Here is a 258088-nt window from a genome sequence, read left to right as displayed (position 1 = left end):
ATGTATCATAAACTAGAAATATGTGAATCCTGAGGCCTCTGTACAGCTGCCAGGTGTAACATACAGATCAGACACTCATGTATTTGATAAAGAGCAGGACCTGTATCTGATGAGGTCATCAGGCCTGTATTATGGGATGTCTCCCTTAGAGGTAATGCTTAATCTTTCTGTACATTCACACAGACACTTGAAATTATAGCATCAAACACCTGTAACTGACAGTAAATAAAATTGAAAAAATACTGATACTGAAAACATTTTCTCCTGTGTTTGTGTTAATGTCCTTCCTTTCTGACTGAATGACATGTTACATATTGTGCATCTCATTGGCTACAGTCTGCAGTACAGACATCTTACCCTCAGTGACTGACAGGGAAACCGGTGTTCCCACAGCTGAACCTCTGCCGATCTCCACACCACACCAGTAGTAACCAGAGTCCCCACTTCTCAGTTTGTTGATGGTGACAGTGAAGACTTGCTTTTTGGGATCATCGCTGATTGACACTTCACCACTTTTCTTTGAAGAATTAGTGCGTACTATGAGAGTACATGAACTCCAGTCACTCCCGTTGCACCAGTATTTCACCTGCTGTTTATATATGTTGTCATAGGAACACGGGATGGTGACAGATCCTCCACTCTGTACAGTCGCCCTGCTCACTGTGGACACACCTGCAGGGACAGTATGAAAATTACCCAGCTGATTAACTCTCACTCCATTCCATCCATCCATCCATTATCTCCCGCTTATCCGAGATCGGGTCGCGGGGGCAGCAGTCTTAACAGGGAAACCCAGACTTCCCTCTCCCCGGCCACTTCATCCAGCTTCTCTGGGGGAATCCCAAGGCATTCCCAGTAGGGGTGCACCGATCGATCGGCGCACCGATCTATCGGCCTCGATCACGTTAATTTGAGGGGATCAGAAATCGACCATATTCCCATGAGATCCACCGATCTTAGTTATATGCTTTTAAATCAGCCTTTTCTCCCATTCCCGAGAGAGGTGCAGTGCAGGCTGCCTCCCTCCCTCCCTCCCGCCCGCCCAATACGTCACACCTGTGCTGCCGTGCAGGAGGAAGAAGAAGAAAAAGGAGGAGGGGGAGTTGGAGGCAACATGTCCTCAGTTTGGAAATTTTATAGTTATAAATCTTTTAGTTATGAAAGAAACAAGATCTGCAAAAAAAAAATCGAGATCGGCAGGTAAGGTTGTCTAAGGATCGGTGATCGTTGATCGGCCAGAAAACTGCAATCGGTGCACCCCTAATTCCCAGGCCAGCCGAGAGACATAGTCCCTCCAGCGTGTCCTGGGTCTTCCCCGGGGCCCACATGGCAGTTGCTTCAATGCATTTAGGGGTGTGGTCCTGGTCAAGACAATCTCCTGAACTACAAACTGAATGTCAGAATGGGAAAGAAAGGTGATTTAAGCAATTTTGAGCGTGGCATGGTTGTTGGTGCCAGACGGGCCGGTCTGAGTATTTCACAATCTGCTCAGTTACTGGGATTTTCACGCACAACCATTTCTAGGGTTTACAAAGAATGGTGTGCAAAGGGAAAAACATCCAGTATATGGCAGTCCTGTGGGCGAAAATGCCTTGTTGATGCTAGAGGTCAGAGGGGAATGGGCCGACTGATTCAAGCTGATAGAAGAGCAACTTTGACTGAAATAACCACTCGTTACAACCGAGGTATGCAGCAAAGCATTTGTGAAGCCACAACACGCACAACCTTGAGGCGGATGGGCTACAACAGCAGAAGACCCCACCGGGTACCACTCATCTCCACTACAAATAGGAAAAAGAGGCTACAATTTGCACGAGCTCACCAAAATTGGACAGTTGAAGACTGGAAAAATGTTGCCTGGTCTGAGTCTCGATTTCTGTTGAGACATTCAAATGGTAGAGTCAGAATTTGGCGTAAACAGAATGAGAACATGGATCCATCATGCCTTGTTACCACTGTGCAGGCTGGTGGTGGTGGTGTAATGGTGTGGGGGATGTTTTCTTGGCACACTTTAGGCCCCTTAGTGCCAATTGGGCATCGTTTAAATGCCACGGCCTACCTGAGCATTGTTTCTGACCATGTCCATCCCTTTATGACCACCATGTACCCATCCTCTGATGGCTACTTCCAGCAGGATAATGCACCATGTCACAAAGCTCGATGCATTTCAAATTTGTTTCTTGAACATGACAATGAGTTCACTGTACTAAAATGACCCCCACAGTCACCAGATCTCAACCCAATAGAGCATCTTTGGGATGTGGTGGAACGGGAGCTTCGTGCCCTGGATGTGCATCCCACAAATCTCCATCAACTGCAAGATGCTATCCTATCAATATGGGCCAACATTTCTAAAGAATGCTTTCAGCACCTTGTTGAATCAATGCCACATAGAATTAAGGCAGTTCTGAAGGCGAAAGGGGGTCAAACACCGTATTAGTATGGTGTTCCTAATAATCCTTTAGGTGAGTGTATATTCTTTAGGCTATTAAACCCACTGATTCCTTTATTTTTAAGCCTATTTTTGTGTGGAATGCCATTGCCAAACCTGTCCGTTGTTGCCTATATGTTGCTTAAAAATAAATGTTTTCTGAGTGGCAATGTTGCCGTTGCTCATATTTCTTTATGATATAAGGCTTCGGTTTAAGGTGACATTTGTTAGGCATGCAGATTATTTCTCCATCTTTTAAACTGGAGTGATTTGACTGGAGCGGGAGGAAATTTTAGTGGAGTGAGGAGCGGTGTTGAGCGGAGCGACTTAGTGCGAATTAGAGTGGCGAAGCGGGCGGAGCCAACAGCCTCGTGGCAAGGAGCGGAAATTCTCACTGCTCCACTGCGCTCACATGCTCTGATACAAAGCCTCATTAATAATTTAGCCATACTAAGCTGCTTCAATTGTGGGCGTAAATAAATGTCCGTATAGCACAGAAAAGCTGCCGCACTGCTAAATGTTGCGTCTGTCATCTGAAGCCCTAGTGATTATTGCACGTGCGAGATATAAAATCGATATGATATCGCCCAGACCCTACTTCCAAGCCCACTAAAGTCAAATATGGTGTCGCACAGAGATCAGTGCTGGGCCCCCTACTGTTCCCTTTATATATGCTACCTCTTGGTAACATAACTAGAAATCATAGTGTTAGGTTCCATTGTCATGCTGATGATACACAGTTTTATATATCTGTTTAACCAGAAGATGCATTGTGGTTGCCCATCAGGATCCTCAGCCAAACTTCAGCAAGTACAAAATGCAGCAACTACAGTTCTCACAAAAAACAAAAAATGTGACCATATTAGCTCTGTCCTGTGTTCCCTTCACTGGTTTCCAATTATGTCTCGGATTGACTACAAAATACTGCTATTAACTTTTAAAGCACTGAATGGTCTTGCACCAGAATACCTTCGAGATCTACTAGCCTCCTACAGCCCTCCCTGCTTGCTTCAGTTTTGATGAGCAGGACGTCTGTTAGTATCTAGGGTAGGAAGAACTACGGCAGGCAGCAGAACATTCTCTTACAGAGATCCGCAGCTGTGGAAAGATCTTCCAGCAGATGTGCGGGATTCAGGGTCACTCTCAATATTAAAGTCTAGATTAAAAACACACCTGTTTAGTGTAGCTTATAGGGACACTAGTTCTAGCTCTAGCTAACTGCTCACTCCCAGATAGACCTATAGTGTGGGATGTAGAGCTGGGTGGGGATCGGTGCCATTGGCTTTGGATGAACTGAACTGCCAGTGCTGTCACTCCAGCTTCACACCCCCTTGTGGAATTGGAGTGCTGACATTTCAGTGACTCCCCATGCATGTGTTCCCACCTGCCTCTCCCTCCCCCTTATGCTGCCATAACCATATCTGCCAGAGGTAACATACTGCACCCACCTAACTGTCTGCACTGCCTCTAATCTCCCCTACTTTGGCCAATTGCACTTTTTATTTCCTCTACCCTTCCTGGAGTGTGCTGGCTGGACACCCCATAATATCAAGATAGTCTGCCTACCCTGTTGCCTGAGACGCCTCTACTACCTGTGGTGTCTCTCCTGCCTGCCCTGCTGCTGTCTAGGGGTTGGAATCTTTAGGTACTTCGCGATCCGATCCAATTACGATTCTGGGATCCACGATCCGATTCCAAAACGATTTTTCACTTCGAACAATCCTTCGTTCTCCACTACAGAGTAAGGACGCAAATCTTTGGGAATGAAACCCGCCACTGACCGGGTAATTCGCTTGGCTTTTTCAGAATTGGATGCAAGCTTTGCTACTTGTTCGAGGGTCCTTTGAGTGAAACCGGAGCTGAGCGCGATCGGGACCGAAGTTCGTTCCTGCAGCTCTGAGTGGAACCGTGTTATATGCTTCTTCATATTAGTAGTGTTCCCGAAATACTTAAATTTGGCGCGACAGACTTTGCACACAGTATGGCTTTTATCAACGACCCCTTTCTCTTTGTCTTCACAAAATCCAAAATGTTGCCACACAGTCGATTTTAAATTTGATGGTGCAGGATGTAGTTTGTCCATTGTTCAAATGAAGAGCAGCATATGTAAGAGGCGAGCGTTGTAATGTTTATGTTTCCGGCACACTCGCAATTTGATAGAACACAGAATTGATTCTGAATCTTTGAGAATCGATTTAGAATCGTTAGAGAAAGAAAAAAGATGCATCGATTTTTTTCTCTCACCCCTACTGCTGTCCCACTGATCCTCCTGCCATCAGAAGCAGCACCAGCATCTACGGAAATCAATATGGACAGTGTGAATTGGGACTTTGCCATCCTGCTCGTTTGACTTCCTCTGGCGCCCCCTGGAGGATGGGCTCCCCCTTTGAGTCTGGTTCCTCCCAAAGCTTCTTCCTTCTAGGGAGTTTTTCCTTGCTACTGTTACTGTTACCTCTGGTGCGACCGTGTAGAGACAAAAATGGCAAGCTGTTGAGTAACTAAGATAAATAACATAAGGCTATTTAGTTTGTTTAAGAGAAGGACAACGTATAGGAAAGGTAACCTTAAATGACTTCTGTTGTAATCTGGCGCTATATAGAAAATAAAATTAAATAAAATTAACTTGACCTTCAAGGGGGGGCGGGAGGTGCCGTTGGGGGGGCAGGGCGCCCCCCTTATATAATGGTAGGGGAAACACTGCCTTGTGATGCTTTGCCAGGCCTTTACTGAAGCTGTCTTAAGTTGTTGCTTGTTTGTGGTTGTAGTTTTGTCTTAAGCAAGTGAAATTCATGCTCGGTCAGGCCGAGATCTGGTGATTGACTCGGCCATTGCAAAATATTCCACTTCTTTGCCTTAAATAACTCCTGGGTTGCTTTCGCAGTATGTTTTAGGTCATTGTCCATCTCTACTGTGAAGCGCCGTCCAATCAACTTTGCTGCATTTGGCTTAATCTGAGCAGAAAGTACATCCCTATACACTGCAGAATTCATCCAGCTGCTTCTGTCTTCTGTCACATCATCAATAAACACTAGTGACCCAGTGCCACTGGAAGCCATGCATGCTCATGCCGTCACACTGCCTCCACCATGTTTTACAGAAGATGTGCTGTGCTTTCGATCATGAGCCATTCCAAGTCTTCTCCATACTTTCATCTTCCCATCAGTCCGGTACAGGTTGATCTTTGTTTCATCTGTCCACAGAATGCTGTTCCAGATCTGGGCTGGCTTCTTTAGATGTTTTTTTGGCAAAGTCTAATTTGGCCTTTCTATTTTTGAGGCTGATTAAAGGTTTGCACCTCGTAATGAACCTTCTGTATTTGCTCTCATGAAGTCATCTCTTTATGGTAGACTTAGATACTGATACACTGACTTCCTGGAGAGTGTTCTTCACTTGCGTGGATGTTGTGAAGCGGTTTTTCTTCACCATAAAAAGGATCCTGCTGTGACGTCGAGAGAGCAAACAAGAGGCAGACCCCATAGTGCAGGGGACAGGTAGTTTATTTCTATAACCAGGTATTACAGAAGCCAAGTATGCAAGCCAAAATCGTGGTTGGGTCGGAAGCGGGGAGTCGAAAGCCGGGGGGATCAGTCCAACGAGCAGGCACAGGACAGGACAACAAGAGGGGAGGACGAGCAGTGGAGACGGGTCAGGATTGCAGGAGAAGGCAGGCAGGCAGGGCAGGTGGGAGCGGGCAGGCAGGCAGGGCAGACGGGATTGGGCGGGCAGGCAGGGCAGACGGGAGCGGGCGGGCAGGCAGGGCAGGCGGGAGCGGGCGGGCAGGCAGGGCAGGCGGGAGCGGGCGGGCAGGCAGGGCAGGCGGGAGAGGGCAGGCAGGCAGAACAAGCAGGTGGGATGCAGGAGGCAGGGATAAGAGGAAAGACAATAGACAAAGAAACACTTAGTACGGCACATAACTATGGCAACAATACTTCACAACATCTGTTGCGTATGATCTGCTTAAAAAAGCCGAGGCAATCAGCGGTGATCCCTGCTGGTGGTACGTCCCGCCCCTGTGGGTGTGACACCTGCGATCATCCACCACTGTTGTCTTCCGTGGACGTCCAGCCCTTTTTGAGTTCCTGAGCTTTTCTCAGAATGTGCCAAACTATCGATTTAGCCACTCCTAACATTTCTGCTATCTCTCTGATGGATTTATTCTTTTTTTCAGCCTAAGGATGGTCTGTTTCACTCCCATTGAGAGCTCCTTTAACCGCATGTTGTGGGTTCACAGGAAAAGCTTCCAAATGCAAATGCCACACCTGGACTCAACTCCAGACCTTTTACCTGCTTCATTGATGATGGATTAACGAGGGAACAGCCCATGCAGCCCATGAGTTTATTGTCCAATTACTTTTGGTCCCTTGAAAAAGAGCCGGCTACATAAAGCTGTGATTCCTAAACCCTTCCTCCAATTTGGATGTGAATACCGTCAAATTAAATGGAACTTCAATGGAACCTTCCTGGTAAAATAAAGGATAAATAAAATGAAAATAAATAAAATAAAGCTGAGAATCTGCACTTTACGACGATATTGATTACATAACTGTGTATTGAATATGTTTTGGTAAACAGCTAAAATAACAATCCTTGTGTCACTCTCCAAATATTGCTGGGCCTAACTGTATGTATATATATGTGTGTGTGTCTGTGTGTGTGTGTGTGTGTGTATACACACACATACACACGCTATGTACTACAGTTAACATTTAATATTACACATGACACTACAGTACAGCACAAGACGATGCCTGGTAATCACTGAGAACTATGTACAAGGTTGGCACCAGCAATATGCCGCTCTGCCCCATGGTACCTACTGCGCTATAATATATTCATGTATGTAAATGCATATTTCAAATAAATTAATGTGTTAAAACGACATGATAGTTATTCTTTTCAATTTTCTTGTCTTATTTCTGATTTTTTATTTGACGTGTTAATTTATTTTGCACAAAGGGCTCGTGCACATGAACAGGAACTTTACGTTCATTCCCAGTAATATGTGAAACAGCGCCCCCTGGAGTCACTCATCATGACAGTCACAAAATATGGTGTCACACTGGCATTGATAAAGGAATTGATAAACTCAGAGGCATATAATTCTGATGCTTTGGAAAATTTGGAACCGGTTCTCAATTCCCATCCCTAGTACCAGGTCCATTAAGCCCCTCTGCTTTCCAAGATATAAACCTCACAGGATGGCCTCCTATAGCAACAGCCATGTTAGCCATAATAAAATACATTCACAGCCTGTGACCTGAAACACTCTGAGGGTACAAGCTGCATGTCAGCACATGCAATGAAAAATAAGTTTGGTCCATTCAAAACACTGAAAAGGAGACACTGTCATGGTAACACCCAGAACATTCCCCCATCTCCTTATAAGAACAAGAAAAAACATTTAACCCCAAAAGCTGTATCTTCTTCCCCAACTGACGTAAATTGTAATTATTACATAATGAATAACTTATATGATTCCTCATACAAGTAAAACTTCAACGAAAACAAATCAAATTGAGGACGACTCCCTTCCTTGAAATTTCTGTGTTCATCTGTTCCACCTTTAGGGTATTTCCAGGCCAAAGATAACAAAGGTCAAGCAAAATATTAAAAACTATGGCAGCTCACTTCATGCTCAACCTGGAAGTTCCCAATGAAGTTTTAAAATACTGAAATGGAAATTTTTCTAAAATATTTTCTCCTTTGTCCTTCCTTTCTACCTGAATGACATGTTACATACTGTGCATCTCACTGGAAAAAGTCTGCAGTACAGACATCTTACCCTCATTGACTGACAGGTTAACCCGTGTTCCCACAGCTGAACCTCTGCTGATCTCCACACCACACCAGTAGTAACCAGAGTCCCCAGATGTCAGATTGTTGATGGTCACAGTGAAGACTGACTTTGTGGGATCATCTCTGATTGACACTTCACCGCTTTTCTTTGGAGAATCAGTGCGTACTATAGGAGAACATGAACTCCAGTCACTCCCACTGCACCAGTATTTCACCTGCTGTTTATATATGTTGTCATAGGAACACAGGATGGTGACAGATCCTCCACTCTGTACAGTCGCCCAGCTCACTGTGGACACACCTGCAGGGACAGTATGAAAACTACCAAGCTGATTAACTCTCACTCCCTCTTACACCATTTATACACATATTCATAAAGTCAGTACCAGTCTACTGTAGGTTGCAGTACTTTACTATGCAGAATATTAAAATTTGTTTTGAGTAAATGTTGTATTTAATATCACTGCATTTGCAAAAATATGAAAACTGATCAGATAAAATAAAATTAGCCTGCAAAAAAAACTCCTTTTTTGGTTTACAGTTGCTTCTTCATGTCAGCAGCCAAAGCACCTGCAGGTCAGACTAGCTAATCCACCTGCAGCCAAGCAGGTGAGGACCTGGCCAGTACTTGGATAGGAGACCAAGTATAAAAACTAGGTAACTGCTGGATGGTGCCGTCTTTCACATGTGATGTAACACCCAGGTCCTGGAACTCCGATGTCATAAGCGATTCCTGGGCATCTTTCAAAAGAGTAGGGGTGGTACCTGATGCTCTGGCTAAATTGCCCACTGTGGCCCTTTCAAATGACAACCAAACTGCTGTTCTTTTACAGAATGTTTATCTATAATTGTCCTTTTATATAAGATTTCTACTATTCAAACCAACTGACATTTTTAACATATTGCTTATCATATCCAACCCCCTGAAATAGCACATATACTTCTCCCTGATCTCATTTATGGTGTTGATCAAAACTAAAATTTGGTCCCTCTTATACATTAAAACATTTTCTCCTGTGTTTGTGTTAATGTCCTTCCTTTCTGACTGAATGACATGTTACATACTGAGCATCTCATTGGCTACAGTCTGCAGTACAGACATCTTACCCTCAGTGACTGACAGGTAAACCCGTGTTCCCACAGCTGAACCTCCGCTGATCTCCACACCACACCAGTAGTAACCAGAGTCTCGACTTCTCAGATTGTTGATGGTCACAGTGAAGACTGGCTTTTTGGGATCATCGCTGATTGACACATCACCACTTATCTTTGGGTGATCAGTGTGTACTATGGGAGTACATGAACTCCAGTCACTCCCTCTGCACCAGTATTTCACATGTGTTTTATAACTGTCTTCATAGAAACATGGGATGGTGACAGATCCTCCTCTCTGTACAGACACCGTGTTCACTGTGGACACACCTGCAGGGACAGTATGAAAATTATCCAGCTGATTAACTCTCACTCCCTCTTACACCATTTATACACATATTCATAAAGTCAGTGTCAGTCTACTGTAGGCTGCAGTACTTTACTCTGCAGAATATTCAAATTTGTTTTGAATTAATGTTGTATTTACTATCATCGTATTGGCAAAAATTTGAAAACTGTTCAGATAAAATAAAATCATCCTGCAAAAAACCTCCTTTTTTGGCTTATAGTTACTTCTTCACATCAGCAGCTAAAGCACCTGCAGGTCAGACCAGCTAATCCACCTGGAGCCAAGCAGGTTAAGCCCTGGCCAGCACTTGGATAGGAGACCAAGTAGGAAAACTAGGTAACTGCTGGTAGAGGTGTAGGTGTGGTCAACAGGTTAGTCTGTCCTGTGGTCAGTGTGGGTCCCAATGGCCCAGTGCAGTGACGGGGACACTGTGCTGTAAGAATGACGCCGTGTTTTAGATGTGATGTAACACCCAGGTCCTGTGACTCAGATCTCATAAGCGATTCCTGGGCATCTTTCAATAGAGTAGGGGTGGTACCTGATGCTCTGGCTAAATTGCCCACTGTGGCCCTTTCAAACCTGGCCTCCTAATCATCCTCTATATCTAATTAGTGAATTCTCTCCTGCTCCTTCACCACCTTAGCTACTGTGTGGTGAGTGTACTGGTGCAGAATGGCTGCTGTTGCATCATCCAGGTGGGGGCTACACAGTGGTGGTGGCTGAAGTGGCTCCCCATTGCTTCTGGAAAGTGCTTTGTGTGTCTTGAAAAGCGCTATATAAATGCAACATTCTTTTGCATACATTATAGTTATTTAAATTTACATATATACCACAAATATCAGTAAATGACAGCCAAACTGCTATTCTTTTACAGTTTGTTTATTTGTAATTTTCCTTTTCTATAAGATTTCTACTTAAAATTCTTAACCAACTGACATTTTTTAACATATTTTTTCTTAACCCCCTGAAGTAGCTTATTTACTGTTACTTCTCCCAGGTCTCCTTTATGCTGTTGATCAAAACTAAACTTTGGTCCCTGTTATACATTAAAATATTTTCTCCTTTGTTTGTGTTAATGTCCTTCCTTTCTGACTGAATGACATGTTACATACTGAGCATCTCATTGGCTACAGTCTGCAGTACAGACATCTTACCCTCAGTGACTGACAGGTAAACCCGTGATCCCACAGCTGAACCTCCGCTGATATCCACACCACACCAGTAGTAACCAGAGTCCTGAGTTTTCAGATTGTTGATGGTCACGGTGAAGACTGCCTTTTTGGGATCATCGCTGATTGACACTTCACCACTTTTCTTTGAAGAATTAGTGCGTACTATGAGAGTACATGAACTCCAGTCACTCCCGTTGCACCAGTATTTCACCTGCTGTTTATATATGTTGTCATAGGAACACGGGATGGTGACAGATCCTCCACTCTGTACAGTCGCCCTGCTCACTGTGGACACACCTGCAGGGACAGTATGAAAATTACCCAGCTGATTAACTCTCACTCCGTCTTACACCATTTATACACATATTGATACAGAGTCAGTGCCAGTCTACTGTCCGTTACACTACTTCAATTAGCAGAATATTAAAATTTGTTTTAAATAAATGTTCTATTTACTATCACTGTATTTGTAAAAACAAAACAGTATAATGAATGATTAACTGAACTAATCATTTAGTATAAAATTAGCCTGCAAAACTATCAATAAATGACAACCAAACTGCTGTTCTTTTACAGAATGTTTATCTATAATTTTCCTTTTATATAAGATTTCTACTATTCAAACCAACTGACATTTTTAACATATTGCTTATCATATCGAACCCCCTGAAGTAGCACATTTACTGTTATTTCTCCCAGGTGTCATTTATGGTGTTGATCAAAACTAAAACTTGGTCCTTGTTATACATTAAAACATTTTCTCCTGTGTTTGTGTTAATGTCCTTCCTTTCTGACTGAATGACATGTTACATACTGAGCATCTCATTGCCAACAGTCTGCAGTACAGACATCTTACCCTCAGTGACTGACAGGGAAACCCGTGTTCCCACAGCTGAACCTCCACTGATCTCCACACCACACCAGTAGTAACCAGAGTCCCCAGCTGTCAGATTGTTGATGGTCACAGTGAAGACTGACTGATTAGGATCATCTTTGATTGACACTTCATTGTTCGTCTGTGGAGAGTCACTGCGTACTATGGGAGGACATGGACCCGAAGAATAATTTTCTCTGCACCAGTACTTCGCATGTGTTTTATAACTGTCTTCATAGGAACATGGGATGGTGACAGATCCTCCTCTCTGTACTGACACCAATCCCACTGAGGACACACTGTCAGCACCTGTGGGGAAAACAACCAACTGAATTCACTTTTACAGCATCACAGTATCTCTGGTTAATATTATATATTATCAGTTTGTGTAACACTTGTACCAGGAGTCATGGCACAGAGAGATGGGTTTAAGAGGACAGTGAGGAGGTAAAACAGCAAGACTGTCATTTTGCCATAAGAACAAGGGAAAGACACAGGAGAACAAAGCAGGTGTGTTGTAGGGGAGGGGCACTCAGCTATCATTCCCATCAGGGGCACAGAGCCAAGGTCCACATCATTTACTGACCAGGGATGGGGGGGACTGGATTGAATTGTGTTTCAGTCCAGAGTTTGCCATTTGGGCAGCACTGTTTTAGGGACTGAGAGGAAAACCAGGACCTTAAGTCACTGGTAATAAGGCACAGTGAGGAGAATGAATGGGCTCATCACTTTGTGGTGATCACACCCCTTTAACACTAAGGCTGTATTTGTAAACACATTCAATTCAGTCATTTTTGTCTTTTGAATGGCATACAGTAAGTACTGAAATGTATTTTAGCTCCGTCGTCCATCTTCTACATGCTTATCCAGTACAGGGTCAGTACAGTACAGGGAGCGTGGAGCTGATCTGAGGCAGTACTGTTGTTAGCATGTAATTCACTCCTACCTAAATCCATAAGACAAAGTTGGATGCAGAATTCCGTGGTATCAGGGTAAATGAATTTATGCACACAACAACCACAAGACAGAATAAGACCATTCCTTTATAATACTGCCACATAGTGAACAAAAAGAAGACTGCAGTCAGTCTACATTTAACCTCTGCAGTGCAAACAGGAAGTGACAAAACCATAATAGGTGATCCAGTGTTCTGCATGTAATGAAACCAGAGAGAGTGGTAAGGAGTGTGTGCTAATACAGTGCATTACCTCAGCACCACACTGGCTTGGATGGAGTGGAACAGTGTTAAGTTTTTTTTTCCCAGTGGCTGGAGGGCCAATCCTGCCACCAACCTACAAATATTTGCCGAATGTTGGAAGACCTGCTTGCAGGGCTGGATGTAGGTTAATGTCATAACCAGGACAAAGCAATTGCAGGTTAAGGGTCTTGCTCAACAGCCCAATGGAGCAGGATCACCAGGGGACTGACACTATCTCAGATAGCTGGAATCAGCAGGTGGAGCCGAGGTCCTGAGTTTCTACAGAGGCCTCAGACACACTGGCCCCCAGGACCCACGGTGTTTCAGGTGGATGACTGAGGAGCATAAAGGGTCACCTTCTGCAATTTAGCGTCAGCAGGGTTGAACAGCGAGGTTCCAGATATCAGTCTTTACCAATCCTTCACTGATCCGGTGAAAATCAGTTGCTCAGCAGTCTGACAGGGCAGCCAGCAGGGGCTGCAGCCCCATGGCTGATGATTTTAGAGCAGCTGAACTGAAACTCCTCTGACGTGCGGAGATTGAGAGTTTCCCTGAAGACTACGCATGTCTTGAAGCTGTGCCTGTCAACAATAGGTTGGTGTAGCTCACACCCGAGTTTGACACAAGCCTAATCAGGGTAGGAAGCCACCTACGCACATGCTATGGCATATCCCAGGACGCAGCATAACCTGGTGCTAGATCCGATCCATAGGATCACCTCCTTGCTGATTAAGTGTTATGATGAGCAGCTGCATCTTCGAGGACCAGAGTATGAGACACAGAGTAGGTGCTGTTGGGTTCTCTGGGGAAGGGCAACAGTCTGGAGAAACAGTTTGCATGTATGTTGTGTCACAGATAACGTGGTAAATCCCTCAGATGGATTTGCCCCCCTCTACTATTACAATGCATTGTCCAGCATTTTACTCCACAGGTGTGAACTGATTTGGTCCTTTCTTAGTGAAGATCGGTAGGAGACAGGAGAAACACTGAGGTATCATTTATAACTGTGCCGCTACAATAGCATTGTACCTAGAGCTCATGCTTAGCCTTGACACAGACTCATTCCTCATCATTACGTAACTGTACTGCATGGAGAGGGAAGCCAGGGCACCAATTTTAAGGGAGCTGGTACTGAGCTGAGAGGCCCTTAATGCTTCAGGATCCTCTATAAAGGAGCAACTGGCAGCCCAGCCAATCACCTCCCGCTTTAATCCGCATAGTGCTCTGCAGGCTAAGTGAAGGCAGCCTTGTACACCACCCTAGGCCCACATACTGTGGACTGTGCTAGCTGAGGTAGAAGGGATTTTAAATTGGAAGCCCCTGGGTTAAGTGTCCTTGGATGTAGCTGATCCTGATCCCATCACACCCAATACTCTCCTGATGGGGCGGCCAGATTCAGCCCTTCCTCAGGTGATCTACCCCACATAAGAGGGACTCAGCCGAAGGAGATGGAGGCAAAGCCAGGAGCTGGCTGACCATCTTTGGAGGAGCTTCATCAGGGATTATCCACTAACCCTCCAGACCAGGCAGAAGTGGCAGATGGACGCAGCTAAACTGGATGTTATGATTATGGATCCTCAAACACCAAGGTCAGTGTGGTTAACATGGTTAACATCCACCTGTGTGCTCTAATCAGGGCTCTGCTGAGATCATCTCTGAGAATAAATCAGCATCTCCAGTATCTAAAATTTAAATCCTTCTCCCCTCTTTACATTTGGTTTGACTTATTTCTCAGTTTATGGGAATGTGTCTGTGTATAATATACATTTTTTGCAAATTACAGCCTGGTTCTTCCCTGTTTCTCATTAATGAAAGGCCTCTTACTTGCTTTATTCCTTGTTTCAGTCCTGCTTCTAGGAGCCTGTTATGAACTGTCCTAGCAGAACTTCACACCATTTCATGTTCTCTAAGGTCAGATGAGGTCATCCTCTGATTTATGAGGCACAGCCGTATAAGTTGACAGTCATCTCTGGCATTAAAATGTTGCTTCTGCCCTCTACATGGCTGGTTTCTGGATATTCTCAGTGTCTCCTGCTTTATTTTGTTCTTGTATACTGCTGTCTTAGAAACTTTGAGCCTGGAAGCAGCCTGCAGTGCAGTGTAGCCTCTGCCAACAGAACCAGGATTAAACCAGGATTTAAAAAAAGCTGATTGGTTTAAAAATATAGAGTGATATCTTAATTTTTTCCAGAGCTGTATAATATAGAGCCTTGTGCTGACTGGGTGCCAGACAGCGGTTGGATCATTCCTGGAAAATACCCTGGAAAACACAACCCCCCCCCCCCCAATTATCCCATAAAACACACAGACTCCCTTCATGAGTAAAACTGTTGGGCTCATTTAGTATTTATCTAAGCAGATAGATAAGTAGATTTTATGTCATTACTTACGTTCAGTGCTGGTTGCGGTTGTTGTTCTCTGACTGACAGTAATATGAACTGGGATCTGCTGGTATCCATTATCACACCAATACCAGCCTGTGTCCTTCCTCTCCAGTCCCCTCATTGTCACACTGAAGACTTTCTTTACTGTGTCATCCGTGATCAGGACAGGCCTCCCATCCAAACCCGAAGACCTTCTTATACAGGAGCCCCCCATCCTACACCATGACAATTCCCTGTAATAGTATTCATATCGACACTGAACACTAACACTGTCTCCTTCCACACCTGTCATCTCCTGTTTGTCCACAGACAGCCCTGGGGAACCTGAATACACAGATTAGGAAAAAACACTGTGATATTTACATAACAATAAAATAGTCATGAATATGAGCCAGTTATATTAATATTATACACATATATTTCATACCCCTATGAAGTGAAACCAAAGGACATTTATTAACTTATTATCATATTTAACCCCCTGCAGTGGCCCATTAAAACTGAAACTGTTACTTCTCCCAGGTCTCATTTATGGTGTTGATCATTATATGTATGCTTTTATGAATTTATTTAAATTCTCTTAAAACTAAACCAAAGAATGTTACTTCTCATATCTAACCCCCTGAAGTAGCCCATGAACTGTTTTTTCTTCCAGGTCTCTTTTATGGTGTTGATCAAAACTAAAATTTGGTCCCTCTTATACAGTTGAAACCAGAAGTTTACATACACTTCAGAAAAAAACACAAAAACTTTTTGTTCTCACTGCTGAACATTAAATCAGAGTAAACTTTTTCTGTTTCAGTTAGTTAGGATCACCATTTTTTTTTGTATTTGTTAAATGTCAGAATATATAGAGAGAGAATTTTCATTTTTATTTTTATTACTTTCATCAAAGGCAGAAGTTTACATATACTTCCATACTATTTGGTAGCATTGCCTTGAAACTCTTTCACTTGGGCCAAACGTTTTGGGTTTCCTCCTCAAACTTCTCACAATAGTTTGCTGGAATTTTGGCCCATTCCTCTTGACAGAACTGGTGTAACTGGATCAGGTTTGTAGGCCTTCTTGCTCACACTCCACTTTTCAGTACCGCCCACACATTTTCTATAGCATTGAGGTCAGGGCTGTGTGACGGCCACTCCAATACATTGACTTAGTAACTAATTTGGAGGGATGCTTGGGGTCATTGACCCTTTGGAAGACCCATTTGCACCCAAGCTTCAACTTCCTGGCTGATGCCTTCAGATGCTGCTTCAATACATCCGCATAAGTTTCTTTTCTCATGACGCCATCTATTTTGTGAAGTGCACCAGCCCCCCCTGCAGCAAAGCAGCCCCACATGATGCTGCCACCCCCATACCTCACAGGTGGGATGCTGTTCTGAGGCCTGCAAGCTTCCCCCTTTATCCTCCAAATAAACTGTTGATCATTATGGCCAAACAGCTCAATTTTAGTTTCATCAGAGCACAGGACATGTCTCCAAAAATTAAGATCTTTGTGCACAAACTGTTGTCTCTCTTTTTTATGGTGGTTTTGAAGCAATGGCTTCTCCTCGCTGAGTGGCCTTTCAGCTCATGTCGGTACAGGACTTACCAGTTTCAGGCAGCATTTTCACAAGGTCTTTTGCTGTTGTCCTGGGGTTGATTTGCACATTTTGCCCCAAAAAGCGTTCATCTCTGCGACTCAGAATCCGTCTCCTTCCTGAGCAGTACAATGGCTGTATACTCCCATGGCTTTTATACTTGTGCATTATTGTGTGAACGGATGAACATGGGACCTTCAGGCATCTGGAAATTGTACCTAAGGATGAGCCAGACTTGTGGAGGTCCACGATTCTTTTCCTGATGTGTTGGTTGATTTCTCTTGATTTTCCCATGATGTCACAGAATGAGGCTCTGTGTTTGAGGTGATCCTTAAAATACATCCACAGGTATGCCAGCAGTTAACTCACATAATGTCAATTAACCTATCAGAAGCTTCTGGAGCTCAGATTGGAATCATCTGGAATTTTCTATGTTGTTTAAAGACATAATAAACTTAGTGTATGTAAACTTCTGACTTTGATGAAAATAATTAAAATAAAAAATAAAATTCTCTCTCTCTTTATTCTGACATTTAGCAAAAATAATTTAAAAACTTAAACCTAAATGACCTAAAACAGAAAAAGTTTACTCTGATTTAATGTTCAACAGTGAGAAAAAAAAAGTTTTTTGTGTCTTTCTCTGAAGTGTATGTAAACTTCAGGTTTCAACTGTATCGGTGTCCTGCTGGCAGCCCGGCCAGGTGAAGCGCTGCCACAGCTTCCTCAGCATCTTATCTACCCCGTACTGCCCCTCATTGCTCGCGTCCCGGTTCAGAATGAAAAGGAGATTAGGGTCCAGGTCCTTAACAGAGTGTTGGTAATATGACACTATCCCCAGGAAGCTGTGCAGCTCTGCTACAGTCTGTGCAGGGGGCCAGTCTCACACAGCTGCCTCTTCTGCGGGTCGGTGGCCACACCCTCCCCCTGATGACGTGGCCCTGGAAGTGCATCATGCATTGGAGGAGGGAGAACTTCCAGGGGTTCAGCCACAACCCTCCCAGAGGATCCCTGCAAACACTGTCTTTAAGTTCCACAATGTCCCGGGAAAATCAGCGGTGTAGAGCAGCAGATCATCCATACTGATGATGCACTAGGTCCAGGTGAGCTGGGACATGCTCCCTTAGCCTCTCGAAGGTGGCCAGGCTGTTACACAGACAGAATGAAATTGACCAGAAGTGTCATAGCCTGTGACCGATGGTGGTCTTGGGGTGGGTCTCTGGGGACAGTTTGACCAGCCAGTAGCCACTCCAGAGGTCTAAGGAGCAGAATCATGTTGACCAAGTGATGCATGGAAGCAAATAGGAGTCCTTCCTTGTCACTGCATTCAATTGTTGCTAGTTGAAGCAAGAGCAACATGACTCGTTCTTTTTGGTGACACGGTCTGTCTGTGCCGCCTACGGACCGTGGGAAGGCTTGATGACTCCTGTCTCTGCCTCTTCTTGGATCTGCTGCTCTGCCACTTGTTGCTTCACCAGAAGCAGTTGGAGCAGATGCAGATGGATGGACAGGGCTGATTGCAGTACTGCTACAGTTGCTGGACAGCCTGCACTGTCTAGGGAGACGGTCCTGCTGCAGTGCTGCCGTTCAGCACAGTCTGGGCTGGAGTTATCATCATATCGCTGGTGGAGACTTTCCCTCAGGAGCTGTTGGCAGCTCTTTTCCCCCACTGGGTGGATGACTCACCTCCTCTCTTCCCCCATCGCTAGCGCTGGCCACCACCCTTATGCTGGAGGACCATCACACCTCTACCCAAAGCAGAGGGCTGCCCCCAGCAGATCAATGGCAGCCCCTAGCTGCTGTACTAGTAAGTCCAGTCTGATGACACAGGGGTCAGCAATGCTGGCTAGTCAGACCTCTTCTACCACCGATTATCCTGTCAGCATGACTTTTAGCTGCCCCCCCCCCCCCCCCTCCATGGCCATGCACACGATGGGTGCAGCTGAGCTGTAGGGGTTGGACTGGCATACGCTGGGGGTGGCACCTCCCACCTGTCGTTTCCTGGTTGTTCTTCAGGGTGATGGTGCGGCGCTGGAGAGTGGCAGTTTCAGGCGATTTGCGTGGGCTTCAGGAAGCAGGGAGAGAGAGTGTGGCACCGGGAGTGAGATTGCTGGTGAGGTGCGGAAACAGCGATGTGCAGATCTTTGCTCCACTCTTTCTTGATGCTCTCTGCAGTACAGGTCCAGCTCTGAGTTGGACACGGTGTTGTGCCCAGGACTTCATCAGCCTGCTCTGCCTGTTCCCAGTATGGCTGGCTTCAGCAGGTAAACACACTGGTGCAGCCACTCTGCGGAGAACACCTACAGGAAAGCATGGAGGACCAGCTCGTCCTGCACCACCCTGGGGAAGTGAGGGTAGCCCCAGTGTGCACAGTCTTCCAGGTCGGCTGCGAATCCCCCAGATTTTCGGCAGTGTGCTGCTGTCGGTCCCCAAGCTGCTCCCTCATCTTCCCCTCAGACTGTTCCAGGCCGAAGCGCCGCTCCAGCACGGTGATTAGGGCTCTGCTTCAGAGAGCTGGCAGTACCTCCCCTTCCAGCAACATCACCAGGTGCCCCCCCGTCTTGGGGACCAGTGATAGAGCGGCACCACCAGCCGGACCTGTATGAGGGAGGGTTCCAGGGGCCATTTCCCATTGTACTGGGGCAGCTATAGGGGGGTCTTCACCGCGGTCGGCCGTGTCCCCATGTCATGCCGCTCCCTGCTGAGCTCTGTCACCTTTATCCTCAGGTCTGACACCAGTGTGGCACAGGTACCAGAGTCACAGATAAGCGCAGGAAGGGAACAAAGATGGGGTTTCCTGAAGTATGCCAGTCATACTCACAACAGACACACAACACAATACATGGTAAATACACAGAGCTATTTACACTATTTACACTGCTGGCACCAGCCCAACATGCTGCCTCGCTGTCCGATGGGCCCCCAGTGCTACAATTTGTTTTGATTAAATGTTGTCTTACTATCACTGTATTTGCAAAAATAAAATTATGTAATAAATGATTAACTGATTATTTAGTATAGAATTAGCCTGTAATAACCTGCTTTGCTGGTTTACAGTTATTTCTATTTACATACCACAGCCCAACTGAGTCTCTATTACATTATGTTTATTTATATATTTATGCTTTTATGAAGTTATTTAACATTCACTTAAAAGTAAACCAAAGGATGTTACTTTTCATATCTAACCCCCTGAAGTAGCACATTAACTGTTATTTCTCCCAGGTGTCATTTATGGTGTTGATCAAAAGTAAAATTTGGTCCCTCTAATACATTAAAATATTTTCTCCTTTGTTTGTGTTAATGTCCTTCCTTTCTGTCTGAATGATGTTACATACTGAGCATCTCATTGGCTACAGTCGCAGTACAGACATCTTACCCTCAGTGACTGACAGCTGAATCCATGTTCCAACAGCTGAACCTCCACTGATCTCCACACCACACCAGTAGTAACCAGAGTCCCCATCTGCCAGATTGTTGATGGTCACAGTGAAGACTGACTGATTAGGATCATCTCTTATTGACACTTCATTGTTCGTCTGTGGAGAATCACTGCGTACTATGGGAGGACATGGACCCGAAGAATAATATTCTCTGCACCAGTATTTCTCATACGTTTTATAACTGTCTTCATAGGAACATGGGATGGTGACAGATCCTCCTCTCTGTACAGACACCCGTCCCACTGAGGACACACTGTCAGCACCTGTGTGGAAAACAACCAACTGAATTCACTTTTACAGCATCAGAGTATCTCTGGTTAATATTATATATTATCAGTTTGTGTAACACTTGTACCAGGAGTCATGGCACAGAGAGATGGGTTTAAGAGGACAGTGAGGAGGTAAAACAGCAAGACCGTCACACACTGAAAAAAGTGCACAAGGCATATCATTAATCTAAAGAAGTTGTTATACTTGATCTAACTCAAAACATTTAAGTTTCGTTTTAGTCATCAGTGTTACGTAAAAGGTTTGGTTGATTTTAAATTAAAAGTAAGTCTTGTTTGTATAAAGTAAATTAGTTTCTTTAAATTAAATTAAACATTTTGGTTCCCATTGTCACGTGACTTAAAACGTCATCTGTGGTCGTGCGTGCCAACGTTCACCTTTCCGCCATCTTGATACACTGCATGGAAGAACTCGGCGTGGTGAAACGGGAATCAAGAAAGTTGGTAAGTAATTTTAAACATACGTTTGGGCGTATTATTAACATTATACATGTGTGATTTCATAAAATATTATGCTGTACTGTTTACATACGGTTACATACAGGTATTACTAGTTTGACGGCGCTAACTCGGCTAGAAGCTTTACAAGATTCCCTCATCACGATGTTAAACCGAGTGGAAATAAAATAAGAATAATACAAGTAAACTGCTTGAGGTGAGATGGATTGATACTGAAACGTATGATAAAGACTGCTTCGGCTGTGCTGGAGCGCGAGACTTTACGGCGCCATCAGCGTGCATGTCTTTACGGCGCCATCAGCGTGCATGTCTTTACGGCACCAGCATGAATACAGTACACGCACGCTTTGTATGGACTTAACATTGCTATAAAGCTTAATTATTATGAATATTTTTATTGATGCCCTGAGTATTTGGTAAATTCTCTGAAAACCAAAGCTACAGACCAGGTTTTTCCAGCAAAAAATGTTAAACGACCTAAACGTGGTGAGGCCAATCATATCCCATCCCTTCCTGCTGGAGAGACATCAGCAAACCTTGAAATTGAGCGCCTGGCACTTTTAAAGGAAGTGAAGAAAAGAAACAATGCATTGACAGTCAGAGAAAAAATGACAAAGACGTTTGCCATACGCAGACAAGAGATTGTGGAAAACCAACCTAGTGTTCAAGAACTGCAAGAAAGATGGCCAGCTCTGTTTCAACAAGAGGAGGTAAAAGCATTTATTTTATTGCAAAATATTAAAATGTAAATGACTAATCCTGAATATAACATTTTTTACCATGGGAGTGTTTTTGAAAATGTCCTGGATGCCCGAATTATACCTTTTTTTGTTTAATGCTTTGTGTGTATATGTATTTTTTAGGGCTGTCAAAATTAACGGGTTAACGCGGATTAATCCATCATCATGATTAATCTGATTAAAATTTTTAACGCAATTAACCCATCTACAGTGCAGAATGACTCAAAATCCCTGAAATGTGTCTGTCACCCCATTTCGGGCAGTTTTGGTGTGTTTCATTTGCCATGGGAACTCGTATTCCAAGTCGGATTCTAAGTTTTGAAGCAGGAAGTGACGGCATGCGCGCTCCCTTTCTCAGAGATCAAAGAAATATCTCAGAGCAGCACAGAGGATCCCGAGTTCAGAATCCAAGATAGCTGCGCCTTTTATCAACAGAAGGGGAAGTTGTAGTTTTATACTGTTTAAGCACTACTTCTCATTTGTGGCTCAATAAATCAGTCGCACACACTATACCATCCAACTTATCTGTGGACGTGTTGCTACGGAGTTTTATACGTAAAGCACCGCGCGTAATGTGTTATCAACTGATATTGCTAACAATTGCAATTAACCGGGCTAGAATTGGATTTCATGATGAGTCGGATTATTTGTCGGATTTACGGTAGTTCGGGATAATTGTAAGTGAACGAAAATAAAGACTATTTAAACTGAAGTACCTTAAATCCGAAAGTTTTCCGACTAACCAGAAAATCTTGCTTGTTGACATGGGTCCATGAGATATTGCACTTCTGTGGCAGATGGAATGCATCCGACTCGTGTTCAAGATGTTCAATAAACATGTTAAGTGCATATATATTCCCTTTTTTCTTGAGTCTGTTTGGTCATGCAAAATTAAATGCAATTAATATAGATTAATGAATGATATTTAATCGTGATTAATCGAAATTAATCCACAGCAACCCTGTGATTAATCTGATTAAAAATTTTAATCGTTTGACAGCACTAGTATTTTTACAACTAGTTCTCAAAGTGAAATAATTTTTTTTAGAAGTCTATTTTCTTTTTCTCTTCCTGACAGATTAATGCGGAATTTTTGCGCATCACGACCTTACCTTTACTACCGAGATTTATGGCTTCTTTGGACAGACAGAGCTCTCAGCTTCTCCAGGTTATTAGGAGCAAAGGTGGAGTCCTCCGTGAAAAAACTAAGGACACTATTCAAGTTATGGATCAGGTATTTGTTGGATGCAAACACAATTGCTTGTTGCAATCAATTTGGTAGTGTTTTGGTCCATTAAAAGCAATACATCTTGAACATTTTGTAGAATCTGGACATAGACATGTAGTGCCTGCTGAAGTGCCTGATCATGTATCTTGGTGAAGATGCAAGCTGTCTGTTCAAAGAATACCAGGTAATGTAGGCAAAGCAAACTACTGAAATTTTGTCCAACCATGTTTGTCTTTAAAGTTATATTTCACTACCAAATCGAATTTCCCTCAAGTCATCCTAACTGAATTTAGTTATATTCTTGAACAATACAGGCAAAGTTATAATCCTACTTAATGTTTTACTTCCAAGCAGTAGAATGGAAGTGAATTGTTGACTTTTTAAAGCTTCAAATAGTGCATCCATCGAGCAAAGAACTGCTCTACAATGCTCTGTGGTCTAAAAAAATGGTCTTCTCAAGCCTTGAGGGTGAGTGAAATGTGGGGAAATTTTGATTTGGTAATGACCTATTGCTTTAAAGTAGTTCAAGTACTTGCCTGTGTGACTTTCTTCCACAGAACACAAAAGAATATATTTTGAAAAATGTTAAGAGCCCCCTATTCACTTGCATTGGTTTTGTGTCCATACAATAATAGTGAAAGGGTGCTATGCTGTTCTGTTACCAACATTGTTCAAAAGGACAGTAATTCATACAGGTTTGAAATTACAAGAGGGCATGTAAATTTTTAATGTGAACTACTCCGTTAAAGGGGGTTGGTTCACCCAAACATGCATTTTGAACTGCACTCAACAAAAATATCTGTGATTGGCTATGAAAATGCTTTTAAACACTTGCACAATTAAATGCTCCCATGTGTTGACCATTGTTGACAAAGAGTGTAAAAGTATGTCTTCACCCAAAAACGAAAATTGTTAGCACTTACACTACTCTTGTAATAAAACGTACAAATTATGCTGAACACAAATGAAAATATTTTAATGGAAGTTGGCACAGATGTTTGGGCTCTACATTGACCTTCAGAATAGGACGGCTAACTAAATTTTGTAATTTTCAGATGGGGTGTTTTTTTTTTCTCCTCCTCCCCCTTACAAAGTTTAATTGCTCTCTGTTCTTGTATGTTTTTAGGCTGACCAAAGGGAGGAGAGAGAGAAATTTGAAAAGACCACCATGGCATTTTTTGTGATACGTGAAAGTGATGCTCTTAGTCGTGCACTAGACATTTCCATTGTCATTGATGGTGTGGAAGTACTAAATGAGTTGCCCTCTGTTGCATGTGCCTGTGCCATGATGTTTGGACTCATTTATGCACTGAACTTAAAATATCCTGAAGGACTCAAATATACATTTGAGGCTTTTCAAAAAATAATCATGGATATAGAGAGTAAGCAGATGAGCCGAAGGGTGCAGAACCTCTCTTCAAAGCTGCTGGAGTAAGTTTGTTTTCTTTGACCCAGCTACAGTGTTCTGCTGATGGTAAATTTCTTAGTATAAAAGGTTCTATACAAGTCCTACATCTTCAAAGTTAACTACCGTTTACTAAACCTGGTTTGTTTTATCTTGGCTAAGATGTTTTATAGTTTTATAGGGTTAAATAGTTTACCCAAAAATGAACATTCTTATGTTGTTTACTTATCCTTAAACTATTTAAGTATTCAACTTTAATTAAATTTGGTTAACAGACATTTTATGACAATTATGAGAAGTCTCATTTTTGGGTATACTTTCTCATGAAGGAGAGAATTTTTATTTATTTTTCTCCTACCATTGGCTAATTTGGTATGTTTTAAAAGTGCTTGGTTGTACACTGCCCATTTTAAAGCAGTTTTTGGTGCCAAACTTGTTTTGAAGAATTTTAATTTGATTGTGTAGTCAGTTCTAAGTGACTGTTCATGGAAAGATTACATGTTTCTCTTCAAAACCATAACTGATTCTTATGGTGAATTTACATTGTATCCAGTGTGTATGTATATGGATACTAAAAACTGTTATACAGTATGTTTTTAGAACAATACACATTGTGGAAATGTTTTGACAAAAATGGTCAAGTTTACGATGTTTACATTGTTAAACAATGTGTATTTGAGGATACTGTACACATTGTACAAAATTTTGTATTATGACAAAATAAATTGTCAAGTTTGATGCTTGAAGTCATTCATCTTATATCATAAAATTACACATTATGAAAGTAAATAAATTCCTTATTACATTAATATTTTAAATTGTATTTGGTTGGATATTTGGATATATGTAAAGTAAAATAATTAGATTAATACAAAGAGAAAACAAAGTATAATTTGAGATTTCATTAAACTTAAAAACTTTATTTGATTCAAATATACTTTTTGCTTTGGCTAAGTAATGGATAGTTCATTCTTATCAAAGTAAAAATTTTAAGTTGATAAAAAGCAAAGTAATTACATGTAACAAGTTGACGCAAAATTTTTACTTTGATCCAATGAAACACTTTTTCCAGTGCATGCAAGACACAGGAAAACAAAGCAGGTGTGATCTAGGGGAGGGGCACTCAACTATCATTCCCATCAGGGGCACAGAGCCAAGGTCCACATCATTTACTGACCAGGGATCGGAGGGGAATGAGCGGGTGAATTGTGTTTCAGTCCAGAATTTGCCATTTGGGCAGCACTGTATTAGGGTCTGAGAGGAAACCAGATCTTTTCTTCCACATGCTTATCTAGTACAGAGTCAGTACAGTACAGGGAGCATGGAGCTTATCTAAGGCACAAGGGCACAAGGCAGGGGAACAGCCAGGACAGGATGCCAGTCTGTCACAGGGCACAAAGTAGGGGAACAGCCAGGACAGGATGCCAGTCTGTCACAGGTCACAAAGCAGGGGAACAACCAGGACAGGATGCGAGTCTGTCACAGGGCACAAGGCAGGGGAACAGCCAGGACAGGATTCCAGTCTGTCACAGGGCACAAGGCAGGGGAACAGCCAGGACAGGATGCCAGTCTCTCACAGTGCACAAGGCAGGGGAACAGCCAGGACAGGATGCCAGTCTGTCACAGGGCACAAAGCAGGGGAACAACCAGGACAGGATGCGAGTCTGTCACAGGGCACAAGGCAGGGGAACAACCAGGACAGGATTCCAGTCTGTCACAGGGCACAAGGCAGGGGAACAGCCAGGACAGGATGCCAGTCTCTCACAGTGCACAAGGCAGGGGAACAGCCAGGACAGGATGCCAGTCTGTCACAGGGCACAAGGCAGGGGAACAGCCAGGACAGGATGCCAGTCTCTCACAGTGCACAAGGCAGGGGAACAGCCAGGACAGGATGCCAGTCTGTCACAGGGCACAAGGCAGGGGAACAGCCAGGACAGGATGCCAGTCTGTTACAGGGCACGAGGCAGGGGAACAGCCAGGACAGGATGCCAGTCTGTCACATGGCACAAAGCAGGGGAACAACCAGGACAGGATGCCAGTCTGTCACAGGGCACAAGGCAGGGGAACAGCCAGGACAGGATGCCAGTCTCTCACAGGTCACAAGGCAGGGGAACAACCAGGACAGGATGCCAGTCTGTCACAAGGCACAAGGCAGGGGAACAGCCAGGACAGGATGCCAGTCGGTCACAGGGCACAAGGCAGGGGAACAGCCAGGACAGGATGCCAGTCTGTCACAGGGCACGAGGCAGGGGAAGAGCCAGGACAGGATGCCAGTCTGTCACAGGGCACGAGGCAGGACAGGATGCCAGTCTGTCACAGGGCACGAGGCAGGGGAAGAGCCAGGACAGGATGCCAGTCTGTCACAGGGCACGAGGCAGGGGAAGAGCCAGGACAGGATGCCAGTCTGTCACAGGGCACGAGGCAGGGGAACAGCCAGGATAGGATGCCAGTCTGTCACAGGGCACAAGGCAGGGGAACAGCCAGGACAGGATGCCAGTCTGTCACAGGGCACGAGGCAGGGGAACAGCCAGGACAGGATGCCAGTCTGTCACAGGGCACGAGGCAGGGGAACAGCCAGGACAGGATGCCATTCTGTCACAGGGCACGAGGCAGGGGAACAGCCAGGACAGGATGCCAGTCTGTCACAGGGCACGAGGCAGGGGAACAGCCAGGACAGGATGCCAGTCTGTCACAGGGCACGAGGCAGGGGAACAGCCAGGACAGGATGCCATTCTGTCACAGGGCACGAGGCAGGGGAACAGCCAGGACTGGATGCCAGTCTGTCACAGGGCACGAGGCAGGGGAAGAGCCAGGACAGGATGCCAGTCTGTCACAGGGCACGAGGCAGGGGAAGAGCCAGGACAGGATGCCATTCTGTCACAGGGCACGAGGCAGGGGAAGAGCCAGGACAGGATGCCAGTCTGTCACAGGGCACGAGGCAGGGGAACAGCCAGGACAGGATGCCAGTCTGTCACAGGGCACGAGGCAGGGGAACAGCCAGGACAGGATGCCAGTCTGTCACAGGGCACGAGGCAGGGGAACAGCCAGGACAGGATGCCAGTCGGTCACAGGGCACGAGGCAGGGGAACAGCCAGGACTGGATGCCAGTCTGTCACAGGGCACGAGGCAGGGGAAGAGCCAGGACAGGATGCCAGTCTGTCACAGGGCACGAGGCAGGGGAAGAGCCAGGAAAGGATGCCAGTCTGTCACAGGGCACGAGGCAGGGGAAGAGCCAGGACAGGATGCCAGTCTGTCACAGGGCACGAGGCAGGGGAAGAGCCAGGACAGGATGCCAGTCTGTCACAGGGCACGAGGCAGGGGAACAGCCAGGACAGGATGCCAGTCTGTCACAGGGCACGAGGCAGGGGAACAGCCAGGACAGGATGCCAGTCTGTCACAGGGCACGAGGCAGGGGAACAACCAGGACAGGATGCCAGTCTTTCAAAGGGCACAAGGCAGGGGAAAAACCAGGACAGGATGCCAGTCTGTCACAGGGCACAAGGCAGGGGAACAGCCAGGACAGGATGCCAGTCTGTCACAGGGTACAAGGCAGGGGAACACCCAGGACAGGATGCCAGTCTGTCACAGGGCACAAGGCAGGGGAACAACCAGGACAGGATGCCAGTCTGTCACAGGGCACAAGGCAGGGGAACAAGCAGGACAGGATGCCAGTCTGTCACAGGGCACAAGGCAGGGGAACAACCAGGACAGGATGCCACAGGGCACAAGGCAGGGGAACAACCAGGACAGGATGCCAGTCTGTCACAGGGCACAAGGCAGGGGATCAGCCAGGACAGGATGCCAGTCTGTCACAGGGCACAAGGCAGGGGAACAACCAGGACAGGATGCCAGTCTGTCACAGGGCACAAGGCAGGGGATCAGCCAGGACAGGATGCCAGTCTGTCACAGGGCACAAGGCAGGGGAACAACCAGGACAAGATGCCAGTCTGTCACAGGGCAAACACTCACACACAGTCACTATGGGGACTTTTAGAGGCACCAATTCACCTGGAACATGTTTCACTAGATGTGAAACCAGAGAGCTCATAGGAAACCAGTATAGATACAGGAAGAACATGCAAACTCCCCACAGAGAGCTGGGCCAGATACTGAAACCACAGGCCTGGAGGTGTGAGGCCCCCACGCTGCCCCCAGTCTCTACCAGCTAGAGGGTAACTAGCTCTCCAAACCTGCTGCAGAGTGAAAGACAACCAGGTCTAATCTCCACCCTGAAGGCCAATTTATACTTTCCGTGTCTGCATGTGCTTTCATCATGCACAGGGTGAGGTGATGTAAATTTCATCAGGCGCCTGTAGCCCAGATTGACTAGGTGTTTCCAGTAGGTGGCAGCACTGACTTTCACAGAGCAGAGATCAACCAAGAAAGAGCAGAGGAAGAATAATTGTTGCAGGAGGTGTGGAGATATTTGCATATTTAGTTTTTACATTTTTAATGTCTAGATCACTTATACTGTCGAATCATTATACCACGGTATGTGGTATTTTCAAAAACAACACTACAGTCATTGACAAAAGTCTTGTCACATAAGGACATAGTTACTTAAAAAGGCATATTACTTTATTTATAATCAATCAATTGTTACGATAAATGGATCAATTTAATGCCAAGGACTTTCACATTAATAACTGGGTGCAAAATGAAACAGTCAAAAAGTGTCCTGATGTTCACAGCTTGTTAAAGTCCATAACTCCTGTTTTTGCAAGGACAAAAGTCTTGTCATGTCTTTTAATGATTCAACCAATCACAGATTTGAGGTTCACCTGTGACAAATACTGTAATTAACATAATCCCAGTCGTGTATAAAAAGATCCCCAGCAAACCAGACCTTCACTTGAAGTGCAACCTGACTTCTGACAACATGCCAAAGATTCAACCACAGACCAAGTCTGCTGAGGTGTCAGACGTCATTAATGTATCCAAACATCAAGTGGAGAGGATTAAAAAAAAGATATGAAGAAACTGGTGATGTTCATGACAAGCCCAGGTCAGGCAGACCACGTAAGACAACTCTTCGAGAGGACCGTTTGTTGCTTCGAAAGTCCAGGGCCAACCCTTTTTCAACTGCAGTAGAGCGACATCAGAACTGGTCACCAGAAACCGCTGTGTCTACAAGAACAGTTTCTCGAATTCTCGCACGCAGTGGTCTCCATGGCCGAATTAGTGCACAGAAACCAGCATTAATGAGAACACAACAAAAAAACCGTGTTGAATTTGCTAAGGCCCACAGCTTGCAGTAAGGATGGACAGTGGCAAAGTGGCAGAAGGTAGATTTTTCTGACGAATCATCCATTGAACTGCATACCAAATGCTGCAAATACTGTAGGAGACCTGTTGGAACCTGCATGGACCCAAGATTCACCCAGAAAACAGTCAAGTTTGGTGGAGGAAAAATGGTTTGGGGTTACATCCAGTATGGGGGTGTTCAAGAGATCTGCAGAATGGATGGCAGCATCAACAGCCTGAAGTATCAAGACATTCTTGCTGCCCATTACATTCCAAACCATAAGAGGGGGCAAATTCTGCAGCAGGATGACTCTCCTTGTCATACTTCAGCCTCCACATTGAAGTTCCTGAAACTGACGAGGATCAAGGTGCTCCAGAATTGGCCAGCCCAGTCACCAGACATGAACATTATTGAGCATGTCTGGGGTAGGATGAAGGAAGAGGCTTGGAAGACAAAACCAAAGAATCTAGACCAACTCTGGGAGTCCTGCAAGACTGCTTTCTTTGCCATTCCAGATGACTTCATCAACAAGTTATTTCAGCCATTGCCAAGACGTATGGATGCCGTCCTCCAAGCTCATGGAAGTCATACATGTTATTAATTCTTTCTTCCAAGGCATCATGACTTTATGTTCGGATGTTATTGTAGCATGTTCGTGTATTCTAAATAAAGTATATGTATAATTTCTACATTATTTTTGTATATGACAAGACTTTTGTCCAGGCAAAAGTTGACCTTTTTGTCCTAATTACATGACAAAACTCAATGAATGATAAAAAACTTTATTTTGGTATAATAAGCATAATCTAGAGGGCTTTGCCTTTCTTATAAGCCATTTCTGATTCCAACTGATTAACTACAGGTCAAGTTATTATTTGTTGTTCCTACAACTTGGTTAAGTGACAAGACTTTTGTCAGGCACTTTACTCTGCCCAAGCCTCAACTAAGAACTGTTTGCAAAATTCAATTCAAAAGCAGCCTCACTAAAATAACTATTTATGCATGTATTTAGTATGTTTATGTAGGCAGGCATGTGACATTAAGGTTAGTTAAAGTGCAACTTAAAGTGCAAGTGCCTTCGTCAAGGTTCACTGACTATCTCTTACTGTTACTGTTCACCAGTCTGATGGCTTCTGGAACAAACCCAAACTTCCTCCTATTTGTTTTACATACATGGCGTCTGAATCACATTCCTGATGGCAACATCTGACAGTCATCACAGAGGACATGTGTGGGTCATTGATAACCTTATATGCCTTTTAAGGACTTGTTCAGAATTAAACTGCACTAGAGATCTATATGTTTGCCCAATAATTTCTGAGCTGAGGTTAACAGCACTTTGCAGTCGATTCTTGTCCTTTTGACAAAGCGATTTAAACCAGAAAATAAATGAAAAGTTTAAAGTACTTTCAATGAAAGAATAAAACATTGTCTGTAGTCTTTGATCTACTACAAAGGAGTTTAATTTACGTAAGCAATATAGTTGCCGCAGGGACTTTTTCACAATTACCTCTGTATTTACGTAAAATCTCAGTCAGTTATCAAACACAGTATGCAAGCATTTGTAGGTCTGGATGATTTCAACATTAGTTCAATGAATTGCTGTTGCAGGGATGGCAATTTGTTTTACAGAGGTGGAAATTTCAGGTCCAGAGAGTACAAATCCAGACCAGGATTTTGTTTCAACCAACCATTTTTTTTTCACAGCCCAAAACCGCACACGGAAAAGTGAAGTATAAACTGGGCTTGAGGCTGATCTTGACCCCTGATAAACAGAGACCTGCTCCAGTAGCACATGAAGCTGGGTGTTTAGACCCCTCTGACTGTACACACAGAAATGACTGATGGCATCCCGGCTGTCTGCTCACAGAACCACCTGTGCTGCTGAAATGACCCCAGGAAGATAATCCTACACCTCACAGAACATCAAAGGATGCAAAAGACAAGGGCATTTTATCTGCACTAACAGTTCATAGCTTCTGATTTTTCTCTTCTGCACGAGCGTAAAGCACCTAAATCATTATCATGATGCAGAAAATATTCTCAGACAGTCACTTATTCTGAAAAGCAGAAATGTCATCATACAGGATGTGAGGGTGAGACTGTGCAGAATCACTGTGTGCTGCATACAGAGGGTCTGTCCTCAGGCCTTTGGTTCAGCCTTTATTATGTGTTATACAGTTTTCTATAGTGCCACTGCAGTAGGTCCTTTTAATCTCTGTGGATCAGTAGGTAACAAGAGGCCTATTAGGAAGGTGTCTCTGTAAGACAGGGGTGGGGGCCGTCCCAGGGGGGGCAAAGTCAGGTGATGAGCACATTGATTCACTTCACCTGGATCTTATCAGCAGTCCTATCAGACTGAGTGCTGTTTGTGTTTCTCTCAGCCCCCGACAGACACACGCAGACACAGACGCCCAAGTTCACAGCCTGTTTCATTACAGAGATTCTTGCAGATAAAATGAACTTATTTGTGTCTCACTGACCTCAGATCTGTGGAGACTGACACTCACTTCCTGATTCTCCATATAGTCTCTGTTTCTCTGTCTCTGTCTGTGACCCAGGACTCCTGGAGTCCAATGAAAAACCCACTTTCTCCCCTCCGCTTGGTTTATACAGGTTCTGCTCTCTCCTGTTCGGTTTGCATGGGGTGTCGGCCCCTTCTCACCAACTGACCACAAACTTTATCGTCATGCTGCCTTTGCACAGCCCACCTGACCAACATCATCACTTACAGTAATGGCTGACTGTGGCCTGTGTGACCGGGGCTCTACATCAGCAGGAAACTGTCTGCAAGACAATAAACTTGCCTTGCAAGAGAGACAAAGTATAGCAGCACTGAGATACAGTGACTGATAATTAAGTGAGCTGTCCTCACCCTCCACTTCTACTTCCTGGGGGGTACTTCCTCCTCTGTTGTGAGCATGCTGTCTCCCCCCCCCCCCCCCCCCAACACCCAGAATGCAGTATAGCTGGATGAACCGTCAGCTACCAGGCGGCCTATTGGCTGGGGGGCAGGACCTGGCCTGGGCTGACTTCCTGTCCCGAGAAGGTGGGGGGTCTGTCTGTGCTGGTGGTGGATCAGTGTCATTCTTACAGTCTTGATGCAGCTTTTGGCAAAGTTCTCTTAGGAACCCATTCCTGTTGCATTTCCTGTTACTTTAACTATGCATACCTGCAAATCTGAATAATTTTCAGACTAACTTCCTGGTGAAAACATTGTGTATAATGTAATTTTGTCATACTGTTGTTAGTATGTAATTCACTCCTGCCCAGATCCGAGAGACAAAGCTGGAGGCAGAATTCCATGCTATCAGCGTATATGAATTTATACACACATCAGCCACTGAGACAGAATAAGACCATTCCTGTACACTGCTGCCACATAGTGGACATAAAGAAGACTGCAGTCAACTGTAAAATCATTTTATCAGTCCACATTTAACCTCTGCACTACAAACAGGAAGTGATTAAACCATAATAGATCATCTGTTTTTCTGCATGTAATGAAAAAAATATTCAATAAACATTTACCTGTTCGGCTTATTAGTGATTACGGAATTTTGAGAGTATTTGATTTTACAGCAGAGGTCATTCATTCATTCATTCATTCATTCATCCATCCATCCTCCAGCTGCTTATCCTGCTCAGGGCACCAGTCATCAAGGAGCAATTAGAATTTAAACATATAAATGTATGAAGAATATTATTCATATTGAATTTGAATTTTCTGTATATTCTGCCTGTTCACCTTAAATATGTAATTGTGATCAAGAGCGGGTACTAGTCTCTAGTCACTATTTTACCCAGCGCCCACATACAATGATCTACAGTACTTTTCATTTTCATAGACTGAACTGCAAAAGTATTTACACTGTTTCACCGCCAGAGGGCTCACATTTTCATTTACTACGTTTACATACAGTGTCCATAGCTTTGCTACCCTCATGTGGCTGTGAACTGTAATTTCAGCCTGTGTTTTTCTTAAAAGTACTCAAGGTAGTAAAAGCTGTTTGTCCATTATGTAACAGGCTGGGCCACAGCCTGCGTAGTAGGGGTTTAGGCTGCCTAACCCTCCGGATGGAGAAGATACAGCCGGATCTGGGTCCCTGTACCCTCACCGACCACCCCCCGAGTCTGCTACATGCACTACCTGAGCAGATCGGCTAAGGCTCCAGGATTTTCCTATCAGTGTCACAGTGCAAACCTGGAGTGTGGTACTGTTGGGGATGGCGTGATGTTTAAGCACCCGCCCTGTACCCCCCTCCACCGAAGTACTCAGCAGTAGCAGGTGAGGCGCCCCTACTCCGGAGAGAGCCTAACTGATAGATGCAGGATAGCCACTGTACACCAGGATAAGGTAAATCGAACACACAGACAATTTATTCCCTGTGGGATATTTATCAAGTTATTAAATGTAAAGAACCAAAACTCACATACAAAAGAGGACTGCAATTACCAAACTGAGTTTCACCAACAACCTGACTCCCCTCTATTAATGAAACCCCAGCCCCTGTCACCCTACTGAGCGCTCAGTGCCTAACGGTAGAGGCCTCAATTAAGAACCCCCATTTACCTCCCTCCTCCTCACTCTGACGGGTTACTTTTCACCCTTCATACAACACAACACATTCGTGGTAATTTTACAACAGGACACATTCATATAACACATTCACAATAACAACCTCATAACAGAAATTAACCATATTCATTTAGCGCTTTATAACACTGTCACTTTATAATAATCAGTCCAATAACATCAACACTCCCCTGCGAAAGTCTGCTCAGTATGTCTACTTCCACAATGTCCGCCAGAGAAATCGGGCATCCGGGCGTACAGTTAGAACATGGCGGGTCTGCCAGGTTGTAGCGTACGCAGCAAATGGGGTGTGCAGCAGCGATCTCTTAAAACTCCGCTTACTGTCTGTCCGGTTAGCGGATGTCTTCTACTTGTTGGCCAAGTTGCTGATCACTCTGACTTGCATTCGCCAAAATAAATTTTATTAAATATCACCTGCGCCGTCCTTGGTGCGTGAAGTTGAAGAGTCGTCTCCATATAGCAGGGAGATTACTGCGATCCCTCCAACCTCCGATTCCCTCTGTGCGGCACCGGGAGTAGCTCTCCGACGATGCCCGTCTGTGTTCTGGTCGCTGACAGCAATTTTCCTCTCCGGAGCACCAACGTGGCTCGAACCTGCCTTCGAACTAACTCGGTCCTGTGCACCGGTTAAGTACACTAAGAGACACTCCTTACTCACTCTACACCACCCGTTCCCCCTCGAACACCCCAAAAAAAACTACTTCCTCTCTCTCTTCTTCCCGCCTGCCGCGCTGCCCCGCTATACGCAGCAGCATTACGTCGTGACGCACCGTCACAATTAGACGGACAATATTTTCATTAGCCATGAAATATCAAATATCAACTTAGATAAATCCAAAAGATTTCCCTGATAAACTGTAAGTTATGCATGAAAATCAGCTGACGGACCAAAAAAATGTATATAAAGTCAGTTGTTGGAACCTGGGACATGTTTCACTAGATGTGAAACCAGAGAGCTCATAGGAAACCAGTGTAGATACAGGAAGAACATGCAAACTCCCCACAGAGAGCTGGGCCAGATATTGAAACCACAAGCCTGGAGGTGTGAGGCCCCCACGCTGCCCCCAGTCTCTACCAGCTAGAGGGTAACTAGCTCTCCAAACCTGCTGCAGAGTGAAATACAACCAGGTCTAATCTCTAATGAATGTATATAAAGTCAGTTTCGCATTCAGGATGGCTTTTTATGCATTGATAGTGATAACATGCATTGATGCCAAGAGCTATAGAAATGATAATATATTCATTATTTTGCTGATACTGGAACAATAAAATTTATATAGAAAATAATTAAAAAGATATTTTATTTGCCATATTCTACAACTGCATTGGACAGCTTGCTTGTTCAGACATAGTACAAAGAATGACTAACAGTACCCAAATAAATATTAACAGACAATTGATAGACATGCAGCACTACAGAGAAATACCTTTGTGAAACTTCTGACATTACAATTCACAAACTGCACAGGTGCAAATAGTATTATAGCTGGATTTAGCTAATGATGATGAGGATGGTTTGGGGGAAGAAACTGTTCTTGAATCTAAAGCCAAAATTGTGACGCTGTGAAATATCCGATGAGACTCCAGGGTTGAGACCAGCTTGTGGTCGCTGTGGTTTGGGTCCCGTGATGCACTTTGCTGCAGCAGTGGTCAATGTATATCCATGCAATGGATGGAAGTTGTTGGGGGTGATGCTAGATCCCTCAATTTTAAGTAGATTATGCAGAAAATATGCAAAAATCAAATCTGTGGATTAATGAAAGTTATATTATAAAAGTTATTTCTGTCTAAATCTGACACAGTCCATATTGCACAGACCCACATGCTGCACCTGATACTACATGATAGTTTCAAATCCCGTGACCCTTTTGCTGTAAATCTACATCATCTGGGGAATCATATAATAATATATGATCAGATGAACTTAATTGATCCTGGGGGGAATTTTTCATGCAGCAGCAAGATACACAAACTGCAAACGCGATCGGAAGGTGCCGGTTCGAGCCCCGGCCTCAGCAGAATAGTCACATGTCTGTGGGTCCTTGAGAAGAGCCCATAAACACCCAGCTCCAAGGGGCCACACATCGGCTGCCCCTGTGCCATCAGCCCTGAGCTATGGAGAGCAAGATGGGGGGAGGCAAGAAGAAGATTCCAATGTATTCGTACTGTGTGCAAATGATAATTAATAAAGGTCTAAACATATTTTAGTTCATTCATTTTCTATATGCTTATCTAGTACACGGCTGGTACAGTACAGGGAGCATGGAGCTGATCTGAGGCAGCACAGGGCACAAGGCAGGGGAACAACCAGGACAGGATGCCAGTCTGTCACAGGGCACAAGGCAGGGGAACACCCAGGACAGGATGCCAGTCTGTCACAGGGCACAAGGCAGGGGAACAACCAGGACAGGATGCCAGTCTGTCACAGGGCACAAGGCAAGGGAACAGCCAGGACAGGATGCCAGTCTGTCACAGGGCACAAGGCAGGGGAACAGCCAGGACAAGATGCCAGTCTGTCACAGGGCAAACACTCACACACAGTCACTATGGGGACTTTTAGAGGCACCAATTCACCTGGAACATGTTTCACTAGATGTGAAACCAGAGAGCTCATAGGAAACCAGTATAGATACAGGAAGAACATGCAAACTCCCCACAGAGAGCTGGGCCAGATACTGAAACCACAGGCCTGGAGGTGTGAGGCCCCCACGCTGCCCCCAGTCTCTACCAGCTAGAGGGTAACTAGCTCTCCAAACCTGCTGCAGAGTGAAAGACAACCAGGTCTAATCTCGACCCCTGAAGGCTAATTCATACTTTCAGTAACAAACAGGGTGAGGTGATATAAAATTCGTCATCAAAGGTTTATGCCAGATGGCTGTGGATGATGCATGTTTAGCCCGGATTTTTTGTTCGGTGGAGATCATGCACATTGGTGCACGTCGACTGCGCTTGTGCAAGATAACTGACTAGGTCTCTCCAGTAGGTGGCAGCACTGACTTTCACAGGGCAAACAAAAAACAGCAGAGGAAGAAGAATTGTTGTAAGAGGTGAGGAGGTATCCGCAAATGTTTTTTTTACATTTTTACTGTGCAGATAATTTATACTGTCCAGACCTTATACAGCTATATATGGTCTTTTCAAAAGCATTCTATTCTGGCCAGGTCTCTACTAAAAACTTTAAAACTATTCGTAAAAAGTTTGCCCATTTCAATAAACTGCTTTTGTGTTTGTTGCATTAACATATTTGCTCTCTCTGGGTCTGGTGGGATATCACTGCTGCATGCAGGCACTGACCATGACAATCTGCATCCAGCAATAAATGCAGCATGAACACAAGCTGCTGTGCGCATGACCGTCTGCAGGCTGAAAGTGCAAATGGGAAAGGGAAGAATGAACTGGGCTTGAGGCTGATCTTGACCCCTGATAAACAGAGACCTGCCCCAGTAGCACATGAAGCTGGGTGTTTAGACCCCTCTGACTGTACACACAGAAATGACTGATGGCATCCCGGCTGTCTGCTCACAGAACCACCTGTGCTGCTGAAATGACCCCAGTAAGATAATCGTACACCTCACAGAACATCAAAGCATGCAAAAGACAAGGGCATTTTATCTGCACTAACACTCTTTGAACTGTTCGATTACTAAAGAAAGACATGACAGTATTACACTGAGTATTTAGATATTAAATCTATATTATCAATAAGCTGTTACATGCAACATTGTTTAAAATATTATCATAGTAATTACAAATGTTTTGATACAAACACCCAGGGGAGTTTATAGAAGTTGAAAAGATCAGGGACTAATTCAAGTTATCAGGGACTTGACTTTTTTCTTTTTTGAAGGAATATTGGCATCATGTGTAAAATACTTGGGGCTACAGCCCCAACTGATCTGGCCTAACGACGCCCATGCAAACACTCGTAAGAATCAAAAAAATATTCACAATTTTCAAGACAACGTTACACAAAGCAGCTGAATCTTTCACAACTGACATTTTGCGATTTCTTCTGATCAGATCTCCATCCTGATCTCCAAACTGTATCTGACAGTGTGTGGAGAAGCAGGAGAGAGATCTCTACTCAGTTCCACTGTAATGAGTGACACTCACCTGTGAGCCCAGCAATGAGAAGAAACAGGAGCGTCAGAGGATCCATTCGTGTGTGTGTAACTGAGCCCAGATCTGTGGAGAGTGACAATCACTTCCTCATCCTCTGTACCTTCACTGTCTCTGTTGTTTCTATTCTTAGCATGCAGAGTGAAGGGGGAGTGGAAACTTTAAACAGGACGTGACAAAACCACAAAGCTGAATGTTTAGCACTTCAAAAAGTCAGACCATTATTATTAGTCTGTAGAGAATAAAATAAACTATCAATGCATAGACTCCATTAACAAAATTAAAAATCTGCATGAATAAAAAAGACTTCATGAATTAGAGTATATATATTAGGGCTGTCAAAATTAACGGGTTAACGCGGATTAATCCATCATTATGATTAATCTGATTAAAATTTTTAACGCAATTAACCCATCTACAGTGCAGAATGACTCAAAATCCCTGAAATGTGTCTGTCACCCCATTTCGGGCAGTTTTGGTGCGTTTCATTTGCCATGGGAACTCGTATTCCAAGTCGGATTCTAAGTTTTGAAGCAGGAAGTGACGGCATGCACGCTCCCTTTCTCAGAGATCAAAGAAATATCTCGGAGCAGCACAGAGGATCCCGAGTTCAGAATCCAAGATAGCTGCGCCTTTTATCAACAGAAGGGGAAGTTGTAGTTTTATACTGTTTAAGCACTACTTCTCATTTGTGGCTCAATAAATCAGTCGCACACACTATACCATCCAACTTATCTGTGGACGTGTTGCTACGGAGTTTTATACGTAAAGCACCGCGCGTAATGTGTTATCAACTGATATTGCTAACAATGGCAATTAACCGGGCTAGAATTGGATTTCATGATGAGTCGGATTATTTGTCGGATTTACGGTAGTTCGGGATAATTGTAAGTGAACGAAAATAAAGACTATTTAAACTGAAGTACCTTAAATCCGAAAGTTGTCAGACTAACCAGAAAATCTTGCTTGTTGACATGGGTCCATGGGATATTGTACTTCTGTGGCAGATATCCGACTCATGTTCAAGATGTTCAATAAACATGTTAAGTGCATATACACTCACCTAAAGGATTATTAGGAACACCTGTTCAATTTCTCATTAATGCAATTATCTAATCAACCAATCACATGGCAGTTGCTTCAATGCATTTAGGGGTGTGGTCCTGGTCAAGACAATCTCCTGAGCTCCAAACTGAATGTCAGAATGGGAAAGAAAGGTGATTTAAGCAATTTTGAGCGTGGCATGGTTGTTGGTGCCAGACGGGCCGGTCTGAGTATTTCACAATCTGCTCAGTTACTGGGATTTTCACGCACAACCATGTCTAGGGTTTACAAAGAATGGTGTGCAAAGGGAAAAACATCCAGTATGCGGCAGTCCTGTGGGCGAAAATGCCTTATTGATGCTAGAGGTCAGAGGAGAATGGATGGATGGATGGTTTACTGTATGTTTGGGTAGGGAGTCACAGTTTAGTGTTGTTGTTTTGTTTCCTCCTTTTGTTACACTTAGGGTTAGCTTAGATTTGAGTCGTGTTCGGTAGATGTGTTTTGTTTATTACTTTGGCCTTAGTCACTCCCGAAGTCCTGTTGCACCTGGTGTTTCGGAAAAATAAAAAAAAAACATAAAAAAATTCCCCTTGTTTCCCGTGTTCCCTTTCCCTATTCCCTGTGTGACGCCTACAAATGTAGAGTCACAATTTATTATGTATTATGTGTTTCTTTTGGGGTAAATTGACTATTTCAATGTATTTTCTTTGTGGGATTTGATGTGCTGCAGTCCCCCAATTCCACCACAAGAGGGAGTATCCTCGAAACTTAGCAGTAGTTGTGGTGAACAAAGCTGGGCTTCCGTCCCTCAGATAGAGGATAGCCCGCTGAGTGAACACAACAGATGACTTTTGTCTGTTCTTTCCTGTATGAAACAGGTTAGTATTGTGTTTGAATTCACCGCAATGTGGATGAAATGACTTCTAATATCTTCGGGAGATTGTAAGAGAAAAGTTAGAAATAGAAACGGTTTGTTGGGAACTTTATGGGGCACAGCGCTAAAGTTTATTTTGCCGTGGGGAGATAAGATGGCGGCCGTACTGATGAAGTTTTTGTTTGTTTGTATATAGCTCCTGGATATTTCTATTTCACTTCATTCATGTGATTTTGTTCTTTAATTAATTCATTGTAAAGTGTTAATGAGATTAAAAGGTTAAATGTTAAGCTGTGTTTGGTTAAAAAGACTGACTGTTGAAACAGTAATCACTTTAAGTGTTCAGGCAGTAATAAGAGAGAAGCTGTGCCAAGCTAGCTTAAAAGAAACAGAGTGGGCTGATTAAAGCAGCATGAGTAAAGTGTGTGTGAGTACACAGTAAGAGTTTATCCACTGATGGGAATGACCTATATGGGAATGTATGTGTGTTAAATGCAAGTGATAGTAGCAGTAAGTTAACTGTGGAGTATTGATGTGTATTGGATGTTATATGTTGCATGGTGGAGAGAAATAAAAAAAGCCCTCAGATAGAGGATAGCCCGCTGAGTGAACACAACAGATGACTTTTGTCTGTTCTTTCCTGTATGAAACAGGACACATATTCTGTATACAGGCGACTCATGTTTGAGGTCTGTAACACCTGCTTGTCTCATCTCCCCCTCTCCCTTTTCCTTACCTCTCTGTCGATCCTCAACCGTAGACTGGGGATCGTAACACAGAATGATTGAACTCTTCAATTCAATTCAATTCAATTCAAATTTAATTTAATTTAAATCAATTCAATTTAATTTACTTGTATATTGCATTTTCCCATTACAGTGTCTCTAGGCACTTTAAATTATCCTTGTCCAAAGCCTCCAGTGAACAAGCCAGAGTCGCCTCGCCCATGTCGAGGTCATTCAGGGCTCACCTCCACTACGAAGAAGACACGCCCACATTGACCCTCCATAGCCCCGCGTCTCCAGGGTGGGCTGGTTTGCCACTCTATCCTCCATTCTAAGTCCCGGTGTAGTCAGTGGTATCGCCTGGGGCCCAGAAGAGGGGCTGGCTGAGTCTCCGTCTCCAACAGAGGGAGACAGGGACACACTATCTGGATCCGTCACCCAGACTCTTGTCTGCTGGACGTTATCCCGCCTGATGACACTCCTGCTGCGGCTGAGAAGAGAGGAGCCACAGCGTCCTCCTGCTCCTGCCCTGAGGTTGTCTCAGCACCCTCCGGCCTCACTGGCCCTTCGAGGCTCTCAGGTCTTCTCAAGAATCATTGTAGCTCAGAGAATAAAAATACATGCAAGTGAAGCAAATATGTCAGATTTATTTATGAACAGTTTGATTTCCTTGTTCTTCACTCATGCATAAGCAGAAAGCAGCTAAATCATGAGCATGATGCAGTAATTATTTTAAGACAGGCACTTATTCTGAAAAGCAGAAATGTCGTCATGCAGTATCCCACCAAACATGAGACGTCCATCAGACGTGCAGATCATGTCTAGATGGAGTCGGTCGGTCCAGAAACATATCTGGATGTCTACACAACGTGCAAATCAGGTGCAGTATCTGCACGTCTAACTCTGACCCCTCTTGGACGTAGATATGTAGTTCAAGCTGAACGTCTAGGTAGGCGACTTTTGGACATTTGTAGACAGATCGTCAATTCCATGTAAACATTGTCAGCGTTAATTCTGGTGCCTATTGTAGCTCATGCTGTTGTAATTTTAATGTTTTAAAATGTCCAAAAATAAACTGCTACACGTAAGCAAATCCCATAATCACAATTTGCCGATGCACGTCTGGTGTGTGGTTTGGCCAAGTTCTTGCCGTAGCACTAAAAAAAAAAACTTGCGCATGCGCTCTTTTGCAGTAAAACGGTTGTGAGAAACTGCACGTCGTTGTGGACAAGTTTAAAGTTTAAGGTAAGTAGTATTTAGCATTGTTTAGTTGTGTACATTGTTTAATAATCGCATTGCTGACTTTTTTGCAAACCAATATGTCAATATAATTAATCTGAAGGTAAGACACATCTGTACATATGGAACTCCAAAGTGTTCAAAAGTATTATGAAATATATTAGAATGATATTGTGAAATACAGCTCATTATTGTGAAATATATTGCATTCTGTTATATAAATTTACTTATTGTGAAATATGATTTCATATATTTTTAGCGCTCTTGTGAGCGCAGAACGACTTCCATTTTGCAGTAAAGCGGGAAAAGTAAAGTATTTCATCATTCAGCGTCATGAAATGATGAAATAAGGCATCATGAAATGATGAAAAACGGCATTATGAAATAAATACTGATTTTGAAAAAATATATATACATATTTCACAATAAGAAGTAGTGCTAGGCGATAAAACGATCTCGATTTTTTTTATCAATAAAAAAATGAGGATGATCACGATGATACACACAGACTATAAAACTCGATCAACCAAGTTGGCTCCGTTTTATAGAATGCGCTGAAACAGACAACTTGATGGCCTATCGAGCAGAGGTTTACTGAACGCTAGCAAAACAGCCAAAAAAGAATCAATGGGTGTGTTCTACTTGGGCTTAGGTCTGTCTGCAGCTGACGCGACGTGGAGCGCGATCTGCCGGCGGCTGCAAGGGTGGAGTATAAACTGACTGCAGCCAAGTCGGACTACTTATACTCCTCGTAGTCTGCGAGACCTGACTGCAATGGCAGCACTGCCAGAAGGGTGTAGATAAATCTATACAAAAATCACCTGCATGCACATTACTTCTTTTACAATAACCAACTCCTGATACAAACTGTTAGCAGTGAATAAAATTATTGTGTATTGTGGCTCTGTGTAAAAAGATAGCTGCCAGGAAAATTATCAAATACATGTATTTCAAGGATTCAAAGTTACTATTGTCATGTATTCAGTACAATGCAATTCTTATACTTGAATGCCTTCTCAGACTGGACGATTAAACCAAATAAAGCAGCGCAACATCACAGTAACTACTGTATGTGTATTGTGTATTGAGTGAATTATTGATGTTTAAATTAGGGGTGCACCGATTGCAGTTTTCTGGCCGATCAACGATCACCGATCCTTAGGCAACCTTACCTGCCGATCTCGATTTTTTTTTGCCGATCTTGTTTCTTTCATAACTAAAAGACAGTTACTTCAATGTTTCCATTTTTATTGAGTAAATTGATATGAATACTCACAAAACATGAGGTAGTGTCCTCAAATATAAACGAACATATAAATGAGCATTGCTGTTTGAACTACAAAATCATATTTTTTCTTCCAGACTTTAATTTCTCTAATTTTGTAAAAAATATATATATATATAGCTGTTATGACACACTTGTCCAAAAAATAGGGAGGGAGGCAGCCTGCACTGCACCTCTCTCGGGAATGGGAGAAAAGGCTGATTTAACCCTCTGGGGCCTAGGGGTAGGAAACACACTTTCACTGACTGGGGCATGATTACACATTTCATCACACTTAATTCATGGCAAATAAATTATTTCTTATATATTTGTTTTGCCATTACACTCATCTTTATTTTAATATATATTGTAAATATGTCAGATTTTTGTTAAGTTTGAAATTTGACATCAAAGTATAGACATTGCAAAATGCAGTTTGGAACACTTGCAGAAACATTATAAAAGTACATACTGTAGTAAGCAATGCTGGCAGTTTGTTTTGATCCCAGATATCTGATCACCAAAGTCTTGGCTACATGAAGATGACTAAATGGTGTAGATGCAACATTAATTTGGATAAATAAATAAGAAAAACCTAACTCATGTAACTATTTCTGGCTCCTTTCATTGAATATGTAGCAACTTTCATGTGTATGAATGAGCCATTGTCACCTGGCCACGTCCCCAACCCCCTTTTATGGCGCTGAAGGGGATGTATCTGGATCGCGTTTCACCGTTGCGCTGTTAATCAAATTACCATGCGAATGCGATTTGAATACGCGCTAATGCGGCTATTTAGAATGTGAATAGCGATCTTCGGGTGAGAGCGGTACTACACGCCCCCGATGTACGTAAAACAAAGTAAGATGACATGGTTTACTTTTTTGCCGATTTAACCTAATTTTTAAAACTTTAATACTTCCGACAATGGACGTTTTGAAAAGAAGACAGATTACGGATTTAGCCAGCGTTTTTTTCATGATTATACATTAAGTTTTCAGCGAGATATTTATAAACTGAAATAGACGCGAAAAGTACGCGATGTCGTCGACGACATACTCGACCCCAAAGAGTTAAAAGCATATAACTAAGATCGGTGGATCTCATGGGAATATGGTCGATTTCTGATCCCCTCAAATTAACGTGATCGAGGCCGATCGATCGGTGCGCCGATCGATCGGTGCACCCCTAGTTTAAATTCACTTAGTTTTTGGTTTAAATGTATTTATTTTTGCTGTAATGTTGTAAGACACAAGGAGAGGGGGAGGTGTGTTATCATCTGATCTGATACTCCCAATAAAAATGTATTAAGAATGCTGTGTGAGACTTTTTGTACTGAATTTGCTTAATGATACTAGGTTATTGGGGTGAAACATAATATGGTATTAGAATATATAGTGGGGATTATTTTGTAATGAATAAAGCTGTAAATACATAAATTACGTCTAAAGTAAGTCTATGTGTGACGTTAAAACGACGTCTACACCGACCATTTCCGGACTGTTTTTTCACCTTATACAGACGTCTTATAGTTGTCATAACTGAACATCCAGAGGACGTCTAAAAAAGACGTCATAAAAACTTTCATTCTGCACCCTCTGAAGACGTCTTTTCTACGGTAGGCCAAGACGTCTAAAAGACGTCATTTCAACGTCATATTGTTTGCTGGGATATGAGGGTGAGACTCTGCAGAAACACTGAGTATGGAGGGAAATCCCGGACATTTTTCAAAAGGAATTGCAAATTGCATTTGCAGTTGCGTTTTCCATATGTGGACGCATAAAGTGTGACATAATTCAAATGCAATTGCAAATTTTGCATTAACGTTTGCTTTTTCGCTTTCGCGAACGAACACTGACGGCCACATTTCAAATGAAAAAGCAATGTCCATTTGCAATTGCATTTCCCATGTCTTACAAATGTCAGGGGTGGGTCTATACTGTGGGGCGTGATTGTATGGGGAGTGACGTCACTCGCAGTCGACTAGCAAGAGGGGTGTGGAAGTAAAATAATGTCAAAAGTCGTTGATGAAAAAACACGTTGAATTACACTTATCGAATAATCCAAAATTAAGTTCCAAAACATACGTATTTTAAAGTGCATGTTTATAATTCAACCACATGAATTCAGTTAATTTAATTTCGCCTCAAAATAAATTTCAAAAGAACAAATTCAGTTGAAAATATTCCATGTGTTTTATTCAAGCAGTAACATTCAGTCCTCTTATTTCTGCTTTACAATATTCAGTCCCGTTATTTTCGCTGTTTCAAATACGCTGCCACAATTTCAGTGGTTTAAAATACGGTCCGAAATTCAACCCTCTACATCGGGGACTAGCAGGATGAGCGATAGACTGCCGATAGAGTTCTCTTCGATATAGTTATCTACGGTAACTTATTGCGCCCCCCAACTAATAGGTTTTTATGTAAGTAATTCGCTAGCTGCATTAATTATCACCAAACTTATCTTGCTAACGTAAGATGCCTGAGGGCAACTACAAGCTGCAAGCTGGCCAGCTAGGTATTTGGGATGGGATAGTAGTCGACTTGGGGACTGACAGGTCCGTGATGTCGGTGATGACACCAGAAGGGTGCACTTTGAAAGTATGATATGCCTAATTAATTAAGGAAAACACTGTGAATTAAGATGAAACCGCGTCTTGTTTATGAACATCAGTGTATAATATCGTGCTAAACATTTGTTTTCTTACATAATTAATAGTTATAATGCACTATTTATACAAATTACATCAAGTCATGAGTCAGTTGCTGGTGCCCTTATCATTATACAGTACCTGTTGCCAGCAGCTTTCATAACCGACTGTCGTTATCATAAATTTATCACGCTGAATTAACCTTTTGGTGTGTAAACCTTGTAGTTGCCCGCAGGGTGTTTAGGGTGTTTTAACCAGCTTTTGTCTCTCCCATGACATTATTCCTGTCTCCTACAGCGTCCATTATAATTACATGCACATTATGCAAATTAGGCGATGGCGTCATTTAGCGACTTTTGGGACAACCAATAATGACTTTCCTTGCTAGTGTATCACTCCAGGGTTGAGACAGCTTGTGGTCGCTGTGGTTTGGGTCCCGTGATTCACTTTGCTGCAGCAGTGGTCAATGTATATCCATGCAATGGATGGAAGTTGTTAGGGGTGATGCTAGATCCCTCAATTTTAATCAGATAAGATGTAACAATCAAATCTGTTGTTTAACCAAAGCTATATTATAAAAGCTAAATCTGACACAGTCCATATTGCACAGACCTGCATGTTGCACCTTATACCACATGATAGTTTCAAATCCTGTGACCATTTTGCTGTAAATCTACATCATCTGGGGAATCATATAATCAGATAAGATGAACTTAATTGATCCCGTTGAAAATTTTGCATACAGCAGCAAGGTACATAAAGTACAGACAAACACACAATGACTGTGAGAGAAAAAGAAACTGAATCATATCAGTGTTTTTGGTAAAATGGCAGAAGCCAGTGTGGCAGTGGATCAAAGCCCAGCTGTCCAGTATGTTTGGATCTACAGCAAGGGCTTGAAATGGTGTACATAGGAATGGGACAGCACAAAGCGACATATCATGTTACCTTGACAATGGCAAAACGTGTTTGAGAATTTTTATTTTAAGATTTGCATTTTCTTCACGACTAAGGCACTTATGGGACCGACTGCCTAATGCGATCATGTTTCAGGCCCTAAAGAGTGGACTGAGGTTCCTGCGAAGTAATCAATTCACTATATATTTTAAAAAGCATCATTAAGCAATAGCCAAAAGAAATGATTTGTTTACCTTTTACACTTCTGGGGCTTCCCTGGTAACCCCATGTTTCATGTCACAGTGCTATAATCTGTGGGTAATTCCCTCAGGCATAATATGCAGAAATGCAGACACATGAAGAGTCTGCCTAAGGCCTCAAAATGTCTGCGAGAGAGCCCTCACTAACCCCTTAATGACTTCTGACACCCTGAAGCGGGTTTTGGACCCAGAATCTCCATCTATCCACAGTGCTTTTTTGGGAATGTGAGCAATGCAGTTTGTGAACTGAAGAATCAAATTGTTTGTAGAAAGAAAACAGCGATCCATCATGCAGGTGAATAAATAATTTTTCCAAGTTTTTTCACATTTTTAAATGACATTAAGTCTTGGCACAATTAAAATCCTTTTACTCACATCTCCGTGTCCTTCTAGTTCTTAAAGACAATGTCTGATAGATAAGTGACCAGGACACTTATCTACTCCATTCCTGCACCCTGCGGAGAAACCTCATTTCGGCCGCTTGTATTCACGATCTCGTTCTTTCGGTCATTACCCATAGCTCATGACCATAGGTGAGGGTAGGGACAAAGATGGACCAATAGATTGGCTTTTTGGCTCAGTTCTTTCTTAGCCACGACGGACCGGTTAAGCGCCTGCAGAACTGCAGACGCCACTCCGATTCGCCTATCCAGCTCCCGATCTCGCCTACCCTCACTTGTGAACAAGACCCCGAGATACTTAAACTCCTCCACTTGAGGCAGTACGTCTTCCCCAACCCGAAGAGGGAAAACCACCCGTTTCCGGCTGAGAACCATGGTCTCGGACTTGGAGGTGCTAATCCTCATCCCTGCCGCTTCGCACTCGGCTGCGAACCGCCCCAGTGCATGCTGGAGATCCCCAGCAGATGAAGCCAACAGGACGACATCGTCTGCAAAAAGCAGCGAGGCAATCCGGAGGCCACCGAACTGGACACCCTCAACACCCTGGCTGCGCCTAGAAATCCTGTCCATAAATATTATAAACAGGACCGATGACAAAGGGCAGCCCTGGCGGAGCCCAACACGCACCGGGAACACGTCCGACTTATTGCCGGCAATGCGGACCAAGCTTCTGCTCCGTTCGTACAGGGACCGGATCGCCCACAACAGCGGACCCCGGACCCCATACTCTCGAAGCACCCCCCACAGAGCACCTCGGGGAACCCGGTCGTAAGCCTTTTCCAAATCCACAAAACACATGTAGACTGGATAGGCAAACTCCCAGGCCCCCTCCAGTACCCTTGCAAGGGTATAAAGCTGGTCCAGTGTTCCACGACCAGGACGAAAACCGCATTGTTCCTCCTGAATCCGAGATTCGACTATCGATCTCACCCTCCTCTCCAGTACCCCGGAATAGACTTTCCCAGGGAGGCTGAGAAGTGTGATCCCCCTGTAGTTGGAACACACCCTCCGGTCCCCCTTCTTAAATAAGGGAACCACCACCCCGGTCTGCCAATCCAGCGGCACTGTTCCTGACCTCCACGCACTGTTGAGAAGGCGTGTCAGCCACGACAGCCCCACAACATCCAGAGCCTTCAGGTACTCCGGGCGGATCTCGTCCACCCCCGGGGCCCGGCCACCACGGAGTCCCGTTTCCCTCGCCCGGACTAGGGTCACAGGGGCCCCACCCTGGAGCCAGGCCTGGGGGAGGGGCCCGTTGGCGAGCGCCTGGTGGCCGGGCCTTGGCCCGTGGGGCCCGGCCGGGCATAGCCCGAAAGAGGCACGCGGGACTGTCCCCAGGTGGGCCCACCACCCACAGGGGGAATGTCAGGGGTTCGGTGCTTTGTGGATCGGGTGGCGGCCAAGGGAGACCCTGGCGGTCCGATCCCCGGCTGACAAAACTGGCTTTCGGGACATGGAATGTCACCTCTCTGGTGGGGAAGGAGCCTGAGCTTGTGCGGGAGGTTGAGAGGTATCGACTAGATATAGTCGGGCTCACCTCAACGCATGGCTTGTGTTCTGGAACCAATCTCCTGGAGAGGGGCTGGACGCTCTTTTACTCTGGAGTTGCGGCGGGTGAGCGATGCCGGGCTGGGGTGGGGCTATTGGTGGCCCCGCAGCTCGGTGCATTAACAACGGAGTTTACCCCGGTGAACGAGAGGGCTGTCTCTCTGCGCCTTCGGGTTGGGGATAGGTCTCTGACTGTCATCTGCACTTATGCGCCGAATGTCAGTTCGGAGTACCCGGCCTTCTTTTATTCCCTTAGCGGTATGCTATTTGGCGTGCCGCGGGGGGATTCCGTCGTTTTGCTGGGGGACTTCAACGCTCACGTGGGCAATGACAGTGTAACCTGGAAGGGGGTGATTGGGAGGAACGGCCTCCCTGATCTGAACCCGAGTGGTGTTCTGTTATTGGACTTCTGTGCAATGCATGGTTTGTCCATAACGAACACCATGTTCGAGCATAAGGGTGTCCATAAGTGGACATGGTACGAACATGCCCGGGGCTACAGGTCGATGATCGATTTTATAATCGTATCGTCTGATCTGCGGCCTTCCGTCTTGGACACTCGGGTAAAGAGAGGGGCAGAGCTGTCAACTGATCACCACCTGGTGATGAGTTGGCTCAGGTGGCAGGGGAGGAAGCCGGTCAGACCTGGTAGACCCAAGCGCATAGTGAGGGTATGCTGGGAATGTCTGGCAGAGGCTCCTGTACGCTGGAGCTTTAACTCGTGCCTCCGGCAGAATTCCAACTGCATGCCGGTGGAGGTCGGGGACATTGAGTCTGAATGGACCCTGTTCCGGACCTCCATTGTGGAAGCGGCCGTACGGAGCTGTGGCTGCAGGGTGGTCGGTGCCAGTCGTGGCGGTAACCCCCGTACCCGATGGTGGACACCAGAGGTGAGGGGGGCCGTGAAGCTGAAGAAGGAGGCTTACCGGGAATTATTAGCCCGGGGGTCTCCGGAGGCAGCTGACGGGTACCGGCGGGCCAGGCGGAACGCAGCTCGGGCGGTCGCAGATGCAAAAACCCGGGCGTGGGAGGAGTTCGGTGAGGCCATGGAAAGTGACTTTCGGTCGGCCTCAAAAAGGTTCTGGCAAACCGTCCGGAGTATCAGGAGGGGGAAGCAGCTCCTGGTTCCTACTATTTATAGTAGGGGGGCTGTTGACCTCACCTGGGGACATCACCCGGAGGTGGAAGGAGTACTTTGAGGACCTCCTCAACCCTGCCTCAAATACATCTATGCACACTGCCTTTGAGACATCTGAGGGCACAGAGCCCGAGGGTGCTGGGGGGGGCTTGCCCATCACTGGGGCTGAGGTGGCCACGGTGGTAAGTTAAATCATTTTGCTTTATTGATTTCATATTATTTGAGATTATATTTAGCATAACACAATAAGACCGTGCTGTCATATCAGAAACATCATTCAATGGAAACGCAGAGACTTCGTTATCAGATGCTCAAAACATAGCTGAAATCCACTTGGTGTCTCCCTGTATTTGAAAAACAGGTTTGAAGACTCCAAACACATTCTGGCACAGTAGAATGCCTCAAAAGTTTCATCAAACTTCATCCGCCCACCACTACGAAACACAGGCAGGTAGAAAATGAGAATTAAAGCAGCACAAAGAGCAAACACAGAAACACAATGAACAACTCCAGAATGGGGCAAGGGCAGGCACTTAAATACACATGATAATGGGGGCTTCACTAAGGGACAGGTGTAGCCTGTCTGACGAGAACAGGTGAGGGAAATCACAATCAATCAAACATTAGAAACTAGGGCTACATTGGAGACACATGGAACACAGGTGAAATTACTACAAAACTACTGAAGGTACACACAAGGATAACCAGACACAGATACAAAACAAGGACCAGTATAGAAATAACATGATTGAAAAACAACAAGAAGAAAAAAACAAAAACTCAAACAAAGATGAAGCTGGCCTCTGGAGAACCTCAAACTCACAACTACAGGGAAGATTCTTGGTTCTCTGCTGCACACTCAACCAATTCAGCCACATGGTGGCCTGAGGAGCAGGAGAACACACTAGGACCTGTGAAGCAAGCAAGTCTAGGGCAACATAAAATAGAATGACCAGTGACACATGCTGACCAACAAGGGAAACAGACGTGGGAGAAACGGATCCTGACAGTGACCTGAAAACCACAAAAACATTCACTTTAAGTTTGAAAAATTATTCATTTTTAATCACTTTAATAACTCCAAAAAATACAAAATGTACAACAAGCCAACTCTTTATCAATCATTTATTAAATCAGAACAAATAATTAAATTTTCACTAATGAGTAAATTATTATTAACACTTTATACTACAGCGGTGTTTCTCAACCCAGTCCTTGGGGAACCCTGGACAGCTCCCAGGCAATCAGGAACACCAAATACCTGGTACAGGTGCACTAGGAGCTGAGGGGAAGCAAAAACGTGGACTGTCCGGGGTTCCCCAAAGACTGGGTTAGGAAACACTGTACTACAGCAATAAGACAGCAAGTGAAGGTTAAGCAGAATGAAAGATAAAGGTGTGAATGTAACCAGCAGGTGGCAGCAAAGCACTTGTGAAGAAGAGGCCATCAGCCATACAAAGCACCAGCTGTAAAGCTTCCCAGCAGATAATCCAACACTACAGACCAAACCCTCTGTGTTTAACTGACTCTCATGGTATGACTGGACAGACTGAGCAGGGCCATGTGAGAGAGGCCTCACTGCAGTTAGCATGACCATTTATTTTACAGCTAAGTCATTCTGCTCCACAAAGGTCATTCCGCCTCCCAGCAACCTCTGATCTGGGGAGATTTATGTACAAAAAATTACTACAGCATAAACTGAAATGCTGCTGAAATATAATGACACATTTCATACAAGCACAGAGTAACTTTACCTGATACAGCCTTAAGGTTTATTTGTATTATTTTTTAAAACTAACAGAGGCTGTATGATAATCATTTTAACAGGATTGCCAAGCTTGTATATTTAATCAGAATTTCCTATGACCCATGGTTTGTATTGGCCCCTCCCTCTGCTTCTCACTGATTGGATCCCCTCTTTTTACAGGTGCTACAGTGCAGCTGAATGGCGATGATGGTGCAAATCAGATACAACACACCAGTCCCAGCTTTCAGTGCAGCATCCAGAACCTGCTCCCACCTGTCAGACATATAATACATCAGTGTGTCTGTCACTCACACGTATCACATTTAAACCTGAAGAACAATGCAGTGAATCTACTCTGACAGAATTATAACCATCAACAGCAGCACCAATAAGCCCAGTCCTACATACAGAGCCAGCTGGACCAAGGAGCTGAATAAGAGGGTGGATTTGAACAGTAAAGTCTCACATGCTTTATAGTAACATGGTTCAGCCACATCTGATCTATTACACAGGCTGCATGTGAGGAACAGGAGAAATTAACAAAGAATATAAAAATAGCTGGAGAATTTTAACTGCCAGCTTTACTATGGTCAATAAACATGTTACACTGCTTTGTAGAATCCATCCATCCATTCATCCATCCATTTTCCAAACAGACCTGCAGCCTTTCCCCAGCAGCATAGGGCACAAAGCAGGAACTTACCCTGGATGGGATGCCTTCTCAAGTATATTCTAATTTGAAAATGAAAAACTATGCTAATATTCTCATAAATATCATTGAAGCTTTACATTATGTGTGATCACATAAACAATGCTAGCTGGACCAACACACTACTGTAAATGCTGTTGAATGTTTACTTCTGTTTTTCATTATTCCCTCCTTCCTCATCATGCACTGAGACTGTCTGTAGGACCATTTTGGTGGTAGATACAGCAGCAGAAGCTGTGGTGGTTTCTGAGAAAATGACAGAAGTGGAAAGTGGAATTGTAGAAAATATAATAGTTTTTATTATAATTACAAAAAACCCTGTTCTGTCAGTTATTAAAGAATCATAAAAAGGTGCTAAAACAAACATGAATAATGAACATATTCAATACAGGATGTGGTTGGATACAGAGTAATTAATTAGAGGTATAATCAAGGTGATTAAATCCCTGGACATTTAAAGTGATGCTGAGAATAATAATTTTATTATACTTTTTCTCAATTTCTTTGGCACATTTCATGAAAGATGCTCAACAGTCTCAAGACTATAAGTTGTTTCTCAAACCAGTTCATGCACATAGCATATAGTACTGTGTCTTAAGATCTAAAAAAGTTACATGTGCATGCGAGTGATTTCAGTTTGTTAAAGAAAAGTGATCATTTAGAGACAATGAGAAAGTGGGAACTGATTATCATTCAGATTCCTGCAGCTCAGGAGTGTACTCACACTGACGTTTTGACAACATGTCTCAGCGGTTTGGCTATCATGCTTAAAACGAAGCTGATTGTACTTTTGTTTTGGCGGCACTGACTAATTCATTGGTGGAGTTATTGGCTTTTGAGACATGACTTAATCGCTGTGGGTAATTTACAGGCTTTTGCAGCTAATCCATAGAGTTGGCTATATGCATGAACAGTTTTGAGAAATGGTCTTATAGACATGAGAGTGTTAAGTACTGTAGCGCTGGTGAGATCTGCATGCACATCCGTGCATCCTTGATAATCTTCTGGTCCATACTGCTGTCTTCGCCGGGGCAATCCAAAACTTAACAGAACTTCTCCCCAGCAAGCAAGTCTCCTTGTTCTTTATTGCTTTCGCGATGCCTTGGTCTGCCCAGCACTACATTGGTGTCACAAACGGGTCGCCAGAAACGATCCCATTGGCGTTGCTGGGGTGGGAGATTACAACATCATCTGGCAAGTCTGCTCCAGTCTGGCGAACCTCGAGTCAGCTGGGAAGTGAAGGCACAGGTGGAGGACAAGCGACATGAAGCTCGCCTGCTGCACCTGCTGCACCTGCTGCAGGAAATAAGGGCACCAGGCATGTCACTGCCCAGAAGCCCACCAGGCAGCCACTAGGCGTCTCTGGCCAAGGCAGCAGAGGTGGCATTCCGGGGCTGCGAGATGGCGCTGCTCAGCCGGGAGGAGGCGTGTCACGGTTTGGCAAACCAGCTGGCCCAAAAGCCCTATGAGCTGCAGGAGACGGTGGCCATAATGCGGAACCGCGAGTGGGTGTACCTAGCTGAAGGCAGACCTCTATGAGTGGTGGGAGGAGGAATCCTGTCTGACAGGCTTGTGAGAGGCTACCCGTGTTGTGTTGTAGGAGCAGCTGTCCAGGGTCACTAGACCCTGCGAGCAGGAGGCCCTGAAGTAGGACCAGCCTGCCGCACAACATCAGGGCCCCATTAAGCGGGGTATAAAGAAGGCCAGGACCAGGACGAAGGTGCACTGTTAGCCGTCCCCGGCTGCTCTATGTGCTGGCTGTCGCTGGAGAAGGGGGCCTGACTGTGAGAGTCATTGAGAGTGGTGTTCCCTGACCAGGAGGACCCCCTGGAAGGGATACCAGATCCCCCTAAGAAATGCAAAAGGAAGGGTCAGTGGCACACCAGTGCCAGGCAGCAACTAAGCCCTGTGCCCACGAGCGTCTGGAGCTGACGGCCCTCCATCGTTGGAGGTGACGCCCCGGCAGCTGCCAGTGGACCACTGGGGTTCACTTTTGAACTGAAGTGGGGACTGGGAGTGGTGCTCACCGGGATGGTTAACCTTTGAGGGGGGAGCAATATAGCACCAGTGAGATCTGCACATCCCGGCATATCTCACAACTGCATGATTCTGATCATCTGTGTCCTTAGCTTGTATTAATCCCCCACCATTTGTGTACCTTACAGTTCAGAGTCATCCATGATCCTCCAATCGTAAATATGTATCTCATAAAAATATAGACTACCTTTAATCATTTTAGACAAGATAAAACTCAATTTCCTTTAAAAGATCCATTAAGCCCCTTTACTTTCTAAGATATAAACCTCACATGATGGCCTCCTACAGCAACACCTACAATAGCCATAAAAAAATACATTCACAGCCTGTGACCCAAAACACTCTGAGGGTACAAGCTGCATGTCAGCACATGCAATGAAAAATGAGTTTGGTCCCTTTATGACACTGAAAAGGAGATGCTGCCATGGTAATACCCAGAACATTCTCATATAAGGACAAGAAAAAACATTTAACCCCAAATCTTAGATGATCTTCCCCAGCTGAGGTAAATCGCAGGTAAACTTCCAAAGCATTCCTCATACAATCAAAACTTTAATTAAATCAAATCAAATTGAGGGTGACTCCCTCCTTTGGAATTTGTATGTTCATATGTTCCACCTTTAGGGTATTTACAGACCAAAGATAACACAGGTCAAGTAAAGCAATAAAAAGAAATTATACCTACTCACTCCATGTTCAACACAGAAGTCCCCAATATTGAAATAGTATATTTTCTAAAATATTTGTGTTCATGTCCTTCCTTTCTGTCTGAATGACATGTTACATACTGAGCATCTCATTGGCTACAGTCTGCCGTACAGACATCTTACCCTCAGTGACTGACAGGTAAACCCGTGTTCCCACAGCTGAACCTCGGCTGGTGTCCACTCCACACCAGTAGTAACCAGAGTCCCCAGCTGTCAGATTGTTCATGGTTACATTGAAGACTTGCTTTTTGGAATCATCGCTGATTGACACTTCATCTTTCTTCTGTGAAGAGTCAGTGTGTACTATGGGAGTGCATGAACTCCAGTCACTCCCTCTGCACCAGTATTTCACACTTGTTTTATATTTGTCATCATAGGGACATGGGATGGTGACAGATCCTCCTCTCTGTACAGTCGCCCTGCTCACTGTGGACACACCTGCAGGGACAGTATGAAAATCACCAAGCTGGTTAACTCACTCCCTCTTACACCATTTATACACATATTCATACAGAGTCAGTGCCAGTCCACTGTAGGTTACATTACTTCGCAATGTCAAATGTTGTTCAGATTAATTGCTGTATTTATTATCACTGTATTTGTAAAAGTTAAATAGTGTAATACATAATTGATTATTTAGTAAATACTTCAAACATCAATAACAGAGCCAAGCTGATGCTCTTTCACAGCATGCTAATTTATATATACTATATTGCCAAACAATTGGGACACCCCTCCAGATCATTTGAATTCAGATGTTCCAATCACTTCCAGGCATATAAAATCAAGCACCTAGGCATGCAGACTGCTTCTACAAACATTTTTTTTTTAAATGGGTTGCTCTCAGGAGCTCAGTGAATTCAATCATGGTACCGTGATAGGATGCCACCTGTGCAATAAGTCCTTTCGTGAAATTTCCTCGCTACTAAATATTCCACAGTCAACTGTGAGTGATATTAAAACAAAGTGGAAGCAATTGGGAACAACAGCAACTCAGCCACAAAGTGGTAGGCTACGTAAGATCAAAGAGTGGGGGCAACGCATGCTGAGGCGTACAGTGTGCAGAAGTCGCCAACTGTCTGCAGTCAATGGCTACAGACCTCCAAACTTTTTATGGCCTTCAGATTAGCTCAAGAACAGTGCGTAGAGAACTTCATGGAATGGGTTTCCATGGCTGAGCAGCTGCATCCAAGTCTTACATCACCAAGCGCAAGGCAAAATGTCGGATGCAGTGGTGTAAAGCACGCCACCACTGAACCCTAGAGCAGTGGAGACGTGTTCTCTTTAGTGACGAATCACGCTTCTCTGTCTGGCAATCTGATGGATGAGTCTGGGTTTGACGGTTGGCAAAACAGTACTTGCCGGATTGCAATGTGCCAAGTGTATAGTTTGGTGGATTATGGTTTGGGGTTGTTTTTCAGGGGTGGGGTGTGGCCCCTTAGTTCCAGTGAAAGGAACTCATTCAAAGCTATTTTGGCTAATTCCTTGCTCCCAACTTTGTGGGAACAGTTTGGGGATGGCCCCTTCCTGTTCCAACATGACTACGCACCAGTGCACAAAGCAAGGTCCATAAGGACATGAATGAGCGAGTCTGGTGTGGAGGAACTTGACTGGCCTGCACAGAGCCCTGACCTCAACCTGACAGAACATCTTTGGGATGAATTAGAGTGGAGACTGTGAGTCAGGCCTTCTCGTCCAACATCAGTGCCTGACTTCACAAATACTCTTCTGGAAGAATGGTCAAAAAATCCCATAAACACACTGCTAAACCTTGTGGACAGCCTTCCACGGAACAGTTGAAGCTGTTATAATTGCAAAGGGTGGGCCAACTCCATATTATTATCTATGTACTAAGAATGGAATATCATTAATGTTCATGTGTTTACACACACAAGCAGGTGTTCCAATACTTTAGGCAATATACTGTATTTGTGCTTTTCATAGAAATTCATGAATTTATTTTTAATACATTAAAACTAAACCAATAGACATTTATTAACATATTATTTATCATATTTAACCCCCTGAAGTAGCCCATATAGACTGACACTGTTACTTCTCACAGATCTCATTTATAGTACTGATTAAAACTAAAATTTGATTCATCATACACTCACCTAAAGGATTATTAGGAACACCACACTAATACGGTGTTTGACCCCCTTTCGCCTTCAGAACTGCCTTAATTCTACGTGGCATTGATTCAACAAGGTGCTGATAGCATTCTTTAGAAATGTTGGCCCATATTGATAGGATAGCATCTTGCAGTTGATGGAGATTTGTGGGATGCACATCCAGGGCACGAAGCTCCCGTTCCACCACATCCCAAAGATGCTCTATTGGGTTGAGATCTGGTGACTGTGGGGGCCATTGTAGTACAGTGAACTCATTGTCATGTTCAAGAAACCAATTTGAAATGATTCCAGCTTTGTGACATGGTGCATTATCCTGCTGGAAGTAGCCATCAGAGGATGGGTACATGGTGGTCATAAAGGGATGGACATGGTCAGAAACAATGCTCAGGTAGGCCGTGGCATTTAAACGATGCCCAATTGGCACTAAGGGGCCTAAAGTGTGCCAAGAAAACATCCCCCACACCTTTACACCACCACCACCAGCCTGCACAGTGGTAACAAGGCATGATGGATCCATGTTCTCATTCTGTTTACGCCAAATTCTGACTCTACCATTTGAATGTCTCAACAGAAATCGAGACTCATCAGACCAGGCAACATTTTTCCAGTCTTCAACTGTCCAATTTTGGTGAGCTCGTGCAAATTGTAGCCTCTTTTTCCTATTTGTAGTGGAGATGAGTGGTACCCGGTGGGGTCTTCTGCTGTTGTAGCCCATCCGCCTCAAGGTTGTGCGTGTTGTGGCTTCACAAATGCTTTGCTGCATACCTCGGTTGTAACGAGTGGTTATTTCAGTCAAAGTTGCTCTTCTATCAGCTTGAATCAGTCGGCCCATTCTCCTCTGACCTCTAGCATCAACAAGGCATTTTCGTCCACAGGACTGCCGCATACTGGATGTTTTTCCCTTTGCACACCATTCTTTGTAAACCCTAGAAATGGTTGTGCGTGAAAATCCCAGTAACTGAGCAGATTGTGAAATACTCAGACCGGCCCGTCTGGCACCAACAACCATGCCACGCTCAAAATTACTTAAATCACCTTTCTTTCCCATTCTGACATTCAGTTTGGAGTTCAGGAGATTGTCTTGACCAGGACCACACCCCTAAATGCATTGAAGCAACTGCCATGTGATTGGTTGATTAGATAATTGCATTAATGAGAAATTGAACAGGTGTTCCTAATAATCCTTTAGGTGAGTGTATATATGAAGTGAAGGAACTGTTAAAATATTTAAATAGAATATTTTCTCCTGTGTTTGTGTTAATGTCCTTCCTTTCTGACTGAATGACATGTTACATACTGAGCATCTCATTGGCTACAGTCTGCAGTACAGACATCTTACCCTGAGTGACTGACAGGTAAACCCAAGCTATCACAGGTGAACCTCTGCTGATCTCCACACCACACCAGTAGTAACCAGAGTCCCCAGCTGTCAGATTGTTCATGGTCACAGTGAAGACTTGCTTTGTGAGATTATCTCTGATCGACACTCCATCTTTCCTCTGTGGAGAGTCAGTGCGTACTATGGGAGAACATGAACTCCCATCACTTTCTCTGCACCAGTATTTCACACGTGTTTTATAACTGTCTTCATAGAAACATGGGATGGTGACAGATCCTCCACTCTGTACTGACATCGATCCCACTGATGACACACTGTCAGCACCTGTGGGGAAAACAAGTGAATTTCTGGCATCACAGTATTTCTAATGATTAAACTAGTTTATCAGTTTGTATATCACTTGTACCAGGATGACAAGACTGTCAATTTGCCATAAGAACAAGGGAGAGACACTGGAAAACAAAGCAGGTGTGTTGTAGGGGAGGGGCACTCAGCTATCATTCCCATCAGGGGCACAGAGCCAAGGTCCACATCATTTACTGACCAGGGATAGGGGGCTTAGAAAGGGGTCTACAATGTTGCTGAACAAGGGTTGGGGGTATGGATTGTACTGTCCCCCATTAATTAAACCTGCATTGGGCAGTCCAGCTTTAGGGTCTGGGAGGAAAACCAGGACCTTAAATCAGTGGTAATAAGGCACAGTGAGGAGAGTGAATGGGCTCACATCCCTTTAACACTCAGGCTGTATTTATAAACATATTTAATTCTGTTATTTTTGACTTATGACAGACATGCAGTGTATACTGAAATATATTTTAGCTCAGTAATTCATTTCCTGCATGCTGATCCAGTACAGAGTCAGTACAGTACAGGGAGCATGGAGCTGATCTGAGGCAGCACAGGGCACAAGGCAGGGGAACAACCAGGACAGGATGCCAGTCTGTCACAGGGCACAAGGCAGGGGAACAACCAGGACAGGATGCCAGTCTGTCACAGGGCACAAGGCAGGGGAACAACCAGGACAGGATGCCAGTCTGTCACAGGGCACAAGGCAGGGGAACAACCAGGTCAGGATGCCAGTCTGTCACAGGGCACAAGGCAGGGGAACAACCAGGACAGGATGCCAGTCTGTCACAGGGCACAAGGCAGGGGAACAACCAGGACAGGATGCCAGTCTGTCACAGGGCACAAGGCAGGGGAATAACCAGGACAGGATACCAGTCTGTCACAGGGCACAAGGCAGGGGAACAACCAGGACAGGATGCCAGTCTGTCACAGGGCACAAGGCAGGGGAATAACCAGGACAGGATACCAGTCTGTCACAGGGCACAAGGCAGGGGAACAACCAGGACAGGATGCCAGTCTGTCACAGGGCACAAGGCAGGGGAACAGCCAGGACAGGATGCCAGTCTGTCACAGGGCACAAGGCAGGGGAACAACCAGGACAGGATGCCAGTCTGTCACAGGGCACAAGGCAGGGGAACAACCAGGACAGGATGCCAGTCTGTCACAGGGCACAAGGCAGGGGAACAGCCAGGACAGGATGCCAGTCTGTCACAGGGCACAAGGCAGGGGAACAACCAGGACAGGATGCCAGTCTGTCACAGGGCACAAGGCAGGGGAACAACCAGGACAGGATGCCAGTCTGTCACAGGGCACAAGGCAGGGGAACAGCCAGGACAGGATGCCAGTCTGTCACAGGGCACAAGGCAGGGGAACAACCAGGACAGGATGCCAGTCTGTCACAGGGCACAAGGCAGGGGAACAGCCAGGACAGGATGCCAGTCTGTCACAGGGCACAAGGCAGGGGAACAACCAGGACAGGATGCCAGTCTGTCACAGGGCACAAGGCAGGGGAACAACCAGGACAGGATGCCAGTCTGTCACAGGGCACAAGGCAGGGGAACAACCAGGACAGGATGCCAGTCTGTCACAGGGCACAAGGCAGGGGAACAACCAGGACAGGATGCCAGTCTGTCACAGGGCACAAGGCAGGGGAACAACCAGGACAGGATGCCAGTCTGTCACAGGGCACAAGGCAGGGGAACAACCAGGACAGGATGCCAGTCTGTCACAGGGCACAAGGCAGGGGAACAACCAGGACAGGATGCCAGTCTGTCACAGGGCACAAGGCAGGGGAACAACCAGGACAGGATGCCAGTCTGTCACAGGGCACAAGGCAGGGGAACAACCAGGACAGGATGCCAGTCTGTCACAGGGCACAAGGCAGGGGAACAACCAGGACAGGATGCCAGTCTGTCACAGGGCACAAGGCAGGGGAACAACCAGGACAGGATGCCAGTCTGTCACAGGGCACAAGGCAGGGGAACAACCAGGACAGGATGCCAGTCTGTCACAGGGCACAAGGCAGGGGAACAACCAGGACAGGATGCCAGTCTGTCACAGGGCACAAGGCAGGGGAACAACCAGGACAGGATGCCAGTCTGTCACAGGGCACAAGGCAGGGGAACAACCAGGACAGGATGCCAGTCTGTCACAGGGCACAAGGCAGGGGAACAGCCAGGACAGGATGCCAGTCTGTCACAGGGCACAAGGCAGGGGAACAGCCAGGGCAGGATGCCAGTCTGTCACAGGGCACAAGGCAGGGGAACAGCCAGGAAAGGATGCCAGTCTGTCACAGGGCACAAGGCAGGGGAACAGCCAGGACAGGATGCCAGTCTGTCACTGGGCACAAGGCAGGGGAACAACCAGGACAGGATGCCAGTCTGTCACAGGGCAAACACTCACACAGTCACTATGGGCACTTTTAGAGGCACCAATTCACCTGAACCATGCATCTTTAGATGTGAAATCAGCGAGCTCACCAGTGCAGATACAGGAAGAACATGCCAGCTGCCCACAGAGAGCTGGGCCGGATACCTAAACCACAAGCCTGGAGGTGTGAGGCTCCCACGCTGCCCCCACTCTCTACCAACTAGAGGTTAACTAGCTCTCCAAGGTCACTGCAGAGTGAAAGACAACCAGGTCTATTCTCAAGCCCTGAAGACCAATTGAAACTTTACTTTTCTGTGTGCACTTTTTGTTGTGTCCTGGGTGAGCTGATGTAAATTTCATCATCAGACGTTTATGCCAGATGGCTGCAGACAATACACATGTAGCCCAGATTTTTTGTCTGGCAGAAATCATGCACATCACTGCACGTCCACTGCGCTTGTGCAAGATAATTGACTAGGTGTTTCCAGTTTGTGGCAGCACTGAGTTTCACAGAGCAGAGTCAACCAAGAATGAGAAAAGGAAGAAAAATTGTGGTAAGAGGTGAGGAGTTATGCACATATATATTTTATATATTGCAGTGCAGTATATTTTCAAATGCAACAATATTCTGCCTGAACCTCTACTAACAACTTTAAAATTTTTCCTAAAATTTTTACCCATTTCACTACACTGCGTGTATTTCTGTTTGTTGCAACACATCTGCTCTCTCCTGGTCTGGTGGAATATCACTGCCATAGGCACCGACTGCATCCATCTGCATCCACTGGTAAATGTAATATGAACACAAGTTGCCATGTGTATGACCATCCTCAGTCCAAAAATGCACATAGAAAACTGGGCTTGAGGCTGATCTTGACCCCTGATAAACAGAGACCTGCCCCTGAATATATAGATATTAAAATTATAATATCAATAACCTGATACATGGTACATTGATCATTTCTGAAATAGTAACCATAGTGATTACATGTGTTTTAATACAAAACACCCACAAGAATTCAAAAACTATTCACAATTTCAGAGACAATGTTATGCAAAGCAGACGAATCTTTGCAGAATTGACATTTCACAGTTCTTTCTGACCAGATCTCCATCGTTATCTCCAAACTGTACCTGACAGTATGTGGAGGAGCAGGAGAGAGATCTCTACTCAGTTCCACTGTAATGAGTGACACTCACCTGTGAGCCCAGCAATGAGAAGAAACAGGAGCATCAGAGGATCCATACGTGTGTGTGTCACTGAGCCTAGATCTCTGGAAAGTGACACTCACTTCCTCATCCTCTGTACCTTCACTGTCTCTGTGGTTTCTATTCTCACATACAGCAGGCAGAGCGAAGGGGGAGTGGACACTTTAAACTGGAAGTGACAAAACCACAAGGCTGAATGTTTATTCCTTCAGATAATCAGACCATTATTATGAGTCTATTGAGAACAGTGCTAATAAGACACAAAAATTAGTTGGATCTTCCTGTTGCCTCAAAGATCCCTCTCTGTTTCATCATTCTTATTTATCATTTATCAAAATGCTGGAAGCACACAGTGTAAAGTGAGGAAAACTTTCCATAGCACGTCAGTCCACTGCAGAGCACTGGAACCTGGAGAAATGCCATGTGATCAGAAGAAGCCTGCAAACTCCAAACATACACAATCATGGTCACATTCAAAGCCAACACTCAGGAGTGCTGAGATAGCAGGTGTATCAGTCAGATATCTAATATCATGAAGAGCTAAAGACACAGATGGACTTTGAGGAACCACAGCAAGACCAACAGTACATGGGCTCAAAATACATCAGTTTATTGGCAATGTCTAGTTGCTCTGAACTGCAATTGCAGCCAAAGTAGAACATTTTTAAAAAATAAAGCCTTCAGCTTGCCTGCTTTCCTGTGTTATACATGTGACACAGCTACTTCCTGCAGCTTCACAGCCAAACCGAAATGAAAACCTGAGAGGGACAGATGCTGTAGAAAACAGTGAGGGCCAGTACGTACCATCAAAGGCAATAATCTTTACATTCAGGTCAGGTGAGGTCAGGTTGGGGAGTATGAGCTGATGCTGATCCATGCTTCACAGCCATACAGCAAGACAGGGAGCAACAGGACTCTAAAGACTTGGACCTTTGTCCTCTTGCAAAGATGGAGCACCACACACCCATTTCCAGCGACCTCACGACCCCCCATGCTCTTCCAATCTGTCTACTGACTTCATTTGTCCTGCTGTTTACAGGAATAAACAGTTCAATATCATCTGGAATCTTATTTTAGAAACATGACTTAAAAGTAAAACAATTCAGAGTTGGTCTTTACAAAGAATCATTGTAGCTCAGAGATTAAAAATACATGCAAGTGAAGCAAATATGTCAAATTTATTTCTGAACTGTTTGACTTGTTTTTCTGTCACACATAATAAAGCAGCTGCATGTTTGGTATGATGCAGAAATTATTATAAGACAGGCACGTGTTCTGAAAGGCAAAAATGTCATATAGGACGTGAGGGTGAGACTATATGGAAAGACTGTGTGCTGTATACAGAGGGTCTGCCCTCAGACCCTTGTTTCAGCATTTATTATGTGTTATACAGTTTTCTGCAGTGCTACTACAGTAGGTCCTGTTAGTGTAATGGGATTGCAGATTAGCTTTGATATGAGGTTACTAGTGGACAGCCACCCCAGTTTTATATTTTTTAATTGGAGCTATTGTGGCTGACTGCACGTGACCATTTCACCACCACACCAATGGATGGCGCCATCGCGTCTCAGTGGGTGGCTTGGGAAACATTAGCGCAACCATCGGCAGAATTAAACTGCGATCATCTTGAGCAACACGTAAAGTTTCGCGTCTCCTTATTGTCATCCACAGGTAGGTTGCAATTATTCCTAAGAGGGGTTTGTGTCGGCCAGGCACGATCGTTTGGCAGTGGCGGTGTTCTGGTCGTGTTTGAGCAAAGCGTGAATGCAGTGTTTGATGGTTAGGTGTTTTGTTTGTGTGAACGGTCGCTTTAGCGGGTTGGCCCGGGGGCTATTCCACGAAGCGAGCTAACCTCAAAAGCCAGGCTTATTTCGACAATCCCGGCTTAATTTTTCCAAATTCGGTTCAACAAACGAGGCTAACCTGAAGCTCCGCTTAGTTACCATGTCAACATATGCTCTTGGACAAGCCTGCTCCGTGGCAGGTTAGCTGTGAAGCTTAGCTTGATGATTGTGATTGGACAAGCCATGTGATGTCACAGCACAACATTCTGCGGGGCTGGGATTATTCTGCTGCTGTTCTCTCCCTCTTTCACACACATCGACCCTCCAATATAAAATTATTACAGATGACATGCAGGCGATTCCAATTACTCAGAAAGTATAAAATGACAAGGAATGCATTGAAGGCTTTTACATGAATAACCATGGCGTGCCTGTTTATTCATAATCCAGTTGATGAGGGAGTGCGGGTCATTCATAGAGCTTTAAGGCAACAGGTTCCACAAGTTCTTTGGCCCAAGATAGATCCTTTGCATTTTCCGGATGATTATTTGTACGAGCACTATAGATTTAGTTGACGCAGTATTACATATTTGTGTCAGCTATTGGAACCTTACATTTCTAAGAACACACGTCGCTCTAAAGCCCTTACGGTTGCACAGTCTATGTGTATCACTTTGCGTTACTTTGCCAGTGGTTCATTTCTGTACAGTGTGGGGCCCGCATAGCAAAATTGGTATGGCCCGGATCTGGCCCACACTATGCGCTTACACCCGGCCCACATACCGCAATGAATGACGGCCCCTTGATGGCCCAGATTTGGTTTGCCAGAGGTGGCCCACACATGGGCCAGCACAAAGCCAGATGCAGACATGTTGGTGGCCCTGAGTAGAGCCGCTGCTCCTCCACATTGAGAGGAGTCAGATGAGGTGGCTCGGGCATCTGCTTAGGATGCCTCCTGGACGCCTCCCTGATGAGGTATTCTGGGCATGTCCCACTGGGAGGAGGCCCCGGGGAAGACCCAGGACACGCTGGAGGGACTATGTCTCTCGGCTGGCCTGGGAACGCCTCGGGATTCCCCCAGTGGAGCTGGATGAAGTGGCCGGGGAGAGGGAAGTCTGGGTTTCCCTGCTGAGACTGCTGCCCCCGCTACCCGACCTCGGATAAGCGGGAGATAATGGATGGATGGATGAATATAAAACCCACAGTTATTGCAGTGTATTAAAGTATATGATTAAATACAATACTCACAACAGATTCTAATGACTGTGGTTTAGGATCCAAGAGGGTCAAGACACCATCCACTACTGTAATGCATTAGAATATTTGTTTAAGACATTTAACAGAAAGCAAGGCAGAGAGGGGAAACAGAGTAAAGACCTAACTTATTTTTCGGACCATAAGATGCACTTTTTCTCCCCGAAAAGTGGGGAGAAAAAGTCACTGCGTCTTATATGGTCCGAATATTGCTCTGCTCACATGCTTTAACCTTCGATCTGGGCTCGAGTGCATTGTCGGTGACGCAGCGTACATTTCGCGTCTATTTCAGTTTATATCTCGCTGAAATCTTAATGTAGAATCATGAAAAAACGCTGGCTAAATCCGTAATCTGTCTTCTTTTCAAAATTATGTTAAATAAAAAAAAAATCAAACCATGTCACCTAAGCTTACTTTGTTTTACCTGCATCGGGGGCGTGTAGTACCGCTGTCACCCGAAGATAGCTATTTACATTCTAAATAGCCGCATTAGCGCGTATTCAAATCGCATTAGCATGGTAATTTGCTGAACAACGCAGCGGTGAAACGCGATCCAGATACATCTCCATCAGCGCCATTAAAGGGGGGAGGGATGTGGCCAGGTAAGGATGGTTGACATAAAATATTTTAGGACACTATTTGTTCAGAATAGTCTTTTTCTTCATTTCCCTCCTCTAAAACTATATGCGTCTTATGGTCCAGTGCAGAGCATGTGAGCGGAGTGGAGCGGAGCGTGAGCAAGGAGCGGAGCGGGCGGAATTTGGTCAGAGCTCGGAGCGGTTTTTTAATTAAGGCTGGAGCGGTCGCTCTGTCTCGCTCCAGTTTCGCTCCGATACCGCTCACACTACGACTCTGAGGCGTGGCCAGATCTACCCAGAATTCACCTGTAAAATTATCAAGACTGTTACACAAATTGGCTGAGATGGAATTCGCAAAGTATTTCACAAAGGAAACTGATAAATCATACAAGTGTACTATTCTTATCAAACATATAGATGACAAGAATGTACAGCAAGAACAACAATGTGGTGAAACTGTTTCAGTGAGTAAAGATTCACTTTGGAATCACTTTTCTCAGAAATCTGAGAGTGCTACGCGAACAGGCGGAAGCCAAAGCAAAACGTGAGCAAGTTTTATATGGTTGTAGCATATCAAGTCTATAAAGTAAATTAAAGTATAAAAGCCTATAAAGTAAATATTGGCAATCAAATTCGTTTTGTCATTCAAAGTAGGTCTAATAGAATTTTTCTTAATTTCACGTAACGCTGTCAGTGAAATTTTATTTTATAGACGCAGCAGCAGCATCAACAGAAAAAAATTGAGGAATTTAAAATGTGCCTGTATATTCTTTAGGCTATTAAGCCCACTGATTCCTTTATTTTTAAGCCTATTTTTGTGTGGAATGCCATTGCCAAACCTGTCCGTTGTTGCCTATAAGTTGCTTAAAAATAAATATTTTCTGTTCTGACTGGCAATGTTGCCGCTGCTCATATTTCTTTATGACATAAGGCTTCGGTTTAAGGTGACTTTTGTAAGGCATGCGGATTATTTGTCCCTCTTTTAAACTGGAGCGAGCGTGGAGCGATTTGACTGGAGCGGGAGGAAATTTTAGGGGAGCGAGGAGCGGTGTTGAGCGGAGCGGCTTAGTGCGAATTAGAGCGGAGGAGCAGTGGAGCCAACAGCCTTGTGGTGAGGAGCGGAAATTCTCACCGCTCCACTCCGCTCACATGCTCTGATACAAAGCCTCATTAATAATTTAGCCATAAATTATGCGGCTTAGTGCGAATAAGAGCGGAGGAGCGGGCGGAGTACCACCCACAGGAGCAGGCACAACTGGGGCTGGGGCCAGGGCCAGTGACGGGACTGAGCCGCGCGGACGACCCCTATGAGGAAGCTGCAGCTGGCCGAGTGGCACTGGGGCATCTAAATCTAAATGGGCCGGCTTCAAATGGTCCACAGAAACACGGTCAGCCTTACCACCCATTTCCAAAACAAAAAACTTGTCCCCAGGCTGCAGCACACGAAAAGGCCCATAGTAGGGGGGACGCAAAGGATCGCGATGGGCATCATGCCGAATAAAAACAAATTGAGCATCCGCTAGATTCGGGAGAATATGAGAACGCGGAAAACCATGATGCGACGTGGGTGTTGGACCAAAAGTAGCCGCAGTGTCCCGAAAAGCGGAGCGCTGCTGTGAGGCTGACCAAGGAACTGACGCATCTGGCAGAAAGTCACCAGGTACCCGCAAGGGCTGTCCATAGACTAACTCAGCACAGGAAGTCTGCAGGTCGGCCTTCGGAGCGGTCCGCAAACCCAGCAAAACCCATGGCTACCTTTTAGACCAGTAAGCACCCTGAAGAGATGCACGAAGGGCAGCCTTCAGAGAGCGGTGAAAGCGCTCACACAACCCGTTAGCTTGCGGGTGATAAGCGGTGGTGTGGTGTAGAGTGATCCCTAGCTCACGGGCAAGTGCACCCCATAGCTTGGATGTGAACTGTGGTCCGCGGTCAGACAACAGGTCAGCAGGCACCCCAAAACGAGAGACCCAGGAGTTGATGAAAGCCCGAGCCACATCTGCCGTTGCCGTGGAGGCTAATGGTACCACCTCCGGCCAGCGGGTTGTCCGATCAATGATCGTTAAAAGGTGCGTGTAACCACGGGATGGTGGCAACGGACCAACCAGATCCACGTGGACATGATCAAATCGACACACCGGGACAGCAAAATGTGCCAGGGGAGCTTTGGTGTGCAGCTGGATCTTAGAGCGCTGACAAGCAAGGCATGAAGCGGCCCAGTCACGTATGTCCTTTTTCAGCCCACGCCAAACAAACTTAGCGAAAAGCAGCTTTTGTGATGCCTTGCGGCCAGGATGGGAAAGGCTATGGACAGCATCGAACACCCGGCGTCGCCAGCCATGCGGCACAACGGGCCGCGCAGTTCCTGTTGAGACGTCACAAAGTAGTGACGCATCACTAAAGGGGACATCCTGGAGCTGCAGACCAGTGTCAGCAGACCGCAACCCCTGAATCTCACTGTCAGCTGCCTGGTCCGCTGCCATTAGTGCATAATCCACAGGTGGACAGAACCAACCACTGAACGTGAAAGGCAGTCAGCCACCACATTGTTTTTGCCAGCAACATGATGCATGTCAGTGGTGAATTCAGAAATGTGCAGACCAAGGGTCCGAAATTTTACTCGTAGCGGCCACCAATGGTTTGTGATCCACAAAAGCAGTGAATGGGCGCCCTTCTAACAGGAAGCGGAAATGGTGCACAGCTAAGTACAGGCCAAGGAGCTCACAGTCAAAAGCGCTGTACTTGCGCTCACTCGGGCGCAACTGGCGACTGAAAAAGGCCAGCGGCTGCCATTCCCCAATAACCAGTTGCTCATGTACTGCACCCACAGCAACATCAGAAGCATCTGTAGTAATGTCGATGGAAGCATCTGGCAAGGAGTGAGCTAGCAACGTAGCATCTACCAAAGCCTGTTTAGCATTATGGAATGCCTGACACCGCTCCGGAGTCCACTCAACCACCACCTTAGAAGAAACACCCTTCAGTGCAGAGTATAGGGGGCACATAATGTGGGCAGCCCGATGGATGAAACGATGGTAAAAATTAACCATTCCCAGAAACTCTTGCAAGGATTTGACCGTGACTGGCCGTGGGAAATCCTGAACAGCAGCAATTTTCTCTGGGAGAGGCACCACCCCCTCTGAGGTAATGCAATGGCCAAGAAAATCAACAGAATGGACACCAAACTGACACTTGGTAACATTCACAATTAACCCGTGAGCACTGAGACGTGCAAAAAATGCCCGAAGATTAATCAAATGCTCATCCAAACTGGTGCTGGCAACTAAAATGTCATCTAAATAAACAAACAGAAAAGGCATGTCCCGCACAACACTGTCCATCAAACGCTGGAAAGTCTGAGCTGCATTCTTGAGCCCAAAAGGCATCTGAAGAAACTCCAACAGACCAAAATGTGTAACAACAGTGGTCTTAGGGACGTCCTGGGGGTGTACTGGAACCTGATGGTAGCCCCTAACCAGGTCCACCTTACAAAAAATGAGAGTGCCTGCTAAACGGGCAGAGAAATCTTGGATGTGCGGAACAGGGTACCGGTCAGGGGTAGTTGCATCATTAAGGCATATATAGTCCCCACAGGGGCGCCAGCCACCCCCAGGCTTGGGCACCATATGGAGAGGAGAAGACCAGGGGCTGTCAGAACGCCAAACAATCCCCAAATGTTCCAATGTGGGAAACTCCTCCCTGGCGACAGCCAGTTTCTCAGGGTCTAGGCGCCTTGCTTTGGCATGCACTGGCGGGCCTGCTGTGGTTATGTAGTGCTCCACGCCGTGTTTCGCCGAGGATGCGGAAAAGGTGGGTGTGGTGAGGGTGGCAAACTCCGTCAGGAGACGCTGGAAAACATCAGCCGAAGCAGAAACACCAGACAGGTTGGAAGGGCCAGCCCCGCTGAGTGTGCAAGGGAAAGAGCAAAAAGTCTCGGCATTTATCAGGCGCTTATTTTTAACATCCACTAGAAAATTGTTGGCACACAAAAAGTCAGCCCCTAACAATGGATTTCAATCGATTTCAAGATGGCGCCGCGGATGGTTGCCTCGGTGTGTTGGTGCGCACTGTTTTGCTATATTCTGTTTGTAAATTCAGTCTCCTGCTGCACTTTTACAAGAGAAGAGCTCTTGAACTTCAGGAAAACTACTCCAGCGGACTTATTACCAACTTTTCTGGTCTCTCCAGTCAAAATCTTGGACATCCTTGTCAAAGGTGCTCTTACCTTATCTCAAGCTGCGAGACGCCGGAGGAGAGGCAAACGCGCCGGCGCGCTCATGCGCCTATGCCGGCGGGGACTCCGCACACCGCTCCCCGCGATATTCCTCTCCAACGTACGTTCACTGTGCAACAAACTGGACGAGCTGCAGCTACTGGTGAGAAACCATGACTTTTCCGCATCTTCCGTCCTGTGCTTCACTGAGACGTGGCTGTGTGGACTCATTCCAGACTCCGCGCTGCAGCTTGCCGGCTTTCAGCTTCTACGCGCAGACCGCGACGTGGAACTCTCCGGCAAATCAAAAGGTGGCGGAATATGCTTTTTTATAAATAACGGCTGGTGTAATGATGTGTCTGTGATTCTTCAGCACTGCTCCTCCGACCTGGAATCATTTTTCATAAATTGCAAACCCTTCTACTCCCCTCGCGAATTCGCGTCATTTATTCTAGTCGGTGTTTATATTCCACCACAAGCGGACGCAAAAAACGCGCAGCGCACGCTGGCCGACCAGATACAGAGTGTGGAGCGGACAAACCTGGATTCTCTAGTTATTGTCCTCGGCGACTTTAACAAAGGAAACCTCAGCAACGAACTCCCAAAATTCAAACAGTTTATCAAATGCCCAACCAGAGAGGAAAACACCTTGGATCACTGCTACACCACAGTCCCCAATGCTTATCACGCCGTACCCCGTGCTGCTTTGGGCCACTCTGACCATGTCATGGTGCACCTCATCCCCTCATACCGGCAGAAACTTAAGTTGAAGAAACCTGCAGCAAGGACTACAAAGGCCTGGAGCAACACGACTGCAGAGAGCCTTCAAGCGTGCTTCGACTGTACCGACTGGGATGTGTTCAGGACTGCTACCAACAGCCTGGATGAGTACACAGAGGCTGTAACATCCTACATCAGCTTCTGTGAGGACTGCTGTGTACCAACACGCACCAGGGTGAGTTACAACAATGACAAGCCCTGGTTCACAGCTAAGCTCAGACAGCTAAGGTTACAGAAGGAAGAAGCATTCACAAGTGGGAACAAGGAACAGGAAACTGAGGAACAGGTTTAGCAAGGCGGTGAGGAATGCTAAACAACTGTACTCTGAGAAACTCCAACACCAGTTCTCAGCCAACGACCCCGCGTCTGTCTGGAAGGGGCTCAGACAGATTACTAACTACAAACCCACAGCCCCCCACTCTGTCAATGACCTGCACCTTGCTAATCAGTTAAACGTCTTCTACTGCCGCTTTGAAAGACAACTGGACAATTCACACTTCACCATCCCCCGTGGCTCCTCACATCCACCACTGACCACCTCCCCCACACCAACTGCTGGTGTGGCATCTTTGAAGCCTCACACCCCTCCTCTTCATATTCATGAGCAGGACGTTAACAAGGTCTTCAAGAAGCTGAACCCCCGCAAAGCTGCAGGTCCAGACTCAATCTCCCCGTTCACCTTAAAACACTGTGCTGACCAGCTGACTCCTGTGTTCACAGAAATATTCAACACCTCACTGGAGTCATGCCATGTGCCAGCGTGCTTCAAGACATCTACCATCATCCCAGTACCAAAAAAACCTAAGATAACAGGACTAAATGACTACAGACCCATTGCTTTGACGCCTGTAGTTATAAAGTCCTTTGAGCGCCTCGTACTCCGCCACCTCAAAGCCACCACTGACCACCTGTTGGACCCCATGCAGTTTGCCTACAGAGCCAACAGATCTGTAGACGATGCTGTCAACATGGCCCTACACTTCATGCTCCAGCACCTTGACTCCCCAGGAACATACGTTAGAATCCTTTTCGTGGATTTTAGCTCTGCCTTCAACACCATCATCCCAAACCTCCTGCACGACAAGCTCTCCGACCTCCATGTACCCGACTCCACCTGCAGATGGATCACAGACTTCCTGACCAACAGGAAGCAACACGTGAAGATGGGAAAGCATATTTCTCTCTCCCAGACCATCAGCACCGGATCGCCACAAGGCTGCATCCTTTCTCCCCTCCTATTCTCCCTCTACACCAACAGCTGCACCTCCACCCACCCGTCTGTCAAGCTCCTGAAATTTGCAGATGACACCACCCTCATCGGACTCATCTCTGATGGGGACGAGTCTGCCTATAGACAGGAGATTGATCACCTGGTGTCCTGGTGCAACGGGAATAACCTTGAGCTCAACGCCCTGAAGACAGTTGAGATGACTGTGGACTTCAGGAGAAGCTCTGCCCCACCTCTACCCATCTCCCTGCTCGGCTCACCAGTCACCGCTGTGGAGTGCTTCCGCTTTCTGGGCACCACGATCAGCAAGGACCTTAAGTGGGAGATGAACACCTGTTCTCTCACTAAAAATGCCCAACAGAGAATGTTCTTCCTGAGGCAGCTGAAGAAGTTCAGTCTGCCTAAGTTTATGATGGTGCACCTCTACACTGCCATCATTGAGTCCATTCTCACCACCTCCATCACTGTCTGGTACCCTGCTGCCACTGCTAAGGACAAGAGCAGACTACAGCGCATCATCCACTCTGCTGAGAAGACAATCGGCTGCAACCTTCCACCTCTACAGGACCTGTACGAGTCCAGGGCTCTGAAAAGAGCAGGAAGGATTATGGCCGATTCCTCTCAACCTTGTCACAAACTCCTTCGGACTCTTCCCTCCGGCAGAAGGTTGCGGTCCATTGGGACCAAAACATCACGGCATAAGAACAGTTTCTTCCCCACCGCGGCCCGCCTCATCAATAAGGCCAGGGACACTCACTCAAATCCCATTTCCCCATCCTAACACAAGTATGTTACATATGTATATATTCCACCCTGAACATACCCCATGTACATTTTTATTTATATTTATATATTTATATGCTTATATATCAACCTCCTCATCTCTGGCACCAACCACCAAAGCAAATTCCTTGTATGTGTGAACGTACTTGGCAATAAACCCGATTCTGATTCTGATTCTGATTCTGATGGAGTGGAAACAGAGGCCAAAACAAAAATCCATCGGAAACGCTGTCCGTGAAAACAGAGGTCTACTGGCCGATCGCCAAAAGTTTCAATTGAAGTGCCGTTAGCAGCCGCTAGGGGAAAACCACGCACTCCTGACTGCTTGTCTAGCTGTGAGGCGGGGAGGACGCTCACCAAAGCGCCCGTGTCGCACAGAAAACGCCGGCCAGAAACGGAGTCTTCAACGAATAGCAGGCTGCTTTGCCATCCGGCGCCCAGCGCAGCTACAGGGTGCCGGTCCTGACGTTTCCCGGCGGCTTAAAGGAGCAGGGCGGGATGCATTTCTTAGCGCGCATACCAAAACGGGCGTGATAAAAACAGTGACCGGACTTAGAGTCACGCTGAGCTGCAGCAACGACACCAGGGGCAGAAAAAGTGAAATCAGCCGGTCCTCCGCTGGACTGCCGACTGGCAATGTGAACTCTGTCCGCATCTCTCGCCAACTCGCGGAAATCTGTAAGTGGGGAGCATGCTAGGGCTGAGCGAACGGGAGCCGGCATCCGCTGCATAAATAGCTCGCGAAAAATAAAACAGGGCTGATGTCTGCCTAGCAAAGACAGCATGTGGTCCATAAGCTCAGATGGCGAGTGGGCAGGGCGTCCGAAGAACCTATACTGTAGGCATCCCCAAACTTACAGCACGTATCCGAAACTTACGGCACATAACAGCCCACTGAATATCGAGTAGATTCAACTTAATATAGCTTTTAATGTATTTAATGATTTCTGTTGGTGTAATAATGATAGTTTAGTAACAATTACTTAATAATACTGAATTCGAACAGTTAAGTTGGGACAACTTAAAAAGATCAATGCAAATAGTTAACACACCTTTTTGAGTAGACCCAATACATTCTTTTTTAGAGTGCATTTTCAACATTGTGATGCTCTACATTACAGTTTGTAAAGTTCACTGGCAAGAGAAAGCACTCACATGCACAAGTAACTTCTTCAGATCTCAAGACACAGTACAATAGCAAACAAAATAGTCACACAACACTGTATAACACAAAAACAGCAAAACCACAATGCAAGAACAACCAAAAACACAACAATGCAGTATCACTGCAGTTTATAGAATGTATGTTTCAATCATTTTGAAAGTTTAGTTTAACTCTTTTGTGTGGGATCACTAACATGATGATCAGATACATACATGGTATTGGGTATAAAATTATTACAGTGGGAAACTACATAATCTATTTTAACCAACAAGTCTAAAAAAACTGAAAATTGTACCAAGCCATGACAATTGTACAAAGCCATTTGCATATATGTGCTAAAACATTTGGAAATTAGTGTGAAGTAATGAGAAATGATGTCCAGCTGTGCATGAGTGACATCATGGCATGGGGATTACACTTCTTGTTTCACAAATGTTAATTGTCATTTGAGAAATGCTCCAAAGCAATCGAGAAAAACTATAATTGTTTAGGGTAAGTGACAGGCCTTTGCAGCTAAATCCTAGTGTTCTGCTATATGCTTGAACTGAATAAAGTGAAATATGCAGTAGAGCAGCTGGTTGGATGCAGAATTATTTTATTATTTACCTTTATTTTACCAGGAAGTCCCATTGAGATTAAAAATCTCTTTTACAAGAGAGACCTGGCCAAGGTAGCAGCTGTACAAACCTACGACATGTTAAAAGTACATATAAAAAAGGGATCACGGCAATAGGCCGTCCCCATAAGGCAGGGTCGTGCACTGAGGGGCGGTCTGCATTGTTACACTGAATACCTGTGAGAATGATTTCTCTGATCTTTTCATAATATTATTTAATATTATGTTTTTTTGTGTGTCATGGACCAACTGAACAACACTGCAATTCCCAGAATCCTCTTCAGCACCACCTCGCCTGTTAATCAGTCAACAAGTTACACTTGCGCCTAGTTACATCTGTAATTTAAGCACTTCTTTTGCTCTGACTGTTTGTGAGATTGTTGCTCTGGTTTGCAATTTTGAGTGGTTTTCTTCTTCTTCTTCGTGTGATTGTCTTATTCTTAGTGATGGCAAAACGAAGCTTTCCAAAGCACTGAAGCTTCCTTTTCAATTGTGTTGAAAAAAGGTTCAGTACTCGAAGCCTTCCGAAATGACCATTAGTGACACCAAGTGGTCAAATAAGGAAATAACACTTAATTTTGAGTGAGTGCAGTGAATCTGAATATAGATAAATTGGCAAAAAAGCTAATGGTCTGTAGTGCGTCATGAACATTAATGACCTGGTGAAATTGAATGTGACTTCTTGTGGACTGGGAAACCATTGACTGAACTGGCAAGGGGTGCTTGTGTAACGGAAGAGGGGCCATTAGTCTACAGATTTTTATTCAGGAACAGAATTTGTTCAACAGTGCAGGGGGTGTTGGTTACGTTTTTTATTCACCACTTCTCCTGCTTTGGAGAATACCCGCTCACATGGAACGGAGGACGATGGAGTGCATAAAAACTGTACTGCAAGTTTGTATAAGTGTGGATACACAGCCTGCTGCATATCCCAGGTCTTCAGTACGTGGTATATCCTCCTGAGACCCGACCTATTCATTTATGTCCATTGTAGTGGACATTGTATTTTTGCATTTATGTTTTCACTGATGTTGGGAAACGTATTTATTCCTGTTGCGCACTAAAGAGGACATGCTGTGAAATTAAAATAAGAATAAATTTGAAAAAAATCTAAATTGTAAGATGTTCTTTTTCCTCCAAAGACAAATAACCTACAATTGAAGGACACTTTTTTCCTTGGGTCTCAGGAGGATATTGGGGTCACTGAGGTACTGCCGAGCCTCCACAGTAGCATCTGCTGTTGAACTCTTGATCCGTCTGCTTTCCCCCACATCACTGTCCAGAAGATCCCACAGACCTGGAACCACAATGACAAAGCATGAATCATTTTCTACACTATGCATTATGTACTGTGCAATAATTATATATCCCAATTCAGTGTAATTGAACCATATCATAAAAATGTGAAAGGCTGCAACAGTACCGGTGGCCATTGCAGTACCAGATGAGGTTCCTGCAGGCTCTGGTTCTGGTGGCTGAGTGTATGTGGAAGTGGATGGGTTCTGCTGGGCCTCCTGCGATCGTACTGTATGATGGATGCACACTCTGCTGTAAGGCGTTTCACAGCAGTCTGAGCATTAGATTGGTTACAGAAACCTGCAGTTTTATATCTTGGATCCAGCAGTGTGGCCAGTGTCATAATGCTCATGGTCTCAAAGACTGACAACCTCTCCATGAGCAACCTCAAGAGGTTCTTGCACAACTGCTGGGCCTTGATGTTCTGTGCCTGGGACAGTTTTATATTCACAGCATGTCTAAGCATGTGGATAAGAGGAATGACCTTGGATCCTGACACTCTCTTTTCTTCAGAAAGTGCAACAGTTGCCTCATTGAAATGACACAACACATCCAGACACTCATGAATCATGTCATACTCCTCTGAGGTCAGGGTCATGAGCTCTGTCTTCAAAGTGACCAATGCAGCACCAACTGGCTCTCTTTCACCATGCAATCGCTGTAGCATGGAATAGGTGCTATTCCAGCGGGTTTCCACTTCTTGAATCATTCTGAGAGTGGGCCTGCCCATCTGCTGTTGAATTTGGGAAAGCCTTTCTCTAGCAGTTGTACTGGTTCTGAAGTAAGTCACAATCTGTCTTGCCTTGGATCTGATATCACGAAGTCCTTCGGTCTGATCAATGGCCTTCTTCACGACCAAATTTAGTGCATGTGCAATGCAAGTTGTGTGTCTGACCTTTAAATTGCTGGCACAGGCAATCATGTTTGGTGCAGCATCAGTCACAAGGCATCGGACTTTATTTTGTATTCCCCACTCCTCCATCAAGGCTGCCTTGACTGCAGCCATGTTTTCTGCAGAATGAGACTCTGGGAATTTTCCTGCTCCCAATAATACGGCAGACAGCTCAGTCTTATCCTTTTTAAAATGGCATTTGACTGCTAAATAAGCTTCCATATGTATGGATGTCCACATGTCAGATGTTAGACTTACTGCTTTTGCCTTTTTCACCTCTTCCTTTGCTTTCTCTTTTTCTATCTTAATTTCTCTGCTACCAGACCCTTTCATGTTTGCCTGGATGGGAGAATGTAGGTTGGATCCAGGATTCCCACAAACTCCCTAAATCCAGCATCGTCCACTATGGTGAAGGGTTGTGAATCCTTTACAAATATTTTCACCAAGACCTCATCAATCTTTTGCTTCTTGGTCTCTGTGACGGGAATCGAAAACATACACAGTAACAATATACAGATTATAGGGTAATACCCTCACCCATGATTGATATTAGGTATTTGTACAATTAAGCTTTTCCTTGAACACAATCAGGACAAATTCATAATAACTATGCTTATTCATTAATCATATATTAGTTCTTCATTAAGAATACTAATTATAATAATTATTATTAGGAGTAGTAGTACGTTGTTGGTTATTATTAGTATAGCTGCAAGACTGTGCTATAGCTGGACTTCTTGTAGACTGTCTTGTGGATGGAATATTCTGGACATTGTCATGATTTGCACGGAAATGTCTGAACATTGATGAGGTGTTCTTACTATAGGACAACTGCTGAGAGCACTCCAAACATTCCACCTGGACCAGGGCAGTACAAGAATAACAGAATCAATACTTTTACACACATAAATAAATATTACCCAATTTATCAAACAACACACCTTATTTGTTGATACAAGTTTGAAGTGTTGCCAAACTTCAGAACGACCTCTTTTCCTTTCTGGTTCCATTGCTCAAACACGTCCAATGCAGTGTGTTTGCTCCCACGTATGTACTCAACAACACGTTCGAAACCGGCACTGAGGTTCGCGCCTCATTTTCACTTTTCTGAAGCAGTCACGCGGTTGAGCGCAGAACGAAGCTTCGGATCACCATGGTCACGTGTTTCGGGTGGAACGGAAGAAGCATCGAAGTTATGCTTCAGAACGCACTGTATCGTTTTTTTTGACACATGCCTCGGAGCTTCGGTGTCAAGCTTAACATCACTACTTATTATGTTTTTTGGGTCTGCTTTGTCCTTTGATTCTGAGATTTTGTCTGCCTATTTGGATTTGTTGCTCCTGTTTGTTAACTTATCTGACCACCTGCATTTGAACCTGTTTTTCCCTTCGGCTTGGAGTGTCCTAATTGTACTGGCCTCACTAAGTTTCGCTGCCTAGCTATCCAGTCAGCTAAACATGTTAAAATAAGCATGAAGAACCACGAATGCAGCCTGATCCGTCCCTTCTGTCCTTATTCTTTATTTTGTAAAAAACTGTATACGTCTTGTGCACTGGTTATTACAAGTTAGCATTCACTGAAGTGGTTTAGCCGACCGCAACCAGCCGCCATTACATTTAAGGCAAAATGTTTTATCATAAATCCACTGCACCAAAGTTACCCATCTCATCCTAGTAAAACACAGAATATACTCACAGGGCACTGCCTCCAAATGGCATAAAGTTTAAACCGCTATGAAGACCGCCTTTAAACTGTAGAAAAATGACGAACCGCCATCCAGCCTCGCCTCTAACAGAAAATCAAACCAAACGTAATATTCCCTCCACTACCAGCACTGACCAGCAGATGGCGTCCGTGCAGCACAGATAACAGCCCAGACATTATGCTTCAAAACTGCAAAACCATGACACTCCCTGTCTGATATCTAAAGGATACCATATTCCATAACCACATTATCTAAAAATATTCAACATCATGTTTGGGAGAAATCAGCAAAACAAGTTCAGAAACTGGTCTACTATACACTTTAGCTGTGCCTTGCTTAATTGCTCTTACATCTACTGTTCTCTCAACAGTGTCTGTGCTGGGAAGTGCTTTTATGACCATTGCCATAGGTCAATGATTTCTTTTCACAACAATGTCAATTTCGCTCAAGTTAGGCCTTTTCTCTTGCCATTTGGCCCTGCTTCGCAAAGTGTTCAAGCACTCTCGTTGCCATTTGTGCCAGAATGTCTCTGCCAGGTGCTGAACTTGCTTCCACTGCTGCCGTAGGAATATCTGCTTTGCCAGAGTCTGCTGGAGGTGACGATGGAGCATTGATGGAGTAAGGATGAGTGGTTTTCCAGGTCAGTGGAGACAGGCAGAAGCAGCCTTGCATTGATTATGGCGCAAACCTCTGCCATTAGTGTGACGAGGACTCCGTGCGTCAGAGAGGCAAAGCTCTGCTGTAGCAACATGAAGTCTAGGATGCGCCTTGCCACACCAATGAGACGCTTCCACGCACCTCCCATGTCGGAGGCGTGCGGAGGGTTGAAGATCCACGTGCATTGTTGATCTTGGAGGTATCTTTGAATGTCTGTGTCTTGTTCTAGACTGAGCTCTTTCAAAGCACCGGTGAGATTTGTGCCTCGATTGGACTGGATTTGAACCGCCAGACCTCTGATGGAGAAAAATCACCTGAGCACATTAATGAAACTGGAAGCACTTAAAGTCTCTATTATTCCTATGAGTACTGCTCGCACGCTAAGACATGTAAACAACACGGCCCACCTTTTGTTGCTCGCTTGGCCGTCTCTGGTCTTATGATAGCTGACTTCTCATGGGCCAAAGACATCTAGGCCAATGTAGGTTAACGGTGGTGCAATTTGTAGTCTCTCTGCAGGTAAATCTGACATTAACTGATGCTCCATTTGTCCGCGTAGTTTTCTACAGATGACACACCTGAATAGTATGCCCCTTATGCACTTGTTTCCGCCTACCAGCCACAGCTTAGGTGATGGTTGAAAATCGAGCCAGTAATCAAGATAAATCTCCCCTCTGGATCCTTCACCTCCTTTTCAAAAACAATGGGGAGGTTTTTATGTATGAGGATGGCTGTAACCTTTCTGTTTTGTGTATGAGAGGAAAAGTAGACTTTGCCAAGCCAGTCTCTCCTAAGTTTTAAATGTTCAGTTTTTAATAATCAGGTTTCCTGGAGACGTGCTATAGTGGTCTTTTGTTTTAGCAGGTGCATTAAACACTTTTCCCTTCTTATCACATGACCAATCCCTTGAACATGCCAAGTTGTAAATCTAAGATGTAGACATGCAGATCCTGTGATCTGTAAGTAAACAAGTAAGAAAAATTTAAAGGAGACAAATTTATCTGAAGATCCTGAGAAAAGAGGAAAATAAAAAGGATAATATAGAGCCAAATATTTAGAATAATACCAAATGTAAAGTGTGTGAAACCAAAGGGACTGTACTGTCCCTCCTACACCCTGTTCCTGAACAACAGGGTAAAGAAACATGAACAAAACTCACTTTCTCAAATAGACCACAACTACAACCTAGACACCTAAGACGACCCCAAGTAACAGCCTCTCTTTTGAGCCCCATGAGATATTTAAAATATAAATGGAACAGTATATATAATACGCTACAAAAGTAATAAGTAGTGGTCAGAAAGGAAAAAAATTCTCCACTACAGCTCACAGAGACAAACTGAGTGAATCAGTCGTTTCATCGTTTCCGAGAAAAGCTGCAGCTGATGCCGGAGTGTTGAAAAGGCGAAACCAACCTTCATGGTGAGAGGTGCTGGGTAGGCAAATCCTCGATAGATGTTCACACGTTCAAACTTTCCCCATGCTGTCAAAGACTCGTCTTGTCCGCAAAACTTCTGCTGATAAATTTGGGAAAATGCGAGGGTGAGATCCTCCGTAGGCGATGTTGCGTTTCTTCAACGCCGCTCTTTGGGAGAAACGCAGAAAGCGCACAAGGATGCTTCTTGGCGGCTGATTCGGGGTTAGAGTGGGAGCCAGGGTTCGATGGGCAGGTTCAGTTTCCAGTGGAGGAAAATCCTCCAGGAGCCTGAGCCAGGTCAGTAACATAGACTTAAGAAAACCCGTGAGAGAAGTACCATCCTCGGCCTTCTCGACAAGAAATTCTTGCTCAACCTGCGGTTTTCCAAATCGTCACCTATAAGCAGAAGCCAGTTCCCTGTTTTCTGCAGGGTGGGTAAGTCACTGTTGTGATGGTCGTAGCTATCACCCATACTGGAGATTCTGCTCTCGGCCTTGTCTAAGTGCCTTTCTACATTGGTCACTATGTTGTAGAGGTTTGAAAGAATTTTCCAGTGAGGTAACAGACGTATTTATGTCGTTTACGGCCAGTGTTCGGAAGATTACTTTGGAAATGTAATTCGTTGAAGTTATAAGTTACTCTATTTAAAATGTAATAGTAGTGTAACTATTTCAATTACTATATGAAAGTAATGTAATTAATTACATTTAATTAGTTTTTGATTACTTTTCTAAATTATGAATGAATATTCTCAACTGTTAATCATTTTGAAATTTTGTAACCTGGTAGTGTTTACCTTACAGCAGTACTAAACACTGACTACTGTCAAACTCCTTTCAATACATGAATTAACATGATTATAATTGATAAATTTAATAAAGATACCAAACATACCATACAGGCCTAATAATGATTTTAAACAACGGGTAAGAATAGATCCTCACTTCATACTCAGTGAAAATCCAGATTCCCTCAGTGTAACAAGTCATAACATTAATGTTACATAAAATATACCTAAAATGTCAAAATAATTGTTAAAATTCAGCCTACAGTTATTAAATTCTAATGTGTTCATAATATAAACTTTTTGGGAGTCAAAACAAGATAAACTACGAGTGATTTGAAGCGTCACTCTGTGACTCTTCAGGATTACATTATGATAAAAACATTTTATATACAGTGGTACCTGTCACGCTGGGGTTCAGGCGAGCCGGGAAGCAGGCAAGCAGAGCCGTGAATAAGGATAAACAGGGTTTAATGGGAACAGCAGGTACGCACATCGAAACAATACAATGACGGATCTCCGGGATAGTGGGAGACACGGACTAATATACACAGGACAGGGTGGAAATGACTAGACATAGGTGGAAACAATCAAGCAGAAACAGGAGGTAACGAGGTGGGCGTGGCACACATCGGGAGCGGACGGAGCGGGGCGTGACATAACCCCCCCCCAAAGGCGCGCACACCGGGCGCGCCCGAGAGGAGGCGACGGACGGGACCGGGGAACAGGACCTGGAAGACAAGAAAACCATCAACGGGACCAGGGAAACAGGACAGAGACACAGAACAGGAACAAAGACGAGAAAAACGAGAAGACCTGACAGAGAACAGGGAAGGCAGACAGACAGACCAAGAAGGGAGACACAGAAGGGGAGAAAGGCGGGACAAAAGGGCCAGGAGTGAACGGAGGAGACAGAGAGGGACGAGGAACAAAGGCAGGGGGAACAGACGGGAACGGAGGAGGAAGAAGGGGAGCCCGAGGGAGCCCAGGCGGGCGACGGGCAGCGGCCGGAGGGGCCGCAGGGGAGAGGGAGGAGGGAGCAGGAGGGGACCACCCAGGGGCCAAGGGAACGGGACGAGGGAGCGACGGAGGGGACACGGAGGGAGCAGAAGGGAACCCCAGTGAAGGCAGGCAGGAGGGGGAAGCCGCGGCAGGCGGAGGTGCAGCCGAAGCCGGCGAAGGCGCCGTCCGACGCCCAGCCGGAGCAGGGGGGCCCGGAGGCGACCGACATGGAGCCGGAGGCGGGACCGAGGACCGGCACCGAGGAACCAGGGGGGGATCCGGAGGCGACCGCCGATCCCGAGCCGGAGGACCCGCAGGCAGCCACCGAGCCACAGCCAGGGGCCGAACGGGCGAGCCAGGGGGCAGGGAGGGCGGGACCCGGACCCGACGCCTATGTCCCCTTCCCTTACGGGACACCGACAGGCGGGGTCCAGCGGGCTGTTGACCTCGCCGGGGCAAGGGCGAGGGAGTCATGAGGGAGGTCAGTCCTGGGCAGACAAGAGTCAAGGCCTCAACAGGCGGGGCAGCCCGAGCCGCGGGCGTGGCAGCCAGAGCCGCGGGCGTGGCCGCAGGCGGGGCAGCCAGAGCCGCGGGCGTGGCAGCCAGAGCCGCGGGCGTGGCTGCGGGCGGGGCCGCGGGCAGAGCGGCGGCCTCAGGCGGGGCCGCGGGCAGAGCGGTGGCCTCAGGCGGGGCCGCGGGCAGAGCGGCGGCCTCAGGCGGGGCCGCGGGCGTGGCCGGCTGGACAGGCGAGCAGGGCTGGGCCGGCTGGACAGGCGAGCAGGGCTGGGCCGGCTGGACAGGCGAGCAGGGCTGGGCCGGCTGGACAGGCGAGCAGGGCTGGGCCGGCTGGACAGGCGAGCAGGGCTGGGCCGGCGAGTAGGGCTGGCCGGACAGGACAGGCGAGACGGGCAGGACCGGCGAGCAGGGCTGGCCAGACAGGACAGGCGAGACGGGCAGGACCGGCGAGCAGGGCTGGCCAGACAGGACAGGCGAGACGGGCAGGACAAGAGCCGGCAGGGCAGGCGAGACGGGTAGTTCAGGTGCCGGCAGGACGGGCGCCGCCATCACGCGGCCAGCAGGGGGCGCCGCAGCGGGCGCCGCCATCACGCGGCCAGCAGGGGGCGCCGCAGCGGGCGCCGCCATCACGCGGCCAGCAGGGGGCGCCGCAGCGGGCGCCGCCATCACGCGGCCAGCAGGGGGCGCCGCCGTGGCCACCGCGGGCAGTGCCGCAGGCAGGACAAGCAGGACAGGCGGGACAGGCAAAGCGGCGGAAGCTGCAGCAGGCGGTGCCGCGGGCAGAGCGACGGCAGCTGCAGCAGGCAGGACAAGCGGGTCAAGCAGGACAGGCGATGCCGCGGGCAGAGCGGCGGCATCAGCAGCAGGCGGTGCCGCGGGCAGAGCGGCGGCATCCTCAGCAGGCGGTGCCGCGGGCAGATCGGCGGCGGCATCAGCAGCAGGCGGTGCCGCGGGCAGATCGGCGGCGGCATCAGCAGCAGGCGGTGCCGCGGGCAGATCGGCGGCGGCATCAGCAGCAGGCGGTGCCGCGGGCAGATCGGCGGCGGTAGCAGGCAGCGCAGCCGCGGGCAGATCGGCGGCGGCAGCAGGCAGCGCAGCCGCGGGCAGATCGGCGGCGGCAGCAGGCAGCGCAGCCGCAGGCAAAGCGGCGGCATCAGCAGCAGGCGGTGCCGCGGGCAGATCCGGATCAGCCAGGTCCGGAGCAGGCAGGAGAGGAGCCGAGCGCTTCGGCGCTGCCCCTTTAAGGGCTTTGGAGACCCGGGGAATAAAGTCTCTTACGGCGCGAATGCCGCCGTGCCCTAGACGCTCCGGCCGATAGACATAAGCCTCCAACGGAGGCGGCTGCTCCGTGTGGAAGCCCGCCAGGCAGGTAGCGGTGGTGTCATCCCAGGCAAGCGGGGAGCTCACTTGCCAATCGCCTGATTCCCCGGCGGGGAGCAGAGAGCAAGCTCCCAGGAAGAGCATAGGTGCTTCTTCCCACTGTCCTCTGCTCCGCTTCTCCCGGTGGCTTTTTAGGCGCTCGTTCAGGCGACGCAGGCATTTCCGTGCCCGCTGGAGCGGGTACTGCTGTCCGGGCGGGCGTTCCTTCATGAGGAGGTCCGCGCCCCGGGTGGCCAGTTCCAGGGCTGTAGGGTCCTCCAGGACCTCGGGCTGGGTTCGCCAATACACAAAATCCTGCAGCAGACCGAGCCGAACGTGCTCGGTCTGCTGCTTTGTGCTTTCAGGGAGATCCGTCATTCTGTCACGCTGGGGTTCAGGCGAGCCGGGAAGCAGGCAAGCAGAGCCGTGAATAAGGATAAACAGGGTTTAATGGGAACAGCAGGTACGCACATCGAAACAATACAATGACGGATCTCCGGGATAGTGGGAGACACGGACTAATATACACAGGACAGGGTGGAAATGACTAGACATAGGTGGAAACAATCAAGCAGAAACAGGAGGTAACGAGGTGGGCGTGGCACACATCGGGAGCGGACGGAGCGGGGCGTGACAGTACCTCAGAACTCGAATGAATTTAATCCGTTAAGAACTCTAAAAAGTTCGAGTTGTGATCGAATTTTCCCCATAAGAAATAATGGAAAACCAATTAATTGGTTCCCGGCCCCAAAAAATTACACCAAAATATGGTTTTTATTTAGCATTTAAACACGAAACAGGATAAAACAAGAAGAGCATATACAAAACACATCTAAGCATATTTATCAAAACAGTACTTTGTAAAGTAAGAAAACAAACGCCGAACATAACATTTTTTTCTTAATGGCTTCTAATACGATAAAGAATGTACCCCAACACTACCCCAAGTCATGCACCAACACTGCGCCAACATAGACATGCGGTCCATTGTTTATTTTTATTGTTACTCTGCATTCGTTAATTTCTTTGTAAATCTCAGTCTTTTAGGTTGTAACATTTGTACAACTATTGTATTTTTAGCATTTAAACACAAAATGAACTGGATAAAACAAGAAGAGCATATACTGTACTAAACACATCTAAGCACATTTATCAAAACAGTAATTTGTAAAGTAAGAAAATAAATGTATCCAAACAATGTGTCCTGCCCGATCGTCTGCTCCTTCCGTGATAGATAATAATAATAAGATAGATAATCCATCTGTCTTTCACCATCTTACCCAGGATGGGGTCACAGTCAGCCTGGGGCACATCCCAGGAAGCACGGGACTCAAACACCACACTGAGAGCCAGGGGCAGCATTCAAACCCAAACCCCTGACAGTATGAGGCATCCATGTTATACACTGAGACACCACTGCAGCATGCAGGCTTAATGAAAAGCATCTTTATTAACATTATGTATGATGAGTCACACAGTCTGTGGTCAATAAGCAAAAGCCTAACATTCTGTGGAAACCTAAAAGTAAAGCTTTTATCCTGAAATGTGATGTAATGGTAACAGGGCAGCTTTTAATCCCACAGTCAGAGGAGAGCAGGGAGGCAGTGAAACAGTGAAGCTGCTCCAGCAGGGGGCAGTGAAGTGAGTAAGAAGAGAGTAAAATTAAAGCCAGAGTCCATAGACCTCAGTAAATGCTCAATATTACATACAGAAGAGACAGACATTGGCAAATACCCTGAAAATGATGCATATTGAAATAACAAGCATTTTATTTTATACTAATCAAGCAGGATAGCTAATGATATTTTTTTCCATTTATGTGAATGAAAAGCGGCAGTTCACAGACCGCCAAGATAATACCTTACGTTTACATTTATTCTATCTTGTCCAAACCAACATACAAGTGAGATAAACAGCACATTGATCATGGCTGAAATACACACTGTAATGTAAGAGAGCTGCATGCCATTTAAATACAGCTCACATCACTGTAAGATGCTCACATCACTGTAAGATGCTCCTCTCTGGTGATTATCCCTCCCCATCACTGCAGTATCTGTGTGTCCCTCACAGCTGTCATCCTGAGCAGCAGCTCCCCACATGTAGAGGAGCATCTCTGTGTTACTGCCCCCTACTGGAAAAGGAACAGAGAAGCATTAACATCTGCTACTGGATTCATCATTTCAGCTTCTGAGGCACCAACACCTTCCTTGGCATTTCAGGCAGTGTGGTGTATTAATGTTACTGCTACAGGAAATCAGACTGATAGATTAATTTGTAAACCCTCTTTAGTTCTCTTTTCATTTCATTTTCATCACTTAAATATTAAAGCCAAATAATCATCTTGAATCATGTTGTAATAATGGCTGTATATGGTGTCAAAGGAATCATACGACACATATGAAGCATCACAGAATAAATTTATCACAGTTCACATTAGAGCAGATTGTCCAAACTCACCTCTCTGTACTGCTGGGTGACTGAGCTGTAGACCACATCGCTGGCTGGGGTTACAGCAGGTCGGTGTGAAGAACATCTAGAGGACACCTGCTGAGAGCATTTAGCTGCTTACAGTGGAGGTACAAGACCAACCTTTGTACAGAAACCACAAATCCATAAACTCCCAAACCTCCCATGTGAATCACTGTGAAATATCAGGGGTATCATGGTACTTCTTGGTATATTACATCTGATTCTGATACACATGGATCTGGCAGATCAGCTGAGGTGTAGATGTTCCTGCCCTGATATACGTCTTACTCTCATTGTGATACTCATGCTGGATACTGATTTACATAAAACCATCTTACCTTTGTATTTTTCAGGAGAATGGAGCTGTAGGTGACATCAGCACCAGGTTCCACAGAGGCCTTAGAGAGGAACACATTATGACCATGTATCTCTACAGAACCACCTGTCCATTCTTTAACTGACAGCCATCAAATGTCATTGTGAATTTGGTGATATTCTGACATACCAGTTAATAATTTGTACTTTTGCAAGCTTTGTCCAATATTAATTCTTTTTAATTGCCATTTAGAGACAGGAGCTACACTCATAAATACCATCATATGTATGTTATTTCTGTGCTTTACCTGCTCTGCCGGGTCTCTCTTGATGATGCCAGTTCTGTCTATGACGGCGTATTCATGGTCTGGGTTCAACTAGAACAAAGTCACAACTCAGCATTCAACACAATCACTCCTCACATCAGCTTTATTTACAGAGATAAACTTCTTAATGAGTTACTGACTGTTAACAGACTTTAGTTTCTGTTTTTATTCTTTTATAAAAGACAAAACCTTGCAGAATTTTCTACAGTTTCTCCCCATATTAAACATGAACTCACTGTTAATTCTGTGCTTCCTGGATTTTGGTTCATTGCCATTTTTTTCTCTTCAAGGAAAGAAATGAGAAATAAAGTCAAAGAAATTTATTATGATCACATCACTCACTTTCAACTGATACTGTTAATTTGTTGTACAACAAACACATGGTCATTTCCTCTTGGTTATTATGTACATATGTGTGTAAATGTTACCCAGTCTAACAACTGTATAAAACTACACAAATATTTATGAGCCATTGGCAACTCAGGTGAAATCTGATTACCAACCTACACTTACAGGTAACCCAGTTAATGATGCCCAGCTGGCCCTGGTTGGAATAACTAACTTGTTTAGGGTTTTATAAGCTCAGCTGGGTGGACACAGACTCGGAGGGTCAGAGGAAAGTCTGCAGGATCATGGAGGAAGGATCCTTCAGGGCTGCTGTGCTCTGATGTCCTGTTTGCTCCACAGTGGTTTTTAGCTCTGCACTGTTTTTAGTCTGTGTTCCCAAAGGGACTGTGACCATGTTTTGTGTTTTAATGTTACTGTATAACCTGTGTGTCTGAATGCTGCTGTATGTGTCTCTGTCCAGCCGTCTTTGGAAAAGGATAAAAGCATGAAGTTGTAGCTGCTGCTTACAGGAGTGCAGAGGGACATGCATCACTGCTCAGACAGTCAGGTCACTTATACACCGTCTGCATCAGCAGATACTCACTGTGTTTGTCCCACACTTTCCATGCGATGATGATGATGATCAACAGCAGCACCAATAAGCCCAGTCCTACATACAGAAACAAGCTGGACCAAGGAGCTGAATAAGAGGGTGGATTTGAACAGTAAAGTCTCACATGCTTTATAGCAACATTGAAAGGGAGTGGGGGAGGAGAGCACATGCGCTGGGGAGGAATGTTCAAACCACTGCGGGGAGTCCGGTTAGAACTCTGATGTAAGTGCAAGCAGGATCCGGGTCACCAGTACTTCTCTGATAAAAGAGTCCTTTATCTTATTGTACTGTAATTCTACCATAGGGTAGTATGCCGAGAATAGAGGAATATATGGTATGTATAGGTATGTGTGGTCTGTAAATATTGTAGCGTGTTACAGAGGTTGCTGGGAGGGATATTTTCTGTGGGCATGCACCCATCCAGGGGAGAGTGTGTGGGAGGAGCCAGAGGAGGCGGGAGGGCTGAGAGACTGACGAGAAGAAAGAAGAACGATCTAGAATAAGTAGAGAGGGTGTAGTGCGGGACTGTTCTGCGACTGTTTCTTTTAGGAATATAAAGTGTGTACGGCGTGGCTGTGGCCCACAACAGGCAAATAAAGTTAGTTTTCGGCCACTTGCCTCCTTATTCCCATAGCGGGAACTTTACAATATAAACAACACAATATGATATAGATTTAGCACAGCGATTACAATGGCGGGTGACACTATCCAGAATAACATGAATTAGTACCGATAATGCAAATTATCCTGGAAACGTTATGCGCTGCTCTTATGCAGCGAACACAGATTTAACCAATGCATATATATAGTTCTCTAACATAAAGATACACTGAGGGCTATAACCATTAATATCTGGAAGTATGACATATGCCATCTTACATCTAGCATCTCCACCGTAACAGGCGAACTTACTAATTACATTCACTTAATGCATAAACTCCACATCACTCACATACTACAGTACAACAACTTACGGTTTTCATGGACGCACGCAATACCGGTGTAACAAATACCTGGTTGCAAACTAGGCTAAGTAACAACTAAATACAGTGGTACCTCAGAACTCGAATTTAATCCGTTCAGAACTGCGGATCGAATCCTAAAAAGTTCGAGTTGTCATCGAATTTAATGGAAAACCAATTAAATGCTTACCTCTGTTTTTCATTATTCCCTCCTTCTTCATCATCTACCAAAAATGGACAGCAGTGGAAACAAGAGAAAGGATTGTTAAATTAAAAATAAACAACCCTGTTCCCGGGGGCCACTAGAGATTTTGGGCCCCATGAAAGCAAATCAGATTGGGCCCCCAGCCCAGACCAATCCGATTAAGTTCCTAATTTCTTAGGGCCCTGTCACTTAGGGGTCCATGGAATCATCCTTATGCCCCCCCTCCATTTTTACGGCACCCCTGCCCTGTTCTGTCAGTCAGTACAGACTGTGAAAGGTCATTTCTAAGACTAAAAAAGAATATGCAAGAATATTCAATAAAATAGCTGTTTGCATGCAGAATATTACATTAGGGTTGTGACCAAAGTGTCCACATCCCAGGGCACTGATAGTGGGCAGGTGAGATAAATAATGTTATTAATATATCATGATGTATTTATGGCAGAACTGGATCAGTTATTACAGAGTGCAGCTGTAAAACTGGCCTTTGTCTGCAGGTAGTTTCTAACTGCAGCAATCACCCAGCCTGTACACCTTCAGTAGCAATTAATCCCTACAAATGTCTAACATCTGAAGAAAAATAAATAGTTTTAATGTATGACAGTAAAAATCTACATTTTACTTTTTTTATTTTTTACTTTGTACACATAATAAATGGCTGTAAGATGAATATGGCTGTATGTCTGTTTCCAGTAAGCTGATGTCTGTGATGTATTATGAAAGACATCTGACTGGGTGTCTGAGAAAATAGTAAGATCTGTAATATTTGCCATATTATACAAATGTACCATAAACTAGAAATATGTTAATCCTGAGGCCTCTGTACAGCTCCCAGGTGTAACATACAGATCAGACACTCATGTATTTGATAAAGAGCAGGACCTGTATCTGATGAGGTCATCAGGCCTGTATTATGGGATGTCTCCCTTAGAGGTAATGCAAATTCTTTCTGTACATTCATACAGACACATGAAATTATAGCATCAAACACCAGTAACTGACAGTAAATAAAGTTTAAAAAATACTGATACTGAAAACATTTTCTCCTGTGTTTGTGTTAATGTCCTTCCTTTCTGACTGAATGACATGTTACATACTGAGCATCTCATTGGCTACAGTCTGCAGTACAGACATCTTACCTTCAGTGACTAACAGGTAAATCCATGTTCCCACAGCTGAACCTCTGCTGATCTCCACACCACACCAGTAGTAACCAGAGTTCACAGTTGTCTGCTTGTTCATGGTCACATTGAAGACTTGCTGGTCAGGATAATCTCTGATTGACACTTCACCAGTTATATTTGGAGAGTCAGTGTGTACTATAGGAGTACATGAACTCCAGTCACTTCCATTGCACCAGTATTTCTCATGTTGTTGATATATGTTGTCATAGAAACATGGGATGGTGACAGATCCTCCTCTCTGTACAGACACCGTGTTCACTGTGGACACACCTGCAGGGACAGTATGAAAATTACCCAGCTGATTAACTCTCACTCCCTCTTACACCATTTATACACATATTCATAAAGTCAGTAAAAGTCTACTGTAGGCTGCAGTACTTTACTCTGCAGAATATTAAAATTTGTTTTGAGTAAATGTTGTATTTAATATCACTATATTTGCAAAAATATGAAAACTGATCAGATAAAATTGGCTTATAGTTGCTTCTTCATGTCAGCAGCTAAAGCACCTGCAGGTCAGACCAGCTAATCCACCTGGAGCAGAGCAGGTTAAGCCCTGGCTTAAAATTTGTTTTGAATTAATGTTGTATTTATTATCACTGTGTTGGTAAAAAACAAAACAGTGTAATGAATGATTAACTGAACTGGTTATTTAGCAGAAAATTAGCCTGCAGAAACCTCCTTTGCCAGCTTACACATTTAAGTTCATATGTTTAGGTAAAAAAAAAACTGATGATAATTTACAGTATGTTTATTTATGTATGTGTGCTTTTCTATGAAATGTATGAATTTATGTATTTAAAACTAAATGAAAGGATATTACTTCTCAGCCCTGAAGTAGCCCATTTAAAAAGGCACTGTTACTTGCCCCTGCCGTATATCAATGAAGTTTTTATTTTGTTTCATTTTTTAAGGAATGATATGATACATGTAAAATAATGCGTTACATTCCCATTTCAGCATTTTTAATTAAGAAGAGTCCCCTCACCCAACCCAAATGGACCTTGACAGCAGGGGCGGTTCTGGGGGGGGGGGCACAACATGCATGGTCACCCCTGTGCCCCCCCTAAATACACATGCTGCTTGGGTGTGAAATAAATGTACTATTACTGGTAAAAACTGTAAAATGTAACTGCAAAGCATCACATAAATAGCTGATCGCCTTTCAAAAGTGTCATATGCTCCTTAATGCTGAGAATCTAATGTACGTGATACTTGGAGGACATGAAGGTCAAATGCATCTGTCCCCCCCATCAGAACAACTTGCTGTCGCCCCTCCCCCCCCCCCCTGTTAAAATGGTTTAGAACCACCACTGTTTGGCAGCTGATGTGTTAAAAAATACAAATGTATATTTTCACAGCCAAACCCCAACACTCTTCCAAGGCACAGAGACACATGTACCCAACATGTCAGATGGTCCAGAATACACTCACTCACAATGTACTGACCATCCAGTGAGGTAATTAAATTAATGTCCAAAAATGGGGGGTGGGGGGGTCCTCCAGTTACCGTCAGAGACCCTCACCCAGTGGGTTGTTCCCTAAGAATCTCAAAGTACGACAGGAAAGGCTCCCATCTGGAGTAGAGCTTTTTCACAGACCCCTCAGCCTACATTTAATCTTTTCTAGCTTTAGGAAGTGAGTTATGTCTTCCAGCCAAGCAGCAGCAGATGGAGGAGTGAGAGATTCCCAGGGCAGCCAGATTCTCCTACAGGCCAAAAGCAACGTGAATGCAATGATGGCAGATTGATTTACATTTAAATCAAAGTTGTCATCTGCTACCCTGTTATGGCAGAGCATGGTGAATGAGAGACGATCCACATAGCGGCTCCAACCAACCAGAAAGCAAGAGCAGAAAGCATGTGCTAGACCAGCTGGAGAAAGGGAGCCCCTGTCACAGCCAGCATCCCTCCCAGGATATATGTCAGTAAGCCTGGCTTTGCTAAACTGAACCCTGTATTTTAAACTGTATGAGCCCCAATCTCAGCATGCTACAGTGTTTTAGAGCAGTATTCCGCAGTCAGATCCGTACCGAGTTCATCCTCCCACCTAGTTTTAATATTACCTAGGTTTTAACATCAGTTGAGATCATAATGTAGAGATCAGTCCTACATCCTCAAAGTAAAGAGTGTTTTTCCAGCACCATAGCAGGTGGGAGATCAGAAAAAGAGAGAAATTTTGTGACAAATCTGTAGGTATTTAAAGAAATGATTATGTGGGAGGCCATATTTTCTACACAGGTTATCAATACTATCAAAAGATGTAGTCGGTGTATAAATCCTTAATACACATAAGGCCATTCAAACCTCATTGTCTAAAGGTTGAGGTGAATACAAATGGGAGACCTGGCTTATGGAGAGTGTGGCAGACTCAGCTCTCCTGCTCCATACTCACTCCATCCACCGCGGAGAACATCAGGGGACACGGTGTCTGCGTGTATGTAAGCAGATGGTGTGGGGATATGCAGGGTGTGGAAAAGCTGTTCAGCAGACACTGAACTGTTAATGGTAAACTGCAGACACATTTACCTACCAAGGGAGTTTACCGCTGTTTCTGATGGCTGTTTACATTCTGCCACAGGTGGATCACATGACCACACTCGGGATATTACATAACGTCATTAGCATAGAGGAGACTGCACATCCAGATGCTGTGTTCATTGTGGCAGGTGATTTTAACCACTGCAACCTCAGGAATGTCCTCCCCATGTACCAACAACTCGTCTGCTTTCCAGCAGGGGAGAGTAACATTCTTGGCTGATTGTACAGCAACGTGAAGGACGCCTATAAGGCTGTGCCCCAGCCACACTTCAGTCAGTCAGACCACATCTCAGTGCTCCTCTACCCAACCTACAGACAACTCCCCAAGCCAGCTCCCCCAGTAAGTAAAACTATTAAAGTGTGGACTGAAGGATCAGAACTCGTACTTCAAGACTGCTTTGACAGTACAAACTGGGGTGTGTTTAGAACTGCTGCTATGAGGAGGGACTCTACGGTTGACTTAGAGCAGTACACTGCAGCTCTAACTGGCTATATTAGTACATACACTGAGAACATTATTCCCACAAAATGCTGTAAGACCTCCTATCCCAGTGATAAACCCTGGGGAGTGTGGTCTATGCTACATGCTACATTGCGTTTGTCTCCGGTGAGGCTGAGGACTATAAAACAGCCAGACACAACCTGCACAAATCAATCAGGCCAAGAGGTGTTACAGACTGAAGGTGGAGGGATATTACACCACTGCTGATTCCCGGTTTAACATACAGGGCATCAGCAGAAGAGCCAGGGGATCATAACCAGCAAAATCACACCCCAGAGCCGCTCTGCTCAGGACAGGAAGGCTCTCCAGCGTGTGATAAAATCTGCACAGTTCATCTCTGGAAGAGCCTTCCCATCACTCCAGGACATTTACACCACCAGGGTCATCAGGAAGCCCCACAGCATTATTAAGGACAGCACACACCCACAACATGGGCTCCTCACACTTCTGCCGTCAGGAAGATGATACAGGAGTGTGAAATCAAGGACAACCATACTCAAATAGGCCATCAGACTCATGTACCATGCATCCAACACTGCTTCACTTACCCATAACTTTCATTGACCGTTACCTTATTTGTAGCAATGCACAGAACACTTTACTTTTACATTCCTTATTGTCATTGTTTAAAAGCAGATGGCAAAGTAAGAATTACATTGCATGGTCTGAACGTTCTCTTTTTACCGTGTATATGACAATAAACTTCTCGAACTTGAAATAGAAAAATGGTTTCTATAAGTGGGACACAGAACTGAAGCTGATGAGAACGTATTGAGGGTGGAAAAACAACAAGATTTGACATAAATTGTAGGCCTGTCACTATCAGTAATATATACACTCACCTAAAGGATTATTAGGAACACCTGTTCAATTTCTCATTAATGCAATTATCTAATCAACCAATCACATGGCAGTTGCTTCAATGCATTTAGGGGTGTGGTCCTGGTCAAGACAATCTCCTGAACTCCAAACTGAATGTCAGAATGGGAAAGAAAGGTGATTTAAGCAATTTTGAGCGTGGCATGGTTGTTGGTGCCAGACGGGCCGGTCTGAGTATTTCACAATCTGCTCAGTTACTGGGATTTTCACGCACAACCATTTCTAGGGTTTACAAAGAATGGTGTGCAAAGGGAAAAACATCCAGTATGCGGCAGTCCTGTGGGTGAAAATGCCTTGTTGATGCTAGAGGTCAGAGGAGAATGGGCCGACTGATTCAAGCTGATAGAAGAGCAACTTTGACTGAAATAACCACTCGTCACAACCGAGGTATGCAGCAAAGCATTTGTGAAGCCACAACACGCACAACCTTGAGGCGGATGGGCTACAACAGCAGAAGACCCCACCGGGTACCACTCATCTCCACTACAAATAGGAAAAAGAGGCTACAATTCGCACGAGCTCACCAAAATTGGACAGTTGAAGACTGGAAAAATGTTGCCTGGTCTGATGAGTCTCGATTTCTGTTGAGACATTCCAATGGTAGAGTCAGAATTTGGCGTAAAAAGAATGAGAACATGGATCCATCATGCCTTGTTACCACTGTGCAGGCTGGTGGTGGTGGTGTAATGGTGTGGGGGATGTTTTCTTGGCACACTTTAGGCCCCTTAGTGCCAATTGGGCATCGTTTAAATGCCACGGCGTACCTGAGCATTGTTTCTGACCATGTCCATCCCTTTATGACCACCATGTACCCATCCTCTGATGGCTACTTCCAGCAGGATAATGCACCATGTCACAAAGCTCGAATCATTTCAAATTGGTTTCTTGAACATGACAATGAGTTCACTGTACTACAATGGCCCCCACAGTCACCAGATCTCAACCCAATAGAGCATCTTTGGGATGTGGTGGAACGGGAGCTTCGTGCCCTGGATGTGCATCCCACAAATCTCCATCAACTGCAAGATGCTATCCTATCAATATGGGCCAACATTTCTAAAGAATGCTTTCAGCATCTTGTTGAATCAATGCCATGTAGAATTAAGGCAGTTCTGAAGGCGAAAGGGGGTGAAACACCGTATTAGTATGGTGTTCCTAATAATCCTTTAGGTGAGTGTATATAATCTCTCCATATGATATAACCCCAGATTTTTGTAGATACAAACTCTAGGTCTGCTTTGGGGTCTCCTCCCAGTTGGACACGCCCGAAACACCTCTTCAGGGAGGCACCCTAGATAGATGCCCAAAGCACCTCAACTGGCTTCAATGCGGAGGAGCAGCAGCTCTACTTTGAGCTCCTCCCGAATGTCCGAGCTCCTCACCCAACGTCTAATGCTGAGCCCAGACACCCTGTGAAAGAAGCTCATTTCTGCTGCTCGTATTTGTCATCTCATTCTTTTGGTCACCACCCAAACCTCATGACCATAGGTGAGGGTAGTAATGTGGATCAGTTACAAGAGCGAATATCGAAGTACCGGGGTGTTCTGGTGCCAGATGCACTTTTGAATATCCTTATGTTTGAACATGGGGTTGGTTATGGACAAACAGTGATTAGCACAGAGGTCCAATAACAGAGCAGTGCTCAGGTTCAGATCAGGTTGGCCATTCCTCTCAATCACACCCTTCCATGTTTCACTGTCATTACGCACATGAACGTTAATGTCACCCAGCAGAACAATGGATTCCCCATAAGGGACACCTTCCAGCACCCCCTCCAAGGCCTCCAATAAGGCCGGATACTCCGAAATGGTGTTTGGTGTGTAAAGACAACAGTCAGAGCCTGTCCCCCAACTCAAAGTCCAAGTGAGCTGAGCCTCTCATTCTGAGACTCTCGCTGTAAGTAAAGACTCTCGCTGTAAGTAAAACCACACCTGCCCAGTGAGATGAACCTGACTATATCTAGTCAGTGTCTCTCTGCCTCCAGCTCAGGCTCCTTTCCCACCAGCGAGATTCACTCCATGTTCCTAGACCCAGATTTGGTCGCCGACAATCAGTCTGCTGAGGCCCCTGCTTTCAAATGCCACCCAGTCTACACTGCATCTGACCCCCACGGCTCCCCTTGCAGGTTGTGGGCCCACAGGAGGGAGGACCCCTGTTATTTCTTTGTGCTATGCCCAGCCTGATTAAGATTATATAATTAGGGCTGCCGCGATTAGTCGGCGTCATCAATGATGTCGACTCTGAAAATGTGTCGACATCAATATTTTAAATCGATGCATCATTCTTTAAATTATTTTAATGAAAATACCATTATAACAAATGTTTTCCTTTAATATCACTACGTAATTATGGGAGTAATTCAAATTATTACAAAACAGAAAGTGGCTTTACACTGTGAAGTTTGATGGCTTACTACATGGGCACCAGCGTTATGCACGAGCACCTGAAGGGAAAACACACAGGTGCTATTCCGGACCGGCAGAACAAGCAAAACCACCGTAAGTGTTGTCTGTTCATGTTTATCATATATTACCATTAATACAGAGAGCTTTTTAATATCTTCTGTCCTTCTAGCTGCCAAATACAGTCATTATTAATTTCTTATTATAGTTGTCTGCCTGCTACCTTAGAATCTCCATTGAATAAGTGTTTGAAAAAATGTTTAGGCTAAAATTTTGGCTTAATCTATGTGGATTGACGGTGTCTGTGTGTGTTTGAGCGCATTGGGCTTGATGATTGTTATTATCGTAAACTAAAACTGAAACATAAACAGACACTAAATAAAAGAAAATAATTTGTGAACTGAAATAAAATTGAATATATTATATTTTTCAAAAAAATAAACAAAAACATGTCGGACTTTATTCCTTGAGCTTTAAGCAAAAAAGCACCGACACACAAACTATTTGATTTTCATTGCTATTGGTTTATACTCAGTCAGACATAAGGTCAATTTAGGCATTCCAGTTTACTTATATTGCATGTTTTTATACACTGGAAGGAAACCAGAGGTGAAAAGCCACACAGACACTGGGTGAACATGCAAACTGCACACACAGAGCGGCAGTGTGCTGCCAGTGACAGCACTACCCACTGCGCCAGTGAGCCGCCCTCAGATTGCACAGTGTGTGATGCTGGTATCATTGTGGCATTTCATGCACATGCAATTGTCACATCACAAGGACCACGATAGTCTGCTGAGTTCAAACGATTTTTACTCCATCACAGGAAACAAAATTTTGCAAGCTTTGCAATTTTAATGATGGTTCCTTTTCTACATTTTAGAATTTGTTTAAGAAAAATCAGCCTAAACTTTACTGCCACTGCACGAGCTCTGCATGACAATCATAAACATTCTCATCCTTGCTGTTTGACTCACTCATAGTCCCTGTGGTGCGTTTGAGAGAAATTAAAAATGAGTGACAAGGAGAAAAGCGAGCAAGAACTGGCCATGAAAAGTTCCAGACTATGGAAATATTTTATATTCCATAGAGATGATATTGAGCAAAAGCAAGTGACTGTCAACACTGTGTCTGTTGGCATAACTCACTGCCACACCACCAACTTATTTGAGACTCTGTTGATAGATAATAAGTTCTAAGCCTCTGTTCTAAGCTCATGGGCTAACCCCTCTATGCATACTCGTGGGCAACTGTATATAGCTCAAGAAGTATTGTTACTATTAATACTTGTTGTACTCTCCTGTCATAGCATGTATGTTTGCCCGTGTCTTATGTGAACCCTGTCCGACCCTCAAATGTCCTTAGCTTTGTATAAATCTCCCACTGTTTGTCTGCCTTACAGTTGGGTGTCTGGCCTTCCTGTGTTTCCCTAGTATGTCTGTTTTGGGGTTCGTTGGGTGCCTGTTATAATCCATATAAGGGCTATAAAGTTGTGTTTTCCCTGCAAGAAGCCTCCTCGTCATTGTTGCCACGATGCCTCAGTCAGCCAGTCATCACAATAGTAGTTATTTTTTGTGAACATACTTTGAGTTTTGATTAGGGCTGAATGATACTGGACAAAATTCACATAGTGATACTTAAAGTTTTTGCAGTATTTAGGACTAACTATATAATAATAATAATAATAATAATAATAATAATAATAATAATAATAATAATAATATAATAAACTGGTTAAATTCATCTTTTAGGCTTGGATGTGTTACAAAACCTTTGAAAATAGCTGTTATAAGACCAGAAACAGCTTTAATAAAAGTAATGAATGGTTTGCTTATGGCTTTCAACCATTTATAACTGCAGCGTTCGATACTGTGGACCATAATATTCTCTTGGACCGACTAGAATCTGTGGTTGGCATTAAGGGGACAGCTCTCTCCTGGTTTCACTCTCATTTAACTGATCAATGAACAATGAATCTTCCAAGCCCACTAAAGTCAAATATGGTGTCGCACAGGGATCAGTGCTGAGCCCCCTACTGTTACCTTTATATATGCTAGCTATTGGTAACATAACTAGAAATCATAGTCTTAGGTTCCACTGTCATGCTGATGATACACAGTTTTATATATCTGTTTAACCAGAAGATGCATTGTGGTTGCCCATCAGGACCCAAACTTCAGCTAGTACAAAATGCAGCAACAACAGTTCTCACAAAAACCAAAAAATGTGACCATATTAGCTCTGTCCTGTGTTCCCTTCACTGGTTTCCAATTAAGTCTCGGATTGACTACAAAATACTGCTATTAACTTTTAAAGCACTCAATGGTCTTGCACCAGAATACCTTCGAGATCTACTAGCCTCCTACAGCCCTCCCTGCTTGCTTCAGTTTTGATGAGCAGGACGTCTGTTACTATCTAGGGTAGGAAGAACTACGGCAGGCAGCAGAACATTCTCTTATAGAGATCCGCAGCTGTGGAAAGGTCTTCCAGCAGATGTGCGGGACTCAGGCTCACTCTCCATATTAAAATCTAGATTAAAAACACCCTTCTTTAATCTAATTTATAGGGACTCTAGTTCTAGCTCTAGCTAACTGCTCACTCCCAGATAGACCTATAGTGTGGGATGTAGAGCTGGGTGGGGATCAGTGCCATTGGCTTTGGATGAACTGAACTGCCACTGCTGTCACTCTAGCTTCACACCCCCTTGTGGAATTGGAGTGCTGACATTTCAGTGACTCCCCATGCCTGTGTTCCCACCTGCCTCTCCCTCCCCCTTATGCTGCCATAACCATATAGACCAGAGGTAACATATTGCACTGACTTAACTGTCTGCACTGCCTCTAATCTCCCCTACTTTGGCCAATTGCACTTTTTATTTCCTCTACCCTTCCTGGAGTGTGCTGGCTGGACACCCCATAATATCAAGATATTCTGCCTACCCTGTTGCCTGAGAAGCCTCTACTACCTGTGGTGCCTGCTTGCTCATCTGTCTGAGGTGTCTCTCCTGCCTGCCCTGCTGCTGTCCCACTGATCCTCCTGCCATCAGAAGCAGTACCAGCACCTACTCAAATCTTATAATATGGACAGTGTGAATTGGGACTTTGCCATCCTGCTCGTTTGACTTCCTCTGCCGCCCCCTGGAGGATGGGCTCCCCATTTGAGTCTGGTCCCTCCCAAAGTTTCTTCCTTCTAGGGAGTTTTTCCTTGCTACTGTTACTGTTACCTCTGGTGCGACCGTGTAGAGACAAAAATGACAAGCTGTTGAGTGACTAAGATAAATAACATAAGGATATTTAGTTTGTTTAAGAAAAGGACAACGTATAGGAAAGGTAACCTTAAATGACTTCTGTTGTAATCTGGCGCTATATAGAAAATAAAATTAAATAAAATTAACTTGACCTTCAAGGGGGGGGCGGGAGGTGCCGTTGGGGGGCAGGGCGCCCCCCTTATATAATGGTAGGGGAAACACTGCCTTGTGATGCTTTGTCAGGCGTTTACTGCAGCTGTCTTCAGTTGTTGCTTGTTTGTGGTTGTAGTTTTGTCTTAAGCAAGTGAAATTCATGCTCGGTCAGGCCGAGATCTGGTGATTGACTCGGCCATTGCAAAATATTCCACTTCTTTGCCTTAAATAACTCCTGGGTTGCTTTCGCAGTATGTTTTAGGTCATTGTCCATCTCTACTGTGAAGTGCCGTCCAATCAACTTTGCTGCATTTGGCTGAATCTGAGCAGAAAGTATATCCCTATACACTGCAGAATCCGGCTGCTTCTGTCTTCTGTCACATCATCAATAAACACTACTGACCCAGTGCCACTGGAAGCCATGCATGCCCTTGCCATCACACTGCCTCCACCATGTTTTACAGAAGATGTATTGTGCTTCGGATCATGAGCCATTCCAAGCCTTCTCCATACTTTCTTCTTCCCATCAGTCCGGTACAGGTTGATCTTTGTTTCATCCGTCCACAGAATGCTGTTCCAGATCTGGACTGGCTTCTTTAGATGTTTTTTTGGCAAAGTCTAATTTGGCCTTTCTATTTTTGAGGCTGATTAAAGGTTTGCACCTCGTAGTGAACCCTCTGTATTTGCTCTCATGAAGTCATCTCTTTATGGTAGACTTAGATACTGATACACCGACTTCCTGGAGAGTGTTTTTCACTTACGTGGATGTTGTGAAGCGGTTTTTATTCACCATAAAAAGGATCCTGCTGTGATGTCGAGAGAGCAAACAAGAGGCAGACCCCATAGTGCAGGGGATAGGTAGTTTATTTCTATAACCAGGTATTACAGAAGCCAAGTATGCAAGCCAAAATCATGGTTGGGTCGGAAGCTGGGGAGTCGAAAGCCGGGGGAGGATCAGCCCAACGAGCAGGCACAGGACAGGACAACAAGAGGGGAGGACGAGCAGTGGAGACGGGTCAGGATTGCAGGAGAAGGCAGGCAGGCAGGGCAGGTGGGAGCGGGCGGGCAGGCAGGGCAGACGGGATTGGGCGGGCAGGCAGGGCAGGCGGGAGCGGGCGGGCAGGCAGAACAAGCAGGTGGGATGCAGGAGGCAGGGATAAGAGGAAAGACAATAGACAAAGAAACACTTAGTACGGCACATAACTACGGCAACAATACTTCACGTCTGTTGCGTATGATCTGCTTAAAAAAGCCGAGGCAATCAGCGGTGATCCCTGCTGGTGGTACGTCCCACCCCTGTGGGCGTGACACCTGCGATCATCCACCATTGTTGTCTTCTGTGGATGTCCAGCCTTTTTTGAGTTCCTGAGCTTTTCTCAGAATGTGCCAAACTATCGATTTAGCCACTCCTAACATTTCTGCTATGTCTCTGATGGATTTATTCTTTTTTTCAGCCTAAGGATGGTCTGTTTCACTCCCATTGAGAGCTCCTTTAACCGCATGTTGTGGGTTCACAGGAAAAGCTTCCAAATGCAAATGCCACACCTGGACTCAACTCCAGACCTTTTACCTGCTTCATTGATGATGGATTAACGAGGGAACAGCCCATGCAGCCCATGAGTTAATTGTCCAATTACTTTTGGTCCCTTGAAAAAGAGCTGGCTACATATTAAAAAGCTGTGATTCCTAAACCCTTCCTCCAATTTGGATGTGAATACCGTCAAATTAAATGGAACTTCAATGGAACCTTCCTGGTAAAATAAAGGATAAATAAAATGAAAATAAATAAAATAAAGCTGAGAATCTGCACTTTACGACGATATTGATTACATAACTGTGTATTGAATATGTTTTGGTAAACAGCTAAAATAACAATCCTTGTGTCACTCTCCAAATATTGCTGGGCCTAACTGTATGTATATATATGTGTGTGTGTCTGTCTGTGTGTGTGTGTGTGTGTGTGTGTATACACACACACACGCTATGTACCACAGTTAACATTTAATATTACACATGACACTACAGTACAGCACAAGACGATGCCTGGTAATCACTGAGAACTATGTACAAGGTTGACGCCAGCAATATGCCGCTCTGCCCCATGGTACCTACTGCGCTATAATATATTCATGTATGTAAATGCATATTTCAAATAAATTAATGTGTTTAAACGACGATAGTTATTCTTTTCAATTTTCTTGTCTTATTTCTGATTTTTTATTTGGCGTGTTAATTTATTTTGCACAAAGGGTTCATGCACATGAACAGGAACTTTATGTTCATTCCCAGTAATATGTGAAACAGTGCCCCCTGGAGTCACTCATCATGACAGTCACAAAATATGGTGTAACACTGGCATTGATAAAGGAATTCATAAGCTTAGAAGCATATGATTCTGATGCTTTGGAACCGGCTCTCAATTCCCATCCCTAGTACCAGGTCCATTAAGCCCCTCTGCTTTCCAAGATATAAACCTCACAGTATGGCCTCCTATACCAACACCTACAATAGCAATAAAAAAAAGATATTCACAGCTTGTGACCTGAAACAATCTGAGGATACAAGCTACATGTGAGCACATGCAATGAAAAATAAGTTGGGTCCATTCAAAACACTGAAAAGGAGACACTGTCATGATAATACCCAGAACATTCCCCCATCTCCTTATAAGAACAAGAAAAAACATTCAACCTCAAAAGCTGTATCTTCTTCCCCAACTGACATAAATCGTAATCATTACATAATGAAAAACATGTATGATTCCTCACACAAGTAAAACTTCAATGGATACCAATCAAATTGAGGACGACTCCCTTCCTTGATATTTCTGCGTTCATCTGTTCCACCTTTAGGGTATTTCCAGGCCAAAGATAACAAAGGTCAAGCAAACCATTAAAAACTACGCCAACTCACTTCATGCTCAACCTGGAAGTTCCCAATGAAGTTTTAAAATATTGAAATGGAATATTTTCTAAAATATTTTCTCCTTTGTCCTTCCTTTCTACCTGAATGACATGTTACATACTGTGCATCTCATTGGCTACAGTCTGCAGTACAGACATCTTACCCTGAGTGACTGACAGGGAAACCGGTGTTCCCACAGCTGAACCTCTGCCGATCTCCACACCACACCAGTAGTAACCAGAGTCCCCAGATGTCAGATTGTTGATGGTCACAGTGAAGACTGGCTTTGTGTGATCATCGTTGATTGACATTTCACCACTTTTCTTTGGAGAATTAGTGCGTACTATGGGAGAACATGAACTCCAGTCACTCCCTCTGCACCAGTATTTCACCTGCTGTTTATATGTGTTGTCATAGGAACACAGGATGGTGACAGATCCTCCTCTCTGTACAGTCGCCCTGCTCACTGTGGACACACCTGCAGGGACAGTATGAAAATTACCCAGCTGATTAACTCTCACTCCCTCTTACACCATTTATACACATATTCATAAAGTCAGTGCCAGTCTACTGTAGGCTGCAGTACTTTACTCTGCAGAATATAAAAATTTGTTTTGAATAAATGTTGTATTAAATATCACTATATTTGCAAAAATATGAAAACTGATCAGATAAAATAAAATCATCCTGCAAAAAACCTCCTTTTTCGGCTTATAGTTGCTTCTTCACATCAGCAGCCAAAGCACCTGCAGGTCAGACCAGCTAATCCACCTGGAGCCAAGCAGGTTAAGCCCTGGCCAGCACTTGGATGGGAGACCAAGTAGGAAAACTAGGTAACTGCTGGTAGAGGTGTAGGTGTGGTCAACAGGTTAGTCTGTCCTGTGGTCTGTGTGGGTCCCAATGGCCCAGTGCAGTGACGGGGACACTGTGCTGTAAGAATGACGCCGTGTTTTAGATGTGATGTAACACCCAGGTCTTGACTCTCTGATGTCATAAGCGATTCCTGGGCATCTTTCAATAGAGTAGGGGTGGTACCTGATGCTCTGGCTAAACTGCCCACTGTGGCCCTTTCAAATCTGGCCTCCTAATCACCCCCTATATCTAATTAGTGAATTCTCTCCTGCTCCTTCACCACCTTAGCTGCTGTGTGGTTAGTGTACTGGTGCAGATTGGCTGCCATTGCATCATCCAGGTGGGGGGCGACACAGTGGTGGCTGAAGCGGCTCCCCTTTGCTTCTGGAAAGTGCTTTGTGTGTCTTGAAAAGCGCTATATAAATGCAACATTCATTCTCATGCACTATAGTTATTTAAATTTACATAAATAGGTCAAATATCAGTAAATGACAGCCAAACTGCTATTCTTTTACAGTTTGTTTATTTGTAATTTTCCTTTTCTATAAGATTTCTACTTAAAATTCTTAACCAACTGACATATTTCTTCTTATATTTAACCCCCTGAAGTAGCCCATTTACTGTTACTTCTCCCTGGTCTCATTTATGCTGCTGATCAAAACTAAAATTTGGTCCCTGTTATACATTAAAATATTTTCTCCTTTGTTTGTGTTAATGTCCTTCCTTTCTGACTGAATGACATGTTACATACTGTGCATCTCATTGGCTACAGTCTGCAGTACAGACATCTTACCCTCAGTGACTGACAGGGAAACCGGTGTTCCCACAGCTGAACCTCTGCCGATCTCCACACCACACCAGTAGGAACCAGAGTCCCCAGCTGTAAGATTGTTGATGGTCACATTGAAGACTCGCTTTGTGGGATCATTGCTGATTGACACTTCACCGCTTTTCTTTTGAGAATTAGTGCATCCTATGGGAGAACATGAACTCCAGTCCCTCCCTTTGCACCAGTATTTCACATGCTGTCGATATTCGTTGCCATAGAAACATGTGATGGTGACAGATCCTCCTCTCTCTACAGTCACCGTGTTCAGTGTGGAATCACCTGCAGGGACAGAATGAAAATCACCAAGCTCAGGTATTGATCAAAACAAAAACTTGATCCCTTTTATATATTAAAAAAGGTTCTCCTGTGTTTGTGTTAATGTCCTTTCTTTCTGACTGAATGACGTTACATACTATGCATTTTATACAGTCTGCAGTACAGACATCTTACCCTCAGTGACTGACAGGTAAACCCGTGTTCCCACAGCTGAACCTCTGCTGATCTCCACACCACACCAGTAGTAACCAGAGTCTCCTCTTCTGAGATTGTTGATGGTCACAGTGAAGACTGCCTTTGTGGGATCATCGTTGATTGACATTTCATCGCTTTTCTTTGGAGAATTAGTGCGTACTATGGGAGAACATGAACTCCAGTCCCACCCTTTGCACCAGTATTTCACCTGCTCTTGATACATGTTGTCATAGGAACACAGGATGGTGACAGATCCTCCAATCTGTACAGTCATCCACATCACTGTGGACACACCTGCAGGGACAGTATGAAAATTACCCAGCTGATTAACTCTCACTCCCTCTTACACCATTTATACACATATTCATAAAGTCAGTGCCAGTCTACTGTATGTTGCAGTACTTTACTCTGCAGATTATTAAAATTTGTTTTGAATAAATGTTGTATTTACTAGCATCGTATTCGCAAACATATGAAAACTGATCAGATAAAATAAAATTAGCCTGCAAAAAAACTTTTTCGGCTTATAGTTGCTTCTTCACATCAACAGCCAAAGCACCTGCAGGTCAGACCAGCTAATCCACCTGGAGCCAAGCAGGTTAAGCCCTGGCCAGCACTTGGATAGGAGACCAAGTAGGAAAACTAGGTAACTGCTGGTAGAGGTGTAGGTGTGGTCAACAGGTTAGTCTGTCCTGTGGTCTGTGTGGGTCCCAATGGCCCAGTGCAGTGACGGGGACACTGTGCTGTAAGAATGACGCCGTCTTTCAGATGTGATGTAACACCCAGGTCTTGACTCTCTGATGTCATAAGCGATTCCTGGGCATCTTTCAAAAGACCAGGCGTGGTACCTGATGCCCTGGCTAAACTGTCCACTGTGGCCCTTTCAAATCTGGCCTCCTAATCATCCTCTATATCTAATTAGTGAATTCTCTCCTGCTCCTTCACCACCTTAGCTACTGTGTGGTGAGTGTACTGGTGCAGAATGGCTGCAGTTGCACCATCCAGGTGGGGGCGACACAGTGGTGGTTGAAGTGGCTCCCCTTTGCTTCTGGAAAGTGCTTTGTGTGTCTTGAAAAGCGCTGTATAAATGCAACATTCTTTTGCATACATTATAGTTATTTAAATTTACATATATAGCACAAATATCAGTAAATGACAGCCAAACTGCTATTCTTTTACAGTTTGTTTATTTGTAATTTTCCTTTTCATTAAGATTTCTACTTAAAATTCAAACCTACTGACATTTTTAAAAATATTTCTTCTCATATTTAACCCCCTGAAGTAGCACATTTACTGTTACTTCTCCCTGGTCTCATTTATGCTGTTGATCAAAACTAAAATTTGGCTCCTGTTATACATTAAAATATTTTCTCCTTTGTTTGTGTTAATGTCCTTTCTGACTGAATGACATGTTACATACCGTGCATCTCATTGGCTACAGTCTGCAGTACAGACATCTTACCCTCAGTGACTGACAAGGAAACCGGTGTTCCCACAGCTGAACCTCTGCTGATCTCCACACCACACCAGTAGGAACCAGAGTCCCCACTTTTCAGATTGTTGATGGTCACAATGAAGACTTGCTTTGTGGGATCATCACTGATTGACATTTCACCACTTTTCTTTGGAGAGTCAGTTCGTACTTTGGGAGAACATGAACTCCAGTTACTCCCTTTGCACCAGTATTTCATCTGCTCTTGATACATGTTGTCATAGGAACACAGGATGGTGACAGATCCTCCAATCTGTACAGTCACCCTGCTCACTGTGGACACACCTGCAGGAACAGTTTGAAAATTACCCAGTTGATTAACTCTCACTCCCTCTTACACCATTTATACACATATTCATAAAGTCAGTGCCAGTCTACTGTAGGCTGCAGTAGTTTACTCTGCAGAATATTAAAACTTGTTTTTAATAAATGTTCTGTTTACTATCACTGTATTGGTAAAAAAACAATTTTTTAAATGAATGATTAACTGAACTGATCATTTAGTATAAAATTAGCCTGCAGAAACCTCCTTTGCCAGCTTACACATTTAACTTCACATATTTAGGTCAAAAATCAGTAACTGAGAGCCAAAGTCATGATCTTTTACAGAATGTTTATTTATGTATTTATGCTTTTCTATTTAAAATTTACTTAAAACTAAATGAAAGGATATTACTTCTCAGCCCTGTAGTAGCCCATTTAAAAGGCATCGTTACTTGTCCCTGCCGTATATCAACGAAGTTTTATTTTATTTTATTTTTTTTTTGTTATAGAATGATACGATAGATGTAAAATAATACATTACATTCCCATTTCAGCATTTTTAACATGAGTACCCTCACCCGACCCAAATGGACCTTGGCAGCAGGGGTCATTCTGCATGCCCACCCCTGTGCCCCCCCTAAATGCACATGCTACTTGGGTTTGAAATAAATGTACTATTACTGGTACAAAGTGTAAAATGTAACTGCAAAGCATTACATAAATAGCTGATCGGCTTTCAAAAGTGTCTTATGCTCCTTAATGCTGAGAATCTAATGTACGTAATACTTGGTTGGAGGTCAAATGCATCTGTCCCCCCCCCCCATCAGAACAACTGCCCGCTGTCTAACACTAATGTGTTAAAAAATACAAATGTACATTTTCACAGCCAAACCCCAACACGCTTCCAAGGCATAAACACATGGTTCGAATTACGGGGGGTACTGGGGGGTACCGTACCCCCCGATCAAGACCCAGACCCCCCAAAAGAGACAAAAATAGCAGTTTGGGGGCGGGTACTCCCATTTTTCGTTTGTTGTAAAAAAAAAAAAGAGAGAACCTTACCTTGTAGGAAAATTTTATGTAAAACGATTTCAAACACCCCTAATGTGGACCGTACCATTTTAACCACCTCGGCGCTAAAGGCAGGTTACCCAGTCAGTTGCGTCATTCATTCTAATTGAGTGACCTGTTCGTTGTTTTCGTCGTGCATTGGTAACTGTAAGTAGCCTGTTGAAAATGTGTTATTTTACAACCTTCATTTATTCGTTTAAGTGTTTCATCTACTACTGCAAGCTGACGTCTTTATAAGTTGAATTACTTACCATTGTCCTTCTGAGACTGGTACAATAAACGTTAGTTACGTTAACTAGCAAGATAAGTTAAGTTCTCTATTTAAACCAGGCTTATTTGGTGAGGTAAAATCGATCATGGTCATTTTCCAAGGAGATGAACTCCCTATGTTTTCATTCTCATTTTATCATGAATAAAGTGTGCCTTTCTGAAATTATTTCGCCACTTAGCCTGTGTGGTTTGTTATTAGGCTAATGTTAATCATGCATAAGAAGATCTAACGTTATGTTCTGAAAAACACATTACTATCAGTGAAACCTATAGGGGCAACGTAAAAAAAAACTAGCTAGCTAATAATAAGCCCTGTTATTTGAATTTTAGTGATATTGATTCTGCACTCCACAATTTCATATTTATGGACATTTTTAGAAGCTTCATCTGATAGCCCAGATACTGTTTTGTTACACATATATTAGATTATTAACATTATATGCTAAACATATAAAATATATATATACACTCACCTAAAGGATTATTAGGAACACCATACTAATACGGTGTTTGACCCCCTTTCGCCTTCAGAACTGCCTTAATTCTACGTGGCTTTGATTCAACAAGGTGCTGAAAGCATTCTTTAGAAATGTTGGCCCATATTGATAGGATAGCATCTTGCAGTTGATGGAGATTTGTGGGATGCACATCCAGGGCACGAAGCTCCCGTTCCACCACATCCCAAAGATGCTCAATTGGGTTGAGATCTGGTGACTGTGGGGGCCATTGTAGTACAGTGAACTCATTGTCATGTTCAAGAAACCAATTTGAAATGATTCGAGCTTTGTGACATGGTGCATTATCCTGCTGGAAGTAGCCATCAGAGGATGGGTACATGGTGGTCATAAAGGGATGGACATGGTCAGAAACAATGCTCAGGTAGGCCGTGGCATTTAAACGATGCCCAATTGGCACTAAGGGGCCTAAAGTGTGCCAAGAAAACATCCCCCACACCATTACACCACCACCACCAGCCTGCACAGTGGTAACAAGGCATGATGGATCCATGTTCTCATTCTGTTTACGCCAAATTCTGACTCTACCATTTGAATGTCTCAACAGAAATCGAGACTCATCAGAGCAGGCAACATTTTTCCATTCTTCAACTGTCCAATTTTGGTGAGCTTGTGCAAATTGTAGCCTCTTTTTCCTATTTGTAGTGGAGATGAGTGGTACCCGGTGGGGTCTTCTGCTGTTGTAGCCCATCCGCCTGAAGGTTGTGTGTGTTGTGGCTTCAAAAATGCTTTGCTGCATACCTCGGTTGTGACGAGTGGTTATTTCAGTCAAAGTTGCTCTTCTATCAGCTTGAATCAGTCGGCCCATTCTCCTCTGACCTCTAGCATCAACAAGGCATTTTCGCCCACAGGACTGCCACATACTGGATGTTTTTCCCTTTGCACACCATTCTTTGTAAACCCTAGAAATGGTTGTGCGTGAAAATCCCAGTAACTGAGCAGATTGTGAAATACTCAGACCGGCCCGTCTGGCACCAACAACCATGCCACGCTCAAAATTGCTTAAATCACCTTTCTTTCCCATTCTGACATTCAGTTTGGAGTTCAGGAGATTGTCTTGACCAGGACCACACCCCTAAATGCATTGAAGCAACTGCCATGTGATTGGTTGATTAGATAATTGCATTAATGAGAAATTGAACAGGTGTTCGTAATAATCCTTTAGGTGAGTGTATATATATTTATATTCCCCCCTCATCTGGGAGGGCGGCGCCTGAGCGCTCCCTATGGGCCAGTCGCCACATATACCCAACATGTCAGATGGTCCAGAATACAATCACTCACAATGTACTGACCATCCTGTGAGGTAGTTAAATTAATGTCAATAAATGGAGGGGGTTGGGTCCTCCAGTTACAGTCAGAGACCTTCACCCAGTGGGTAGTTCCCTAAGAATCACAAAGTACAACAAGAAAGGTTCCCATCTGGAGTAGAGCTTTTTCACAGACCCCTCAGCCTACATTTAATCTTTTCTAGCTTTAGGAAGTGAGTTATGTCTTCCAGCAAAGCAGCAGCAGATGGAGGAGTGGGAGATTCCCAGGGCAGCCAGATTCTCCTACAGGCCAAAAGCGACGTGAATGCAATGATGGCAGCAGGGCTGGGCGATATCATATCGATTCAGATGACAGGCGCAACATTTGGCAGTGCGCCAGCTTTTCTGTGCTATACGGACATTTATTTACGCTCACAATTTAAGCAGCTGACATTTGTTAGGCATGCAGATTATTTGTCCCTCTTTTAAATTGGAGCGAGCGTGGAGCGATTTGACTGGAGCAGGAGGAAATTTTAGTGGAGTGAGGAGCGGAGTTGAGCGGAGCGGCTTAATGCGAATTAGAGCGGAGAAGCGGGCGGAGCCAACAGCCTCGTGGTGAGGAGCGGAAATTCTCACTGCTCCACTCCGCTCACATGCTCTGATACAAAGCCTCATTAATAATTTAGCCATACTAAGCTGCTTAAATTGTGGGCGTAAATAAATGTCCGTATAGCACAGAAAAGCTGGCGCACTGCCAAACGTTGCGCCTCTCATCTGAAGCCCTAGTGATTATTGCGCGTGCGCGATATAAAATCGATATGATATCGCCCAGCCCTAGTTCCATTTGACCTCGGAACTCGTGTTCCGAGTCGGATTCCCGTTTCTCAGAGATCCGAGAAATATCTCGGAGCAGCACAGAGGATCCCGAGTTCAGAATCCAAGATGGCTGAGCCCTTTATCAACAGAAAGGAAAGTTTTATACTGTTTAAGCACTACTTCTCATTTGTGGCTCATTAAATCGGTCGCACACATTATACCGTCCAACTTATCTGTGGACGTGTTGCTACGGAGTTTTATACGTAAAGCACCGCGCGTAATGTGCTAACTGATATTGCTAGCAATGGCAATTAACCGGGCTAGAATTGGATTTCATGATTAGTCGGATTATTTGTCGGTAGTTCAGGCTAATTGTAAGTGAACGAAGATAAAGACCATTTAAACTGAGGTACCTTATAAATACGACAAGTTGTCCGGCTAAGCAAAAAATCTTGCTTTTTGATATGGCTCCATGGTATTGCACTTCTGTGGCAGATGGAATGCATCCGACTCGTGTTCAAGATGTTCAATAAACATGTTAAGTGCATATATATTCCCTTTTTTCTTGAGTCCGTTTGCTCATGCAAAATGAATTGTGATTAATATAGATTAAAAATGAATTATATTTAATCGTGATTAATCTAAATTAATCCACAGCAACCCTGTGATTAATCTGATTTAAAAATGTAATCGTTTGACAGCACTAATTAATATTATAGATATAATGTCTCCAGCATGTCCTGGGTCTGCCCATTAGTCTCCTCCCGGTTGGACATCCCTGAAACACCTGCACTGGGTGGTGTCCTGGGGGCAATGGGGCATCCTCGATAGATGCCTGAACCACAACAAATGGCTCCTTTCGATACGGAGGAGCAGCGGATGTACTTTGAGCTCCTCCCAAATGTCCGGTCTCTTCACCCTATCTGTAAGGCTGAGCCCAGACAGCCTGTGAAGGACACTGATTTCTGCCACTTATATCTGCAGTCTCATTCTTTAGGTCACTACTGAAAGAGACTCAACCATTGCAGGGTGCACACTCAGTCAGAAATCTGGTCAATTTAAGCATTCAAGTTTACTTAAGTTGCATGTTTTTGGACAGTGGAAGGAAACCAGAAGTGAAAAGCCACACAGACACAAGGTGAACATGCAAACTGCACACACACAGAGCGGCAGTGTGCTGCCAGTGACAGCACTACCCACTGTGCCAGTGTACCGCCCTCAGATTGCACAATGTGTGATGATAATATCACTATAGTATTTCATGCACATGCATTTGTCATACGACAAGGACTGCGATAGTCTGCTGGGTTTAAACCTTTTTTAGTCAGTCATAGGAAACAATATTTAGTAAGGTCTGTTGCAAATTTAACCTCCTGAGACCCCACCCGTTCATTTATGTCCATTGTAGTGGACATTTTGTTTTTGCATCTATCTTTTCACTGATGTAAGGAAACATATTTATTCCTGTTGTACACTAAAGAGGACATGCTGTCAAATTAAAAATAAAAATAAATTAGAAAAAATCTAAATTGTAAGATGTCCTTCAAAGTAGAGCTTAGATCGGGCCCAAAAAATTAAACCCGATCCTACCCGAGCCCGTGCACCTTGTGTCCGAGCCCGACCCGGTCCGACACATTAACTGTAATTATGAGCCCGAGCCCGATTTAAACCCGACTATTTTTTAATACGTGAGCCGTTGTAACAGACGTTCTCAACTACAATTCTAAGTTGTTTGAACTACAGAAATTAGTTTAGATTTATCTTAATGAAAAATGCAACAAGGACTTTGCTAAAATATTCGTATAATATTTATTGTAACTGGCATTAATCTGTCAGTTTGAATTTGTTCTCTTATTGTTGTTCTTGTACCTTTAATTATGCTAAGCCTATAACAACGTGTACTAAAGTAACGGAACTAAGGTAATAGCGGAACTGTTGTTCTGATGTCCGCAATTATTGAGACACGTTTAGAAGAAAAGCACGTTTTCACTTATCCAGTTCGCTTGCTGCTGGAACCAGTTTGTGTGCTCGGCATCGAACTTTAAGTAAAGGGTTAAGAAAAAGGTTAAATCCTTCCGTAAGCAGCCAACGAGGTATGTGTTAATTAAGTTTTAGTTAAGTTTGTTGTATTTAGCCATGTAAATGCTAACTGAGGTTCGTGTTAACTGTATATGAATTCTCTAAGCTGTCTTTATTGTTATTTATGTTTATATTTCATTTGAATTTCAATGTTTGTTAGCTAATATTGTAAGTAAATGTGCTTGATTTTGTGTTTCCGTATCTGTATTTAGTTCTCACGTCTGCCATGATGGTGATAATAACGAAGCCACTGTCTTTCGAATAAACCGTCGGCTCAGTTAAATGCAAAGGACTCTTGTGCTCGTGTCTTACGGGAGGGAGCTACATTTATAATTATGGCATAGCTCTCCACCCAATTAGGCTAATTAAGTAATGATTTAAAAAAAACACACACAAATGCTTGATCATGGCCCGGCCCGGCCCGGCCCGGCCCGAAGATAGTGGCAGGAAATATCGGCCCGACCCGGCCCGGCCCACGGGTCGGGTCGGGTCAAGTCTGGGCTCGGCCTCGGGCAGAGAATCTAAACTCTACTTCAAAGACAAATATCCTAAAATTGAAGGACACTTTTTCCCTTGGGTCTTAGGAGGTTAATGATGGTTCCATTTCTACATTAAATAGTATTTGGGGAAAAGCTTTTTCATGAGCTCTCCAAGAAAATCATAAACATTCTCATCCTTGCTGTTTGACTCACTCATAGTCCCTGTGGTGCGTTTGTGAGAAATTAAAAATGAGTGACAAGGAGAAAAGCGAGCAAGAACTGGCCATGAAAAGTTCCAGACTATGGAAATATTTTATATTCCATAGAGATGATATTGAGCAAAAGCAAGTGACTGTCAACACTGTGTCTGTTGGCATAACTCACTGCCACACCACCAACTTATTTGATAGATAATAAGTTCTAAGCCTCTGTTCTGAGTTCTTAGCTCAAGAGCTAACCCTCTATGCTGTGACCGGAAGGTTGCCAGTTCAAACCCGGTTTCAGCAGAATAATCACATGTCTGTGGGCTCGTGAGCAAGACTCCTAACCCACAGCTCTATGGCTGCCACTACAGCTGGCTGCCTTTCACTGGCAGGCTTTTTCTCACCTACATATGTGACTGTGTGTCACGGAGAGCAAGACGGGGTAGGCAAAAAGAGACTTTCAAATCATTCAATTCAGTTTTACTTGTATAGCACATTTTCACAACATTACGTTGTCTCAAAGTGCTTTACTACTAACAATCTACAGACGCTCCTCTACTTATGAACTTCCAACTTACAAACTTTCAGACATACGAACGAAGAGGACTGTAATTCAAAATTGTGTTTGTCGGGCTCCCGTTTCCTGTCCACATCATTTTTTTTTTCTGCGAGCCAATTATTCCTAGTAGAACTTCTGGCCACTACTCCCGCTGCGCAACAGCGTAGCATGCATACTCCCAGCATCCTAGTTCATTGTATGTGCGTATACTCTTAAAATTATGTTGAAAAACGATTTACTAACATTTCAAGTTACGAATGGCCATTCAGAACGTATCTCGTTCGTAAGTAGAGGAGCGTCTGTACTAACTACTAACCTTGCTTTCTTTAAACATCCAAGATGGCAGCCGAGTCAGTCTATTGTTTGTGTGCTAGTACCTGAGATCTTAGTTTTTATGTTTTTATGAGTGATATTTGAAGTCATTTTATGTCATTTGGGCCTGAATGAGTGGTACTCTATAAATAACATTTTCCCTTCAGTCTGGGTTTTTTTGGATGACACGTTTTTTTATTGAATGTTTTATTGGATATTACCAGATTGCCACAGAACACTAAATGTTGGCTGTTTACAGCCTAGGCCTACCTGGAATCCACCTGGTTGAGTACAGTACCTAATGGGGAGCGAGTAGCATCCTACGGATCCTCTAAGTGGAACAGCAGTCGTTTGACTCTCACTACTCCGCTAGTTCTGTTTGGATTTGCATTCACGGTGGATTATCTGCTTATTTTAAACCAGTGTAGCACCGGCAGGATCTGTATATCCCAGCATGGTCACGGGCAACTGTATATAGCCCAAGAAGTATTGTTGCTATTAATACTTGTTGTACTCTCCTGTTGTGGCGTGTATGTTTGCCCGTGTCTTTATGTTCCTTTAAATGATTTTAATAAGTTTGTTACCCTTATAAACGTGGCTCATGGATTATTACCTATTCTATCTTCCTCACCTAAAGACTTATATATATATAAATATACTGTAGTGCCAGAGGGGTCTGCATGTCCCAGTATGCCCCGTGTGTAAATAGCCCTTGTATTGTTGTTGTTATGGTTTAGCTGCATTCCCTATTGTTGCCTGTGTTTGATGTGCACCCTGTACGATCCCCATGTGTCTCTAGCGTTGTGTAAATTACCCACCATGTGTCTGCCTGATAGTCCAGCATCTGACCTCTTTATGTTTCTGCTGGTGTGCAGAGAGTTTGGTGCTCATTAGGTGCCTGTTACTGTCGTGTTGAGGATTACAATAAACAGCGTGTTTTGTTCCAGCAAGCAAGTCTCCTTCTCCTTTGCTGAACTTGCGGTGCCTCGGTCAGCCCGGTGCTACACTGGTGTCAGAAGTGGGATTGGAGTCATCTTATGACAACTAGAGCAAGGGTTCCAAGCAGCATACCCTCCTGGGTAGACCTGATGGATCCGCCATCTGGCAGAGCAAGCTGAAGCAAGCACGCCAGCATGAGAGAGGGGGGCGAAGCCCGCGGTGAAGCCCCCGCATTACAGAGAGAAGGCCCCCTTGGGCACTTGCCTCGTTCAAGTCTGCCTGGCCTCATGGCACAATGAATAGAGTGAGGAGGAGACGGCTGTGCACTTGGTGTTTGCAATGGAGGGGGACAAACTCCTGGCTTCCCTCAGCTAGGAGCTGATAGCGAACGCTGTCTTAGGACAAGCTTCCGGGGCCCGGTCGACCTGCCAGTAGCCACTCCGGAGGTCCAGGGAGCTGAACCACATCGACCAGGCGATGTGCATCGTCAATGTGTGGCAGCGGATAGGAGTCCTTCCTCATCACCGCAAGTCATCAGTAATCGACGCAGAAGTACCACAACCCATCCTTCTTAGCGACGAGAACCGCTGGAGCCGCCCACGGACTGTTGGATGGCTCTATGACTCTTGCCGCTGCTATCTCTCGGAGGCTCTGCTCTGCCACTTGTTCCTTCACCAGAGGTAGTCTGCGCGGATGCAGCTTCATGGGTGGGTCAAACTATAGGCCAATCAGTCTAACTTGTATAACTGGTAAAGTTATGGAGGCTATAATCAAAGAGAAAATGGTAGATTACCTGGACTCAAATAACATTTTGAGGGATAGCCAGTATGGATTTAGGAGAGGTAGATCCTGTTTAACAAATCTGTTGGAGTTTTTTGAGGAAGCTACTCAGGAATTTGATAATAAGAAGGCCTATGATGTCATCTACTTAGATTTCCAAAAGGCTTTTGATGTTGTTCCCCACAAGAGGCTCTCACTTAAACTCAAAGCGACAGGTATTTTAGGAACTGTAGCGACCTGGATTGATAACTGGTTAACGGATAGGAAGCAGCGAGTAGTTATAAGAGGCTCAATGTCACAGTGGGCCTGCGTTCATAGTGGGGTACCGCAGGGTTCAATTTTAGGACCACTTTTGTTCCTTATTTACATAAATGATATAGACACCAATATATACAGTAAACTGGTGAAATTTGCAGATGACACCAAGGTGGGTGGTGTAACAGATACTGAACTAGCGGCTCAGCAGCTACAGCGGGATCTTAATTTAATTAGTGACTGGGCTGACACCTGGCAGATGAAATTTAACATAGACAAATGTAAGGTACTCCATGTAGGGAGCAGAAATATAAAGTACAAGTATTTTATGGGACCTACTGAAATAAAGGTAGCTGATTATGAGAAAGACCTTGGTGTGTATGTTGATGCTTCCATGTCTCATTCTCGCCAGTGCGGGGAAGCAATAAAAAAGGCCAATAGGATGTTGGGGTATATCTCCAGGTGTGTGGAGTTTAAGTCAAGGGAGGTAATGCTAAGATTATACAATTCCTTGGTGAGACCTCACCTAGAATATTGTGTACAGGTTTGGTCACCATATCTTAAAAAGGACATAGCGGCCTTAGAAAAGGTGCAGCGTAGGGCCACAAGAATGATTCCTGGTCTTAGAGGAATGTCATACGAGGAAAGGTTATTTGAGCTAAATCTGTTCAGCCTCAAGCAAAGGAGACTGAGGGGGGACATGATCCAGGTCTATAAGATTCTAACAGGTTTGGATGCTGTTCAACCGAATAGTTACTTCAGCATTAGTTCAAATACAAGAACTCGTGGCCATAGGTGGAAATTAGCGGGAGAACATTTCAAACTGGATTTAAGGAAGCACTTCTTTACACAACGTGTAATCAGAGTATGGAATAGTCTTCCTGATAACGTAGTGCAAGCTGAATCCTTGGGTTCCTTTAAATCAGAGCTAGATAAGATTTTAACAACTCTGAGCTATTAGTTAAGTTCTCCCCAAGCGAGCTCGATGGGCCGAATGGCCTCCTCTCGTTTGTATAGTTCTTATGTTCTTATCCCTTGTGTCAATGTAGTGCTGTACCAGGGAAGTGGTATGGCAGTCTTCATCCCTGCAGTGAAGATGTCCTGGACCGAGTCCAACAGAGCTTTGAGCTCGTCCCTCTACTCCGCTGACAGTCCCGGCTGCTACGTTGCCACAACTCCTGAACAGCTTGCACCGTCTTGGGAGACGACCCCGCTGCAGTGTAACTGCGCTTCACGATCCAGGGAGGACTCGGGGTGTGTCGCCTCTGGCCCTTTTTCAGAAACTGCGGGCCGCTCTCTTCCCCCTCTGTGTCAGCACCTCTCCTCCTCCCACCCGCCGCTGCTGTTGCTAGCCATCACTGTCACGCTGGGTGGCCACCACTCTCACCAGCGGAGAGCTGCCCCTGGCACATCAATGGCAGCCCCCAGGCGAACTATCAGGTCCAGTCTGATGATGCAGGGGTCAAAAGTATAGGCCAGCCAGAACTCTTGCAACCACATGTGGTCGGCCTGCATGACCCACTGTCTCTTTCCCCTCATGGCTGTGTGCACGCCAGCCACTGACACCAGCTGGATGCCCATGGGTTCCTAACCGGCTGGCGCAGCCCCATTGGTCCCTGGCAGTTTGCCCAGACAGATCAGAGTGATGGTGGATCCCGTGTCCACCAGGGCTTGGCAAGGAGTTCCATCCAACAGGAAGTCGACATAGAGGTGTCTAGCCTTGCGTAGGGGTTAGACTGGTGTGCATTGCAGGTGACGCCCCACTTAAGATGCAACCCGCCCAACATTTCCTGGACGTTCAGGGCGACAGCAAGGCGCTGATGCAGGCCAGCTGCGGGCAATGTGTCCCAGCTCTCCACAGCGGAAAACAACCATGCGGCGGTGGGGCTTCTAGTGAGGCGCAGGAGCAGCACCAGCAGCAGCAGCATGCAGATCTCCAACCAGCTCTGTTCCCTCTGCACTCTCCGCAATGCAGGCTTCACTATGTGGTGGGCGGGGCACTGTGCCCAGAGGACCAACGCTCATCCTGCGCTACCCAGGGGAAGTGAGGGTAGCCCCACTGGGTACAGCTCTCGAGCTCAGCTGTGAACAGCCCCAACCTTTCACTGGTGTACCATCACTGGCTGTCCAGCTGCTCCCTCATCTCCCCTCTGACTGTCATTGGCCAAACCAGTGTGGTAATTAGTAGGGGTGCACCGATTGCAGTTTTCTGGCCGATCAACGATCACCGATCCTTAGGCAACCTTACCTGCCGATCTCGATTTTTTTTTGCCGATCTTGTTTCTTTCATAACTAAAAGACAGTTACTTCAATGTTTCCATTTTTATTGAGTAAATTGATATGAATACTCACAAAACATGAGGTAGTGTCCTCAAATATAAATGAACATATAAATGAGCATTGCTGTTTGAACTACAAAATCATATTTTTTCTTCCAGACTTTAATTTCTCTAATTTTGTAAAAAAAAAAATATATATATAGCTGTTATGACACACTTGTCCAAAAAATAGGGAGGGAGGCAGCCTGCACTGCACCTCTCTCGGGAATGGGAGAAAAGGCTGATTTAAAAGCATATAACTAAGATCGGTGGATCTCATGGGAATATGGTCGATTTCTGATCCCCTCAAATTAACGTGATCGAGGCCGATCGATCGAGGCCGATCGATCGGTGCGCCGATCGATCGGTGCACCCCTAGTAATTAGTGCCCCACAGTCCTCCTGTTCTTCTGGAGAGAGGCTTAGATGAGTCTTCAGCGCCTCCCCCTCCAGTGACATTGCCAGTTGACCCGCAGTTTTGCTGGGTCACTGGCCACTGAGCCGCGCGGCCAGCCGGACCTGGGTCAGGTAGGGCTCCAAGGGGCCTTTTCTGTCATAGCGGGGCAGCTTGAGGAGGGTCTTGATTGCGACCGGCTGTATCCCCATGCTGCACCACTGTCGCCTGGGCAGGTGGGGGGGCACTGGGGCCATCAGGTTGGTCCAGGAAGGCAAAGCACTTGGTTCCCGGAGGTCTGCTCAAGCTGGCTGCTCCCCTTATGGTGTCAGCTTCTTGGAGCTCCTCTTGCTCCCTCTCAAGCTCCTCAATTATCATCCCCAGCTCTGACATCAATGTAGCGTATCGTATAGCCATGGTGTGGAAACCGTAATAAGCAACAGGAGGCGATGGGATTCAACTGCTAGGTGGCATTTATTTCACCTGTGCCAGTCACTCTAATAACAGACCCACACTGCGCACCATGCCCATCACCCAGCTGTGGAATGCCCTACCTCTACATCTGAGGGCTCCACAGACTGTGACATGTTTTTAAAAAAGCCTGAAAACGTTTCTTTTTAACCAATGTTTTTAATGATTGCTTAACTGTTTAAATGTTTTATTCCTCTTTTTAATGCTGTTTTTAATGTAATGTTCTCTCATTTTCTGTATGCACTTTGAGATTTTCCTTGTAAAATGTAAAGTGCTCTATAAATTAAATGTATTATTAATATTATTATTATTATTTTATCCTCCACTCTGTACAGTCACTGTGTTCAGTGTGGACACACCTGCAGGGACAGTATGAAAATTACCCAGCTAATTAACTCTCACTCCCTCTTACACCATTTATACACATATTCATAAAGTCAGTGCCAGTCTACTGTCTGTTACACTACTTCAATTTGCAGAATATTAAAATTTGTTTTAAATAAATGTTCTATTTACTATCACTGTATTTGCAAAAACAAAACAGTATAATGAATGATTAACTGAACTAATCATTTAGTATAAAATTAGCCTGCAAAAATATCAATAAATGACAGCCAAACTGCTATTCTTTTACAGAATGTTTATCTATAATTTTCCTTTCATATAAGATTTCTACTATTCAAACCAACTGACATTTTTAACATATTGCTCATCGTATCTAACCCCCTGAAGTAGCACATTTACTGTTACTTCTCCCTGGTCTCATTTATGCTGTTGATCAAAACTAATGTTATACATTAAAATATTTTCTCCTGTGTTTGTGTTAATGTCCTTCCTTTCTAACTGAACGACATGTTATATACTGTGCATCTCATTGCCAACAGTCTGCAGTACAGACATCTTACCCTCAGTGACTGACAGGTAAACCCGTGTTCCCACAGCTGATTCTCCGCTGATCTCCACACCACACCAGTAGGAACCAGAGTCTCCACTTCTCAGATTGTTGATGGTCACAATGAAGACTTGCTTTTTGCGATCATCGCTAATTGACACATCACCACTTATCTTTGGGTGATCAGTGCGCACTATGGGAGGACATGAACTCCAGTCCCTCCCTTTGCACCAGTATTTCACCTGCTCTTGATACATGTTGTCATAGGAACACAGGATGGTGACAGATCCTCCAATCTGTACAGTCGCCCTGCTCACTGTGGACACACCTGCAGGGACATTATGAAAATTATCCAGCTGATTAACTCTCACTCCCTCTTACACCATTTATACACATATTCATAAAGTCAGTATCAGTCTACTGTAGGCTGTAGTACTTTACTCTGGAGAATATTAAAATTTGTTTTGAGTAAATGTTGTATTTACTATCAATATTTGCAAAAATATGAAAATCAGATAAAATTAAATTAGCCTGCAAAAAAACCTCCTTTTTCAGCTTATAGTTGCTTCTTCATGTCAGCAGCCAAAACACCTGCAGGTCAGACCAGCTAATCCACCTGGAGCCAAGCAGGTTAGGACCTGGCCAGTACTTGGATGGGAGACCAAGTATAAAAACTAGGTAACTGCTGGATGGTGCCGTCTTTCAGATGTGATGTAACACCCAGGTCCTGGAACTCTGATGTCATGAGCGATTCCTGGGCATCTTTCGAGAGAGTAGGGGTGGTACCCGATGCTCTGGCTAAATTGCCCACTGTGGCCCTTTCAAATCTGGCCTCCTAATCACCTCCTATATCTAATTAGTGAATTCTCTCCTGCTCCTTCACCACCTTAGCTACTGTGCGGTGAGCAGAATGGCTGCCATTACATTACCCAGGTGGGGGTGACACAGTGGTGGTGTTTGAAGCAGCTCCCCATTGCTTACATAAAATGCTTTGGGTGTCTTGAAAAGTGCTAAATAAATGCAACATTCATTTGTATATATTACAGTTATTTAAATTTACATATATAGCACAAATATCAGTAACTGACAGCCAAACTGACTTTAAAATTCAAACCAACTGACATTTTTTAACATATTGCTTATCATATCTAACCCCCTGAAGTAGAACATTTTCTGGTACTTCTCCCTGCTCTCATTTATGGTGTCTGCCTTATATATTAAAATATTATTTTCTGTATTTAGGTTAATGTCCTTCCTTTCTGACTGAATGACATGTACCTTACTGTGCATCTCATTGGCTACAGTCTGCAGTACAGACATCTTACCCTGAGTGACTGACAGGTAAACCGGTGTTCCCACAGCTGAACCTCTGCTGATCTCCACACCACACCAGTAGTAACCAGAGTCCCAACTTGTCAGATTGTTCATGGTCACAGTGAAGACTTGCTTTGTGTGATCATCCCTGATTGACATTTCACCGCTTATGATTGGTTGATCAGTGTGCACTTTGGGAATGCATGAACTCCAGTCCCACCCTTTGCACCAGTATTTCACCTGCTGTTTATATATGTTGTCATAGGAACATTGGATGGTGACAGATCCTCTGATCGGTACAGTCACTCTGCTCACTGTGGACACACCTGCAGGGACAGTATGAAAATTACCCAGCTGATTAACTCTCACTCCCTCTTACACCATTTATACACATATTCATAAAGTCAGTACCAGTCTACTGTAGGCTGCAGTACTTTACTCTGCAGAATATTAAAATTTGTTTTGAATAAATGTTGTATTTACTAGCATCGTATTTGCAAAAACAAAACAGCGTAATGAATGAACTGCTGATTAGGGTGCATCAAACCCCCATTGATTTTCAAAATGTTTTTGGCTGTATAATAAATATGTTCTACCGGATGAAAAAATAATTTGGGCAAAATTTCGTTAATTTTGATTAACATCTACCGGGTCCACATCTAGATTGAAAATATGAAAAATAATGATAAACGCAAGAAAAACGAAGGTACTTCAGAAGTTCACAAATATATTTTAAATGCACAAATTAAATTATTAAATTATTGTGATACATGTCTGATGTCTGATATAGTTGGTACAGGTGTATAGGGCATAGGCCTACTGTTACAGAGCAATACTTCCAGCAGCAATATAATAGCAATATACTTCTGGGCAAGTATAATAGTATGTCTATCTTAAGAACTGATAGTGAACATGAAGAAGACTGATATATCGATGGCACCTGGGGAAAACCGCGTAAGTGCACTATAGTATGGCGCAATCCGCGTAAGTGAAAAATGGGCGGGAACGAAACTAAAGCAACTAAACAAAACCACATCCATTTCATATCATGCAATTTTCGCGTAAGGGACATCAGTCTGTGCTGTGATTTGGAAGTGAGTAGCTTGTGAACATGGACGAGGCTCAGATTTTAGCACCAGTATTTTCAGTATGTTCACAAGGGCTCTCAAATCTAGGTCACGTTTTACTTCCACCATTTAGAAAAAACGTTCCCCTGTAAAATTGACAAATTGTTGGATACGCGGTTTTTCCCCGGTGCCATCGATATCCACTATTAACCACTTTAAATACTAAAACATGAAATCATTAATGCTTGCAGTATAACTATTCCAAAGTATGAATTATTGCCGTTATTTCAGAATTTCATGGCTGTTGTGGACCCGGAAGAACTTATCCAAATTTCAAATTATTTTGCACAGTGTGTTTTTAGTACAGATAGAACATTTTTTTTTATATAGCCATGAAAATATTTTTCACTTGGGGGGTTTGATGCACCCTACTGCTGATTATTCAGAGTAAAATTAGCTGCAAAAACCTGCTTTGTGGGATTATTGTTATTTAATTTGTCATGGTAATACCCAGAACATTCCCCCATCTCCTTATAAGAACAAGAAATAACATTTAACCCCAAAAGCTGTTTTTTCTTCCCCAATTGATGTAAATCGTAGTTATTACATAATGAAAAACTTGTATGATTCCTCACGCAAGTAAAACTTCAATGGATACCAATCAAATTGAGGACGACTCCCTTCCTTGATATTTCTGTGTTCATCTGTTCCACCTTTAGGGTATTTCCAGGCCAAAGATAACAAAGGTCAAGCAAACCATTAAAAACTATGCCAGCTCACTTCATGCTCAACCTGGAAGTTCCCAATGAAGTTTTAAAACATTGAATATATTTTTTTAAATATTTTCTCCTTTGTCCTTCCTTTCTACCTGAATTACATGTTACATACTGTGCATCTCAGTCTGCAGTACAGACATCTTACCCGCAGTGACTGACAGGGAGACCGGTGTTCCCACAGCTGAACCTTTGCCGATCTCCACACCACACCAGTAGGAACCAGAGTCCTCTCTTTTCAGATTGTTGATGCTCACAATGAAGACAAGCTGGTTAGGATCATCTCTAATTGACACGTCACCACTTATCTGTGTAGAGACAGCGCGTTCTATGGGAGTACATGAACTCCAGTCCCTCCCTTTGCACCAGTATTTCACCTGCTGTTTATATGTGTTGTCATAGGAACACGGGATGGTGACAGATCCTCCACTCTGTACAGTCACCCTGCTCACTGTGGACACACCTGCAGGGACAGTATGAAAATTACCCAGCTGATTAACTCTCACTCCCTCTTACACCATTTATACACATATTCATAAAGTCAGTGCCAGTCTACTGTAGGCTGCAGTACTTTACTCTGCAGAATATTAAAATTTGTTTTGAATAAATGTTGTATTTACTAGCATCGTATTTGCAAAAACAAAACAGTGTAATGAATGAACTACTGATTATTCAGAGTAAAATTAGCTACAAAAACCTGCTTTGTGGGATTATAGTTATTTAATTTTTCAGTTCATATCAGGCTCCTAGAAGCATATTTTTCAACTGTAGGTTACAGTACTTCATTTAGCAGAATATTACAATTTTCTGGCACGGACACCAGACATGGTGATCGCAGCGATAAGAGTCACAGACGGGTACTGATTTATGCCAGTAATACTCACAACACACAGACACTGCCCACTGTGCAGAGCGTCCCAACTACACATGGTGGCCCACACAACGATAATTACAACAATTAACATTAACACTATATATGACATTAACATACGGCACAATAACAACGCAATGATAAATACACAGAGCTATTTACATTATTCACACTATTTACACAGCTGGCACCGGTCCAGCAGGCCACTGCGCTGCCTGACAGGAATCCCCAGTGCTACACTGCCCCCCTTCTGGGAGGGTGACCCAACCTGGTACCCCCACAAAGTCCTGGTAGCGCTCCAGATAGCACTGAGCCCTCTGTGGCCACAGGATCCCAGTTTTCCCACCGTCCTCCTCAGTTCCAGCGGCTGGGAACCTCATCCCAGGTCCTGCTGATGGTCTCTCCAAGTGGGCCAAGGGTTGGTATGGAGCCAGCTGGTCTCGATGTAACATGACAGCCCTGCTTCGGAGATTCACTTCAGGACCTCCAGGGGGTCTCTCCAGTGGCTCTCCAGCTTGGGCAACCCCCCCTTTTTCCTGATGAGGCAGGACATCCAGAGTCCCCAGGTTGGAAGACCTGTCCACAGCAGCGGACGTCATAGGCTCACCTCTGTCTGGCTCTGACCACGTCCTGATGTTACCTGGCCAGCTCATGCATTGTCTGCACATGGTCTTGGAGATAATCCAGTCCAGGTGTCGCCGGCAGCTCCGGCCCAGGGGGTGAGCCAAACACCAGCTCTACCGTGGTCCACAGCCTTCGGCTCTACATGAGGGAAGCAGGGGTGCAGCCAGTGGCCTCCTGCACGGCTGCATGATAAGTCCACAGAACCAGGAGAAGGTGAGTGTCCCAATCATGCTGGTGCTCACCAATGAGGGTTGCCTGCTGGGGAGCTGGGATGCGATTCAGCCTCTTCACCAGCCTGTCACTCTGCTGATGGGGGGGGGGGGGGGGGGTCTTCACAATCCCTAGCAGCCAGCTGACCTCACAGAACACCAACGCCTCGACGTTTCTCCCCTGGATGCTGTACAGCTCCTCTGAAGCCCCGAAGCTCCTAGAGCTGTTATTCTGTCATGGTGGTCGCACTCTGCTATTGAACCGTGTAAGGCTCAGCCCACTTTGTGAAGTAGTTCATGACCAGTATGTAGTGATTCCTGGCCTCAGTGTGGGGAAAGAGGCCCAGGACATCTACCCCCACGTGCTCCACTAGGTACAGCTGGAGGGCAGACTGGGACTGCCAGCTAGGAGCCCTCTGAGTCGAGCATCACTGCAATGCAGGAACATCTCAGTGTCCTGCTGGCAGCCCGGCCAGGTGAAGCGCTGCCACAGCTTCCTCAGCATCTTCTCTACCCCGTACTGCCCGACCCGACGGCTCCATGCACCGACCTCAGCATGAGAGAGCACAGGTATAGTGCCCCCTTCAGGCCTTTGCTGGGCCCAAGTTAACAAACACTAGACGGGGGCCCTGAGTTCACTATGGCATCTGTCTGTAGGCTAAATGCTCCCTTCAAAACTAACCCAGGCTAACATGCCCACCCTAAATACATTCACCACCTTATTTAACAACTATGCAATATCAAATGACGCAGTTAAATTTAAGTACTTTACTGTATCAATGCTAATATGTACAAGACAAAATATATACAATGTAAACAGTATTTACAATAGCTGCCACTCCATTATTTCCCACTCAGAAACCTAAGCCGGCAAATAATTAAAGAACAAATGTATTAAGCCTGATCCGCTGCTCCCTCACTCATCATTCGGGGCAAATGACTCGTCAGACACTCTGTGCTTCACCGCCGTGAATCGAATAGCTCTCTCTCTGCTAGCAGATGGACTCTGAAATTTAGTAGCTTCAGCAGTAAGCTTGTGGAAGGAAGGAAGACCTGCAGTCTTATTTCTTCTCCCGCGTCTCCCACGTTTCCTGTATCTCCCGCGTCTCTTCTGTCAATCCCACCCCTTTGCGCGGATTCGTGGGATTACTCCCATTGGCAGGTATTAAATGAATAACTCATTATACTACATTTAACAAACAAAGAAAGAACATAAGACACAAATGACACAGAGCATGTGTCAGTCAGTACATCCTCCCCAATATTATACAAATCAGATTAATTACATACATTTTATCAAATCAAAAGAACCAGACACTGGGTTATACAGGCTCCTGGGCAACAGCAGCTGCAGCAGCTCCCCTGCGTCATCCAGTGATCACCTGCAGCTTAACAGCAGACCCTCGTGTTCCTCCAGGGTTCCCCACTGGGTGTGGTAGGTCTTGGTCTCAGGGCTGGAGGCTGAGATCGCCTCCCAACCCAGTCACCCTCCTTCATCCAGCTACTCCCTCATCCTGGCCAGCAGGGGGTTGCTGTGCTGCTCTGTGACGATCTGCTGGCAAATGAAGTCTTGGTGGTGGCCTGGTTGTCCTGCACTGTGAGCTGCTGCAGGGTCGATGAGACAGAGTGTCCACGTTTCCATGCAGCTTCCCAGGGTGATGTTGGATCTCAAAGTCAAACTCTGCCATTACCTCCAACCAGTCGACCAGCTGTTCTTCTGAGTCCCAGAAACTCAGGAGCCGCCAAAGCGATTTTTGGTCCTTCCACAACCCGAACCACTGGCTACAGAGGTATGGATGGAAGTTCTTGCCAGCCTGCTCCACAGATAGCAGCTCCTGTCAAAAATGCCTGTTTAGCATTTAGCTGAAATATACTACTACATGCTCCCCTTCGGGTCCTGCCTGTACTAGCACAGCACCCAGCCCCTTGCTGCTGGCTTCTGCATCCAGAATGAAAAGGAGGGTCTAGATACTCTAGCATGGGAACATCGGTGAGCGCCACGCAGAGCTGGTTAAAAGCCATGGCTCAGGCATCCATCCACGCAAAACCACTTCCCTTCTCTGTAAGATGGTGCATTGTGTCTGTCATGCTGGCAAAGTCCTTAACAGAGTGTTGGTAATATGACACTATCCCCAGGAAGCTGTGCAGCTCTGCTACAGTCTGTGCAGGGGGCCAGTCTCACACAGCTGCCTCTTCTGCGGGTCGGTGGCCACACCCTCCCCCTGATGACGTGGCCCTGGAAGTGCATCATGCATTGGAGGAGGGAGGACTTCCAGGGGTTCAGCCACAACCCTGCCCAGAGGATCCCTGCAAACACTGTCTTTAAGTTCCACAATCCCCCGGGAAAATCAGCGGTGTAGAGCAGCAGATCATCAATACTGATGATGCACTAGGTCCAGGTGAGCTGGGACATGCTCCCTTAGCCTCTCGAAGGTGGCCAGGCTGTTACACAGGCTGAATGAAATTGACCAGAAGTGTCATAGCCTGTGACCGATGGTGGTCTTGGGGTGGGTTTCTGGGGACAGTTTGACCTGCCAGTAGACACTCCAGAGGTCTAAGGAGCAGAATCATGTTGACCAAGTGATGCATCGAAGCAAATAGGAGTCATTCCTTGTCACTGCATTCAATGGTTGATAGTTGAAGCAAAAACAACCTGACAGTCACTGACACCAGCTGGATGCCCATGGGTTCCTAACCGGCTGGCGCAGCCCCATTGGTGCCTGGCAGTTTGCCCAGACAGATCAGAGTGATGGTGGATCCCGTGTCCACCTGGGCTTGGCAAGGAGTTCCATCCAACAGGCAGTCGACATAGAGGTGTCTAGCCTTGCGTAGGGGTTAGACTGGTGTGCATTGCAGGTGACGCCCCCCTTAAGATGCAACCCGCCCAACATTTCCTGGATGTTCAGGGCAACAGCAAGGTGCTGATGCAGGCCAGCTGCGGGCAATGTGTCCCAGCTCTCCACAGCGGAAAAAAATCATGCGGCGGTGGGGCTTCTGGTGAGGCGCAGGAGCAGGACCAGCAGCAGCAGCATGCAGATCTCCAACCAGCTCTGTTCCCTCTGAACTCTCCGCAATGCAGGCTTCACTATGTGGTGGGCGGGGCACTGTGCCCAGAGGACCAACGCTCATCCTGCGCTACCCAGGGGAAGTGAGGGTAGCCCCACTGGGTACAGCTCTTGAGCTCAGCTGCGAATGGCCTCAACCTTTCACTGGTGTACCATCACTGGCTGTCCAGCTGCTCCCTCATCTTCCCCTCTGACTGTTACTGGCCAAACCAGTGTGTTAATTAGTGCCCCACAGTACTCCTGTTCTTCTGGAGAGAGGCTTAGATGAGCCTTCAGCGCCTCCCCCTCCAGTGACATTGCCAGTTGACCCGCAGTTTTGCTGGGTCACTGGCCACTGAGCCGCGCCGCCAGCCGGACCTGGGTCAGGTAGGGCTCCAAGGGGCCTTTTCTGTCATAGCGGGGCAGCTTGAGGAGGATCTTGACTGCGACCGGTTGTATCCCCGTGCTGCACCACTGTCGCCTGGGCAGGTGGGGGGGCGCTGGGGCCATCAGGTTGGTCCAGGAAGGCAAAACACTCAGTTCCTGGAGGTCTGCTCAAGCTGGCTGCTCCCCTTATGGTGTCAGCTTCTTGGAGCTCCTCTTGCTCCCTCTCAAGCTCCTCAATTATCACCCCCAGCTCTGACACCAATGTAGCGTATCGTATAGCCATGGTGTGGAAACCGTAATAAGCAACTGGAAACAATGGGATTCAACCGCTAGGTGGCATTTATTTCACCTGTGCCAGTCACTCTAACAACAGACCCACACTGCCCACCATGCCCATCACCCACTTACTCCCAACCCACACGTTGGGTGCGTATACACATACACACACACACACACACACACACACACACACACACACACACACACACAGTACTATGTACCACTTTAACATTTAACATTACACATGACACTACAGTACAGCACAAGACATTACGATGCCTGGAAATCACTAAGAACTATGTACAAGGTTGGCGCCAGTCAAATATTCCGCTCTGCCCCACGGTACCTTCAGCGCTACAATATACAGTCTTTTGCAAAAGTTTGGGCACCCCTCGATAAATAACATATTTTGGTCATTTTTTTATTGAAAAGATGTAAACACAGTCTCTGTAGGAAATAGAAAAAATGCACAAAATTGATGCATAGTTACTGTTTATTTCATAAATTGAACAAAGATAAAAGATAAAAACATTATTGTGGCACTCTGCAAAAGTTTGGGCACCCTACACAATCAGTACTTAGTAACACCTCCTCTGGCAGATAGCACAGCTTGCAAACGCTTTTTATAGCCAGCTAAAAGTCTTTCAGTTCTTGTACTTGGGATTTTCTCCCATTCTTCCTTGCAAAAGGCTTCTAGTTCTGTAATAGTCTTTGGTCGTCTTGCATGCACAGCTCTTTAAAGATCTACCCACAAATTTTCAATGATGTTTAAATCAGGGGACTGTGACGGCCATTCCAAAACCTTCAGCTTGCGTCTCTTGAGGTAGTCCATGGTGGATTTCGAGGTATGTTTAGGGTCATTGTCCTGTTGTAGAAGCCATCCTCTTTTCAGCTTCAGCTTTTTTACAGATGGTGTGATGTTTGCTTCCAGAATTTGCTGGTATTTAGTGGAATCCGTTCTTCCCTCCACCCGTGCAATGTTTCCTGTGCCACTGGCTGCAACACAACCCCAAAGCATGATAGATCCACCCCCATATGCTTAATAGTTGCCAAGGTGTTCTTTTCATGAAATGCTGCTCCTTTTTTTCTCCAAACATGCCTTTGCTGATTGTGGCCAAAGAGTTCTATTTTAACTTCATCAGTCCACAGCACTTGTTTCAAAAACGCATCAGGCTTCTGTAGATGTTCTGTTGCATACTTCTGACGTTGGATTTTATGATGGGAATGCAGGTAAGGTTTTCTTCTGCTGACTCTTTCATGAAGGTCTTGTGGAACGGTGCACCACCACTCCTGAGTCTGCTAAATGTTCTTGCAGATTTTTTGCAGTCAAATTGGGGTTTTGATTTGTCTTTCTGACCAGCATACGAGTAGTTCTCTCAGAGTTTTCTTGGTCTTCCAGATCTCATCTTGACCTCTACAGTTCCCCTGAACTGCCATCTCTTAATTACATTTCTCACTGTGGAAACTGCAAGCTGACAATGCTTTGCTATCTTCTTGTAGCCTTCTCCTCCATTGTGGGCATCAATAACTTTCATTTTCAGAGTCTTAGACCGCTGCCTAGAAGAACCCATGGTTGTTGAGTGTCCAAAAGTGTGTGCACAAGGATTGAAGAGTCAGGGTATTTGTAAAGCTTTGAAATTGGCACCAGCTGACATTTACTAATGACAGCTGTTGCCATGCATCAGATCTAACAAGCTGATTAAGGTCTGAAACCTTGTAAAAAGAATCTGAGGCTTTGGAACTCTTAGGGTGTAAGAGGGTGTAGAGTGCCACAAAAATGTTTTTAGTTTTCCTCTTTGTTGAATTTATGACAGAAAAAGTAACTATAGATCAATGTTTGGTGAAAATATTGTGCATTTTTTCCATTTCCTATAGAGACTGTGTTTACATCTTTTCCATGAAAAAATGACTAAAATATGTTATTTATTGAGGGGTGCCCAAAGTTTTGCATAAGACTGTATTCATGTATGTAAATGCATATTTCAAATAAATTAATGTGTTAAAACGACATGATAGTTATTCTTTTCAATCTTCTTGTCTTATTTACGATTTTTTATTTGACGTGTTAATTTATTTTGCACAAAGGGCTCGTGCACATGAACAGGAACTTTACGTTCATTCCCAGTAATATGTGAAACAGCGCCCCCTGGAGTCACTCATCATGACAGTCACAAAATATGGTGTCAGACTGGCATTGATGAAGGAATTGATAAACTCAGAGGCATATAATTCTGATGCTTTGGAAAATTTGGAACCGGTTCTCAATTCCCATCCCTAGTACCAGGTCCATTAAGCCCCTCTGCTTTCCAAGATATAAACCTCACAGGATGGCCTCCTATAGCAACAGCCATGGGGCCATAATAAAATACATTCACAGCCTGTGACCCGAAACACTGTGAGGGTACAAGCTGCATGTCAGCACATGCAATGAAAAATAAGTTTGGTCCATTCAAAACACTGAAAAGGAGACACTGTCATGGTAACACCCAGAACATTCTCCCATCTCCTTATAAGAACAAGAAAAAACATTTAACCCCAAAAGCTGTATCTTCTTCCCCAAATGACATAAATCGTAATCATTACATAATGAAAAACTTATATGATTCCTCATACAAGTAAAACTTCAATGAACACAAATCAAATTGAGGACGACTCCCTTCCTTGAAATTTCTGTGTTCATCTGTTCCACCTTTAGGGTATTTCCAGGCCAAAGATAACAAAGGTCAAGCAAACCATTAAAAACTATGCCAGCTCACTTCATGCTCAACCTGGAAGTTCCCAATGAAGTTTTAAAATATTGAAATGGAATATTTTCTAAAATATTTTCTCCTTTGTCCTTCCTTTCTGCCTGAATTACATGTTACATACTGTGCATCTCATTGGCTACAGTCTGAAGTACAGACATCTTACCCTGAGTGACTGACAGGGAGACCGGTGTTCCAACAGCTGAACCTCTGCTGATCTCCACACCACACCAGTAGGAACCAGAGTCCTCACTTTTCAGATTGTTGATGGTCACAGTGAAGACTGGCTTAGTGGGATCATCGCTGATTGACACTTCACCGCATTTCTTTGGAGAATTAGTGTGTACTATGGGAGTACATGAACTCCAGTCACTCCCTTTGCACCAGTACTTCTCCTGATGTTGATACATGTTGTCATAGGAACACAGGATGGTGACAGATCCTCCTCTCTGTACAGTCACTCTGCTCACTGTGGACACACCTGCAGGGACAGTATGAAAATTACCCAGCTGATTAACTCTCACTCCCTCTTACACCATTTATACACATATTCATAAAGTCAGTGCCAGTCTACTGTAGGCTGCAGTACTTTACTCTGCAGAATATTCAAATTTGTTTTGAATAAATGTTGTATTTACAAGCATCATATATGCAAAAACAAAACAGTGTAATGAATGAACTGCTAATTATTCAGAGTAAAATTAGGTGCAAAAACTGCTTTGTGGGATTATTGTTATTTAATTTTTCAGTTCATATCAGGCTCCTAGAAGCATATTTTTCAACTGTAGGTTACAGTACTTCATTCAGCAGAATATTACAATTTTCTGGCACGGACACCAGACATGGTGATCGCAGCGATAAGAGTCACAGACGGGTACTCATTTATGCCAGTAATACTCACAACACACAGACACTGCCCACTGTGCAGAGCGTCCCAACTACACATGGTGGCTCACACAACGATAATACCAACAATTACCATTAACACTACACATGACATTAACATACGGCACAATAACAACACAATGATAAATACACAGAGCTATTTACATTATTCACACTATTTACACAGCTGGCACCGGTCCAGCAGGCCACTGCGCTGCCTGCCAGGAATCCCCAGTGCTACACTGCCCCCCTTCTGGGAGGTTGACCCAACCTGGTATCCCCACAAAGTCCTGGTAGCGCTCCAGACAGCGCTGAGCCCTCTGTGGCCACAGGGCCCCAGGTTCCCCACCGTCCTCCTCAGTTCCAGCTGCTGGGAAACTCATCCCAGGTCTTGCTGATCGTCTCTCCAAGTGGGCCAAGGGTTGGTATGGAGCCAGCTGGTCTCGATGTAACATGACAGCCCTGCTTCGGAGATTCACTTCAGGACCTCCTGGGGGTCTCTCCAGTGGCTGTCCAGCTTGGGCAACCCCCCCTTTTTCCTGATGAGGCAGGACATCCAGAGTCCCCAGGCTGGAAGACCTGTCCCCAGCAGCGGACGTCATAGGCTCACCTCTGTCTGGGTCTGACCACGTCCTGATGTTACCTGGCCAGCTCATGCATTGTCTGCACATGGTCCAGGAGCTGGAGCAGATAATCCAGTCCAGGTGTCGCCGGCAGCTCCGGCCCAGGGGGTGAGCCAAACACCAGCTCTACCGGGGTCCACAGCCTTCGGCTCTACATGAGGGAGGCAGGGGTGCAGCCAGTGGCCTCCTGCACGGCTGCATGATAAGTCCACAGAACCAGGAGAAGGTGGGTGTCCCAATCATGCTGGTGCTCACCAATGAGGGTTGCCTGCTGGGGAGCTGGGATGCGATTCAGCCTCTTCACCAGCCTGTCACTCTGCTGATGGGGGGGGATGTGGGTCTTCACAATCCCTAGCAGCCAGCTGACCTCACAGAACACCAACGCCTCGACGTTTCTCCCCTGGATGCTGTACACCTCCTCTGAAGCCCCGAAGCTCCTAGAGCTGTTATTCTGCCATGGTGGTCGCACTCTGCTCTGGAACCATGTAAGGCTCAGCCCACTTTGTGAAGTAGTCCATGACCACAAGTATGTAGTGATTCGCTGCCTCAGTGTGGGGAAAGAGGCCCAGGACATCTACCCCCACGTGCTCCACTAGGTACAGCTGGAGGGCAGACTGGGACAGCCAGCTAGGAGCCCTCTGAGTCGAGCATCACTGCTATGCAGGAACATCTCGGTGTCCTGCTGGCAGCCCGGCCAGGTGAAGCGCTGCCACAGCTTCCTCAGCATCTTCTCTACCCCGTACTGCCCGACCCGACGGCTCTGTGCACCGACCTCAGCATGAGAGAGCACAGGTGTAGCGCCCCCTTCAGGCCTTTGCTGGGCTCAAGTTAACGAACACTAGACGGGGGCCCTGAGTTCACTATGGCGTCTGTCTGAAGGCTATATGCTCCCTTCAAAACTAACCCAGGCTAACATGCCCACCCTACATACATTCACCACCTTATTTAACAACTATGCAATATAAAATGACGCAGTTAAATTTAAGAACTTTACTACATAAATGCTAATATGTACAAGACACAATATATACAGTGTAAACAGCATTTACAATGGCTCCCACTCTGTTATTTCCCACTCAAAAACCTAAGCCAGCAAATAATTAAACCAAAGAAAAATCATAGCAGGCCTGATCTGCTGCTTTCTCTCTCGTCCTGGAGTCGGGGCAAATGACTCGTCAGACACTCTGTCCTTTGCCACCGTGAATCGAATAGCTCTCTCTCTACTAGCAGATGTACTCTGAAATTTAGTAGCTGCTAGTAAGCTTGCAGAGGGTGTGGAAGGAAGACGTTTGGTCATCTTTCTTCTCTCATGTCCAACTCTCTTTTGTCTCTTCTCCTACGTTTCTTTCCCCCGTTGCGGGAATTCATGGGATTGCTCTCATTGGCAGATATCAAATGAATAACTCATTAAATTATATTTAACAAACAAAGAAAAGAACATAAAACATAAATTGTACGGAACATGTGTCAGCTCAGCACATCCTCCCCAACATTATACAAATCAGATTAATCACAATTTACCAAAACAAAAGAAGCAGACACTGGGTTATACAGGCTCCTGGGCACCAGCAGCTGCAGCAGCTCCCCAGCGCCATCCAGTGATCACCTGCAGCTTAACAGCAGACCCTCGTGTTCCTCCAGGGTGCCCCACTGGGTGTGGTAGGTCTTGGTCTCTGGGCTGGAGGCTGAGATCACCTCCCAACCCAGTCACCCTCCTTCATCCAGCTACTCCCTCACCCTGGCCAGCAGGGGGCTGCTGTGCTGCTCTGTGACGATCTGCTGGCAAATGAAGTCTTGGTGGTGGCCTGGTTGTCCTGCACTGTGAGCTGCTGCAGGGTCGGTGAGACAGAGTGTCCATGTTTCCATGCAGCTTCCCAGGGTGATGTTGGACCTCAAAGTCAAACTCTGCCATTACCTCCAACCAGTGGACCAGCTGTCCTTCTGAGTTCTTGCAGGCCTGCATCACAGATAGCAGCTCCTGTCAGGTTATCTGAAACTTGCAGTCCTACCTATTTAGCATTTTGCTGAAATATGCAACTACGTGCTCCCCTTCGGGTCCTGCCTGTGATAGCACAGCACCCAGCCCCTCATTGCTAGCGTCCCGGTTCAGAATGAAAAGGAGATTAGGGTCCAGGTCCTTAACAGAGTGTTGGTAATATGACACTATCCCCAGGAAGCTGTGCAGCTCTGCTACAGTCTGTGCAGGGGGCCAGTCTCACACAGCTGCCATCTTCTGCGGGTCGGTGGCCACACCCTCCCCCTGATGACGTGGCCCTGGAAGTGCATCATGCATTGGAGGAGGGAGGACTTCCAGGGGTTCAGCCACAACCCTCCCAGAGGATCCCTGCAAACACTGTCTTTAAGTTCCACAATGTCCCGGGAAAATCAGCGGTGTAGAGCAGCAGATCATCCATACTGATGATGCACTAGGTCCAGGTGAGCTGGGACATGCTCCCTTAGCCTCTCGAAGGTGGCCAGGCTGTTACACAGGCTGAATGAAATTGACCAGAAGTGTCATAGCCTGCGACCGATGGTGGTCTTGGGGTGGGTTTCTGGGGACAGTTCGACCTGCCAGTAGCCACTCCAGAGGTCTAATGGGCTGAACCTTGTTGACCCAGTGATGCATGGAAGCAAAAGGGAGTCATTCCTTGTTACCGCATTCAATCGTGGAGAGTTGAAGTAAAAGCAACATGACCCGTCCTTGTTAGATGACTCCTGTCTCTGCCATTTCTTGGATCTGCTGCTCTGCCACTTGTTGCTTCACCAGAAGCAGTTGGAGCAGATGCAGATGGATGGACAGGGCTGATTGCTGTACTGTCACAGTTGCTGGACAGCCTGCACTGTCTAGGGAGACGGTCCTGCTGCAGTGCTGCCGTTCAGCACAGTCTGGGCTGGAGTTATCGTCATATCGCTGGTGGAGACTTTCCCTCAGGAGCTGTGGGCAGCTCTTTTCCCCCACTGGGTGGATGACTCACCTCCTCTCTTCCCCCACTGGGTGGATGACTCACCTCCTCTCTTCCCCCACTGGGTGGATGACTCACCTCCTCTCTTCCCCCACTGGGTGGATGACTCACCTCCTCTCTTCCCCCACTGGGTGGATGACTCACCTCCTCTCTTCCCCCATCGCTAGCGCTGGCTGCCGCTGGTCGCCGCTCTCATGCTGGAGGACCAGATGCACCACATCTGTACCCAAAGCAGAGGGCTGCCCCCAGCAGATCAATGGCGGCCCCTAGCTGCTGTACTAGTAAGTCCAGTCTGATGACACAGGGGTCAGCAATGCTGGCTAGTCAGACCTCTTCTACCACCGATTGTCCTGTCAGCATGACTTTTAGCTGCCCCCCCCTCCATGGCCATGCACACGATGGGTGCAGCTGAGCTGTAGGGGTTGGACTGGCATACGCTGGGGGTGGCACCACCCATCTGGTGTTTCCTGGTTGTTCTTCAGGGTGAGGGTGCGGCGCTGGAGTGTGGCAGTTTCAGGCGATTTGCGTGGGCTTCAGGTAGCAGGGAGAGAGAGTGCGGCACCGGGGGCGAGATTGCTGGCGAGGTGCGGAAACAGCGATGTGCAGATCTTAGCTCCACTCTTTCTTGATGCTCTCTGCAGTACAGGCCCAGCTCTGAGTTAGACATGGTGTTGTGCCCAGGACTTCATCAGCCTGCTCTGCCTGTTCCCAGTATGGCTGGCTTCAGCAGGTAAACACACTGGTGCAGCCACTCTGTGGAGAGCACCTACAGGAAAGCATGGAGGACCAGCTCGTCCTGCACCACCCTGGGGAAGTTAGGGTAGTTCCAGTGTCGGCTGCGAATCCCCCAGATTGTCGGCAGTGTGCTGCTGTCGGTCCCCAAGCTGCTCCCTCATCTTCCCCTCAGACTGTTCCGGGCCGAAGCGCCGCTCCAGCGCCGCTCCAGCGCGGTGATTAGGGCTCTGCTTCAGAGAGCTGGCAGTAGCTCCCCTTCCAGCAACATCACCAGGTGCCCCCCCATCTTGGGGACCAGTGATTGAGCTGCACCACCAGCCGGACCTGTATGTGGGAGGGTTCCAGGGGCCATTTCCCATTGTACTGGGGCAGCTATAGGGGGGCCTTCACCGCGGTCGGCCGTGTCCCCATGTCATGCCGCTCCCTGCTGAGCTCTGTCACCTTTATCCTCAGGTCTGACACCAGTGTGGCACAGGTACTAGAGTCACAGATAAGCGCAGGAAGGGAACAAAGATGGGGTTTCCTGAAGTATGCCAGTCATACTCACAACAGACACACAACACAATACATGGTAAATACACAGAGCTATTTACACTATTTACACTGCTGGCACCAGCCCAACATGCTGCCTCGCTGTCCGATGGGCCCCCAGTGCAACAATTTGTTTTGATTAAATGTTGTACTTACTATCACTGTATTTGCAAAAATAAAATTGTGTAATGAATGATTAACTGATTATTTAGTATAGAATTAGCCTGTAATAACCTGCTTTGCTGGTTTACAGTTATTTCTATTTACATACTACAGCCCAACTGAGGCTCTATTACAGAATGTTTATTTATATATTTATGCTTTTATGAAGTTATTTAACATTCACTTAAAAATAAAACAAAGGATGTTACTTCTCATATCTAACCCCCTGAAGTAGCACATTAACTGTTATTTCAACCAGGTGTCATTTATGGTGTTGATCAAGACTAAATTTTGGTCCCTCTTATATATTAAAATATTTTCTCCTGTGTTTGTGATAATGTCCTTCCTTTCTGACTGAATGACATGTTACATACTGAGCATCTCATTGGCTACAGTCTGCAGTACAGACATCTTACCCTCAGTGACTGACAGGTAAACCCGTTTTCCCACAGGTGAACCTCTCCTGATCTCCACACCACACCAGTAGTAACCAGAGTCCCCAGCTGTCAGACTGTTCATGGTCACAGTGAAGACTCGCTGGTCAGGATCATCTCTGATTGACACTTCATCCTTCTTCTGTGGAGAGTCACTGCGTACTATGGGAGTACATGGATCCGAAGAATATTTTTCTCTGCACCAGTATTTCACATGTGTTTTATAACTGTCTTCATAGGAACATGGGATGGTGACAGATCCTCCTCTCTGTACTGACACCCGTCCCACTGAGGACACACTGTCAGCACCTGTGGGGAAAACAACCAACTGAATTCACTTTTACAGCATCACAGTATCTCTGGTTAATATTATATATTATCAGTTTGTGTGACACTTGTACCAGGAGTCATGGCACAGAGAGATGGGTTTAAGAGGACAGTGAGGAGGTAAAACAGCAAGACTGTCATTTTGCCATAAGAACAAGGGAAAGACACAGGAAAACAAAGCAGGTGTGTTCTAGGGGAGGGGCACTCAGCTATCATTCCCATCAGGGGCACAGAGCCAAGGTCCACATCATTTACTTACCAGGGATGGGGGGGTCAGGATTGAATTGGGTTTCAGTCCAGAATTTGCCATTTGGGCAGCACTGTTTTAGGGTCTGAGAGGAAACCAGGTCTTTTCTTCCACATACTTATCTAGTACAGAGTTTGTACAGTACAGGGAGCATGGAGCTGATCTAAGGCACAAGGGCACAAGGCAGGGGAACAGCCAGGACAGGATGCCAGTCTGTCACAGGGCACAAGGCAGGGGAACAGCCAGGACAGGATGCCAGTCTGTCACAGGGCACAAGGCAGGGGAATACCCAGGACAGGATGCCAGTCTGTCACAGGGCACAAGGCAGGGGAACATCCAGGACAGGATGCCAGTCTTTCACAGGGCGAAAGGCAGGGGAACAACCAGGACAGGATGCCAGTCTGTCACAGGTCAAACACTCACACACAGTCACTATGGGCACTTTTAGAGGCACCAATTCACCTGTAACATGTATGTTTAGATGTGAAACCAGAGAGCTCATAGGAAACCAGTATAGATACAGGAAGAACATGCAAACTCCCCACAGAGAGCTGGGCCAGATACCAAAACCACAAGCCTGGAGGTGTGAGGCCCCCACGATGCCCCCAGTCTCTACCAGCTAGAGGTTAACTAGCTCTCCAAACCTGTGGAATACAAGCAGGTTTAATCTCAACCCCTGAAAGTCAATTCATACTTCACTTTTCTCCATGCACTTTCAGTAACACACAGGGTGAGGTGATATAAATTTCATCAAGAGTTTACGCCAGATGGCTGTGAGTGGTGCACATGTAACACAGGTTTTTTGTTTGTCAGAGATCATGCATATCGATGCACATCGACTGTGCTTGTGTAGGATAATTGACTAGGTGTTACCAGCAGGAAGCAGCAATGACTTTCACAGAGCAGAGGTCAACCAAGCAATAGCAGAGTAGTATTGTTGTAAGAGGTGAGGAGGTAGCCCCATGTATATTTTTACATTTTTACTATCCAGAGAATTTATACTGTCCAGACATTATACCGCGGTGTATGATATTTTCAAAAATAACACTATTCTGCCCAAGCCTCTGCTAACAACTTTAGAACTATTTGTAAAAGGTTTACCCATTTCACTACCCTACTTGTACTGTATTTGTTTGTTGCAACATGTCTGCTCTCTCCTGGTCTGCTGGAATATCACTGCCATAGGCACCGACTGCATGCTTTTTGATCACTAAAGAAAGACATGACAGCAGTACCCTGAATATATAGATATTAAATCTATATTATCAATAACCTGTTACATGGTGCATTGATATTTAAAATATTAACATATCAATTACAAATATCTTGATACAAACACCCAGGGGAGTTTCTAGCTATTGAAAAGATCAGGGACTAATTGCAGTTTACCAGGGGCTTGAGTTTTTTTTTTTTTTTTTGAAGGAAGATTGGCATCGGGGGTGAAATACTCGGGGCTACAGCCCCAACTGATCTGACCTACAATGCCCACACAAATAACCATAAGGATCCAAAAAGTATTCACAATTTCTGAGACGTTACGCAAAGCAGCTAAATATTTTCACAATTGACATTTTGCTGACCAGATCTCCATCCTGATCTCCAAACTGTATCTGACAGTGTGTGGAGGAGCAGGAGAGAGATCTCTACTCAGTACCACTGTAATGAGAGACACTCACCTGTGCGCCCAGCAATGAGAAGAAACAGGAGCATCAGAGCATCCATTCGTGTGTGTGTCACTGAGCCCAGATCTGTGGAGAGTGACACTCACTTCCTCATCCTCTGTACCTTCACTGTCTCTGTCGTTTCTATTCTTACACACAGCAGGCAGAGTGAAGGGGGAGTGGACACTTTAAACCGGAAGTGACAAAACCACAAGGCTGAATGTTTAGCATTATTAATGGTCTATAGAGAATAAAATAAACTATCAATGCATACCCTCCTTCATCAACAAAATAAATCTGCATGTATGAAGAAGACTTTATGAATTAGAGTTACTGTGTATTTATATAATGTTCTAATAAGACCTACGATTTAGCTGGATCTCCCTGCTGCCTCAAAGATTTATCTCTGTTTTATCATAGTTATTTATTGGTAATATAATTATCTAGGTCCTAATGCTGGAAGCACACAGAGTAAAGTGAGGTAAACCATCAACTGCACGTCAGTCCATTGCAGGGCACTGGATCCTGGAGAAATGCCATGTGATCAGAGGAAGCCTGCAAACTGCACACAGACACAGTCATGGTCACATTCAAAGCCAACAGTCAGGAGTGCTGAGATAGCAGGTGCATCAGTCAGGTATCTAATATCATGATAAACTAAAGTCACAGAGGGACTTTGAGGAACCACAGCAAGACCAGCAGAGGACATGGGCTCCTGACAGTAAGGCCTCAAAATCCATCAGTTAACTGCTGCAGTCCAGTTGCTCTTAGTTGCAATTGCAGCCTAAGAATAAAAATCTTCAGCTTGCCTACTTTCCTGTGTGAAACATGTGACTCACAGCTATTTTCTGTGGTTTCACAAGTAAACTGAAATGAACTGCGAGGTAGAAAACAGTGATGTCACCTCCTGCCTGCCATGTCTGCCTGACCCTCCTGTCTCCTCCCTCACGTGGCCATGATGGGCCACAGCTGATGCTCGTTAGTCTATTTATACAAGTAATTGTTTGTCTCGTCATTGCTAGTCTGGTGATTAACATCACTTCTCCTGTCAGCCTGTGTCCCTCTTTGTCCAAGCTTTCTCATTCTGATCCCTCCAGTCCTGTTAATTTCCAGTCCCTGTTTGTTTAGTTTAATACAACCCCTTTGATGTCCCACCAAATGCCTGCCCTCAAGTCATTTTGTCCCGTATGCTGTGACAGAATGTCTGCACTGGACTGGACTATTCTATTCTATTCTATTCTATTTGCATATCACATCTTCGCATTACAGTGTCTCAAGGTGCTTTGCATTATCCCTGCCCAAAGCCCCCAGTGACCAAACCTTTTGAGGAACCAGAATGAAAAGGGTAGAGGAAATCAAATGAGCAAGATAACAGGTATCCCTGGGAGCCTCTTTTGCTTCCCATCTCCACCTGCACACTTTCCCCTTTGTCTGACTTCCTTCTGGTGTCTGAGCCTCACTTGCAACGATGGTTCGTGGACAATCCCCTCATCGACCCACTGAGCGAGAGCGACCTCAAGGTCCCTGAGGAGTCTCTCGGAGTGTGGGTCAACCCATCCATGTGGAGATCATACTGGGCTCAGCTCCAGTACAAAGAGGACATGCCTGCATTGACCCTCCAGAGCTCCACGTCTCCAAGGTGGGCTGATTTGCCACTTTCCTGCTGCCTGAACCTGCTCAGTCCGCCGCCTCTCTGCCACATGAAGCTGGTCAGCCCATTGACTCCCCAGTTGCCGCCAGGCCAGGTTGGGTCGACCCTGATGATGCGCAGCCAGAGGACTTGAGTTGGGACCTTCTGGGCCCTAAGTCCCGATCTGAGGGCTCCCGCCTCAGCCTAACATTCACACTGACTCTATCCTAGTCCTGGAGCAGTCAGCGGTATCGGCTGGGGCCCAGAGGGGCTGGCTGAGTCTCCGTCTCCAACAGAGGGAGATGGGGGACACACTGTCAGAGGCAGGCCCCCAGACTCTTATCTGCTCAACGTTGTATGGCCTGAAGACACTCCTGCTGCGGCTGAGAGTAGAAGACCCACGGCCCCCCTCCTGGTCCGGCCTGTGGATCTCTCTGCACCCTCTGGCCTCACTAACTTTCCGAGGCCCTCAGGTCTTGCGGACCATACAGGCCGGTGAACAGGCCCAGGAGGGTCCATATCCCAGGATTATCATTTTACAAAAATACCTTCAAAGTAACAGATTTGACAGTTGGTCATTACAGCTCAGAGAATAAAATACATGCAACTGAAGAAAGTTTGTCAGATTTATTTCTTAACTGTCTGATTTCCTTGTTTTTCACTCATGCATGAACAGAAAACAGCTAAATCATTAGCATGATGCAGAAATTATTTTAAGACAGGCACTTATTCTACATCCATCCATCCATCCATCCATTAAGTACCGCTTGTCTGGGGTTCGGGTCGTGGGGGTAGCAGATTCAGGAGAGATACCCAGACCTCCCTCTCCCCAGCTACCTCTACCAGCTCTTCGGGGGGGATGCCAAGGCGTTCCCAGGCCAACTGAGAGATATAATCCCTCCAGCTTGTCCTGTCCCAGGGCCTCCTCCCTGTAGGACATGCACGGAAAACCTCTCCGGGTAGCCGCCCAGAAGGCATCCGCACCGGATGTCCAAACCACCTCAACTGGCTCCTTTCGACGTGGAGAAGCAGCGGTTCTACTCTGAGGCCCTCCCGGATATCCGAACTTCTCACCTTATCTCTAAGGGAGAGCCCAGACACCCAGCGGAGGAACCTCATTTCGGCCGTCTGTATTCGCGATCTCATTCTTTTAGTCATTACCCATAGCTCATGACCATAGGTAAGGGTAGGGACGAAGATGGACCAATAGCTCGAGAGCTTTGCTTTCCGGCTGCAAAACTGTAGATGTCGCTCCGATTCGTGTGTCCATCTCCCTATCTCACCTACCCTCACTCGTGAACAAGACCCCGAGATACTTGAACTTCTCCACTTGAGGCAGTACCTCTTCTCTGACCTGAAGAGGGTAATCCACCCATTTCTGGCTGAGAACCTTGGACTTGGACACGCTAATCCTCATCCCTGCTGCTCCTCTCTCGCCCGGGTTTTTGCTTCTGCAACTGCCTGAGCCGCGTTCCGCTTGGCCTAACGGGAACCGTCAGCAGTCTCCGGAGATCCCCAAGCTAATAATTCCTGGTCGGCTTCCTTCTTCAGCTTGACAGCCCCCCTCACCTCTGGTGTCCACCATTGGCTACGAGGGTTACTGCCATGACTGGCACCGACCACCCTGCAGCCACAGCTCCGTACGGCCGCTTCCACAATGGAGGTCCGGAACAGTGTCCATTCAGACTCAATGTCCCCAACCTCCCCCGGTATACAGTTGGAATTCTGCTGGAGGTGCGAGTTAAAGCTCAGGCGAACAGAAGCCTCTACCAGACGTTCCCAGCAGACCCTCACTATGCGTTTGGGCCTACCAGGTCTGACCGGCTTCCCTGCCACCTGAGCCAACTCACCACCAGGTGGTGATCAGTTGACAGCTCTGCCCCTCTCTTTACCCGAGTGTCCAAGACAGAAGGCCACAGATCAGATACGATTATGAAATCGATCTTCGACCTGTAGCCCCAGGCATGTTCGTACCTTGTCCACTTATGGACACCCTTATGCTCAAACAACAGTGTTCGTTATGGACAAACCATGCATTGCACACATTGGAAGAGATGCTGAGGAGAGAGTCTTCAGCTTCAGGTTCCATGGGGTGACCCTTAGTGCCAGAGCCTCAAGTCACTAAAAAGGCACAGCAACGACTGCACTTCCTCAGGCATATAAAGACAGCTGGGATGTAATTGCTCAGAAGTGCATTGAGACCCATAGAGAATGGAGTGTTGGTGCCACATTTAGGTGGTGAATATTGAAAAATGCTACAGTAAAAATTCACCAAAATAAGTCTACTTACACTCTGTTATACATACTATAAAATGGTAATGGCAGATTTTTGGGACGTTTTGAAATGAAGGAGCAGGGGCCTGTAAAAATACCTGAAAAATAGAAGCATTTAAGGTGGACCGGAAAAATCCGAATAAGTAGCTGCGAATAAGTAGCGAACTTCTGCCTCGTCGGGTCTTGTGCCGTTTGTGCTTAAAATACGGTGTTTCGCTCGGGCATGTCTCTACTTGTTTAAGAGTTAAAAGTTTGGGACTTGTGTCGTTTTGTGCTTAAAATACGGTGTTTGCTCTTTTTTTCGCTCGGGCCATGTCTATACTTGTTTAAAAGTTAAATTCTTTAAACATTTCAGTTAAATATAATGAGCTTACGTGCATTTTCTTTTAAAATACAACGTATATGCGCTAGCTTACATTCAGTCTACTATACGCTTTATTATTCTTTAAAACGTAATTAATAAATGCAACCATTGTTTTAATACAAGCTTTAAAATACTAAACCTGTCAATCATCGTTGGGGTGGGGGCATGCAGCTGGACCTGTCAATCATTGGTGATGACGTCATAGACGAGGGTGGGGGGCTTTAAGCCCCGCCCTAACTGCCAACTAACCTTTTTTTCAAGTCCCATAAAAACTCTGAAGTGACGACAATGGAAATGAAAGCTGATTAGATACATTCCCAAAAGATGGTTTTGAAGTGTGCAGGATACTTTGAGGGATACTTCTATCCATATAATAAAAGTCCCTATTCCTAATTTGCATTTCTTTTTGTACCTCGGGCTTTTATTATGTCTGCATATTTCTCCTTGAATGCTAAACTTTTCTGTGTTGAAGAAAATAAGTAACAACTAAAGTGTATTAGTGCTTTAATAATGTTGGAATATACTGCCTGTAACAGGCTTCAGCCCACCCCTCTGCAACCTTAACCAGAAAAAGTGGTTCAAAGATGGATGGTGTGTTTGGTTATATTTCCTAAGTCATATATTTTTTGTTTATAGATTTGTTTTACCCAAATTTTCGCATGGACCATCTAGCACCCCCTAGTGTTAGTTCCTGAATTTCTTCAGTTGCTGTCCATGGTCCTGAGGCGCTGTCCACTCAAACCTTACTAAAGTAACATTTTAAAGTGTATAATTCAACAAATGGGCGTCACTGGACCTTTCATTACAGCATCTAAATTTGGTAGATATTCACTGCGGGGGAAAATAGCTGTCGCCTTGCCATTTACGGTCAGGGGTTTTTTTTTGCAGTTGAAACAAATATGCTCATTTTACGTGTGCTCTAAAAAGATTCCTAAAAAGACACCTCTGTCCACGTAACATGTATAGACAAGAGAAAATTAACATGCAGCATGAACAAGATGTTTAGGGGAGTCAAAATCCTCTGTGTATCTGTGTGGAGACATGCTGGTTGTGAAAACGTCAGTGGACGGGATATCTGCAAATATTGTGGTGTGGGAATTGGGCAGCTGGTTACAGGTGTACTGGGAGAATGCATTTATCTTTTTTGGGGAAATGGGGATCAAGCAGGGACAGAGACAAAACAACACAAAGTAAGAGTGAAAAATAAATATGCTTTCAGCAGGTAAGGCCAGAATAAGCAGGGACATGTGAGTCTGGGAAACGACAGAACAAAGAAGCATGGGTCTCAGGACGGTGTCGGGATTTGAGTTACTGGGGCTTAAAAACAACAGAACAAATCAAGAAACATCTACACGGGGAACCAGGGGCAAGTGAACCAGATTAGCAAAGGTCTATTCCGCAATGTCAGCAGTGTTTTACATCCTGCTATGCATGCTCAGTCCTACCATGTAATCAATACAGACTTGAGTGACTAAAACTATAAAACTTGCAACTTCCAAGTGCAATAGTAAATCTTGCATGAGCATTTTTACGTAATATTAACTACCAATCAATTATTATGCCAGACTGTTCATCTTACTGCCCATTTGTGTCACAGGTCTATAAAAAACCATAATCTTCCTCCCAGTTTGTGTTTATTATGTAGGATTTCAGTGAATATTAGCAGGGAAGCATAATTACATGGCTGGGTGGCTGCAGAGACTTTTGGTCGTTCTTGTATGACTGCAGAGAGGCCTTTGTGCAACAGGGCCAGTATGTAGACAGAGCAGCACAGTGTGTGACACGTGGCTAATTCCCCCTTTCCGTACCACTCTGAGCCTTACTCAACATTACCCTCCATGGGCACCGGGCCCAGACTATAGTCATGAGCTAGTTTCACTACAACCGCTTTCCAGTGTAATTTATTCGGTTTGCAAAAAATTATTTTTTATGCAACTTGCTTTTTACATTAAAACTAAAATGTGACCTTCTTTATAAGACGTTTTCATTTCGAGTGATTTGCCCTTTAATAGTTGAGCATGTTCACAGTACAAACCTTGCTAGTGAAATATGAGGGAAAAACCAAAAACAGAATAATCATTCATTAATTGAAATTGAGGTAAATTTTTCAATTAATCATGATATTATTTTGAGGTCATATTGACCGGCACTAAGACAAGGCGCCCAGATAGAGTCTTAATCTGAGTCTCATAATACGCTCATTGAAAGGAGTGACATCAGCCACCATTGGGAGGAGTCAATCCACCAAAGCAACATCTGCTCCCTGAGTATGGCAGCCATCAGACCGACCAGACCAGTAATAGGTGAACCTACTGGTCCGTGTACCTCAGAGGGCGCCGCTACTGAAACGTGGGGTTTACGAAGCTCCCTGAAAGCAGAGGAAGAGGATCGTCCTGCCAGAGAGACAAGACATTCCACACACTTACCCAGTTAGGACCCGAGTGTCGCCGTTCAGCGGGCGATGACTCAGCACCACACCAGTTCCGATCCCCAACAGGCCTGAACCCAGTGTCTTGGCTGCCTGGTCGGAGTTTTTACAGTGGCTGGAGTGTCAGTACTGCCACCAACCCCCAGGTGTTTTACCCTGCAAGTTGGAGGACTGTTTGCAGGGCTGGATGCAGTTCAACATCATAACCAGACATATATTTCAGCTAGTATGTATGTGGGAGGTGTAGTGGAAATGATACATTTAGACATATTGGATATTTTTACTAAGAGAATATTTGCTATGATCACAAAGTACCGTCTGTCTGTGTGAAAGGCGAGGGCCACTTAGCAGCCGACCAGGAGGAAGGTCACACCGGTACTTACAGAGCTGGTTCGGACCGGTTCTGTTTGGTTGGACACAGAGAAGACAGTAACTGTGAACCTTTGTTCTTATCTCATTGAATGATAAACATGAGACTGAAGTAAGAAAAGAATTGTGGACACTTGTATGCAGACATAGTGTCCCGGCTTATTTGATCCATCAAATAACCTAATAATAAAACTATGCTGCTTTCATACCATGTATTTGGCTGTTTTTCCAGCACAGAGGAAACCAGAAAACCTACAAATGCCAGATGAAGAGCCAGGGGAAGAATTCAAACCCAAAGCCCTGAAAGTATGAGGCATCCATGTTACATGAGGCATCCATGAGACACCACTGCAGGCTTAATGAAAAGTATCTTTATTAACATTATGTATGATGAGTCACACAGTCTGTGGTCTGCATTTTAGATAATACTCCATTTATCAATAAGCAAAAGCCTAACATTCTGTGGAAACCTAAAAGTAAAGCTTTTATCCTGAAATGTGATGTGATGGTAACAGAGCAGCTTTTAATCCCACAGTCAGAGGAGAGCAGGGAGGCAGTGAAACAGTGAAGCTGCTCCAGCAGGGGGCAGTGAAGTGCGCAAGAAGAGAGTAAAATTAAAGCCAGAGCCCATAGACCTCAGTAAATGCTCAATATTACATACACAAGAGACAGACATTGGCAAATACCCTGAAAATGATGCATATTGAACTATATCAAATATCAAAATATATCAAACATTTTATTTTATACTAATCAGGATAGCTAATAATATTTTTTTCCATTTATATGAATGAAAAGCGGCAGTTCACAGACCGCCAAGATAATACCTTACGTATACATTTATTCCGTCTTGTCCAAAGCAACGTACAAGTGAGATAAACAGCACAGTGATCATGGCTGAAATACACACTGTAATGTGAGAGAGCTGCATGCCGTTTAAATACAGCTCACATCACTGTAAGATGCTCCTCTCTGGTGATTATCCCTCCCCATCACTGCAGTATCTGTGTGTCCCTCACAGCTGTCATCCTGAGCAGCAGCTCCCCACATGTAGAGGAGCATCTCTGTGTTGCTGCCCCCTACTGGAAAAGGAACAGATAAGCATTAACATCTTCTACTGGATTCATCATTTCAGCTTCTGAGGCACCAACACCTTCCTTAGCATTTCAGGCAGTGTGGTGTGTTAATGTTACTGCTACAGGAAATCAGACTGATAGATTAATTTGGAAACCCTCTTTAGTTCTCTTTTCATTTCATTTTCATCACTTAAATATTAGGGCTGTCAAAATTAACGGGTTAACGCAGATTAATCCATCATCATGATTAATCTGATTAAAATTTTTAATGCAATTAACCCATCTACAGTGCAGAATGACTCAAAATCCCTGAAATGTGTCTGTCACCCCATTTCGGGCAGTTTTGGTGCGTTTCATTTGCCATGGGAACTCGTATTCCAAGTCGGATTCTAAGTTTTGAAGCAGGAAGTGACGGCATGCGCGCTCCCTTTCTCAGAGATCAAAGAAATATCTCGGAGCAGCACAGAGGATCCCGAGTTCAGAATCCAAGATAGCTGCGCCTTTTATCAACAGAAGGGGAAGTTGTAGTTTTATACTGTTTAAGCACTACTTCTCATTTGTGGCTCAATAAATCAGTCGCACACACTATACCATCCAACTTATCTGTGGACGTGTTGCTACGGAGTTTTATACGTAAAGCACCGCGCGTAATGTGTTATCAACTGATATTGCTAACAATGGCAATTAACCGAGCTAGAATTGGATTTCATGATGAGTCGGATTATTTGTCGGATTTACGGTAGTTCGGGATAATTGTAAGTGAACGAAAATAAAGACTATTTAAACTGAAGTACCTTAAATCCGAAAGTTTTCCGACTAACCAGAAAATCTTGCTTGTTGACATGGGTCCATGAGATATTGCACTTCTGTGGCAGATGGAATGCATCCGACTCGTGTTCAAGATGTTCAATAAACATGTTAAGTGCATATATATTCCCTTTTTTCTTGAGTCTGTTTGGTCATGCAAAATTAAATGCAATTAATATAGATTAAAAATGAATGATATTTAATCGTGATTAATCGAAATTAATCCACAGCAACCCTGTGATTAATCTGATTAAAAATTTTAATTTTTAAGTGAAATAATTTTTTTTAGAAGTCTATTTTCTTTTTCTCTTCCTGACAGATTAATGCGGAATTTTTGCGCATCACGACCTTACCTTTACTACCGAGATTTATGGCTTCTTTGGACAGACAGAGCTCTCAGCTTCTCCAGGTTATTAGGAGCAAAGGTGGAGTCCTCCGTGAAAAAACTAAGGACACTATTCAAGTTATGGATCAGGTATTTGTTGGATGCAAACAAAATTGCTTGTTGCAATCAATTTGGTAGTGTTTTGGTCCATTAAAAGCAATACATCTTGAACATTTTGTAGAATCAGGACATAGACATGTAGTGCCTGCTGAAGTGCCTGATCATGTATCTTGGTGAAGATGCAAGCTGTCTGATCAAAGAATACCAGGTAATGTAGGCAAAGCAAACTACTGAAATTTTGTCCAACCATGTTTGTCTTTAAAGTTATATTTCACTACCAAATCGAATTTCCCTCAAGTCATCCTAACTGAATTTAGTTATATTCTTGAACAATACAGGCAAAGTTATAATCCTACTTAATGTTTTACTTCCAAGCAGTAGAATGGAAGTGAATTGTTGACTTTTTAAAGCTTCAAATAGTGCATCCATCAAGCAAAGAACTGCTCTACAATGCTCTGTGGTCTAAAAAAATGGTCTTCTCAAGCCTTGAGGGTGAGTGAAATGTGGGGAAATTTTGATTTGGTAATGACCTATTGCTTTAAAGTAGTTCAAGTACTTGCCTGTGTGACTTTCTTCCACAGAACACAAAAGAATATATTTTGAAAAATGTTAAGAGCCCCCTATTCACTTGCATTGGTTTTGTGTCCATACAATAATAGTGAAAGGGTGCTATGCTGTTCTATTACCAACATTGTTCAAAAGGACAGTAATTCATACAGGTTTGAAATTACAAGAGGGCATGTAAATTTTTAATGTGAACTACTCCGTTAAAGGGGGTTGGTTCACCCAAACATGCATTTTGAACTGCACTCAACAAAAATATCTGTGATTGGCTATGAAAATGCTTTTAAACACTTGCACAATTAAATGCTCCCATGTGTTGACCATTGTTGACAAAGAGTGTAAAAGTATGTCTTCACCCAAAAACGAAAATTGTTAGCACTTACACTACTCTTGTAATAAAACGTACAAATTATGCTGAACACAAATGAAAATATTTTAATGGAAGTTGGCACAGATGTTTGGGCTCTACATTGACCTTCAGAATAGGACGGCTAACTAAATTTTGTAATTTTCAGATGGGGTGTTTTTTTTTTCTCCTCCTCCACCTTACAAAGTTTAATTGCTCTCTGTTCTTGTATGTTTTTAGGCTGACCAAAGGGAGGAAGCGGAGAGAGAATTTGAAAAGACCACCATGGCATTTTTTGTGATACGTGAAAGTGATGCTCTTAGTCGTGCACTAGACATTTCCATTGTCATTGATGGTGTGGAAGTACTAAATGAGTTGCCCTCTGTTGCATGTGCCTGTGCCATGATGTTTGGACTCATTTATGCACTGAACTTAAAATATCCTGAAGGACTCAAATATACATTTGAGGCTTTTCAAAAAATAATCATGGATATAGAGAGTAAGCAGATGAGCCGAAGGGTGCAGAACCTCTCTTCAAAGCTGCTGGAGTAAGTTTGTTTTCTTTGACCCAGCTACAGTGTTCTGCTGATGGTAAATTTCTTAGTATAAAAGGTTCTATACAAGTCCTACATCTTCAAAGTTAACTACTGTTTACTAAACCTGGTTTGTTTTATCTTGGCTAAGATGTTTTATAGTTTTATAGGGTTAAATAGTTTACCCAAAAATGAACATTCTTATGTTGTTTACTTATCCTTAAACTATTTAAGTATTCAACTTTAATTAAATTTGGTTAACAGACATTTTATGACAATTATGAGAAGTCTCATTTTTGGGTATACTTTCTCATGAAGGAGAGAATTTTTATTTATTTTTCTCCTACCATTGGCTAATTTGGTATGTTTTAAAAGTGCTTGGTTGTACACTGCCCATTTTAAAGCAGTTTTTGGTGCCAAACTTGTTTTGAAGAATTTTAATTTGATTGTGTAGTCAATTCTAAGTGACTGTTCATGGAAAGATTACATGTTTCTCTTCAAAACCATAACTGATTCTTATGGTGAATTTACATTGTATCCAGTGTGTATGTATATGGATACTAAAAACTGTTATACAGTATGTTTTTAGAACAATACACATTGTGGAAATGTTTTGACAAAAATGGTCAAGTTTACGATGTTTACATTGTTAAACAATGTGTATTTGAGGATACTGTACACATTGTACAAAATTTTGTATTATGACAAAATAAATTGTCAAGTTTGATGCTTGAAGTCATTCATCTTATATCATAAAATTACACATTATGAAAGTAAATAAATTCCTTATTACATTAATATTTTAAATTGTATTTGGTTGGATATTTGGATATATGTAAAGTAAAATAATTAGATTAATACAAAGAGAAAACAAAGTATAATTTGAGATTTCATTAAACTTAAAAACTTTATTTGATTCAAATATACTTTTTGCTTTGGCTAAGTAATGGATAGTTCATTCTTATCAAAGTAAAAATTTTAAGTTGATAAAAAGCAAAGTAATTACATGTAACAAGTTGACGCAAAATTTTTACTTTGATCCAATGAAACACTTTTTCCAGTGCATGCAAGACACAGGAAAACAAAGCTGATGTGTTCTAGGGGAGGGGCACTCAGCTATCATTCCCATCAGGGGCACAGAGACAAGGTCCACATCATTTACTGACCAGGGATCGGAGGGGAATGAGTGGGTGAATTGTGTTTCAGTCCAGAATTTGCCATTTGGGCAGCACTGTATTAGGGTCTGAGAGGAAACCAGATCTTTTCTTCCACATGCTTATCTAGTACAGAGTCAGTACAGTACAGGGAGCATGGAGCTTATCTAAGGCACAAGGGCACAAGGCAGGGGAACAGCCAGGACAGGATGCCAGTCTGTCACAGGGCACAAAGTAGGGTAACAGCCAGGACAGGATGCCAGTCTGTCACAGGGCACAAAGCAGGGGAACAACCAGGACAGGATGCGAGTCTGTCACAGGGCACAAGGCAGGGGAACAGCCAGGACAGAATGCCATTCTGTCACAGGGCACAAGGCAGGGGAACAACCAGGACAGGATGCCAGTCTGTCACAGGGCACAAGGCAGGGGAACAGCCAGGACAGGATGCCAGTCTGTCACAGGGCACAAGGCAGGGGAACAGCCAGGACAGGATGCCAGTCTGTCACAGGGCACAAGGCAGGGGAACAGCCAGGACAGGATGCCAGTCAGTCACAGGGCACAAGGCAGGGGAAGAGCCAGGACAGGATGCCAGTCTGTCACAGGGCACGAGGCAGGGGAAGAGCCAGGACAGGATGCCAGTCTGTCACAGGGCACGAGGCAGGGGAAGAGCCAGGACAGGATGCCAGTCTGTCACAGGGCACGAGGCAGGGGAACAACCAGGACAGGATGCCAGTCTGTCACAGGGCAAACACTCACACATAGTCACTATGGGGACTTTTAGAGGCACCAATTCACCTGGAACATGTTTCACTAGATGTGAAACCAGAGAGCTCATAGGAAACCAGTATAGATACAGGAAGAACATGCAAACTCTACACAGAGAGCTGGGCCAGATACTGAAACCACAAGCCTGGAGGTGTGAGGCCCCCACGCTGCCCCCAGTCTCTACCAGTTAGAGGTTAACTAGCTCTCCAAACCTGCTGCAGAGTGCAAGACAACCAGGTCTAATCTCCACCCCTGAAGGCCAATTCATACTTTCCGTTTCTGCATGTGCTTTCGGTCATGCAAAGGGTGAGGTGATGTAAATTACATCATCAGGCGCCTGTAGCCCAGATTGACTAGGTGTTTCCAGTAGGTGGCAGCACTGACTTTCACAGAGCAGAGATCAACCAAGAAAGAGCAGAGGAAGAATAATTGTTGCAGGAGGTGTGGAGATATCTGCATATTTAGTTTTTACATTTTTAATGTCTAGATCACTTATACTGTCGAATCATTATACCACGGTATGTGGTGTTTTCAAAAACAACACTACAGTCATTGACAAAAGTCTTGTCACATAAGGACATAGTAACTTAAAAAGGCATATAACTTTATTTATAATCAATCAATTGTTACGATAAATGGATCAATTTAATGCCAAGGACTTTCACATTAATAACTGGGTGCAAAATGAAACAGTCAAAAAGTGTCCTGATGTTCACAGCTTGTTAAAGTCCATAACACCTGTTTTTGCAAGGACAAAAGTCTTGTCATGTCTTTTAATGATTCAACCAATCACAGATTTGAGGTTCACCTGTGACAAATACTGTAATTAACATAATCCCAGTCGTGTATAAAAAGATCCCCAGCAAACCAGACCTTCACTTGAAGTGCAACCTGACTTCTGACAACATGCCAAAGATTCAACCACAGACCAAGTCTGCTGAGGTGTCAGACGTCATTAATGTATCCAAACATCAAGTGGAGAGGATTAAAAAAAAGATATGAAGAAACTGGTGATGTTCATGACAAGCCCAGGTCAGGCAGACCACGTAAGACAACTCTTCGAGAGGACCGTTTGTTGCTTCGAAAGTCCAGGGCCAACCCTTTTTCAACTGCAGTAGAGCGACATCAGAACTGGTCACCAGAAACCGCTGTGTCTACAAGAACAATTTCTCGAATTCTCGCACGCAGTGGTCTCCATGGCCGAATTAGTGCACAGAAACCAGCATTAATGAGAACACAACAAAAAAACCGTGTTGAATTTGCTAAGGCCCACAGCTTGCAGTAAGGATGGACAGTGGCAAAGTGGCAGAAGGTAGATTTTTCTGACGAATCATCCATTGAACTGCATACCAAATGCTGCAAATACTGTAGGAGACCTGTTGGAACCTGCATGGACCCAAGATTCACCCAGAAAACAGTCAAGTTTGGTGGAGGAAAAATGGTTTGGGGTTACATCCAGTATGGGGGTGTTCAAGAGATCTGCAGAATGGATGGCAGCATCAACAGCCTGAAGTATCAAGACATTCTTGCTGCCCATTACATTCCAAACCATAAGAGGGGGCAAATTCTGCAGCAGGATGACTCTCCTTGTCATACTTCAGCCTCCACATTGAAGTTCCTGAAACTGACGAGGATCAAGGTGCTCCAGAATTGGCCAGCCCAGTAGAGTTTAGATTCTCTGCCCGAGGCCGAGCCCAGACTTGACCCGACCCGACCCGTGGGCCGGGTCGGGCCGATATTTCCTGCCACTATCTTCGGGCCGGGCCGGGCCGGGCCGGGAGGGGCCATGATCAAGCATTTGTGTGTGGTTTTTTTTTTTAAAATCATTACTTAATTAGCCTAATTGGGTGGAGAGCTATGCCATAATTATAAATGTAGCTCCCTCCCGTAATACACGAGCACAAGAGTCCTTTGCATTTAACTGAGCCGACGGTTTATTCGAAAGACAGTGGCTTCGTTATTATCACCATCATGGCAGACGTGAGAACTAAATACAGATACGGAAACACAAAATCAAGCACATTTACTTACAATATTAGCTAACAAACATTGAAATTCAAATGAAATATAAACATAAATAACAATAAAGACAGCTTAGAGAATTCATATACAGTTAACACGAACCTCAGTTAGCATTTACATGGCTAAATACAACAAACTTAACTAAAACTTAATTAACACATACCTCGTTGGCTGCTTACGGAAGGATTTAACCTTTTTCTTAACCCTTTACTTAAAGTTCGATGCCGAGCACACAAACTGGTTCCAGCAGCAAGCGAACTGGATAAGTGAAAACGTGCTTTTCTTCTAAACGTGTCTCAATAATTGCGGACATCAGAACAACAGTTCCGCTATTACCTATTTTGTTTAAAAATATTCTAAAACTTATCATATTTATTAAATATGCCATCCAAAGTTAATTACTTGTTCATTTTCTGTGTTTATCATTGTTCACGTTTTTTTTTCATTCGGATCTATTTGCGATCCATTCTGAATAAACAAACAATGCAGTTTACATGCTTCGTCCTTGTTGCATTTTTCATTAAGATAAATCTAAACTAATTTCAGTAGTTCAAACAACTTAGAATTGTAGTTGAGAACGTCTGTTACAACGGCTCACGTATTAAAAAATAGTCGGGTTTAAATCGGGCTCGGGCTCATAATTACAGTTAATGTGTCGGACCGGGTCGGGCTCGGACACAAGGTGCACGGGCTCGGGTAGGATCGGGTTTAATTTTTTGGGCCCGATCTAAGCTCTACAGCCCAGTCACCAGACATGAACATTATTGAGCATGTCTGGGGTAGGATGAAGGAGGAGGCTTGGAAGACAAAACCAAAGAATCTAGACCAACTCTGGGAGTCCTGCAAGACTGCTTTCTTTGCCATTCCAGATAACTTCATCAACAAGTTATTTCAGTCATTGCCAAGACGTATGGATGCCGTCCTCCAAGCTCATGGAAGTCATACATGTTATTAATTCTTTCTTCCAAGGCATCATGACTTTATGTTCTGATGTTATTGTAGCATGTTTGTGTATTCTAAATAAAGTATATGTATAATTTCTACATTATTTTTGTATATGACAAGACTTTTGTCCAGGCAAAAGTTGACCTTTCTGTCCTAATTACATGACAAAACTCAATGAATGATAAAAAACTTTATTTTGGTATAATAAGCATAATCTAGAGGGCTTTGCCTTTCTTATAAGCCATTTCTGATTCCAACTGATTAACTACAGGTCAAGTTATTATTTGTTGTTCCTACAACTTGGTTAAGTGACAAGACTTTTGTCAGGCACTTTACTCTGCCCAAGCCTCAACTAAGAACTGTTTGCAAAATTCAATTCAAAAGCAGCCTCACTAAAATAACTATTTATGCATGTATTTAGTATGTTTATGTAGGCAGGCATGTGACATTAAGGTTAGTTAAAGTGCAACTTAAAGTGCAAGTGCCTTCGTCAAGGTTCACTGACTATCTCTTACTGTTACTGTTCACCAGTCTGATGGCTTCTGGAACAAACCCAAACTTCCTCCTATTTGTTTTACATACATGGCGTCTGAATCACATTCCTGATGGCAACATCTGACAGTCATCACAGAGGACATGTGTGGGTCATTGATAACCTTATATGCCTTTTAAGGACTTGTTCAGAATTAAACTGCACTAGAGATCTATATGTTTGCCCAATAATTTCTGAGCTGAGGTTAACAGCACTTTGCAGTCGATTCTTGTCCTTTTGACAAAGCGATTTAAACCAGAAAATAAATGAAAAGTTTAAAGTACTTTCAATGAAAGAATAAAACATTGTCTGTAGTCTTTGATCTACTACAAAGGAGTTTAATTTACGTAAGCAATATAGTTGCCGCAGGGACTTTTTCACAATTACCTCTGTATTTACGTAAAATCTCAGTCAGTTATCAAACACAGTATGCAAGCATTTGTAGGTCTGGATGATTTCAACATTAGTTCAATGAATTGCTGTTGCAGGGATGGCAATTTGTTTTACAGAGGTGGAAATTTCAGGTCCAGAGAGTACAAATCCAGACCAGGATTTTGTTTCAACCAACCATTTTTTTTTCACAGCCCAAAACCGCACACGGAAAAGTGAAGTATAAACTGGGCTTGAGGCTGATCTCGACCCTGATAAACAGAGACCTGCCCCAGTAGCACATGAAGCTGGGTGTTTAGACCCCTCTGTCTGTACACACAGAAATGACTGATGGCATCCTGGCTGTCTGCTCACAGAACCACCTGTGCTGCTGAAATGACCCCAGTAAGATAATCCTACACCTCACAGAACATCAAAGGATGCAAAAGACAAGGGCATTTTATCTGCACTAACAGTTCATAGCTTCTGATTTTTCTCTTCTGCACGAGCGTAAAGCACCTAAATCATTATCATGATGCAGAAAATATTCTCAGACAGACACTTATTCTGAAAAGCAGAAATGTCATCATACAGTATATGAGGGTGAGACTCTGCAGAAACACTGTGTGCTGCATACAGAGGGTCTGTCCTCAGGCCTTTGGTTCAGCCTTTATTATGTGTTATACAGTTTTCTATAGTGCCACTGCAGTAGGTCCTTTTAATCTCTGTGGATCAGTAGGTAACAAGAGGCCTATTAGGAAGGTGTCTCTGTAAGACAGGGGTGGGGGCCGTCCCAGGGGGGGCAAAGTCAGGTGATGAGCACATTGATTCACTTCACCTGGGCCTTATCAGCAGTCCTATCAGACTGAGCGCTGTTTGTGTTTCTCTCAGCCCCCGACAGACACACGCAGACACAGACGCCCAAGTTCACAGCCTATTTCATTACAGAGATTCTTGCAGATAAAATGAACTTATTTGTGTCTCACTGACCTCAGGTCTGTGGAGACTGACACTCACTTCCTGATTCTCCATATAGTCACTGTTTCTCTGTCTCTGTCTGTGACCCAGGACTCCTGGAGTCCAATGAAAAACCCACTTTCTCCCCTCCGCTTGGTTTATACAGGTTCTGCTCTCTTCTGGTCGGTTTGCATGGGGTGTCGGCCCCTTCTCACCAACTGACCACAAACTTTATCGTCATGCTGCCTTTGCACAGCCCACCTGACCAACATCATCACTTACAGTAATGGCTGACTGTGGCCTGTGTGACCGGGGCTCTACATCAGCAGGAAACTGTCTGCAAGACAATAAACTTGCCTTGTAAGAGAGACAAAGTATAGCAGCACTGAGATACAGTGACTGATAATTAAGTGAGCTGTCCTTACCCTCCACTTCTACTTCCTGGGGGGTACTTCCTCCTCTGTTGTGAGCATGCTGTCTCCCCCCCCCCCCAACACCCAGAATGCAGTATAGCTGGATGAACCGTCAGCTACCAGGCGGCCTATTGGCTGGGGGGCAGGACCTGGCCTGGGCTGACTTCCTGTCCCGAGAAGGTGGGGGGTCTGTGCTGGTGGTGGATCAGTGTCATTCTTACAGTCTTGATGCAGCTTTTGGCAACGTTCTCTTAGGAACCCATTCCTGTTGGATTTCCTGTTACTTTAACTATGCATACCTGCAAATCTGAATAATTTTCAGACTAACTTCCTGGTGAAAACATTGTGTATAATGTAATTTTGTCATACTGTTGTTAGTATGTAATTCACTCCTGCCCAGATCCGAGACACAAAGCTGGAGGCAGAATTCCATGCTATCAGCGTATATGAATTTATACACACACCAGCCACTGAGACAGAATATGACCATTCCTGTATACTGCTGCCACATAGTGGACATAAAGAAGACTGCAGCCAACTGTAAAATCATTTTATCAGTCCACATTTAACCTCTGCACTACAAACAGGAAGTGATTAAACCATAATAGATCATCTGTTTTTCTGCATGTAATGAAAAAAAAATCATTCAATAAACATTTACCTGTTCGGCTTATTAATGATTACGGAATATTGAGAGTATTTGATTTTACAGCAGAGGTCATTCATTCATCCATCCATCCTCCAGCTGCTTATCCTGCTCAGGGCAGCAGTCATCAAGGAGCAATTAGAATGTAAACATATAAATGTATGAAGAATATTATTCATATTAAATTTTAATTTTCTGTATATTCTGTCTGTTCACCTTAAATATGTAATTGTGATCAAGAGCGGGTACTAGTCTCTAGTCACTATTTTCCCCAGCGCCCACATACAATGATCTACAGTACTTTTCATTTTCATAGACTGAACTGCAAAAGTATTTACACTGTTTCACCGCCAGAGGGCTCACATTTTCATTTACTACGTTTACATACAGTGTCCATAGCTTTGCTACCCTCATGTGGCTGTGAACTGTAATTTCAGCCTGTGTTTTTCTTAAAAGTACTCAAGGTAGTAAAAGCTGTTTGTCCATTAGACGGACAATATTTTCATTAGCCATGAAATATCAAATATCAACTTAGATAAATCCAAAAGATTTCCCTGATAAACTGTAAGTTATGCATGAAAATCAGCTGACGGACCAAAAAAATGTATATAAAGTCAGTTGTTGGAACCTGGAACATGTTTCACTAGATGTGAAACCAGAGAGCTCATAGGAAACCAGTGTAGATACAGGAAGAACATGCACACTCCCCACAGAGAGCTGGGCCAGATATTGAAACCACAAGCCTGGAGGTGTGAGGCCCCCACGCTGCCCCCAGTCTCTACCAGCTAGAGGGTAACTAGCTCTCCAAACCTGCTGTAGAGTGAAAGACAACCAGGTCTAATCTCTAATGAATGTATATAAAGTCAGTTTCGCATTCAGGATGGCTTTTTATGCATTGATAGTGATAACATGCATTGATGCCAAGAGCTATAGAAATGATAATATATTCATTATTTTGCTGATACTGGAACAATAAAATTACTATAGAAAATAATTAAAAAGATATTTTATTTGCCATATTCTACAACTGCATTGGACAGCTTACTTGTTTAGACATAGTACAAAGAATGACTAACAGTACCCAAATAAATATTAACAGACAATTGATAGACATGCAGCACTACAGAGAAATACCTTTGTGAAACTTCTGACATTACAATTCACAAACTGCACAGGTGCAAATAGTATTATAGCTGGATTTAGCTAATGATGATGAGGATGGTTTGGGGGAAGAAACTGTTCTTGAATCTAAAGCCAAAATTGTGACGCTGTGAAATATCCGATGAGACTCCAGGGTTGAGACCAGCTTGTGGTCGTTGTGGTTTGGGTCCCGTGATGCACTTTGCTGCAGCAGTGGTCAATGTATATCCATGCAATGGATGGAAGTTGTTGGGGGTGATGCTAGATCCCTCAATTTTAAGTAGATTATGCAAAAAATATGCAAAAATCAAATCTGTGGATTAATGAAAGTTATATTATAAAAGTTATTTCTGTCTAAATCTGAGACCCACATGCTGCACCTGATACTACATGATAGTTTCAAATCCCGTGACCCTTTTGCTGTAAATCTACATCATCTGGGGAATCATATAATAATATATGATCAGATGAACTTAATTGATCCTGGGGGGAATTTTTCATGCAGCAGCAAGATACACAAACTGCAAACGCGATCGGAAGGTCGCCAGTTCGAGCCCCGGCCTCAGCAGAATAGTCACATGTCTGTGGGTCCTTGAGAAAAGCCCATAAACACCCAGCTCCAAGGGGCCACACACCGGCTGCCCCTGTGCCATCAGCCCTGAGCTATGGAGAGCAAGATGGGGGGAGGCAAGAAGAAGATTCCAATGTACCTGAACTCATACTGTGCAAATGGCAATTAATTAAGGATTAAACATATTCAGTTCATTCATTTTCTATATGCTTATCTAGTACACGGCTGGTACAGTACAGGGAGCATGGAGCTGATCTGAGGCAGCACAGGGCACAAGGCAGGGGAACAACCAGGACAGGATGCCAATCTGTCACAGGGCACAAGGCAGGGGAACAACCAGGACAGGATGCCAGTCTGTCACAGGGCACAAGGCAGGGGAACACCCAGGACAGGATGCCAGTCTGTCACAGGGCACAAGGCAGGGGAACAGCCAGGACAGGATGCCAGTCTGTCACAGGGCACAAGGCAGGGGAACAGCCAGGACAAGATGCCAGTCTGTCACAGGGCAAACACTCACACACAGTCACTATGGGGACTTTTAGAGGCACCAATTCACCTGGAACATGTTTCACTAGATGTGAAACCAGAGAGCTCATAGGAAACCAGTATAGATACAGGAAGAACATGCAAACTCCCCACAGAGAGCTGGGCCAGATACTGAAACCACAAGCCTGGAGGTGTGAGGCCCCCACGCTGCCCCCAGTCTCTACCAGCTAGAGGGTAACTAGCACTCCAAACCTGCTGTAGCGTGAAAGACAACCAGGTCTATTCTTAAGCCCTGAAGACCAATTGAAACTTTACTTTTCTGTGTGCACTTTTTGTCGTGTCCTGGGTGAGCTGATGTAAATTTCATCATCAGACGTTTATGCCAGACAATACACATGTAGCCCAGATTTTTTGTCTGGCAGAAATCATGCACATCACTGCACGTCCACTGCGCTTGTGCAAGATAATTGACTAGGTGTTTCCAGTATGTGGCAGCACTGAGTTTCACAGAGCAGAGTCAACCAAGAATGAGAAAAGGAAGAAAAATTGTGGTAAGAGGTGAGGAGTTATGCGCATATATATTTTATATATTGCAGCGCAGTATATTTTCAAATGCAACAATATTCTGCCTGAACCTCTACTAACAACTTTAAAATTTTTCCTAAAATGTTTACCCATTTCACTACACTGCGTGTATTTCTGTTTGTTGCAACACATCTGCTCTCTCCTGGTCTGGTGGAATATCACTGCCATAGGCACCGACTGCATCCATCTGCATCCACTGGTAAATGTAATATGAACACAAGTTGCCATGTGTATGACCATCCTCAGTCCAAAAATGCAAATAGAAAACTGGGCTTGAGGCTGACCTTGACCCCTGATAAACAGAGACCTGCCCCTGAATATATAGATATTAAAATTATAATACCAATAACTTGATACATGGTACATGGATCATTTCTGAAATATTACCATAGTGATTACACGTGTTTTGATACAAAACACCCACAAGAATTCAAAAACTATTCACAATTTCAGAGACAATGTTATGCAAAGCAGACGAATCTTTGCAGAATTGACATTTCACAGTTCTTTCTGACCACATCTCCATCGTTATCTCCAAACTGTACCTGACAGTATGTGAAGGAGCAGGAGAGAGATCCTGTAATGAATGACACTCACCTGTGAGCCCAGCAATGAGAAGAAACAGGAGCATCAGAGGATCCATACGTGTGTGTGTCACTGAGCCCAGATCTGTGGAGAGTGACACTCACTTCCTCATCCTCTGTACCTTCACTGTCTCTCTTGTTTCTATTCTCACATACAGCAGGCAGAGCGAAGGGGGAGTGGAAACTTTAAACAGGAAGTGACAAAACCACAAGGCTGAATGTTTATTCCTTCAGATAATCAGACCATTATTATGAGTCTATAGAGAATAGTGCTAATAAGACACAAAAATTAGTTGGATCTCCCTGTTGCCTCAAAGATCCATCTCTGTTTCATCATTCTTATTTATCATTTATCAAAATGCTGGAAGCACACAGTGTAAAGTGAGGAAAACTTTCGATAGCACGTCAGTCCACTGCAGAGCACTGGAACCTGGAGAAATGCCATGTGATCAGAGGAAGCCTGCAAACTCCAAATAGACACAGTCATGGTCACATTCAAAGCCAACACTCAGGAGTGCTGAGATAGCAGGTGTATCAGTCAGGTATCTAATATCATGAAGAGCTAAAGACACAGATGGACTTTGAGGAACCACAGCAAGACCAACAGTACATGGGCTCAAAATACATCAGTTTACTGGCAATGTCTAGTTGCTCTGAACTGCAATTGCAGCCAAAGTAGAACATTTTTTTAAAAATAAAGCCTTCAGCTTGCCTGCTTTCCTGTGTTATACATGTTACTCACAGCTACTTCCTGCAGCTTCACAGCCAAACCGAAATGAAAACCTGAGAGGGACGGATGCTGTAGAAAACAGTGAGGGCCAGTACATACCATCAAAGGCAATAATCTTTACATTCAGGTCAGGTGAGGTCAGGTTGGAGAGTATGAGCTGATGCTGATCCATGTTTCACAGCCATACAGCAAGACATGGAGCAACAGGACTCTAAAGACTTGGACCTTTGTCCTCTTGCAAAGATGTCAGGAGCTCCACACACCCCTTTCCAGCGACCTCATGACCCCCCATGCTCTTCCAATCTGTCTACTGACTTCATTTGTCCTGCTGTTTACAGGAATAAACAGTTCAATATCATCTGGAATCTTATTTTAGAAACATGACTTAAAAGTAAAACAATTCAGAGTTGGTCTTTACAAAGAATCATTGTAGCTCAGAGATTAAAAATACATGCAAGTGAAGCAAATATGTTAAATTTATTTCTGAACTGTTTGGCTTGTTTTTCTGTCACACATAATAATAATCTTCATAATCCAGTTGATGAGGGAGGTCATTCATAGAGCTTTAAGGCAACAGGTTCCACAAGTTCTTTGGCCCAGGATAGATCTGTTGCATTTTCCGGATGATTATTTATACAAGCGGTATAGATTTAGTAGACGCAGTATTACATATTTGTGTCAGTTATTGGAACCTTACATTTCTAAGAACACACGTCGCTCTAAAGCCCTTACGGTTGCACAGTCTATGTGTATCACTTTGTGTTACTTTGCCAGTGGTTCATTTCTGTACAGTGTGGGGCCCGCATAGCAAAATTGGTATGGCCCGGATCTGGCCCACACTATGCGCTTACACCCGGCCCACATACCGCAATGAATGACGGCCCCTTGATGGCTCAGATCTGGTTTGCCAGAGGTGGCCCACACATGGGCCAGCACAAAGCCAGATGCAGACATGTTGGTGGCCCTGATCTGGCCCAGCTCTATACTCACCGCAGGGTTCTGGAGGGTTCATGGGAGTTTGCCCAACCAGTCTACATGTGTTTTGTGGACTTGGAGAAGGCATTCGACCGTGTCCCTCGGGGAGTCCTGTGGGGGGTGCCCCAGGAGTATGGGGTGCTGGGCTTCCATATAAGGGCTGTTCGGTCCCTGTATGACCGGTGCCAGAGTCTGGTCCGCATGGGCGGCAATAAGTCGGACTTGTTTCCGGTGAGGGTTGGACTCCGTCAGGGCTGCCCTTTGTCACCGATTCTGTTCATAGTTTTTATGGACAGAATTTCTAGGCGCAGCCAGGGCGTTGAGGGTGTCCGGTTTGGTGACCTCAGGATTAGGTCTCTGCTTTTTGCAGATGATGTGGTTCTGTTGGCTTCATCGGATCGTGACCTTCAGCTCTCGCTGGGACAGTTCGCAGCCGAGTGTGAAGCGGCTGGGATGAGAATCAGCACCTCCAAATCCGAGACCATGGTCCTCAGCCGGAAAAGGGTAGAATGCTCTCTCCGGGTCGGGGATAGGATCCTTCCCCAAGTGGAGGAGTTTAAGTATCTCGGTTCACGAGTGGGGGGACGATGGAGCGGGAGGTCGACAGGCAGATCGATGCGGCGTCAGCAGTGATGCGGGTGCTGCATCGGTCTGTCATGGTAAAGAAGGAGCTGAGCCAAAAGGCGAAGCTCTCGATTTACCAGTCGATCTACGTTCCTACCCTCACCTATGGTCACGAGCTGTGGGTAGTGACCGAAAGAACGAGATCGCGAGTGCAAGCGGCCGAAATGAGTTTCCTCCGCAGGGTGGCTGGGCTCTCCCTTAGAGATAGGGTGAGGAGCTCGGTCATTCGGGAGGGACTCAGAGTAGAGCCGCTGCTCCTCCACATTGAGAGGAGTCAGATGAGGTAGCTCGGGCATCTGATGAGGATGCCTCCTGGACGCCTCCCTGGTGAGGTATTCTGGGCATGTCCCACTGGGAGGAGGCCTCGGGGAAGACCCAGGACACGCTGGAGGGACTATGTCTCTCGGCTGGCCTGGGAACGCCTCGGGATTCCCCCAGAGGAGCTGGATGAAGTGGCCGGGGAGATGGAAGTCTGGGTTTCCCTGCTGAGACTGCTGCCCCCGCGACCCGACCTCGGATAAGCGGGAGATAATGGATGGATGGATGGATATAAAACCCAAAGTTATTGCAGTGTATTAAAGTATATGATTAAATACAATACTCACAACAGATTCTAATGACTGTGGTTCAGGATCCAAGAGGGTCAAGACACCATCCACTACTGTAATGCATTAGAATATTTGTTTAAGACATTTAACAGAAAGCAAGGCAGAGAGGGGAAACAGAGTAAAGACCTAACTTATTTTTCGGACCATAAGATGCACTTTTTCTCCCCGAAAAGTGGGGAGAAAAAGTCACTGCGTCTTATGGTCGGAATATTGCTCTGCTCACATGCTTTAACCTTCGATCTGGGCTCGAGTGCATTGTCGGCGACGCAGCGTACATTTCGCATCTATTTCAGTTTATATCTCGCTGAAATCTTTTGAAAAAACGCTGGCTAAATCCGTAATCTGTCTTCTTTTCAAAATTATGTTAAATAAAAAAAAAATCAAACCATGTCACCTAAGCTTACTTTGTTTTACCTGCATCGGGGTCGTGTAGTACCGCTGTCACCCGAAGATAGCTATTTACATTCTTAAATAGCCGTATTAGCGCGTATTCAAATCGCATTCGCATGGTAATTTGCTGAAGAACGCAGCGGTGAAACGCGATCCAGATACATCCCCATCAGCGCCATAAAAGGGGGGAGGGATGTGGCCAGGTAAGGATGGTTGACATAAAATATTTTAGGACACTATATTTGTTCAGAATAGTTTGTTTCTTCATTTCCCTTCTCTAAAACTATGTGCGTCTTATGGTCCGGTGCAGAGCATGTGAGCGGAGTGGAGCGGAGCGTCAGGGGTAAGCGAGGAGCGGAGCGGGCGGAATTTGGTCAGAGCGCGGAGCGGTTTTTTAATTAAGGCTGGAGCGGTCGCTCTGTGTCGCTCCAGTTTCGCTCCGATACTGCTCACACTACGACTCTGAGGCGTGGCCAGATCTACCCAGAATTCATCTGTACAATTATCAAGACTGTTACACAAATTGGCCGAGATGGAATTCGCAAAGTATTTCACAAAGGAAACTGATAAATCATACAAGTGTACTATTCTTATCAAACGTATAGATAACAATAATGTACAGCAAGAACAACAATGTCATGAAACTGTTTCAGTGAGTAAAGATTCACTTTGGAATCACTTTTCTCAGAAACATGAGAGTGCTATGCGAACAGGCGGAAGCCAAAGCAAAACGTGAGCAAGTTTTATATGGTTGTAGCATATCAAGTCTATAAAGTAAATTAAAGTATAAAAGCCTATAAAGTAAATATTGGTAATCAAATTCGTTTAGTCATTCAAAGTAGGTCTAATAGAATTTTTCTTAATTTCACGTAGGCTAATGCTGTCAGTGAAATTTTATTTTATAGAGACGCAGCAGCAGCATCAACAGAAAAAAATTGAGGAATTTAAAATGTGCCTGTATATTCTTTAGGCTATTAAGCCCACTGATTCCTTTATTTTTAAGCCTATTTCTGTGTGGAATGCCATTACCAAACCTGTCCGTTGTTGCCTATAAGTTGCTTAAAAATAAATATTTTCTGTTCTGACTGGCAGTGTTGCCGTTGCTCATATTTCTTTATGATATAAGGCTTCGGTTTAAGGTGACGTTTGTTAGGCATGCAGATTATTTGTCCCTCTTTTAAACTGGAGCGATTTGATTGGAGCGGGAGGAAATTTTAGTGGAGCGAGGAGCGGTGTTGAGCGGAGCGGCTTAGTGGGAATTAGAACGGAGAAGCGGGCGCAGTCAACAGCCTCGTGAACGAGGAGCGGACATTCTCACCGCTCCACTCCGCTCACATGCTCTGGTCCGGTGCATCTTATGGTCCGAAAAATACGGTACCTTTAACATAAGATTGCACACGACTGGAAGGAACGTCTGAGGATGTTCCTCCCTCAATCCCCTAAATAATGGCCCTTGCACTGAACCGTACACGGCCTATCACCTCGGCTGGGGTACAGGCTGCTGGAGGTGGGCCCCCACCGGTTGCAGCAGCCGCAGCACTCTCTTTGGTGGCTAAATTATACAATGCAATGTGGGCTTTAAATGAATTCTTTAAAAATGTAGTTCTAATTAGATTTACTTTTTACCATTCTGAAGAATATTTTGTATTTAATCTTCACTTGCTACCAGGACCTTTTCGTTCCACTCAGGGGCGGACTGGGACAAAAATTCAGCCCTGGCACTGTAGCCACACCAGCCCACATTACCACACTGACACAGCCCCACCCACGGACACGCACATTCACTACTTATATTGGTGTACAGATGGTGAAATAATATAAGCAGTACCATATGTAATAGATATTTAAACATGTAATGTACAATATGTGACTGGAACAAAAATAACCCGTTTATAACAAATTTATACATACAGTAAAAACTAAATAAAAAACAATCTGTGAATCTTGTAGAGTCCGTGTGCTGTCTGTTTATGCCGTTTGTCTGCTATTACTTATGATAGGAGTAACCTGTGAATGTGTATCACACACACACACACCTTTACACACAAATGGACATGCAGCACTAGCAACACTTCAGCATACTTTTATTCACAAATAACTATACAGTATATGTCATTCTCTGCAGTGTTGTTCTTTATTGCCACTGTCTATATGTTCGCTTCTCCTTGTTTCTATGTTGACATTGTACACATTGTCTGTCGGATTCTACATCTTCTCATCCATTTTAACTTTGTAACTCTGCAATTTTAATACATTGTCTAACTATTGCATAGATATATTACACTAATGCCTGTAATAGAAGTCTATGTTCCACCCTACCTAAGGATTAATTACATACTGTAACCTATGCATGTATTTAATGTTTTACTTTAAAGACTAGCTATGTATTCAGAGTTCACTACAAATGCCTACAGTACTATGGCTATAGCTATAGGTTCTTTTGCATGTTAGACTATATTGCTAGTAGCATACAGCAGTCTGTATACCCTAAATCCCACGTTATCTGCTGATAATGACATTTTAAAATGTACGGGAGTTCTACGCTAAGCTTACAACTGTTAAACACAGTGTAGGTTACTGTCAAAAACTGTCAGAAGTAGCGTGAATGGTGTGAAAATTACTTAGTATATTTTAGTATAATGACTTAGAAGTATATTTTCTGTTTTCTTCTTACCTCCTCTACCGCGCTACTGTCCTCCGATGCAGCAGCTGAATTTAAACCTTTGGAGAATATTTCAGTTAATTTTATGCATTTGGCAGCGTCTGATTTTAGAGCCTTTTTTTTGCTTTCTCTGAGCTTTTCGGCACCGCCTTCCCTTTTTTTTATGGTCCATCTCTGACAATTAGCTTGCGTTGCACTTACTGTTTGACATTCTTGCCAGATTTTGATTACGTCCGCGTAACCTCTGATCGGGTCGGATTGGGTCGGCCCATCTCGAAACCAGCCGGCTGTCGCCGATTGGGCCAAATTATTATTATTGCTATTATTATCATCATCATCATCATCATCATAATATTCACATCTTGCAAGAGATAAAAGCTGCCTGCATGTAAAAACAATACATATTAAAAAAAAAAAAAAAAAAACTGACCGGCCCACATTTAAAAAATGGTCTGGCCCTTCTGGCATTTGCCAGAATTGCCAGATGGCCAATCCGCCCCTGGTTCCACTCATGTTGCTCCTGAAACCAAGCATTATTAATAATTACAATTATATATCACTTTTTGTCTAAGATAGACCCATATAATTAACACGCTGTTGTGGCGAGAGGAGAAAGACAGGAGGCAGATGCTTAGTCCGTGAAAGGGATGAAGCACTTTTTATTAACAACAAAAAGAAGAAACGAGAGAGCAAGATCCGGTTGCCGCCAAGATAACCAAAAACTATAACAGGAAGTCGAACAAGCCTTCAGAATAAGAGCACATCTGCCCTGAGAATTCTGATTGCTTATGAACCCGCTACACAGGCCCCCCCAGAATTCACAGAGGCAGAGGATCCCACTTCTTAGGGGGTCTGATCACCCACCCTGACCTGCTCACAGTACCACCCACAGGAACAGGCACAACTGGGGCTTGGGCCAGGGCCAGTGACGGGACTGAACCGCGCGGACGACCCCTACGAGGAAGCTGGCCGAGCGGCACTGGAGCATCTAAATCCAAATGGGCCGGCTTCAAACGGTCCACAGAAACACGGTCGGCCTTACCACCCATTTCCAAAACAAAAAACTTGTCCCCAGGCTGCAGCACACGAAAAGGCCCATCGTAGGGGGGGCGCAAAGGATCGCGATGAGCATCATGCCGAACAAACACAAATTGAGCATCCGCCAGATTCGGGAGAATATGAGAACGCGGAAAACCATGATGTGATGCGGGTGTTGGACCAAAAGTAGCCGCAGTGTCCCGAAAAGCGGAGCGCTGCTGTGAGGACGACCAAGGAACTGACGCATCTGGCAAAAAGTCACCAGGTACCCGCAAGGGCTGTCCGTAGACTAACTCAGCAGAGAAAGCCTGCAGGTCGGCCTTCGGAGCGGTCCGCAAACCCAGCAAAACCCATGGCAACCTATCAGACCAAGAAGCACCCTGAAGAGATGCACGAAGGGCAGCCTTCAGAGAGCGGTGAAAGCGCTCACACAACCCGTTAGCTTGCGGGTGATAAGCGGTGGTGTGGTGTAGAGTGATCCCTAGCTCACGGGCAAGTGCACCCCATAGCTTGGATGTGAACTGTGGTCCGCGGTCAGACAACAGGTCAGCAGGCACCCCAAAACGAGAGACCCAGGAGCTGATGAAAGCCCGAGCCACATCTGCCGTTGCCGTGGAGGCTAATGGTACCACCTCTGACCAGTGGGTTGTCCGATCAATGATCGTTAAAAGGTGCGTTTAATCACGGGATGGTGGCAACGGACCAACCAAATCCACGTGGACATGATCAAATCGACGCACCGGGACAGCAAAATGTGCCAGGGGAGCTTTGGTGTGCAGCTGGATCTTAGAGCGCTGACAAGCAAGGCATGAAGCTGCCCAGTCACGTATGGCTGGAGTTAGGATGGCGCCAGTGTCTATGGCATGCCGTCTGTCTCCGCGTTGTCTGCTCAGTTTGTTGCTTGCAATCGCTCTTTTTATTTGTATATGTTGTCGTGATGTCTCTGCTCTGCTCGTTTATGATCGCCAATCACTCTACAAAATTAGAGTTTCTGAAGATACACTTGCTGGACGATATGACTTGGGAAATCAGTCTACGAGCCTTCCTCCCTTCCTGGCAGATATACCGGCGTTTTTACGTCGATCACCTTGCGTTATTCCTCGTAAGAAGCGTTGGAGACGACGGGGAAAGCGTGGAGGTATCCTGGTCAGATGCAAGGCGTACCTGGTGTCCACCATGTCTGGAAGGTGTTTTCGCGATGGAGGCTGCGTTCCTGTTGCCCTGCGTTCGCTGGAAATGAGAGGCCGTTGGCTCCGTCCTGTCTTCCCCAGCTCGACAGGGATCGCTGAAGGCAGCTTGTCGATTGGGTCTTCTACTCCTGTGTTCGGTTCGGGTCCGGGCCTGCGGGGGGGTGGATTCTTCGCACCTTCGCCCGCTGGGCCATGCGGTGTCGTTGGCCAGTGATGATCGCACCCTCCGTTTAGGTCTGATTAATGCTAGATCGCTAGCGAACAAGACTTTTTTGCTGAATGATTTTTTCACCTCACGTGAGTTGGACTTTATGTTTTTAACAGAAACCTGGCTTCATGCTGGTGAGTTAATGTCTTTTTCTGAACTTCTCCCTCCCAGTTGTGATTTTCTTAGCTCCCCTCGGACTACCGGAAAGGTGGAGGGCTGGCTGCTGTATTTAAGTCTGTCTTTCACTGTCGGGAGATTGCGGTGGACGGTTACAATAGTTTTGAATTGCAGCTTTTTGAGACAAATTTTCCCGCGACTGTACTATGTGCGGTGGTATATCGTCCTCCAAAGTATAATAAGAATTTTATTCAGGACTTTGCAGATTTTGTGTCGGGGATTGCACTGAATTATGATCGCTTTTTAATTGTCGGTGATTTTAATATACATGTGTGTTGTGAATCCAAACCTTTGGCTAAGGACTTTCTCAGTCTCATTGATTCGTTTAATCTCATGCAGTCTGTTATTGGTCCGACCCATGAGAAAGGACATACTTTGGACCTTGTGTTGTCGTATGGTCTATGTATGTGACACGTGTATTTCTGATCACCTGCCTGTTTTATTTACTGCAGTTGTTCCCAATTCGGGGATTTCTATTTGTGCTTCTGCACGCAGTAGGAGGGCAATTAACCCTAAAACTACTTCTCAGTTTTCTAGTTCTTTTAAAAACTCCTTGTTGTATAACTGTGTTGGTTGTGATCTCAATGTTGAAGCGTTTATTGTCCTGTTTGATTCTACTTGTACCGATATATTGGACTCTGTTGCTCCGCTTAAGAAAAAACGTCCAAAAGTTCAATCAGAACCTTGGTTGAATGAGACTACCCACTCTCTCAGACGTGCAAGTAGAGTCGCCGAGAGAAAGTGGAAAAAGGATAAACTGGAAATCTCATTCGAAATAATGGAGGAAGCATTACGTAAATATCAAAGAGCAGTTAAAACTGCTAAATCCAAGTTCTTCTCAGATCTTGTAGCCAATAACAGCCATCGGCCTCAGGTTCTTTTTAATGTCTTTAATTCTCTTGTTAATCCCCGTGAATCTGATGGTATTGTGCCATCTGTAATATTATGTGAAAACTTTCTGAAATATTTTGTGGACAAAATTACTGGTTTTAATTTTTCACCCTATATGGTTATTAGTGATTCATCTGATTTTTCCTCATGCCCATCAGCTGCCTTCCAGCAGTTTGAGTCGGTTACGCTTTCTTGTCTTTCTGACATAGTTAAGCAGCTACGTCCTGCATACTGCCCCCTTGATAGTATACCTGCTCATTTATTTAAAGATGTTTTTGATACTGTTGGGCCAAGCATTGTATCTTTGGTGAATACATCTCTCAGTTCAGGGTGTGTACCAGCTGTTTTCAAACATGCCATTGTGCAACCACTTCTAAAAAAGAAAAACTTGGATTCATCAATTTTGTCTAATTTTAGACCTATATCTAAACTCTCCTTTCTTTCGAAAGTTTTGGAGAGAGTTGTTTTCAAGCAACTTAAATCATTTTTGGATGAATTTAGTATTTTTGAAAAATTTCAGTCTGGTTTTAAGCCTAGACATAGTACGGAAACTTCTCTTTTGAGAGTTTTTAATGATCTTCTGTTAGCTGTGGACTCTGGTAAGTCGGCTGTCTTAGTCCTTTTAGATTTGACTGCGGCCTTCGATACGGTCAACCACTCGATTCTTTTATCTAGACTAGAACAGTGTGTTGGCATTCAAGGCATAGCTCTCAAATGGTTTCAGTCGTATTTGACAGATAGAAGTTTTTCTGTTCACCTGGGCGAATTTTCCTCATCTACTGCCCCTCTTTCTTGTGGTGTTCCTCAGGGGTCAATATTGGGTCCGATGTTGTTTTCTTTGTATTTGTTGCCCTTGGGGTATATTTTTAGAAAACATAATATCCCCTTCCATTGTTATGCGGATGATGTCCAAATTTGTTTGCCTGTTAAACCAAATGACAACACTTCTTTTCTGTCATTATTTTAATTGCTTAAGAGATTTAAAGAGATGGCTGAATCAGAATTTTCTTTGTCTAAATGAGAACAAGACTGAGATCGTTTTGTTTGGTCATCCTGGGGATTTAAGTGGTTGTGTAGATGGACTTGGTAATTTAGGTTGGTATGTTCGTCCTTTTATTAGGAATCTTGGTGTGATTTTTGACAGTGATCTTAAATTTGAAAAACAGATTAGTTCTGTTGTAAAAGCCAGTTTCTTTCAACTGAGACTGCTTGCTAAAGTCAAGCCTTACTTGCCAGGTAAGGAATTTGAAAGTGTGATTCATGCTTTTATAACAACTAGACTAGACTACTGTAACTCTTTATATGTTGGTTTGGATGTGTCATGTATTCAACGTTTACAGTTAGTCCAGAATGCAGCAGCTCGTCTTTTAACTGGGACTAAAAAGTACGAGCATATTACCCCAGTCTTAGCTTCACTTCACTGGCTTCCTGTCCATTATAGGATTGTTTTTAAGGTTCTATTGTTTGTTTATAAGATTTTAAATGGGTTGGCACCTGCTTATTTATCAGAGCTTTTACATGTTCATACTCCAGCTAGAGCACTGAGGTCATCCAATGAGGTGCTCCTTGATGTTCCAAGAGCAAGGTTAAAAAATAAAGGTGACAGCTTTTTCAGTGGTGGCACCAAATTTGTGGAATAGTTTACCTGTACACATAAGAACTGCTCAGACTGTTGGAACATTTAAGTCGTTGCTTAAGTCCCATCTGTATTCTTTAGCTTTTATTACGAGCTGAGTTGAGATATCGTGACTTATAATAATTGTTTTTGGCTAGTTTTATGTGTGTCAGATATTGTTAAGCACTTTGGTCAACCACGGTTGTTGTTAAATGTGCTATATAAATAAAATTGAACTGAACTGAACTGAACTGATGTCCTTTTTCAGCCCACGCTGAAACTTAGCGAAAAGCAGCTTTTGTGATGCCTTGCGGCCAGGATGGGAAAGGCTATGGACAGCATCGAACACCCAACGCCACCAGCCATGCGGCACAATGGGCCGCGCAGTTCCTGTTGAGACATCACAAAGTAGTGACGCATCACTAAAGGGGACATCCTGGAGCTGCAGACCAGTGTCAGCAGACCGCAACCCCTGAATCTCACTGTCAGCTGCCTGGTCCGCTGCCATTAGTGCATAATCCACACCGAGGTGGACAGAACCAACCACTGAACGTGAAAGGCAATCAACCACCACATTGTGTTTGCCAGCAACATGATGGATGTCAGTGGTGAATTCAGAAATGTGCAGACCAAGGGTCCGAAATTTTACTCGTAGCGGCCACCAATGGTTTGTGATCCACAAAAGCAGTGAATGGGCGCCCTTCTAACAGGAAGCTGAAATGGCGCACAGCTAAGTACAGGCCAAGGAGCTCACGGTCAAAAGCGCTGTACTTGCGCTCACTCGGGCGCAACTGGCGACTGAAAAAGGCCAGCGGCTGCCATTCCCCATTAACCAGTTGCTCATGTACTGCACCCACAGCAACATCGGAAGCATCCGTAGTAATGTCGATGGGAGCATCTGGCAAGGGGTGAGCTAGCAACGTAGCATCTACCAAAGCCTGTTTAGCATTATGGAATGCCTGACACCGCTCCGGAGTCCACTCAACCACCACCTTAGAAAGAAACACCCTTCAGTGCAGAGTATAGGGGGCACATAATGTGGGCAGCCCCATGGATGACACGATGGTAAAAATGAACCATTCCCAGAAACTCTTGCAAGGATTTGACCGTGACTGGCTATGGGAAATCCTGAACAGCAGCAATTTTCTCTGGGAGAGGCACCGCCCCCTCTGAGGTAATACGATGGCCAAGAAAATCAACAGAATGGACACCAAACTGACACTTGGTAACATTCACAATTAACCTGTGAGCACTGAGACGTGCAAAAAATGCCCGAAGATGAATCAAATGCTCATCCAAACTGGTGCTGGCAACTAAAATGTCATCTAAATAAACAAACAGAAAATGCATGTCCCGCACAACACTGTCCATCAAACGCTGGAAAGTCTGAGCTGCATTCTTGAGCCCAAAAGGCATCTGAAGAAACTCCAACAGACCAAAAGGTGTAACAACAGCGGTCTTAGGGACGTCCTGGGGGTGTACTGGAACCTGATGGTATCCCCTAACCAGGTCCACCTTAGAGAAAATGAGAGTGCCTGCTAAACGGGCAGAGAAATCTTGGATGTGCGGAACAGGGTACCGGTCAGGGGTAGTCGCATCATTAAGGCGTCTATAGTCCCCACAGGGGCGCCAGCCACCCCCAGGCTTGGGCACCATATGGAGGAGACCAGGGGCTGTCAGAATGCCAAACAATCCCCAAATGTTCCAATGTGGGAAACTCTTTCTCAGGGTCTAGGCGCCTTGCTTTGGCATGCACTGACGGGCCTGCTGTGGTTATGTGGTGCTCCACGCCGTGTTTCGCCGAGGATGCGGAAAAGGTGGGTGTGGTGAGGGTGGGAAACTCTGTCAGGAGGCGCTGGAAAACATCAGCCGAAGCAGAAACACCAGACAGGTTGGAAGGGCCAGCCCCGCTGAGTGTGCAAGGGAAAGAGCAAAAAGTCTCGCCATTTATCAGGCACTCATTTTTATCATCCACTAGCAAATTGTTGGCACAGAAAAAGTCAGCCCCTAACAATGGAGTGGAAACAGAGGCCAAAACAAAAATCCATCGGAAACGCTGTCCGTGAAAACAGAGGTCTACTGGCCGATCGCCAAAAGTTTCAATTGAAGTGCTGTTAGCAGCTGCTAGGGGAAAACCACGCACTCCTGACTGCTTGTCTAGCTGTGAGGTGGGGAGGACGCTCACCAAAGCGCCCGTGTCGCACAGAAAACGCCGGCCAGAAACGGAGTCTTCAACGAATAGCAGACTGCTTTGCCTGACGTTTCCCGGCGGCTTAAAGCAGCAGGGCGGGATGCATTTCTTAGCACGCACACCAAAACGGGCGTGATAAAAACAGTGACCGGACTTAGAGTCACGCTGAGCTGCAGCAACGACGCCAGGGGCAGAAAAAGTGAAATCAGCTGGTCCACCGCTGTCCAGCACGGTGCAGGACTGCCAACTGGCAATGTAAACTCTGTCCACTTCTCTCGCCAACTCGCGGAAATCTGTAAGTGGGGAGCCGGCATCCGCTGCATAAATAGCTCGCGAAAAATAAAACAGGGCTGATGTATGCCTAGCAAAGACAGCATGTGGCCCATAAGCTCAGATGGTTTCTGATCTCCGAAGGAGGGCAAGGTGAGAAGCCGACGTGCCCGCTCCGGCTCCGACAACTCGAAAGTCGCTAGCAGCAGCGATTTAAAAGCTTCATACTTGCCGTCCGCTGGGGGATCCTGCAGAAAGCTCACCACCCGGGATGCTGTGGCGTTGTCCAGTGCAGCAACAACATAGTAGTATTTTGTGTCGTCCTGCGTGATGCCCCGGACGGCAAACTGGGCTTCAGCCTGTGCAAACCACACAGCGGCATTTTCACGCCAGAAGTCTGGCAGCTTTAAAGCCATAGCGTTAGCTGTCATGCTGAGGGAAATCTCAAACACATACGAGGATATGTCGGGGTCACCAATGTGGCGAGAGGAAAAAGACAGGAGGCAGATGCTTAGTCCGTGAAAGGGATGAAGCACTTTTTATTAACAACAAAAAGAAGAAACGAGAGAGCAAGATCCGGTTGCCACCAAGATAACCAAAAACTATAACAGGAAGTCGAACAAGCCTTCAGAATAAGAGCACATCTGCCCTGAGAATTCTGATTGCCTATGACCCCGCTACACTGTCCTGTTTATAAATGTGTTACAATAATGTGTTAAAGTACCTTACAACTGGTAACAAAATACATATGTAAAAGGAAATATTATTCTAACTATACATTTTGAAGGCTTGAAACTGTTCTCATTTAGTTGTTAAATATTTTTACATCCTTAACACAAAGGTTACTTAAATCATGTTCTTACGCATTTAACCTGTCAGCTATTTTCTGCCATGCAGCCTCACGAGATTTGATGATGCAGCTCGTTCCCCTTTCTGCTTATTATGTCTTTGTAGACCTCATAGGCTTGCAGTAATAATTCTTGCTCCGCTTGGGGGGGAAACGCAGCTCTTTCCTTTCCTTTCCTTCCATTCTTACTTATCCAGCATCAATTAACAAGGCTGCCTTTTATATCGCGTGGACGCGCACGAGCCTCTCGTCAAGCTTGGCTTGAATTAGCGGAGATTAAATACACCTGAATTTTGTTCGTGGAACTCAATTAGCCTGAAGTGAACTGTTAGGCTAACTCAAGTGAGGGTATTACAAATAATCCTCGATTTTATAAGATCGCTTCGTGGAACAGCCCCCCAGTTAAGAGAGTAGTTGAACACAAGCGAGAGATCAAATACACCAGGAGATAAAACAAACCAAAGCGAAAGTACCGAGGGGCAAAGCAAGAAATCTAAATCCGAAAACCAAAAACCGTCATACACTAATAATCAAACCAATAATAATCCAAATCACAAATCCAAAATACTGAGCAGAGCTCCCGAGGTAACTTGCTGTCTGGCTTTTCTTCTCGGAACCTGGAACAGGAAACGGTCGCAGATGGGAGGCGTGGCCAGGTCCGGGGCGGAGTCGAAGGAACGGCGGACGAATGGGCGAGTGGGCAGGGCATCCGAAGAACCTATACTGTAGGCATCCCCAAACTTACGGCACGTATCCGAAACTTAACAGCCCACGGCACGTAACAGCCCACTGAATATCGAGTAGATTAAACTTAATATAGCTTTTAATGTATTTAATGATTTCTGTTGGTGTAATAATGATAGTTTAGTAACAATTACTTAATAATACTGAATTCGGACAGTTAGGTTGGGACAACTTAAAAAGATCAATGCAAATAGTTAACACACCTTTTTGAGTAGACCCAACACATTCTTTTTTAGAGTGCATTTTCCACATTGTGATGCTCTACATTACAGTTTGTAAAGTTCACTGGCAAGAGAAAGCACTCACATGCACATGCACAAGTAACTTCTTCAGATCTCAAGACACAGTACAATAGCAAACAAAATAGTCACACAACACTGTATAACACAAAAACAGCAAAACCACAATGCACAAACCAAAAACACAACAATGCAGTATCACTGCAGTTTATAGAATGTATGTTTCAATCATTTTGAAAGTTTAGTTTAACTCTTTTGCGTGGGATCACTAACATGATGATCAGATACATACATGGTATTGGGTATAAAATTATTACAGTGGGAAACTACATAATCTATTTTAACCAACAAGTCTAAAGCAACTGAAAATTGTTTAGGGTAAGTGACAGGCCTTTGCAGCTAAATCCTGGTGTTCTGCTATATGCTTGAACTGAATAATGTGAAATATGCAGTAGAGCAGTTGGTTGGATGCAGAATTATTTTATTATTTACCTTTATTTTACCAGGAAGTCCCACTGAGATTAAAAATGGCCAAGGTAGCAGCTGTACAAACCTACGACATGTTAAAAGTAAATATAAAAAATGGATCACGGCAATAGGCCGTCCCCATAAGGCAGGGTCGTGCACTGAGGGGCGGTCTGCATCATTACACTGAATACCAGTGAGAATGATTTCTCTGATCTTTTCATAATATTATTTAATATTATGTTTTTTTGTGTGTCATGGACCAACTGAACAACACTGCAAATCCCAGAATGTACCTCACCTCCACCCAATCAGTCACACTCCCCTAGGACTGCAATTCCCAGAATCCTCTACAGCACCACCTCGCCTGTTAATCAGTCAACAAGTTACACCTGCGCCTAGTTACATGTGTTATTTAGGGTGCTTTCACACCTACAGCATTTGGTGCGCACCAAACGTGTTTGGTCCCTTGGTTCGGTTCGTTTGCGTTGATGTGAATGCAATCTCGGTACTTTGGTGCGCACCAAATCAATTGATCCGAGACCTGCCTGAAGGGGTGGTCTTGGACCGCTTTATCCGCTCTACTTTGGTACGGTGCGTCTGGTGTGAAAGCAACCAAACCAAATCTGACGAAATGGTATAGTTTAATGCACTTTGGGTATAAGAGATAGGGGGTTGTGGGTAAAATTCTTTTCACTTCCTGTTGACTCCATTAAATTTTTCAAGCTATCGACTCACGATGAAATCAAACCGCGGAGAAACGTGGAGTGCCGAAGAAATGAAGTGCCTCATAGACATATGGTCGGATGAGCATATCCAAAAGCAACTGTCCACGACACATAAAAATAGGTGCATTTACGCGCTGTTCAGTAAGCAGCTAAGGGAGAAAGGCTATCCTCGGACAGTTGAACAATACCGTATTAAGACAAAAAAACTTCGGGCGAAGTACACAGAAGTGCGTGATGCACTTAGCAAGACGGGAAGTTCTGGAAAAGAGAAAGACAAGCTTCCCTGGTATGACGCTTTGGATGGAATACTCGGGACAAAACCTATCGTTGAGCCGGTGGATGTTGTGGAGAATGACAGCTCAACTCTTTCGCCACTTGAATCCACCGACGCTGTGTCTGACCTGACAGACTAACGTGACACTGATGTAGATGGTAAGCAACCTATTTTTTCACTGACACTGTATAAATGATGTTTAGACTAATGTACTGGAACAAAAACGAACAAATATATGTGTGTGTGTGTGCGTGCGTGCATATGCACACACACACACATATATATGTATATATATATATGTGTGTGTGTGTGTGTGTGTGTGTGTGTGTGTGTGTGTGTGTGTGCATGCATGCATGCATGAGTGTATGAGAGAGAGAATATGTTCATAATATGTGGGCAGATACATACATGCGCACACACACACAATGTTAGGCTAGCTTAAAAATGGGCCCAATCTATTCTTCTATGCCTCTTCTTCTATTCTTCTCTTCCATTTGAAACAGTGGAAGATTCAGTTAACAACCTTGATGAGTCAAGTGAGTCTACCCAGAGCATCGAGAGTGGTGATCATGCAGAGACCCCTAAAGAGTTGAAATTACCTATTCCTGGAGCACTGGAGCACAGGCTCGAAAGCGAAAGGCAAAGTCGAGCAGAGTTGAAGATGACGACTTACGGCAATACATGATTGACAGCAGAAGGATGATGCAGGAAATACAAACTGCTGAGCAGAGGCGACTGGAAGAAGAGGCTGCTGCATTTGAAAGAATGATGAGGGCTCAGCGGGAGGCAGATGATAGGAGATTTCAGGCTTTACAGGCACAGCAACAAGCCAGCAATCAGATTCTTATGCAACTAATGAGCACTGTGGTAAGTGTTGTTGCACCAGGCCATTCTCAATCAATGTCGCCCTGGACCACACCTCCTCCCACTAGGGCCTGGTCAGTGCCACAGACATATCAACCACAGCCTGCTGCCCAGCCACATGGGGTTCCTCCACATCCCCAAGATGCCCAAAATCAACGTCCCAGCACTTCATCTATCCTACAGGACATTAATAGCCAACCGCACGTTTACCATTTGTAGGCTGTTTATGTAGCATAAAGTAGGTCATATTATTTGCTTTCAGTTAAGGCAAGAATGTTTATTCAGTGGAGGAATTTCTTTTGGTGTTTACAATATTACCTCATTCTCCTTGGTTGCTAAAACATTCTTTTGTGAGAAGAGACTACTTACTCTTATACAGCACATGTTCTTGGGGTGCAATTACAATAAGGATAGAGCTTTTTGAGGATTTTTATGTTCATGTTTAAACAATATGATACCTCATTATTTAGGGCCTAAAACACTAAAGGGATAAAACTCTTTTGTGAGTTTAAGCACGTTTAAACACTTTTGATTTTACTTCTTACTTGAGGTACCAACTGTTACAGCACATCATGTTCCTGAGGTGCAGTCAAGATCTTTTTGTTAACATGCCTAAACAATGTGATACCCCATTCTCATTAATGTGGTTGCAAAAATGCTCTTTTTGTGAGAAGTAGCACTATTTACCTTACTTTTTTCCTGAAAGTTGTATTCATGTACAAAAGCAACACATTTGAGAATAAACTATAAATTGCTTTAATTGTCATTTTCCTTTTGTAGAGTATCATTTACAAACATTCAAACAGGTTATGTTTTTAGGAAGGGATATGGCAAATCTACACACTGTTTATAGCCAAACATGGTTTCATTCAGCATTCAGAATATGGTGTATCTATTGAACATGCAAAATGAAGTTAAAATGAACAAAATATTAATGGTCAAAACAGCCCTTAATTCAAATAACATTTCAGAATTCGTGCTATATAAAAATCCCATCATACAAACAAACATAGTTAACGGAAAAGCCAGTGTTTTTTGAACGCATCTGTGAATATACTGTTAGGTCTGTTACCTCACACTGTATATGAGTAGCTGCATTTTTCTGCCTCCATCTGTTCAAAAGGAGTCTACAGTACTTACATTTTAGAAAAATAGCTACACAGTGCATCTCTGATGTCTTTCGTCTGCTGTTGACCAGGAACCTGCTCCTGATGTCCCCTACTCTCGGCCTCCTCTACTTCAGTATCTCCCTCAAGATATTCCTCATTGTGGTACTCACAATAATTATGTAGCACACAGCAAGCAGATACTGTGTGACTTATGAAAGTTATATGGGTGTCATTTGATTTCAAAAGGCAGCGCCAACGGCCTTTGAGACGGCCAAAGGCACGCTCAATTGTCATACGGGCTTGACTAAGTTTGTGATTGAAATTTAGCTGCTGTGGTGTTATTCCTCCACCTTCTGGGTAAGGTTTCATCAGCCACGGTAGTAAGGGATAGGCTGAATCTCCTAACAGAAGAAGAGGCACATCGACCCCCTCAAATGCTTCACTCCAGTGAGGTAAAAGAGTTCCTGCACTGGCTAGCTCATACAATGATGAGAGGGAGAAAACCCGGGCATCATGTACCTTGCCTAGTCGCCCCACATTTATGTCCCAAAATCTCATCCTATGGTCTACCACACCCTGCAAAATAATGGAATAGCCCCCCTTTCTGTTGTAGTAATCGGATGAGTTTTTTGATGGAGCTCTAATCGTAATGTGTGTCCCATCAATGGCACCTGCCACTTGAGGAAATCTCCACCGGTCACGAAAACCCTGCACAATTAGGCATAGCTCTGCTGCTGAGGGATGCTTGAGGTAGGGCTGGGCGATATCAAATCGCGATTAAATCGCGCATGCGCAATAATCACTGAGGCTTCAGATGACAGGCTCAACATTTGGCCGTGCGCCAGCTTTTCTGTGCTATACGGACATTTATTTACGAGTGGAGCGGTGAGAATTTCCGCTCCTTGCTCACAAGGCTGTTGGCTCCGCCCGCTCCTTCGCTCTAATTCGCAGTAAGCCGCTCGGCTCAACACTGCTCCTCGCTCCACTAAAATTTCCTCCTGCTCCAGTCAAATCGCTTCAATTTAAAAGAGGGACAAATAATCTGCATGCCTAACAAATGTCACCTTAAACCGAAGCCTTATGTCATAAAAAAATATGAGCAACGGCAACATTGCCAGTCAGAACAGAAAATATTTATAAAATATAATTTTTAAGCAACTTATACGCAACAACGGACAGGTTTGGCAATGGCATTCCATACAAAAATAGGCTTAAAAATAAAGGAATCAATGGGCTTCTGACCTTTAAATTGCTGGCGCAGGCAATCATGTTTGGTGCAGCATCAGTCACAAGGCATCGGACTTTATTCTGTATTCCCCACTCCTCCATCAAGGCTCCCTTGACTGCAGCCATGTTTTCTGCAGTATGAGAGTCTGGGAATTTTCCTGCTCCCAATAATACGGCAGACAGCTCAGTCTTTTCATTTATAAAATGGCATTTGACTGCTGAATAAGCTTCCATATGTATGGATGTCCACATGTCAGAAGTTAGGCTTACTGCCTTAGCCTTTTTCACCTCTTCCTTTGTTTTCTCTTTTTCTATCTTAAATTTCTCTGCTACCAAACCCTTTAATGTTTGCCTGGAGGGGAGAATGTAGGTTGGATCCAGGATTCTCACAAACTCCCTAAATCCAGCATCATCCATAATGCTAAAGGGTTGTGAATCCTTTACAATCATATTTACAAGGCCTCATCAATCTTTTGTTTCTTGGTCTCTGTGACGGGAATCGAAAACATACACAGTAACATTATACAGATTATAGGGTAATACCCTCACCCATGATTGATATTAGGTATTTGAACAATTAAGCTGTTCCTTGAACACAATCAAGACTAATTCATAATAACTATGCTTATTCGTTAATCATATTAGTTCTTCATTAAGAATACTAATTATAATAATTATTAATAGGAGTAGTAGTATGTTGTTGGTTATTATTAGTATAGCTGCAAGACCGTGCTATTCCTGGACTTCTTCTAGACTGACTTGTGGATGGAATATTCTGGACATTGTCATGCTTTGTACGGAAATGTCTGAACATTGATGAGGTGTTCTTACTATAGGACAACTGCTGAGAGCACTCCAAACATTCCACCTGGATCAGGGCAGTACAAGAATAACAGAATCAATACTTTTACACACATAAATAAATATTACCCAATTTATCAAACAACACACCTTATTTGTTGATACAAGTTTGAAGTGTTGCCAAACTTCAGAACGACCTCTTTCCTTTATGGGTCCATTGCTCAAACACTTCCAATGCAGTGTGTTTGCTCCCACGTATGTACTCAACAACACGTATGTACTCAACAACACGTTCGAAAGCGGCACTGAGGTTCGCGCCTCATTTTCACTTTTCTGAAGCAGTCACGTGGTTGAGCACAGAACGAAGCTTCGGATCACCATGGTCGCGTGTTTCGGGTGGAACGGAAGAAGCATCGAAGTTCTGCTTCAGAACGCACTGTATGGTTTTTTTTGACACATGCCTCGGAGCTTCGGTGTCAAGCTTAACATCACTACTTATTCTGTTTTTTTGGGTCTGCTTTGTCCTTTGATTCTGAGATTTTGTCTGCCTATTTGGATTTGTTGCTCCTGTTTGTTAACTTATCTGACCACCTGCATTTGAACCTGTTTTTCCCTTCAGCTTGGAGTACCCTAATTGTACTGGCCTCACTAAGTTTCGCTGCCTAGCTATCCAGTCAGCTAAACATGTAAAAAAAAGCATGAAGAACCACGAATGCAGCCTGATCCGTCCCTTCTGTCCTTATTCTTTATTTTGTAAAAAACTGTATACGTCTTGTGCACTGGTTATTACAAGTTAGCATTCACTCAAGTGGTTTAGCCGACCGCAACCAGCCGCCATTACATTTAAGGCAAAATGCTTTATCATAAATCCACTGCACCAAAGTTACCCATCTCATCGTAGTAAAACACGCAATATACTCACAGGGCACTGCCCCCGAATGGCATAAAGTTTAAAACGCTATGAACAGTAGGAAAAATGACGAACCGCCATCCGGCCTCTCCCAACTAACAGAAAATCAAACCAAACACAATATTCCCTCCAAACACAATATTCCCTCCACTACCAGCACTGACCAGCAGATGGCGTCCGTGCAGCACAGATAACAGCCCAGACAACAGCCCAGACGTTATGCTTCAAAACTGCAAATGCACCTCCGGTCTTCTAAAACCATGATACTCCCTGTCTGGTATCTAAAGGATACCATATTCCATAACCACATTATCTAAACATATTCAACATCATGTTTGGGAGAAATCAGCAAAACAAGTTCAGAAACTGGTCTACTATACACTTTAGCTGTGCCTTGCTTAATTGCTCTTACTTCTACTGTTCTCACAACAGTGTCTGTGCTGGGAAGTGCTTTTATGACCATTGCCATAGCCCAATGATTTCAATTCACAACACTGTCTCTCATCAGAACAATGTCACATTCGCTCAAGTTAGGCCTTTTGTCTTGCCATTTGGCCCTGCTTCGCAAAGTGTTCAAGTACTCTCCTTGCCATTTGTGCCAGAATGTCTCTGCCAGGTGCTGAACTTGCTTCCACTGCTGCCGGAGAATCTCTGCTTTGCCAGAGTCTGCTGGAGTTGACGATGGAGCATTGATGGAGTAAGGATGAGTGGGTTTTCCTGGTCAGTGGAGACAGGCAGAAGCGGCCTTGCACTGATTATGGCGCAAACCTCTGCCATTAGTGTGACGAGGACTCCGTGCGTCAGAGAGGCAAAGCGCTGCTGTAGCATCATGGAGTCTAGGATGCGTCTTGCCACACCAATGAGACGCTCCCACGCACCTCCCATGTGGGAGGCGTGCGGAGGGTTGAAGATCCACGTGCATTGTTGATCTTGGAGGTATCTTTGAATGTCTGTGTCTTGTTCTAGACTGAGCTCTTTCGAAGCACCAGTGAGATTTGTGCCTCGATCGGACCGGATTTGAACCGCCAGACCTCTGATGGAGAAAAATCACCTGAGCGCATTAATGAAACTGGAAGCACTTAAAGTCTCTATTATTTCTATGAGTACTGCTCGCACGCTAAGACATGTAAACAACACGGCCCACCTTTTGTTGCTCGCTTGGCCATCTCTGGTCTTATGATAGCTGACTTCTCATGGGCCAAAGACATCTAGGCCAATGTAGGTGAAAGGAGGTGCAATTTGTAGTCTCTGCAGGTAAATCTGACATTAACTGATGCTTCATTTGTCCGCGTAGTTTTCTGCAGATGACACACCTGAATAGTTTGCCCCTTATGCACTTGTTTCCGCCTACCAGCCACAGCTTAGGTGATGGTTGAAAATCGAGCCGGTAATCAAGATAAATCTCCCCTCTGGATCCTTCATCTCCTTTTCAAAAACAATGGGGAGGTTTTTATGTATGAGGATGGCTGTAACGTTTTTGTTTTGTGTATGAGAGGAAAAGTAGACTTTGCCAAGCCAGTCTCTCCTAAGTTTTAAATGTTCAGTTTTTAATAATCAGGTTTCCTGGGAGACGTGCTATAGTGGTATTTTGTTTTAGCAGGTGCATTAAACACTTTTCCCTTTTTATCACATGACCAATCCCCTGAACATGCCAAGTTGTAAATCTAAGAGATGTAGACATGCAGATCCTGTGATCTGTAAGTAAACAAGTAAGAAAAATTTAAAGGAGACAAATTGATCTGAAGATCCTGAGAAAAGAGGAAAATAAAAAGGATAATATAGAGCCAAATATTTAGAATAATACCAAATGTAAAGTGTGTAAAACCAAAGGGACTGTTCTGTCCCTCCTTCACCCTGTTCCTGAACAACAGGGTAAAGAAACATGAACAAAACTCACTTTCTCAAATAGACCACAACTACAACCTAGACACCTAAGACGACCCCAAGTAACAGCCCCTCTTTTGAGCCCCATGTGATATTTAAAATATAAATGGAACAGTATATATAATACGCTAGAAAAGTAATAAGTAGTGGTCAGAAAGGAAAAAAATTCTCCTCTACAGCTCACAGAGACAAACTGAGTGAATCAGTCGCTTCATCGTTTCCGAGAAAATCTGCAGCTGATGCCGGAGTGTTGAAAAGGCGAAACCGACCTTCATGGTGAGAGGTGCTGGGTAGGCAAATCCTCGATAGATGTTCACACATTCAAACTTTCCCCATGCTGTCAAAGACTCGTCTTCTCCGCAAAACTTCTGCTGATAAATCTGGAAAAATGCGAGGGTGAGATCCTCCGTAGGGGATGTTGCATTTCTTCAACGCCGCTCTTTGGGAGAAACACAGAAAGCGCAGAAGGATGCTTCTTGGCGGCTGATTTGGGGTTAGAGTGGGAGCCAGGGTTCGATGAGCAGGTTCAGTTTCCAGTGGAGGAAAATCCTCCAGGAGCCTGAGCCAGGTCAGTAACATAGACTGAAGAAAACCCGTGAGAGAAGTACCATCCTCGGCCTTCTCGGCAAGATTGATAAAATTCAAATTCTTGCTCAACCTGCGGTTTTCCAAATCGTCACCTATAAGCAGAAGCCAGTTCCCTGTTTTCTGCAGGGTGGGTAAGTCGCTGTGGTGATGGTCGTAGCTATCATCCATACTGGAGATTCTGCTCTCGGCCTTGTCTAAGTGCCTTTCTACATTGGTCACTATGTTGTAGAGGTTTGAAAGAATTTTCCAGTGAGGTAACAGACGTCTTTATGTCGCTTACGGCCAGTGTTGGGAAGATTACTTTGGAAATGTAATTCATTGAAGTTATAAGTTACTCTATTTAAAATGTAATAGTAGTGTAACTATTTCAATTACTATATGAAAGTAATGTAACTAATTACATTTAATTACTTTTTGATTACTTTTCTAAATTATGAATGAATATTCTCAACTGTTAACCATTTTGAAATTTTGTAACCTGGTAGTGTTTACCTTACAGCAGTACTAAACACTGACTACTGTCAAACTCCTTTCAATATATGAATTAACATGATCAATTTAATAAAGATACCAAACATACCACACAGGCCTAATAATGATTTTAAACAACGGGTAAGAATAGATCCTCGCTTCATACTCAGTGAAAACCCAGATTCCCTCAGTGTAACAAGTCATAACATTCGTTCGTTGGCGTCCTCAGTCTCGGAAGACTATGGAATTCTGCGTCCGGATAGGTTACTCCATGGCTTGATTGCAGCGTCTTTGGTGACTGTAGAGCCCAATTCTGGATGTACAGCTCCTGGTGCAGTTTTGGCAGATGAAGATGGTGTCTGGTTTCACTGAGGATTTCTCCACATTTTTTCTGCGTTCTCTCCTCTCTACCCACTGTAGGTGGCGCTTTTGTTCGTAGCTGTTTACACCCGCCTTGACGGTTCGCCTCCACCCACTGCGATCTGCTGCTGCAGCTTCCCATGTTGTGGGGCTGATGTCGCAGGCTTTCATGTCACGCTTGCAGACGTCTTTATAGCGCAGTGCTGGCCTCCCCACTGGTCTGACGCCAGAGTCCAGTTCTCCGTAGAGGATGTCTTTGGGGAGCCGTCCATCGTCCATGCGATGAACATGGCCGAGCCAGCGAAGGCGGCGCTGAGTGAGCAGAGCATACATGCTGAGGATGCCAGACTTTTCCAGGACAACCGTGTTGGAAATGTGGTCCTGCCATGTGATCCCCAGTATCCTTCGCAGGCAGCGGAGATGGAACGTATTGAGCCTGTGTTCATGGCGGGCGTACAGGGTCCATGTCTCGCTGGCGTACAAGAGGATGCTGAGGACACAAGCCTGGTAAATACGGATTTTGGTGTTGATGGTCAGCATGGTGTTCTCCCACACCCGTTTGGTGAGGCGTGCCATTGTTCCAGCGGCCTTGCCGATCCGCTTGTCGATTTCAGTATCAAGTGATAGGTTGCTGCAAATGGTGGAACCCAGATAGATGAACTCCTCCACTACCTCCAGAGTGTGGTCACCAATGCAGATGCTGGGGGTGCTGCTGACATCCTGACTCATAATGTTGGTCTTCTTGAGGCTGATGGTAAGGCCGAAAGCACTGCTAGCATGAGCGAAGCGGTTAATGAGTCGCTGGAGGGCTTCCTCGGTGTGGGTTGCTAGAGCGGCGTCATCGGCGAAGTGACGCACCTTGGTCTTGGCACGCAGACGGGCTAGATTGAAAAGCTTCCCGTCTGTTCTTGTGTGGAGGTAGACGCCGTCGTCGCAGGAGTCGAAAGCGTAAGAAAATAGTAAAGAGAAGAAAATGCCGAAGAGTGTGGGAGCAAGGACGCAGCCCTGTTTTACCCCGTTGTTAATTGGGAAGGGGTCTGATGAAGAGCCGTTGTACTGTATTGTGCTCTGCATGCCCTCGTGAAAAGATGTGATCATCTTGAGTAGCTTCGGGGGGCATCCAATCTTGGAGAGCAGTACGAAGAGCCCCTTTCTGCTGACAAGGTCAAAGGCTTTGGTCAGGTCGATAAATGCGACGTAAAGCGGCTGATGCTGCTCTCGGCACTTCTCCTGCAGTTGTCGCATTGTGAAAATTATGTCCGCTGTCGATCTCCCAGCTCTAAAGCCACATTGTGACTCTGGGTAAACTCGCACGGCGAGCATTTGAAGCCTGTTGAGAACTACTCTGGCGAAAGCCTTTCCAGCGATGCTCAGGAGAGAAATGCCCCTGTAGTTGTTACAGTCGCTGCGGTCGCCTTTGTTTTTATAAATGGTGACGATGTTGGCGATGTCCTGAGGGATGGTGCCCTCGTTCCAGCATTGACAGAGCAGTTCATGCAGACGAGTGAGCAAAGTGGTAGACTTGCCGGCCTTGTACACCTCAGAGGGTATGCCGTCTTTGCCTGGAGCTTTTCCGGAGGCTAGGGAGTCTATGGCTTTGCTGAGCTCCTCTGGGGTAGGTAAGGCATCAAGCTCCACTAAGACTGGCAGGGCCTGGATGTGCTGCAGAGCATCTTCGGTGACGACAGTTTCCTGGGAGTAGAGTTCCTGGTAATGCTCGGCCCATCGTTCCATCTGTTTGGATCTGTCCGTGATAATGTCACCGGTTGATGACTTCAGTGGCGCGACCTTGGTGGCAGACGGGCCGACAGCCTTCTTCATGCCTTCGAACATGCCACGGGCGTTGCCGCTGTCAGCAGCTTGCTGGATACTCAGGCAGAGGTTCAGCCAATACTCGTTGGCGCAGCGGCGGGCCACGCGTTGAGCTTCGCACCTAGCCTTCCTTAGTGCAGCTAGAGTGCCCTCTGAGGGGTTGTTCTTGTGCTTGATGAGCGCTGCTCGCTTGGCTTCTATTGCAGGCTCAATCTCTATGAATTTTGCCTCGAACCAGTCGGGGTTTCTTCTCTCCTTCCCGCCAAATGTAGCCATGGCTTGATGGTATATAGTATCCCGAATGAAACTCCACTTTTCCTCTATGCTGCCTGTTGGGGGTTCCAGAAGGGCTTGCGTGATGGATTCTGCAAACTTGGTGCATAGATCGGGAACAAAGGTTCTAGTTACGTTGATTTGTGGCCGCCCTTTCTGCCTTGTGCGATAAACACGCTTGGGCTGAAGTCGCAGTTTGCTGCCGACCAAGGAGTGGTCTGTATCGCAGTCAGCACTATGATAGCTGCGGGTGACGAGGATACTGCGCAGCATAGTCCTGCGTGTGATGGCCAGGTCTAGCTGGTGCCAGTGGTGGGATCTGGGGTGCCGCCATGAAACTCGGTGATGAGGCTTGGTGGAGAAGAACGTGTTTGTAATGCAGAGGTCATGGTAGGAGCAAAGCTCAAGAAGCCTCTGACTGTTCTCATTCATTTTGCCAACACCGAAGTGGCCTAGACACATGGGCCAGGAGTCGAGGTCACTGCCCACTCTTGCATTAAAATCACCGAGTAGGACTAAGGCTTCTGAGGAAGGCACTCTTCTAATGGCAGCATGGAGTTCCTCGTAGAACTGATCCTTGATCTCTGCAGGAGAGCAGAGTGTTGGAGCATAAATGCTCAGGATGTTCAGAGGGCCAGTGTAACAGTAGAGTCGGAGGGACAGAATCCTTTCAGTTCCGCCATCCGGAGGTGCCACTGAGGTTAGAAGGGCGTTGCTCACAGCGAAGCCAACGCCATGCTGTCGTGGTTCCTCAGGTCTCTTCCCCTGCCAGAAGAAGGTGTAGTCCTTCTCTCTGAGGCTGCCGTCTGCAGGGAGTCTGGTTTCCTGAAGGGCAGCGATGTCAATGTTGAGCTTCTTCAACTCACGGTTGATGACGGCGGTCTTTCTGCAGTCATCAATGCCAGAAAGGTCCTCAGTAAGGCCAGGACACATAGTCCTGACATTCCAACTTCCCAGCCGTAGAACTGTTTTTTTCTTCTGTTTGCCTGGTGCAGTATTTGCGGTCTGCTTGTCGAGTTTATCTCTAAGCTCCAAGCACCCAAAGAAGCAGGCAGACCGTGGCGGGTCAACACCCTATTAGCCGGGGGCTGCCCAGCTTAAGGTGGGCGGTAGTTGACCAGTGGAACGCGATGGATCCTCCCACCGTCGAAGACAGCCCGTAGCGCCCTATCCTACGCCAATCGGATATAGGCTTATAACTCGTAACTGCTGTCTTCCGTGTTGTATGATGCTATAAGACAGCACTGGAGTGACCTCTCCAGGACGCAAGTCTGGGCGCGGGTATGGAGACACTAGGCTGCCCAGACACTAGTATCCCCCTCTCGGCCTTGCTGGTGAATTCCAAAGGAAAGCAAAGCAATACGTTTGGCACCAGCTTGGCTGCAGGAGTTGCCGGCTGGGGCGCAGAGCACTGGCCAGCCGCCTTAGGGGCTCCACTCCGGATTTTCTGTCTGGGTTTACTCCCATAGCCTTTTCTCCTCCCGGAAGATACCCACAAGGCAGCGGGGCTGGTAACCCTGGCAGGGGCATGGTTGCTGAATGCCTGAGTCACGTCCGTGGAACCCATGTCCGTGAAACCCAGGGTCGTCGCGCATCGAGACTGTCCAGCACGCCTGGCGCTGTGGTTTGAAATCAGAGTTTTCCTTCTCCTAGACGAACTGCCTACCAAGGCTAACGAGCTCCGTCTACCCGAAGTCATAACATTAATGTTACATAAAATATACCTAAAATGTCAAAATAATTGTTAAAATTCAGCCTACAGTTATTAAATTCTAATGTGTTCATAATATAAACTTTTTGGGAGTCAAAACAAGATAAACTACGAGTGATTTGAAGCGTCACTCTGTGACTCTTCAGGATTACATTATGATAAAAACATTTTATATACAGTGGTACCTCAGAACTCAAATTTAATCCGTTCAGAACTCTAAAAAGTTCGAGTTGTGATCGAATTTTCCCCATAAGAAATAATGGAAAACCAATTAATTGGTTCCCAGCCCCAAAAAATTACACCTAAATATGTTTTTTAGCATTTAAACACAAAATGAACTGGATAAAACAAGAGCATATACTGTACTAAACACATCTAAGCACAATTATCAAAACAGTAATTTGTAAAGTAAGAAAATAAATGTATCCAAACAATGTGTCCTGCCCCGATCGTCCGCTCCTTCCGTGATAGATAATAATAATAATAAGATAGATAATCCATCTGTCTTTCACCATCTTACCCAGGATGGGGTCACAGTCAGCCTGGGGCACATCCCAGGAAGCACGGGGCCCAAATCAGGGACACAACACCACACTGAGAGCCAGGGGCAGCATTCAAACCCAAACCCCTAAAAGTATGAGGCGTCCATGTTACACACTGAGACACCACTGCAGCATGCAGGCTTAATGAAAAGCATCTTTATTAACAGTATGTATGATGAGTCACACAATCTGTGGTCTGCATTTTAAATAATAATCCATATATCAATAAGCAAAAGCCTAACATTCTGTGGAAACCTAAAAGTAAAGCTTTTATTCTGAAATGTGATATGATGGTAACAGGGCAGCTTTTAATTCCACAGTCAGAGGAGAGCAGGGAGGCAGTGAAACAGTGAAGCTGCTCCAGCAGGGGGCAGTGAAGTGAGTAAGAAGAGAGTAAAATTAAAGCCAGAGCCCATAGACCTCAGTAAATGCTCAACAGTACATACAGAAGAGACAGACATTGGCAAATACCCTGAAAATGATGCATATTGAAATAACAAGCATTTTATTTTATACTAATCAAGCACGATAGCTAATGATATTTTTTTCCATTTATATGAATGAAAAGCGGCAGTTCACAGACCGCCAAGATAATACCTTACATTTACATTTATTCCATCTTGTCCAAAGCAACGTACAAGTGAGACAAACAGCACAGTGATCATGGCTGAAATACACACTGTAATGTGACAGTGCTGCATGCCATTTAAATACAGCTGACATCACTGTAAGATGCTCCTCTCTGGTGATTATCCCTCCCCATCACTGCAGTATCTGTGTGTCCCTCACAGCTCTCATCCCGAGCAGCAGCTCCCCACATGTAGAGGAGCATCTCTGTGTTACTGCCCCCTACTGGAAAAGGAACAGATAAGCATTAACATCTGCTACTGGATTCATCATTTCAGCTTCTGAGGCACCAACACCTTCCATAGCATTGCAGGCAGTGTGGTGTGTTAATGTTACTGCTACAGGAAATCAGACTGATAGATTAATTTGGAAACCCTCTTTAGTTCTCTTTTCATTTAATTTTCATCACTTAAATATTAAAGCCAAATAATCATCTTGAATCATGTTGTAATAATGGCTGTATATGGTGTCAAAGGAAACATACGAAACATATGAAGCATCACAGAATAAATTTATCACAGTTCATATTAGAGAAGATTGTCCAAACTCACCTCTCTGTACTGCTGGGTGACTGAGCTGTAGACCACATCGCTGGCTGGGGTTACAGCAGGTCGGTGTGAAGAACATCTAGAGGACACCTGCTGAGAGCATTTAGCTGCTTACAGTGGAGGTACAAGACCAACCTTCGTGCAGAGACCACAAATCCATAAACTCCCAAACCTCCCATGTGAATCACTGTGAAATATCAGGGTATCATGGTACTTCTTGGTACATTACAGCTAATTCTGATACACATGGATCTGGCAGATCAGCTGAGTGTAGATGTACCTGCCCAGTGAGGACATTGCTGATACACGTTTTACTCTCATTGTGACACTCATGCTGGATACTGATTTACATAAAACCATCTTACCTTTGTTTTTTTCAGGAGAATTGAGCTGTAGGTGACATCAGCACCAGGTTCCACAGAGGCCTGAGAGAGGAACACATTATTTGCATTTATAAAACATTTTAACTGCAACTTAACAACTGGCTTATGAGAACGTGCCTTATAAATAGTCTTCACACACTAATAACATTACATGTTTGGAGACAAAGGCCACACTCATAAATATCATCACATGTATGTTATTTCTGTGCTTTATCTGCTCTGGTGGGTTTCCCTTGATGATGCCAGTTCTGTCTATGACGGCATATTCATGGTCTGGGTTCAACTTGAGAAAAGTCACAACTCAGCGTTCAACACAATCACTCCTCACATCAACTTTATTTACAGAGATAAACTTCTTAATGAGTTACTGACTGTTAACAGAGTTTGATTTCTGTTTTTGGTCTTTTATAAAGACAAAATCTTATAGAATCTTCCAGAGTTTCTCTCCATATTAAACATGAACTCACTGTTAATTCTGTGCTTCCTGGATTTTGGTTCATTGCCATTTTTTTCTCTTCAAGGAAAGAAATGAGAAATAAAGTCAAAGAAATTTATTATGATCCCATCACTCACTTTCAACTGATACTGTTAATTTGTTGTACAACAAACACATGGTAATTTCCTCTTGGTTATTATGTACATATGTGTGTAAATGTTACCCAGTCTAATAACTGTTTAAAACTACACAAATGTATATGAGCCATTGGCATCTCAGGTGAAATCTGATTACCAACCTACACTTACAGGTAACCCAGTTAATGATGCCCAGCCAGGCCTGGTTGGAATAACTAACTTGTTTAGGGTTTTATAAGCTCAGCTGGGTGGACACAGACTCTGAGGGTCAGAGGAAAGTCTGCAGGATCATGGAGGAAGGATCCTTCAGGGCTGCTGTGCTCTGATGTCCTGTTTGCTCCACAGCGGTTTTTAGATCTGCACTGTTTTTAGTCTGTGTTCCCAAAGGGACTGTGACCATGTTTTGTGTTTTAATGTTACTGTATAACCTGTGTGTCTGAATGCTGCTGTCTGTGTCTCTGTCCAGTCGTCTTTGGAAAAGGATAAAAGCATGAAGTTGTAGCTGCAGCTTACAGGAGTGCAGAGGGACAAGCATCACTGCTCAGACAGTCAGGTCACTTATACACCGTCTGCATCAGCAGATACTCACTGTGTTTGTCCCACACTTTCCATGCAATGATGACGATGATCAACAGCAGCACCAATAAGCCCAGTCCTACATACAGAAACAAGCTGGACCAAGGAGCTGAATAAGAGGGTGGATTTGAACAGTAAAGTCTCACATGCTTTATACTGTAGCGACATTGAAAGGGAGTGGGGGAGGAGAGCACATGCGCTGGGGAGGAATGTTCAAACCACTGCGGGGAGTCCGGTTAGAACTCTGATGTAAGTGCAAGCAGGATCCGGGTCACCAGTACTTCTCTGATAAAAGAGTCCTTTATCTTATTGTACTGTAATTCTACCATAGGGTAGTATGCCGAGAATAGAGGAATATATGGTATGTATAGGTATGTGTGGTCTGTAAATATTGTAGCGTGTTACAGAGGTTGCTGGGAGGGATATTTTCTGTGGGCATGCACCCATCCAGGGGAGAGTGTGTGGGAGGAGCCAGAGGAGGCGGGAGGGCTGAGAGACTGGTGGGAAGAAAGAAGAACGATCTAGAATAAGTAGAGAGGGTGTAGTGCAGGACTGTTCTGCAACTGTTTCTTTTAGGAATATAAAGTGTGTATGGTGTGGCTGTGGCCCACAACAGGCAAATAAAGTTAGTTTTCGGCCACTTGCCTCCTTATTCCCATAGCGGGAACTTTACAATATAAACAACACAATATGATATAGATTTAGCACAGCGATTACAATGGCGGGTGACACTATCCAGAATAACATGAATTAGTACCGATAATGCAAATTATCCTGGAAACGTTATGCGCTGCTCTTATGCAGCGAACACAGCTTTAATCAATGCATATATATAGTTCTCTAACATAAAGATACACTGAGGGCTATAACCATTAATATCTGGAAGTATGACATGTGCCATCTTACATCTAGCGTCTCCACCGTAACAGGCGAACTTACTATAATTACATTCACTTAATGCATAAACTCCACATCACTCACATACTACAGTACAACAACTTACGGTTTTCATGGACACACGCAATATCGATGTAACAAATACCAGGTTGCAAACTAGGCTAAGTAACAACTAAATACAGTGGTACCTCAGAACTCGAATTTAATCCGTTCAGAACTTCGGATCGAATCCTAAAAAGTTCGAGTTGTGATCGAATTTAATGGAAAACCAATTAATTGCATGTTCCCATGCCCCAAAAAAGTACACCTAAATATGTTTGTTTTAGCAGTTAAACACAAAATGAACTGGATAAAACAGGAAGATCATATACTGTACTAAACACATCTAAGCACATTTATCAAAACAGTAATTTGTAAAGTAAGAAAAACAATGTGTAAAGTTAAAAAAAAACAATGTGTCCTGCCCCGATCGTCTGCTCCTTCCGTGTGCCACGCCCCCTCGTTAACCCCGTGTGGAATCCCAGTGTGATCAGCTGTTTCTGCTTGTTGTCATTAGTCCTCTGTATTTCGTCCGCTTTTCAGTTTGTTTCCCCAGTCTGGTCATTGTATTGTCCGTCTGCGTTTTGCCTGCCTTGCCTGTAATTAAACTCCGTATTCCCCGATACCCTGACGTCTGCGCCTTTATCTCCATTCTGTCCCCGCCTGGGCACGACAATATTATTATAATTAAATATATTAATGGTTTATTATTAATATTAAATTAATTCAGAAGAAATCTTTATTTTTAAATGTATTTTATTATATAATAATAATTACTGTTACTGTCTATCATTGTCTAAATGTGTTTTTACTGTCTAAATATATGTATTCAGCTAGTGTAAGCATGCACGATGCTATCACAGCGAATGCAAGGCTGAGACTGAAGCGTTACCCTTTGTTTCCGCTGAGAGACGTGCCACGTGACTCATTTCCCTGCGCGTACAAGTTATCTTAGGTCGGCGTTCATGGTTTGACTTCTGAGATTCAGATCGAGTTCTAGCTAATTTTTTTTCTCAAACTGGTTGGTTCGACTTCTAAGAAATTCGAGTTCTAATGAGTTTGAGAACTGAGGTACCACTGTATAACTAAATTAACTTACAGGAGACATTAACAACGAACATAAAATAGCTAGAGAATTTTAACTGCCAGTTTTACTATAGTTATTGACAGGGGCGTTGCTAGAGATTTTGGGCCCCATGAAAGCATATCATATTAGGCCCCCCAGTCCAAACCAATCCAGTTATTTTCCTAATTTTTTAGGGCCCCTGTCACTCGGAATCGTCCTAGCTTTCCTCCCCCTTACGGCGCCCCTGGTTATTGAACAACATTTTATATCCATCCGTCCATCCATCCATCCATCTTCCAAACTGGCCTGCAGCCTTTCCCCAGCAGCAGAGGGCACAAAGCAGGGGCTCACCCTGGATGTGATGCCATCACAGGGATATTATAGTTAATGAAAAAAAGAAAAACAATGTTCCCATAAAATAACAGAAGTTTCCCATCACTGTGTGATCAGGTAGACGCTCATAGCTGGACACCACACTGCTGTAAGTGCTGCTGAATGCTTACCTCTGTTTTTCAATTATCCTTCCTTCTTCATCATGTGCCAAAAATGGACAGCATTGGAAACAAAAGAAAGGATTGTTAAATTAAAAATAAACAACCCTGTTCCCGGTGTCACGCCCGGCTCGTCCGATCCTCGTGTGTGCCACGCCCCCCTCGTTACCTCATGTTAATTCCCGATTGACATCACCTGTTGCCTATTGTTTTCTACCTATCCTGTGTATTTAGTCCGCGTCTGAGTCAGTATTCCTCAGTCCGGTCATTGACGTTATGTGCAGTTCTGCTTGTTTTGTCCTGTCCGCTCGAAATAAACCCTGTTTGCCTGAATCCCCGGCTCGGCTCGCTTGCTTCCCCGCTCGCCCGCAAGCCGATGTAACACCCGGGGGCCACTAGAGATTTTGGGCCCCATGAAAGCAAATCAGATTGGGCCCCCAGCCCAGACCAATCCGATTAAGTTCCTAATTTCTTAGGGCCCTGTCACTTAGGGGTCCATGGAATCATCCTTATGCCCCCCCTCCCTTTTTACGGCACCCCTGCCTTGTTCTGTCAGTCAGTACAGACTGTGAAAGGTCACTTCTAAAACTAAAAAAGAATATCCAACAATATTCAATAAAATAGCTGTTTGCATGCAGAATATTACATTAGGGTTGTGACCAAAGTGTCCACATCCCAGGGCACTGATAGTGGGCAGGTGAGATAAATAATGTTATTAATATATCATAATGTATTTATGGCAGAACTGGATCAGTTATTACAGAGTGCAACTGTAAGACCGGCCTTTGCTGCAGTTAGAAACTACCTGCAGACAATCACCCAGCCTGTACACCTTTAGTAGCAATTAATCCCTACAAATGTCTGACATCTGAAGAAAAATAATAGTTTTAATGTATGACAGTAAAAATCTACATTTTACTTTTTTAATTTTTTACATATAATAAATGGCTGTAAGATGAATATGATTGTATGTCTGTTTCCAGTAAGCTGATGCCTGTGATGTATTATGAAAGACATCTGACTGGGTGTCTGATTGAGAAAATAGTCAGATCTGTAATATTTGCCATATTATACAAATGTATCATAAACTAGAAATATGTTAATCCTGAGGCCTCTGTACAGCTCCCAGGTGTAACATACAAATCAGACACTCATGTATTTGATAAAGAGCAGGACCTGTATCTGATGAGGTCATCAGGCCTGTATTATGGGATGTCTTCCTTAGAGGTAATGCTTAATCTTTCTGTACATTCATACAGACACTTGAAATTATAGCATCAAACACCTGTAACTGACAGTAAATAAAATTGAAAAAATACTGATACTGAAAACATTTTCTCCTGTGTTTGTGTTAATGTCTTTCCTTTCTGACTGAATGACATGTTACATATTGTGCATCTCATTGCCAACAGTCCGCAGTACAGACATCTTACCCTCAGTGACTGACAGGGAAACCGGTGTTCCCACAGCTGAACCTCTGCCGATCTCCACACCACACCAGTAGTAACCAGAGTCCCCACTTCTCAGTTTGTTGATGGTCACAGTGAAGACTTGCTTTTTGGGATCATCGCTGATTGACACTTCACCACTTTTCTCTGAAGAATTAGTGCGTACTATGAGAGTACATGAACTCCAGTCACTCCCGTTGCACCAGTATTTCACCTGCTGTTTATATATGTTGTCATAGGAACACGGGATGGTGACAGATCCTCCACTCTGTACAGTCGCCCTGCTCACTGTGGACACACCTGCAGGGACAGTATGAAAATTACCCAGCTGATTAACTCTCACTCCATTCCATCCATCCATCCATTATCTCCCGCTTATCCGAGATCGGGTCGCGGGGGCAGCAGTCTTAACAGGGAAACCCAGACTTCCCTCTTCCCGGCCACTTCATCCAGCTCCTCTGGGGGGATCCCGAGGTGTTCCCAGGCCAGCCGAGAGACATAGTCCCTCCAGCGTGTCCTGGGTCTTCCCCGGGGCCTCCTCCCAGTGGGACATGCCCGGAACACCTCACCAGGGAGGCGTCCAGGAGGCATCCTAATCAGATGCCCGAGCCACCTCCGCTGGCTCCTCTCAATGCGGAGGAGCAGCGGCTCAACTCTGTCCCTCCCGAATGACCGAGCTCCTCACCCTATCTCTAAGGGAGAGCCCAGCCACCCTGCGGAGAAAATTCATTTCGGCCGCTTGCACTCGCGATCTCATTCTTTCGGTCACTACCCACAGCTCGTGACCATAGGTGAGGGTAGGAACGTAGATTGATCGGTAAATTGAGAGCTGTGCCTTTTGGCTCAGCTCCTTCTTCACCACGACAGACCGATGCAGCGCCTGCATCACTGCGGACGCCGCACCGATCCACCTGTCGATCTCCCCCTCCATCCTTCCCTCACTCGTGAACAAGACCCCGAGATACTTAAACTCCTCCACTTGGGGAAGGACCTCCTCCCCGACCTGGAGAGAGCACTCCACCCTTTTCCGGCTGAGGACCATGGTCTCGGATTTGGAGGTGCTGATTTTCATTCCAGCCGCTTCACACTCGGCTGCGAATTGTCCCAGTGAGAGCCGAAGGTCGCGGTCTGATGAGGCCAGCAGAACCATATCATCTGCAAAAAGCAGAGACCTAATTCTGAGGTCACCAAACCGGACACCCTCAACGCCCTGGCTGCACCTAGAAATTCTGTCCATAAAGGTTATGAACAGAATTGGTGATAAAGGGCAGCCCTGACGGAGTCCAACCCTCACTGGAAACAAGTCCGACTTACTGCCGGCAATGCAGACCAAGCTCTCACACCAGTTGTACAGGGACCGAACAGCCCTTATAAGGCAGCCCGGTACCCCATACTCCCGGAGCACTCCCCACAGGACTCCCTGAGGGACGCAGTCGAATGCCTTCTCCAAATCCACAAAGCACATGTAGACTGGTTAGGCAAACTCCCACGCACCCTCCAGGACCCTGCCGAGAGTATAGAGCTGGTCCGCTGTTCCACTGCCAGGGCGAAAACCACACTGCTCCTCCTGAATCTGAGGTTCGACTATCCGACAGACCCTCCTCTCCAGCACCCCCAAATAGACCTTACCAGGGAGGCGGAGAAGTGTGATCCCCCTATAGTTGGAACACACCCTCTAGCCCCCCTTCTTGAAAATGGGGACCACCACCCCGGTCTGCCAATCCAGGGGCACCACCCCTGATGTCCACGCGATGTCGCAGATGGGTGTCAACCAAGACAGCTCTGCAACATCCAGAGCCTTGAGAAACTCTGGGCAGATCTCATTCACCACCAGGGCCAGGCCACTTCAGCGACCTCTGCCCCAGAGATAGGTTAGTCCACCCCCAAGTCCCCAGAAGCAGAGTCGGTGGTCAGGCCCCGGGGGTGGATTGCATCGTGGCTGGGGAATTTATACTGTGGCCCTATTCAACCGCATCATGGTTAAAAGTTTAAACAAAGGCACTACCCTGTCATGCTATGCAAATATACATCAGCACTATTCAGGACCTGCCAGACTTTTGACTGACATTTCACAATAGATTTTTTTACAGTGTACGCGAACAAGCAGAAGCAAGCAAAACGTGAGCAAGTTTATGGTTGTAGCATATCAAGTCTATAAAGTAAATTAAAGTATAAAAGCCTATAAAGTAAACCTATTGGTAATCAAATAAATTCGTTTTGTCATTAAAAGTAGATACTGTATAATAGGATTTTTTAAATTTCACGTAACGCTGTCAGTGAAATTTTATTTTATAGCGACGCAGCAGCAGCATCAACAGAAAAAAATTGAGGAATTTAAAACGTGGATGCTTAGCCTGTATATTCTTTAGGCTATTAAGCCCACTGATTCCTTTATTTTTAAGCCTATTTTTGTGTGGAATGCCATTGCCAAACCTGTCCGTTGTTGCCTATATGTTGCTTAAAAATAAATGTTTTCTGAGTGGCAATGTTGCCATTGCTCATATTTCTTTATGATATAAGACTTCGGTTTAAGGTGACATTTGTTAGGCATGCAGATTATTTCCCCATCTTTTAAACTGGAGCGATTTGACTGGAGCGGGAGGAAATTTTAGTGGAGTGAGGAGCGGTGTTGAGCGGAGCGGCTTAGTGCGAATTAGAGTGGAGAAGCGGGCGGAGCCAACAGCCTCGTGGCAAGGAGCGGAAATTCTCACCGCTCCACTGCGCTCACATGCTCTGATACAAAGCCTCATTAATAATTTAGCCATACTAAGCTGCTTCAATTGTGGGCGTAAATAAATGTCCGTATAGCACAGAAAAGCTGGCGCACTGCTAAATGTTGCGCCTGTCATCTGAAGCCCTAGTGATTATTGCATGTGCGAGATATAAAATCGATATGATATCACCCAAACCCTACTTCCAAGACCACTAAAGTCAAATATGGTGTCGCACAGAGATCAGTGCTGGGCCCCCTACTGTTCCCTTTATATATGCTACCTCTTGGTAACATAACTAGAAATCATAGTGTTAGGTTCCATTGTCATGCTGATGATACACAGTTTTATATATCTGTTTAACCAGAAGATGCATTGTGGTTGCCCATCAGGATCCTCAGCCAAACTTCAGCAAGTACAAAATGCAGCAACTACAGTTCTCACAAAAAACAAAAAATGTGACCATATTAGCTCTGTCCTGTGTTCCCTTCACTGGTTTCCAATTATGTCTCGGATTGACTACAAAATACTGCTATTAACTTTTAAAGCACTGAATGGTCTTGCACCAGAATACCTTCGAGATCTACTAGCCTCCTACAGCCCTCCCTGCTTGCTTCAGTTTTGATGAGCAGGACGTCTGTTAATATCTAGGGTAGGAAGAACTACGGCAGGCAGCAGAACATTCTCTTACAGAGATCCGCAGCTGTGGAAAGGTCTTCCAGCAGATGTGCGGGATTCAGGGTCACTCTCAATATTAAAGTCTAGATTAAAAACACACCTGTTTAGTGTAGCTTATAGGGACACTAGTTCTAGCTCTAGCTAACTGCTCACTCCCAGATAGACCTATAGTGTGGGATGTAGAGCTGGGTGGGGATCGGTGCCATTGGCTTTGGATGAACTGAACTGCCAGTGCTGTCACTCTAGCTTCACACCCCCTTGTGGAATTGGAGTGCTGACATTTCAGTGACTCCCCATGCCTGTGTTCCCACTTGCCTCTCCCTCCTCCTTATGCTGCCATAACCATATCGACCAGAGGTAACATACTGCACCCACCTAACTGTCTGCACTGCCTCTAATCTCCCCTACTTTGGCCAATTGCACTTTTTATTTCCTCTACCCTTCCTGGAGTGTGCTGGCTGGACACCCCATAATATCAAGATATTCTGCCTACCCTGTTGCCTGAGACGCCTCTACTACCTGTGGTGTCTCTCCTGCCTGCCCTGCTGCTGTCTAGGGGTGGGAATCTTTAGGTACTTCGCGATCCGATCCAATTACGATTCTGGGATCCACGATCCGATTCCAAAACGATTTTTCACTTCGAACAATCTTTCGTTCTCCACTACAGAGTAAGGATGCAAATCTTTGGGAATGAAACCCGCCACTGACCGGGTAATTTGCTTGGCTTTTTCAGAATTGGATGGAAGCTTTGCTACTTGTTCGAGGGTCCTTTGAGTGAAACTGGCGCTGGGCGCGATCGGGACCGAAGTTCGTTCCTGCAGCTCTGAGTGGAACCGTGTTATATGCTTCTTCATATTAGTAGTGTTCCCGAAATACTTAAATTTGGCGCGACAGACTTTGCACACAGTATGGCTTTTATCAACGTCCCCTTTCTCTTTGTCTTCACAAAATCCAAAATGTTGCCACACAGTCGATTTTAAATTTGATGGTGCAGGATGTAGTTTGTCCATTGTTCAAATGAAGAGCAGCATATGTAAGAGGCGAGCGTTGTAATGTTTATGTTTCCGGCGCGCACTCGCAATTTGATAGAACACAGAATTGATTCTGAATCTTTGAGAATCGATTTAGAATCGTTAGAGAAAGATAAAAGATGCATTGATGCATCGATTTTTTTCTCTCACCCCTACTGCTGTCCCACTGATCCTCCTGCCATCAGAAGCAGCACCAGCACCTACGGAAATCAATATGGACAGTGTGAATTGGGACTTTGCCATCCTGCTCGTTTGACTTCCTCCGCCGCCCCCTGGAGGATGGGCTCCCCCTTTGAGTCTGGTTCCTCCCCAAGCTTCTTCCTTCTAGGGAGTTTTTCCTTGCTACTGTTACTGTTACCTCTGGTGCGACCGTGTAGAGACAAAAATGAAAAGCTGTTGAGTAACTAAGATAAATAACATAAGGATATTTAGTTTGTTTAAGAAAAGGACAACGCATAGGAAAGGTAACCTTAAATGACTTCTGTTGTAATCTGGCGCTATATAGAAAATAAAATTAAATAAAATGAACTTGACCTTCAAGGGGGGGCGGGAGGTGCCGTTGGGGGGGCAGGGCGCCCCCCCTTATATAATGGTAGGGGAAACACTGCCTTGTGATGCTTTGCCAGGCCTTTACTGCAGCTGTCTTCAGTTGTTGCTTGTTTGTGGTTGTAGTTTTGTCTTAAGCAAGTGAAATTCATGCTCGGTCAGGCCGAGATCTGGTGATTGACTCGGCCATTGCAAAATATTCCACTTCTTTGCCTTAAATAACTCCTGGGTTGCTTTCGCAGTATGTTTTAGGTCATTGTCCATCTCTACTGTGAAGCGCCGTCCAATCAACTTTGCTGCATTTGGCTTAATCTGAGCAGAAAGTATATCCCTATACACTGCAGAATTCATCCGGCTGCTTCTGTCTTCTGTCACATCATCAATAAACACTAAAGACCCAGTGCCACTGAAAGCCATGCATGCCCAAGCCGTCACACTGCCTCCACCATGTTTTACAGAAGATGTGGTGTTCTTTCGATCATGAGCCATTCCAAGCCTTCTCCATACTTTCATCTTCCCATCAGTCCGGTACAGGTTGATCTTTGTTTCATCTGTCCACAGAATGCTGTTCCAGATCTGGGCTGGCTTCTTTAGATGTTTTTTTGGCAAAGTGTAATTTGGCCTTTCTATTTTTGAGGCTGATTAATGGTTTGCACCTCGTAGTGAACCCTCTGTATTTGCTCTCATGAAGTCATCTCTTTATGGTAGACTTAGATACTGATACACCGACTTCCTGGAGAGTGTTCTTCACTTGCGTGGATGTTGTGAAGCGGTTTTTCTTCACCATAAAACCCCATAGTGCAGGGGACAGGTAGTTTATTTCTATAACCAGGTATTACAGAAGCCAAGTATGCAAGCCAAAATCGTGGTTGGGTCGGAAGCGGGGAGTCGAAAGCCGGGGGGATCAGTCCAACGAGCAGGCACAGGACAGGACAACAAGAGGGGAGGACGAGCAGTGGAGACGGGTCAGGATTGCAGGAGAAGGCAGGCAGGCAGGGCAGGTGGGAGCGGGCGGGCAGGCAGGGCAGACGGGATTGGGCGTGCAGGCAGGGCAGACAGGAGCGGGCGGGCAGGCGGGGCAGGTGGGAGCGGGCAGGCAGGCAGAACAAGCAGGTGGGATGCAGGAGGCAGGGATAAGAGGAAAGACAATAGACAAAGAAACGCTTAGTACGGCACATAACTATGGCAACAATACTTCACAACATCTGTTGCGTATGATCTGCTTAAAAAAGCCGAGGCAATCAGCGGTGATCCCTGCTGGTGGTACGTCCCGCCCCTGTGGGCGTGACACCTGCGATCATCCACCACTGTTGTCTTCCGTGGACGTCCAGCCCTTTTTGAGTTCCTGAGCTTTTCTCAGAATGTGCCAAACTGTCGATTTAGCCACTCCTAACATTTCTGCTATCTCTCTGATAGATTTATTCTTTTTTTCAGCCTAAGGATGGTCTGTTTCACTCCCATTGAGAGCTCCTTTAACCGCATGTTGTGGGTTCACAGGAAAAGCTTCCAAATGCAAATGCCACAGCTGGAATCAACTCCAGACCTTTTACCTGCTTCATTGATGATGGATTAACGAGGGAACAGCCCATGCAGCCCATGAGTTAATTGTCCAATTACTTTTGGTCCCTTGAAAAAGAGCCGGCTACATATTAAAGAGCTGTGATTCCTAAACCCTTCCTCCAATTTGGATGTGAATACCGTCAAATTAAATGGAACTTCAATGGAACCTTCCTGGTAAAATAAAGGATAAATAAAATGAAAATAAATAAAATAAAACTGAGAATCTGCACTTTACGACGATGTTGATTACATAACTGTGTATTGAATATGTTTTGGTAAACAGCTAAAATAACAATCCTTGTGTCACTCTCCAAATATTGCTGGGCCTAACTGTATGTATATATATGTGTGTGTGTCTGTCTGTGTGTGTGTGTATACACACGCTATGTACCACAGTTAACATTTAATATTACACATGACACTACAGTACAGCACAAGACGATGCCTGGTAATCACTGAGAACTATGTACAAGGTTGGCACCAGCAATATGCCGCTCTGCCCCATGGTACCTACTGCGCTATAATATATTCATGTATGTAAATGCATATTTCAAATAAATTAATGTGTTAAAATGACATGATAGTTATTCTTTTCAATTTTCTTGTCTTATTTCTGATTTGGCATGTTTATTTTGCACAAAGGGCTCGTGCACATGAACAGGAACTTTACGTTCATTCCCAGTAATATGTGAAACAGCGCCCCCTGGAGTCACTCATCATGACAGTCACAAAATATGGTGTAACACTGGCATTGATAAAGGAATTGATAAGCTTAGAAGCATATGATTCTGATGCTTTGGAACCGGCTCTCAATTCCCATCCTTAGTACCAGGTCCATTAAGCCCCTTTACTTTCCAAGATATAAACCTCACAGGATGGCCTCCTATAGCAACAGCCATGGGGCCATAATAAAATACATTCACAGCCTGTGACCCGAAACACTCTGAGGGTACAAGCTGCATGTCAGCACATGCAATGAAAAATAAGTTTGGTCCATTCAAAACACTGAAAAGGAGACGCTGTCATGGTAATACCCAGAACATTCCCCCATCTCCTTATAAGAACAAGAAATAACATTTAACCCCAAAAGCTGTATTTTCTTCCCCAACTGACGTAAATCGTAGTTATTACATAATGAAAAACTTGTATGATTCCTCACACAAGTAAAACTTCAATGGATACCAATCAAATTGAGGACGACTCCCTTCCTTGAAATTTCTGTGTTCATCTGTTCCACCTTTAGGGTATTTCCAGGCCAAAGATAACAAAGGTCAAGCAAACCATTAAAAACTATGCCAGCTCACTTCATGCTCAACCTGGAAGTTCCCAATGAAGTTTTTAAATTTTGAAATGGTATATTTTTAAAAATATTTTCTCCTTTGTCCTTCCATTCTACCTGAATGACATGTTACATACTGTGCATCTCATTGGCTACAGACTGCAGTACAGACATCTTACCCTCATTGACTGACAGGTTAACCCGTGTTCCCACAGCTGAACCTCTGCTGATCTCCACACCACACCAGTAGTAACCAGAGTCCCCAGATGTCAGATTGTTGATGGTCACAGTGAAGACTGGCTTTGTGGGATCATCGTTGATTGACATTTCACCACTTTTCTTTGGAGAATTAGTGCGTACTATGGGAGTACATGAACTCCAGTCACTCCCGTTGCACCAGTATTTCACCTGCTGTTTATATGTGTTGTCATAGGAACACAGGATGGTGACAGATCCTCCACTCTGTACAGTCGCCCTGCTCACTGTGGATACACCTGCAGGGACAGTATGAAAATTACCCAGCTGATTGACTCTCACTCCCTCTTACACCATTTATACACATATTCATAAAGTCAGTACCAGTCTACTGTAGGCTGCAATACTTTACTCTGCAGAATATAAAAATTTGTTTTGAATAAATGTTGTATTTACTAGCATCGTATTGGCAGAAATTTTAAAACTGTTCAGATAAAATAAAATCATCCTGCAAAAAACCTCCTTTTTTGGCTTATAGTTGCTTCTTTACAGCAGCAGTCAAAGCACCTGCAGGTCAGACCAGCTAATCCACCTGGAGCCAAGCAGGTTAGGACCTGGCCAGTACTTGGATAGGAGACCAAGTAGGAAAACTAGGTAAGTGCTGGTAGAGGTGTAGGTGTGGTCAACAGGTTAGTCTGTCCTGTGGTCTGTGTGGGTCCCAATGGCCCAGTGCAGTGACGGGGACACTGTGCTGTAAGAATGATGCCGTGTTTTGGATGTGATGTAACACCCAGGTCTTGACTCTCTGATGTCATAAGCGATTCCTGGGCATCTTTCAATAGAGTAGGGGTGGTACCTGATGCTCTGGCTAAGTTGCCCACTGTGGCCCTTTCAAATCTGGCCTCCTAATCATCCCCTATATCTAATTAGTGAATTCTCTCCTGCTCCTTCACCACCTTAGCTACTGTGTAGTGAGTGTACTGCACATAACTATGGCAACAATACTTCACAACTTCTGTTGCGTATGATCTGGACACACCTGCAGGTACAATATGAAAATCACAAAAATGATTAACTCGTACTCCCTTTTACACCATTTATACAAATATTAACACAGAGACAGTACCAGTCCTATACCAGTTCTATTAACTTTTATTAAAAAATACTGTTAGGTTTTAATCAACTTAGTTAATAGGATTGATGCCACGGGATGTGTCCAGGTAATTAAGACCCAAAAGGAATCCATCTGTGTGAGCTGCATCAATCTCCATCAGGATGTCTCCCAGTTCTCTCAGCCTGTGATTGTCTCGGTTTGTCATCTTTTGGAAATCATCAACCTTTTTTAAAATGGCATTTTCTATTGCCTCGGGTGACCCATAATAGTCTTGCAGTCTTTTCCACACCATGCTGACACCTGTTGATGCGTCGCTAATGTGAACAGCTCTGATCATATTTGCTTGCTCAGATGTTTTCAGCCCTAGCCATTTACAGAGAAGATCAAGCTCCTCTCTTGGTGACAAGTTCAGGTCTTCAGTGGAAAAGAGGAAGCAAGCCCTCCAGGCCCAGTAGCTTTTAGGCTTGTCATTAAACTTCAGTAGCCCAGAGCTTACTAGTTCCCACGTATCAAATACTTAGCTAGGTCTGTTGTAACAGATGAGATAAATTCTTTAGCTCTAGAACTTAGTCGAGGAGATGACCGTTTGGGCTGGGAATCTAGTTCATACAATCTCTTGCTGTATGGCTGAGCTTTTGTTGAACATGGACGCTTCTGGTGTTCACGTGGCAGACAGGCGTCTCTGTATAAGCTTTGGATGATTTGTTCTTAACATATTACTTATCATATTAAACCCCCTGAAGTAGCCCATTTAAACTGACACTGTTACTTCTCTCAGGTCTCATTTTTGGTATTGATCAAAAGTAAAATTTGGTCCCTCATATATTAAAACATCTTCTCCTGTGTTTGTGTTATCATTCCTTTCTAAATGAATGACATGTTACATACTTAGCATCTCATTGGCTACAGTCTGCAGTACAGACATCTTACCCTCAGTGACTGACAGCTGAATCCATGTTCCAACCGCTGAACCTCCACTGATCTCCACACCACACCAGTAGTAACCAGAGTCCACAGTTGTCAGATTGTTCATGGTCACAGTGAAGACTCGCTGGTCAGGATCATCTCTGATTGATACTTCACCCTTCTTCTGTGGAGAGTCACTGCGTACTATGGGAGAACATGGATCCGAAGAATAATTTTCTCTGCACCAGTATTTCGCATGTGTTTTATAACTGTCTTCATAGGAACATGGGATGGTGACAGATCCTCCTCTCTGTACAGACACCCATCCCACTGAGGACACACTGTCAGCACCTGTGGGGAAAACAACCAACTGAATTCACTTTTACAGCATCACAGTATCTCTGGTTAATATTATATATTATCAGTTTGTGTAACACTTGTACCAGGAGTCATGGCACAGAGAGATGGGTTTAAGAGGACAGTGAGGAGGTCAAACAGCAAGACTGTCATTTTGCCATAAGAACAAGGGAAAGACACAGGAAAACAAAGCAGGTGTGTTCTAGGGGAGGGGCACTCAGCTATCAATCCCATCAGGGGCACAGAGCCAAGGTCCACATCATTTACTGACCAGGGATGGGGTGGGGGGGGGGGGGGCTGGATTAAATTGTGTTTCAGTCCAGAGTTTGCCATTTGGGCAGCATTGTTTTAGGGACTGAGAGGAAAACCAGGACCTTAAGTGGCTGGTAATAAGGCACAGTGAGGAGAATGAATGGGCTCATCACTTTGTGGTGATCACACCCCTTTAACATTCAGGCTGTATTTGTAAATGCATTAAATGCAGTCATTTTTGTCTTTTGAATGGCATATAGTACAGGGTCAGTACAGTACAGGGAGCGTGGAGCTGATCTAAGGCATCACAGGGTAGAAGGCAGGGGAACAACCAGGACAGGATGCCAGTCTGTCACAGGGCACAAGGCAGGGGAACAGCCAGGACAGGATGCCAGTCTGTCACAGGGCACAAGGCAGGGGAACAGCCAGGACAGGATGCCAGTCTGTCACAGGGCACAAGGCAGGGGAACAACCAGGACAAGATGCCAGTCTGTCACAGGGCACAAGGCAGGGGAACAGCCAGGACATGATGCCAGTCTGTCACAGGGCACAATGCAGGGGAACAACTAGGACAGGATGCCAGTCTGTCACAAAGTTCTCTTAGGAACCCATTCCTGTCAGATTTCCTGTTCATTTAACTTTGCATGGCTATATCTGCAAATCTGAATATTTTTACACTGTAAAACCTAACAGTACTTCTTAATAATAGAAGTAAGTTAATATAACTTAATTTTGCCTAAAAGTTGGATTCACTTATTTCCAATAATCTGACTTAACTCAAAAATTAATTGTTGGAGTAGTAACTCTTTTGAGTGTATCTAGATTTTTAAGTTGGGGTTATATAATTTCATTTTGCTGCAGTAATTAATTTCCTCTTAGTTGACTTCATGATCACTACAAAAACAATGAATCAGTCCAAATAATTATGTTCCTTTAAAATTATATTAATTTAATAGTCTTGTCTGTAATCATTTAACTGATTAGTCAACCCACACATAATTAATCAACATTCAGTCGGCATGGACGTTGTGTGACGTGGGCAGAGTCTGCGTGTGGGAAAACAAACTGCAATGTTGTGAAAAATTGTGCAAAAAAAATCAGACATTTATGTATTTCGGTCTGTTGTGAAGTCATGCTGCATCATCGGAGTGGTCAGACATATTTTACTGGGGCACGTTCTAAATATAAGGCGCACATTCTGCACAGAAAATGTGCCAGTGTTAAATTAACACTGCATGGTGTTTATATGGGTCCACACCATTCCGTGTTACCTTTAAGACTTTACAGTGTGCAGTGAGTGTTGTTTTTACAGTGTTCATATTTATTAACTCTTATAGTGTTCAATATACAACATAGAGTGTTAAGACAATGTGTCTCCACCTCTTCCCAACTTGCAAGCCCATATGGGAGGCACATAAGTACAAAATGGGTGGCCCATATCCGCCCCATTTTAATGTCTCTCATTTAAACTTATTTGGGCATTCAGCTGCTGTGTTTTACTAACCCACCATAATAAGAAAGACTCAGACCAACATAGCCTTTTCCCTTTTTATGCAAGTTTTGTCTTGATAATCAAAGAACTGCGCTTATGTAAGTTAGAGAACATTGAAAAACTATTGTTAAAATGCATTTATTTAAGCATGAATGTGTTAGGCTTCATCAATCAGAATAAGGAAGAACCGGTCAAGCTCTATTGAGAACCACCCGTGGTAATAAAGTGAGTGGAGAGTATGGCACCAGTCACCAAACACAGATTATGAAGCTAGACTGTGTTAGACTGCATAACATAATTATTTAGCAGGGCTGAAAAAAGGTGAGAGCTATCTTAATGGTTGAGGGAGTGTATTACCGCTAAAGCAGATATAATGGGTAGTGGCCTTATTGCATTTAAACCACAACTTGGGATAGGAGAACAAATCAAATCACTTTGCTTATTTAATATTCAGATTTTCATTAAGCTTAATTTTTAAAACCCCCCACGAGCGAGGCTGGTATGGCACTGATATTAGTTTTTCTGGGTTTACATTTGCTAGTTAGTTTGAGTAGTGTACTTCTTATATACGTGCATTCTCAAAGAAATCGCAGTTGTAGTAGTATGTATGGTCTGGATGCTTTTCCTAGAGAGTGTACGCATAGAAGAGAAACTAAATGGTTGGTTTTCCATTGCATTTTCTTTCCAGCCAATCTCTTCTCTAATCATACTACCTTGCCTAATCATTAACTAGCATGCATGAGCCGTTTGAGGTTTTTGCTCTCTTGCCCTATTCATCACAATCGCGGTGGATTAAAAAACAAAACTTAAGTCAAAAACTGTACTGTGTCATGCTATGCAAATATACATCCAACACCATTGGTCTACAGGGGAGTGGGCGGTACCAGGAGCTGCACAGAAAAGGGTATCACAACTGTCCTAACACCTTTCTGCATATATTAATCATCCAAGGGCAGGACTGGCAATCAAACACAACCCCATACAATTAAGAAATAAACCACTCAGGGGACGAGTTCTGTATGTCTCCAAGAGATCATCTTCTGACTCAATGTCACCATGCTATAAAACCACCTGAAGCACAGCTCTCTAATCTTCAACATCAGTCAGAATGGAAGCAGCCAAAATACAAAGTAATACACGAAAAAGCTGTAAGGTCCATTTTGGTCAGAGTCTTTCTCATGACGGTGGGTAAATCTGGGATGGCTCTTCTGATCCTCATGACTTCTTGTGCGCATATTAAAATGGGGCAGATATGTGGAGGTGGAGACTCATTGACAACACCCTATGGTGTAAATTGAACACTATTAGAGTTAATAAAGATTGACACTGTAAAAACAAGACTTATTGCACACTGTAAAGTGTTAAAGGTAACACTCAATGTGGACCCATTTAAACACCATGCAGTGTTAATTTAACACTGGCAAATTTGCTGTGTAAGGTTCAAGGCAATGAGTTTCCTAAAATGAACTGAGTACCAACAACTAGGTTAAAAGTTGTCACAACTAGAATGTAATAATAAATCTTAAAGGAAGAAGACTGAGTAAATAAAACTTAAATAGTAGCATTTACATAAGGAGGATGCATTTAAGTTATTATTACTCAAGTCATTTAAATCAAACTAATGAATGCAGCTGATACTCTTAAGTTGATTTAACTAAGTTGCTTAAATTATGAATACTTAAGTTACTTTTACTCAATACAAAAATATATATTACTTTAATTGTTTTAGTTCATAAACTTAAATGATTTAAGGCAATCTGTTTTCTCAAACAGTTTGGGTTGAACTAACTAGTCAGGATTTACAGTGATATAGTATAATATATACTTTATATATTTTTATGAGTTTGTCTCAGACCCTTGTGCTGATCAGGCCCTAGACAGCTGTTGAACCTGCCCTGGTAATACCCTGGAAAACACAGCCCCCCCCCCAGATTATCCCACAGAATACATAGAGCCACTTCAGGAGTGACACTGCTGTGCTCATTTAGCATTTTTCTATGCAAACTAAAGCATAAATGATTCACAGCCAGATTTTAGGCCAATACTTACGTTCAGTGCTGGTTTTGGTTGCAGTTCTCTGACTGACAGTAATATGAACTGGGATTTGCTGGTTTCCATCATCACACCAATACCAGCCTGTGTCCTTCCTCTCCAGTCCCCTCATTGTCACACTGAAGAATTTTTTTACTGGTTCATCCCTGATCAGGACAGGCCTCCCATCCAAACCCAAAGACCATGATACACAGGAGCGCCTGACCTTACACCACCGCTTCTGACTGTCACTGTCTGTATAGTGACACTGAACACTGACGCTGTCTCCTTCCACACCTGTCATCTCCTGTTTGTCCACTGACAGCTTTGGGGGACCTGAACACAGATTAGGAACAAACACTGTGATATTTACATGAGGTATTGATCAAAGCTAAAATTTGGTCCCTCTTATATATTAAAATATTTTCTCCTTTGTTTGTGTTAATGTCCTTCCTTTCTGACTAAATGACATGTTACATACTGTGCATCTCATTGGCTACAGTCTGCAGTACAGACATCTTACCATCAGTGACTGACAGGTAAACCCGTGTTCCCACAGCTGAACCTCCGCTGATCTCCACACCACACCAGTAGTAACCAGAGTCCAGAGTTGTCAGATTGTTGATGGTCACACTGAAGTCTCGCTGGTTAGGATCATCTCTGATTGACACTTTACCAATTATCTTTGGAGAATAAGGGCATGTTTTGGGAGTACATGAACTCCAGTCACTCCCTCTGCACCAGTATTTCACCTGCTGTTTATATATGTTGTCATAGGAACACAGGATGGTGACAGATCCTCCACTCTGTGCAGTCACAGTGTTCAGTGTGGACACACCTGCAGGGACAGTATGAAAATTACCAAGCTGATTAACACTCACTCCCTCTTACACCATTTATACACATATTCATAAAGTCAGTACCAGTCTACTGTAGGCTGCAGTACTTTACTCTGCAGAATATTAAAATTTGTTTTCAGTAAATGTTATATTTAATATCACTACATTTGCTAAAATATGAAAACTGATCAAATAAAATAAAATTAGCCTGCAAAAAAAACACCTTTTTTGGCTTATAGTTGCTTCTTCATGTCAGCAGCCAAAGCACCTGCAGGTCAGACCAGCTAATCCACCTGGAGCCAAGCAGGTTAGGACCTGGCCAGTACTTGGATAGGAGACCAAGTATAAAAACTAGGTAACTGCTGGATGGTGCCGTCTGTCGGATGTGATGTAACATCCAGGTCCTGGAAGTCCGATGTCATAAGCGATTCCTGGGCATCTTTCAAAACAGTAGGGGTGGTACCCGATGCTCTGGCTAAATTGCCCACTGTGACCCTTTCAAATCTGGCCTCCTAATCATCCCCTGTATCTAATTAGTGAATTCTCTCCTGCCCCTTCACCACCTTAGCTACTGTGCGGTGAGCAGAATGGCTGCCATTACATCACCCAGGTGGGGGTGACACAGTGCTGGTGTTTGAAGCGGCTCCCCATTGCTTACATAAAGTGCTTTGGGTGTCTTGAAAAGTGCTAAATAAATGCAACGTTCATTCTCATACATTGTAGTTATTTAAATTTACATATATACGTCAAATATCAGTAACTGACAGTCAAACTGACTTTGACAGAATGTTTATTTATAAATTTCCTTTTCTATAACATTTCTACTTAAAATTCAAACCAACTGACATTTTTTAACATATTGCTTATCATATCTAACCCTCTGAAGTAGCACATTTAAACTGACACTGTTAGATCTCCCAGGTCACATTTGAGGTATTGATAAGAACTGAAATTTGGTCCCTCTTATATACTAAAATATTATTTCCTGTGTTTGTGTTAATGTCCTTCCTTTCTGACTGAATGACATGTTACATACTGAGCATCTCATTGGCAAAAGTCTGCAGTACAGACATCTTACCTGCAGTGACTGACAGGTAAACCCGTGTTCCCACAGCTGAACCTCTGCTGATCTCCACACCACACCAGTAGTAACCAGAGTCCACAATTGTCAGATTGTTCATGGTCACGTTGAAGACTCGCTGGTCAGGATCATCTCTGACTGACACTTCACCAGTTATCTTTGAGGATTTAGTATCTACTATGGGAGTACATGAACTCCAGTCACTCCCTCTGCACCAGTATTTCTCATCTTGTTGATAAAAGTGATGGTGATAGAAACATGGGATGGTGACAGATCCTCCACTCTGTACAGACACTGTGTCCATTCTGGACACACCTGCTGGGACAATATGAAAATCACAAAAATGATTAACTCTTACTCCCTTTTACACCATTTATACACATATAAACACAGAGACAGTACCAGTCCTATACCAGTTCTATTAACTTTTATTAAAAAATACTGTTAGGTTTTAATCAACTTAGTTAAGTGAAGTTAAGAGGATCAGCTGCATCCATTATAGTTATAATGGATGCAGCTGATCCTCTTAACTTGATTTAACTAAGTTGCTTAAATTATAAATACTTTTACTCAATACAAAAAATATTTTTACTTTAATTGTTTGAGTTCATAAACTTAAATGATTTAAGGCAATCGGTTTCCTCAAACAGTTTGAGTTTAACTAACTTGTCAGGTTTTACAGTGTTCTTTTTCTAAAGGGTGATGGGGCTACCCAACTGTTTGAGTAATACATAACGACCTCCCTGTCCATAATTTCAAGGAAGGCTTCATCATCTATAGCAGGGTCCTTCAAATCTGGACCTCGATTCCAAATCCAGGCCTTGTTTTCAGTTCTCCTGGGTAGTTAGTTTAATAATTACTGATTCTGATTGGTCAGAGGCTTCACACCTGATTGACAGATAAAGGAAGGCTGGAAAACCAGCATTGCTTGGACCTCGAGGACCGTGATTTGAATTTCCCTGATTTATAGACAATGCCAGGTTTGTCATGATGTGGTGTCCTCCTGAACTACTGCTTGCTGAGACTATTGGTTTAATCACAATCAATAATCTCCGCAATGCTTGGGGGATCACTACGTTTTGCTGCTCTGTTGACACTCTTTGATGTAGATGTTGTTTTTGCAAGGATCAAACAGAGATGTGCGGCCATTAGTCAGCACAGAGATTCTTTAGACCTCGACATTATCTAGCAAGTGAGCTCCTCCCAGGCAAACTTCTCCTACTATGACCCAACCTAAGTCAAGGTGTTGGGCATATGGAACATTGTGAGGCCCATTACAGTATTCTCTGACCTTGTGCGCCCTGGGTATGTCTTGGCTGAGTAGAATAAGAATGGTTGCATTGGGGTCTAGAGCTGAGATCTTATCTTATATCCACTTCAAGTGAGTATAATGACTTGAAACCCAAGGGGTCGGAATTTCAGATCTGTCGTCCGGAAGCATGTCTCACTTAATCAGAGTGAGAAGGGGAATGCTGTTTTTTTCATCTAGTGATTCTACAACAAAGCTATTTGCATGCTGACCTGCTGTCTCAATAATACCTGAGCAGGTTTTAAGAGTATACATCTGTAGGATCACACATGCACATATCACAGGGCCTAAATTCCAGGTGGCCTGAGACAAGGCCGAGCCTGGTACGAGAGGCACCAAAGGGGGGTTACACACATAAACACACACACACAGATAACAAGGGAGGCCAGCACTCCAACTTTTATTGCCCTTGACTTGGCACACAACCCCCCTCCACATACACTCTGCCTTACATCTCACTCACCCAACAGACGAACACCCTAAAGGAAATTTCATTTAAGTTTGGCTTTTGTATACCCTGTATATTGATTTACTCACGACTACTAGTCTCAATATACAGATACGTTATGTTTGTATGTGTCCTTAGACAATCTTAGTGCTTTGTGTGCCACCCTTATAACCATGTTCACGGAGTATCACCTATTTCACCCCTTTGCACTTGAACACATATAAATTTAAATAAATAGATAGGTATAGCTACTATTGTATGTATGTTCTCATGGTGTACCAGAAGAATCTGGAATGTGAGTGTAACCAATGTGTCCTAACTTTTAGAGAGTCTTCTTTGTTAAACCCCCCCCTTCTCTTCCAACATTCCTTTGTGGTCCTTATCTGATCTTGGTGGACCGTTACAAAGTTTCTTTGTTCTACCATACTATATTAAAAAGAACCGAATTAAGGTGTACATTATCCATTTTGGAGAAGATCAATTAGAATAAGCCACACCAACCAAGATATGTTGTGTCTAGATGTGCAACTTATATTGATATTACCACAAACTAATGGCCACGCCTATCTATGTATAAGATGTGCTGTTTGTAATATGAATATTTGATGTAATGTCTGCACAAAGTGTAACATCTGTTGAGGTGCAACCCAAAACACCTGTATCCTATACTGATGTGAATCAGTCACATAGATATAATAATTAATTGTTTAATCAATTAATGCAGATGGTATGAGGTATGTACCTGTGAAGCTGGTATGGCATATTTGGTGTCAAACTGATGGAAAATCACTCCTGATTCCAAATCTGGTCAGTGATTACCATAAAAGTGGATGTATCAAAAGTTATAACAGCTTAATGAAAATCATCAGTAAAGGGAGAATCAGTCGGGCCATAAATCCCAAAAGGACTGATACAGACCCCCTTCCGAAAGCCCGCCAAATGGATGGCCAGCCATTGGGCCAGGAATCGAATTCCTGGTCATCCCTATTCATGAACTTTAGACCATAAAAACCTGGACCTCAGAACAAAGCAGCGTAGAGAACACCCAGCAGCAGTACAGAAAAGACCATCAGCCCGGGAGACGAGAAGCCCACAAGAAACCCTTCGGTGAAGGCCCAGCTGAACAGAGAACAGCACCCAAGACAAAGCTTCACAAGGAGAGAGAATCTAAAGGGACTCCACTCCACTGCTCCAAACGCCGCGCCTTCCTGAGTGCCATCAGCTCAGCAGCTCTGCCATCAACTGCCAAGACCCCCCCCCCCGCCACTCTTCAACCAAGTAAACCAACTTCCTTTCATTCTAACAACTTAAGCTGTTCTGTTAACGACTTTAGGGTCGTGTTTCCACAAACTGTGCTTGCTTTGCAGAACAGTATTTCCCATTTAAGGTTACTCATTTAAATCCGGTCATTGCATTTTCATAATTACATTGTTTGTTTTATTCCGTTATTTCGTGTTTGTTGTTTGTGTTAGGTGTAATGTCTGTCTTATGTTAGTTGTAGTGTTAGCTAGGAATAAATGCATGTCTTTTACATAACTTTAGCCTCCGTCATTGAGTGTTCCACAATAAGTTCCTGCCTTTGTGCGATCTTGCTACACGCTCTGAACCTCAAACTCGCCTGAAACATCGCGAGACTCTCTCTCATCGGCCGTGAGGGGAGCTTCGCTACCAATTGTTTACATTACCTGGTGACGCAGCTCGGTGGACGAGCCTTCTAACCCAGGTTACTAAGCGATACTGGTAATTAGTGAATCCCATTTAAGTCTCACATTAACAGACTCACAGGGATACCGCAATCGAGTTTGGAGGAGCCGACCATTCGGCATAACAATTGATTAATAATCAGCATTAAATAATAATTAATTAAACTTTAATTAATTCAAACATATTGGTGGAGATATTAAAATTTACTTGAGCTAATAATTCCTACACATCATTGGATGTGTCTTAATGCAAAAGAGCTTAAAGAATTTCGGTTTTAGCATGGGACTTATTACTTTGCTCATCAAAGACTGTGTAAGTCTTAACCGCCCTTTCTCTCTGTCCAGATGGATAGATTTTGACCAGACAGATCTTTCAGCAGGATCTTGAACTATTCATACTTCCGCAAACACTACAGCATTTTGATGTTACAGTGATAGAGGGGCTCTCCCTGCCCTGAACTTGCGAGTGCTGAAGAGGCAGCTTTCCATGGAGCTGGTCCTGGATACAGTGCTGTAGAATGTTGGCTGCTATTGCACTCTCTACACTGCACAGTCAGGTCGCATTCTCTAGCCTTATGGCTAGATGAAGAGCAGCATTTATTCTAAATGTTCTTGTCCTTGAGAAAAGCTTTCCTGCCCTGCAATGGCTTGCTCCTAATACCACAACATTTCATAAGGGGATGTGGTTTGTTGTGCAGTGGACATTGTTTTCCTGGGTCAATCACCCTTTTATCTGAAGGGGTACGGTGAAAGTCCAAAATCATTTGAGATTTCGGTTTTCCTGACAGATACTGGGGCCTTGAAATCAGGTTATTCCATTTTAAGCATGTTGGGTCCACCAGAGAGTAGAGGCATGAAGCTTGGATTGTTGAGCATTTTAGCATGGTCACACACAAATTTAACAATGATGGAGAAAGGTGCGTAAGCTGCACAATGCTCATGTTTAAAATGTGAGGCCAAAGAGATCCATCTGTCATGTAGGTGGTATGGGAGTTTCTGGACAATAGGATTGATGCCACGGGATGTGTCCAGGTAATTAAGACCCAAAAGGAATCTATCTGTGTGAGCTGCATCAATCTCCATCAGGATGTCTCCCAGTTCTCTCAGCCTGTGATTGTCTCGGTTTGTCATCTTTTGGAAATCATCAACCTTTTTTAAAATGGCATTTTCTATTGCCTCGGGTGACCCATAATAGTCTTGCAGTCTTTTCCACATCATGCTGACACCTGTTGATGCGTCGCTAATGTGAACAGCTCTGATCATATTTGCTTGCTCAGATGTTTTCAGCCCTAGCCATTTACAAAGGAGATCAAGCTCCTCTCTTGTTCAGGTCTTCAGTGGCACAGAGGAAGCAAGCCCTCCAGGCCCAGTAGTTTTTAGGCTTGTCAACAAACTTCAGTAGCCCAGAGCTTACTAGTTCCCACGTATCAAATACTTAGCTAGGTCTGTTGTAACAGATGAGATAAATTCTTTAGCTCTAGAACTTAGTCAAGGAGATGACCGTTTGGGCTGGGAATCTAGTTCATACAATCTCTTGCTGTATGGCTGAGCTTTTGTTGAACATGGACGCTTCTGGTGTTCACGTGGCAGACAGGCGTCTCTGTATAAGCTTTGGATGATTTGTTTTTAACATATTACTTATCATATTAAACCCCCTGAAGTAGCCCATTTAAACTGACACTGTTACTTCTCTCAGGTCTCATTTTTGGTATTGATCAAAAGTAAAATTTGGTCCCTCATATATTAAAACATTTTCTCCTGTGTTTGTGTTATCATTCCTTTCTAAATGAATGACATGTTACATACTTAGCATCTCATTGGCTACAGTCTGCAGTACAGACATCTTACCCTGAGTGACTGACAGGTAAACCCATGTTCCCACAGCTGAATCTCTGCTGATCTCCACACCACACCAGTAGTAACCAGAGTCCACAGTTGTCAGATTGTTCATGGTCACAGTGAAGACTCGCTGGTCAGGATCATCTCTGATTGATACTTCACCCTTCTCCTGTGGAGAGTCACTGCGTACTATGGGAGTACATGGATCCGAAGAATAATTTTCTCTGCACCAGTATTTCACATGTGTTTTATAACTGTCTTCATAGGAACATGGGATGGTGACAGATCCTCCTCTCTGTACAAACGCCCATCTCACTGAGGACACACTGTTAGCACCTGTGGGGAAAACAACCAACTGAATTCACTTTTACAGCATCACAGTATCTCTGGTTAATATTATATATTATCAGTTTGTGTAACACTTGTACCAGGAGTCATGGCAAAGAGAGATGGGTTTAAGAGGACAGTGAGGAGGTAAAACAGCAAGACTGTCATTTTGCCATAAGAACAAGGGAAAGACACAGGAAAACAAAGCAGGTGTGTTGTAGGGGAGGGGCACTCAGCTATCATTCCCATCAGGGGCACAGAGCCAAGGTCCACATCATTTACTGACCATGGATGGGGGGGACTGGATTTAATTGTGTTTCAGTCCAGAGTTTGCCATTTGGGCAGCACTGTTTTAGGGTTGGAGAGGAAAACCAGGACCTTAAGTGGCTGGTAATAAGGCACAGTGAGGATAATGAATGGGCTCATCACTTTGTGGTGATCACACCCCTTTAACACTCAGGCTGTATTTGTAAATGCATTAAATGCAGTCATTTTTGTCTTTTGAATGGCATATAGTACAGGGTCAGTACAGTACAGGGAGCGTGGAGCTGATCTGAGGCATCACAGGGCAAAAGGCAGGGGAACAACCAGGACAGGATGCCAGTCTGTCACAAAGTTCTCTTAGGAACCCATTCCTGTCAGATTTCCTGTTCATTTAACTATGCATGGCTATATCTGCAAATCTGAATATTTTTATATAGTATAATATATACTTTATAGATTTTTATGAGTTTGTCTCAGACCCTTGTGCTGATCAGGCCCTAGACAGCTGTTGAACCTGCCCTGGTAATACCCTGGAAAACACAGCCCCCCCCCCCCCCAGATTATCCCACAGAATACATAGAGCCACTTCAGGAGTGACACTGCTGGGCTCATTTAGCATTTTTCTATGCAAACTAAAGCATAAATGATTCACAGCCAGATTTTAGGCCAATACTTACGTTCAGTGCTGGTTTTGGTTGCAGTTCTCTGACTGACAGTAATATGAACTGCGATTTGCTGGTTTCCATTATCACACCAATACCAGCCTGTGTCCTTCCTCTCCAGTCCCCTCATTGTCACACTGAAGAATTTTTTTACTGGTTCATCCCTGATCAGGACAGGCCTCCCATCCAAACCCAAAGACCATGATACACAGGAGCGCCTGACCTTACACCACCGCTTCTGACTGTCACTGTCTGTATAGTGACACTGAACACTGACGCTGTCTCCTTCCACACCTGTCATCTCCTGTTTGTCCACTGACAGCTTTGGGGGACCTGAACACACAGATTAGGAACAAACACTGTGATATTTACATGAGGTATTGATCAAAGCTAAAATTTGGTCCCTCTTATATATTAAAATATTTTCTCCTTTGTTTGTGTTAATGTCCTTCCTTTCTGACTGAATGACATGTTACATACTGTGCATCTCATTGGCTACAGTCTGCAGTACAGACATCTTACCCTCAGTGACTGACAGGTAAACCCGTGTTCCCACAGCTGAACCTCTGCTGATCTCCACACCACACCAGTAGTAACCAGAGTCCCCAGATGTCAGATTGCTCATGGTCACAGCGAAGACTCGCTGGTCAGGATCATCTCTGATTGACACTTCACCACTTATCTTTGGAGAATTAGGGCGTATTTTGGGAGTACATGAACTCCAGTCACTCCCTTTGCACCAGTATTTCACATGTGTTTTATATCTGTCTTCATAGGAACATGGGATGGTGACAGATCCTCCTCTCTGTACAGACACCGTGTTCACTGTGGACACACCTGCAGGGACAGTATGAAAATTACCCAGCTGATTAACTCTCATTCCCTCTTACATCATTTATGCATATATTAATGAAGTTAGTCCACTGTAGGTCACATTACTTCACTCTGCAGATAATTAAAAATGTGTTGTATTTATTTGCTACCACAATATTTACAAAAATAAAAGTGCAACAAATGATTAACTAATCATTTAGAATAAGATTAGTTCACAAAATCCTCCTTTGCTGCCGTACACTTATTCAAATTTACATATATTGGCCAAACATCAGTAGCAGAGCCAAACTGATGCTTTTTATGGCATATTAATTTACATATCTACAGTATATGTTTCTATTAAATTTATTTAAAATTATCTTAATCTAAAGGACATGTCTAAACATATTTCATATCATATCTAATAATCTAACCCCCTGCAGTGGCCCATTTAAACTGACACTGTTACTTCTCCCTGGTCTCATTTATGGTGTTGATCAAAACTAAAATTTGGTCCCTCTTATTTATTAAAATATTATCTCTTGTGTTTGTGTTAATGTCCTTCCTTTCTGATTGAACGACATGTTACATACTGAGCATCTCATTGGCTACAGTCTGCAGTACAGACATCTTACCCTGAGTGACTGACAGGTAAACCCGTGTTCCCACAGCTGAACCTCTGCTGATCTCCACAGCACACCAGTAGTACCCAGAGTCCCCAGCTGTCAGATTGTTCATGGTCACAGTGAAGACTGACTGACTAGGATCATTTCTGATTGACACTTCATCCTTCTTTTGTGGAGAGTCACTGCGTACTATGGGAGTACATGAACTCCAGTCACTCCCATTGCACCAGTATTTCACACTTGTTTTATATTTGTCATCATAGGAACATGGGATGGTGACAGATCCTCCTCTCTGTACAGACACCCATCTCACTGAGGACACACTGTCAGCACCTGTGGGGAAAACAACCAACTGAATTCACTTTTTCAGCATCACAGTATCTCTGGTTAATATTATATATTATCAGTTTGTGTAACACTTGTACCAGGAGTCATGGCACAGAGAGATGGGTTTAAGAGGACAGTGAGGAGGTAAAACAGCAAGACTATTTTGCCATAAGAACAAGGGAAATACACAGGAAAACAAAGCAGGTGTGTTGTAGGGGAGGGGCACTCAGCTATCATTCCCATCAGGGGCACAGAGCCAAGGTCCACATCATTTACTGACCAGGGATGGGGGGGACTGGATTGAACTGGGTTTCAGTCCAGAATTTGGCATTTGGGCAGCACTGTTTTAGGGACTGAGAGGAAACCAGGTCTTGTCTTCCACATGCTTATCTAGTACAGAGTCAGTACAGTACAGGGAGCATGGAGCTGATCTGAGGCATCACAGGGTAGAAGGCAGGGGAACAACCAGGACAGGATGCCAGTCTGTCACAGGGCACAAGGCAGGGGAACAACCAGGACAAGATGCCAGTCTGTCACAGGGCACAAGGCAGGGGAACAGCCAGGACAGGATGCCAGTCTGTCACAGGGCACAAGGCAGGGGAACAACCAGGACAAGATGCCAGTCTGTCACAGGGCACAAGGCAGGGGAACAGCCAGGACAGGATGCCAGTCTGTCACAGGGCACAAGGCAGGGGAACAGCCAGGACAGGATGCCAGTCTGTCACAGGGCACAAGGCAGGGGAACAGCCAGGACAGGATGCCAGTCTGTCACAGGGCACAAGGCAGGGGAACAGCCAGGACAGGATGCCAGTCTGTCACAGGGCACAAGGCAGGGGAACACCCGGGACAGGATGCCAGTCTGTCACAGGGCACAAGGCAGGGGAACACCCGGGACAGGATGCCAGTCTGTCACAGGGCACAAGGCAGGGGAACACCCGGGACAGGATGCCAGTCTGTCACAGGGCACAAGGCAGGGGAATACCCGGGACAGGATGCCAGTCTGTCACAGGGCACAAGGCAGGGGAACACCCGGGACAGGATGCCAGTCTGTCACAGGGCACAAGGCAGGGGAATACCCGGGACAGGATGCCAGTCTGTCACAGGGCACAAGGCAGGGGAATACCCGGGACAGGATGCCAGTCTGTCACAGGGCACAAGGCAGGGGAACACCCGGGACAGGATGCCAGTCTGTCACAGGGCACAAGGCAGGGGAACACCCGGGACAGGATGCCAGTCTGTCACAGGGCACAAGGCAGGGGAACACCCGGGACAGGATGCCAGTCTGTCACAGGGCACAAGGCAGGGGAACAACCGGGACAGGATGCCAGTCTGTCACAGGGCACAAGGCAGGGGAACAACCGGGACAGGATGCCAGTCTGTCACAGGGCACAAGGCAGGGGAACACCCAGGACAGGATGCCAGTCTGTCACAGAGCAAACACTCTGGGTTATATTGGTCATAAGAGCAATATAAGTAATGACACAAACCTGTAGCTTGCATGCTTGCTTTATAAACTATGATTTTCTTTCGTGAGGTCGATAAAACATTATACCACCTCTTTTGAGAAGGGTCTGGCTGCAGACATTCTGTCAGATATAATACCAGGTGAAGCCCAGCAGGGAGGCTGAATATTATATTTTTGTTATTTTTAGGGTAATATTCCATTAATTTGTCAGTGGTAGTGCATTCTGCTAATGGAGAGGTTTTGCATATACGGGTATTAATGACACCATTGACAAAACACTACCAAGACTTAATGTATCAATATCTCAATGTAAGTGATGTTTACTTGTACTACTCAGACATAGACAAAGGTTTGTCTTTTGGACTGAGGAAGCTTCACACCTGCTGAAAGCGAACTTGGAGCCTCTGACTGTTCTCAGACTTGGTGGGCAAGCTGTGACTGACTGCTCTACAAAGTGTAATAGTGGTGTGTGTGGGGTGTGTGTCCCTCATTTTTCTCAGGTTGTTTTCCTGTTGACTACCAGCTGCACCTGATTAACTTATTCGATCCCTGATACAGTATTCACTTCCAGTGTCATAGGAGTCGCGCATCATGAGGGACCTCTGCAGTGCAGTGTGCTGGATTCGCAAGAATCACTCCCTCTTCTGTGGAAAGGTGACAGAACCTGCTGTTCTCCAGATGGAGGCTGAGGATCATCAGGAAGCACTCAGGGAGGTCCTGGAGGGTCAAAGTGGCAATAGAAATTACCCATTTATATATTTTTTTCATAATAGGGAGGACATGGAAACCTTCCTCTCTAATTGTGTTGATGGGATGGGTCTTAAACTTAATGCCATGTTTGGGTAATACGAATTGTTTTCCATCCATTCATCATCTCCCGCTTTATCTGAGGTCGGGTCGCGGGGGCAGCAGTCTCAGCAGGGAAACCCAGACTCCCCTCTTCTCTCAAATTGTTTTCCTCATTCTTTTATTCTGTTCCTTATATTGCTTTTTTGTGCATTCGTTATAATTTATTTATACATTGATACACTACCTACAAATAAAATGTTGTTTGCCAAATTATGTATAGTGATTTATTTATGTAGGAAATACTTCTGTTATTCTAAGATAATGTATGTAGAGAAAAGCTCTGAGAGAAGCATAATTTTGCAGCCTTTAAGGCTTCAATATAATACTCTGAGGGGAAAAAAAATCTGGGCCGGTATGCATAAATTAAAGTTTTTATAAAGTAAAATTTCACTCTTAAATGCGTCACAAAAGTGTGACGTGATTTTGCTCCTACTCCCAGACTTAAGAATAAGTGGCATGCATAAACATTCTTAAGTGTTAAGACTTGGTCTCAGCTCCTAAATTATTTAAGAGAGTTGGACCGGACTCCTAAGCCAGTTAGGAGTTGAATGATGGCAAATGCACTACGCGCACCCAGACGGAGACTGCGCACTTTCCGTGAAAGAAAAGACGTACTGCGGATTTACGATGATAACGAGTTGATAAAAAGATACAGGCTTGATCGTGAAGGCATTATTTTTGTTACCGACCTAATTAGGAACCGGATAGAATCTCCTACGTCACCTAAAGATGCACTTCCAGTTGAACTGAAGGTGACAATGATGCTACGTTTTTGGCAACTGGAAAAATATAATAATAATAATTATTATTATTGTAACAAACTTTGTTATATAGAGGGTTCGTGGATTGTGTCCCGGTAGAGCTGCTGTAGGGCGCGGGAAAAAAGGGTAAAATAATAAATAAATAAAAGGGAAGTGAAGTGTTCGGCGACTGAGGTGGATGTGTCGATTGAGGGTTAATATAAATCTATCCGAACCCGGAGGCTCGGTCACATTGGTGGCAGCGGTGGGATTTATTGCTGGAAGCAACTTTAATCGTAACAGGGGTTCCGGGCAATTCAGTTTCCCTATGTTTCCCCTTGAAATGCGCGTTCACGATCTAATTTGAAATCAATACGCTAGATGGCAGACTTCCGAGAATTTCAATCCGGGTTTTGAAGCCTTTCTATATACATAAGTATTCCGTTCACCATACACGTTTTAAACGTCAAGTAACCACGATTGTATTTCTTTCCTGTTTATATGTCATTGTGTATTATACCAGATTTACAATAAATTAAAAAAGACATACATTAATAAACAGCTATGTCATGAAATGCTCGTATCGTCTTGGTCTCGCCAGCACATGAAATGTCTAAAGAATTTGCTTCTATAACACGATTGCTATGAATCAACACATAAATAATGACTCGTATAAATAGATTTACACTGCTCATAATCCAAACTATCATATTGATCTACATACAGAAGTTCGTGATACTCGATTTTAATATATATTTTTTCTATTATTATTCATTATTATTAAGTACTGATTGGTTACACTGAGCTGTCTATGCATCTATGTTATACTGACAGTGAAATACTCTCCAATTTACCACTCACTGCTAATATACAGGGGAAACCGATTTGCCCAGTGGCCAGGCAAAATGGTTCCCCCTGCTATAAGGTTTAAACAGTAAATCCCAGGCACTGTATTGAGCACACTGATCTGTCTATATAGGTCCATGTGATACTGACAGTTATATCGGCACTAATTTATATACAACTGTAACACATAAACATTGATTCTAATGTGCCAGTTACAGTGTACTATTTACTGTACATATATATTTTACATTATTCTGAAATCAGGAACCCTGCATACACCATTGCCAGATATGTGCAATTTAATTTTGATAATGTATTTAACCAAGTGACATAAATGTTTGTTTACATTTTTGATAGAATGGTAACATTGTAACGCACGTTTTTTCACTGCGCTTTAACTGCGCTTCTTAGAACGTGATTCACCGACGCACTAATACATATGCTGCAAATAGGCCCGAGATATCGAAAAGGTGCACAACATTAGGCTTGTGTTTTTGTGTGCTGCGCAGCATTTCTAGAAGATGGATCCAGTACAATTTGAGATTTTATTGACTTACATCACTACGGGGAATTATCCGAAGCAAGTAAAAGTAAGCAAGGCAGAAAAATTTGTTATTCGGCGCCGAGCACGGAAATATGTTGTACGAGGTAACAGGGGCGTCAGAAACATTTTGAATGTGGCGGGGACACACTGGCGGGGGGTCTGGGTGAACTAATATTTTATGTTAAATGTGGGGGGATCCAAACGAATAATTATGAAATGTGAGGGGGACACGTCCCCCTCAGATTTAATAGCAGCGACACCCATGCAAGGTAAACATAATCCCTTGATAGAGATCATAGGTCTGTTGTGCTGTACGGTAGAATCACAAATCATAAATTAATTATAAATCGTCATTTAGTCTTTTTTTTCCAATCTACAGATGGAGCCCTGTTTTATAATCGACACAAGGAAACGGGTCAAGAACATTTAGTAAAGGTTGTGAAAGGCGCTGACGAGGCAGACAGTGTTTTCAGGGAGTTTCATGCTAGTGCAACAGGCGGACCCGGTGGAAAGGAGAAAACCGAAGACGCCATTTGCAATAGATATTATTGGCCTAGGATGACAGTTGATATTCGAAACTGGGTTAGTTTTTTTTTTCTTGTACATTATTATATTAACAGTTATCTTGTCCCACTTGTTTTAGTCTCGTTCCTTTCTATAAATGAGGACTGCAGAATAACTTTATATCGGCCCAACCGGGCAACGTTTATTATAACAGTTTCTCAGTAGCTCGGCTCACAGGTACAAAAACTCTTACATCCCTCGTCTCTAACCCTCAAGAAGCCCCTTCCGGTGTCGCACCTAAACAGGTCCGTTCGGATACAATTCCTATTGACACATCCTTTCCCTTTTTTTTTTTTTTTTTTTTTTTTTTTTTTTTTTTTTACCAACACCTCCCCTAATGCAAATCACGTCATCTCTGTCAATTCAAGTAGCTGATCCTCCCCAACTTAACCGGAGAGATATATTTTAATACCAGACACTCACATTTGCCGAAATCCACTGACAGTTCAACATTTCAAATCCAAAAGAGGGCTTATCATGGCTTCTGTTCTAGTGCCTTACCATTAGAGCTTGACGTGCACCCACAACGACACACATTACCAGCACCTGTTGTGATGTTCTCGAAATAAACATTTGCAAGTGCTTAACATTTCAAATCAATACTATATTCCCTCTACATGAACAAGGTTAAGCGTTTTCCTGTCCCCATTAGTGGTCCACACTATGTTGGCACAAAGTCTCTATACCGTCGTGGTCTCCTCACGGTGCGACCAGCCCTAGTGGTCACAGGTATGACCTCAACCCCAGGTGAATCCGTGTCACCCATGTCCGTAGCTGCGTTAGGTTCAGGGACCGTCTGCATGGGAACAACCGTGTCCATGTCCAACTCGGATGCCATATTCTCACTGAGGGCAGGCTCATGAGCACGCCTGAGGTGCTTGCGATTTCTCCTCAGAACACCTCCCGATTGCAGTTGGACTTCGTAGGATCTCGCATCCACAGCCCTCAGCACCTTGCCCAGTCTCCAGACAGTGTGAGGCTCAAATGGCTGTATGCGCACCCAGTCCCCTGGTTTCAATGTGTCCAGATCTCTGGCTGATCTGTTGTAATAGGTAGATTGACGTCTCTGGTTATTTCTCAGTCTCTGCTGTGCCCGTTCGACTCTTGGCTGCAAAAGGCTGACTTTTGTGGGCAGCAGTGTTCTGGTCCGCCGGCTGAGCAGCCTTTGTGCTGGGCTGTTGTCCAGGCCTTGTGACGGCGTGTTGCGGTGATCTAAAAGAGCAAGGTAAGGATCCTGTCCAGCCATTTTAGCTTTCTGCAAGAGTCTCTTGGCTGTCTTGACAGCTGATTCTGCTTTGCCATTGCTCTGAGCGTGTCCAGGGGACGAGGTCGTATGCAGGAATTCCCACTTTTCGCTGAATCTTTGGAATTCTTGCGACATGTACTGTGGCCCATTGTCTGAAATGACAACATTTGGGATGCCTTGTCTGGCAAAATGTGCTTTCAGTTTCTTGATCACAGTCTTAGATTTTGTGTCTGCAAGATAATCTATTTCCCAGAAATTGGAATAATAATCTACAGTGATGAGGTAGTCCCTGTTGTCAAAAGAAAACAGATCTGTGCCTACCTTAGTCCATGGTCTGTCCGGCATCTCATGTGGGATCAGTGTCTCCTTTTGCTGTTTGTAGTCCATTGACCTGCAAATGTCACACTTGGCTGCATAGGTCCTGATTTGCTCATTGATTCCCGGCCAGTAGACACACTCTCTGGCCCTTCGTAGACATCCTTCAACTCCAAGATGAGAGGAGTGTATGCGGCGGATGATGTCTCTCCTCAGCACATCCGGTATGACAACACGTTCACCCCGAAACACAATTCCATCCTGGTGGGTCAGTTCGTCCTGGAACGAGACATATGGCCCGATTTCCCTTGGTGTTTGTCTCTTGTCGTTAGGCCATCCATGTTGTATGGTCTCTATAAGTCTCTGCAGCGTCGAATCCTCTGTCGTTGCAGAGCGGATTGAGCTGAGGCTGTCAGCTGAGATGGGTACATGCTGCAACATGTTAACAGTCTCTATTTCAGCTTCCACTGAGCCATAGGCTGTGCACTCTGGCAGGTAGGCTCGGCTCAGGGTGTCTGCCAACACCATATCTTTCCCTGGGACATAGACAACATCCACATCATATTTCTGGATACGCATCATCATCCTTTGCAGTCTTTTGGGTACACTCAATAGTGGTTTCCTCACTATGTTCTCCAGAGGTTTATGGTCACTTTGTACTGTTACTTTACGTCCGTACGTGTACTGATGGAATTTCTCCAAACTGAAGATCATTGCCAAGAATTCCTTTTCTATTTGGGCATAGCCCTTTTCCGTTTGCGTGAGCGCTCTGCTTGCGAATGCTATGGGCTCACCTCTCTGGACCAGCGCTGCGCCTAAACCTGTGTCTGAGGCATCACACTGTACTGTCAGTTCTTCCTCCGGGCTGTAGTACTTCAGCACCGGTGTGTTCGCAATAATCTCCTTAAGTCCAGCAAATGCCTGGTCGTGTTGCTCTGTCCATGTCCATGCACTGTCTTTGTGTGTCAGCCGCCTGAGTGGCTGACAGAGGTCAGAGAGATGAGGACAGAACTTGGCCAGGTAGTTCACCATACCCAACAGTCTCTGTACTGCTTTCACGTCGGTTGGTTTTGGCATTTGTTTGATGGCACGCACCTTTTCTGGGTCTATCTTCAGACCCTCTGCCGTCAGGAGATGTCCGATGTATGTAGCCTCCCTTACTCTCAGTTTGAACTTGTCTGCGTTGAGTTTGATGTTCTTTTGCCTGCATCTATTCAGAAACAATCTCAACTTTTCGTCATGGTCTCTCTGGGCCATTTCTGGTGTCTCACCCTGTCCTGTGATCAGCACATCATCAGCGATGATATACAGACCTGGGAGGTCATCCAGTGCATGTGTGAGCTTCCGCTGAAACACCTCTGGAGCCGGACTGACCCCCATTGGGAGTCTCAACCATCTGTATCGTCCAAATGGCGTTGCGAACGTGGTCAAAAAACTGGACTCATCATCTAGCTTTACATGCCAGAACCCACTTTTGACGTCGCATACTGAAAAGACTTTAGCCTTAGACAGATCAGGAAGAACGTCCTCAATAGTTTGCAGTGGGAAGTGACTACGTTTCAATGCCTTGTTCAAGGGTCTTGGATCTATACATACCCTCAGCTTGCCGTTTGACTTTTGCACCACCACCATGCCATTAATCCAGTCTGTACTGCATTCCACAGGTGCGATGATTCCTCTGCGCTGTAGGTCCTGCAGTTCCGCTTTCAGCGGTTTCGTCAAGGCCACTGGTACCCTCCTCTTTGGTAGTTGTACTGGCTTCACTGAGTCATCAATCTCCAACGTGTACTCTCCTTCAAGGCAGCCATCACCAGTGAACACGTCAGCGTACTCTGCCTGTATCTTCTCTATTGTCCACTGGTCCCTTGTGGCCTTCATCACTGGCACCTCTGTAACTATGCTATCGATAGCCATAATATTCTCATAGTGCACTTTAATCAGCTGCATGCCCTCACTGGCCCTTTTCACCAGTAGCGGTACTGTACTACATTTATCCACAACTTGGAACTCCAGTTGGTACAGCTTCTGATTTCTGGGGTTTCTAAGCTTGAGCTTACATTTGCCCAGAGGCTTGAGCTTGCTTCTGTTGTACATCACTAGCACACTCTTTGTGCCTTTAATCTCGGTATTTGCGTCAAGCAAATCGATTGGGATGACATTACAGGTAGCCCCACAGTCTATTTGAAATTTCACAGATTTCTTTCCTAACAACATTCCCGCAAAAAGCTGTGTGTCATGGCGTCTATCAGAATTTACTGAACTCACAGTTTCTGTCCCATCTGTAGTTACACAGAGGATTTCCTCAAACTCATCATTCACACATTCTGCCACCTTATGCACTGGTTTATTTCTCCGTTCAGTTACGTTTGGCTGCTGACCTCCAATACATTTAACTGCAAAATGATTGTCTCTGCCACACTTCTTGCACTTCTTACCGTATGCTGGGCATTTGTGTTTGCTTTTCTCATGTATTTTCCCGCAGAATTTGCAGTCCACTTTCGTTATTGTCCATTTGTGGTGGCCTGGTCTCTGTACCACATGTATTTCCTCCACTGCCGACCCGGTGATAGTTTTAACATTCGCCTGCGACAGCTCCGCGGCTCTGCACAGCTGGATGCAGGTGTCCAGTGTCATGTTCTTCTCACGGAGCAATCGCTCCCTCATGCTGTTGTTGTTGTGCCCGCACACGATCCGATCGCGAATCAGCGAGTCTCGCAAAGTTTCAAAGTTGCACGTTTTCGCCAACACCTTCAGGTCCATCACATAACTGTCTATAGTTTCACTCAAACCTTGGTTTCTTGAGAAAAACCGATAGCGTTCCACCGTCTCGTTAACGCATGGGTTGCAATGAGCATCAAATTTCTCAATCGTCCCCAAGTTTCCAATCCTTCTTCGGGGTGTCCCCCATTAGCGTTTCGAGTAGTTCTCTTCCACCGTCCCCAACGAGATAACTGAAGAGTTTTACCTTTGTCCTTTCGTCGTCATCGTCCAGTGTCAAGTCCGCATACAGCATAAATTCTTCCTTCCATGACTTCCAAGACTTCGCAAGGTTACTGGAGTCGACGCACAACGCCGGAGGGGGTTTAAGGCCGTCCATTTATGTGTGGTGGTATGCTAGTCTCTGGTTAGCTGAATGGTAATTTCGTCCGACGTCCACACTCTAAATCAGACAATTCCACAACCGGTCAAGTCCGTGACCGCTGCCACCATGTTTTAGTCTCGTTCCTTTCTATAAATGAGGACTGCAGAATAACTTTATATCGGCCCAACCGGGCAACGTTTATTATAACAGTTTCTCAGTAGCTCGGCTCACAGGTACAAAAACTCTTACATCCCTCGTCTCTAACCCTCAAGAAGCCCCTTCCGGTGTCGCACCTAAACAGGTCAGTTCGGATACAATTCCTATTGACACACCACTGACAAAAATTAACTGCACTGTGATACTGCACAGTTTTTAAATCATCACAGACAAGTGTAAAAGTTGGACTAAATATTGTTCATTACCACCCACCAATAAAAAGTAATTACTAAGTACTACACACAGGCTAAAATGAATCAATAATAGCATTTATGAATCATGTACAGTAATGCTACAGCTTACAAAACCATAGTTTAAACACTTCATCGTGACCTTTTGACATAAGGAAAAATGTCTTTCAAGGTGCTTAAATTAATCTGTGTTTTGATGTTATTATTAATATCAGTTTGGGTTATTCATTGTATTACTGTTAATATTATTTTTAGTCTTTTACATAGAGTAGCAACAAAAGTATGATATTAATCCTGAACTTTCAGCTTCATTCAATACTTTGCGTGCAATGTATAACAACCTATGGCACTTAACTGAATTAATTCAGGAATGCACTATAATTCACTATTTTTATTTCTAATATGTTTACTCTTAATAACATAATAGATGTTCTTTTTCTAACTACAGATTAAACAATGCTCAGAATGTCAATCAAAGAAGACTGTCAAATCCATAGAAGAGCACACACCCATCATTGTAAATCTTCATTATTTGATTTTTGATTAGTATGTTGGATGACTTTTAAATTGAACAACTGATATATTTTTTGATATATGACATTTTGTCTGACAGGTAAATGAACCATGGAAGTTAATTGGCATGGATCTTGTGGGCAAATTGGCCATGACGGACAGGGGAAACCAGTACATATGTGTGCTGATAGATTATTTCACGAAGTGGGTGGAAACATTTCCACTGCCATCTAAAAATGATGAAGATGTCACTATGTGCATAAAGAACTTTTGCTACAGATTTGGTGCACCGAAAAGGATTCTGACAGATCAAGGAAGGGAATTTGTAAACAAGGTTATATATATATATATATATATATATATATATATATATATATATATATATATATATATATATATATATATATGTATGTATGTATGTATGTATGTATGTATGTATGTATGTATGTATGTATGAGTGTTGTTTAGTTTGTCATTTCCTAAGTATAATACATTATATACATTTGCTATTTATTATTTTTTCCAAACCTTTTTTTAAATTTGCAATTTTGAATTGGGTGTGGTCAATAGTGTATAAAACAATAGTAACATTTACATTTTATACAGACACACTCCAACAAATTGTAAAAGCAATGAACACGAAGAAAAGTGAAGTGGTCTCTAAATTTTTTCCATGGCTATATACTGTATACTTGTTCTTAACAAGTTATTAAAGATTATACTTTAGTGTGAAATGCTGATCCCGTTCTAATCGTTGGTGTTTACTTAACATCAAAGTAACCTCAATCTACATTTAGTGGTAATTTATTTTGCAGATCATAGTATTTATTATGAATTGAAAAAAAATTACATATATATTCTTAACTAGGTCAACAAAGAAGTCTGCAGCATCTTCGGAATCGACCGGAGTTTTTGTTCTCCATACCATCCAATGGTTTACCAATGGTTTGGTTGAAAAAATGAATGGGACCATACAGAGGTGTGTGTGTGTGTGTGTGTGTGTGTGTGTGTGTGTGTGTGTGTGTGTGTGTGTGTATATATATAATAGTGAGTGAACCGAACTGTGCCCCAAAACCATGATACGATCTGAACCGTGGATTTGTGAACCGGTGTATGTATATGTGTATGTACTGTACATGACATTCATCATGTTATATTACTTAATTCTTATATTAATTAACTGTTAATGTTGTGTTAATCAGGGCTTTGCCAAAGCTTTATCAAGGTGAACCAAACCAATGGGATCGCTATCTGGATGCCGTTACATTCAGCATAAGAACCAAAAAGCAACTTACAACTCAATACTCCCCTTACTATTTGCTTTTTGGAAGGGAAGCACGATACTTTTCGGAGGTCCCACAAACATTCGAAGTGAGTACATATTCAGTTTATTTTAAAAGTTACATTTATGCAAAAATATCTTCTTTTTCATTTCGTTATGTCTTATGCATTTAATAAAGGTCAATGAAACAGTGGAGCAAGCCATTCAGATTGAGGCTGTCAACCCTGCTCTTCAGCTGCAGGAAAAGGTCTTTGAAGTGGTCAAAAAAAATATGAAAGCATCAAGACAGAAAATAAAAGCCAAAACGGACCAACATAGGGGTATGACATCTCGTAATTTTAAAGTGTGGGATAAAGTGCTCAGGAAAAACATAAGAAGTCAGCAAAGAAAGGGAGTAAAATTAGATCCAGATCTTCTTGGGCCATTTAAAATAACAGAAATTCATGGAAAGAATGCTGACTTGATTAATGACCAAGGGATCAAATTTAGCAAAATAAACCTGGATCACTTGATCCATTACATGGAAGACAGTCCACGTGTCCCACATAGACTATATCTCTCTGGTGCTTCTGTGGGTCCAGTAGATAAAAGCACATACCCAAGCTTTCACTCTCAAGGACCTGCAGACCCAAGCCCTCCCTCTCCTGAACTTGGAGACCCAAGCAGTCCCTCTGCTGGACCCGCAGACCTCAGCCCTCCCTCTGCTGGACCCGCAGACCTCAGCCCTCCCTCTCCTGGACCCGCAGACCTCAGCTCTCCCTCTCCTGGACCCGCAGACCTCAGCCCTCCCTCTCCTGGACCCGCAGACCTCAGCCCTCCCTCTGCTGGACCCGCAGACCTCAGCCCTCCCTCTCCTGGACCCGCAGACCTCAGCTCTCCCTCTCCTGGACCCGCAGACCTCAGCCCTCCCTCTCCTGGACCCGCAGACCTCAGCCCTCCCTCTCCTGGACCCACAGACCTCAGCCCTCCCTCTCCTGGACCCGCAGACCTCAGCCCTCCCTCTCCTGGACCTGCAGACCTCAGCCTTCATTCTCCTGGATCGTCTCCCTCCAAATTTGATAAGAGTAAGTAGACAAAGCATTCTTTGAAAAGAACATCTTTATCTGGTGTTCGATAAAGTTTTTCTTGAAATGTTCTATATTATTATATGTTATCTACAGACTCGCTTGTCTAACTTTTATGTAACTTTATTTTTTAGGCATTGAACAGGCTTGGTCAACCAGTTTGACTGACAATAGATGTGTGATATTGTCCAGAATTGGGGCCTACAAAGTGTTCAGTTTTGACATTGCACGTATGGCACCTGGAAGAGAACTAGAGAGTGAGGTGAGGACATTTATTTGAACTATTTTGGGCAACAGAATTAACTGAAATCTGTCGCTTTTATGTGAATATTTTAAATTGTCTCAAAGGTTATAAATGCATACATATATGCTATGGTGAGGAAGAACAACCAGGAGAAAGAGGAAAAGGCTTTCCTTTTGATTCATTTGCCATGAGAAAAGTATGGCGACAATCATATAACATCCTTAGAAAGGTAAATTTCCAATCATTTACATGTTTTGAATGACCTGATATCCTGTTCAATGTTATGAAATGTGTTGGACTAGATAGAATAGAATATTAAACTAGTGTAGATAAAATGCATTGTCTCTTTTATTTAGTGGGGCCCTATCCAATTCAAAATCATTCTTGCGGTTATAGGTGAACATGGACACTGGAGTCTTGCTGTAAGTATAATGACTTGTAATGATTATGCTTAAAGTTTTCATGAATAAATATGAATGAATTTATTAAACAGAATCATTTAGCTCAATTTATTTAACAAATTATTCAGATATACCATGTTTTGTTTTTTTTCTTTTAGATTAAAAAGATTCCATCCCTCAAAAAAACAGTTCTTTTGGATTCAATGGGAGAGTCAAAGGCCAAGATATCAAAGTGTCTTGATGCCACAAGGTAAGAAAGATGAGCTACGTTGTACCATAAGAACCTAGAGGCCAGGAAATGAAATTCATTTACTAAAAATATTTGGCATATATCCTGTCACACAAATACATCTTCTTTTATTTGTTGCTGGAAATAGTCTAATAGTTAAAGCAGGCAACTATCTAAGTTTGATTCCCATACCAGTCATTGTGGCCCTGAGCAACCCTTATTTAATTCAGGGAGACCCTCCTTATAATCACAGAATGTATGTCACTTTAGATAAGAGCATCAGCTAAATGCTGTAAATGTTGAGGCAGTTGAGGCATGAGGAGTCTTCTTCTTAACATTTCTGGTGCAGTAAGGGAAAAGACATATTAGGCAAACCTCATGACAGAACTGGTGATACAGCATGGAAAATGTTTAGGTCATGTGTCAAATTTAATCAAGAAGTGCTTACTTTCAAATGTATGAGTTCCAGCAAATTCTTTACACAAACTGAGACTGAAATTACTTTACTTACTCATGGCAGGTATAAAAAAGTTGAGTTTTTTTTCTTTTTTAAAGAGCCTTTATGAGGAATAAAGGCTGCAATGTGTCACACTAGAGGTGTGACACATCTCCACACTCCTTACAGAAGGATGGGACATCTTGTGGAGTATTTGTGTGTGAGGTAAGAAGAAAGTACTCAGGTATGCATTTTGTCTAGAAGAGAAGCCTTACTAATGACGTAATCTTGCCAGTTTGCAGAACGACTACTGAAAGGCATCCCTTTGTGGTTTTGCAATTCACACAAGACTATTGACGGATTCAGGAAAGAAATCGCAAGATGTGTTCTGGCAGAATCAGGTAAATACTGTCAAGATTGTATCTCAGTCAGTCTGGCTATCTGTTGTAGCATACATTTTTTATTGCATATGCTGCAAACATGTAAATAATTGTTTTTCTGGTGATAACTGTAAAGTAATCTGCTGCTTGTTCCAAGGTGAAAAAATATGCACATGCACTGAATGCTTTCAATATTGTACTACGAATAATTGTATTTCTTGTTGCACATAACAGATGACTTGAGCGAAGTCTGTTGTATCTGTGGGGAAATAATTGGCGACAACTCATGGGTATGGCAGAATTGATATATTCACTTTACATTTTACTCAGTAATACTGGACACAAAGACTGATAACTACATTACTAACAGCTTTTCTTTTAGCTTATCTAAGGATAGGACATTTTTCTTCACACTTAAAATGTTCAGTTTTAATTTATTTATATGTGCTATGGAACTGCTGCTAATTAGGTACTTATATGAAAGACATTAGTATAACCATAACAATGGTTCCTGTCAGCATTTTGCTAACAAATAACTATTTTCAGCATAGATCTGCTTCTATTAGGATGTCACTGAGGTTGACCCAAAAAAGTTCAAATTATATGAGCTAGGATGTTTTTTTAATTATTTTTTCTATGTCAATAATTTCTACTTTCACCCAGATTGCCTGTAATGGATGCGACAGGTGGTTCTATCTGTCTTGTGCTGGCAGCCCATCAACAGACCTGGACTTTTTTGTGGCTGGTGTTAATAAAAAGACCTGAACAATTCAGGGTACTATTTTGGAATTTTATTTATTTTAATTAACCAGACCAGAATGTTGCTTTGTGTTGTGTTATTTATTTATTTATCTGTCTATTTATTTACTTATTTATTTATTTTAATTCAGCGGGCCATTATTTTTGTGTGTATGTTATGTACATTAAAAGGACTGCAAACCTGAAGATATATACACTCACCTAAAGGATTATTAGGAACACCAAACTAATACGGTGTTTGACCCCCTTTCGCCTTCAGAACTGCCTTAATTCTACGTGGCATTGATTCAACAAGGTGCTGAAAGCATTCTTTAGAAATGTTGGCCCATATTGATAAGATAGCATCTTGCAGTTGATGGAGATTTGTGGGATGCACATCCAGGGCACGAAGCTCCCGTTCCACCACATCCCAAAGATGCTCTATTGGGTTGAGATCTGGTGACTGTGGGGGCCATTTTAGTACAGTGAACTCATTGTCATGTTCAAGAAACCAATTTGAAATGATTCGAGCTTTGTGACATGGTGCATTATCCTGCTGGAAGTAGCCATCAGAGGATGGGTACATGGTGGTCATAAAGGGATGGACATGGTCAGAAACAATGCTCAGGTAGGCCGTGGCATTTAAACGATGCCCAATTGGCACTAAGGGGCCTAAAGTGTGCCAAGAAAACATCCCCCACACCATTACACCACCACCACCAGCCTGCACAGTGGTAACAAGGCATGATGGATCCATGTTCTCATTCTGTTTACGCCAAATTCTGACTCTACCATTTGAATGTCTCAACAGAAATCGAGACTCATCAGACCAGGCAACATTTTTCCAGTCTTCAACTGTCCAATTTTGGTGAGCTCGTGCAAATTGTAGCCTCTTTTTCCTACTTGTAGTGGAGATGAGTGGTACCTGGTGGGGTCTTCTGCTGTTGTAGCCCATCCGCCTCAAGGTTGTGCGTGTTGTGGCTTCACAAATGCTTTGCTGCATACCTCGGTTGTAACGAGTGGTTATTTCAGTCAAAGTTGCTCTTCTATCAGCTTGAATCAGTCGGCCCATTCTCCTCTGACCTCTAGCATCAACAAGGCATTTTCGCCCACAGGACTGCCGCATACTGGATGTTTTTCCCTTTGCACACCATTCTTTGTAAACCCTAGAAATGGTTGTGCGTGAAAATCCCAGTAACTGAGCAGATTGTGAAATACTCAGACCGGCCCGTCTGGCACCAACAACCATGCCACGCTCAAAATTGCTTAAATCACCTTTCTTTCCCATTCTGACATTCAGTTTGGAGTTCAGGAGATTGTCTTGACCAGGACCACACCCCTAAATGCATTGAAGCAACTGCCATGTGATTGGTTGATTAGATAATTGCATTAATGAGAAATTGAACAGGTGTTTCTAATAATCCTTTAGGTGAGTGTACAATGATCTACAGTACTTTTCATTTTCTTAGACAGAACTGCAAAAGTATTTACACTGTTTCACCACCAGAGGGCTCACATTTTCATTTACTACGTTTACATACAGTGTCCATAGCTTTGCTACCCTCATGTGGCTGTGAACTGTAATTTCAGCCTGTGTTTTTCTTAAAAGTCCTCAAGGTAGTAAAAGCTATTTGTCCATTAGACGGACAATATTTTCATTAGCCATGAAATATCAAATATCAACTTAGATAAATCCGAAAGATTTCCCTGATAAACTGTAAGTTATGCATGAAAATCAGCTGACGGACCAAAAAAATGTACATAAAGTCAGTTTCGCATTCAGGATGGCTTTTTATGCATTGATAGTGATAACATGCATTGATGCCAAGAGCTATAGAATTGATAATATATTCATTATTTTGCTGATACTGGAACAATAAAATTTATATTAAAAATAATAAAACAGATGTATTATTTGCCATATTCTACAACTGCATTGGACAGCTTGCTTGTTCCGACATAGTACAAAGAATGACTAACAGTACCCAAATAAATATTGACAGACAATTGATAGACATGCAGCACTACAGAGAAATACCTTTGTGAAACTTCTGACATTACAATTCACAAACTGCAGAGGTGCAAATAGTATTATAGCTGGATTTAGCTATTGATGATGTGGATGGTTTGGGGGAAGAAACTGTTCTTGAATATAAAGCCAAAATTGTGACGCTGTGAAATATGCTATGAGACTCCAGGGTTGAGACCAGCTTGTGGTCGCTGTGGTTTGGGTCCCGTGATGCACTTTGCTGCAGCAGTGGTCAATGTATATCCATGCAATGGATGGAAGTTGTTAGGAGTGATGCTAGATCCCTCAATTTTAAGCATATTATGCAGAAAATATGCAAAAATCAAATCTGTGGATTAATGAAAGTTATATTATAAAAGTTAGTTCTGTCTAAATCTGACACAGTCCATATTGCACAGACCAACATGATGCACCTGATACCACATGATAGTTTCAAATCCTGTGACCCTTTTGCTGTAAATCTACATCATCTGGGGATTCATATAATAATATATGATCAGATGAACTTAATTGATCCTGGGGGGAAATTTTTCATGCAGCAGCAAGATACATAAACTGCAAACATGTTCGGAAGGTTGTCAGGTCGAGCCCCAGCCTCAGCAGAATAGTCACATGTCCGTGGGTCCTTGAGAAAGGCCCATAACCCCCAGCTCCAGGGGGCCACACATCGGCTGCCCCTGTGCCATCAGCCCTGAGCTATGGAGAGCAAGATGGGGGGAGGCAAGAAGAACATTCTAATGTATTCATACTGTGTGGAAATGATAATTAATAAAGGTCTAAACATATTTTAGTTCATTCATTTTCTATATGCTTATCTAGTACACGACTGGTACAGTACAGGGAGCATGGAGCTGATCTGAGGCAGCACAGGGCACAAGGCAGGGGAACAACCAGGATAGGATACCAGTCTGTCACAGGGCACAAGGCAGGGGAACAACCAGGACAGGATGCCAGTCTGTCACAGGGCACAAGGCAGGGGAACAGCCAGGACAGGATGCCAGTCTGTCACAGGGCACAAGGCAGGGGAACAACCAGGACAGGATGCCAGTCTGTCACAGGGCACAAGGCAGGGGAAAAGCCAGGACAGGATGCCAGTCTGTCACAGGGCACAAGGCAGGGGAACAACCAGGACAGGATGCCAGTCTGTCATAGGGCACAAGGCAGGGGAACAACCAGGACAGGATGCCAGTCTGTCACAGGGCACAAGGCAGGGGAACAACTAGGACAGGATGCCAGTCTGTCACAGGGCACAAGGCAGGGGAACAACCAGGACAGGATGCCAGTCTGTCACAGGGCACAAGGCAGGGGAACAACTAGGACAGGATGCCAGTCTGTCACAGGGCACAAGGCAGGGGAACAACCAGGACAGGATGCCAGTCTGTCACAGGGCACAAGGCAGGGGAACAACTAGGACAGGATGCCAGTCTGTCACAGGGCACAAGGCAGGGGAACAACCAGGACAGGATGCCAGTCTGTCACAGGGCACAAGGCAGGGGAACAACTAGGACAGGATGCCAGTCTGTCACAGGGCACAAGGCAGGGGAACAACCAGGACAGGATGCCAGTCTGTCACAGGGCACAAGGCAGGGGAAAAGTCAGGACAGGATGCCAGTCTGTCACAGGGCACAAGGCAGGGGAACAACCAGGACAGGATGCCAGTCTGTCACAGGGCACAAGGCAGGGGAACAACCAGGACAGGATGCCAGTCTGTCACAGGGCACAAGGCAGGGGAACAACCAGGACAGGATGCCAGTCTGTCACAGGGCAAACACTCACAAACAGTCACTATGGGCACTTTTAGAGGCACCAATTCACCTGGACCATGTTTCTTTAGATGTGAAACCAGAGAGCTCATAGGAAACCAGTATAGATACAGGAAGAACATGCAAACTGCCCACAGAGAGCTGGGCCAGATACTGAAACCACAAGCCTGGAGGTGTGAGGCCCCCACGCTGCCCCCAGTCTCTACCAGCTAGAGGGTAACTAGCTCTCCAAACCTGCTGCAGAGTGAAAGACAACCAGCTCTAATCTCCACCAGGCCAATTCATACTTTCAGTGACATAAATTTCATCATCAAGGGTTTACGGCAGATGGCTGTGGATGATGCATGTTTAGCCCGGATTTTTTGTTCGGTTGAGATCATGCACATTGGTGCACGTCGACTGCGCTTGTGCAAGATAACTGACTAGGTCTCTCCAGTAGGTGGCAGCACTGACTTTCACAGGGAAAACAAAAAATAGCAGAGGAAGAAGAATTGTTGTAAGAGGTGAGGAGGTATCCGCAAATGTATTTTTACATTTTTACTGTGCAGATAATTTATACTGTCCAGACATTATACAGCTATATATGGTCTTTTCAAAAGCATTCTATTCTGCCCAAGTCTCTACTAAAAACTTTAAAACTATTCGTAAAAAAGTTGCACTGCTTTTGTGTTTGTCGCAACATATCTGCTCTCCCTGGGTCTGGTGGGATATCACTGCTGCATGCAGGCACTGACCATGATAATCTGCATCCAGCAATAAATGCAGCATGAACACAAGCTGCTGTGTGCATGACCGTCTGCAGGCTGAAAGTGCAAATGGAAAAGGGAAGTATGAACTGGGCTTGAGGCTGATCTTGACCCCTGATAAACAGAGACCTGCCCCAGTAGCACATGAAGCTGGGTGTTTAGACCCCTCTGACTGTACACACAGAAATGACTGATGGCATCCCGGCTGTCTGCTCACAGAACCACCTGTGCTGCTGAAATGACCCCAGGAAGATAATCCTACACCTCACAGAACATCAAAGGATGCAAAAGACAAGGGCATTTTATCTGCAGTAACAGTCTTTGTACTGTTCGATTACTAAAGAAAGACATGACAGTATTACACTGAGTATTTAGATATTAAATCTATATTATCAATAACCTGTTACATGCAACATTGTTTAAAATATTAGCATAGCAATTACAAATGTTTTGATACAAACACCCAGGGGAGTTTATAGAAATTGAAAAGATCAGGGACTAATTCAAGTTACCAGGGACTTGACTTTTTTCTTTTTTGAAGGAAGATTGGCATCAGGGGTAAAATACTTGGGGCTACAGCCCCAACTGATCTGGCCTAACGACGCCCATGCAAACACTCGTAAGAATCCAAAAAATATTCACAATTTTCAAGACAACGTTACACAAAGCAGCTGAATCTTTTCACAACTCACATTTTGCGATTTCTTCTGACCAGATCTCCATCCTGATCTCCAAACTGTACCTGACAGTGTGTGGAGGAGCAGGAGAGAGATCTCTACTCAGTTCCACTGTAATGAGTGACACTCACCTGTGAGCCCAGCAATGAGAAGAAACAGGAGCATCAGAGGATCCATACGTGTGTGTCTCACTGAGCCCAGATCTGTGGAGAGTGACACTCACTTCCTCATCCTCTGTACCTTCACTGTCTCTGTCATTTCTATTCTTACACACAGCAGGCAGAGTGAAGGGGGAGTGGACACTTTAAACAGGAAGTGACAAAACCACAAGGCTGAATGTTTAGCACTTCAGAAAGTCAGACCATTATTATTAGTCTGTAGAGAATAAAATAAACTATCAATGCATAGACTCCATTCACAAAATAAAAAATCTGCATGTATAAAGTAGACTTCATGAATTAGAGTTACTGTGTATATATATAGAATGTTCCAATAAGACATAAAATATAGTTGGATCTCCCTGTTGTCTCAAAGATTTATCTCTGTTTTTTCATAGTTATTTATCAGTAATACAATCATCTAGGTCCTAATGCTGGAAGCACACAGTGTAAAGTGAATTAAACCTTCTACAGAACGTCAGTCCATTGCAGGGCACTGGAACCTGGAGAAATGCCATGTGATCAGAGGAAGCCTGCAAACTGCACACAGACACAGTCATGGTCACATTCAAAGCCAACAGTCAGGAGTGCTGAGATAGCAGGTGTATCAGTCAGACATCTAATATCATGATGAGCTAAAGACACAGAGGGACTTTGAGGAACCACAGCAAGACCAACAGAGGACATGGGCTCCTGACAGTAAGGCCTCAAAATCCACCAGTTCACTGTTGCAGTCCAGCTGCTCTTAGCTGCAATTGCAGCCAAAGAAAAAAAAACTTAAATCTTCAACTTCCCTACTTTCCTGTGTTAAACATGTGACTTACAGCCATTTTCTGCAGCTTCACAAGTAAACAGAAATAAACTGTGAGGTATTAAACAATGATGTCATGCCATATCTGAGACTAAAAGTACCTGTTTGTCTCCTCATTGCTTGTCTGGTGATTAATATCACTTCTCCTGTCAGTCCGTGTCCCTTTTTGTCCAAGCCTTCTCATTCTGATTCCTCTGGTCCTGTTAATTTCCAGTCCCTGTGTGTGAAGTTCAATCAAACCCCCTTTCTGTTTTGCCAGACACCTGCCCTTGAGTCCTGCATGTTGTGACAGAGTGATTGAACTCTGCAATTCAATTCAATTCAATTCACTTGTATAGTGCATTTTCCCATTACAGTGTCTCTAGGCACTTTAAATTATCCCTGTCGAAAGCCCCCAGTGAACAAGCCAGAGTCGCCTCGCCCATGTCGAGGTCATACAGGCTCACCTCCACTGCGAAGAAGACACGCCCGCATTGACCCTCCATAGCCCCGCGTCTCCAGGGTGGGCTGGTTTGCCACTCTATGCTCTATCCCAGGGTTATTCACTGCTGGTTTTCCAGCCTTCCTTTACCTGTCAGTCAGGTGTGAAGCCTCTGACCAATCAGAATCAGTAATTATTAAACTAACTACCTGGGAGAACTGAAAACAAGGCCTGGATTTGGAATCGAGGTCCAGATTTGAAGAACCCTGCTGTATCCTAAGTCCCGGTGTAGTCAGCGGTATCGCCTGGGGCCCAGAAGAGCGACTGGCTGAGTCTCCGTCTCCATTAGAGGGAGACAGGGACACACTATCCGGATCCGTCACCCAGACTCTTGTCTGCTGGACGTTATCCCGCCTGATGACACTCCTGCTGTGGCTGAGAAGAGAGGAGCCACAGCGTCCGCCTGCTCCTGCCCTGAGGTTCTCTCAGCACCCTCCGGCCTCACTGGCCCTCCGAGGCTCTCCGGTCCTCTCAAGAATCATTGTAGCTCAGAGAATAAAAATACATGCAAGTGAAGCGAATATGTCAGATTTATTTCTTAACTGTTTGATTTCCTTGTTCTTCACTCATGCATGAGCAGAAAGCAGCTAAATCATGAGCATGATGCAGAAATTATTTTTAGACAGACACTTATTCTGAAAAGCAGAAATGTCGTCATGCAGTATATGAGGGTGAGACTCTGCAGAAACACTGTGTGCTGCATACAGAGGGTCTGTCCTCAGGCCTTTGGTTCAGCCTTTATTATGTGTTATACAGTATAAGTACCACTGCAGTAGGTCCTTTTAATCTCTGTGTATCAGTATGAAACAAGAGGCCTATTAGGAAGGTGTCTCTGTAAGACAGGGGTGGGGGGGTGTCTGGGGGGGGGGGTTGAAGGCAGGTGATGAAAACAAGCAGGGCTGTGGGGCCTGAGGACCGAATTTGAGAACCACTGGCTTAGTTTATACGGGTTCTACAGTCTCCTGTTCGGTTTGCATGGGGTGTCGGCCCCTTCTCACCAACTGACCACAAACTTTTTCATCATGCTGCCTTTGCACAGCCCACCTGACCAACATCATCACTTACAGTAATGGCTGACTGTGGCCTGTGTGACCGGGGCTCTACATCAGCAGGAAACTGTCTGCAAGACAATAAACTTGCCTTGCAAGAGAGACAAAGTATAGCAGCACTGAGATACAGTGACTGATAATTAAGTGAGCTGTCCTCACCCTCCACTTCTACTTCCTGGGGGGGTACTTCCCCCTCTGTTCTGACCATGCTGCCCACCCCCCCAGAACACCCAGTGCTGGCTAATTGGACCAGTGCTGGTGGTGGATCACTGTCATTCTTACAGTCATGCTGCAGCTTTTGGCAAAGTTCTCTTAGGATCCCATTCCTGTTGGATATTCTGTTACTTTAACTATGCAAACCTACATCTGGAAATCTGAATATCTTTTGATTAATTTCCTGGTCAAAACATTGTTTATAATGCTGTCATTGTTGTTTTATGTATGAAATGCACTCCTGCCTAAATCCCTGACACAATTAGGAAGCAGAATTTCATGCTATCAGGGTATATGGATTTATACCAATGCCAGCCTGTACACTGCTGCCCCTAAGTGGACATAAAGAAAACTGCAGTCAACTGTAAAATCACTGTCAGTCTACAATTTAACCTCTGTGCACTACAAACAGGAAGTGACAAAACCACAATAAGTATAATTGTTTTGCATGTAGTGAAAAAAAAATCATTCAATAAATGTTTAGCTTATTTGTGATTACAGAATACTGAGAGTAATTGATTTTTACAAACATCCATCCTCCAGCTGCTTATTCAGGTCAGGGCTCCAGTTTTCATGGTTAGATGGTTGGAACGGAGGATGCAGGAGCAGGAGTCAGGGCAAATCAAGGAAGTTTATTTAAACAAACCGAACAGGAAACAAAACAGGATCACACAGGAACAAAAAGGAAGGCTAAGGCATGGACAACAGGAATGCAGAACATCAGTGATAGAACTGGGGACCAACATAATGTAATGAAATGTTTCTGTTGTCTGTCTCTTCATTTTAACTATGCTATTGTGAACGAGAGTGGCTACAAGTCTCTTGTAAGGATTATGTTCCCCAGTGCACAAATACAGTGATCTACAGCAGCGTTTCTCAAACTATGGGCCTGCAGGAACCTTCTCACAGATCGGCACCAGTCCACGGAGCCTCACTTCTGCACCAATCAAAATTCAGTCAGATCAGGTCTGATCTCAGCACTGCTGTCACTGCGTGTCCCTCCCCGCCCCCCGACTTCACAGCCCGCCCCTTATTTCAGCATTCTAGAATGTTCAGCATTCCCGCCTTGTCTTATTTGCTCCAAACTTTTCACAGACACACACACGGTATGAGAGCTGTCAATAAATCATGGCGTGTTCAAAGCAAGCGAGTCTGGATTCTTTCTTTCGGAAGCGTCCATCAAATGATGCCGACTTACAGGATGAGCCAGAGGCAAAAAAGCATCGCCCATTTACTCGAAATTACGACATTTCATACATTAAATTCGGTTTAATTTCTAGCGATAGTTCCCCCCCGAAACCAATCTGTGTCATCTGCCGAGCTATGCTAAGTAACGAGGCTATGAAACCATCAAAATTACGCCGCCATTTGGAAACAAAACACGCACCTCTAAAAGATAAATCAGATGACTTCTTCAAAAGAAAACGCGATGAATTGGCCACACAAACCAAAATGCTGAAAAGTAATTTAATAGACAATGAAAAACTTACAATGGCGTCATACATTCTGTTCCATCACATAGCCAAATGTCAGGAGCCATTCACGATTGGGGAGAAGCTAGTTTTGCTCTCCATTGTCAGAGCTTGCTCGGAGGTGTTGGGTCCGGCTGCTGCAGCAAAGGTAAAGGAGATTTCGCTGTCAAACGACACCGTCTGTCGCCAAATTGACGACATGGCAGCAGACATTGAAATGCAAATCATAGATAGGGCAAAAGCATCGGACTGGTTTGCCATTCAGTTAGACGAGACAAACCTAGCCATGCTTCTGGTGTACATCAGATATGTTCATGAGGGCCGGTTTCATGAGGATTTCTTGTTCTGTAAGGAGTGGCCAGGGACCACAACCGCTGGAGAAATATTTTGTGTGCTGGATGGGTGTATCACTGGGCATGTGTTGCTGTGGGGTCGTTGTGTTGGTGTCTGTACAGATGGGGCAGCAGCTATGACCAGTAGGCACTTTTCCAGTTATGCCAGTTTAACTGATTAGCCTATAGTTTGATGGATTACTTCTATCCCCTTTTTTGAATATGGGCGTTATATTAGCATGATTCCAATCAGAAGGTACCACACCAGTGTGGTAGAAAAAATATAAATCAAGCACTTAGAATAAAAGTCTGGACCTCTTAGTTTAGTGAGTAAAGAAAATCTGTTTTATTCCAGCAATTTCAGCAAAGCGCTCCCATCACACTCTGGCACTTGGTACCAAGTCACCCCCGGCACACAGAGCAACCAGTAGATAAACCATAACTCCCAGGACTTCTGATTGGTCACAAAACATCAACAAACTAAGCTGAAACGTATAACACAATTCTCCCGCTCCATTGGTTCACCTTGGTAGCAAGGTAAAATCCACCCATTATACGCAACTTACTGGAGACAGCCTCGGCTTCTAGACTCTATACTTGAGATATGTATATAGATATTAATTATATGACATTGAATCACTGTTAATGTTTGGGTGTTCCATTGATTAATGATTAACACATTGACGTATTGTCACTGAATCACTGAAAATACATGGTTAACATATGATTAACATAAGTATGATTAACATGATGCGATCAATTGCGTAACATATTATATATTGACTACTACAACTATTTTATTAATACTATAACTCTTTGTGCACCAGTTGGGGGGGCTTCGAGTCTCTTCCTGCAAGTGGTTTCCCCTCCCTTTGCTCCACTGTCTGCCTCTCCAAGGTCCGAGCTTCTGCGGAGCCAACTGCAGGCAGCTATCACAACGCGAGGTCACACAGTATTCAAAACAATCTCTTCTTGCCTAAGGCCTAAAACATAACAGACCCAATATGCCTCCCCTCCCGGGCCTACTAATGTCCAATTTTACTTCCACACCAGCAGATATGGATTTCGAAAATAGTAAAGTAAAAGATTGGCTAATAAACTGTCTTGTATATATTATAGTGTATGTTTAAAATGAACATGAAAATGTTTTGTTTCAGCATTAGTGTGTCAGCTTTGAAGACAAAGAAATTAAGTTTGGCTATATAAACTGAAAGGAAAATATACTGAAAATGAGTTACTGAAAATATCCTATTATTGTCATGTTTTACAAATGTAAACGTTCACTGCCGGGGACTGCAGGGCTGGAGTAGGAGGGAGACACGAGACCTGCGTCAGGGTGGTTGGCCTGACTGGTGTGTCCTCATCTCCCCCATAGGGAAACAAAGAAATGGCCGGCCCTTTTTATGGATGATTGCTCACTCTGTTGTCCACTCCAGAATTTACGACTGGAGTGAACCAAGCCATGGACAGAGGCAGGAGCCTATACTGTGGGGCTCAAGGCCAGGGGGTCCCATTCCAAGTCCTCAGGAGGGGTATCCCCCAGGTCCTACCCTCAAGGCTGGGAGTGACTAGGGACGCTGAGGTGAGGCCCAGGGCTACAATGGAAGACAACGAGGGGGAAGTCTAGGTGATGACAGGAGATGAGGATGGACTTTATCACCAAATAGATGAGTGGGACCTTACGGGCCAGGCTTGGGAAGCTAAGGCAGAGCAGGAGCAGGACCCTGTGGGCCGGACTCAGGAACCTTGGTATGGGTGGCGGCCCCTTCTGGGTCAGGCTCTGGAAACTCAGGAAATTCAGTAAATCTACACCCAAGTGTACCGTTTCTCTTTCGGGAACTGCTCTCTCCAAACATCCACTAAAACATGGTAAGCAAGTAGATCTTTCAAAACCTTAGCAGACTTTGGGTGAAGCTCATCATAAAGTAATTAACATCTCCAACTAAAATGATCACTCTATCCTTTGAACAGTCAGATACGGCAGTGCTTAGCTTATGGAAAAACTCAACATGTTCTGCACCAACATTAGGGGCATAGATATTAAAAATGGAAAAATAAAAACCATTAGTCTACATCAATGCGCTGCATTTTCCCTGGTACGAGCTCAACAACACCTGCACTGAAGTTAGACCCATGCTTGGCCCTTCCATTCTATCTGCCAATCTGCCTGATTGTGGGGATCTGTGTGTGTTTCCTGCAAAAACAAAACACTACATTGTTTCATTGACGCAAAATCAAAAAGAGAAGATCTTTTATTCTTATCACGCAATGGTGGAGTGTAACAAAATATTTGTACTTCGTTACTATACTTAAGTACATTTTTACGTATCTTTACTTAAGCAAAAATAATAATGCATACTTTTTATTTTACTGCATTACATTTTGGGGCAATTATCTGTACTTTCTACTCCACTACATTCTACAATTTATGCCATTAGTCGTTACATTTAATGAACACAATCAATCAATGATTTCCTCAAAATCTTGCATGAAAAAATATAGTTAGCCAATTGCGTTCTGGCGTTGTTTGCCATTTCCTACCAATCAGGTGGCTTTATTAGCTCCAATGATGGCAGATGTGTTGAATAGTTTTGTAAGTACATAAATGATTTAAAGATATATCATATCCTGATTGGTTTATCTTAATGGTATATTAGAGGGTAATACCTAAGTTAGGGTACACACAGTATTACAGAGTGCACGCACAATAAGCACACCAAACTTTCCAATACACATATACAGTGGTACCTCGGTTCTCGAACTCACTATAACTCTATTTTCTTGAAAATCGAACAAACCAGTTTGACCTAGAACTCGATCTGAATATCAGAAGTCGATCCGTGAACGCTGACCTAATATAAATTGTACACGCCAGGAAATGAGTCATACTACAATGCAATTCTTACTTGAATGCCTTCTTCACAGACTGGACGATTAACCAAATAAAGCAGCGCAACATTACAGTAACTAACAATAAATAAACCACTAACTTACGTGAGCATTTATGTCATGTATTTAAACTTTATTTTACCAGGTAAATTATCTGAAAACCAGTTCTCACTCCTTTACGTGATATTCGGGAGAAATAGCAGATTACACATCGGAACTGCCTTGGATACAAACGTCATGCCTGTAACTAAACACTTCAGCCAATAAGGATGAAGGTGTGTCGTCAGGAGGCGGTTCCAGTTTGTGCAGCCGGGTGAGAGGTCCTAATGCATCTAACCGTAATGCATTGCGTCAGGATCAGATCATCAGAACGCACCCAATGACCGGACAGGGGAAACAAACTGAAACGCCGACTTAATACAGAGGACTAATGACAACAACCAGAAACAGCTGATCACATGGGGATCCCACACGAGGTTAACGAGGCGGCGTGGCACACGGAAGGAGCGGACGATCGGGGCAGGACAGGGGTAATGTTGGGATAAGATCTTTATCTCTGGAGTGAGATCACTGCCAAATATACAAGAGCGCAGACGCATAGATAAACCAAGCCTCGCGCTCGATTCACCGTTTTTTGCGCGCTTCTTAGTTTTCGGCTCACTTCTGAAATCCCTGCGCACTTCGCAATTTTCTGCTCGTTTTGTAATTAAAACAGGAAATTACGTCAGAGATTCAAGGCGTGGTAGCTGATTTCCGAGACTGTCGATTGAAAGCGCACAAAAGGGTATGGCTGCAGAATGATTTTTTTCAGTGTTAAGGCATGTCAACCAAGATAGCCCTGCAACATCCAGAGCCTTGAGGAACTCAGGGGCCCGGCCACCGAGGAGCTTTTTAACCACCTCAGCGACCTCCACCCCAGAGATAGGGGAGTCCACCCCCAAGTCCCCAGACTCTGCTTCCTCATTGGAAGGTGTGTCGGTGGGATTGAGGAGGTCTTTGAATTATTCCTTCCACCGACCCACAACGTACCAAGCTGTGGTCAGCAGCGCCCCATCTCCACCATAAACAGTGTTGATGCTGCACCACTTTTCTGCCCTAAGCTGCCAGATGGTGGACCAGAATCTCCTCCATAGCCTCGCAAAATCCTCCCATACCCGAGTTTTTGCCTCAGCAACCACCAAAGCCACGTTCTGCTTGGCCCGCTGTTACTCATTAGCTCCCTCCAGAGTCCCACAGCTCTGCCCCTATCCTCACCCGAGTGTCGAATACACGACCACAAAGTTGATCATCGAACTGCGGCCTAAGGTGTCCTGGTGCCAAGTGCACATATGGACACCCTTATGCTTGAACATGGACAATCCGTGACGAGCACAGAAGTCCAATAACAAAACACCACTCGGGTTCAGAACACGGGGGCCCTTCTTCCCAATCATGCCCATCTAGGTCTCACTGTCATTGCCCACGTGAGCATTGAAGTCCCCCAGCAGAACAAGAGAGTCCCTGGTCGGGCACAGCCCGAAGGAGGCACGTGGGTCCCCCCTCCAATGGGCTCACCTCCTGTAGGAGGGGCCAAAGGAGTCGGGGCAAGTGTGAGCTGGGCAGTGGCCGAAGGCAGGGACCTTGGTGGTCCAATCCTCGGCTGCAGAAGCTAGCTCTAGGGACATGGAATGTTTAAACCTACGTTAAGTCTATTGGTGTTTATTATTTTGTTTGATGTGAATCCCTCTTTCTCGACCATCTTATGGGAGTGTTCTTTTTCGCTTGTGTGAGTGGTAGCCAGACCGCTCCGCAGTCCCGGCCACACTGCGTTGTGTTCGGGTACAAGACTCTTCATAAAGTGTCAGAAAGTGGACGCTGACGACGACTTTCTCTTTGGGCCTTTTATTCATAACCTTTGTGAAATGAAGAGAGCACATTCGGAGATTCAATCATCACCATAAGACCAAGCCTCTCCCAGTCTGGTAGAACGCAGACTGGCCTACTTCACGTTAATTCACAAATCATAAAATAAAATACAATGAAATTGCACCGTGAAATAAAACTCGCATTAGGATTTTATATTCACCATGTTACATATCATTTCTAAATTATCCGCTTTCCAAATGCCCGACATTAACAAAGTACATCTTAATGGTCAGAAATCCACACACTGGCATTAAGGTGCACTAACTAAAACGCATTTGCATTTCCCAGTGCCAAAAGTTTTCCTCCTTTTTCACATCGTAACTTCATCCAACATAATGAACTTTCGATCTACATATTATTTTTCCAATCGTGGTAATGAGAATACATACCTGTGAAATGAACACAGAGCACATTCGGAGATTCAATCGTCACCGTAAGACCAAGCCTGACATAAGAGAAATCAATTGAGATAATATAGGCTACAAAACAATGTGGCTAGCTATCTCCTGCTCTCAAAGTTCACTTTAGCAATAAAATGTTACACAGAACAACCCTCTTCTCAAGCCCTCATGTCACCCATGTAATAATCAATGTGTACAACTTAAATTACATTTAAGTGTGTGGATGGAAAGCGCAGGATGGGAACTGGAGTATGATGAGGGAAGTATAGGACAGGAACTGGAGAGCGATGAGGAGACTATGGGATGGGAGCTGGAGGACGACGAGGGAACTGCAGGACTGAAGAGTGACAGGGGGACTGCAGGACAGGAATAGGCGGGAGAGTAGGGAACTGGTTCTGGATGGCTGGCATGAGTGGTCTGTCTCCAGCCTGAACCTGTACTGCTCCTTTGCCTACACCATAGACGGCAGAAGAGCTTGGGGCCTAACCGGCCCAAGCCTCAGGTGGAGGCTGGAGCCTGAGAGTACAGGGGGTCCCATTTCAAGTCCTCTGGAGAGATGTCCTCCAGGTCCATCCCCACTAGGCCAAGCTGCAGGGGCCAGAGTGACCTCAAGCGGGGCTATACGGCCCAGGGCAACCTTGGGTGGAGCTACAGGGGCAAAGTCAGGGTGAGTGGGTGCCTGTGGGCTGGACTTAGGAGGGTCGAATGGAGCAGGAGCAAGACCTCCGGATACTGAGTGAGTGGCGGCCCCTTTGGGGCCAGGTTCTGGAATCACATCAGCAGCAGCTGCAACTTCCCCTGTTCAGGGCTCTGGATTCGCGGCAAGATAACAATGGGGAAAAAAACAAAAACTCAAAATGTCCAACAAAGCTGAAGCTGGCCTCTGGAGAGCCTCAAACCCATGACAGGGAAAATGCTTGGTTTTCTGCCAAACATTCAACCCATTCAGCCACACAGCAGCCCAGGTAGCAGTGGAACACACTAGGAGCTGTGAAGCATGAAAGACTAGGGGAGCATAAAGTGGAACGGCCAGTGACACCAGCTGGACAAAGAGGGAAACAGGGACAGATTTTGACAGTTTAGTGTGACATCACTCTCTGACAGGGTTACTGATTGGTGGCTCTGGCATGGAAATGTTACCCGAAAACCACAAAAACATTCACTATAAGTTTGAAAAATTCTTTTTCTTTTAAATCATTTTAATAACCCCAGAAAATACAAAATTCACACTAAACCAAATCTATATCAATCATTTATTAAATCAGAACAAATATTTTTACTTTCACTAATGAGTAAATTATTATGAACCACTTATACAACATTTATACCAGCAGGTGGCAGCAAAGCACTTGTGAAGCAGAGGCCATCAAACATACAATGCACTGGTTCTACTGGTTCCCATCAGATAATACAACTGCAGACCAAACTCTCTGTGTTTAACTGACTCTCATGGTATGACTGGACAGACTGAGCAGAGCCGTGTGAGAGAGACCTCACTGCAGTTAGCATAACCATTTATTATCCTGCTCTTCTGATTCATTTTGCTCCACAAAGGTCAACCCCCCCCCAACCCCTCCAGAGTCCTCTGCCACAGGGAGATTCATGCACAAAAAATTAGTACAACATAAACAGAACTATATGAATACAGATTTCATACAAGCAGAGCATGACCCTTGTGATGGAGCCTTAAGGTTTGTTTATTTATATGCGCTAATAGAGGCTGTATGATGATCATTTTAACAGGATAAACAAGCTTGTATATTTAATCAGAATTTCTTAAGACCCGTTTTCGCCCCTCCCTCATCATCTCCTTCTCACTGATTGGATCCCCTCTTTCTACAGGAGCTCCAGTGCAGCTGAATGGCGATGATGGTGCAAATCAGATACAACACACCAGTCCCAGCTTTCAGTGCAGCATCCAGAACCTGCTCCCACCTGTCAGACATATAATACATCAGTGTGTCTGTCAGTCACACGTATCACATTTAAACTTGAAGAACAATGCAGTGAATCTACTCTGACAGAATTATAACCATCAACAGCAGCACCAATAAGCCCAGTCCTACATACAGAGCCAGCTGGACCAAGGAGCTGAATGAGAGGGTGGATCTGAACAGTAAAGTCTTACATGCTTTATAGCAACATGGTTCAGCCACATCTGTACTATTACACAGACTGCATGTGAGGAACAGGAGACATTAACAAAGAATATAAAAATAGCTGGAGAATTTTAACTGCCAGTTTTACTATGGTTATTTAAAAACGTTATATTATTTTGTAAAATCAATCCATCAATCCATCCATCCATCTTCCAAACTGGCCTGTAGCCTTTCCCCAGCAGCATAGGGCACAAAGCAGGGGCTCACCCTGGATGTGATGCCATCACAGGCAAATTATAATTAACGGAAAAAAAACAATGTTCCCATAAAATAACAGAAGTTTCCCATCACTGTGTGATCAGGTAGACGCTCATAGCTGGACACCACACTGCTGTAAATGCTGCTGAATGCTTACCTCTGTTTTTCATTATTCCCTCCTTCTTCATCATCTGCCAAAAATGGACAGCAGTGGAAACAAGAGAAAGGATTGTTAAATTAAAAATAAACAACCCTGTTCCTGGGGGCCACTAGAGATTTTGGGCCCCATGAAAGCAATGATTGGGCCCCCAGCTCGGATCAATCCAATTATGTTCCTAATTTCCTAGGGCCCTGTCACTTAGGGGTCCATGGAATCATCCTTATGCCCCCCTCCCATTTTACGGCACCCCTGCCCTGTTCTGTCAGTCAGTACAGTCTGAGAAAGGTCATTTCTAAAACTGAAAAAAAAATAACCAAAAATATTCAATAAAATAGCTGTTTGCATACAGAATATTACATTAGGGTTGTGACCAAAGTGTCCACATCCCAGGGCACTGATAGTGGGCAGGTGAGATAAATAATGTCATTAATATATCATAATGTATTTATGGCGGAACTGGATCAGTTATTACAGAGTGCAGCTGTAGAAACTACCTGCAGACAATCACCCAGTCTGTACAACTTTAGTAACAATTAATCCCTACAAATGTGTGAAAAAAGGACTTTTTAGTGTATGACAATAAAAACCTACATTTCACATTTGCCAAACTGGATTTGTACACATAATAATTGGCTGTAAGATGAATATGGCTGTATATCTGTTTCCAGTAAGCTGATGCCCGTGATGTTTTATGAAAGACATCTGACTGGGTGTCTGATTGAGAAAATAGTCAGATCTGTAATATTTATTATATTATACAAATGAATCATAATCTAGAAATATGTTAATCCTGAGACCTCTGTACAGCTGCCAGGTGTAACATACAAATCAGACACTCATGTATTTGATAAAGAGCAGGACCTGTATCTGATGAGGTCATCAGGCCTGAATTATGGGATGTCTCCTTTAGAGGTAATACTGATATGTATAAGTTAATCGTTCTGTCCGTCATACATACACTTGAAATTATAGCCATCAAACATCAGAAACTTGCAGTAAATTACATTTTAAAATGTTGATATTGAAACGTATTTTCTCCTGTGTTTGTGTTAATGTCCTTTCTGACTGAATGACATGTTACATACTGAGCAGCTCATTGGCTACAGTCTGCAGTACAGACATCTTACCTTCAGTGACTGACAGGTAAACCCGTGTTCCCACAGCTGGACCTCTGCTGATCTCCACACCACACCAGTAGTAACCAGAGTCCCCATCTGTCAGATTGTTCATGGTCACATTGAAGATTCGCTGGTCAGGATAATCTCTGATTGACACATCACCACTTATCTTTGGAGAATCAGTTCGTACTATGGGAGTACATGAACTCCAGTCACTCCCTCTGCACCAGTATTT

General features: G+C 44.3%; 2 protein-coding genes and 2 long non-coding RNA genes across 5 annotated transcripts in view; 1 reads left to right on the top strand and 3 right to left on the bottom strand.

The window, feature by feature from the left end:
* The first annotated feature begins 20990 nt into the window (after positions 1-20990).
* On the top strand, positions 20991-23032 carry LOC140588698 (uncharacterized). Its single transcript, XR_011989875.1, has 4 exons — positions 20991-21049; positions 21150-21260; positions 21524-21774; positions 22883-23032. It is a non-coding gene; the product is annotated as an uncharacterized lncRNA (long non-coding RNA).
* A 28520-nt stretch (positions 23033-51552) lies between these two features.
* Positions 51553-214288, bottom strand: LOC140588697 (uncharacterized). 2 transcript variants are annotated; one of them, XR_011989874.1, is made up of 3 exons: positions 214233-214288; positions 53047-53143; positions 51553-52461 (listed from the first exon to the last, which is right to left on the bottom strand). It is a non-coding gene; the product is annotated as an uncharacterized lncRNA (long non-coding RNA). The 2 variants fall into 2 exon arrangements; XR_011989873.1 differs by lacking the exon at positions 214233-214288 and having other exon boundaries at positions 53047-54177.
* LOC140588951 (polymeric immunoglobulin receptor-like) lies at positions 99454-108025 on the bottom strand. Its single transcript, XM_072711596.1, has 4 exons — positions 107711-108025; positions 106228-106542; positions 105895-106056; positions 99454-99575 (listed from the first exon to the last, which is right to left on the bottom strand). Exons 1-4 carry the CDS (start codon positions 107952-107954, stop codon positions 99454-99456), a joined length of 843 nt encoding a protein of 280 aa, XP_072567697.1. The 5' UTR covers positions 107955-108025.
* Positions 214289-255457: 41169 nt separating the features above from the next.
* LOC111841101 (polymeric immunoglobulin receptor-like) overlaps positions 255458-258088 on the bottom strand; it is a 23647-nt gene continuing 21016 nt past the window's right edge. Inside the window, exons 5-7 of the mRNA XM_072710574.1 lie at positions 257863-258088; positions 256733-256766; positions 255458-256153 (exon numbers count right to left, since the gene is read on the bottom strand). The exon at positions 257863-258088 is cut by the window's right edge and continues 89 nt beyond it. Of these exons, the coding sequence (XP_072566675.1) occupies positions 256033-256153; positions 256733-256766; positions 257863-258088 (381 nt within the window). The 3' untranslated portion in view covers positions 255458-256032. The remainder of the gene's footprint in view (positions 256154-256732; positions 256767-257862) is intronic.

Source organism: Paramormyrops kingsleyae, chromosome 4 (genome assembly GCF_048594095.1).
Source record: "Paramormyrops kingsleyae isolate MSU_618 chromosome 4, PKINGS_0.4, whole genome shotgun sequence".
NCBI classification, from domain to species: Eukaryota; Metazoa; Chordata; class Actinopteri; order Osteoglossiformes; family Mormyridae; genus Paramormyrops; species Paramormyrops kingsleyae.
This window is presented reverse-complemented; position numbering and strand designations above follow the sequence as displayed.

Excerpts from the sequence above, each read along its gene's own strand:
- LOC140588951 (XM_072711596.1), bottom strand. The coding sequence starts at position 107,954 with ATGTATCAAGAGCAGATGAAATACTGGTGCAAAGGGAGTAACTGGAGT. Across the intron at positions 106,057-106,227 it reads TTACCTGTCAGTCACTGAGG|GTGATTCCACACTGAACACG; the intron begins GTAAGATGTCTG and ends CTGTCCCTGCAG. Across the intron at positions 99,576-105,894 it reads TAATTCTCAAAAGAAAAGCG|CTATTTTCAAAGGTTTTGTA; the intron begins GTGAAGTGTCAA and ends GTCTTATAACAG.